The sequence below is a fragment of the Schistocerca serialis genome, chromosome 5 (assembly GCF_023864345.2).
Source record: "Schistocerca serialis cubense isolate TAMUIC-IGC-003099 chromosome 5, iqSchSeri2.2, whole genome shotgun sequence".
Lineage (NCBI taxonomy): Eukaryota > Metazoa > Arthropoda > Insecta > Orthoptera > Acrididae > Schistocerca > Schistocerca serialis.
The window spans coordinates 203,183,054-203,445,356 of record NC_064642.1 but is presented as its reverse complement, the minus strand read 5'-3'; the positions used below and the strand labels follow the sequence as shown (position 1 = coordinate 203,445,356).

At 40.6% G+C, this 262,303-nt stretch overlaps 1 protein-coding gene across 1 annotated transcript; it reads left to right on the top strand.

The window, feature by feature from the left end:
* The first annotated feature begins 81,898 nt into the window (after window positions 1–81,898).
* Window positions 81,899–193,910, top strand: LOC126481479 (aldehyde dehydrogenase 1A1-like). Its single transcript, XM_050105258.1, has 12 exons — window positions 81,899–81,999; window positions 86,148–86,252; window positions 86,519–86,620; window positions 147,641–147,806; window positions 149,292–149,482; window positions 161,741–161,854; window positions 174,882–174,984; window positions 175,765–175,949; window positions 191,192–191,356; window positions 191,721–191,878; window positions 193,617–193,691; window positions 193,772–193,910. The coding sequence occupies exons 1-12, from the start codon at window positions 81,967–81,969 to the stop codon at window positions 193,839–193,841; spliced, it is 1,467 nt and encodes a 488-aa protein (XP_049961215.1). The 5' UTR covers window positions 81,899–81,966; the 3' UTR covers window positions 193,842–193,910.
* The last annotated feature ends 68,393 nt before the right edge of the window (window positions 193,911–262,303 follow it).

Genomic DNA, 262,303 nt, shown 5'->3' with positions numbered 1-262,303 from the left:
GATTATATATCATCAACATACGGGCAGATAAACAGTAAAAGTGGTTGAAAATAATCTTACTGTAACAGAACAAATTAGCTTCATAGAACCAAAGCCGAACAGTGGGAAGCTCAATGTTAAGTGCCAACTGTTCCGTAATAATATATTGAAGTATAATCTTGCTAACGAAGGCTGGACATAAATCCTCAATGGGGAAGGCAGTATGAATAAACAACCATATTATGTGAGTGTATACATAACTTGTAAAGTAAGACAAGAGAACAGAATTGCATAGGGAATCATTGTAACTAGCAAAGATTTAAAGTCCTGACAGAATTAGTAAATATAAAACTCACGTTCAGCACAGTATTTAAATGGTTCTGTGATGAATAAAGAAAAATCTACAATAGTCATAAAATGTTCAAAGGAAATAACCACTGTAACTTATCTCCATAAACAGAGCTAAGACCGTGTTACCTCATTTTTCTCCTGGAATCCTCTAAACTCTCCATTGTTTATGGTATACAGGAGAAAAGTAAACCTTTGTCCAAAACCATCATCTACCAAGACAACAGAGCATCTCATTCATAGGACACATGGCCTTTTTATACAGTAGCTAGCTGTCTTCTCCACTGGCGATGGTGGCAATCAGTTGTAATTACTGAATAACAAATGACACTGGAAGACATTCCAACTACAGTTTGTCAGTGTACAAAGTCATGTTTGCTGCCCAAGGAATGGCCTAGTGGCAGGAGCTAGTGCCAATAATTTCCACACTTGGAAGAGTCATTGGATGACATTTCTGTATACAGGCTCCCTCTTCAACTCCTTGACATTTGTTGCAACATTTCTTGGGACACCCTCTATATATCTGAATAGAGTTAATACTTGTAAAATATTTGTGACATCCAATGTTTCATCTAGTAATGATAATAATGAGTGTATGGCATCGGTGGCCGGGAGACCCCTCGCGGGGCGGTTCGGCCGCCGCTCCACAAGTTCTTTAATGCCACTACGGCGACTTGCGGGTGAATGAGAATGAGAATGAGATGATGATGAAAGACACACAACACCCAGTCATCTCGAGGCAGAGAAAATCCCTGACCCCGCCGGGAATCAAACCCGGGACCCCGTGCGCGGGAAGCGAGAACGCTACCACAAGACCAGGAGCCGTGGACTTTCGCCTAGTAAAATAGCAACATATGTCGCTCCTTTGATTGGAGCTTATATATTGGATGGTTTGAAAGGAGATAATCTGGTGAACACAAAGGCTGTAGATAAGTGCGTTGTCAGTGTGTCGTCAAACTCTCTTGGTGTCCTACGATTCAGGTGGCCACTGTCAATCTCTTTAGTATTTCCCAACTCTGTTTCACTGCTTCATTGTGTTTTAAAATGTTTGCACACTTTTGTTCATCTAATTGCAAATCATTCCTACTTTTCCAAAGTGTACGTAGGGCAATCCATGCATGAAAACGTGATTATGACTTTTCTCACATTGAAACTGCAGTGTGCAGATTATTAAGTTCCAAATAACCAAAATCTTCACTGTTCCAAGGAGTTTTGTCCTTTCTGAGCAATAAACATGGTCAACAGTAGAGTTTCGAAACTATTTCATTGTCTCATAACCAAATTATTTTGTCATAAATAAAAGAATTAAATGTTCATATGAAATTTCTGGATTTGTTATCTGCATTTTAATTGCTGACATAAGGAGTAGATCAATCATTTTTAACAAGTACTAACTTTTCAGTTAATGGTTGCGAGTGGAAACATTTATTAAAAATGGTTACTATAACACTACTATTCAATCATTCAGTTTGTGAAACTACCGGTGAAAATATTATTTAGACACAGAAAGAATGATGCACTCATCTATCACTAAATTCACTAACGCACACTTAATTCAGGCCAGCAGAAGAGAAAATGTGATGAATGCAATCTTCCTATTGCATGCATCCACCTATGTTACATGTGAGTTCAGTGTGACGTTACAAACAGCCAAATGTTAGTTGAGAGTACCACCAGTTTCTTGCTTGTAACTGTTAAGAACTATTACAAGGAAGTGCCTAAGCAGGTGCACCATCTCTTGTGCAGCACCGAAACTAGCTGTCGGTTGAAACGAAAGAAAATACGAACTGTGAAATATGTATTATAATATGATTTAATTATTATGCATGGACTTTTAATGAAAATTTGTGCCTTAATGATTCAAATATTTAGCATGCAATGCGAGAATTGCATTTGTAGAGAATAAACCCATGGATGATGCAACTATTTCAACTACAGAAACAAATCTGGAAGAAGTGACTAAATAAGCAGAAAAAATATTATTTACACTAGAAAAATGGTTTAGGTACAACAAATTTATACAAAAAAATGAAGAACAAGGAAACAAAAACTTCATGAGATTTGAAAACAATGAAACTAGGCACTCAGACTTTAATAAAAAGAAACTAGTGTGATATGAAAATGTCAATACTTATGACCTTCACGTGGATTATAAATGGACACAGGAAGAACACGTCAGTAACATAAGCCATCAATTAAAGTTAGTCTACTATTTATTGTGGAAGCTAGCCCAGATAGTTAGTACTCAAATCCTAAAATCATTCTACTTTACACACTTCATCTCCACCAAAGGAGGTGGTACAGTGGTAAGGTAGGAGCCTTGTATTCAGGAGGACAGTGGCCCAAATCTCAGTAAGACCACAGAATTTAGGTGTCCTGTGATAAACCTAAATCACTTAAGGGAAATGCTATGGTGTTTTTTCAAAGCTCGCGGTCAATTTCCTTTCCCATCTTTTCGCAATCTGAGCTTGTACTTCATTGCTAATGACCTCTTTATTGATGAGACATTAAATCCTAATCTTGCCTCTGCTTGTGCTACTGCTGTGTTACATTGTATGGAATAGAGGTACGTGTGATCTCAATGAATATGAAAAAAATAATCATTATGCAGAAAACGACTATCTTCATGTTGACCAGCAAGTTGCAGACTAAAATTCAATATAAACGTGATCCCTGGTTACTGTTTATTCAAAATGGCAGTAATCTGAGCCCCACTAATAACATAACTTCCCAAAATCCACATCACTCATAGGAATAGTTATCCTGTAGCCATTTGTTGTCCAGGGTTCAGTTCCATGGCTTTTATGTATGTTTGACGTGATATTTTTAACATTACATAAATCAAAAACAAAAGTTTTGTATAATCTTGGTTTATTATTCTTCTGTGCATAAACAACAGCACAGTGGTTAACACGCTGTACTCTCATTCAGGAGGATGACAATTCAAACCTGTGTCCAGACATCCTGATTTAGGTTTTCTGTGATTTCCCCACATCTCTTAAGGCAAATGCCGGGATGGTTCTGTCACGTATCCCCATGCACTTTGATTTTATATACAGTTTATGTTGCATGTCACTTTTAAGTGAACTATATGTTGATTATTGTTGATGAACATGATCATGTCCCATACTCTGAGGAGCGTAGGGGATGATGCAGGACACCCGCACCGCTCACTAGGCAAGCTCCTAGCGGAGGTGGTTTGCCATTGCCTTCCTCCAACCACAATGGGGATGAAGGATGATGATGAAGACGACACAACATCCAGTCATCTCGAGGCAGAGAAAATCCCTGACCCCGCCGGGAATCGAACCCGGAACCCTGTGCGTGGGAAGCGAGAACGCTACTGCAAGAACACAAGCTGCGGACTGTGAATGCAAAAAATAAAATGCGGTTGTTGCTACGGGTTTCTGCAGTTGAAAATTTTAACTTTGCGCCCTCTGATCTTTTATGTGGGGATACGCACAACAATAAAAGATTTCCTGCTGTGAATGTACAATCTTTAATTTGTAGGACTATGTTCTTATAATTCTGATCTGGCTTGTTAGAAATGGAACACTGTATCATTACTGTAACTGATTACGAAATTAAACACGTCTTTCTCTACTTTCATCTCTGAAATGCATTGAAAATTACTCTTATTATATGCACAGAAGTTAGAGTATGCAGTATTTGACAAACATAAAAGCTGCAGTGGATTTTTTAAATATTTGAACACTACTGATTGCCACAGCTAACACGAGAACATGGAACTAAAAATGAAAACTGATTTTAATGTTATTAGTCAGACCAGATTTCAACACAGCAGTCTTTGATATCACACAAGTAAAGTTTTAACACTCTGATTTACATAAATTATTTATGTCACTGATATTGTACTAGTAGTTGACCATGTCCATCTGAAAATAACATAACAAAACCTACAATACTCCTCTGGGGTCACCAGGAAGCTGAAAGAAATATTTTAATGTAACATCACCTGCCCGCTTAGTTGCGGGAAAACTGCTTTCCTTCAATTATAGTTTGAATTTGCCATGGCAACGGCTCCTGCGATCGTGGCGCAGCACTGCGTCACAGAAAATTCTAAATTCGCTGAAAATGGCTAAAAATGTGGAATGAAATACTGGGCAAGCTAACTACAAATTATTACAAGCATTTTTAACAATTTCTATATTCAAAATCAACATGAAATTCAAAGTACACACCTTTTTTATACATTAGTATCCAATGGCATCTTTCTTGATAAAAGAACAAAAGAAAGCTAACCCAGGATTCAAGAGAGCGTCACAGGCTCTTACAACATTCACAGATACAAGAACACACAGACATTAATGTATAAGGCTTCACTATTTATAAGCAATTTAATATGCTAATATATATCCTTGTTATATTTTTAATTATCATCGTCTGCTTTGGTTTCCACACTTGCCGACCGCAAACGTGATTTTCAAAATGGGCATATGTAATATTACACAAACATAAAAATGAAAAATAATTATTTCCTTTTTTACAGAATCCATATAGTCGATAACTGTTCATACAGAAATGAATTATAATAACACACATAAATTTTTTTCACATATATTACACTGATTTTACAAATGCCCTCTGGCAGCATATGACTGACATTGCCAAATGTTTGTGAATATGATGCCATTGTTGTCGACGCAGTCACTGTATATCACTTTACATTTTGTACATAATGCTTACTTTGTTCACTTTGTCACACGGTAGTCTATTTACATTGTCCAATGCTTTCCCAAGGAGTGTATGTGTCTCCTTCACTTTGCGAGCTGACCATATGCCTAGTCCCAGGATCATTGCAATTTTGGCTCCACCATCCAGGCTATGTGCGTTCAGGAAACCTGGGAAAACTGCCCTGGAGCTGTAGTCATCTCACTTGCTTCACAGTTTAACACAGTTCTATTGGTTCACAAATGAAGTTCGACTCTTGTCAAGAGTTCAAAATCGAACACGAAACATGAGAGTTATTTGTCAAAAAGTTAAAATTCGGTCCTTTTCGAAAATGTATATTTACGAAAGTCCAGATCAGTGGTAATGTTCAAGTGTACGTTTTGGGGAAAGCTAATATTAATCATTAAATAATTTAACAGCAGTGTTACGACTTGGCCTTCCAATTGTTCATTATAGACCTTCTTACAGTGGCAATGTACTCATACAAGTTTGTGTTGCTAATATGAAGAAAACATCTGACATATAGTGTCTAACAGGTTCATAGTTTGAGTTCATGATTTGAATGAATTAAAGTGTTTGTATTACAGAAATCATTCTGATGTTTAGTTCATCGACATTGAAGTTTTGTTGTTGTTGTTGTGGTCTTCAGTCCTGAGACTGGTTTGATGCAGCTCTCCATGCTACTCTATCCTGTGCAAGCTTCTTCATCTCCCAGTACCTACTGGAACCTACATCCTTCTGAATCTGCTTGGTGTATTCATCTCTTGGTCTCCCTCTACAATTTTTACCCTCCACACTGCCCTCCAATACTGAACTGGTGATCCATTGATACCTCAGAACACGTCCTACCAACTGATTCCTTCTTCTAGTCAAGTTGTGCCACAAATTTCTCTTCTCTCCAATCCTATCCAATACCTCCTCATTAGTTATGTGATCAACCCATCTAATCTTCAGCATTCTTCTGTAGCACCACATTTCGAAAGCTTCTATTCTCTTCAACACGTGAAATCATTTCGGTTCACACACACTAATTGTTTCCGCCGAGCGATTGTTTATTGTTATCATCTCTGAATGGATTACTAACTACTCACTTACACTACACATATTGTTCAATAAATACTTTATTTGGTGACAGAATTTGCATGAATAATCTGTCCTATGGGACTACAGTGTAGTTTCCACGTAGAATGAATTAATTCGCATAATGTGCAGTTAATGCTCAAAGATGTGTACAAAATACGTAGGCTTCAATTGAAGCATTGGTACATGCAAAGTGTACGTCACATAAAAAGGGTTTGGTTCTGACTCAATTTATTCCAGTGTCACTCTCAAATCACTATTGGTGGTAACACTGGTATGCATAATTATTCTATGACTCAAAGTTACTTTCATTTAAATAGAGACCCTCTAAGGCTTTACTTTAAACTAACACACTTAAATATATTACAGTACTATATGAAACTGAATCATCAATTATCTATATACACTGTAATGAAAAATGACTGAAGAAATTGTTCAATGCTTTCGAAACAAGAAATTGTTCACTGCTTGCTGAGCATGAAATATTTTTACTGACACTAATCTGGCTGTAAGCAAGTCTTCATCTTGCACATTATTGCACTTTCTATTGAGTCTATGCTCACACCATAAATATTCCTTAACTGTCTCGGTTTTTCAAAACTGAATATACAGGGCTATTACAAATGATTGAAGCGATTTCATAAATTCACTGTAGCTCCATTCATTGACATATGGTCACGACACACTACAGATACATAGAAAAACTCATAAAGTTTTGTTCGGTTGAAGCCGCACTTCAGGTTTCTGCCGCCAGAGCGCTCGAGAGCACAGTGAGACAAAATGGCGACAGGAGCCGAGAAAGCATATGTCGTGCTTGAAATGCACTCACATCAATCAGTCATAACAGTGCAACGACACTTCAGGACGAAGTTCAACAAAGATCCACCAACTGCTAACTCCATTCGGCGATGGCATGCACAATTTAAAGCTTCTGGATGCCTCTGTAAGGGGAAAGCAACGGGTCGGCCTGCAGTGAGCGAAGAAAAGGTTGAACGCGTGCGGGCAAGTTTCACGCGTAGCCCGCGGAGGTCGACGAATAAAGCAAGCAGTGAGCTAAACGTACCACAGCCAACGGTTTGGAAAATCTTACGGAAAAGGCTAAAGCAGAAGCCTTACCGTTTACAATTGCTACAAGCCCTGACACTCGATGACAAAGTCAAACGGTTTGAATTTTCGGCGCGGTTGCAACAGCTCATGGAAGAGGATGCGTTCAGTGCGAAACTTGTTTTCAGTGATGAAGCAACATTTTTTCTTAATGGTGAAGTGAACAGACACAATGTGCGAATCTGGGAGGTAGAGAATCCTCATGCATTCGTGCAGCAAATTCGCAATTCACCAAAAGTTAACGTGTTTTGTGCAATCTCACGGTTTAAAGTTTACGGCCCCTTTTCCTTCTGCGAAAAAAACGTTACAGGACACGTGTATCTGGACATGCTGGAAAATTGGCTCATGCCACAACTCTAGACCGACAGCGCCGACTTCATCTTTCAACAGGATGGTGCTCCACCGCACTTCCATCATGATATTCGGCATTTCTTAAACAGGAGATTGGAAAAAAGATGCATCGGTCGTGGTGGAGATCATGATCAGCAATTCATGTCATGGCCTCCACGCTCTCCCGACTTAACCCCATGCGATTTCTTTCTGTGGGGTTATGTGAAAGATTCAGTGTTTAAACCTCCTCTACCAAGAAACGTGCCAGAACTGCGAGCTCACATCAACGATGCTTTCGAACTCTTTGATGGGGACATGCTGCGTCGAGTGTGGGAGGAACTTGATTATCGGCTTGATGTCTGCCGAATCACTAAAGGGGCACATATCGAACATTTGTGAATGCCTAAAAAAACTTTTTGAGTTTTTGTATGTGTGTGCAAAGCATTGTGAAAATATCTCAAATAATAAAGTTATTGTAGAGCTGTGAAATCGCTTCAATCATTTGTAATAACACTGTACACAAATTCTTACTTAAAACTAAACACCCTTATATTCTAAGATACAAATATGAAATTTTCTTACAGCTGCTATTTACAAATTATTGTAAAAATAGTTTCACGTCTTTGCTTGGGTATACTCCTTTGATTTTTCCAGTTTGAGGATGTGCCAACAGCTAACTACATCCATGTGGCACCTTAACCACTTCAAATGTAGCTCCATTCTTATCCGTCATCTATCAGAGATCATTCGAACGGCGGAAAGCTCCACGGGATTTGAAAGAAGGCCCAGGTCATAGCAATCTATAAAAAGGGTAGAAAATCGAGTGCACATAGTTACCGGCCAATTTCACTAACATCGATTTGTTGTACAATCATGGAACATATTTTGTGTTCAGACATAATGACCTTTCTATACTCTGAGAAGCTCATCTGCAGAAACCAGCACGGTTTTAGGAAACAGCGGTCATTCGAGACACAACTGGTCCTCTTTGTGCATGATACACAACAGGCTCTAGATACCGTCTCCCAGGTTGATGCCATATTTCTCGACTTTAGAAAGGCGTCAGACTCAGTTCCACACTGTCGCTTGCCCCAAAAAGTGCGCGCTTGCGGTCTATCCAATCACATATGCGGTTGGATAGAAAGTTTTCTAACGGACAGGGAGCAGTATGTCATCCTGAACGGGGTAACTTCAACAAAACAAGAGTAACTTCAGGTGTGTCCCAGGGCAGCGTAATATGTTCTCTGCTTTTTACGATTTACATAAACGATCTGGTTGATGGTATTGACAGCGGCCTTAGACTGTTTGCCGATGATGCTGTAGTCTATAGGAAAGTAGTATCACACGAAAGTTGTGAACAAATCAATGGGGATTTGCGGAAAATAAATGCGTGGTGTAATGACTGGCAGTTATCTCTCAATATAAGTAAGTGTAACCTACTGCGTATAACAAGGCGAAAATCCCCATTAATGTATGAGTACAAAATAAATGATTAGTCTTTGGAAGCGGTAACATCCGTCAAATATCTGGGTGTGTCTATTCGAAATGATCTCAAATGGAATGATCAGATTACACAAGTAACGGGTAAGGCGAACTCTAGACTGCGGTTTATTGGTAGAATCCTGAAGTGATGCAGTCCTTCAACAAAGGATATAGCTTACAATGCGTTAGTTCGTCCAGTCTTAGAGTATTGTTCGTCTGTATGGGACCCTTACCAGTTGGGTCTGATTCAAGAGATTGAGAAGGTCCAAAGGAGAGCGGTAAGATTCGTGACTGGTACACTTAGCCATCGCGAGAGCGTTACAAATCTCATAGAAAGTTTGAAGTGGGACACACTTGCAGATAGACGACGCGCTAAACAGAAGGGGCTGCTCACTAAATTCCGAAATCCAATCTTCACCGAGAATGTTGAGCATATATTATTACCACCAACTTTCAAATCGCGTAATGATCATCATTCAAAGATAAGGCAAATAAGAGCTTATAATGAGGCATTCAGACAGTCGTTTTTCCCTCGCGCAATCCGCGAGTGGAACAGGGGGGGGGGGGGGGGGGGAGGGAGGGGTGAATATGACTTCGGCGCGAATTGTGCCCTCCGCCACACACCGCTTGGTGGCTAGCGGAGTATATGTGTAGTTGTAGATGTAGAAAGAGTCCTGAATATATTAACTGCCACTTACTGTTTTGTTTCAGCGTGGCTGACGATTTGGGATGGTTACGAATTAGTACCAAGTTTCCTATATTGTATTTCTGTGTGTTCCTCACACCCCGATCGTATTTTTGCTTTCTCCTGGCGGCATCTAGATTTTCCGGGCGTGTTCTTACGGGTACAATAAATTCGTTGATGTCGCGTGCGTCTAATACCAGACGAATTTTTCCATTGGCTTTCGCCATTGCTACAAGAGGGCTGCCATACGGTGAGAGACAGAGGGTTCGATGATATCCCACTATAACATCTTTCGGATCTCTTTCGCCACTTTCTCCCTTCTCTACCATGGGATGGAGTAAGACGCTAGGCAGTAAGTTTTGTGGGTCGTCACCTCTACATGATATTTGTAACCGTTGTGAATTATGAGAGCAGCTGCGTTAGCTGTTGTTTTTGCATGGGACTTAGATATTCAGATTCCTGAACTTTATTCTGTAATGCATCTACATTTACTTCAAAATAATTTCTTTCCTTGTTGGGATAGTAAAGATCTGTTGTTGGTGAATTATTATCTAAGTGCAGTACACACAGGTTTCTGCATCTGATAATTATCCTGTAACAGCATGGAACAAGTACCTCTTTCGATCGCATCATTGACAGTTCAACTCTTCTGTTTTTATTAATTATGCTTAGCTTTCCTGCGGAGGGGTCGATCACTGCGTCCCTCTCATGGAGAAAATCTACTCTCAGTATGCAGGCCACCCTTAACCCCTTAGCTACGAGGAACGATCTCACTATGGCTTCGCCCTCTTTACAAATTTCTGCCTGCACCTGGTGCTTAATTAACTGGCTCTATGCGCTTATGGCTCCAGGCACCTTGCAGTTGTTCACTGGGAAAGTCAGTATACTTCGTCCCTTCCCAAGTACTTTAAACAGTTCTACACTCATCACAGTGACCGAGGTACCTGTGTCAATGATTATCATTATATTTATAATAACATCATAGATTTTTGCTTCTATGATTGCTTGTATGCATTCATTATTATTCTCTGCACATATAGAGAGTCTATACAAGGGCGATGTACTTGAGGACATTATTATGGAAATGAAAGAGGATGTAGATGAAGATGAAATGGGAGATATGATTTTGCGTGAAGAGTTTGATAGAGCACTGAAAGACCTAAGTCGAAACAAGGCCCCGGGAATAGACAGCATTCCATTAGAACTACTGACAGCCTTGGGAGAGCCAGTCCCGACAAAACTCTACCATCTGGTGAGCAAAATGTATGACACAGGCGAAATACCCTCAGACTTCAAGAAGAATATAATAAATCCAATCCCAAAGAAAGCAGGCGTTGACAGATGTGAAAATTACCGAACTATCAGTTTAATAAGTCACGGCTGCAAAATGCAAACGCGAATTCTTTACAGACGAATGGAAAAACTGGTAGAAGCCGACCTCGGGGAAGATCAGTTTGGATTCCGTAGAAATATGGGAACATGTGAGGCAATACTGACCCTACGACTTATTTTAGAAGCTAGATTAAGAAAAGTCAAATCAACGTTTCTAGCATTTGTAGACTTAGGGAAAGCTTTTGACAATGTTGACTGGAATAGTCTGTTTAAAATTCTGAAGGTGGCAGGGGTAAAATACAGGGAGCGAAAGGCTATTTACAATTTTTACAGAAACCAGGTGGCAGTTATAAGAGTCGAGGGACATGAAAGGGAAGCAGTTCTTGGAAAGGGAGTAAGACAGGGTTGTAGCCTCTCCCCGATGTTGTTCAATCTGTATATTGAGCAAGCAGTAAAGGAAACAAAAGAAAAATTCGGAGTAGGTATTAAAATCCATGGAGAAGAAATAAAAACTTTGAGGTTCGCCAATGACATTGTAATTCTGTCAGAGACAGCAGAGGACTGTGAAGAGCAGTTGAACGGAATGGACAGTGTCTTGAAAGAAGGATATAAGATGAACATCAACAAAAGTAAAACGAGGATAATGGAATGTAGTCGAATTAAATCAGGTGATGTTGAGGGAATTAGATTAGGAAATGAGACACTTAAAGTAGTAAAGGAGTTTTGCTATTTGGGGAGCAAAATAACTGATGATGGTCGAAGTAGAGAGGATATAAAATGTAGACTGGCAATGGCAAGGAAAGCGTTTCTGAAGAAGAGAAATTTGTTAACATCGAGTATAGATTTAAGTGTCAGGAAGTCGTTTCTGAAAGTGTTTGTATGGAGTGTAGCCATGTATGGAAGTGAAACGTGGACGATAAATAGTTTAGACAAGAAGAGAATAGAAGCTTTCGAAATGTGGTGCTACAGAAGGATGCTAAAGATTAGATGGGTAGATCACATGACTAATGAGGAGGATTGGGGAGAAGAGGAGTTTGTAGCACAGCTTGACTAGAAGAAGAGAACGGTTGGTAGGACATGTTCTGAGGCATCAAGGGATCACCAATTTAGTATTGGAGGGCAGCGTGGAGGGTAAAAATCGTAGAGGGAGACCAAGAGATGAATACACTAAGCAGATTCAGAAGGATGTAGGCTGCATTACGTACTGGGAGATGAAGAAGCTTGCACAGGATAGAGTGGCATGGTGAGCTGCATCAAACCAGTCTCACGACTGAAGACCACAACAACAACAACAACAACGCAGCATGTTGATTGCAGGTATACTATCATTTGTGGTGCTCTCACTCCACCCCACGGCCATCGACGGAGACCATATCGTGGCCGATTCTAGTTTGCTGAACTATTTTCGTTCGAGGAGCTCGGACAGTTGTTGTCCGTGACCTCTATAATATGAGCATTTTGATTTGCAGGCCGCCACGGCTGCGGTTTTGCTGCGGTGGTCTGCTGTTATCATACCTCTCATTATTTTGCTGGTCTTGGTTCGGTCGGGGATTATGATTCCAGTTACGGTTATTTTCATTGCAATTGCCGTGCCATTGGCCTCGCGCGTTTTTCCAGCGGTTGGCCCCGGCTGGCTGGAATCATATCGATCGTCAAATCTATTTTTTCTATTACTTGACGGTTGACCATAACCATTTTGATTTCCGTTATTGCTACTACTCGGCGTATATTCGTGCCATTTGCCATCGCCCCCACCATTTCCATGGTTTTGGTTCGTTGCGTTACTATTTCTATCGCTTTTGCATCCTGAGCCATTGTTTCTCGCGGGTTCCCACGCTGACTTCACTACTTCCTGGATTCGGTCGATCGAATCTAGTACTGACATGAAATGTTCCATGTCATTTTCGGGAGCGTGTATCAGCTTTTCCTTAATGTGGGTAGGTAGATGAGATTTAAGTAGCCTTATTAATGTCTCTCGACGATATAGGCTCTTTTCAATAGCCCGTCTTGTTAATGTATTTTTCAAAATATCGTCTTCTCTTAGGTTTCCAAGACGAGCTGAATAAGGTTCGGGATTACACATCTCTTTCCTAAGCCTCTCTTGGATGCAAGGCGACCAATATTTTGCTAAAAACGTTTTCTCAAATTGCGCATTTGTCATGCAGCTTTTTGCTTCTTCAGTAGCCCATAATGCTGCGTCACCCAGAATATAGGACATGACGTACTGTGTTTTCCGCGCTTCATTCCATGCACTTGGCAAGATGTTTCTGAAACTTTTGATAAACACTACCGGATGTACGGACTTTCGTTCGGTAGTGAAAGTCTGGAATTGTCTATTTTTAATTAAACTCTCCTCGACTAAAATTTTTGAGTTGTGTGCTTTTGCGCCTGGTGCATAGGCTGCCTGCTCTGACCTGGAGCTGCAGCTTTTCGCATTATCGCACGAAGATATCTCATTATTACGTCGCGCATATGTCTGTGCGTTACCAAAAACATTGGTTACAGGTGACACACTTTCATTTTCTACACATTTGCTGCTACCAGCTAAGCCCTTTTTCAAGTCTGATATCCGCTTGGCTATGTTCATCTGCCAATGCGGAATATCATCACTTAGTATTTGTTTGATAGTCTGAACATCACCCTGTACCTGGCTGCTTTCACATTTGAGTCAATCATTTTCTCAATGTCATTGTCTTCCGATTCTAACCAAGAATTAAACTCAGCCTCAATTTTAGTCGCTTGTTCGTTCAGTTTGTGTTCGACAAGCTGTTTAGAATCTAGTTCTAATTTTTCGATTCGGTTAGCTAAAATGCCCATTTCATCCACAATGGTAGTGTTCTCTACCTGCAGATTACTTACTTGCGTAGTCAACTCCTGTACAGCTTTAGGTATTGACTCATATGTTAGTTTCATGTTTGCCATATCCTTTTGCACGGATTCCAAGGACTGTTCTACTTTCGATTTTTTCATCCTTTTCCGATTGCTGGCAGAAAAAGGCTTCCAACTGCTTGCCTTTTTCCGCTTGCTGGCGGTCCCGCTCAGCCTGATGTTGCGCTAACTTCGCCTGATAATTCAGCATGTGCTCTTATATGGTCTGAATCGAATGTCCACCAGCCAGATTACCAATATCTGGTTCCTGCTCTGCTGGTGGTTGTACTACTTCTTTTTCTACGTCTGCTTGGGCACTGGTGGACGGTGGCACCACTTCCTATGCCTCGCCCCCACATTTTCGCAGGGTATTTCTTCAAACAGATTGCTTGTGCTGTCTAAAGCACTCGCTTCTACGTTTACTGCACTGGTTGGTTGCTGTTCCTCAAGTATCCTTGTTGCCAGTACGTTGCCTATGCAGTTTGACCATATTTATGGTTTACGAACTTGGATACAGTATCTATGAACTTAATCGTTGCACACAAAATATATCAACTTGTATACAATATACCACACAATGAAAACTTCTATCTACACTCGAACTCTGTTCTGTCGCAAACAACTATCCTTAAACTACACACATTCCACTAGTGACATGAAATGACTTCACTGAAATTCATACTCTACTGACTGGACAACTACACTGAAGTGTTACCATTAATTTGTATGGTTCTGAGTTCGGCTGCCCCAGGACTATGTTGTTGTTACAATTTCTCTGTAGCATCGAGTTCTACTCGTTCGGTTTGCTAGCAGTGGTGTAGTTTTCATGAAAGAATTTTACATGCATTAACTCATGGCATTTGTTACAAAATACACATGTACATTTATCAGTAAACATACATACACTATCTATTCTGAAGCACAAAGTTGTTAGTACACTTTCGTGGCCACTGCTCATTCGGGCCCCACGCTTCTGGGCGCCAAATAACGCCTATCCCCGTGCACTTTGATTTTATGTACAGTTTACGTTGCATGGCGCTTTTAAGTAAATTATGTGTTGATTATTGTTAGAAACACAACAGATAAAATGCGGTTCTCGCTACGGGTTTCTGTAGTTGAAAATTTTAACTTTGTGCCCTCTGATCTTTTATGTGGGGATACGCACAACACTAAAAGATTTCCAGCTGTGAATCTATGATCTTTAATTTGCAAGACTATGTTCTCATAATTCTGATCTGGCTCGTTAGAAATGGAACACTGTATCATTACTGTAACTGATTACGAAATTAAACATGTCTCTCTCTACTTTCGTCTCTGAAATGCACTGAAAATTACTCTTATTACACGCACAGAAGTTACAGTATGCAGGGTTTGTCAAACATAAAAGCTGCAGTGGATTTTTTAATATTTGAACATTATTGATTGCTATGGCTAACATGAGAGAATGAAACTAAAAAAGGAAAATTGATTTTAATATTATTAGCCAGACCAGATTTCAACACAGCAGTCTTTGATATCACGCAAGTAAAGTTTTAACACTCTGATTTACGTAAATTATTTACTACACAGATATTGTACTAGCAGTTGCCCATGTCCATCTGAAAAAAAAAACCATAATAAAATCTACAGTTCTCCTCTGGGGTCCCCGGGAAGCTGAAAGAAATAATTTTAATGTACCATTAACTGCCCGCTTAGTTGCGGGAAAACTGCTTTCATTCAATTATAGTTTGAATTTGCCGCAGCAGCGGCTTCCGTGATCGTGACGCAGCACTGCGTCACGGAAAATTCTAAATTCGCTGAAAACGGCTGAAAATGTGGAATGAAATACTGGGCAAGCTAGCTACAAATTATTACAAGCATTTTTAACAATTTCTATATTCAAAATCAACATAAAATTCAAAGTACACACCTTTTTTATACATCAGTATCCAATGACGTCTTTCTCGATAAAAGAACAAGAGAAAGCTAACTAAGTGTTCAAGAGAGCGTCACAGGCTCTTACAACATTCACGGCTACAAGAAGACAGAGAAAGTAATGCCTAAGCCTCCACTATTTATAAGGAATTTATTCTGCTAATATACATCTTTGTTATATTTTTAATTATCATTGTCTGCTTCGGTTTCCACACTCGCCGACCACAGACGTTATTTGCAAAATGGGCATAAATAATATTACACAAACATAAAAATGAAAAATAATTATTTCCATTTTTACAGAATCCACGTAGTGGACAACTGTTCATACATAAATGGAATATAATAACACAGATAAAATTTTTTCACATATATTACATCGCTTTTATGCATGTCTTTCCAGGAGACGTCACAGCTCCTTCTCCATCCGTCCCTAATTGGAGCTTGTGCTCTGTCTGTAATGACCTCTTTGTCGAGCGGACGCTAAATACTAATCTCCTTCTCCCTCCTCCTCCATAAACAACAACATTAAACTCATGCACTGAAATATCTAGCTGCTTCCGTGAGTAACCTTCATCCTCTTGGAAACATATTCATTTTTGTCATCTGCTAAAGGGTCTGCTGAGACTTTTACCACAACTGCCATCCACATAGGTGCTAATGCCAAAAGGTGCGCCTCAGCCCTGTCAACTGAGGCTGGTACTTTTATTCTAGTGGCTAGTGACATCACTCCTATGGCTACTGTCTGGTTTAATTATTATGACATCCTCCTGGATAAAATATTCTGGAGGTAAAGGAACCTGCCATTTAGTTCTCTGGCTGGGAACTATTCAGGAGGAAGTCATTATGGAAAACAAAACGCATTCTATTGGTCAGAGTGTGAAAGTTAGTTCATTTAATCAGCATTTTAGGTTACAGAGTTTAAAAAGGGAAGTAGATAAGTTGATGATAAATATATGGGGAATTAGTGAAATGTGATGATAGGAAGAACAGGACCTCATGTAACATCAGGAAAGGTTATCAACAGAAATCAAATAGGGGTAATGCAGTGGCAGACCCAATAATAAAATAGGAATGTGCGTAAGCTACTATGAACAGCAAAGTGAATGCATTTTCGTAGCAGAGACAGACACACTGCCAACACCCATCATAGTAGTACAAGTTTATATACCAACTATCTTCATAAATGATGAAGAGATTGATTGCCTGATGAGATAAAAGATTTTAGGTAGTTAAGGGAGAAGAAAATTTAATTGTGTTGGGGGACTGGAATTTGATAGTAGAAAAAGGAAAAGAAAGAAAAACAGGAGAATATGGACTGAGAGAAAGGAAAAAGAGGAACCTGCCTTCTTGAATTCTGCACAGAGCATAATTTAATCATTGCTAACACTTGGTTCAAAAATCGTGAAAGAAGGTTGTTAATGTGAAAGAGATCTGGCAGCATCTGAAGATTTCAGATTGGTTATATAGTCATAAGTCAGAAATTTCAAAACCAGATTTGAAACTGTAAGAAATTTCCAGGGGCAGATGTGGATTTCAATCATAATTTATTGATTATGAACTACAGATTAAAACTGAAGTAATGTAAAAAGGTAACAAACTGAGGAGATAGAATCTGGATAAATTGAAGGAATCAGAGGTCGTTGTTAGTTTCAGAGGGAGCATTTTGCAATGCTGAATTGAAATGGCAAGCTACATGTCACGAAACCTGTTACTTCAAAAAAGAATTGTTAGAAAAATGTGTGCTGCCCCTCCAAGAACATTCTGCCACCCATTATTCAAGAACCTAATAATATTAACTATCTCTGCATTGTACATATTTGGACTTATCATATTTTTACATAGTAACCCTGCACTAACGGAAGAAAACCATTTCTGACATTGATAAAACACTAGACATAAAGAAAATTTCATGCTTCCACAACATCACTTAATACTCTACCAACAGACACCGCAGTACATGGGAATGAAAATTTACACTAAACTCAAGGGTAGAGATGTACTGAGCAAGGAGTTACATTCACTGAAGAGAAAACTATGTGATCTCCTGGCGGCAAAATACTACTACTCAGTTGAGGAATTTATGAATGATGAAATCATCATTTGAATAGTGTGACTGTTTAATATTATGGCATTGTGTATAATATTGTATACATGTTGTTGTTGTTGTTGTTGTTGTGGTCTTCAGTCCTGATGCTGGTTTGATGCAGCTCTCCATGCTACTATATCTTGTGCAAACATATAAAGATAATGTACTGTTACATCATAAAAAAACAATTTAATAATATTACTATGACCATCACTTGAATAGTGTGACTGTTTAATATTATAGCATTGTGTATAACATTGTATACATATATAAAGATAATGTACAGTTAGATCACAAGAAAAACAATTTAATAATACTACTAAGTCCAATATCAACCTGTACTGGTAAAAAGTAGTGTTAGGGAATTATTAATTCTGTGTATCATAAGGCTAAAATTGATGTGTCTCCTGTACAGCAAGATCGGGTGATCTGTAAATGTATGTTATGAGATGAATAAAATACAAATACAAAGACCAAGAATAGGAAATGAGTGGGAAGCTCTGAGAAATAAAATGGGGATGGTGGTAGAGAATCATAGCAAATAGCCTATAAAGATGATACCAGAAAATCTGGCCAAGAGTGTGTCTGAGCGACTGCAGCATACCCTGGTGGTTGGGAATGAATACTAACAGATTGGCATATGTAAACAAACATAGGAGAGTTTACTTGAAAGATAGTTTCTGTTTGTTCATGAGCTGAAAGAGGTTGATAGAGGTGTTATTTGTGCCATATATGGTTGCAATAATTACCAGCAACAAAGTGATGAAAAGTCTTTCTAAAGGATCCTGAGGAATAAAGAAATGTAAGTAGTAATGTAAATTTGAGGATAGCGTCTTTTAGTGAGTGAGTTGTTCTTCTTACAATTAAGAAATTTATTATTTGTAGCTTGACTTTTGTTATTTTTAGATGTAAACAGTTGGTTATTTGTAGTAGGAGGGCAGATCTTGACGAAATATTTAGAAACGAATGGCCAGAGCATTTAAATAGGAATCATGTAGTATGCTCGGATCGTTTTGTAGAGAAGGACTTCAAGAACAAAAATTTACTAAGCCAATTTGTAAATCAATACAATGGCTGTATTTAACGCCTGTACATCGATTTGTTACATTATTGCTGTTAAATATAACATTTTTTCTACTTGTTTCAATATTTGGTCTGGCACTGTTCCTTCAGTTTTGCCGTGTAGAAAGGAAAGTAATTTCAGATCAAGCCCTAAGAAGAGAAAGCGAGAAGAGGAAGTGGAGCAACAAAAATCAGTCGCTGATATTCAGGCTGAAGTGGATGATAGTGTCACCTCCAAAGTGGGGAAAAAGTGTGAAAATGTTTTCCATTAATTTTAAAGTGTAGAATGTTACAGAAAAGAGTATTGAGATAGAAAGGAAGAGATTTGTGCTCTAAGATGCGAGTTGTGTATTTTAAAATGCGAAATAATGAAGTGCAACACTGCTAAAAGCAATGTTTCTCATGTCGTGGTAGGCAAGTTTATCAACCTACAGGAAATGATGAAAAACAGGAAACCTAAGGGAAAAAGGTATACAGAACGAGACAGGAGCTTTGCTTTGGCTCTTCATTTCTGTTCACCAAAATCGCACAGGGTTTTGCAGAAATATTTTTGTTTACCTATTCCGAGAACACTGAGGAGCTGGTACCAAAATTCAGAGGTTAAGTAAGGTATTAATAAGTTAGTGGTCAATTTGTCACAACTAAAAGCTGAAAACTGAGATCAGAGGAAAAAATTGTGTCAGTAGTATTTGATGACATGTCACTTAAGTCACTGTTGGCCTACAGTGCAGAAAATGACTTATTCGAAGGTTTTAAAGAGACTGGCGTAGAAATCTGTAGTAATTCAAGGTTAACTGAGTGCCAGTTATGTAATCAAGCCATGGTAGTGATGATGAAAGGTCTACACTTAAATTATAAGCAAATAACAGGTTATTATTTGTCCCAAGAAGTCATGTCACCAGAAATAACAAAGATTATCAACATTTTGGTTCAAATTCAGTATAGTGGTCTAATAAGTAAAACTGTAGTTTGTGATCAAAATACAAATCATGTAAAAATGAGAAAACTCTTAGGGATTAACCCAGAAAATTCATTTACTGAAGTGACTGGAGGAAAAGTTTTTTTTCTATGATGCCCCTCACTTACTCAAGTCACTGAGGAATAATCTCAAGAAATATGACTTTCACTGGAAAGAGAAAACCTGTAGTTGGACTCACATTCAAGAATTTTATAAGAAAGACTCAGCAGTTGTACCTGGACTAACCCCCAAGCTAACAAAACAATGCATCACACTCTCTCCATTCTCGCCAATGAGAGTGTGTTTAGCAGTGAGAACCCTAAGTCACTCTGTTGCTTGTGGTATTCAAGAACATGTGAGATTTAATTCTTTGCCACCCTCAGCTGCTGTTGTGGCTGATTTCATTGAAATACATGATAACCTATTTGAAATTTTCAATTCATCAAAATGTAGCAACCCCAAGCAGTATAGAAAACCACTTTCCAGTGATTCTTAACATTTACAGAAACTGTTGGAAACTCAGGAATATTTAGAGCAGCTATTTGTTCTTAATAATGGAAAAAATCCACAGAGGATTCAAGGTTGGACTGAAAATATATCTGGCTCTAAAGCCCTTGTGGTCAGGGTTAGATTAAAAGTTTAATTTTAAATTTCTTTTTACCAGAAGACTGAAAATGCATTGTATTGAAAGGGCATTTGCCATAGTGAGAGGTAAAGAGGGCAACAAAGTTACGCCAGGTGCATCAAACTTTTGGAGAGCTCTTAGGACAGTTTGATAAACACAGTAACTGTGAATTCAATGTTGTAGCATTTCTAATTATACAGAAATATTTGCAGATGAGGACCCTCACAGTTTGTGTCAACAGGGCCTATCTGTAATATAGCCACTGATCGAGTTAAAGATGCAGTAGGTGCTGGGCAAAGAAATGCAGATAATTATGTTATTTGTTAGGCCTCCAACAGAACTGAGCACAATGAGTGTAAAATTGATTTAATATTAACTGAACAAAATTTTCATCACCCAGACATATCTATAATAAAGTATGAAACAAGCAAAATGTTTTTTATCAACGAGTGTGCAAAATTCTTGTCTTCTACAATGTCTGACATTTTCAGGAGCCATTTTAGTATTTTTTTTATTGGAAAGCACTTGTGAAGTTAGACACAAATTGGTCCATAGATTGATGAGTCAGTGTGCTGCTGCAGAGGGTGGTTGCGAAAATTGTTTCCTCTTATTGGTCAACAAATACTTTTCGGTGCTGATTAAAGCATATGTAAATAAAATAAATGATTCTACTGCATCACGGCCATCGAATATGAATACGGTATCAAACTGTACAAAATTATGCGTGTGTAACAATATAAGGCTCGTTAGAAATCCCTTCATATCACAGGATATACTGAATTTAAGTGATGAAATACGAAAATATAAAAATGCTGCAAATGAAACAGGCAGTGAAATCGCTTCAATCATTTGTAATAACACTGTACACAAATTCTTACTTAAAACTAAACACCCTTATATTCTAAGATACAAATATGAAATTTTCTTACAGCTGCTATTTACAAATTATTGTAAAAATAGTTTCACGTCTTTGCTTGGGTATACTCCTTTGATTTTTCCAGTTTGAGGATGTGCCAACAGCTAACTACATCCATGTGGCACCTTAACCACTTCAAATGTAGCTCCATTCTTATCCGTCATCTATCAGAGATCATTCGAACGGCGGAAAGCTCCACGGGATTTGAAAGAAGGCCCAGGTCATAGCAATCTATAAAAAGGGTAGAAAATCGGGTGCACATAGTTACCGGCCAATTTCACTAACATCGATTTGTTGTAGAATCATGGAACATATTTTGTGTTCAGACATAATGACCTTTCTATACTCTGAGAAGCTCATCTGCAGAAACCAGCACGGTTTTAGGAAACAGCGGTCATTCGAGACACAACTGGTCCTCTTTGTGCATGATACACAACAGGCTCTAGATACCGTCTCCCAGGTTGATGCCATATTTCTCGACTTTAGAAAGGCGTCAGACTCAGTTCCGCACTGTCGCTTGCCCCAAAAAGTGCGCGCTTGCGGTCTATCCAATCACATATGCGGTTGGATAGAAAGTTTTCTAACGGACAGGGAGCAGTATGTCATCCTGAACGGGGTAACTTCAACAAAACAAGAGTAACTTCAGGTGTGTCCCAGGGCAGCGTAATATGTTCTCTGCTTTTTACGATTTACATAAACGATCTGGTTGATGGTATTGACAGCGGCCTTAGACTGTTTGCCGATGATGCTGTAGTCTATAGGAAAGTAGTATCACACGAAAGTTGTGAACAAATCAATGGGGATTTGCGGAAAATAAATGCGTGGTGTAATGACTGGCAGTTATCTCTCAATATAAGTAAGTGTAACCTACTGCGTATAACAAGGCGAAAATCCCCATTAATGTATGAGTACAAAATAAATGATTAGTCTTTGGAAGCGGTAACATCCGTCAAATATCTGGGTGTGTCTATTGGAAATGATCTCAAATGGAATGATCAGATTACACAAGTAACGGGTAAGGCGAACTCTAGACTGCGGTTTATTGGTAGAATCCTGAAGTGATGCAGTCCTTCAACAAAGGATATAGCTTACAATGCGTTAGTTCGTCCAGTCTTAGAGTATTGTTCGTCTGTATGGGACCCTTACCAGTTGGGTCTGATTCAAGAGATTGAGAAGGTCCAAAGGAGAGCGGTAAGATTTGTGACTGGTACACTTAGCCATCGCGAGAGCGTTACAAATCTCATAGAAAGTTTGAAGTGGGACACACTTGCAGATAGACGACGCGCTAAACAGAAGGGGCTGCTCACTAAATACCGAAATCCAATCTTCACCGAGAATGTTGAGCATATATTATTACCACCAACTTTCAAATCGCGTAATGATCATCATTCAAAGATAAGGCAAATAAGAGCTTATAATGAGGCGTTCAGACAGTCGTTTTTCCCTCGCGCAATCCGCGAGTGGAACAGGGGGAGGGGGGGGGGGGGAGGGGTGAATATGACTTCAGCGCGAATTGTGCCCTCCGCCACACACCGCTTGGTGGCTAGCGGAGTATATGTGTAGATGTAGATGTAGAAAGAGTCCTGAATATATTAATTGCCACTTACTGTTTTGTTTCAGCGTGGCTGACGATTTGGGATGGTTACGAATTAGTACCAAGTTTCCTATATTGTATTTCTGTGTGTTCCTCACACCCCGATCGTATTTTTGCTTTCTCCTGGCGACATCTAGATTTTCCGGGCGTGTTCTTACGGGTACAATAAATTCGTTGATGTCGCGTGCGTCTAATACCAGACGAATTTTTCCATTGGCTTTCGCCATTGCTACAAGAGGGCTGCCATACGGTGAGAGACAGAGGGTTCGATGATATCCCACTATAACATCTTTCGGATCTCTTTCGCCACTTTCTCCCTTCTCTACCATGGGATGGAGTAAGACGCTAGGCAGTAAGTTTTGTGGGTCGTCACCTCTACATGATATTTGTAACCGTTGTGAATTATGAGAGCAGCTGCGTTAGCTGTTGTTTTTGCATGGGACTTAGACATTCAGATTCCTGAACTTTATTCTGTAATGCATCTACATTTACTTCAAAATAATTTCTTTCCTTGTTGGGATAGTAAAGATCTGTTGTTGGTGAATTATTATCTAAGTGCAGTACACACAGGTTTCTGCATCTGATAATTATCCTGTAACAGCATGGAACAAGTACCTCTTTCGATCGCATCATTGACAGTTCAACTCTTCTGTTTTTATTAATTATGCTTAGCTTTCCTGCGGAGGGGTCGATCACTGCGTCCCTCTCATGGAGAAAATCTACTCTCAGTATGCAGGCCACCCTTAACCCCTTAGCTACGAGGAACGATCTCACTATGGCTTCGCCCTCTTTACAAATTTCTGCCTGCACCTGGTGCTTAATTAACTGGCTCTATGCGCTTATGGCTCCAGGCACCTTGCAGTTGTTCACTGGGAAAGTCAGTATACTTCGTCCCTTCCCAAGTACTTTAAACAGTTCTACACTCATCACAGTGACCGAGGTACCTGTGTCAATGATTATCATTATATTTATAATAACATCATAGATTTTTGCTTCTATGATTGCTTGTATGCATTCATTATTATTCTCTGCACATATAGAGAGTCTATACAAGGGCGATGTACTTGAGGACATTATTATGGAAATGAAAGAGGATGTAGATGAAGATGAAATGGGAGATATGATTTTGCGTGAAGAGTTTGATAGAGCACTGAAAGACCTAAGTCGAAACAAGGCCCCGGGAATAGACAGCATTCCATTAGAACTACTGACAGCCTTGGGAGAGCCAGTCCCGACAAAACTCTACCATCTGGTGAGCAAAATGTATGACACAGGCGAAATACCCTCAGACTTCAAGAAGAATATAATAAATCCAATCCCAAAGAAAGCAGGCGTTGACAGATGTGAAAATTACCGAACTATCAGTTTAATAAGTCACGGCTGCAAAATGCAAACGCGAATTCTTTACAGACGAATGGAAAAACTGGTAGAAGCCGACCTCGGGGAAGATCAGTTTGGATTCCGTAGAAATATGGGAACATGTGAGGCAATACTGACCCTACGACTTATTTTAGAAGCTAGATTAAGAAAAGTCAAATCAACGTTTCTAGCATTTGTAGACTTAGGGAAAGCTTTTGACAATGTTGACTGGAATAGTCTGTTTAAAATTCTGAAGGTGGCAGGGGTAAAATACAGGGAGCGAAAGGCTGTTTTTTTACAGAAACCAGGTGGCAGTTATAAGAGTCGAGGGACATGAAAGGGAAGCAGTTCTTGGAAAGGGAGTAAGACAGGGTTGTAGCCTCTCCCCGATGTTGTTCAATCTGTATATTGAGCAAGCAGTAAAGGAAACAAAAGAAAAATTCGGAGTAGGTATTAAAATCCATGGAGAAGAAATAAAAACTTTGAGGTTCGCCAATGACATTGTAATTCTGTCAGAGACAGCAAAGGACTGTGAAGAGCAGTTGAACGGAATGGACAGTGTCTTGAAAGAAGGATATAAGATGAACATCAACAAAAGTAAAACGAGGATAATGGAATGTAGTCGAATTACATCAGGTGATGTTGAGGGAATTAGATTAGGAAATGAGACACTTAAAGTAGTAAAGGAGTTTTGCTATTTGGGGAGCAAAATAACTGATGATGGTCGAAGTAGAGAGGATATAAAATGTAGACTGGCAATGGCAAGGAAAGCGTTTCTGAAGAAGAGAAATTTGTTAACATCGAGTATAGATTTAAGTGTCAGGAAGTCGTTTCTGAAAGTGTTTGTATGGAGTGTAGCCATGTATGGAAGTGAAACGTGGATGATAAATAGTTTAGACAAGAAGAGAATAGAAGCTTTCGAAATGTGGTGCTACAGAAGGATGCTAAAGATTAGATGGGTAGATCACATGACTAATGAGGAGGTACTAAATAGGATTGGGGAGAAGAGGAGTTTGTAGCACAGCTTGACTAGAAGAAGAGAACGGTTGGTAGGACATGTTCTGAGGCATCAAGGGATCACCAATTTAGTATTGGAGGGCAGCGTGGAGGGTAAAAATCGTAGAGGGAGACCAAGAGATGAATACACTAAGCAGATTCAGAAGGATGTAGGCTGCATTACGTACTGGGAGATGAAGAAGCTTGCACAGGATAGAGTGGCATGGTGAGCTGCATCAAACCAGTCTCACGACTGAAGACCACAACAACAACAACAACAACGCAGCATGTTGATTGCAGGTATACTATCATTTGTGGTGCTCTCACTCCACCCCACGGCCATCGACGGAGACCATATCGTGGCCGATTCTAGTTTGCTGAACTATTTTCGTTCGAGGAGCTCGGACAGTTGTTGTCCGTGACCTCTATAATATGAGCATTTTGATTTGCAGGCCGCCACGGCTGCGGTTTTGCTGCGGTGGTCTGCTGTTATCATACCTCTCATTATTTTGCTGGTCTTGGTTCGGTCGGGGATTATGATTCCAGTTACGGTTATTTTCATTGCAATTGCCGTGCCATTGGCCTCGCGCGTTTTTCCAGCGGTTGGCCCCGGCTGGCTGGAATCATATCGATCGTCAAATCTATTTTTTCTATTACTTGACGGTTGACCATAACCATTTTGATTTCCGTTATTGCTACTACTCGGCGTATATTCGTGCCATTTGCCATCGCCCCCACCATTTCCATGGTTTTGGTTCGTTGCGTTACTATTTCTATCGCTTTTGCATCCTGAGCCATTGTTTCTCGCGGGTTCCCACGCTGACTTCACTACTTCCTGGATTCGGTCGATCGAATCTAGTACTGACATGAAATGTTCCATGTCATTTTCGGGAGCGTGTATCAGCTTTTCCTTAATGTGGGTAGGTAGATGAGATTTAAGTAGCCTTATTAATGTCTCTCGACGATATAGGCTCTTTTCAATAGCCCGTCTTGTTAATGTATTTTTCAAAATATCGTCTTCTCTTAGGTTTCCAAGACGAGCTGAATAAGGTTCGGGATTACACATCTCTTTCCTAAGCCTCTCTTGGATGCAAGGCGACCAATATTTTGCTAAAAACGTTTTCTCAAATTGCGCATTTGTCATGCAGCTTTTTGCTTCTTCAGTAGCCCATAATGCTGCGTCACCCAGAATATAGGACATGACGTACTGTGTTTTCCGCGCTTCATTCCATGCACTTGGCAAGATGTTTCTGAAACTTTTGATAAACACTACCGGATGTACGGACTTTCGTTCGGTAGTGAAAGTCTGGAATTGTCTATTTTTAATTAAACTCTCCTCGACTAAAATTTTTGAGTTGTGTGCTTTTGCGCCTGGTGCATAGGCTGCCTGCTCTGACCTGGAGCTGCAGCTTTTCGCATTATCGCACGAAGATATCTCATTATTACGTCGCGCATATGTCTGTGCGTTACCAAAAACATTGGTTACAGGTGACACACTTTCATTTTCTACACATTTGCTGCTACCAGCTAAGCCCTTTTTCAAGTCTGATATCCGCTTGGCTATGTTCATCTGCCAATGCGGAATATCATCACTTAGTATTTGTTTGATAGTCTGAACATCACCCTGTACCTGGCTGCTTTCACATTTGAGTCAATCATTTTCTCAATGTCATTGTCTTCCGATTCTAACCAAGAATTAAACTCAGCCTCAATTTTAGTCGCTTGTTCGTTCAGTTTGTGTTCGACAAGCTGTTTAGAATCTAGTTCTAATTTTTCGATTCGGTTAGCTAAAATGCCCATTTCATCCACAATGGTAGTGTTCTCTACCTGCAGATTACTTACTTGCGTAGTCAACTCCTGTACAGCTTTAGGTATTGACTCATATGTTAGTTTCATGTTTGCCATATCCTTTTGCACGGATTCCAAGGACTGTTCTACTTTCGATTTTTTCATCCTTTTCCGATTGCTGGCAGAAAAAGGCTTCCAACTGCTTGCCTTTTTCCGCTTGCTGGCGGTCCCGCTCAGCCTGATGTTGCGCTAACTTCGCCTGATAATTCAGCATGTGCTCTTATATGGTCTGAATCGAATGTCCACCAGCCAGATTACCAATATCTGGTTCCTGCTCTGCTGGTGGTTGTACTACTTCTTTTTCTACGTCTGCTTGGGCACTGGTGGACGGTGGCACCACTTCCTATGCCTCGCCCCCACATTTTCGCAGGGTATTTCTTCAAACAGATTGCTTGTGCTGTCTAAAGCACTCGCTTCTACGTTTACTGCACTGGTTGGTTGCTGTTCCTCAAGTATCCTTGTTGCCAGTACGTTGCCTATGCAGTTTGACCATATTTATGGTTTACGAACTTGGATACAGTATCTATGAACTTAATCGTTGCACACAAAATATATCAACTTGTATACAATATACCACACAATGAAAACTTCTATCTACACTCGAACTCTGTTCTGTCGCAAACAACTATCCTTAAACTACACACATTCCACTAGTGACATGAAATGACTTCACTGAAATTCATACTCTACTGACTGGACAACTACACTGAAGTGTTACCATTAATTTGTATGGTTCTGAGTTCGGCTGCCCCAGGACTATGTTGTTGTTACAATTTCTCTGTAGCATCGAGTTCTACTCGTTCGGTTTGCTAGCAGTGGTGTAGTTTTCATGAAAGAATTTTACATGCATTAACTCATGGCATTTGTTACAAAATACACATGTACATTTATCAGTAAACATACATACACTATCTATTCTGAAGCACAAAGTTGTTAGTACACTTTCGTGGCCACTGCTCATTCGGGCCCCACGCTTCTGGGCGCCAAATAACGCCTATCCCCGTGCACTTTGATTTTATGTACAGTTTACGTTGCATGGCGCTTTTAAGTAAATTATGTGTTGATTATTGTTAGAAACACAACAGATAAAATGCGGTTCTCGCTACGGGTTTCTGTAGTTGAAAATTTTAACTTTGTGCCCTCTGATCTTTTATGTGGGGATACGCACAACACTAAAAGATTTCCAGCTGTGAATCTATGATCTTTAATTTGCAAGACTATGTTCTCATAATTCTGATCTGGCTCGTTAGAAATGGAACACTGTATCATTACTGTAACTGATTACGAAATTAAACATGTCTCTCTCTACTTTCGTCTCTGAAATGCACTGAAAATTACTCTTATTACACGCACAGAAGTTACAGTATGCAGGGTTTGTCAAACATAAAAGCTGCAGTGGATTTTTTAATATTTGAACATTATTGATTGCTATGGCTAACATGAGAGAATGAAACTAAAAAAGGAAAATTGATTTTAATATTATTAGCCAGACCAGATTTCAACACAGCAGTCTTTGATATCACGCAAGTAAAGTTTTAACACTCTGATTTACGTAAATTATTTACTACACAGATATTGTACTAGCAGTTGCCCATGTCCATCTGAAAAAAAAAACCATAATAAAATCTACAGTTCTCCTCTGGGGTCCCCGGGAAGCTGAAAGAAATAATTTTAATGTACCATTAACTGCCCGCTTAGTTGCGGGAAAACTGCTTTCATTCAATTATAGTTTGAATTTGCCGCAGCAGCGGCTTCCGTGATCGTGACGCAGCACTGCGTCACGGAAAATTCTAAATTCGCTGAAAACGGCTGAAAATGTGGAATGAAATACTGGGCAAGCTAGCTACAAATTATTACAAGCATTTTTAACAATTTCTATATTCAAAATCAACATAAAATTCAAAGTACACACCTTTTTTATACATCAGTATCCAATGACGTCTTTCTCGATAAAAGAACAAGAGAAAGCTAACTAAGTGTTCAAGAGAGCGTCACAGGCTCTTACAACATTCACGGCTACAAGAAGACAGAGAAAGTAATGCCTAAGCCTCCACTATTTATAAGGAATTTATTCTGCTAATATACATCTTTGTTATATTTTTAATTATCATTGTCTGCTTCGGTTTCCACACTCGCCGACCACAGACGTTATTTGCAAAATGGGCATAAATAATATTACACAAACATAAAAATGAAAAATAATTATTTCCATTTTTACAGAATCCACGTAGTGGACAACTGTTCATACATAAATGGAATATAATAACACAGATAAAATTTTTTCACATATATTACATCGCTTTTATGCATGTCTTTCCAGGAGACGTCACAGCTCCTTCTCCATCCGTCCCTAATTGGAGCTTGTGCTCTGTCTGTAATGACCTCTTTGTCGAGCGGACGCTAAATACTAATCTCCTTCTCCCTCCTCCTCCATAAACAACAACATTAAACTCATGCACTGAAATATCTAGCTGCTTCCGTGAGTAACCTTCATCCTCTTGGAAACATATTCATTTTTGTCATCTGCTAAAGGGTCTGCTGAGACTTTTACCACAACTGCCATCCACATAGGTGCTAATGCCAAAAGGTGCGCCTCAGCCCTGTCAACTGAGGCTGGTACTTTTATTCTAGTGGCTAGTGACATCACTCCTATGGCTACTGTCTGGTTTAATTATTATGACATCCTCCTGGATAAAATATTCTGGAGGTAAAGGAACCTGCCATTTAGTTCTCTGGCTGGGAACTATTCAGGAGGAAGTCATTATGGAAAACAAAACGCATTCTATTGGTCAGAGTGTGAAAGTTAGTTCATTTAATCAGCATTTTAGGTTACAGAGTTTAAAAAGGGAAGTAGATAAGTTGATGATAAATATATGGGGAATTAGTGAAATGTGATGATAGGAAGAACAGGACCTCATGTAACATCAGGAAAGGTTATCAACAGAAATCAAATAGGGGTAATGCAGTGGCAGACCCAATAATAAAATAGGAATGTGCGTAAGCTACTATGAACAGCAAAGTGAATGCATTTTCGTAGCAGAGACAGACACACTGCCAACACCCATCATAGTAGTACAAGTTTATATACCAACTATCTTCATAAATGATGAAGAGATTGATTGCCTGATGAGATAAAAGATTTTAGGTAGTTAAGGGAGAAGAAAATTTAATTGTGTTGGGGGACTGGAATTTGATAGTAGAAAAAGGAAAAGAAAGAAAAACAGGAGAATATGGACTGAGAGAAAGGAAAAAGAGGAACCTGCCTTCTTGAATTCTGCACAGAGCATAATTTAATCATTGCTAACACTTGGTTCAAAAATCGTGAAAGAAGGTTGTTAATGTGAAAGAGATCTGGCAGCATCTGAAGATTTCAGATTGGTTATATAGTCATAAGTCAGAAATTTCAAAACCAGATTTGAAACTGTAAGAAATTTCCAGGGGCAGATGTGGATTTCAATCATAATTTATTGATTATGAACTACAGATTAAAACTGAAGTAATGTAAAAAGGTAACAAACTGAGGAGATAGAATCTGGATAAATTGAAGGAATCAGAGGTCGTTGTTAGTTTCAGAGGGAGCATTTTGCAATGCTGAATTGAAATGGCAAGCTACATGTCACGAAACCTGTTACTTCAAAAAAGAATTGTTAGAAAAATGTGTGCTGCCCCTCCAAGAACATTCTGCCACCCATTATTCAAGAACCTAATAATATTAACTATCTCTGCATTGTACATATTTGGACTTATCATATTTTTACATAGTAACCCTGCACTAACGGAAGAAAACCATTTCTGACATTGATAAAACACTAGACATAAAGAAAATTTCATGCTTCCACAACATCACTTAATACTCTACCAACAGACACCGCAGTACATGGGAATGAAAATTTACACTAAACTCAAGGGTAGAGATGTACTGAGCAAGGAGTTACATTCACTGAAGAGAAAACTATGTGATCTCCTGGCGGCAAAATACTACTACTCAGTTGAGGAATTTATGAATGATGAAATCATCATTTGAATAGTGTGACTGTTTAATATTATGGCATTGTGTATAATATTGTATACATGTTGTTGTTGTTGTTGTTGTTGTGGTCTTCAGTCCTGATGCTGGTTTGATGCAGCTCTCCATGCTACTATATCTTGTGCAAACATATAAAGATAATGTACTGTTACATCATAAAAAAACAATTTAATAATATTACTATGACCATCACTTGAATAGTGTGACTGTTTAATATTATAGCATTGTGTATAACATTGTATACATATATAAAGATAATGTACAGTTAGATCACAAGAAAAACAATTTAATAATACTACTAAGTCCAATATCAACCTGTACTGGTAAAAAGTAGTGTTAGGGAATTATTAATTCTGTGTATCATAAGGCTAAAATTGATGTGTCTCCTGTACAGCAAGATCGGGTGATCTGTAAATGTATGTTATGAGATGAATAAAATACAAATACAAAGACCAAGAATAGGAAATGAGTGGGAAGCTCTGAGAAATAAAATGGGGATGGTGGTAGAGAATCATAGCAAATAGCCTATAAAGATGATACCAGAAAATCTGGCCAAGAGTGTGTCTGAGCGACTGCAGCATACCCTGGTGGTTGGGAATGAATACTAACAGATTGGCATATGTAAACAAACATAGGAGAGTTTACTTGAAAGATAGTTTCTGTTTGTTCATGAGCTGAAAGAGGTTGATAGAGGTGTTATTTGTGCCATATATGGTTGCAATAATTACCAGCAACAAAGTGATGAAAAGTCTTTCTAAAGGATCCTGAGGAATAAAGAAATGTAAGTAGTAATGTAAATTTGAGGATAGCGTCTTTTAGTGAGTGAGTTGTTCTTCTTACAATTAAGAAATTTATTATTTGTAGCTTGACTTTTGTTATTTTTAGATGTAAACAGTTGGTTATTTGTAGTAGGAGGGCAGATCTTGACGAAATATTTAGAAACGAATGGCCAGAGCATTTAAATAGGAATCATGTAGTATGCTCGGATCGTTTTGTAGAGAAGGACTTCAAGAACAAAAATTTACTAAGCCAATTTGTAAATCAATACAATGGCTGTATTTAACGCCTGTACATCGATTTGTTACATTATTGCTGTTAAATATAACATTTTTTCTACTTGTTTCAATATTTGGTCTGGCACTGTTCCTTCAGTTTTGCCGTGTAGAAAGGAAAGTAATTTCAGATCAAGCCCTAAGAAGAGAAAGCGAGAAGAGGAAGTGGAGCAACAAAAATCAGTCGCTGATATTCAGGCTGAAGTGGATGATAGTGTCACCTCCAAAGTGGGGAAAAAGTGTGAAAATGTTTTCCATTAATTTTAAAGTGTAGAATGTTACAGAAAAGAGTATTGAGATAGAAAGGAAGAGATTTGTGCTCTAAGATGCGAGTTGTGTATTTTAAAATGCGAAATAATGAAGTGCAACACTGCTAAAAGCAATGTTTCTCATGTCGTGGTAGGCAAGTTTATCAACCTACAGGAAATGATGAAAAACAGGAAACCTAAGGGAAAAAGGTATACAGAACGAGACAGGAGCTTTGCTTTGGCTCTTCATTTCTGTTCACCAAAATCGCACAGGGTTTTGCAGAAATATTTTTGTTTACCTATTCCGAGAACACTGAGGAGCTGGTACCAAAATTCAGAGGTTAAGTAAGGTATTAATAAGTTAGTGGTCAATTTGTCACAACTAAAAGCTGAAAACTGAGATCAGAGGAAAAAATTGTGTCAGTAGTATTTGATGACATGTCACTTAAGTCACTGTTGGCCTACAGTGCAGAAAATGACTTATTCGAAGGTTTTAAAGAGACTGGCGTAGAAATCTGTAGTAATTCAAGGTTAACTGAGTGCCAGTTATGTAATCAAGCCATGGTAGTGATGATGAAAGGTCTACACTTAAATTATAAGCAAATAACAGGTTATTATTTGTCCCAAGAAGTCATGTCACCAGAAATAACAAAGATTATCAACATTTTGGTTCAAATTCAGTATAGTGGTCTAATAAGTAAAACTGTAGTTTGTGATCAAAATACAAATCATGTAAAAATGAGAAAACTCTTAGGGATTAACCCAGAAAATTCATTTACTGAAGTGACTGGAGGAAAAGTTTTTTTTCTATGATGCCCCTCACTTACTCAAGTCACTGAGGAATAATCTCAAGAAATATGACTTTCACTGGAAAGAGAAAACCTGTAGTTGGACTCACATTCAAGAATTTTATAAGAAAGACTCAGCAGTTGTACCTGGACTAACCCCCAAGCTAACAAAACAATGCATCACACTCTCTCCATTCTCGCCAATGAGAGTGTGTTTAGCAGTGAGAACCCTAAGTCACTCTGTTGCTTGTGGTATTCAAGAACATGTGAGATTTAATTCTTTGCCACCCTCAGCTGCTGTTGTGGCTGATTTCATTGAAATACATGATAACCTATTTGAAATTTTCAATTCATCAAAATGTAGCAACCCCAAGCAGTATAGAAAACCACTTTCCAGTGATTCTTAACATTTACAGAAACTGTTGGAAACTCAGGAATATTTAGAGCAGCTATTTGTTCTTAATAATGGAAAAAATCCACAGAGGATTCAAGGTTGGACTGAAAATATATCTGGCTCTAAAGCCCTTGTGGTCAGGGTTAGATTAAAAGTTTAATTTTAAATTTCTTTTTACCAGAAGACTGAAAATGCATTGTATTGAAAGGGCATTTGCCATAGTGAGAGGTAAAGAGGGCAACAAAGTTACCCCAGGTGCATCAAACTTTTGGAGAGCTCTTAGGACAGTTTGATAAACACAGTAACTGTGAATTCAATGTTGTAGCATTTCTAATTATACAGAAATATTTGCAGATGAGGACCCTCACAGTTTGTGTCAACAGGGCCTATCTGTAATATAGCCACTGATCGAGTTAAAGATGCAGTAGGTGCTGGGCAAAGAAATGCAGATAATTATGTTATTTGTTAGGCCTCCAACAGAACTGAGCACAATGAGTGTAAAATTGATTTAATATTAACTGAACAAAATTTTCATCACCCAGACATATCTATAATAAAGTATGAAACAAGCAAAATGTTTTTTATCAACGAGTGTGCAAAATTCTTGTCTTCTACAATGTCTGACATTTTCAGGAGCCATTTTAGTATTTTTTTTATTGGAAAGCACTTGTGAAGTTAGACACAAATTGGTCCATAGATTGATGAGTCAGTGTGCTGCTGCAGAGGGTGGTTGCGAAAATTGTTTCCTCTTATTGGTCAACAAATACTTTTCGGTGCTGATTAAAGCATATGTAAATAAAATAAATGATTCTACTGCATCACGGCCATCGAATATGAATACGGTATCAAACTGTACAAAATTATGCGTGTGTAACAATATAAGGCTCGTTAGAAATCCCTTCATATCACAGGATATACTGAATTTAAGTGATGAAATACGAAAATATAAAAATGCTGCAAATGAAACAGGCAAAATGGAATGCAAACATCTAAAAAATGAGATCGATAGAATGGGCAAAATGGCTAAACACTAATGGCTGGAGGAGAAATATAAGGCTGTAGAAGTATGTATAACTAGAGGAAAGATGGATGTCATCCATGGGTAAATGAAAGAGCCCTTTGGTGAAAAGAGAAGCAGCTGTATCAATATTATCAGCTCACATGGCAAGCCAGTACTATAATCCGTTCATCATAAGAATAAAGCTGATGTAAACAAACACAAAGCCGTAGCACATATACGCTGGTGTTGTTATGCTCTTGGAAGTACGTCCTCCTTCTGTATTAGATATCTTATTACTAAATTGCATTAAATGAAACTTTAAGATATTCAAATGTATTAACAGCCATCAACGTTTTTCTTAATCACGCTTTACCTAAGTAGTTTTTATTTAAAAAATCGTGTACAGTCACAGCCTCTGCAGCGTTGTGCTCTGATTATCACGCTGTTAATGCGCAGTATGAAAATGGCTGAGGCTTTATATTACATAGTGAAACACGCATGTGGAATTCGGTTAAAAAATGCCGAGAAATAGGCTGTTCTTAATATTTTTCATAAATTTATGGAGATTATCGGCCTTGAAGTTTTCCCAGCATTATGTATAATGCAGTTAATATACGAATGTTTATTGAACGTTTAGTGCAGTCGGTAACGTAACGGAATATGAACCAAATGCGGTTATTCATACGTTATTTAAAATCTTCCCAATAACTTTTTTTTCTCATTCAACCTGAAATACCCACATCTCGTAATTGTAAAACTCATCATCATTTTTTATGAATAATGCACGTCTTCTTGTTTCTAATTACATAATGGACTCGAAATTTCGTTTTTCCAATTCAAATGCAAATTCTTAATTATCGATGTTTTATGAAAGACTGTTCATAAAAGTTGTTTAAATTAAGATATCATAACAATTTCATTCTTTAAGGCAAAAATGAAGAACCAAATCCTCTATATTTGGACTATTTCCATCGGTTTATACCACAGAAGTAGATACGTGTCATAGAAACATGAAAAACAATCGTTTTCACAGCACCGAGCGCATCATACAAATGCTGCATTGTTACAGTTGCTACTGTAATATTACAATATGAACCCAACAGAACTGATTTGGAGCCAAGCTGCGGGATTTGCCCCAAGACGTAACAAGACTGTTACGCTGCTAAACGCACTGGAACTAACGCACGCATCTTTTCCACACGTCACTGCCGAATGCTGGTGGGATGTAGAACGGCTCTTCATAAAAGAAGACAAAATGCTGCACCTGGTTGGCTTCATAGATTCTATTGTTGATAGGCCCGTTATCAACGTAGCAGGTGACGCTTCCAGAACTGGAATGTATTTCTCGGATTCGGATAACGAAGGAGCTAAGAGATTATCAGACTGCTGACTGTAAGTAATTCCTTCAGTAGCTTGAAAATTTAACTATACTGTGAAATCCTTCAATACTCTCTTACGTTACACACAGATTATGCAGAAAAATTATCCTATGGTTAAGTCAGGAATTTTCATCATTCTTGTTTTTAATTACGTTAGCTAAAAACGATAACGTGTTGCAGTTTTTGTCTAGTCGTTAAAGGAACGTACTATGGGAGATTTGCAGTATATTATATCATTATGCTTAAAATTTAAATGACATTCGAAGCTGTATTGCTCCTCTGCTCGTCTCTTTTTACGTGTGAACTGCAGCTTGGCAAGTCACTGCAGGGTAGCTGTACCAGCTGACCGACCAGTGCTGTCCAAGTTAAATGCGCCGGTAAAACTGCTGCCCCGTATTTTCGCTAAGCCGATGTCCGCGCAACGCACAGCACAACACGTACCACCCAGCGAGGGAGGAGGTCGGTTCAATCCCGCGTCCGGCCATCCTGATTTAGGTTTTGCGTGATTTCCCTAAATCGCTCCAGGCAAATACTGGGATGGTTCCTTTGAAAGAGCACGGCCGACTTCCTTCTTCTCCTTCCCTAATACGATGAGACCGATGCCTCGCAGTTTGGTCTCTTCCCCCAAACAACGCAACCCAACAAAACGTACCCTTCTTGTTGTACTTGACAGTACTCGAGACAGCTTGTCTGCAGTCTCACGTGAAACGGAAATCCAATGAGGTTCCAGCAAATGCGGAAGAATAAACTCCATTTCCTGAGTTATCCTGGCAGCAGTCAACATTTCGCATACTGAACGCCACTCGTATATATTATTCTCTACAGCCCATTGAGCTTCCTGCCTGAATATAATTATCCCCACACTGGCTACTCGAGCTGCCGTGTTACCACCAATTAGGGACTATCCATGGTAACTCACATTACAAAGTGATGTTTACATTATAAGTTTTGGACAAATAAAAGAAGGAAATGTTTCTACTAAAAGTTTTTTGTACCTCAAAACATACTTTATACAGAATGCTCTCTAAGACTTTATTACAATAATCGTATATTTATAAAACCAAATCTTATAATTATTCTTAGTAACTCACGTTACATTTCCAAGAAATGGCTTTTGTATATGATAAAGAAAGTACAAAAGTCTGCTCTGTTTCATGTGAACGTTTCTTGTAAGTTTTACACACAATCTTATAAGTATTTTAACAAAGTTCCAAATATTTAATCTCCAATGAAATAAATATTAAAGCGTAACGAACAGGTAACTCTCCTTACAACATATGGTAACTCATGTTACATTGTCGCAGATCACAGTCAAACTTGGAATAACGACAGGAATTCACAACACTTGCAAGTTTCACTTATCTGACAAGTTCGTCTTTCGTGTAGTATGTCTCATCTTTAATTTTAGTCCACTTCCAAAACTTCCCATCTTTCATCATAACATCAACTTTAAACTCACCATTTTCAATTTTAGTAACACTACCAGGAAAATATGAATTGTCATATTTTACCATCACCAAGTTATCTACTTGTATATCTAGTGATTTTTCTGTTCTGTTAGTGTTTCCCTCTGCAGCTGATGAAGTGGTGTGTCCTACAAATTCATTATTATAAAGTTCCAAGTGATGAATTTTAGACATATTCAAGAAAGGCTTGCAGTTCTTGATTAAGGCCAGGAGATGTAGTTTTTTGCTTCTTTGGCTAAAGTCTTCTTCACCCATAAGAACTGCTGTCACACTAGAAGAAGAATTCAACAATGCTTTTACAAAATCTGTTGCACCGTTTACAACACATTTCCTGCTTTTCACACAAGACGAAACTTGGCATTTGAAAGCCCCACCAATTCCATACACTGGCCCCTTGCCGTGAGAAGTTGCAAAGTACTTCCATGTAATTCTTTTGGTGTGACTCTTACTTAGAACTTTTATAGCCCCTGCAATATATCTGTTTTTAAACTGGGAAGCAGGACCATCTGACCAGATTGTCACTTCTCTAATATTTTTGGTAGTTCTTCAAGAAGTCTATCAACATAGGGAATGACAGTGTTTTTGTGTGGTCCAGATTATCAGATATCAACACGTAGGGGTTAGAAGTACCGGAATGCCAAATCATGGCAGTAAAATAACTAATTTCATTATGCTGCCAATGTGCATTTTCAATTTCATCTTGACTTACACATGCAAAATTTTCAGAAAAATCGATTTGCATCATGGCAGTTAGCATCGCAGAAGGCAGTGATTCCGTATCACTGATAGTTCTTTAATTATTCTCTCTTACAAAATTCTGCCATCACTCTGCTGCCACACATACCATTTCACTCTGTACTCTTGTACACCTGTAGATAAATCAAGAAGTTTAACTGCCAATAAATGTTTACGTTTCATGCACTTTCCCAACCAACAATCGGATGTAGGCACTGCACATAGAAAAAATTCTGGCCAGTTACTGGTGGACTTAGATATTTGAGGTATTATGCTATGAAGAGAGTTAATAGCACAGATGAAATTCTCATGATATATCTGCAGAGACACACGTTGTGTGGAAGTTTATTGGCAAGCATGACATGTTTGGGTCTTAATTCTGCGAATTTACTTTTACCAATCACTTTGCCATTTTCTTCACAAAACAATGCATGGGCTTCTTTAAAAGAAAAAAATCAAGTGTCGTACTTGCAACTTACTCTTACCTTTCTCATCTTTTACAATCACAACGTCTTTGCATCCAGGGACCTGTCTGCTAATGTCATCCCTTTCATAGAATTTACTCACTTATTTTTTGTTTAGAGATTATCTCAACTTCTAAAGGTTAAAGAAGTGTACGATACAACCTTCGAATAACACATTTTTGTTTTCTGGGTGATGCTGGAAGTAAACTTTTCAATTTTGATATGGATTTTCACAACGAAGCCCTGTTTTTATATGGTGGAGATGCAGAACTTCTTGTTGTAGCTGAAGATGCTTCCTTTAGCCACTTCCTGTAATTGGCAATTCTTTCTCTAACAATCTATTTCCTGTCTGCAGCAATCCTTTCTTGTTCTCTTTTACTCAAGCATTTTTCCTGTTCCTGCTTCCTTTTCCTGAAGTTTTCATATTTTCCTTGTGTTTGATTTTATACTCTTCATATCTGCCATCATCCTTCATTTTCTGCCTTCTTCTTCTCATCTTTTCAGCTGCACTTAAAGGCATTCTGCAAAAATTGCAAATTGTTCTAAAGTAGAAATAGCTGTTCCCTACAGGATTTAATGTGTCATATGGAGATAAATATACATTAAATATGTTGAAATATATTGTTAGTTGTATTGTATGTAATTCAGAACCAATCTGACTGCTCAAAATTATAAGTAATCCTACAAAAGTTGTAGTAACTCACCTTACATGAATTACACTACAGGCCATTAAAATTGCCACACCTCGACGATGACGTGTTACAGACGCGAAATTTAACCAACGGGAAGAAGATGCTCTGATATGCAAATGATTAGCTTTCCAGAGCATTCACACAAGGTTGGCGTCGGTGGCAACATCTAAAACGTGCTGACATGAGGAAAGTGTCCAACCTATTTCTCATACACAAACAGCAGTTGACCGGCGTTGCCTGGCGATGCCTCGTGTAAGGACGAGAAATGCGTACCATCACGTTTCCGACTTTGATAAAGGTCGGATTGTAGCCTATCGCGATTGCGGTTTATCGTATCGCGACATTGCTGCTTGCGTTGGTCGAGATCCAATGACTGTTAGCAGAATATGGAATCGGTGGGTTCAGGTGGGTAATACGGAATGCCGTGCTGGATCCCAACGGCCTCGTATCACTAGCAGTCGAGATGACAGGGATCTTATCCGCATGGCTGTAACGGATCGTGCAGCCACGTCTCGATCCCTGAGTCAACAGATGGGGACGTTTGCAAGACAACAACCATCTGCACGAACAGGTCGACGACGTTTGCAGCAGTATGGACTATCAGCTAGGAGATCATGGCTGCGGTTACCCTTGACGCTGCATCACAGACAGGAACGCCTACGATGGTGTACTCAACGACGAACATGGGTGCACGAATGGCAAAACGTCATTTTTTCGGATGAATTCAGGTTCTGTTTAGAGCATCATGATGGTCGCATCCGTGTTTGGCGACGTCGCGGTGAACGCACGTTGGAAGCGTGTATTCGTCATCGCCATACTGGCGTATCACCCAGCGTGATGGTATGGGGTGCCACTGGTTATACGTCTCGGTCACCTCTTCTTCGCACTGACGGCACTTTGAACAGTGGACGTTACGTTTCCGACGTGTTACGACGCATGGCTCTGCCCTTCATTTGATCCCTGCGAAACCCTACATTTCAGCAGGATAATGCACGACCGCATGTTTCAGGTCCTGTATGGGCCTTTCTGGATACAGAAACTGTTCGACTGCTGTCCTGGACAGCACATTCTCCAGATCTCTCACCAATTGAAAACGTCTGGTCAATTGTGGCCGAGCAACTGGCTCGTCACAATATGCCAGTCACTACTCTTGATGAACTGTGGTATCATGTTGAAGCTGCGTGGGCAGCTGTACCTGTACACGCCATCCAAGCTCTGTTTGACTCAATGCGCAGGCGTATCAAGGCCGTTATTACGGCCAGAGGTGCTTGTTCTGGGTACCGATTTCTCAGAAGGTATGCACCCAAATTGCGTGAAAATGTAATCACATGTCAGTTCTAGTAAAATATATTTGTCCAATGAATACCTGTTTATCATCTGCATTTCTTCTTGGTGTAGCAATTTTAATGGCCAGCAGTGTAAATATACTATACCAGGAGAAGGCTTCCGGGAGGAAATTTATTTGAAACACCCAATTAGCAGGTACACTTATGTGAAGGACTGCATGGCATATAAGTTTCTATACTTTAATGTATGTTGTGAAAATCTTTAAAAAATTGGTATTTGGTAAATCATGTTATACATTTTGGGTTAGGTTGTATATGTGTTTTTGTATTTATCATGCTTAAATTATTTGCTTCTAAAAATATACCAAAAAGAAGAACGAATTATGCACTTTAAAGTGACATATAAACCATAAATAATTATTATAAATTTCATGATTTTTCTTACCTTGAAATTGATTGAATCTTCTGCATGAACAAACTCAACAACATAGTCTTCAAAACAATGGCTCCCACAAGTGAACAATAGGTTTTGGAGGGAAGATCACTCTTTCCAACAAAATTCAATGCCCAACCTACATATGCAACAGGGGAAAATATTCCCATAGAGAAATTAATTTTTTGATAATGATTCCGCTTTTACTTGGAGTGACGCATGAGCAGTTCCAGCTGGCACTTGGTTGGGGATAATAGGCGACACAAGCAGATTCAAAAGGAAAGAAGATTGATAGGAAGATAAATCAGTGCAAATAAATAAGTCACTATGATTTTGAAAATGACATGCCAAAGTATTGGAAATAAAAAATTATATTTAAATCTACTAATTGAATAAAATTAATAAAGTCTGTTGATTAAACCTAGAAATAAAAAAAAATTCATTGTGTTTAATGAGATTCGAACCGAAGACCTTCCACACAACAAGTTAATATGCTCACCACTGTGCCACGCCACTTACGGCAGAAATTTTTTTATTTATGACTCTCGTGACTGACTCGTGACGATTAATGGCAACCTTCAGAAATTCGGTTTCACACAATGCCTTGGGAAGCTTATTTAATGTAGGCCGATCTCTCTCTCACTCTCTCTCTCTCTCTCTCTCTCTGTGTGTGTGTGTGTGTGTGTGTGTGTGTGTTTGGGGGGGGATGATTATGTGTGATTAAATACGAAATAAAGAGGCAGACCAGTGTCCGGGACCCAAATACATCAAGAAAGAAAGCCAAACAAGGAATCAGAAATGAACCGACTGATTGTTGTGGCAATTTGGCAACCACAAGATGTTCGGGCGTGACATTGAGTTCTGTGATTGGAGGAAACCAGCCCCAATGTGTGACGCGTAAACTAACGATTAATTTTAACTGTTCTGGAAACACCTCATCATTCTTGACTTCTTAACTGTTTTCATTTTTATGACAATTTGACTGTTTACTGAGTGTTGTTATTGTTGTTCATAATTTTTTTCACACTATAATTCGTTCCCAGCACATGTTTTCAATATGTATGTACTGCAACCTTCAGCAACTACACAGGTGACCATTGTATAGGCATACCTATTACTATGATCCAGATATCATTAGAAGGTTGCATGTATGTGTTTGAATTTCTCATATTAATACGCGAATTTCTTTCAACACCAACATCAGTGTGACTTATCAATATTACCATTTCTCTTTTTATACTTAATGTCACACCTACATATTATCTATCCATTTTTATTGAAATAAACTTATGCAAATAACTTCTGTTTTCCAGCCTAATTATTCATAAGCGTTGAGCCATCTAACTGTATTTGTTTTAACATACAAATGCCGTGTACTGCTTTAAATTAACAAATTGTTAGACACACTTTGATAGAGCTTAATCCAGATACCAAGTTCATAAGCGTAGATGCTTTTCAAAATCTTAAGAGTTAATAATAATACACGATATGCCACAGTAATAATTGATTCATATACATATTTCTTAGTTTAATCATACACCCAGCAGAGGTGCGTAGTTGGACCATAACTATATCACTGACTTGCACTAATGATACAACCAAGTTTTATTTACACCTACGATAAAATCTATCTTCCGTGTCTCTACAGCAAAAAAGTTAAATATTCAAGCACGCCTAATGATTACGAAGTTTCTTTTACTTACAGTTAGGCTACTTGAAATAGGCATAATAATTGCAGACTTTCTCTCTTTTGTGGTATTTATGATAACTTTAAGAAAAGATCAAATTTACCGCCGAATCAGCGATACAATTTTAGTCTCATCCTTCATATCTATGGTCAAGGTCTCGTCTCTGTTGTTTATCAGTTGCAATTCTGACGGACCCAAAACTCATGAGGGAGTTGCCGCGCATATTTTTGCCCTAGACTGCAGACAGCTGAAAAAGTTTTATTACCACCATTAAGTAGTATTTATACTGCAGTGTTACAGTTATTAAAGAAGCAATTAAGTTTGGAACCGAAAAAGAAAACAAATCACTAAACCTGACTATCTCTTGAAGTGCTTTGGAGTAATTAGAGCCTCTAAAGTGGAAAGTTGAGAACAGTTGCATCTATGATGATAGAATTAATAACGAAAGTCAACAACAAAAATAAATATGGGCATCTAATGTGGATTAACACTCGGGTGTTGGGCATGCCGTTGTAGTACATGGTCTTTCACAAGAAAGCGTCGAAGGCGGGGACCCGATATTTACGCAACTTCCATATTCTGAGTTTCTTCCTGTTTCAAAGAAGAAGCGTACAGTCAACAGTGGCAAACATCACAGCTGAGGAAGGGCTTTTCGTTAGCTTCAGTCTCGTGCAATACACGAAAAGAACTGTGGTACGGTCAGAAAAATCTCACAACGATGTATGTATAATCAATTATTAGAATAAGGTTGGGACATGGGGTAATAAGTGGCAGCCAACAATATTTTTTGCGTTATCTCTTGCTCTTATTTATATTGTCGAATCTCTGTTCTAATTAATTGCGCTACAATGACACTGTAGACGACGCTGAAGTGTCACGAAAAAAACTCATTTGGAGCTATGAAACTGATGCAGTAAGAATGGTAAGCAATTTGCACCATCTGATTGTCCACTATTATTTTCAATTTTACTTTATTTCACCTTCTGCTTTTTATAGGCAAGTAAAATATCTATAACTTTTTTCGCCATCTCATCAGAAAAATAATACGATACACAATGCACAAAAAAATAAAAAATATAGGATCAATGCTCGAATTTTGGAGTAATAAAGGAAATGACAGCCAATAATATTACTTTTAGATTTTCTGTTGCACTGATGCATACTGTCGAATCTGTTCTAATTAATTACATTACTGTAAAACTCTATAGGGAACGGTCTCAAGCAGAAATACATACACGAGTTTGAGAACCCGCATAAACTGGAGAAAATTAATAAGATTGTCATGTATGAATTTTATCAGCGTGGGAATATAACATCAATATATATAAACTGACAAGCAGTATCCTCAAACACACTTCCAAATTTATCCAGCGCTTGTGTCGTAAGCACATGGCCATAAAATCACAGAAATTATCTCTGCAATACAAGCAGTTGTTACAAAAGTGTCTCGATATTCGACATAAAAAGTGCCTCATATCACTACGACATTCAAAGTTATACATCTGTTGTACATTCCTATGAAAAGTGACTGGTCTTCCTTTTACACACTTCTCTTTAAATCCATAGTAATAACAGTACTGAACCAAAGCTGTTACTAAAGCTCAAACATGCTGAAACATTTATAAAATGAGGCGAATATGTCAATATTCAAGTTTCGCCATTACCACAGATTGTAGACAAGCAGCGTCATCCCAAAATCACATAACTATCCCAATTTTCTGTTGAGAATTTGTGCAGTAGGCTACACTCAGTCCATAGATGTACATACTCTGCATAATACCAAAGAGGTTGTATATTATGCGTAAATTGCATTTCTGAACTGTTAGCTAACAGAAATACCTTAATGTCTTACAGCTTTAGAAGTACAGTGAAACTTTGTACACAAATTTTAAAAATATCTTAACTATGTGATATCAGGGTAATTTCCAAGAATGTTTGCCTATCGAAGGAGTAGGGTGCAGACGATACATATCGAAAATGCGATTCGAAATCAATCACGCGACTGGGTGGCGGGCGTTATGATAAATTATTTGTGAGATGCTAGGAAAATCCAAATGATTTATGACCGTAGTGAGTGGGATGTCTGGTATTGTAGATGTTTCTTCCGCTGATTACTTCACGTTGAAGCATCTAATTCCACGCTTATGAAACCTAGAAATTTTTTTTTGAAGTTTTACCAGAAATGTGACACACTACCCATAGTTTTGCGTGACATTGGCAGAGTCTACCCAGGTTACGGAAGAAACGAATGCTTTAAGTAGCATACACATAAAATGGAATTTCTCATGACGACGTCGGCGATGAGTGAGATAAGTCGTTTCCTTTGTAATTACAACTATTTTAGGAACGCGCTTTTGTCGTTACTGTAGTGACCACTTTAAACATGCTCATAAATCCTGCCACCACACTCGTATGATCGATTTAGAATCGCACATTCGATATATATCGTTTGGACGATCCGCCTTCGATAGGCTAACATTCATAGAAATTATCGATATCAGGAACTGAAGTTGACTTAAAGATGTGAAGAGCGATGGATTGTGCTTTTTCGCCACAGTATCGTAGCTCAGATTCGACTTTATTTACACTTTTCGGTAACGGTATAAGAAGTGACAGCCAGCAATTCTTTTTGAGTGATCTCTTGCCCCTATTTATTCTGTCTAATCTCTGTTCTAATTAATTACACTACAGTGACACTGTAGAATGCGCTGAAGTACCACGAAAAAACCCATTAGGAACTAAGCATTTGATGCAGTAAAAACAGTAAATGATTTGCACCACCTGTTTGTCCATTACGATACATATAAAAAATGCGTATTATTTTCCGTTTTAGTTTACTATTACGTCTGCTTTTTAGGTAATTTTAAGTTTGCTTTTCTTTTATTCTTTCTTTTTTGGTGCTCGTGATTAATTCATACCAATCTTATGTTTGCTTCAAAATAAAGAGTTAGAATCTCTGTTTTATATTTTCACTAATCAAAGTTTTAGTTCATCCTTATTTTCGTACAGCAGGTTATTGTCAGCTGTGTACGAGTGCCAGCAAAGGCGATCCCCAAACAACAACGATAGTGAAAACATAAAAAAATGTAGACAAGAAACTTACCCGCCACCATCACATTAGCCTCTGTAGATAAACCATTAAAGCAAAATTCTACCTCTTCAGGTGTTCACAAATGCGTCCCGCTAAAGTTTCCTAAGTGAATGGTCACTAGTGACAATAATCCTGCTAGTGAAAATAATCCTGCAAGTAATGATAATACTGTACCAATCCCAATCCCGCATTAACTGCTCACATAGAGTTCAACTGTTAAACAATTCTGGGATAGAAATCTGTGAATTTTTGGGTGACACACACTGTATGACCAAATAAAAACTCCGTTTTAAAATCTCTTGTGCCCATTAAACAAAGTATATTGCAACAGAGTCAATACTTCAGTCAAAGCAAATCACCAAACCAATCCCCCATACACATAGAGTAACCCTCAATGACTTTAGAGGGTGTCAAACAGGACCACTAGCCACAAGAGAACAATTCGGATCACTTTCCGATCGCAACAGATCTGCACAAAAAATACGAGTAATACTTTCTTGGTTAAGATACAGCTCTATCAGGCCTGTGCTGCAATGATCTAACAGTTCATATACACCCATTTCCCTACACTTTATATCGCAAGGTCTCCCATCCTAGCAGTGTTATTCTGTATTGGAAATCAATACTAGCAATAATAATCGGAACCCTCTCTACCGCAGTTTACCGATAGCAAACACAAGGAGCTACAAAATTTTCTGTTAGTCACTCTCTTTATAGTTGTCTTACCACACCTGCAACTTTTTTCCCTACTGTGTCTGAACTTGCACACACAAGCAGGGGAAGCCAAAAGGACTTAACAACTTTAGATTTATATAGAAATTTGTTGAGATAACTTACAGAATTGGAAGACGTGTCGTTTTGTAGCAAACAACCGCAAGTTTCACAAAATAGTGTTAAGTGTCATTTTGGTTCAATGTGACAACCATTTGTGCTGTGGCAAACATTCCACCGATAAATAGTCTCTTGCCTCACTCGTTGCAGCGAATAGGATGTTATTGTGCAAAGGCAGGGTAGATTCAAGTTGTCAGGACGGGTAAAGTTGTTTGGTAGGGAAGGAGCTTACACACCATCTTTAGTGAAACCCCAGTAAAGAAATCCGATGGCGTCAAGTCTGGCGCGCGAGGTGGACACGCGATTGACCCTTTACAGCCAATCCATCAATCTAGGAAGCGACTATCGAGAAAACCTCGAACTTCCATGAGGAAATGAGGTAGTCCACCATCTTTCTGATAGTAAACCATCCCATCTTCATCGATCTGCGCAATCAAAAAGTTTTCGAGCATATCCAGATACACAATGCCAGTGAAAGTTTTCTCAATGAAGAAGAAACGTCTGTACACTTTCCAATACTAGGGGCGCAACATACATTAACTTAGGCAATATCACGAACGTGTTCCAGTGTCGCATGAGGATTTTCGCTGTTCCATATTATTGCAGTTTTGGGTGTCCACCATGCCACTGATATCAAACGCTGATCATCGCTGAAGACTATTGTTTTCGAGAATGTCTCGTTGCCCTCTATCCAATGCATCATTTCTGCACAGAATCTCCCACAAGCTACTCCATCTGCATCACTGAAGTGCTGCGACATTGTGAATCTATATGGTTTCAAGTGTAAAAGTCTACATAGTAGTTGTCCAACAGTTTTTTGTGGAATGGAAGTCTCGCGAGACGCACGTCGTGGTAATTTTTGTGGACTGCAGGAAGTCATCTCAATAAATTTCTAGAACATTTCAAAGTTGTAAAGTCTTTTTTGACTCAACCTTTATAGTCACCTCCTACACTGATCCTGTCAGCATCCAGAGTTCAATTGCAAGTGCTCTAACTCCGATCTCAACTGCGACTCTCCATAAGACCCACGTTAAAACTTTTTGAAACCATGAGAATAAACAAAAGTGCAGCGCTACCGTTACTTTTAATGATTAGATACTGTTGAGGATGGCTGCCTGTCTATCATCTAGTGGCAAGCTGCCGCATACAGTAGCATCTTTTGCCCTTGACCTGTCGATGCTTTGTTGGTAATCAGATCGCAATTTTGCAGTGGCTCTCTACAACATTTGTAATGACGCATGATAAATGTGTTTTCTATGACAATATAAACACAGCTGCTGAGTCAGAAAGTTAAGATGACATAGTTACTGTAACTCCAAATATCCTCAAATCCTTAGAAATACTCTCCTCACACATATTATTTAGAAATTTTAAGAACTTTATTATCTGCTTATAATTTTCTGCTACTTGGTTCTACAATTCACTTTTAGTCTTTAGTCAAAGTCATAAACATAAATAAGCTAACAGTATGATTATAGTAAAACCTATTTTTAGATACCTAGATTTTGCCATTTCCTTCTATTTGCGTTATTTTCTGTTGGTCCTCTCATAAGCCCTAATCTCTCAACTAGTTGTTCTCCTGTCATTAAAAATTTCGTGTGGATAACATTTCTCATATTTTGCAGTTTTGAGCCACTACCACGCGCTGCACGGATTTTCAAATAGGTTTATGAGGTAACTACATCGTGTTCCCTTTGAAACACAACCTGTACGATAATGCACAACTTAAGACTGTATAGTTTGTTTTAGAATCCAAGCCGTTTTGATTTCTTTGAGAACTATAGGGGATCTTTGAAGGGAACTTTCACAATGCTCCCGCAACGTTTCGTCACATGACTGTACTCCAAACTGCATTAAATCATCTAAAACAGAATTTGAATATATTTTTTATTGCTATTAAAGGCAAGTTACGTAATCAGTGTGGGATTTGTTCTTCTACCACTGGGGGTGGGATGTGCTAGTGAGTTAGTGTATATACATACAGGGTGATCAATCCTTAACGCAGCCACCAGACTTTGTTGCTTAGCCCACAGCCAGCTGATGGCGGCTCTGATGGAGAGTATATTACCCTTCTGTTGCGACTCCTTCCTTTGTGCAGGTCATGCAAAACATTGTATTGAGTGAAAGTGTTTGCAGTGAAAAGGAGAAATACAAGTATTCCTTTCGGCAAAGAGTATTCATGTATGATTCATACACGCCTACAGAATCAAAACGTGCAGTAAGGAGTATTTCAAGACGAATTTCCTGATGTTCAAGTTCCTAATCGGGGTACAGATCATGGATTGAGAAAGGAATTTCGTGAAATGGGAAGTGTTCTTGACAGGAAATGTAGACAACCATGCACAGTAATAACAGAAGAAACTCTCTATAACACTGGGCATGCTCTGGAAAGGCCTCCTAGGAAATAAGTTTGATGTCTTTCATAGTAAATGGTAATTTCCCATGGGTTTGTTCAAAGGGTTACAAAGTTACTGAAGTTACAGCCCTGTACAGGGTGGAGAAAAATTGTGTCACGAAATTTTAACCCTGGATAGCTGATGTCAGTAGGAACCAAAATTACTAATATTATGTAGGTCGACAATGTGTTATTTTTAAACCACAGAAAATTGGCATCACATGCTCCGATTGGCCGTGGGATTGTTCTGTTTGTTGTTCGTGGGTTGATGGGCAACGCTGTGGTTGTCAGTTCACGCATACAAATGTCCCTCGCCCCGTCACTGCCCCAATGTGATATGCACATGTATCGAATAGGTCTTGCTGTCTGTCTTTACCTCACATCAGACGCATTCATATGTAAGCTTCACTTTGGAGCACAAACACATCACCTGTGATTAGCTCATACAGTAAGCATGGCGTCACAGTCTTCATTTTTAGATCAACGAGATATGGTTTTTGTTTATGGACTAGCCCACAGTAATGCACATGAAGCTCCACGGTTGTAAGAGAAACAATACCCAGTGAGCCGCCACGCCCGCCTGCAAACGTTTACCGCAATTCACTTAGCAACTTAGCAAAACAGGCTCCTTCGCAGGATATCATGGTGATTCTGGAAGACGTCGAACACAACGGGAGTATTGGGGAAACCTATGTTCTGCGCCACTTTCCATTGTTGTCAGATGTATCCAAGATGGCGGCGATGATTTCATCCAAAATGGCGGCGTGTAGACTTGGCAACAGTGCATGACGTCATCCCAGATGGCGGCCATGACGTCATTCAAGATGGCGGATTTTGGCTGGCAGTTTGAATTTTGGCGGGAAGAAGATAAATTGGGCTTCCTCCACTAACCTAACCCCCCTCCCCTTCCCCAGAAAAATGGCGGGAACTTCAAATTCCAGCAGAATAATGCATCACATCACAGTTACCTCTACTAACCTAAGAAAATCGTGGGAAGATAGCTCACTTGAACTACCTCCACTAACCTAAGTCATCGAACCGCAACCTCATCCTAGGGATTGGCAGGAAATTTGAATTTTGGTGGGAAGATAGATAAAGTGGGCTATCTCTACTAACCTAAGAAAATGACAGGAAAGAAGGGCAGTTGGGCAATCTCCACTAACCTAAGTTACCCAACCGTCACCTCCTCCTAGGAAATGGCAGTAAAGAAAGGCCACTTGGGCTATCTCTACTAACATAAAAAAATGGCGGGATAGAAAGGGCAGTTAGGCTACCTGGGGGTTGGTGGGGAGAGGACTCGACCTTTGCTTGAAATAAGTCTTTATTATTTTGCATGCACTATTTTATTTAAACAGTTAAAGGCACTACCACCATCCAGTGTGGCAGCCCAAGAGTCCAGACTGCAAATGACCTTGTACACAGTACCACCATCCAGTGGGTGCTGTCATCTGTCCTGTGACGTAATCCAAGATAGTGGGAGGAAATGGCAGGAAACAGTGTGGTCGCCTTAGGGTCCAGACTCTAACTAGCCTAGTACACAGCACCACTGCCAGAGGGCACTCTCACCAGTGACGTAATCCAACATGGCCACCATGATGTCAGTTGATGACGCAAGTACCATTATCCAAGATGGCGGGAAACAGTGTGTTCGCCATGAGGTCTGGGTCTAGTACACAGTACCACCACCAGAGAGCACTGTCATCCATTCCATGATGTAATCCAAGATGATGGTCTGGGGTGGGGGAAATGGCGGGAAAAGAACTCTGCCTGTGGTGGACATAAGTCTATATTTTGCAGGCAGTGTCTCCATCACGTGATTTAGACTCCAACTGACCTAGTACACACTACTGCCACCAGAGGGTGCTGGCATCCCTTCTGTGACCTAATCCAAGATGGTGGTCTGGAGGGGGAAAATGGCGCGAAAATGACTCAGTCTGCGCTGGGCTGATGGAGAGAGTAAGGAAGGAGTGTACTTTATTTATTTTGGAACAATTTATTTAGGGATGGAGTATATTTATCACACTGATAAAAAACACATGCTCTGACATGCTTGGGGTCACGCCACACAGCCCATAGATCTGTAAAGTACTCTTAAATAACGCTCTGCAGACACGCAAACAATTCCTAAATTACCGAAATAATTTCAGTACAGACATGCAGAGTGCTCCTAAATAATGCAGTACACAATGTGCAGACACGAAATCAACTCGTAAACTCGTAAACTGTCCAAATAATGCATAACGCAGCCCACAGACCCGCTCATAAAATAATGCAACAGACATGCAAACAATGTACGCAGACACCGCCCGCCGCCCCCTGTCCATTGGACCACACAGAAGGCTATCGCACATGCTCCCAGAAGTAGAGGTGCACCGACACTGCCACCATACCCAACTCTCAGAGCTCGGAGAGAGGATGTCACCAAGCAGTCGACCGATCAATTTACATGGATGCATAATGGTCCAGCACAAACACCCCTCATTAGGAAACTTCTCATGCAACACACACGTCCACTTCTGTCACGACTCACTTTGTTAGGCTCCCTGCCGCAGGTAAGAGCAGATAGGTCAGCACATTATTTGTACCTAACCACACATCACATGCAGAGATAGTCCATTACTTCCAATCATCGACTCCTCGTGACCACCTCTACCGCCAGCTGTGGTGCACTATGAAACAAATAGCTGTGGCTTGTATGCATACAGTAAGTTACTTTAAAAATTCACTTCAACCAGTCTGAGGATCTTGTTGACCATACACCTCGAATTTCACATGAAAAATGTAGGTTTCTTCCTTTTACACAAGTTATTTTCGAAGACAGAAGAAATCGGAGCGTACATGCGTATTCATATTGCTACAGTATCGTTACTTGCTGTAAAAATCATATAACAACAGGGCATAGGCTACATTTCTCTAAGTATTTTCTCATCAGGTAGAAAAAGAATCTGTTCTACTTAGCTTAATATCTGTTATGTCATGCGCCACAGAACTAGAATGTTAAACTTATTTTGTCTCATGATGGAGTGCTAAGGTCTACCACTGTCACAGGATGCCACCTTGTTTACAGTCACCCTTAAAGTAATCAAATGCATCGCCAAATACGAAGTCTTTTAAGTTAAAAGCACAGAGAAGTTGTAAATGTCAGGTTTATACTACACTGAAGCGCTAAAGAAATTGGTATAGGCGTGCGTATCCAAATACAAAGATACGTAAACAGGCAGAATTTGGCGCTGCGGTCGGCAACCCCTACATAAGACAAGTGTCTGGCGCAGTTGTTAAAATGGTTACTGCTGCCACAATAGCAGTTTATAAAGATTTAAATGTCTTTGAACGTGGTGTTATAATCGGCACAAGAGAGATAGGACATAGGATCTCCGAGGTAGCGATGGAGTGGGGATTTTCCCATATGACCATTTCACGAGTGTACCGCGAATATCAGAAATCCAGTAAAATATCAAATCTCTGACATCGGTGCGGCGGAAAAAAATCCTACAAGAATGGGACCAACAACGACGGAAAAGAATGATTTAGCGTTACAGATTCCGCAAATTCCTGCAGACTTCAATGCTGGATCATCAACAAGTGTGAGCGTCCAAAACATTCACCGAAACATCATCGATGCGGGCTTTCAGAGCTGAAGGCCCACTCATGTTCCCTTGATGACTGCACGACACAAAGCTTTACGCCTCGCCTGGGCCCGCCAACACTGACACTGGACTGTTGATGACTGGAAACATATTACCTGGTTGGACGAGTCTCGTTTCAAATTGTATCGTGTGGATGGACGTGTACGGGTTTGTAGACAACCTCCTAAATCCGTGTACCCTAAATGTCAGCAGGGGACTGTTCGAAGTGGTGGAGGCGCTGTAATCGTGTGGGGCATGTGCAGTTGGAGCGATGTGGGACCCATGATAGTCTGGATATGACTCTGACAGGTGACACGTATGTAAGCATCCTGTATGAACACCTGCATTTATTCATGTCCAGTGTACATTCCGACGGACTTGGGCAATGCCAGCAGGTTAGTGCAACACCCCTCACGCCCAGAGTTGCTACAGCGTGGCTTCAGAAACACTCTTCTGAGTTTAAACACTTCCGCTGGACACCACACTTCCCAGACATGAACATTATTGAGGATATTTGGGATACCCTGCAACGTACTGTTCAGAAGAGATCTCCACCCCTCATACTTTTACGGATTTATGGACACCCCTGTAGGATTCATACTGTCAGTGCCCTCCAGCACTATTTCAGACAATAGTCAAGTCCATGCCACGTCGTGTTGTGACACGTCTGCGTGTTCGTGGAGCTATACACGATATTAGGCAGGTGTACCAGTTTCATTGGCTCTTCAGTGTATGTGTCACTTCATAAATTCAGTAATACATCTGATTTTATTGTCATAGTCGTCTCTTCTGTGCAAGAGGGAGACTGAAACTTTGTTAAAAGTGTTCGCCACAACAACAAAAAACTCCTGTTTACCACTCCAACTCAAGAATCTTATCCGGTACACCAGCCATCACTTCCATCCACCAGGGGGCACGTCACTGGCTTCAAATTGATAGGATAATTAATTAAATTGGTCATAAGAGTCTTTTCGCATGGTGAGTATTTATTTTTGTTTCAGCAGTCGGATTATACTCAGGAGGTAGCTCAAAACGGGAATCCCTAGAGGGAAGACGATGTTCCTTTTCATAAACGCTATTGAGAACCGACATTTGAAGGTGACTATTACCAGCAACGAACATTTTGAGAAAGGACCGCGCTATTTAAAACACGATCACAATGGCTGTGTCACAGTCGCCCTGCGCAAAAATCTGTCTTGGTGCTGCATCACACACAAGAGTTGCTGTTAGTGTTATGCTTTCTGGTAGAAATGCTGTCTGCGATTTGGAATCAAGTCTATCCTTTCAACCACATACTTGCATTGGATCCTGTGGAGACGTCTTTTAATGATCTGAGCTACTAGTGAATCGTATTCGTGACATGCTTGTACCTCGAAACGATTCACCTTTTTTCGAACCTATCTGCTACAGCAAAACGCCAGAGCGGTTTTTTTTAGACAGTCGATCGCATCTGCAGCTCTTCCTCAATCTCTGCGTGACCTCCCTCCAGCTTTATCCATGTGATCATTCCAATTTAAGTCGGAATTGAACAGAAGTTGGAGAGAGCTATATTAAAGACTTCCTACATCCCTTAGAGAAACAGGGGAGCTGAGGTATTGTGGCAGGACCATGTTTTAACCACTCAGTGGGAATGGGTGCATGTTGTCGTAGCTCCACCAACTGTGTACAATTTGTAACGCTAGTACCAAACGAAGCCCTATGCTGCAACACTAGGTAGTAGAAAAGATAGTACAAGCAGTTATGGTAGTCTTTCTTATTGGGAAAAATAGAAAGATTCTACGTCATGCAGGAACTGGAAAGAGAATGAAGATTTTGCTACTGCATTGTGGTACTGCAGTTCGAAGGAGATCTGTGTCTCTCAAGGTGCATTCATGTCTGTCACACAAACATCCTCTCCCTCCTCGTTATTTTGTACCATTCACCAGAGAAAAATACAAACTATAAAAACTCAGCTAATGTCATTTGGTAGACAACTCCATAATACATTACCGCCTCCCTGTCTTCCCATATACACCATAAACCAATACAATGTGCATGCTGGCGTCGAGCATATGTGGCGATCCTATTAAATATGCAGCTATTGGTCCACTAGAGTAGGTGTCCTATGATCGAAGTCAATTCCACAGACCAGAGTAAAATTTCATCACCTGTACTGTATGAGAACCATATCTCACAGACTATCAGTCACAAGAGAGGGTCCCAGTGTTGTTGTTTCATAAGCAGTCTGATGCGTTGTTTTGTTTTCTGCTGTTGCACATCCAAGTAGTGGACTAAAGCTTTGTACACTGCCTTCATATTGTTTTATCCACCATGACTTCGAGGTCTGTATCAGGTGCAAAACCGACATTAACACATCTTGATCCATTAGCCTCACTGAAAGCTGAACATCATGTGGAGTAAACTATGCTGCTCCCACAACACACAAATGAAAGACAGGGGTGGTGTTTCTTATTGACAAAAATGTGGAAGACATATTGAAAGCGAAAGAGTTTGCGGCATAGTGGGGAATTTCTAAACAGCTGTCCAAATGCGATCGAAGACCTCTACATTTAAACTCATTTCGATTAATTCCTCATATTGCAGTCATGTGTTTTGTGCAGGCCATCCCCAGAAGGTGGTGCTTCCACCAAGGCTCTCACCATCTCAAACAAGTCTTATCAGTCAATCATTATGTGGTAATCAACGGTGTACCAGTGGATGGATGGGATGGAAAAGGCACCTTCGATATGGGGTGATCTACTGTAATAAAGACCACAGTCGCTAGCGCAATCAATTTTAAGTTTTGCGAGTTTTTCGGTAATTTCGATGCCGACCAGTGACGTGACAGCATGCTTCTCATTTTCTATATCATCGCTAAACGACCCTTCCACTACTTTACATGTACCATACAGTAGATTGTGAATGTAGATAGATGACTGTGCAGTACATGAATTCATGGTTAATTCTCGGACATACACGCCATAGTATACCAGACAGCGCCTTATACCGGTGCAGTTAGGTTATCTACACATTTCTAGCACTTGGATCAGAGTGCATAATTTACAGTTATAATTGCCAATACTTCCCTGTGTGGAAAGGTGTCTCAGAGCATTCTCATATTCGTAGCATAAAGCTGAAGACTGAAAGATTTTCCCTCATTGCCTATGACCAATCCCCCCTACAACATTTAATTTGCAGCTGATCAAAAGTACGAGGGACTATACCTGTTACAAGCCAGATCTCGTGAAGGAACAGACCAAGCCAAGACTCTAACTGCTGTTCGGTGAAAACAGTTCCCCAGCAATCTTACCCAAGGTGCCCATCCAAGTGCACAAGATCTCTCCAGATGCATACATGTTGAGGAAGTTAGCAGCCGGCCGGTGTGGCCGTGCGGTTAAAGGCGCTTCAGTCTGGAACCGCGTGACAGCTGCGGTCGCAGGTTCGAATCCTGCCTCGGGCATGGATGTGTGTGATGTTCTTAGGTTCGTTAGGTTTAATTAGTTCTCAGTTCTAGGCGACTGATGACCTCAGAAGTTAAGTCGCATAGTGCTCAGAGCCATTTGAACCATTTTTGAGGAAGTTAGCATCACTTCTATATGTGTAATGTACACTCCTGGAAATTGAAATAAGAACACCGTGAATTCATTGTCCCAGGAAGGGGAAACTTTATTGACACATTCCTGGGGTCAAATACATCACATGATCACACTGACAGAACCACAGGCACATAGACACAGGCAACAGAGCATGCACAATGTCGGCACTAGTACAGTGTATATCCACCTTTCGCAGCAATGCAGGCTGCTATTCTCCCATGGAGACGATCGTAGAGATGCTGGATGTAGTCCTGTGGAACGGCTTGCCATGCCATTTCCACCTGGCGCCTCAGTTGGTCCAGCGTTCGTGCTGGACGTGCAGACCGCGTGAGACGACGCTTCATCCAGTCCCAAACATGCTCAATGGGGGACAGATCCGGAGATCTTGCTGGCCAGGGTAGTTGACTTACACCTTCTAGAGCACGTTGGGTGGCACGGGATACATGCGGACGTCCATTGTCCTGTTGGAACAGCAAGTTCCCTTGCCGGTCTAGGAATGGTAGAACGATGGCTTCGATGACGGTTTGGATGTACCGTGCACTATTCAGTGTCCCCTCGACGATCACCAGTGGTGTACGGCCAGTGTAGGAGATCGCTCCCCACACCATGATGCCGGGTGTTGGCCCTGTGTGCCTCGGTCGTATGCAGTCCTGATTGTGGCGCTCACCTGCACGGCGCCAAACACGCATACGACCATCATTGGCACCAAGGCAGAAGCGACTCTCATCGCTGAAGACGACACGTCTCCACTCGTCCCTCCATTCACGCCTGTCGCGACACCACTGGAGGCGGGCTGCACGATGTTGGGGCGCGAGCGGAAGACGGCCTAACGGTGTGCGGGACCGTAGCCCAGCTTCATGGAGACGGTTGCGAATGGTCCTCGCCGATACCCCAGGAGCAACAGTGTCCCTAATTTGCTGGGAAGTGGCGGTGCGGTCCCCTACGGCACTGCGTAGGATCCTACGGTCTTGGCGTGCATCCGTGCGTCGCTGCGGTCCGGTCCCAGGTCGACGGGCACGTGCACCTTCCGCCGACCACTGGCGACAACATCGATGTACTGTGGAGACCTCACGCCCCACGTGTTGAGCAATTCGGCGGTACGTCCACCCGGCCTCCCGCATGCCCACTATACGCCCTCGCTCAAAGTCCGTCAACTGCACATACGGTTCACGTCCACGCTGTCGCGGCATGCTACCAGTGTTAAAGACTGCGATGGAGCTCCGTATGCCACGGCAAACTGGCTGACACTGACGGCGGCGGTGCACAAATGCTGCGCAGCTAGCGCCATTCGACGGCCAACACCGCGGTTCCTGGTGTGTCCGCTGTGCCGTGCGTGTGATCATTGCTTGTACAGCCCTCTCGCAGTCACCGGAGCAAGTATGGTGGGTCGGACACACCGGTGTCAATGTGTTCTTTTTTCCATTTCCGGGAGTGTATATATGAGAGTGTGTTCCTATTTCCAACAAGTGGTCAAAACACGGTGCTGACGCATTAACTCAGTTCACCCTGCTTCTCCATAGCAGGCAGAAGGTCTTAGATATAGCGCTCTCCGACTTCTGTTCGGTTTCGAATTAAATTGGAACGACGGCATGGTCAAAGTTACAGGTGGGATGGGGCAGAGACTGAGGAACTGTTGCAAGGTGCATAAAAAAACCATGCTGGACTTCTGCTGTATAGAATTCTTCATATACAAGTCCGAAAAAGGTAACTCGTTTACAGATATGAGAGTGGCACGAATATGATTCACCAGCGAATTGTAATCATTAAAAGACGTCTCCATAGGGTCCAACGCAGGTATGTGGTTGAAAAGAGAGACAGCATTTCTACCAGAAACCGTAACTCTCCCCCTGACTCTTGCGTGTACCTGCAGAAACAAGGCCACTTTTTATGCAGGTTGATGGTAACGTAGTCCTTGTGATTGTGTTTTTGATAGCGTGGTCCTTACGCGAAACGTATGTTGCCTATACTTCTTCTGCAGCCAGCTTCAAATGTCGGTTCTCAATAGTATTCCTGAAAGAGAACGTCGTCTCCCCCCCAGGAATTCCCATTTGATCTACCTGGTGAATGTCATCAGACTGTTGAAAAAGAAATACTCGCCATGCAAAGTGACTCTCACTATCAATTTCATTAATTAACTTATCAGTTCGATATCAATGACGTGCCACCTGGCAGGCTGAAGCGATAGCTAGCGTATCCGTGATATGATTCTTGAGTTGCAGTGGTAATCAGGCGTTTCTTCCGTTGCGGCGATGTCTTCTAGCGAAATTTCGCTGTCCCTCCTACACAGGGAGAGACAACCGTCGTAACAGAATCAGATGTTTTACCGAATTTATGAATTAGTACATAGTATACCTGATATTTACATCCTCTCTATGCTGTTACCTTCCGAAACTTCGTAAGTGATGAGGCATTTGGTTACTTTCAGGGATATCGAAAGTGAGGTGGCAACCTGTGGCAGATGCAGACCTTAGCACTCCGTGATGAGCCGAAATTTAAGTTAATATTCTCGCCCTGTGACGCATGACGTAGCAGATATTAAGCAGATTAGAACGATTTTTGTTGTACGTGATGAAAAAATACTTGGAGAAATGTAGCCTATGCCCTACTGTTATAGGATTTTCACAGTAAGTAACGATACTGTAGCGATGTGAAAACGCATGTACACCCCGATTTTTTCTTTCTTGGAAAATAACTTGTATAAAATAGAGAAATCTACATTTTGCGTGAGAAATTCGAGGTGTATGGTCAACATCGCTGTTATGGACTGAGTGAAGTGGAGTTTTTAAACTGGTGAAGGAGGGGGGGGGTCTGTGTTGTAGTGGAATTGGTTAGAACTACTGTATACATCCAAGCCGTATCTATTTGAATCACAGTGCACTGTGGCTGGTGGTACAGGTGGTCACGAGGAGTCGGCGACCGGAAGTAACGGATTAGCTCAACCTGTGACGAGCGGTTAGATACAAAGAATGAGCCGACCTGTCTGCTTTTGCCTGCAGCAGTAGGGGCTAGCGAATTGACCACTGTGCTGGGTGAGCGCCGATAGAAGCTCACGTGTGTTGCGTGAGAAGATTCAAAACGGCGGGTGTTTGCCCTGGACGAATACACCAACCATGCAAATTAATCGGTTGGTTGCCTGGCGACAGTTTCCCTCCGACCTCTGAGCGCTCGGTACGGTGGTTGTGCGGGTGCTGGGGGATGGGCGTACGGTTGCAGCATGGTTGATATGTGTGTGGGTCTCTCCTCGCCGGCGCTCGTGCGATGTCCCTGAAGGCGCGGAGCGCGCGACCGCTGCTCCTGGTAGTCGTAGGACGGTGCGCTCTTAGCGATCGCGAGTTGATGTGATCCGCTGGATCTGTTTCACTTAATATGTTAAGTAATCCGCCCCGCGGATTTGTGTCGAGGTCCGGTGAACTGGACAGTCTGTGGATGGTTTTTAGGCGGTTTTCCATCTGCCTCGGCGAATGCGAGCTGGTTCCCCTTATTCCGCCTCAGTTACACTATGTCGGCGATTGCTGCGCAAACAAGTTCTCCACGTACGCGTACACCACCATTACTCTACCACGCAAACATAGGGGTTACACTCGTCTGGTGTGAGACGTTCCCTGGGGGTGGGGCGGCGGAGCGGTGAAGTGGACTGCGGCAGTCGTCGTGGGGTTGTGGACCTCTGCGGCTGCGACAGGGGCGGAGCCTCTCTGTCGTTTCTAGGTCCCCGGTTAATATACATACATACATACAATATGTTTAGTGGAAACATTGTGGTAGAGGAGAGTGTTTGTGCACTCAAACGTCGGTGGTTAAGGGGGTTGGAACGCCCTGTGGCGACAATGTTAAATTTTGTGACTTGGCTTCCCTGTGTTTCAGGAACGACTGTAGCCATTGACATGCAACTTTTACAGAACATTAAACTGTACGTTCTGAGTCTACTGAACTACAATAATTGCATTCCAGTCACTGCTTTCGAAAATACAATTTTTAATTACATGGTTAAAATTCTGTGTACTTTTTTGTACGTTATCCTAGATAATTTTAATTATACATAACATTACTTTCTTCTTTTAGTTCAGTAGACTCAGGACATGTATGTTATTACTCCCTGAAAATTTGAATACTCTACTCAAAGTGGTTTCTGAGATTCAGGGAAAAATGCAACAGAAAATGTAAATTTTCAGGAACGCTTTCTGAAGTTTACTCACACTAATGTACTTTTTAGAACTATATCACATAATAATTGTTCGTTTATCTTTCTATAATTCAGTTTTATATGAAACTTTGCGTTTTATATTTTGTTATGGAGTTACACATGTGCTTTGTTAGTATCATTATGTGACACAACTGCATCTGGTGAAAAACGTCTTACCTGAAACTAGTAAAAATAATTAATGAACCATCTAGCTTAAATTGACATGTTGTACAGTGCTGTCAGAATCTCAGCAAAGCTACAATTGGAACAATGAAATGAATCGCATCAGTAAAAGGAAGCCTGGAAGAAACTTCGGCAACGTAACAGCAAATGTAAGACTGAAATTTTTTAGGAATAAAATTAATGACTGTATAACTGGCCAGGCAAATACAATCCAAGACAAAGCTGAGGGTAGGAAAAGAACCAGTTCCGGCAGAGTAGAAGTAATGTGGGCACAAAAAAAGAGTCTTCTGAAATGCTCTTTGTTGTGCATCTCATTATCCTGCACTACCCAAACATCGATAATTATAAAATGCATCAAATAGTGAATGAAAAAGTAGTCTAATTTATTGCATATCACCTCATTTTAGTAATGAAAAGGAAGGAAGATTCCAGTTTAACGTCAGTTTCTCGACGAAGTCGTGGATAGCTTGACTTGGTGTTCAAAGGAATGGACCATGCGTAAAAGTAAACTAACAATTTACATACTAGACGAGAGGCAGATGTCACTAGGCTGTGTATACGGTCTGGACGGTTATAAACAGCCGTCTGTTATCTTTGACCTGTCTCACAGTTTGACCGGTCGGCGATTAAGAGAGCGCACGACAAGGTCACTCTGCGATCACTTATCAGAATCCTCACCCGCCCTCTAAAGCACCGATGAATTACTGACTCGGATCAAAATAGCATGACAGATAGCACATCGCAAAACACGCAACAAAATTCTCCAACTGGATGTCTTGACCTAAGGAAGCTTCTATTGCACCTTGGGGCGTCATCGCAAACCTACTGAGCTTTTCTTTCCTTTTTTCCCTTCATAAATTTTGCTACATTAGTCTGTTACCTTTATCGTTTACTTGTATCACAATACTTCATGTTCTGAAAACTGCTAATCTTTTCTTGTTTTATTTGATCAAAAAGTTGAAATTCCACATCATTCTGCGTGTGATTAGTAATGTTACGGTATGTCCACGAAAAAATCAGCGCAGCGCCAATAATAAAAAAAAGGCATTTCATTTAAAAGAAGAACTGTTTTGAAAAATTACAGTTATAATAATTTAACAATTACGTTATGTTGAAAATAGTCGTCCTACATCGTTACGCACTTCTGTGCTCATGACATTACATTCAGGCTCACTTTGACAGAACTGTACAGTCGAATGTTGCAGTACTGCGCCGTTCATTTTCTTTCAGTTGGTCCACAGTTTTGTGGTTATCTTTCACAATTTTCCTTTAAAAATCTTCATAGTTAAAATTCACAAGCAGACGAGTTCGGCGAACGAGGCGACTACAATCCTCTTGACTATTAGACAGCACTACTTTTCATTTGCTTTTAACTGAGGTCCCGAAAATTTCAAAACGAACTTACGTATTGAGAATGGTTTCATTGAACATCCGGCCGATAATTCTACTTTAAGAAACTATGACCCAAGTTACAACTTTGTATCGTGAAGAGGACTTTGATGCAGAATGTGAGGGTTGCCAGTGGACCAGTAGCGATTACACTGGCTATTCACATGGTCAGAATGGTGGAACCAAGCTTCATCATTCATAGGGGTCAAAGTCGCAGTCCACAATCTTTTTAAGCAACTACTCCCGATACTTAATCCTCTTTTCTTTATCAGTTGGAAGTACCACCTGAGCACAAGAAATGCGGTTTTAGATGTAAGCACTTCAGAGCAACATGACAAGATGTACGTTTGACACTAGTCTGTTGCAAAAGTAGCCTGACAGGTTTTGTCGGATTAGCAGAAATTTTTTGTAAAATGTTTGCAACCTCTTCCGGAGTTCGAACTGTGGGCGTACAGTTACGCTTAGAATGAGAGATATCGCCTCTGGATTACCACTTCGTTGTCAATTTTTGAACGCTACTTGCAATACAGTGCAGTGCAGAAGGCAGGGATATAGGTTCGATTCTCAGTACACCACATCTTTAACCTATCATGCGAGGGTCATTTCAGAAAAAAAAGGTTCAAATGGCTCTAAGCACTATGGGACTTAACATCTAGACTTAGAAACTACTTAAACCTAACTAACCTAAGGACATCGCACACATCCAAGCCCGAGGCAGGATTCGAACCTGCGACCGCAGCAGCAGCGCGGTTCCAGACTGAAGCGCCTAGAACCGCTCGGTCACAACGGCCGGCTCATTTCAGAAGTCCTGCGTACTGAAGGAATACTGTAGTTCGCAAATGTTCATGCAAAGTTTCGTGAGTATTCTTGGATTAATTTATATGGATGTAAACACCACTTTATTCACAGAACACGCCCTATGTTACATGAATGATTCAGAGAACAACGAAAAAACACCCACAGCACTTTCAAGCAACAAGTAATAACTGAAGCTGTGACAATTAAAAACGTTCGTCAGGTGATGGGAAGGCAATCGGTCCGGACAGCCGTGCATGTTACAGCGCTCGCTTCTGCGGCACACGGGTCGAATACTTCCGGCCAGTTAACAACGGTGATCGGAGTGCCAGCGAGCGTGGATGTTGGTTTTAGACGGTTTCCAACATCTGACTGGACGAGTAGAGGGCTGATGCGCACGTCCCGCCTCAGTTAAACGATTCACGCAAATTCAGAAAACTTTCTCACTTTCGCACATGAGATAACACCAGGCTTGGACAGACGGGCTACATAAATTCTGTCCCAGGAGGAACTGGTGGCGGAAGGAAGAGCATCCAGGCTCCCACTACCACTAACAGGGGAACCCCCCTCCCCTTCCCGCACTCCCTCATATTGAGTGGTAAGATGGTCCACTGGATAGCCCGTCAAAACCCGAACACAGATCAAGGATGAAAATAGGAATAACACGTACTGAACTAGGAAAAAAGAAGCAAAATAGAAACAGTGCATGGTCGAAGCTGAAGATACGGTATTGGACTACGAAGGGAGAGATTCCCGTTCAAACCTCTCTTGTGCCATCCCCCCCTCCCCTCCCCCCCCACCCCGTCATCTTTTTCTTTTTCTTCACAAAATTATGAACTGTCCGTCCTGCCATTGACGCGTCTGTTCGCTGTATTCAAATTTGTGTTTGTGTCCTGGGGTAACGTTGGTTTACAACAGCGAAGTGTAACGAAGGGTTCTCCAGAAGTACGTACCTCCTATTTATTCTACGCATGTACCACACGTTATGACTCTTGTGTTCCGTTTTGGAAGTTTAAACCTTTAGGATTCCTTTGTTGTAACACAGTTCACGCCCGTTTATTTGTTGTTTTCGTTTCTGTAAGATACCTATGCGGCATCTCGCCTGCTCTCACTTCATCACATTACCTAACGAAGATAATATATTCTTACCACATGACGCAGGTTCTGCAACCAATCTATGGTATGAGGATTGCCAAGATTACAAAAGGAGAACAGACATGTCAATGACCAGACGGACAGCTCATAAATTTGTGTGAAAAAATAGAGCTCGAGGGAGAGCCGAACTCGGATCTCCTGTATGGTAGTCTAAAACCATGACCACAGAACCACAAACCGTAGATATTGCCTATCTTAAGTATGGACCGTCCACTGTTTAGATTTTGCTTCTTTTTTCACAGTTCGGTACATCTTCTACCTGTTTTCATGCTTAATCTGGTTTCACTTTTTGACGAGCTACCCACTGAACCGTCTTTCCACTAAATCTGAGGGGACCGCGATGGGGAGTTTCCCTTGTAAGAACGCCAAATTACCAGTAACATGCCGACTCCCTGGAGTCACGTGAAAAGGCCAGGAAGAAGAAGAAACAAGAGATGATCGGACATCTGGTAAACAGTACAATTACAACGTGCTGTTTACGGAGAAGGGCTGGTTTCACCTTCGACATTCTGCAGCCACGTATCGTCCGAGAGTAACTTCGAATCGCTGTGAATTTATAATTGCTCTTCAAACAATATTTTTATGGTTTGCTGCTAAAGGATTAAGTCGGCACCTATAGAACATTTTTCCCTATCTTTGAGATGTAAAAGCTTGGAAAGTAAGTAGGCTGCAAACAGTGTAGTTGTTGCGACTGTTACAGCACCATTGCAAACAAGTTAGCTCTCTGTATTCAGCGTGCCAACACCCTTCTGAAGATAGAAAATATTCTTAACTCTGCCTGTCCAATATATTATTTTTTTTTAAACTTTATACTCTTTGGTAGTAGACTGCAATGGACAGTTGCGAGATTTTAAAATTATTTTCCGACCAGGAACTTGAAACCGGATCCCTTGCCCATCGCGGAAAGTGCACCACCGATTGTACACTGCCTGACAAAATCGTATATCACTCAGAAGACATGGTCGGACGTCAATATAACTCCGTATACGTACACAGCAGCAGTGGTTATGTACGAGAAGCGATCGATAAAAAGTGCAACGCATTCTTTTTCTGAAAGCATGCTGTTTTATTCAGGATTCCGATACGCCTTACTGTTCCCCACTCTTTTGGCTACAAACCCCCTTTTTTTGAACATAAAGTCCGTTCAGTGCGACGGCTTTACGCCACGTCACTTGTAGTGCCTGTATGCCAGCATGGTACCATTCTACTGGTCGACGTTTGAACCAACGTCTTGCTGCATCAGTAGCCTCTCCATCATCATCGTGCTGCTTCTTGCGGAGTGCATCCTTCATTGAGCCAAACAGATGGAAGTTGGAAGGTGCGAGTTCCTGCATGCGAGTGGTCGGACAGGTTTTTATCCACTTTGTTGCAATGACGACAGGCGTCTCGCCCAATAATTCACCATCCGTTTGCTCACTGCCAGGTCTCGGTAGACATTCTACAAGCGTCTATGAATAACTGCGATGCTCTGGTTTTCCGCCAAAAGAAACTTAATGACAGCTCTCTCCTTGGAATGCACCTCCGTTAAAGACGCCATTTTGAACGTTACTTATAGCGCCAAGACCTATCGAAATTTCATGAAACGATAGAGGCTGAGGCGGGAATATTTCACGGTATCCCACAACCAATTACGCATTAGTTCATCCGAAATTGGTCGAGGAAAACATGTGTTGCGTTACTTATTGAGCGCCCCTCGTAGAACTGAAGAAAATAATTTACTTTACAAAATACCTTTACAAGCCTTGAATATAATCTCTATTCTTGCTTATGACAGCTTCTCAGAATTTTGACGATTTCTGTATACTGGTAGGCCGCCTTTTTTTTGTTGAACTGTCTCATTACTCGGATCACGTCATTGGAAGTCTCACCAATTGTATCAAAACGTATTCCGCGTAGTTGTTTGTTCAATTTGGAAAACAAATTAAGTGACTCCTACAGGTGGGTGGGGAAGTATTTCCCACCAATTTTTGTCGAGCGTTTCGCTCACAGGTAGGGCAATATGCGGTGTTCCATTATCGTGCAAGGTGAGGACACCAGCTGCAAGCATGTCACGCTTTTTTTGACGAATTTTCAGGCGCAAAACGTTTTGCAGAATCTCTCTGTAGTACGCGCGTGTTACAGACATCCCCTGGGGCACTCTATTTGTCGCTATCATCCCATACATGTCGTACGCAAAATTTATCATCAGTTTCATCTTTGATTGTTGTCGGCGGATTTTTTTTCGGACGTGGAGAGTCGCAACGTTTCCATTGTGGCCACTGAGACTTTAGTTCTGGCTCAAAAACTCGTATCCAGGCTTCAGAAAGTACAACAATCCTTCTCTGAAAGAGTTGTCTTTCTGTTCGATAACACTGAAGCAATTCTTTTGCGATTCTGTTGGGAGGCGCTTTCTGCTCTGCACTCAGATCACGCGGAATCCGTCTGGCAGAAAGTTTTGTTATCTTTAACTTTTCATTTATGATTCTGTAAACTGTAGTGACAGGCGTTCTGGTATAATATGCAATTTTCTCACATGTCTTTCGTCGATCCTGTCTCAAGATGTCATAAACAATAACCTGAGAGGTTTAGTCTGTTGCAGGTGAAGCAGTTGGGTTCTTCCCACATACCGTAGCGAACCAGCAACCAAATACACTCGTACGACAGTCTCGCTCATAACTGACATGAACTTCAACTTGATCGAGCGCTGTAACGGTCGCGCATGCAACGTATGTAGAACTTTTGAAATGAAACTCGCCTGATGAGTTAAAGATGTGATGGACTAAGGATCGAAACGCAAACCCTGCCTTCTGCACTGCACTGCTGCAAATATTGTGTTACCTTTGCACACCTCATGGACGGCTTCGAAATTTTTACTTGTCACCTGTTTCCTTCCGTCCTTACTAATGGGGAAATACACAGCCTGACAAGAAAGGTGAAGCAGAAAGAAGGGAAGGAGAAACAGAAATGAAACTATCAGGATTGGGTTGATACGTGACGTTGTTTCAGTGATTACAAAATAGTATCAAATTTACTAAAATTTTTGCGGTATGAGCCCACTTATCAGTGCGACGTCGCAGTCTCCCTGGCCTGGATACATGCATTAATTCGGTTGTGAAGGGTGTCGTAAGACGATTGTATCCTCTCGTGGGGCCAAGTGGCCCACGACTGTCGTACCAGGTCGTTGATGTCCATGTTACTGGGCCTGGGAGGTAGTTGACAGCCGAGCAGGTCCCACAAATGTTCTATCGAGGACAGATCTTAAGATCTTGCTGGCAACACGAGCATCTCAACATCTCATACAGGTCATAGTGACATGTACCATATACGAAAGAGCATTGTGCTGTTGAAAAATGCCCCCACAATACTATCAAATGAGACATATCATAATATATTATGGCGCAGTATGCCTCAGGCGTATTGTTGTGCCATCAGAGTTCCATCAGTCAGTACCAGCCGAGACCTTAAGTTACACTCGAAAACTCCCCGCCTCATGACGCCAGGAGTACCACCTGTGTGCTCCTCCAGAACATTAGAAGAATCGGACCCCTCCCCAGGTTGCACCATACTCGCTGACGATGGTCATCCGGTGTAGCGCAGAGCCGCGACTGATTGCTGAATGCAATGCGACGGCACGCATCAGCAGTCCATGCTGCCGGGTCACTGCAACACTCCAAGCAGAGCCATTAGTGTTGTGGTGACGACAGCCTACGTGTGGGACGATAATTTTCTGGTCTGGCTGCTGCTGGACTCCGACGAATGATGTAGGGTGACACAGAATTGAGCAGAGAGTCCATTACTTGTCCTTGGATGGCAGTGAGTGGGTTACAACGTGCTTCGTGCACAATACAGCAATCCTCCTTTGTGGTGGTCGGACATGATTGACTGGAACGTTGTCAACGTGTACACTAACCTTCACTTACCCATGCAGCCCAACACTTACCTTCACTTACCCATTCAGCCCAACATCTGGCCATTGTAACAGCTGAATGCCCCACAAATCTGAATACTGGACCATTCGACCATCTGAATAAACGAAGATCCACAACGTAGCCCCTTTAAAATCCTGTGAGGTGCTGATGACGCAATCTCACACGAGTATGAGGTTTCTTCGCTTCCTTCACGGTGATCACTAAACACCTGACGCTGTTCACGCCCCTTAACTGCTCTACCAGGCCTGGTAACATTACTGAACACGAACAACAGTAATGCACTCTTTTGACCCTTCTACACGATACAGAGGACTGCAGCTCTAATCTTTTATGAGGGGTGTTCAGTAAGTAATATAGCTAATATCGGTTGAAAAATTCAGAATTTGTTGTGGAACATCGTGGAATATTCCCCAATCAGCCCCTATAGTTTATTGAAGTTCTGATAAGAAGTGAGGCTACACGTAGCCTGTAACGCAGGTGTGTTCCAAGCAGAGATCTATCACCGATTTTCTTTTGCCGGAAAACCAGAGCATCGCAGTTATTCATAGATGCTTGTAGAATGTCTACCGAGACCTGGCAGTGAGCAAACGGATGGTGAATTATCGGGCGAGACGCCTGTCGTCATTGCAACAAGGTGGAGCAAACCTGTCCGACCACTCGCATGCAGGAACTCGCACCTTCCAACTTCCATCTGTTTGGCTCAATGAAGGATGCACTCCGCAAGTAGCAGCACGATGATGATGGAGAGGCTACTGATGCAGCAAGACGTTGGTTCAAACGTCGACCAGTAGAAAGGTACCATGCTGGCATACAGGCACTACAAGTGACGTGGCGTAAAGCCGTCGCACTGAACGGACTTTATGTTCAAAAATAGGGTTTTGTAGCCAAAAGAGTGGGGAACAATGTGGCGTATCGAAATCCTGAATAAAACAGCATGCTTTCAGAAAAAGAATGCGTTACACTTTTTATCGATCGCTACTCGTACATAACCACTGCTGCTGTGTACATGTACGGAGTTATATTGACATCCGACCATGTCTTCTGAGTGATACACGATTTTGTCAGGCAGTGTACAATCGGTGGTGCACTTTCTGCGATGGGCAAAGATTCCGGTTTCAAGTTCCTGGTCGGCAAATAATTTTAAAATCTCGCACCTGTCCATTGCAGTCTACTACCAAAGAGTATAAAATTAAAAAAAATATATATATTGGAAAGGCAGAGTTAAGAATATTTTCTTTCTTCAGAAGGGTGTTGGCACGCTGAATACAGAAAGCTAACTTGTTTGCAATGGTGCTGTAACAGTCGCAACAACTACACTGTTTGCAGCCTACTTATTTTGCAAGCTTTTACATCTCAAAGATAGGGAAAAATGTTCTATAGGTGCCGACTTAATCCTTTAGCAGCAAACCATAAAAATATTGTTTGAAGAGCAATTATAAATTCACAGCGATTCGAAGTTACTCTCAGACGATACGTGGCTGCAGAATGTCGAAGGTAAAATTAGCCTCCTCTTTAAAAAGCATGTTGTAATTTTAACTGTTTACCACATGTCCAATCATCTCTTGTTCCTTCTTCTTCCTAGCCTTATCAGGTGACTCGAGGGAGTCGGCATGTTACTGATAATTTGGCGTTCTTACAAGGGAAACTCCCCATCGCGGCGCCCTCAGATTTAGTGGAGAGACGCACTCACGCACGACTGCAGTTTCAGGCAACTGAAATGCGGTTTCAGTTGCCTAAGACTGCAGTCGTGTGTGCGAGTTGCGTTTGCGTGAGTGTGTGTGTGCGTGTGTGTCTATTGTTTTTATTATTATCGTATGCATCAATTACAGTAATACACATTTAGCAAAACAAAGAAATATATATAAAAACGAACATGTGAAATTATATATAGTACACAAGTTTTAAAACGGCTCAGACTACACTCGGATGTTGATGGACTCGATCCAGCGGAGTGCCTCGTGGGATGCTTGATGGAGCTTCTCAGTGCCACCAGGGAAGCGTCTGATTGGACAGTGATTCACAATGTGGCTCATTGTTTGGGTGTCACCACAGTCACACACACTGTCACTTGAAAAGCCCCACCTACCCTCTTCGGTCCGATATTCGTTTAACTGCACCCACATCTCCCTTGGTTGGTGGAAGCCTGGAACTGTAACTGTTGGATTGTTTACAAGTTCGTGGTTTCGGGTTCTTGTAGCTTGCCACTCACGTTTACACTCTGCGTCCTGATCGAATCCTGTGGATAGCATTTGGACTCCCATTTCATATGCTGATCTTCTAGATTCGAGGCGTTTCCTGGGCAGTGATAGCAAATCGTCATGGAGAGGGATCGAGTTGTTTTCAGAAACTTGCTGACAGAGGTTGTAAAGAGCAGCCTTTCGACGGAGGTCTGGTGGACAGATGTTTGAAAGCACTGGTAGCCAGTAAGTAGGTGTAGACCGGACTGTACCACTAATTACTCTCATAACTGAGTTCAGTTGGACGTCTACCTTCGTTGCGTGGGTACTTCGGAGCCAAACTGGTGCACAGTATTCTGCTGCAGAGTATACCAGTGCAAGGGATGCTCCTCGGAGAACTGATGTGGTTGCTCCCCATGTACTGCCTGCCAGATTTCTCACAAGGTTCACTCGTGTTTGTATCTTGTTGGCCAAGTTGGAAAGGTGTTTTTTGCACGTTAAAGTTCTGTCCAGAGTGACTCCCGGGAATTTTGGGTTTTCGTTGTATCTGACTGTGCCAAGAGGGCCGAACTGTGGACTGATCTTTGCTGATGAAAGGCGATTAGAGAGGTGGTACAGGCTTACCTCGGTTTTAGAAACATTTGGTCTCAGTCGCCATGTCTCAAAATACTCATAAAGTTTAGTAAGGCTGTTCGTTAGGTGTTCTTCACATTCAGGAAGGTCTTCACTCTGATATGAAATTGCCAGGTCATCTGCATATTGAAATTTTCGGCAGGGCAAATTCGGTAGGTCAGCTATGTAGAGGTTGAATAGCACTGAAGCAAGAACAGAGCCCTGAGGTAATACGTTACTGAGTACATCCCATCTGCTTTTCTCTTCTCCTTGATGTACTTTAAACCACCTATTGTTGATAAAGGCCTTAATGGCCGAAAGCTATAATTGTGTGAATCTTTTTGTTGTGCCTATCTGCGACTCAGTATCTCCACTATACGGTGAGTAGCAACTTTCCTTCTCTAATATTGTTGAAAAATTCAATATGTTGGGCAAATTTCATACACAGCAACATATTACGTAATATCCACCAAACGCTAAATCATAGAGTTCCCTGATTTTCATTGCAAAGTTTTTCGAATTTCGCGCCGTGTCTTACTTAAATCCAAATATCACAATATCTATGACAATTAACGAGTGAGGGCATCTCATCATGAAGTTGACATATAAATAAAATGAAATTTTTTTAGTGAATACTTTCTGTAAAATCGTTTGAGAAAGACTGCAGGGTGTGTGCCTCGATTCTGTCATTGCATCACATAGCAGACAGGCCGAAAACAGTCTCTCAGCCTTCCCTTCTGAACAAATGAACGAACGCACCCAGCGCTTTGAACGAGTATTGGTCATTGCTCATAGGTCACCATACCCTGCGCAGACTCTGACAATGCAGCCTGTCCTTCTCCATGAGCTCCATCACCTTTTGGTGGTCGTCAGTCATAGCCATTCGGACAAATTTCGAGATAGAGATATTTCCAGCAGTCTATTGGAGGACCTTGTAATGATCTATTCATTGGTTGTCGATAATAGGAGGCAGCAGTGCGGCGTCGTCCTCTGCGACTGCTCTGGTATAGCTGAGTACCAATTTGCAGTCTTAAATGGTTTAGGTTGTACTTGCTCATGCACTTTGGTCTTGTCCATGAACTGGCAGCCTACACCCAGGAGGTGTGGAGTGTTATAACAACAGTGTTATGCAGGAAATAAGAGGAAAAATTAAAATTCCCAAATGCTCTCGTCAAGAAAAATAGCTGGAAGGAACAGAAGTAATTGTTAAAGTCATAAAAGAGGTAGTTTACAGGAAAACGTTAGATACATACTGGAATTCGAAAACACATCTTCTCTATGTTTGTCAAATTACTGGCTGAAGAAAGAAATAAATGATTCAGATGTGGATTTAAGTTATAAAAATTAAATTGGGCATTATTAAAACTACACCTAACAAAAATAATGTATAAGTTCTTTCTCTATGTTACTGTATACGCAAAAGTTAATAAAGATTTTGTACTAGAGTATTTGCTTGTCATATTCGTTAACCTACCAAAAATCCTAAGATATTTTCTATATACAATGATCAACGTAGTGGAAACTAGGTTGTTGAAAGTATAGTAACACACTTTTCTTACCTATATGATGAACAAAGAAGAAAAACCGGTACAAGCGATAATAGCAGCACAAAGAACAACAGTAAACACAGACATTAAGTAAGGGGTACTTACTCTTCCGCGGCTTCTTCCTATTCTGCTGCGGCTGGGTAGCGCTGGACGACCTCGGCTGGCCGCTTCATGCTGACTGCTATTGAGGCTGCAGAGCTGCTGGGCCCGCCTTGTATCACCGTTGTCATTGGATGCTGCGTTCCTATTGGCCACTGCCAATTTCAGGTGCCTCTAGTGGCCTAATTGTGAACTAGACCAGTTCCTTGGGTCTCTGGATCGGTGGCATATGTTTCTTGTGAGGTGGAAAACAGTGAATTTCAAAAATGGCAGGCAATTATAACAACAGCATCGGTCTGTCTGACTTACATAATGCATCTTGATACCATTCTACTGCATAACCATTATCTGCTGGGCAGTATTCCTCTTCTTCTTCAAGCACTCATCCAATATAACTTTTTTTTCCATTCTGCATTCAGGAGGCTATGGCCACAGTCCTCGGCTGTATAATTACAGGCAATATGGCCGTTAAACTCCTCCCAGGCAGACAGAACAGATCCTAGACAGCATCGAGGATGGGAGGGGAACTAGATGGTAATGAGCAGTTGAAGCGCTTCAATGGCATATATCACATCTATGCTCCCACTGAAGCGAATTAGCATCAAGTTTCCTGTTTAGGAAGAATGAATGCTTCATGTGAAAAATCTCAACAGTTTGCCATGCACATGGGCTTGTAACGGTTGCGACATGCTTCTTGGCTCAATCCTTCTGCATTGTCACAGTCTACTGAACTGATTTCTTCTTCTTCTTTCTCCTATACTCTTCCATTATCATAGTCTTCTATTTCCCATGTACTGTACTGTGGCTACAGTCCTCATTTGAATGTTTACATGTAATACAACTATTGAAAGCTGCTCTATCCTTCACATACATCGCACAGGTTGAACGCATCGCGATGCTTCCACAATGACTGCTCAGTATAGACTGAACCTCTCCCACCAATTCTGGTCACATGAGTGTAGAAACAAAAAATTCCCACTACATTTGAATTTCCCGCCAATTTCTGTGGGAGGGGCTGATTTGTAATGTTGGCCCAGCCCTGGGGCAAAGTATCTACCACCAAAGTTAGAAATTCCCGACAAAATTCGAAATTCTCGCCAACATTCGAAAAGTTCGCCAAAATTCGAAATTTCCGCCAATAGGACAGGTAGCGAGATGGTGAGGAGGGGTGGGGAGGGGGGAGGGTGTGGGGACCCACTTGCCATCTGCGGAAAGCAAATGACGTTATCCAGGGCTGGGGTGGGCGTTGGCGTTGGGTGTAGTTGAGGGGGTGGGGGTAATTAATTGATCAATTTAATTAATTTGTATATCAGTTCGATATAAATTTGAAATCGAATGCAACAGCAGCCCCGTCTCCCTACTACTTGCCTCGAAGTGAGTCACTAGAGCTCATCAGTCAGAAATTTGTGGAGAAGGCCACCAACTTTGTCAGGCACGTTCTATCCTTCACTTATTTTCTATTCAATGGAGAATACTGTGAATTAACGGAGGGAGTCGCAATGGGCTGACCATTCTTGCCAGTGGTTGCAAATTCGTATGTGGAGCACTTCGAGGAAGAGGCCCTGACGTCATCCAACCAGCTTTTTACGTTATGTGATGATACGTTCGTCATCTGGCCCCCTGGAAAGGACAAACTCCTTGACTGCCTTGTACGTCTGAATTCAATACATTCTAACATGAAATTGGCTACGGAAACCAAAGAAGAGGGAATACTACAATTCCTGGACGTCAAGGTCGACAGAAGAGCTGATGGCACTCTGCGTCACGTTGTGTATCCGGAGAAAACGCACACTTACCTCTATTTGCACGCAGGTAGCTGCCACCACTCTGCGCAGAGGAATGGAGTACTAAAAACATTAGCAATCAGGGCGCACCCCATCTCAGACGCAGAGAGTCTGCTCCACGAAGTGGAACACCTCTGAACTCTTGGAGACAGAATAAATCGCGGAGGAAGAGGTAGCTACATCCTGTCGGGTAAAGTAGGGGCATGCTGAAAAACACTGCGTAAAAATTGTCTTGTGTGCATCGAAGATAATCTTATCTCTTAGGACTGTGGCTATTATCTCAGCAAGGCTTGGGAACAAGCACTGGTTCTAATTAAGAAGATGCTCAGCAAACAACGACCTGGCGACCAGGGCGGACAGAGCAACTACATTGACGCTACCACAGACGCTAACGCAAACGTCTCCGCGACTGTCGACGTGCGCCCTCGGGCGCGAACTGCAGACGGAACAACTTGCGGTAGGAGGGGTTATAAGGCAGTTGTGTGCCCTCTGGGCTACTCCCGCCCATCTCGAATGTTTTCGAGAGGCTGTACGCCAGGAAGAAGATGCTACACGTCACTCAAGCGTCATACCAGAAAACAATTTGGGTTTCGAGCGACAATTCTACTTCTCACCAGTTGATAAGACTGTGTAACTGGCAATGAGGGTGCTGGAAACAAGAGAGTACCTTGCAGTAGTGCTCCTCGACATCTCCAGGGCATTCGACTCCATGTGGCACAACGATCTCGCGTACGGACTCTCTGTGCAAAGGATACAATTAGGGTGCGAGGCAACGGGAGCATGGGCGACGGAGTGGTGACTTAAATTCAATGCTACCTTCACCCGAAGGAACCTGCAGCCAGATCTGCCGCCTGTAAATATCATGGGAGGGCCCACTCCATGGACAAGGACTACGAAGTGCTTCGGGGTGATACTCGACCAAAGGCTCACCTGGCCCCCATACATTCGTGACGTGAGAAGCAGAGCAGTGGGGCACCTCCACGCCCTGTATCAACCCTGTATCCGCGGCTGAATGCACAGTTGTCTGTCGCGCACCACGGCATTACAATGTATCTAACACCGGCCAGATCAGTGTTGGAGTACGCAGCCGTGGTTTGAAGAAGTCGGCTGCCTCACATATCGCGGCGCTGCAAAGGATGCAGAACCAAGCTTTGAAACTCTCTCTACGCCTCCCAAAGTTGTATTCAACTCATTCGCTTTTGTGTGACAAAATCTGGCGGAGTACACGTACCTTCTACGAAAAGCTGGGTCGATCCTGTAATCGGCTCATCATGGAACTGGAGCACCAGCCACACCACAGGCCAATAACACGTTGACCTGACCTGCTGCGAGGATAATTTTCTCCTTAGCAGCCTGAGGCAAGCTCACTTCCATATCACCAGAGGCCAGCCTTGAACCGAGAATAATTTTCTCTGGAGCTACATGAGAACAATCATCTCCACATTGCCTGAGGCCAATCCAGTAAGTAAGGTAAAACACACCACTGCAGCGAGAGGTTCAGCAGGAATAACATTTTAATGTTTAACCTGCAAGGAATGCTCGACAACTGTAGCGACTAGTGACCGTGGAGCTCAGTTCGTCAACGCGTTTAACGATGGCGACATGTCTGATTGCCGAAAAATTGTGCTAGTTGGACACTATGGACTGGCAGACATCTGCGGACAGCTCGAACACAAAGTAATTTACAGTAGATTACAGCATGAACAGTGTTTAATTTCTAGAATTTTAGCTGCCAGAACACACCTCTTCAACCATACAAGCCCAGCCATTAAAGTTACAAGTTTCGATTAATGAAAGTGCGTGATAAAATTTACAATGAGTAATAATTTTTAAAAAAAATCTGAAATCCAAATTTTTAAAATTTAATTTCTTATAACCAAACCAATAAAACCACAAGATTTAATACAAACATCAGGTGCTACCGTGTCTGTCGCCACAGCAGTGTCACTTTGCTTCCTCTGCTCGATATATGTCGGCACAAGTTGAGAGTTCAAAAATGGTTCAAATGGCTCTCAGCACTATGGGACTTAACTTCTGAGGTCATCAGTCCCCTATAAATTAGAACTACTTAAACCTAACTAACCTAAGGACATCACACACACCCATGCCCGAGGCAGGATTCGAACCTGCGACCGTAGCGGTCGCGCGGGTCCAGACTGTAGCGCCTAGAACCGCTCGGCCACCCTGGCCGGCCAAGTTGAGAGTCTTCGTGATTATGACGTCATGTTTTCAACTACTGTCAGCCGCAACAGTTGCACTGCAGCTGCTCGGTGATATTGAGTCCAGTATTAACTGCTTGTAATAAATCGTTTAGCGATGAATGACGATGAAGATATTGCTGGCTCGTCAGGATCAGCTACAATTCCGCTTTCTTGAAGAGTTAGGAAAAACAAAACATAGTGTGACAGGAGGCACAGTGTTAGATGTTTAGTAAATCCTCTACACTGAGGTGGCGAAAGTCGTGCGATTGCTTACAATATTGTGACGGACCTTCTTTTCCCCGGTGTAGTACAGTAGCGTGACGTGACACGGACTCAACAAGTCCCCTGCAGAAATATTCACCCATGTTTCCTCAATACCTGTCCATAAACGCGTAAGTGTTGTCGGTGCAGGATTTTGCGCACTAGCCGACCTCTACGTATTCGCCATAAATGTTCGATGGGATTCATGTCGGGTGATCTGGGTGGTCAAATAATTCGCTCGAATTGTATAGAATTTTCTTCAAACCAATCGCAAAAAACTATGGCCATGTAACATGGACATTGTCATCCATAAAAATTCCATCGTTATTTGGGAACATGAAGTCCATGAATTGCTGCATACAGTCTCGACATAGCTGAATATAACTATTTCCAGTCAATGATTGTTTAAGTTGGACCACAGAATCCAGTCCATTCCATGTAAACAAGCCCACATCATTATTGAGCCACCACCAGCATGCGCAGTGCCTTGTTGACATTTTCTCCATGGCTTTAAGGGGTCTGCGCCACACTCCAAACCTATCATCGCCTCTTACCAACTGAAATCGGAACTCATATAAGCAGGCCTCTGTTTTCCAGTCGTCTAGCTTCCAACTGATATGGTCGCGAGATGAGAAGAGGCGCTGCAGGCAATGTTATGCTGTCAGCTGTAGCACTCGCATCAGTCGTCTGCTGCCGTAGCCCATTATCGCCCAGTTTCACTGCACTGTCCTGAAGGATAAGTTCGTCATAGTCCCACATTGACTTCTGCGGTTATTTCACGCAGTGTTGATTGCATGTTAGCACTGACAACTCCATGTAAACGCCGCTGCTCTCGGTCAGTAAGTGAAGGCCGTAGGCCGTTGCATTGTCCGTAGCGACAGGTAACGCCCGAAATTTGGTATTCTTACCACTCTTGACACTGTGATCTCGGAATACTGAATTCCCTAACGATTTCCGAAATGAAATGTCCCATGTGTCGAGCTCCAGCTACCATTGCGCGTTCAAAGTCTGTTAATTCCCATCGTGCGGACATAATCACGCCTGGACTCGCATTCGGGAGGACGACGGTTCAATCCCGCACCCGGCCATCCTGATTCAGGTTTTCCGTGATTTCCCTAAATCGCTCCAGGCAAATGCCGGGATGGTTCCTTTGAAAGGGCACGGCCGACTTCCTTCCCCATCTTTCCCTAATCATATGAGACCGATGACCTCGCTGTCTGGTCTCCTCCCCCAAACAACTTAACCCCAACATAATCACGTCGGAAACCTTTTCACATGAATCACTTGAGAGCAAATGAGAGCAGTGCCAAAGCACTGCTCTTTTATACATTGTGTACGCGATACTACCGCCATCTGTATGTGTACTGTTCTCTATCCCGTGACTTTTATCTCCTCGTTGTAGGTGTCATTTGTCTTCTAATGAATTGTAACTGTGAAGAACTAAATGTGATATAAAACGGCTCGATACGCAATATTATACCAGATCTTTTTTGAAGGCGAATAACAATCGACGAGGCTGTTGCCCAAATTTATCAATAGCTAAGTTAGTAAAATCAGAGTTTCAATCACTTGCCTTCCGTGTGCCCTTAGGATGGTACAATTCACATTACCTGTTTGAACTTATCATAGTTTACAATCACAATTTTACTCTTCCTGGAGTTCTGAAGGATCTTTGGATTGTGCGTGTAGCAGCAGGCACAGTACCAGCAATTAATACAACCTTTTCTATAGTATACGGAAACTTTGTATGTTCATCAAAAATATCATACCACAGAGTTGCTTCAGATAAGAAGTTATCAATATTATAGTATTTTTTAGTCGCTTTGGCTCATGAAACACTATACTTTGCGAGCTGTAAATTATCAAACACATTCGTCACAGCATGCTAAGTCACCTGTACTAGTTTTGATAAGACAAATTCTGGTACCCATTCAGTGCTCATCCAGATGCCATAAACGTGTAGCAAATTGCAGCGTGAGTTCAACCAATATTGTGATATGAGAAATAACATGAAAGGCATCTTGCAATATTGGTAGATACCTGCGTAGCCTTCGTCTCCAACCCACATCGAGAATATCGGAAGATGTGTGTCGGAAATGAGTGTTTCTACAGAAAAGACTGCTGAAGAACTCTCCACATAGATTAAAACTGATGGCTCTGCCGTCTTCCCGTCCCAGAAGTACACATCTTTCTTCCCCAAAGTCCGACTTATTTAGAAATGGGTTCAACTGACGACTTGTGAGGAACTGCTTTCTATTGAAAACATCAATCGCTGACTCCCGCCAGGCCACGCCAGCCCTGAAAAATGTGACTTATCGTTGTTTCAGGCTTTAGCCTACTGTAGTCCATTGGATTAGCCTCATTTCGGATTTGAATGTCCGGAACTGGCAGTAGCGTTCCCTTGTTGTTAAATAAACATAATTCACTAAACTAACTCACCACGCTTCCTTAAGCAGGCTAATCTTTCTTTCATTATTATTTGATATCACAAATGTGTACCAGCGGCAATTTATTATTTCCTATTGTGTTACCAGTAGGAGTTTTGTAGCATACCACTTCTGTGTGTTCTGTGTTTCATCTTCGTCTTGTTTACTCTTCTCACTATGCTGTGGATATAAAATTTGATTTACCTAGGAATGTGTCCTTTGTTACACCTTTGTGACTTCGTATCAGGGCACGACTTACAGCTAAGTATACTCTTAAATTGTTAAAACAAACTGTAATATAACATCTTCAGTGCTAAAATGTCTGTATGGACAGGTTCCGAAAGCTGTGTTTAGCAATTGTTGGAGACTGCGACGGTGAATTTCATTCCGCTACAATTTGGGTCCGCCTCGTAGGCAACTTAACAACAATACTTCGAAGAAGCCCGTAAGGAAGTAGCCACAGCTCACAAGAACGACTTAAAAGCCTTCGTTTGAGCCGCATTACACCAACGAGCTCGTTATTAAGGAAGGCAGAACGACCCACAAACGAATGAATCCCGTACTCTGCATTCGAGTGTCTGGTTTTATACTTTCTACAGAGAAGATGGTAATTACCATAGTATTGTGTCACGACGATCGGTCACATAATGCTACAAATGGCTAAACTAGAAGTTTTATAGAATCACTGTAAATCACTTCTAGAAGTGTATGAGAATTCTGTAAAAACTCTGTACTCCACTTTCCAAGTGGAGGGGGACGGGGAAGGGGAAGTGCCGCAAATTTATACTCTTGTAGCTGAAAGCACGTTATCCATAAGCTCATGTTCAAACACTGCTTACATCATTTATTTCTAAATGACACGTATGACAAGAGACATCGCCATGCTATTAGATCGAAGAGGGTGCTGCCAGTTGTAAACAAAATGCAGTAAACATCGATCATAACTTCGGAACGAAGGTCAACTTATCTTGGTTGTACTGTAGATCTCTGAGGTTGCCGCCAGACGTAAACAAAAGACAGTCGACCGGAAGGTTACCCAGGGCGTTACTACAATTAGACAAAACTAGGCGGCCTGCTAGGGTTGCAAAATTTTACGGGCTGCAAAGGATGGAAAAAGTTAATTACAAATCAAACAGCAAAAAAATTGAGCAAATGTGGAGAAAATTTGGAAAAAGAAAAAATTAAAATTCCGAATTGTTTTCGAAAGCGTACGGAACAGTTACTGAATACTTCTTTACTTACTTTGACGAAAGTAAGCAAACCCATTATCTCTACCTACCTCAAAACTAAAGGAGTCGCTACTCTTAATTTAAAATGAAAACAAGGCATAATTTATTTATTCAATTGCAAGAACGTGGATACTGAAATATGTGAGAGTTATTCCTCATCCTAAAAATAATTCAATTAAAACAGATATGAAATAGCACCACCATTATCCAGACGTCCTTGTCTGATGCTTAGGCATGTCTCTCATCAGTACAGCACAATTTCTAAATTCAAGGAAAAATTCTTTCTCACCAGAAAATAGTTTCACACCTTCATTAGGCCATTTTCTTGAAATTGAATAAATTTGATGCAAAATTTGGTTGCATTGGCATATTCAATTAAGTTCTACTTTAAAATGTCCAGCACATTCTTCTTATTTCAATTATTTTGGGAAATTTCAAAAACTGAGTGCAAAAAGTAAGAAACTAACAATATTCGTTGTCCTCAGTATTAACAGAATTCCTCAATTCGTGTAAACCGAGGACTGTCCCCAGAAAATGAGGACGCCTGGTCACCTTACTTAAATGATTAAAATTGTAATAGGAGGTCAGCATTGTTGTGCCGTTGGATGTTGGTGGTCGTGAAGGGGAGGGGGATTTCGTTGACGCCGATGATAGTAAAAAGGAGGGGGGCCTTATTTTTCAGTTCTCCCCTAGATAGGTTGCCATACCTAGATGGGACCCATTCGGGACACTCTTGAGATGGGGATGTAGAAATGAAGGAAAAAAAATTGTTTAATATAATTACTTTTTGTTTGGAACACAATTACATGGAACTTTTTGCGGAAGTAGTAGATGGTCCACCATATTTTTCGGAAGATTTCGTCTTTTTCAGCAGGTTTTTTTCCCTTTTACGTATTAATAAAACTCCATGCAACGCAATCTGCGAGACGACCTTGTCAAAACAAACTGGTTGGCATCAATAAAAACAACTGAGGCTGCATTTATTTGTTGAGCTAACAGATGGCATTACTTCAGTATTTTAGCCAAGCTGGTAAAAGTATTTTGCAAAATCGGGACAAAATTGGGTCTTGTTGGGATGTCGGGACAAGAAGTCTATAACTGTGACGGCCCTAATATATCGGGACGGATGGTAAACCTACGCCTGGGGCGGCTAAACACTTAGCAACGGCCCTGAGGTTATCGATAGGTAACGATTACAACTTCGGGCCGCAAATTATTGTTACGTTGCACTTTAATACACTTGTACTGGTTTAAACCTCCGGTGCCGACTTGTTCAAGTGAGTTCAAATAAAATCCCCTGGTAGATGCCGGAACGGCGTTCCGGTCGAAATTAAGACCTGGTAATGAAGCATATAGAGTGACCTGCAGTTGGATACAGCGTTACGCAAGAAGCTAGAGCTAATAGCTTACCGCTGGAGGGGAAGGTGCGTGTGCCTGATACTGAGAGAGGGAGAGTGGTGGCGAGCGAGTTGAGGAGGGGAAGAAGGCGCGTCCGTTATAAATACGATGTTAAGCCGCTCAGATTGTTTAGTCTGTCATCTTATGTAGGCAGCCAGCAGTGGAGACAAGAGGAGCAATTTGTGAACATCATGTCGAAAAAAGTAGACGTCAAGTACACGCAGGTTAGTGCTGGCTAAACAGTGTCAAGGTCATAGGCTGCCCGCAATAGCCCTTTCTTTTAAAGAAGAAAATACCATAAGAATGGGATGATGGGATGAGGAGTTCCGCCTTATGCAAGACACCTTTTTCCTTTTGTTTCACCCATACATGTTTCAGCACTTTTGTGCTACCATCAGTGGGTTCTATTTTTATTTTTAACTGTAAATTTGTTGTTAACATATTAACATTTTCGTCGTTTACAACATTATGTAAAAGTTGCATTTATAACTTAATTGGCGAAAAGTAACATACCTTACATTATATTATTGTCCTCTTGTTTTGGTAGCTGTTATGCTACACAATATACAACATGTCATCTGCAAACAGCAAAACGTAATTTATTTTCTATTTGTTATGTATTTACGAACTACGTAGGAACTGATAGATATCTGTACGGAATTGTATCAGTAATCTCTAATTGTGTATGCATATACACTGAGGTGACAAAAGTCATCGGATACGTCCTAATACCGTGGCGGACCTCCGTTTGCCGGCGTAGTTTAGTAATTCGACGTGGTGTGGACTCAACAAGGCGTTGGAAGTCCCCTGCAGAAATATGGAGCCATGCTGCCTCTATAGCCGTCCATAAATGCGAAAGTATTGCCGGTCCAGGATTTTGTGCACGAACCGACCTCTCGATTACTTGCCATAAATATTCGATGGGGTTCACGTCGGGCGACCTGGATGGCAAAATCATTTGCTCGAATTGTCCAGAATGTTCTTCAGCCCAATCGCGAACAACTGTAGTCCGGTGACATAGCGCATTGTCAACAATAAAAATTCCATCGTTGTTTGGGCACATGAAGTCCATGAATTGCTGTAGATTCCAAGTAGCCGAACATAACTATTTCCAGTCAATGATCGGTTAAGTTGGACCAGAGAACCCAGTCCACACCTTGTAAACACAGCCCACACCATTATGGAGCCATCACCAGCTTGCACAGTGGCTCGTCGATAACTTTTGGTCCTATTGCTTCGTGAGGTCTGCGGCACATTCGAACTCTATCATCAGCTCTTACCGACTGAAATTGGGACTTATCTTACCAGGCCACAGTCTTCCAGTCGTCTAGGGTCCAGCTGACATGCTTACGAGCCCAGGAGAGGCGCTAAACAAAATCAACAAAAATTCCTAGAAAAACCCCTGTACATATATTAAAATGTGAGTCCACGTAGGATGCATAACTAAATTTAAAATACGTTAAAATATGTTAAAATTGCCTGATACATGGCATGCAACAAGATATTCTCTTCAATCCTAGGCCGGCCAGAAAGTCTCTCGCAGTGGACGAGCTACATAAAACGACAAAGGTCGCCAATTAAATGAGCCGAAAGCACCGTTGAATCAAATACAAAGTATTAAGTTCCAACATCCCAAATCCTCATTACATAACTTACAACGGTCTTGACTTAAAGGCGTGCCGCACGTGGATGCGCATGAAGATAGATAGGCGATCTTTCGAACACTGAAACGTCCAAAACTGGGGGTTATCTAAACTGTGCACCTGCAGGAATGTACGGAAACACAATTTAACCCCCCTGAGTAAAATTTGCGACACTCCAGTGCTGCATGTACACCCATCAGCTTTTTAAATTGGGGATCTTTGTCTTTTTCTGTCGGCACTATTTTAATATACACACATCAAAAAAGTTTTGCATCACCGCGTTTCCCAGAACTCCTGAAGATAGATGTTGACTGCGGATATTTTATCTCAGACACAGTCCCTTTGACTGTTCATATATGTCACTAAACCCGCCCAAAGATGTAAACAAAGATGCAAGAGCAGCGCCTATTAGTCGGAGGTTGTCCGACAGCCGATCAGTTCCAGTCATTCCACCAGGAAGGAGGTACAAGGCTCGTGTTGTCTGTAGTTCAACCATGTCTAGACAGTCAATACCGCGGTTCGATCGTGTCCGCATCGTTACATTGTGCCAGGAAGGGCTCTCAACAAGGGATGTGTCCAGGCGTCTCGGAGTGAACCAAAGCAATGTTGTTCGGAAATGGAGGAGATACAGAGAGACAAGAACTGTCGATGACATGCCTCGCTCAGGCCGCCCAAGGGCTACTACTGCAGTGGATGACCGCTCCCTACGGATTATGGCTCGGAGGAACCCTTACAGCAACGCCACCATGTTAAATAATGCTTTTCGTGCAGCCACAGGACGTCGTTTTACGACTCAAACTGTGCGCAATAGGCTGCCTGATGCGCGACTTCACTCCCGACGTCCATGGCGAGGTCCATCTTTGCAACCACGACACCATGCAGCGCGGTATAGATGGGCCCAACAACATGGCGACTGGACCGCTCAAGATTGGCATCACGTTCTGTTTACCGATGAGTGTCGCATATGCCTTCAACCGGACAATCGTCGGGGATGTCTTTGGAGGCAACCCGGTCAGGCTGAACGCCTTAGACACGCTGTACAGCGAGTGCAGCAAGATAGAGGTTCCCTGCTGTTTAGGCGTGGCACTATGGGAGGCCGACGCACGCCGCTGGCGGTCATGGAAGGCGCCGTAACGGCTGTACGATAAGTGACTGCCATCCTCCGACCCATAGTGCAACGATATCGGCAGCATATTGGCGAGACATTTGTCTTCATGGACGACAATTCGCGCCTCCATCGTGTACATCTTGTGAATGACTTCCTTTAGGATAACGACATCTCTCTACTAGAGTGACCAGCATGTTCCGCAGACATGAACCCTATCGATCATGCCTGGGATAGATTGAAAAGGTTTATGGACGACGTGACCCACCAACCACTCTGAGGGATCTGCGCTGAATCGCCGTTGAGGAGTGGAATAATCTGGACCAACAGCGCCTTGATGAACTTGTGGATAGTATGCCATGACGAATAGATGCATGCATCAATGCAAGAGGATGTGCTACTGGGTATTAGAGGCAACGGTGTGTACAGCCGTCAGGACCACCACCTCTGAAGGTATCGCTGTATCGTGGTACAACATGCAATGTGCGGTTTTCATGAGCATTAAAAAGGGCGGAAATGATGTTTATGTTGATCTCTATTCCAGTTTTCTGTACAGGTTCCGGAACTCTCGGAGCCGAGGTGATGCAAAACTTTTTTTGATGTGTGTATTTTAAACTCAGTAATGCATCCTACATGGACTCACATTTTAATTTACACACGTGGTTTTTTATAAGACTTTCTGTTTTCTTTTCTTGTGTTAACAACGTGGATAAATATTATTATTGATTTATAACTTAGCAGATACACCTGAAGATGGGACACAACTCCTGCTTTCCTTTTTAGAAATAAATAATTTTTACAACTGTAGCGCGTTGTGTCATTTATGATGAATACCAAGAGTTCTGGAAAGGCGTGTCTCTGAATTCCTCTGATGTCTGTTTTGTAGCTTCAAGAGAGTAGTAGGCCCTTTGGAAAGAGGCATTTCAAGAAGATATGGAAAAACAAAGGCTAGGGGGTAGAGAGAGTGCTGCTTGTGATGAAATTCACATCATCTGCAAAAATATCGAGTGAAACTGAGACAGAGTAGTATACCACTACACATAGGGAAAGACAGATTTTGAACCATTCCAGTAGTCCAACTAATAAGTCATGGTGTATATTCCTGCAATTGGACGGATGAAGTAAACATAACTACAACTTTTCACCAATCTGGATGTTTCCCATATTCATGCATCTTGAAGATGTTGCAATGTGTGGTAGGTGTGAAGTGTGATACTTGCCATGCCAGTTTTAGTCTGCCACATTTTTAATAAATAAGAAGTATTACTACTACCTAAATGACAATGCACTTTCATGTATTTCTGAGTTGTATATTATTCAGTTCAGACTATTCTAAGCACATGTAGAAAATATCAGTTCACCAGCAAAATGGATTTGGTATGTGCACTTGTTCGGTGGAAAACTGTTTTCTTGGGTTTAGTTATAATATTTTTAGTAGAGTTATCAAACCTACACTGCTGAATACGCAAATAACAAAACACTAACATGCTTTTTACAATGCAAAAGTAAATATATAAACAACTTCACAAATTGTTATTACTTTTAATTTTATTATTTTGTGATTTTTTTCTATATTTTTATCTTAATGAAATGTAATACAGTTGACATAATGATTTTGTTTCAGATTTTCATCAACAACGAATTTGTTGATTCAGTTTCTGGGAAGAAATTTCCTGTTTACAACCCTACAAATGGAGAAAAAATTGCTGATGTGTCAGAGGCTGACAAGGTAACAAATTCAAATTTTCTCATTTCTATGGAAATGTGTTTATTGTGAATGAAAACATGCACAATACTGCAGTAATGTTGTATAATATTGTAGAATATTACAGCAGTAGTGTGTGTATTTTCATCACAAATCATTTGTATTTTCATCACAAATATAACGCATAAAATATGCTACCAAGAACCAGCGGAACAGTCAATCAGTGAAATGTGTTTACTCAACTCACATATGCAATTTTCTTTGATTATTGATGAAACTGAATGTTACAGGCTGATGTAGACAAAGCAGTTGCTGCAGCTAAAGCAGCATTCAAGAGGGGCTCAGAATGGAGGACAATGGATGCCTCAAAGAGAGCAACACTGATGCACAAGGTAAATATTACAATTCAGAAATGTCGACTTTTTCTACCACTTGTCTCCAAATATTCGGGTTTGACTGTATAGCTGACTTCTGGAGGAATTAAGAAGCTATATTATACTGCATAGTCCATAACTACGTTAGACTGACTCACAACACAATAAAAACAACTGTTCTATAAACAATGCAGTTGAGTACATTTATTTCTGTCAGTTTTACACTGACGTGTCATTACTGTATTGAAAAATAAAAGAAATCTAGCATGGGCACCCTTGCATCAACCAGATGCTGAATAAAAGACACTCATGGGACATTAGTGACATGAAGAATACCAGAAAAATACTAGTATCTACTAGCATATGTGAGCATAATCAGTTATGAAGTGCAGGTATAGAAAAAATACGTACTACCTAATGTGAGTAGTAACATAAGCATCTAAAAACAGCGAAAGAGAAGCAGTGAATGGATGGAATAAAATAACACAAATTCTGATCCGTCAATTTGTCCCCCTTCTTCTCCCCAGTGCAACACTCAGTTTATGTGATAGGGCAATTTCATTTTAGTTGGTTCCTCACTATAGAGCAAGATAATTTTGGTGACTTATAATGACTAAGAGGTAGCCACTGTATTACTGATACTAATATTACTACTACTAATAATAACAGTTACAGGTATAGACAATGTCACATACAGTACACAGTACAATACAACTGATAACTCAAAACAGTTCACTAGTTGTTAATATAAGGGTACTTATATATTACAATGGATAAATTCCTCCTCATAGTGGCAAGGGTGGGCAACTGATTAGTCATGCAGTCTTTGGTTGAATGGTTGTTCTTGATAAATTCTAGTCTTAATGACAAGTAACTTTTTGGTGATGTTTAAAGATGAACACTTTCATGTAACTTATTCACATACAACAAGCTTGGACAAGAAACAACTGGCTGACTTAGTAAAGAGTAATTACTAAAAAAATTACATGGAACACACACACACACACACACACACACACACACACACACACACACACACACACACACACACACACACATATATATATATATATATATATATATATATATATATATATATATATATAAACCTTGCATTATGTATAACAACAAGATATAGAAAAATAATTGTATCTCAACACTTCTCCTTAGTTATTTTTCTTCTTAATCCTACAAACACTTCACAAGTCTGTGGTTTAGTCAATATTTCAGCAAGTTGACTTGAACATTCAGCATGTTTCAGTTCGATAGTCGTTTCAATTTGATAGTAGTTCGATAGTCGTTTCAATTCGATAGTGGTTCGATAGTCGTTTCAATTTGATAGTGGTTCCAATATGTTGTTAACTGAACTTTCGTGGGATTTCAGTATATTTCTTTCCCCTTGTTGTTTTTTCGTCATAGGTATTCTTCAACATATACAAGTATGTATGTCATCTTAATTCTCAACACACAGTTCTGTCTGTTGATTGAAACCTGAAATTCCAAGTTCTTGTCCAAGGCGTCTTACCCAACACATGCCATTGGCCGAAGGGACACCGTCTCGGTATTCCTCTTCAGCTGTTGAAGTTGCCACAAGACGTTCTTTCGATTGTATCAAACAATGGGTCCTCCTTGCATTATAAGAACTCCACTGGTGCCACATCTAATTGATATCTCATCTCCATAATCAGAATCAGCATAGACAGTGTTGAGCCTCTATCAAAGAATATACCACACGTCACAGTCGTTTTATGTACCGGTACAGCAAAATATGTTTCATGACTTGTCAGTGACTAACCATTGGTTTATTACTAAATCAGCTCGAGTAACGTTTATTACTAAATCAGCTTGAGTAATTAATGGCAAAACTAATGTCTGGACGAGATATTGTTGCAGAGTACAGTAGACTCCCTATAGTCTATCAATGGGGTTCAGTCCTTTCCAATGGTTCATCATTGACAACTTTTTTTTCATCTGCCAGCGTTCCAAGCTCCATGGTATTGCTACTGGATACAAATTATCGAAATTAAACTGTCTCAAGATTTTATTTGTATTCAAAAACCGATTAACAAAAATTTCATGTGAACTTATTTTAATTTCCATTCTGATATACGACGTTTTATTTCGAAATACTGGGTGAAATGTTATTTGAAACTTCTGATTCAGCTCGTTCAGTTTAATTTCCTGTCCGGATGCTACTGAACATGATCCTCTGACAAAAGTCCAAATTTATTGTTGTTTAATAGACTCCATCGATAACAGATAAAAATCTACTGTCTGCGAAGTTGAAGAATGAAACTGCCCTCTCTGCCTGTACCGACAGTAATTTGCCGGTTGACGCTGTTTCGGATTATCTACTGATATGCAATTTGCGGTCCCTGCCCCCCTCCCACACATATTTTCGCAATCAAGCAAAAGGTAATACAGGCCTTGGACAATAGGTAGTAATATTTAGTTAACGGTTATTGAAAGAAGATACCATGCAGCGACTTTCAATTAAAACATACTCTCCTGTACGGCAATTACGTAATGTGTGTACGAATACAGGTTGTGACATAGGAACGAATTACGGAAGTTTCGACCTGGCCGTGAGTCGTGTGGGGATAGCCACAGCGGTTAAGGGGACCCGGAACGTCCTATACCTCCAATGTTAAATGTAAGGAACATTTTCTTATGAACTATTTACACCAGAATGATGAAACTTTTACAGTATAATATTGCATATATTTAATACCATGTACCATATGGATTTTAATTTATTGGTGTTTTTTGGGAAGATATTAATTATTTTGTTACTGAAAATAATAGATTTTAAACATGGCTGCAGCAGCAACTGTTAAAATTCTTCACAATAAAGGATGGCAGCCAAAAACAGTTGCAGGATACAATTTTTTTTATTAAAATTCTTGACCAAGGTTTCGGTACATATAAATATACCTTCATCAGAAGTACATTTCCTGAATAGAAAGACACATTCATTAGAAAAGCCATATCAACGAAAGTGAGAAACAGAAGCTTAAATAACGGTGTAATTGCTAAAGTAATACAGGCACACAATCTTTAGTACTTACTAAAATTACATCATGCACTGGAGAATAATGAAACAATTATGCCAAAAGGCGTCGTCAGTAATTAAAATATCATCTCCATTTGTACGACATGTGTAATGGGTACAGGATCAAAGCGAACAGTTTAACAATGTTACTTCGCCTATGAACTGTTGAGACACGAGTGTGAAGGCACTAAGGTAGATTGTTTCGCCGAGAGAGGGCACTTGCATGTGCCAGACTCGCGCATATTACAATCCATGAATACATACATAAGCGCATCAAAATTATTAAAGGTTGTGTTAAAATTCTTCACAATAAAGGATGGCAGCCAAAAACAGTTGCAGGATAGAATTTTTTTATTAAAATTCTTGACCAAGGTTAATAATTTTGATGCGCTTATGTATGTATTCATGGATTGTAATATGCGCGAGTCTGGCACATGCAAGTGCCCTCTCTCGGCGAAACAATCTACCTTAGTGCCTTCACACTCGTGTCTCAACAGTTCATAGGCGAAGTAACATTGTTAAACTGTTCGCTTTGATCCTGTACCCATTACACATGTCGTACAAATGGAGATGATATTTTAATTACTGACGACGCCTTTTGGCATAATTGTTCCATTATTCTCCAGTGCATGATGTAATTTTAGTAAGTACTAAAGATTGTGTGCCTGTATTACTTTAGCAATTACACCGTTATTTAAGCTTCTGTTTCTCACTTTCGTTGATATGGCTTTTCTAATGAATGTGTCTTTCTATTCAGGAAATGTACTTCTGATGAAGGTATATTTATATGTACCGAAACCTTGGTCAAGAATTTTAATAAAAAAATTCTATCCTGCAACTGTTTTTGGCTGCCATCCTTTATTGTGAAAATAATAGACACATTTTTTGGCATAGTATCTTCGAAATAAAATCTTTTATCAATTATGTATCACAAAAAGGCTATGAGACAAGGTGTATATTGGCACTGTTTACATTTCTTGATAATTTTAAGCCTTTATCTCAAATAGCTTAGCAGAAAATGTTCCTTATATGGCAAAAAAGTGAATTTGTGGAAAACGAGTTTCAAAGTTTCACTGACATTTTTGTGGAGTCCAGTACCATAAGAGGGGTTTTCACTGTCACTGGACATCTCCCCATCTAGCCTTCTCTTCACACCTTCCATTCTTTGTCTGGCTTGCCTCTCACGCCCCTTTTCTTTCCTTTCAGCATCCCGTTTCCTCTCATTGCCCATCGACATCATTGCACTCACCATCTACTTTCCGGGCATCACATCCAACTTCTGCAGCACATTGCACTCTATAATGTTGTACGTAGCAATGGCATCATATACTCCAAAAAGAAGAGTTTTGGGATTCTGGTCCAAATTACATTATTCACACTCTCATTTTGATTTTGTGTACGTCCATGGAGACATTTCTTCAAAAGTTCAGTTGCACAAAGATATCTGAAAATTGGTTTTATAGCCTTCATGACAGTTTCTGGTAGACTGTGATGATGCTTGTATACACGTTCAGATCCCTGATATTTGTTGTACTTGCACCAGGAATTGGGTCCCTGTGGGCATAGTCCATGAGTGGTTCCTTCGCAGTCGATAAGGTGTGGTAGTAAAGTGCCATTACAGCCTTTTCCACTGTATCAACACTGTGAGTATTTTGTCTTATTGCCAGTCCATAGTCTCTCTGCAATCTGTTGATTACCTCGCCTGTCAATCTTTTAGCTCCACCCAAAGGTTTTCCATCACTGAGCACGTGGCCTTTCATTTTGGTCTTCAGTCGACGCAACTTTGTTCCCATACGTTTCTGAACGTGACCTATGCACTCCTGTTTAGAAATGGTAACATCATTTCCATAAGGTTTCAGCTCAGATACAGCAGCAAAAGACTCCGAATCACCATCACCCAGGAACTGTAGGTATCTGACCTTGTACCACGGAAGAGAGCGACTGAAAATGTCTTTCACACCGGAAACTCCCGTGGCCCCACTAGACCCACTATAATTCTTTCGACAGTTTTCTGCATGCTCATCCTTGACTCTTTTAGGACACCTACAGTGCTTGGATTTAATTACAACATCTATAACTTTTGTAGTATCAGCACTTGCCGTTATTACCCCATTATGTGAAGTGTGCCCGCGCTTCTGCCACGTACCATCTAGTGCGAAAGTCAGGTCCAGAGGATTCTGAACATCTGGAATTTCTTCATTCACCGCCACAGCCTTCTCCACTGCTTCTTTCATGGATTCCTGGGCAATATCTTCAACACAGGATCCAACAACCGAGTTATATTTTGAGAATTTCGTTGGTGGTGGTGGTAGATTCATTATACCACAAAACATTTGAGCAGCAGGGTATCCCTTACCGATTGAACTTAGAGCATAAACACATCTAATATTCACACCATAGTACTTGCTTTTCTCACTATCAGTTTCACCTTGGCCTATTTCGAAATATTCTGAGTTCCAAAATGAAACACTGTAATGACAACTAGTACAATGGAGACAGGTTTCTGCTGCAAGTCCTATGTGTCGCTTGACATTTACTGACATACTCAATTTGCAACATTCCGTACACAGTACTGAACTCTCAATCACCTTTGAGAGCAATGAAATGTTAATTATTTCGTTCACGTTATCCTCACTACACTTTTCCAATAAACTTCAGTATTTTTCAGTTGATCCATGCAACTTCTTGCTTGTGCTAGAGACAGGAGTAGATTTCACTTCATGAATAACCTCACTATTTTCAGAATCATTTCCCAAGGTCGGAGAAATTATCACAGTTCCACTAGTGTACCTCGGAGGAGGCTTCTTCCTCTTGTAAACTCTGTTACTAAATCGAGGCATATTTGATGAGTTCCAGTTACGCAATAGAAATTCAACACAAATCGTGCAATTAACCACCAAATGCTCAAAGTAAACAACAGTATCCAAAGACTACAATACGCAGACAAAACAATTACCTACGAAATCGTGTTGCCAAAATAATATAAAATCTTTGGAAAGACCGGAAGTTTTGAAAAACGATGTTTTCAATGAACATGTATCCATGGAAATTTCAATGAACATGTATCCATGTCCTCTACAGCACATTATTGAAAATACTGTTTTCAATACTTGGAGTTGAGCTACAGATAAGATTAATATGTCATTTTAAAGAGGAAGATCTGTAGTATTTTATTTCACAATAAACTGAAAACCCAAAATTTCATTTTTTGGTTCCGGGTTCCCTTAAAGCGACGGCTCGCATAAAACGGGAAATCCGAGCTCGCGTCTCGGTGCGGCATTCATTTTCATTGTCGTCATTCTCTTATACGGCTGATACGATTGTTCGTATTCACAACGGCGAATAAATTTCATGTATTTCATAATGGCTGTAGTAGACGCAGTGCCTGTTCCTTCGCACACGCATGCATGTCCCAAGGAACAGTGCATCGTCCTTCTCAACAACGCAAGCACTGCATTATCGTAGTTAAGTTTATGCAGTATTTTTACGTATAATAACAAATAATAAATAGACCCATACTCAAGGATACGAGCTTAGGGGAGCAGATGCAGGAATCCTACAGTGCCGCTAATGGCAAGATCCTAGTGGTGGGTGGTCTGCCGTTGCCTTCCTCCGACTTTTTATTAAGTGTTATGTGTGTAGCTGTGTCGTGTGGACTACTGTGATAATTTTTTTGCAATGTAATGTTGAGTTTGTGTTGTTATAAATGAAAGGAATGGGGAGGGTGAAACTCGGTGCGGGTACATAGCCTAGTCCCCGCGAATAGCACCAATGGGGCCGCAGAGCTTAACGTCCACAGTCGACGAACGGATCGCCATCAGTTGCGTCGCATGCCCTCACTTCATGACACGCTGCTTAGGAGTTTGGAGATTAATCCAGAACATTGGTGCAAAGACTGGAGATCAGGAACTTTACACTACCATTTCTCCACACGTTATCGACGAAACAGTCGCACTGAAAATTTCATCCACCAAGTCGAGCGCCACCACAGAAGCGTGCGTTGGTGACCTTGGCTATGGAGGCTGGTACTCTTACGTATATTGTTGTTGTTGTGGTCTTCAGTCCTGAAAATAAATTGATTTGATGCAGCTCTCCATGCTACTCTATCCTGCGCAAGATTCTTCACCTCCCAGTACCTACTGCAACCTACATCCTTCTGAATCTGCTTAGCGTATTCATTTCTTGGTGTCCCTCTACGATTTTTACCCTCCACGCTGCCCTCCAATACTAAATTCGTGTCCCCTTGATGCCTCAGAATATGCGCTACCAACCGATCCCTTCTTCTAGTCAAGTTGTGCAACAAATTCCTCCTCTCCCCAATTCTATTCAATACCTCCTTATTAGTTATGTGATCTACCCATCTACTCTTCAGCATTCTTCTGTAGCACCACATTTCGAAAGCTTCTATTCTCTTCTTGTCCAAACTATTTATCGTCCATGTTTCACTTCCATAAATGGATACACTCCATACAAATACACTACTGGCCATTAAAATTGCTACACCACGAAGATGGCGTGCTACAGACACGAAATTTAACCGACTGGAAGAAGATGCTGTGATATGCAAATGATTAGCTTTACAGAGCATTCACACAAGGTTGGCGCCGGTGGCGACACCTACAACGTGCTGACATGAGGAAAGTTTCCAACCGATTTCTCATACACAAACAGCAGTTGACCGGCGTTGCCTGGTGAAACGTTGTTGTGATGCCTCGTGTAAGGAGGAGAAATCCGTACCATCACGTTTCCATCTTTGACAAAGGTCGGATTGCAGCCTATTGCGATTGCGGTTTGTCGTATCGCGACATTGCTCCTCGCGTTGGTCGAGATCCTATGACTGTTAGCAGAATACGGAATCGGTGTGTTCAGGAGGGTAATACAAAGCGCCGTGCTGGATCCCAACGGCCTCGTAACACTTGCAGTCGAGATGACAGGCATCTTATCCGTACAGCTGTAACGGATCGTACAGCCACGTCTCGATACCTGAGTCAACAGATGGGGACGTCTGCAAGACAACAACCATCTGCACGAACAGTTCGACTGCGTTTGCAGCCGCATGGACTAAAAGCTCGGAGACCATAGCTGCAGTTACCCTTGACGCTGCGTCACAGACAGGAGCGCCTGCGATGGTGTACTCAACGATGAACCTGGGTGCACGAATGGCAAAACGTCATTTTTTCGGATGAATCCAGGTTCTGTTTACAGCATCATGATGGTCGCATCTGTGTTTGGCGACACCGTGGTGAACGCACATTGGAAGGGTGAATTCGTCATCGGCGTACTGGCGTATCACCCGGCGTGATGGTGTGGGGTGCCATTGGTTACACTTCTCGGCCACCTCTTGTTCGCATTGACGGCACTTTGAACAGTGGACGTTACATTTCAGATGTGGTACGACCCGTGGCTCTACCCTTCATTCGATCCCTGGAGAACCCTACACTTCAGCAGGATAATGTACGACCACATGTTGCAGGTTCTGTACGGACCTTTCTGGATAGAGAAAATGTTCGACTGCTGCCCTGGCCAGCACATTCTCCAGATCTCTCACCAATTGAAAACGTCTGGTCAATGGTGGTCGAGCAACTGGCTCGTCACAATACGCCATTCACCACTCTTGATGAACTGTGGTATCGTGTTGAAGCTGCATGGGCAGCTGTACCTGTACGCGTCATCCAAGCTCTGTTTGACTTAATGCCCAGGTGTACAAATGCCTTTATTACGGCCAGAGGTGGTCGTTCTCGGTGCTGATTTCTGAGGATCTATGCACCCACATTGCGTGAAAATGTAACCACATGTCAATTCTAGTGTAATATATTTGTCCAATGAATACCCGTTTATCATCTGCAATTCTTCTTGGTGTAGCAATTTTAACGGCCAGTAGTGTACTTTCAGAAACGACTTCCTGACATTTAAATCTATACTCGATGTTAACAAATTTTTTCTTGAGAAACACTTTCCTTGCCATTGCCAGTCTACGTTTTATATCCTCTCTACTTCGACCATCTTCAGTTATTTTGCTCCCCAAATAGCAAAACTCCTTTACTACTCTAAGTGTCTCATTTCCTAATCTAATTCCCTCAGCATCACCCGACTTAATTCGACTACATTCCATTATCCTTGTTTTCCTTTTGTTGATGTTCATCTTATACCATCCTTTCAAGACACTGTCCATTCCGTTCAACTGCTCTTCCAAGTCCTTTGTTGTCTCTGACAGAATTACAATGTCATCGGCGAACCTCAAAGTTTTTATTTCTTCTCCGTGGATTTTAATACTTACTCCGAACTTTTCTTTTGTTTCCTTTACTGCTTGCTCAATATACAGATTGAATAACATCGGGGAGAGGCTACAACCCTGTCTCACTCCCTTCCCAACCACTGCTTCCCTTTCATGTCCCTCGACATATATTGAGTCTATAATAATTCTCTTTCAATAGGAGGTAAGTAGGCATTTATACTGCTCATTACTCGAGGTGCATCAAGTCTGCTGTGGACGGGTACGCTCTACTTCGTCGGCTTACCGTTTGCTGATGGGCTGGATTCGGTTAAACCTGGCTTTGCTATTTTCAGAAGATTCTACCTCTCACAAGGGCTTTAGGACACAAGAATGAAAATAATAGTCAAGAGAAGTCATACCAGAAAACAACAAAGGGGAAGTTCTAGTAGCAGGGAAGGGAAGTACTAGAGTCTGTTTAAAATTACTTGACAGGTGACGTCTGTCACTTGCCGTTACAATGTTGTCCCATCGGCTGCCGGCTCCCGCTTGGCTATAGGCGACACACGCAAGCTGTTTATGTGTAACGCAGTAATGTCAGAAGTGGCCGTTACGACGTATGTCGGAAATGCGAGATGCTCTGTTGGCAGCTGATTTTAAATGATCGACGACCGAACTGCGCAGACGACGCGTATTGTAGCCCTGAATGTAAAATAATGTCCTAAGCTAACAACAGCCTCAATATATTATTCTATGTATCCGGGAATACGGCGGTCAAGAATCCGCGGCAGGACTGAAAACAATGTCACTTCGTTCACGACGATTAAAGCTAACCTCTGCGAGCAAAGTCAAATCAGAAAAAATTTCGCGCTTCAGCGCTAAAAGTAAACTGTAATTTCTCGCTCATTGCTTACCTCTAATTATTACTACACTAGCTACACGAGCTGCCACTTTACCAACAGCTGAGCAGTGCTCGTAGGCATTTCGTTGTAGATTACAGGCGACACAGGCAGATTGCACAAGAAAAAAGGGTGATAGGAAGAAAAATAAGAGTAAATAAAAAAGTCACTACGATGACGAAAATGAAGTGGCAAAGAAAGGGAAATAAAAAATTGCATTTAAATGAATTAATGGAATAAAAATGATAATCAAAGTCTTTTGGTAATATTTAGAAAGAAAAAAATTACCGCCTTTAACAAAATTCGAACCGACCACCTTCAACACTGCAGGCTGCTACACTACCCATTGCACTCTGCACAGTGAAGTGAGACCTTACATGTCTGACTGTAAGTCGCCTAGCCTCAACGATAAACTGCAACCTTCAGAAATTCGGCTTCTCGCAGTTTCCAGCAAAGCTTATCTACTGTAAGCCGATGTTGGTAATAATGCTAATAGTGTAAGTGACGCTGAAGCGCGTATTGTGTGGAACTATCGACTAGTCTTTAGTTAGTTCTGCGTACGAAAAGTGTGTATTTAATTCGCATCGTTGTGTGTATGTGTGTGTGTGTGTGTGTGTGTGTGTGTGCGTTTTGTCATTTGATACGAAATAAAAGTGCCAGACCCGTAATTCGGGATCCAAATACGTCAAGAAAGAATGCCGGACAAGGAATTCGAAGTGAACTGACAAACTGTTGTCGCTGTTTGGCAACGGCGAACGGTTCAGACGTGTCGTTGAGAGCGCTGGGTGGAGGAAATTAAATCCAACGCGTGAAGTGTCAACTATCAAGCAATTTTAATCAGACTGTAGCAGCAGAAGATGAAATCGAGCCAATGGGAGTGCTTATACTGGGACGGAAGCCAGCCAATCTGTAACCACACCACTTCGTGGCTGAAACACAGCCGTGACTTACTCGTATATCTAATAGTAATACCATGGAGCTTGGAACGGTGACGGATGAAGAAACGGACTGTTAGAAAGGACTGAACCCTATCGAAATGTTCTCCAAACTAGAGATTTGGAGAGTCTCATAAGAAACCCTTGCGGAATCTAGAGTACAGATAGATATCCTGCGGGGTACGGGATTTTTTTTTTTTTTTTTTTTTTGTGCCTCTGATTTTCGAGGGCGAGTAATTACGTATTAACTTAGGCATGGCATTATCTTTTGGTGGCAGTCCTGTGTTAGACGGCTCAGGTAAAGTTAGTTGCAGAAGGCTTTTGACAGAAAGTGGACTTTCCTCTAGCTAGGACTAAAATCACTGGCATAGTAGTTGTGACGGAATATTTTGTCCACTTATTTAAAGCGAATCTTTAAGTATTTCTAGAACCGTCGATAAAATGTACTTAAGATTTCCTTTACTGATCCTGATATAGTTAAGATTACTTTGCATAATGAAACAGATTGCGTCCCACGTCAGCTGGAGAACAGGGACGAAGGCATCGGAGGTTCTCACGGATGTCGCAAAGGCATGAAAAGGAACGTCACAACTTCATTGCGTTTCGCATTCATGTGCCCTATGACGTCCTAGATATCATTTCAAACAAAGAACAATGAAATCAAATACAGTTGTGTTGTACTATTGTTTTATAAGACCTAATGGTGTTTCATTGTTTGTAACATCCTTCTGCTTTACAGAAACAATCTATTAGCCGCCCTCCCCCCCCCCCCCCCCCCCTTCCGCACACGCTAGCGACATTTCCTGCAATCGGTCGCTTTCCTTGACCCTATCACACACGAGCGATTTAGTAAGTAATTTCAATTATTATTCCAAACGTCACAGTGTCTTAAGTACTGCCTTGGAAAGTGAACTGCTGTGTTCAGGGATGGCGCAGGTCTCCATAAGTTGACTTAATAATTGCAAAAAATAATAATAAACGGAATAAAAATTATTAAAGTTATTTACTTCTACGAGGAACTGTAGGCTATATTGCAGAATACATTACATCTTCGTTTCACACCATGTTTGTTGTGTACATCTTTCCAATCTGCATTTCGCAGATATACTTTAAAGACTGAAAGCTTCCTACTCCTTTTTGAATCAAACGGAGTTCAGGACTGATATGACCTCAGTGAAAACGCCCTGAAAATATTTCCCTTTTTACGATAAATTTTGATACATGAGTGAATATTACATGATCTGACTTCGATTTCATTGATATATTCAGAAGTAGGAAGTATTTTCACAGAGCAACTAAAAATATAAGGCAAGCCTGAACATAAATTTAACTAGATGCAACTTAAGAATCGCATCTTTTTATTTCAGGGCAAATCTGTAACTGTATTTGTGGTCTCCCTTGTAGAAAAGAACGTGTGATACGAGGATATAACCTCACTTTGTTAGCCCTAGAATCACGGGTGACCGGCGGGGGAGGGGGGAGGACAGTGGGGGCAACTGCCCATAATGAGAATTCATTTTGTTTACCAGTTGGGAAAGGATCTGTAATTTCAGGTCCCAGATTTTTGTGAACTAAAACACCTAGACAGTCATCACTAAAATAACCTGAAAATAACGATAAAATGACGAAAAAATGATAAAAACATACGCAAAGTGAGCTATAAAATGAACTAGAGCAATGAAAAACTTTATAGGAGGTTAATACTGATATTACAGAAAGGAAAATTAATTTAAAGATTAATTTGAAGACTTGCGAAACATCTTACAGCTATTGCAGTACGATAGTGGCTACGCAGAAGTTCTCGAAAGTGAGAGAACTTCCGTTGATGGGTAACACTTTATTGTAGTTAGAAAATCTTTCAGTGTTTGCTGAAAAAAACTGGAGCGTGTGCTTTGATAATCTCGTTTAGTTTCAAATACTGTTGTTAAATTGAACAATTTTGAGCTGCGAGTTCTATTTGTCGAGATGCTACTTTGTTACTCTTCTGCCTCCAAACACTTGTTGTTGAGAGCGAACCAAGCAGCTAAAGATGCTGTTCCAAATCTTGCTCCAACTTCTCAAACAGTAAACACTAAACTCTCCTGCTGTCTTTGGCACTAGACCCCACACCGGCGACGAATTTATATCTAATTCAGTTTTTAATCATGGCTTCTAATTTTTAGATAAATGCTCACATAAGACAAAATTGACCCTTTCGAATCTTGAAATAGATACCAAAAATTAAACTGAGACGAATATGAAAAACGTAATCACAAACCTCAAGAACTAAGAGAAAATTTCCGTCATAGATGTATCTTGGATTGCAATTTGTCTGAAAAACAAATTTTTAAAAGTCAGCACAAACGTGCCAGCACTGATATCTCAATAAGAACGACGTTTGGACTTGTATACCACCTGCCATTATCAGGGCATAACAATTGACTGATGAAGAAAGCAGAAGGAAAATGCAGCATGGATACAAAGTTCAGCCTCAGTTCAAGTATTAATTTTTATCGCTGTTGCGTTGCTCTAAATCGTTTGGCAATAATGAGGAACAGATACCTACAAATGTTATGAACATGTATTTCGCAGCTTATTTAACCCTGCAGTAGGCGTGTGCTATATCGTTACGGGGTTAGGTGCGTGGGGGACTCCTGTCCCCCATATGTGTTTCTTAATCACTCTTTGAAATTATTATCAAATGTTCTTTAGTTGCTTTTTCTACGTTTGTATATGTTTAGGGATGGAAGTAAAACACAAATTTCCAAACAAAGATTTCAATAATTTATTTCAGAGACAGTTAACAAATGCCTCTGAGCACTACGCGACTTAACTTCTGAGGTCATCAGTCGCCTAGAACTTAGAACTAATTAAACCTAACTAACCTAAGGACATCACACACATCCATGCCCGAGGCAGGATTCGAAGCTGCGACCGTAGCGGTCGCTCGGTTCCAGACTGTAGCGCCTAGAACCGCACGGCCAGACAGTTAACACATACGGTATGCAAATGAGGCAAACACATCCCCCTTTTACATTTATGACACCATTTTCTAGTTGACTTGTCTTCCTGCCTTCCACGCTAGTAGAAACTGAGACGTCCCCTTAGAACAATTATACACGACTGTGCTTAAACTGACACACAATATTTTGTTAGCGCAACGCAATCTGACTTTCAATAATCCCTACAAAAGAATGGGCCCTGACTAACATTAAACTATACCTTTCACAAATCACTTACCTCACAAAAATCTTCGCAACTCAAGCTACTGCAATACAGCGAGCGCCACTACTGCCAGCTAAATAAAAGATTCAAACTACTGAAGGCACTAACTACTGATAGGGATAGTTAGCAAATGAAAGATATTAATAGAGAACAAACAATGTATTTACCTTGATATCATCATATATAAATATAGCAGTTCATGACAAATTTCAAAACTCCGCCATCTCTCTCCCCACATCCACCACTGCTGGCGGCTCACCTCCAACTGCGCAACGCTACGCGCTGTTCACAGCCAGCTGCCTAACACTACAATGGCGAGTATTACAACAATGCAAAGCAGCCACAGACTGCACACAGCACAGCCAGTGATTTTCATACAGAGGTGGCGTTACCAATAAAAAAACCTAAACAGCCTACTTACTATTGGTGGGCCACCAGAGGTGCAGACCCACTGTAGTCCTTGTAGAAATAATGGTATTTGTGGGCCATCAAAGATGCAGACTCACTGTAGTAATTGTAGAAATAATGGTATTGGTGAGTCATCAAAGGTGTAGACCCACTGTAGTCCTTGTAGAGATGGTCAGCAGCCATCTGTTGTGACTGTGTAGGTGCACAATCACCATCGAAGAGTCTTGCAGAGAATATAGCAAGTCCATAAACCACCAATTGTGCACTCACAACGTTTTTGGAATTGTCATTAGAACCAGCAATGCTGTTATCCAGTCCCTTGCTGAATCATTAACACATGTGCAAACACTAACAGTCCCTACTTCTCACATATTGTCCATATATTATGACCAACAGAAACGTGTGCAGTGAAATGTAACTTACAAGTTAATAATATGATGAACTGCTGTCAATTACAATTTTATAACATGAGAATACAATTACAAAGATACAGAAAACATCATTAAAAACATAATAATACATATAACATTTGTAGTAATACAGGCTTTACAAAAGAATAGAAATAAACATATACATCAGTGTTACAAAAATAATGACATAAGTACATACATAAAAGATCAGAATAACTTTCGAAACATCAATTTCACACATGAGCATTAAAACAAAACAGAACAAGTAATGTCTAAACATCTTTACAAAGTAAATGACATAGTATTAGAAAAATTCTACAACATAAATCTTATTAGCTAAACACTTAAAGACAGGAAAAAGACAAATACACAATGGTACATACACACATAGCAAAATAATACAAAAGGAAAGGACAGGGTTTGTTTTACTGCAGTATTTTGCATGGAGATCTCCCTTGGTTCATCATTATTCCCAAAAGTCCTATCTATACCTGATTTCTGTACTTTTTTTTCTTATAACTTCTCAATGCATTTTTTTCCTATTGTCCATAGTCAGTTTCTTATGTAGTCTACCCTCTCTTAAGCTAACTTAAATCTACTGAGCTCAGATGCTAAACTAAGGGACAAGGCAGTGCAGCAGCACAAAACAATTAGCACACACAGCAATGATCAAAAATACAAATGGCGAAGCAAGCAGCATAAATTACAACTAATATAAGGCAATGAGCAGCAAACAAGAAAAATAAATCAGTAGTAAACTGGCTTAGCAGAGTAACACAAATTAAAGTTCCGTAGCACTATGCCTGGCAAACAGCAGAAGCAAATGATATAACTAGTACCTAAACATGACAAAGCTCCAACAGAAAAAATATTACACTAAAAATGACCAAGTCTAATACCTATGTCATCTTAACACTAGAGTGATGCATCACAAAAACTTACTCTGCAAGAAAGTTACCAAGTCAATAAAAAAATTATTTATGCAATTCCTGTGAAAGGAAATGTCTATTTGTGCTCTCTTTTCTAAGAAAGTATATCATAAACGTATTCTTTACCGGGTCTGTAGACAGAAAATAGTGATATTAGTACATATATTAAATTTTATAATAACCAATGCTGCAGTGCAGCTAGGAACTAAATATTAAGCAAAATAGGCAAAGCAAGGCGTCAAACGTCATTCACTAGCCATATGGCATTTCATAATGCAGTAAACAATCTTTCAACTAGCAAGACAATAGACATAAAATGTTTCTCATCATTTCATTTCAGTAAATACCATAAATTAAGAACTCTACAGTGTAATCATGTTTTCAAGTTTTAGGGTGTTGTATTTACGATGCTTTCTACAAAGGAATGTCGATAGCGAGGATAATGGCCCCCCCTTTTTTTTTCTACCACCTAATGGCTTTTTCTCAAGGCGGCTGGCACACCTGGCCGCTCACGACGCATTACGTGCAGGTGGTCACTTAACTTTCTTACCGAAATATTTACGACACCAGTTTCCGCTACAGTGACAGTCTCATATAAAAATATTTCACAGGTCAAGAATTTGGGTTACAAATCTGTAGAAACAAAATCTTATCAATATAACAGTGTCCAAAAAATTTTCGCTGGCATTGTGATATATTCACGCATTTACACACATTTCATAACTCTTAAAGTACGAATCTTGGTTTCCAACAACCTTTTTCACAAACCAGAGTCCTAAACACTACTCATTATTCCTTACCTTATTCGTCGACACTTCTTCAATATTTCATCATAACAGCTACGTGGCTTAATCAAATAACTCATATAGCATCAGCCCATTAATCATAAACATACCTCAGCAGCATAATACACATCGTCGTCGTAATAATAACATCATAACACCTCAGTCAAATCTCAAAATCGTCGTAGCTTCCTCCAATAATTTCAAAACCTAAAAAGAATTCTCTGCTCATTTAAATAGTGTCATCTACCTCAAACGTACTTTAAAAATCATGATCTCATACCAAATACATCATTCAAAGCTCTCATAGTATCACATTGGGTCCAAAAAAACATGAACAGTTCACACAGTACAGACAAAATACAATTTCATAAGTGTGAAGTAATCCAACTGTGTAATTACGTAAACATCTGTCACTGATATAGTAAAATAAATGTTTGTCTCTCTCAGTTAAATGATCAGATAGCTGTGTAATTTACATGTTAGAGAAATATGGTACCGATGTGTAAAGTTGTATAAGCAAATACCATATTAGCTAGGGCTCCTTGTGCTTGCCAAACACATGATACACAAAGTAAGCGTGTACCCCCCTGAGGATTAATGTAATTATACCCTCAGGTGTTACAGATTACTCCAATGGAATGAAATATATCACGGAAAACTTTCTTTGTAATTCAAAAGTCTTTAAAAATAAATGTTTTAAGTATAAAATTAATCACTCAAATACGTGTACTGTAGCGCTAAACTGTGCGTCTTGTAACATAATCTCTGTGGAAGTGTCGTAGTTATCGTCCTCCGAAAGCCAAGTTCTGCAGAAGTCAATGTATTTACCTCATGATAAACTAAAGCGAAATGCTTTGCGTATAGATATCGTAGTTATTATGCTTATTGGCGTGATGAAGAAAGTACTGTACAGTAACGTATTGTTGTGCCACGAAAAAGGCTGTCTCATTGTTGCTATACCACAAAAATTACTACTAAAACATGTTTTTCTTTCCAGAAGAATTCAGAAAACTGTGCAGATATAAAACAGATACAGCACAAAAGCAACATTGTAAATTGTCACTCATTAGTAGCGTCGTGATAAAATCGTGTAGCTGTCACATAAACTAACCACTGTGTCATCTGGTATCTCGCTGAAAGTACTTTAAATCCTGAATGTATTTTCAAGTAAACCAAAATGTTGCATTAAAATCTCATTAGCAGTACCAGTATATGTTCTATGTATGTAAACCTGATAGTCGTTACGTAATCGTGCAACTAACAAGCAAGAATGTACAAATAACAACACTGTGTCGTCTGTTCACTATAACAATGCATTCGTAATTTCTGTTTAAATAAGTTCTCTTGGTTCTTGATTGGATATTTAACTTCAAACATTGTTGCATGGTAACAGATTCTAAGCATACTAGTAATGTAAAGTGAAAAGTTATATGGCAAAGACAAAGTTAAAAAGCAGATTATCTTTCAATAAACGGTTTTACATTTGAAATGTGGTGTAAACCTTTACTCTTCCTAGTAAGCAGAGTTTCAACTTCAAAGCAATTATCATGTTGTATACATCGGTAAAGAATGCTAAAATTTTTCTCAAGGCTAGCGTCTTATGTTATTTTTCTCGGAGCCAGCGGGCGCACGCGGCTGCCTGCTGTGCGAGTCATTGTCTGTCTCTTTGTTGGCGCGCGCCGTTATTGGGATTAGGAGACCTAACTTCTACAAATTCACTCTGACGAGAAGGCCCTGCTCTGTTTGAATCCCGCCAGTTCTGATGCAATTCAGATCTGTCGTTACGAATATATCGTCTGTCGTTATGTCGGTAGATTCCGTAGTTTCTTCCTTGTCCGTCACGTGGTGGAGAATTTCTCCCTGAATCGTAACTGTGCGCCAAACTGTTGCGTCTGAAGTTATTCTGCCTCCCTTGATAATAATTGTTTTGGTTCCCATATTGTCCGTTTCTAAGGTAATCTCTGTCATATTCATTACTACGGAAACGCGATCTTTCTCTGTAACTATTATTACTCTGCCAGTGGTTGTCATATGGGTGGTGTCTGTTTTGGTCACGATTTGCGTTGTGAGAATAGCCTTGTCGCGTCCAGTTATCGTTTCTGTCGTCACGGAATTGTGACGGATGTGACCTGTAGTGATTGTTTTCCTGTTTTCGCATCCCGCGACTGTCTGTGTCAATTTCTAATTCTTGTAAGAGTCCCTGAAAAGCTTCAATGTCGTCTTTGCAACGTCCTGCCAAAATAATGTGTAGTAAATGTTCAGGTAATTTGATTAAGCAAATGCGGATGAGTTCTGAAGGGCTGTATGGGTTTGAAAGATATTGATTCTTATGCAACATGTTTTCAAAATATTGGACAAGACTGGAAAATTCAGATTGTTCAAAGTGTTTCATCAACATGATGCTATGTTTTACTTGGTCTTGTGTAGCTTGAGACCAATATGCTGAGAGGAAGGCATGGTAAAATTCTCCTTCACTGTGGCAATCGTGAATGACCGATCGCATTCTTACAGCTGGTTCATTCTCTAAATAGCCACACATAAATTCTAATCTGTGCTCTAATGACCAGTTGGGAGGAAAACAATGAGAGAATTGATGGAGCCACGCTTGTGGATGAATGTCGTTGCCAGAATTCTTAAATATTTTGAATTTACGTGTAGTAATGAACAGCTTATAGTCAAAGTCATCATGTCGACGAGTCGCATATCGGTCATTGTTACGTCGTTTCGGCGGTTCCATTTCAAAATTCGGTGCACCTTGCCAATTTCTTTCATAATTTCCGAAATGCGCTGTGTTATTATTTTGTGGCTGTTCCGTATTTCTATGTCCCTCTTCCTGTATTGGGGCGCGAGTGTCCTCTGAAATACGTAATTCTTGTATTACCTGTGTCAGCTGATCTTGTACTTCCCGGATTTCTCTTTGGTGTTGCGTATTAATTTGATTCTGATTTTGTTTGAATTTCCTAATCTGTTCGCACTCTTCTGTGTCATTAAAGACTACCGGTTTTGCGTCGTTCAGATTATCATCTACCTTCGTAGATAAGTTAGTGAACTGATCCGAAAGTTCGGCTACTTTCTCCGATAGTGAACACATTTCCACAATGTGTTTTTCTGAACCAAGTTTCAGAGTGTCCATTTGTGTTGAAATCGAATCTACTGTGTCCTTTAAGTTTTCCTGAGTTTTTGCAAGTTGCGGTAGATGCAACTGAGTCAAATTTAGCTTGCAAGGTCTCATGATTTTCATGAACAATAGTCTGCAGTTCTTTTATGGCTGCTTCGTGATTCTGTAATGCATTTTCATGGCACGAAAAAATAGGTTGAAAATGCTCACAAATTTGTGTTTTTACGTCATTACAGACTTTTTGACATTTCGATTCAATGTTATGTAACTCAGTAGTTAAATCTTCACGTGTTTGTTCAAGAGTTTGTTCTAATGAGTCTAACTTTTGAAGCTTTTGCTGTGTTTGTCTCTGATTTTGTTCCATTGTGTCTAACTTTTTAAGATTTTGTTCCACTCTGTCTAACTTTTTAAGATTTTGTTCCACTGTGTCTAACTTTAGAAGATTTTGTCCCATTTGTCTCTGATTTTGTTCCATTTGTTGCATTAATTGCAATAATAATGTATTAGTGTCTGGAATCTGTTTCTCTATGCTTTTTGGCAGTGCATTTTCACCGGCAGCATTCACATTTTGACAAGCAGAAAATGTGTCTTGACTTATTTGAGAAAACGGTGATGACCCAAAACCTGAATCTACAGTATTTGCGAAATTGTGTCCTGTCATTTCGGATTCCTGAGGCGAGCTGTTGCCGACCGATCGATCGATAATGCTTCCCTGTTCACTACCTGTTTCACTGTCTACGGCATTGTTTGCAGCCCGCTCCATTTCCCTATGCACAGTTACCAAATTACTACTTTGAACGTCTGTTAATTCATTACACAGTGGTGCTGGCAAGCTACGCTCGTCGTCACTATTATTTCTCAGTTTACTTTGGAGCCTAATGTTACGTTTTTCACACGCCATTATTCTCACAATATTTCACACGATAACACAGAAAAGCACAATTTGAAGAGCAAAATAAAATAACATAGCAATGGTAATAATGTCTACTTAATTGCCAGCGCAGCTGCGAAATACTTGGTGCAAATCTACATGCATGCCACAACTGTGTACAACAATGAAAAACTACAACTACAAAGGAAATTCTCTCAACAATTACGCGCTAGCAATAAACAATAGCTACACTAATTACACAAACTACAAGAAAAAAATCAGAAGATTCCAGTGAGGTATCCTAGGCTAAGGGTCGACATATGAAACGTCCCCTTAAAACAATTATACACTACTGTGCTTAAACTGACACACAATATTTTGTTAGCGCAACGCAATCTGACTTTCAATAATCCCTACAAAAGAATGGGCCCTGACTAACATTAAACTATACCTTTCACAAATCACTTACCTCACAAAAATCTTCGCTACTCAAGCTACTGCAATACAGCGAGCGCCACTACTGCCAGCTAAATAAAAGATTCAAACTACTGAAGGCACTAACTACTGATAGGGATAGTTAGCAAATGAAAGATATTAATAGAGAACAAACAATGTATTTACCTTGATATCATCATATATAAATACAGCAGTTCATGACAAATTTCAAAACTCCGCCATCTCTCTCCCCACATCCACCACTGCTGGCGGCTCACCTTCAACTGCGCAACGCTACGCGCTGTTCACAGCCAGCTGCCTAACACTACAAAGGCGAGTATTACAACAATGCAAAGCAGCCACAGACTGCACGCAGCAGTTACCAATAAAAAAATCTAAACAGCCTACTTACAAAACGTCTTTTGAAACCTTCTAAGGGATTATCTTGTGGCGTAACTGTTGAATTTATGGCCGGCAGAACACGTGCACGCCGCCGTAATTCAATGGGAATTTGAGAGACAGCAGATCAGTACTGAATTTGAAGTTTCATCATTTCCTAGGAGAACCTCTGCAGAAACTCCGTTCTTTTCAATGATTTAGGTGTTGTAGAATTTGCTTGGTACATGCACAGTGCGTTCATGGCAGAAACATTAAGTAAATTATAGAAAATAACCATAGGCCACCTATGAATGTTTCGCGACAGATCATTTTTTTTAATTAGCTGATCAAGTAAATCAACTCCAATCTCTGTCATATTGTGACAATTTCTGGTTTCAGTGAATGTCTTGTATCTTTATCAATGGTATCATCATGATGTAATGTAGATACCAAGAGAACAGCTTGATTAACTTTAGGTCAGTGTGAAACTAGCGTACAATTCTCTTGGAAGCCAAACAAAGAAGAATATTGCGGTCTTTGCTTATGAGGTAAAAACTCTTTGGGGATTTCATTCTTGTTTTCCCGGAGCGTTAAAACGTATGTCAGTCTGTTGTCTTCTAGTTGCTTCTTAGCCAGTGCTATACTACTGAACCAGTTGTTACACGTAATGTTACGGTGAGTCCCGCTGACAGGTTCCACTAATCTCATTACTACGTCTGTAGGAGAATTACTGTGCGTGAAAGGACCCTCTGGCTGAGTGACAGCATAATTTTCTAAGTTCAAGGTATAGCACTTTTAGCATCTACCAAAGCAAATATCTTAATGCCGTATTTGGCGGGATTTTTAGGAAGATACTGTGTGAATCGGCATTGTCCTCGAAAAGAAAGTAACTGCTCGTCGACAGTGAAATACACACTTGGAACAAAGTTTTTGAAAAATTATGAACAACAGTCTCAAAAATGTCTCTAATTGGGGCTAATTTATCAAATTCTTTTCGAAGGCTACTATCCCTTACGTCATCAGAACGTAAACATCTCAGAAGAAATTTAAATCTTTTTTCACTCATAGTTACGTAACAGGATGCTAAACCATTGTTTCTAGAGTTATCGCAGAGCAAGCTCAGAACTTCTTAGGGTTTCTATTAGGATGAGTATGCCGAAAAGTGCTCTTATTTCAGTCTCATCAGTGTGTCTAGCAGCTCTATGTCTCTGAAATTTGCTTTTCAAATTTCTTACATAAATATTTGTGCAATTAACTATAATTTTGTAAACACTGCTGTCTAAGAAAAGATCTAATAACTTATCTTCAGAAAGTATTCCTGATCCTTGCATCTTGGGGCCATGTAGATGAATTATTATATTCTCTGACCTTCTTCTCACGTTTATTTTAGGAAGACTTAGACCATTTTGTTTTACTGTCCTTCCCAAGATAATAGGAAATACTAGACTCGCTGTTCTTACTATCGTATTCATCTGCAGATTGTTCAGTTTCAGTGTCATGATCGCTTTCCATTAGCTGATCATCGTCATTTGAATCAGATTCTTCAGAATCAAATACGTCATTTTCATCATTCACTGCATCTTCGTTGAACCACTTCATCCACACTTCAGGGTCGGAAGACACATCCACTCTGCTTTTTTTCAGAACTGACATCACTAAAATAAAAACATGTTCCTGAGTCTCAGATTATGTAAATTATAGTACATGTTGAAGACTGCATGAGGAATCATTTTAGTTAACATAGTTATTTTATTCAGATTAATAAAAATTTTGAATATTGTACTTATAACGAATTAAGTACGAAAAATGTTAAAAAAAGAAAACGCCTACCTTAAAAAACTGTTATGCACATAGGCGCGTGGTGGACAGTTGTACCCCAACCCACTTCAACGTCCTGCTGCTCTCTGCTTAGCTGCCCAACTGACGTTAGCTGCAAACGGATCTTCAACAATGCACCCATTTGAAAGGTACTGAGCGTGGGAATGCCGCAAATTTTGTACACAGTGGAAATAATCACAATGTAAAATCGCTGAATGACAGCTGTACCCACTGCGCCCACTCCAGGGTTAAATACGCTGGAGTCAGTGCTTCCCAGCGCACTAATGGTCAGATTTTACGCTGCTTCCGCACAGAATAAGTACGTGCGTTTTTCTTTCTTGCTAGCATTTAAGAAATGCATTGTCGAGCCATAAATATACTTGGGCTTGAAAGGCAAACATGAAAAAAATGAAGCAAAATCTTAAAAATTATGTCGTCCTTGAAAAATTAAATACCGTGCACTACATGTATGACCGATAAAACGCAAAATAAAATTCCAATTTCTATACCCAGAATGTTCTGGATCTTGGTAATTGTGAACAAGGTGTCACTCATAAGAACAGAAAGAGTACATGTGAATAAACTCTGGGTGTTACTGATAATCTATGACAAAATGAAACGAAGCTGCCGATTGACTCGCAATGAGTGATGAAGCTACTACATTTGTGGCCCCATTAAGATGGATATCCATAGCGAGACTTCTGTCTCGGAAATGCAGCCTTCCTAGGGAAACCTCTAATGGCTACGGGCGTAATAAAACAGTTGCGCAACAAAACACACTAGACACAAACTCACTCTTTCAAAATTCAAATAAGGATTGACAATTGTCAGTCTCTAATACACTCCTGGAAATGGAAAAAAGAACACATTGACACCGGTGTGTCAGACCCACCATACTTGCTCCGGACACTGCGAGAGGGCTTTACAAGCATTGATCACACGCACGGCACAGCGGACACACCAGGAACCGCGGTGTTGGCCGTCGAATGGCGCTAGCTGCGCACCATTTGTGCACCGCCGCCGTCAGTGTCAGGCAGTTTGCCGTGGCATACGGAGCTCCATCGCAGTCTTTAACACTGGTAGCATGCCGCGACAGCGTGGACGTGAACCGTATGTGCAGTTGACGGACTTTGAGCGAGGGCGTATAGTGGGCATGCGGGAGGCCGGGTGGACGTACCGCCGAATTGCTCAACACGTGGGGCGTGAGGTCTCCACAGTACATCGATGTTGTCGCCAGTGGTCGGTGGAAGGTGCACGTGCCCGTCGACCTGGGACCGGACCGCAGCGACGCACGGATGCACGCCAAGACCGTAGGATCCTACGCAGTGCCGTAGGGGACCGCACCGCCACTTCCCAGCAAATTAGGGACACTGTTGCTCCTGAGGTATCGGCGAGGACCATTCGCAACCGTCTCCATGAAGCTGGGCTACGGTCCCGCACACCGTTAGGCCGTCTTCCGCTCACGCCCCAACATCGTGCAGCCCGCCTCCAGTGGTGTCGCGACAGGCGTGAATGGAGGGACGAATGGAGACGTGTCGTCTTCAGCGATGAGAGTCGCTTCTGCCTTGGTGCCAATGATGGTCGTATGCGTGTTTGGCGCCGTGCAGGTGAGCGCCACAATCAGGATGCATACGACCGAGGCACACAGGGCCAACACCCGGCATCATGGTGTGGGGAGCGATCTCCTACACTGGCCGTACACCACTGGTGATCGTCGAGGGGACACTGAATAGTGCACGGTACATCCAAACCGTCATCGAACCCATCGTTCTACCATTCCTAGACCGGCAAGGGAACTTGCTGTTCCAACAGGACAATGCACGTCCGCATGTATCCCGTGCCACCCAACGTGCTCTAGAAGGTGTAAGTCAACTACCCTGGCCAGCAAGATCTCCGGATCTGTCCCCCATTGAGCATGTTTGGGACTGGATGAAGCGTCGTCTCACGCGGTCTGCACGTCCAGCACGAACGCTGGTCCAACTGAGGCGCCAGGTGGAAATGGCATGGCAAGCCGTTCCACAGGACTACATCCAGCATCTCTACGATCGTCTCCATGGGAGAATAGCAGCCTGCATTGCTGCGAAAGGTGGATATACACTGTACTAGTGCCGACATTGTGCATGCTCTGTTGCCTGTGTCTATGTGCCTGTGGTTCTGTCAGTGTGATCATGTGATGTATCTGACCCCAGGAATGTGTCAATAAAGTTTCCCCTTCCTGGGACAATGAATTCATGGTGTTCTTATTTCAATTTCCAGGAGTGTACAAAGTTGCACATTGTGCTATATTTCTTTACATTTAGACTGATGGGGTGTTCATTTTTACTGTGTCGCTGCTGATTGGTGCTAGTCGTTAGAAGTAGAAAGTTATCGTCACTGGCACCACTGACAACCTATGTGGTCTAACAGCGAGTAGCGCTCAGTGAATCGCTGAGATACGACAGCATTCATTTAACTGATTTCATAATCACTACCGCAAATAAGCGCCATATTTGAGCATGAACTTCTCTATAATGTGCTCTAACGAAAAAAAAGGAAGGGAGATGAGGGTTTAACGTCCCGTCGACAACGTGGACATTACAGACGGAGCACAAGATCAGATTGTTTCATGGATGCGGAACAAAATCTGTGGAGCCCTTGCCAAGGACCATTGTGGCATTTTCCTGGATCGTTGGAGAGAAATCACGGTAAACCTAGATCTGGATGGCCGGAAAGGGGATTTGAACCGTCGTCCTCCCGAATACGATCCCAGTGTGCTAACCTCTGCGCCACCTCGGTCGGGTTGCGAAATCCATTTGATTGATACGGAGTGGAAGTAGTGTCGGCAGTGAATGAAGTTACCCCTCAATTTTTCCATAATCAACAATGAGCTGTAAGCGAGCAATGACGCATTATAAGGCGTACAAACATAGTGGATGGAGCGAAAAACGTTCGATATTCGTCAACTACCTCATAAACGAATGAAAACCGAAAATGAAGGTGAGATAATCGAAAAATATACTACCTGCGATAAAACATAACAGGAAGGTGAATCACTTTTAGATGTCTCCATTAAATATCTCAGCAAATGTACTGGTGGAGGAAATAGAACTAGCGTGTACCTCTGCTGGCTTCAACTGGTTTGACGAAAGGAACAGTAGTTTCCTGACTTGTATTCCAAAGTTAGAAAAAAGGAGAGTGACTATTAACTAAAGCATAAGTTTTTACTGTCTCCGTGGCAACCGTACAAAAATCATAATTTCAAGAATGACGAAAGTAGCATTTAGAGAACATTTCTATTAGACTGGCTGTCATGATATCCAAGTGTGGTTTATTTAAAAACAGTTAAAAGTGTTCTTTGTAAGTTATTATGCACATTCATAAGCCGTCCATGTTTCACGAATCTGCAAAAATGCATATGAATTCCGAATGGCATAAAGATGTGGTTGAAGAGTCAAGTGATTCAGTTAATGTTACGACAAACAAAACTAAGAGTGTGTAAGAATTTGTCAATGACAGTCTTGCGAAATCAGTACAAACTAATTGCGCTAAGTTGAAATCAGTTATTTCTTGCGTAAAGTTTTGTGCGTCAAGTGACTTCTCTTTAAAATGAAAAAGAAATTCAGATTGTGTTTTCGATTATTTATTGCTTTACGATGCAGTCAGGTAATGAAATATTGAGGAAACATTTTGAAGGTGCCCCTAAAAGTGCCGCCTATATTTCTCATAGACCCCAAAATAATTTACGTGAAGGATGCCACGAAGTACTGAACCTCTCACTTAGAAAGTGGCCCTTGTTCCTCCACTCCGTCTAATTTTTACGTTACTGCCCAATGAACAAGTGCCCTTGCCTTTCCTCGAACCTCAGAACTGTTGTTGTTGTTGTTGTTGTGGTCTTCAGTCCTGAGACTGGTTTGATGCAGCTCTCCATGCTACTCTATCCTGTGCAAGCTTCTTCATCTCCCAGTACCTATTGCAACCTACATCTTTCTGAATCTGCTTAGTGTATTCAGCTCTTGGTCTCCCCCTACGATTTTTACCCTCCACACTGCCCTCCAATACTAAATTGGTGATCCCTTGATGCCTTAGAACATGTCCTACCAACCGATCCCTTCTTCTAGTCAAGTTGTGCCACAAACTCCTCTTCTCCCCAATTCTATTCAATACCTCCTGACTAGTTATGTGATCTACCCATCTAATCTTCAGCATTCTTCTGTAGCACCACATTTCGAAAGCTTCTATTCTCTTCTTGTCCAAACTATTTACCGTCCATGTTTCACTTCCATACATGGCTACACTCCATACAAATACTTTCAGAAATGACTTCCTGACACTTAAATCTATACTCGAAGTTAACAAATTTCTCTTCTTCAGAAACGCTTTCCTTGCCATTGCCAGTCTACATTTTATATCCTCTCTACTTCGACCATCATCAGTTATTTTGCTCCCCAAATAGCAAAACTCCTTTACTATTTTAAGTGTCTCATTTTCTAATCTAATACCCTCAACATCACCCGACTTAATTCGACTACATTCCATTATCCTCGTTTTGCTTTTGTTGATATTCATCTTATATCCTCCCTTCAAGACACTGTCCATTCCGTTCAACTGCTCTTCCAAGTCCTTTGCTGTCTCTGACAGAATTACAATGTCATCGGCGAACTTCAAAGTTTGTATTTCTTCTCCATGGATTTTAATACCTACTCCGAATTTTTCTTTTGTTTCCTTTCCTGCTTGCTCAATATACAGATTGAATAACACCGGGGAGAGACTACAACCCTGTCTCACTCCCTTCCCAACCACTGCTTCCCTTTCATGTCCCTCGACTCTTATAACTGCCATCTGGTTTCTGTACAAATTGTAAATAGCCTTTCGCTCCCTGTATTTTACCCCTGCCACCTTTAGAATTTGAAAGAGAGTATTCCAATCAACATTGTCAAAAGCTTTCTCTAAGTCTACAAATGCTAGAAACGTAGGTTTGCCTTTGCTTAATCTTTCTTCTAAGATAAGTCGTAAGGTCAGTATTGCCTCACGTGTTCCAGTATTTCTACGGAATCCAAACTGACTCATGTCAACAAATCCTGAGTCACGTTGCCCTAAAATCGGCGGTTAAATTCCAGTGCGGTCCCATCTTTTCGTATGTTTGTGCTCCCACGGAACTCCGAAGATCTTGTCTGTAAACCAGACCTCCGGGACACGGTTATTGTGTGGCCAGTGTACGGTTTCTGGCCAGCACACTCACCGTATGCAATTTGGAATAACATGAACGCGACTTTAGAAATGCTGAGGCAACCTGCAGTTCCTGCCGTTTCTTTTACGCTACACAAGTTATCCACACGGATCCGTAACGTTCGCTAGACGCCTGTCCCTATTCTGCTAAGGTAGAATATTCCAAATTTTTAGGTGTGTCCATTGATGAGAGATTAAATTGGAAGAAACACATTGATGATCTGCTGAAACGTTTGAGTTCAGCTACTTATGCAATAAGGGTCATTGCAAATTTTGGTGATAAACATCTTAGTAAATTAGCTTACTACGCCTATTTTCACTCATTGCTTTCATATGGCATCATATTTTGGGGGAATTCATCACTGAGGAATAAAGTATTTATTGCACAAAAGCGTGTAATCAGAATAATAGCTGGAGTCCACCCAAGATCATCCTGCAGACATTTATTTAAGGATCTAGGGATATTCACAGTAGCTTCTCAGTATATATACTCTCTTATGAAATTTGTTATTAACAACCAAACCCAATTCAAAAGTAATAGCAGTGTGCATAACTACAATACTAGGAGAAAGGATGATCTTCACTATTCAAGATTAAATCTAACTTTGGCACAGAAAGGGGTGAATTATACTGGCACTAAAGTCTTTGGTCACTTACCAAATAGTATCAAAAGTCTGACAGATAACCAACAAGTATTTAAGAAGAAATTAAAAGAATTTCTGAATGACAACTCCTTCTACTCCATAGAGGAATTTTTAGATATAAATTAAGAAAAAAAAGAAAAAAATACTTAAAAATGAAAAAAATAAAAATAAAAAATAAAGAAAAACAAAAAACACAAAAAAATGAAGCTGTTATATTAACTTAAGTATGTTGTTAAATTAACCTAATTATGTCATGTATTAGAAAATTCGACTCGTTCCACATCATCACGAAATATCGTATTCATGATCCATGGAACTAGTATTAATCTAATCTAATCTAAATCTAATCTGCAAAAAAGACGTCTTGCCCCCAGATCCAGGCACCCGGCTCACAGAAGCGGCCTGAGCAGTCAGGGAGAGCGAACTACCGGGCCTGAGCGCCCAGCCTGCAAGCTTGTGGTTCAACTCTCTCAAGTCCAGGTAAGGCGTAACCGTACCCCCAGAAATCTTTGCCCCTCTGGTTATCAGTAAATATTTCACTGACATACATACATACATTAATCCTTGTTCCATAGTTCATGAATACGACATTTCGTAATGATGCGGAACGTGTGATTTTAACATGAGTTTTCTTTACACAAAATAATTAATTTTTTTATAGTTACTACTTCATATCTAAGAATTCATCTATGAGAAGAAGAAGTTTTCATTCAGAAATTCTTTTAATTTACTTTTAAATGTTGGTTTTCTATCTGTCAGACTTTTAATACTATTTGGCAAATGACAAAAAAAATTTGTGGCAGCATAATTCACCCCTTTCTGTGCCAAAGTGAGATTTAATCCGGAATAGTGGATATCATCCTTTCTTCTAGTGTCGTAGCTACGCACTTCGCTGTTATTTTTGAATTGGGACGGGCTATTACTGACAAATTTCATAAGTGAATATATGTATTGCGAAGGTACTGTGAATATACCGAGTTCCTTAAATAAATGTCTGCAAGGTGACCTTGGGTGGACTCCAGCTATTATTCTGATTACACACTTTTGTGCAATGAATACTTTCTCTCTTATTGACGAATTGCCCCAAAATATGATGCCAAATGAAAGCAGCCAAAGAAAATAGGCATAGTAGGCTAATTTACTGATATGTTTATCACCAAAATTTGCAATAACCCTAATAGCATAAGTAGCTGAACCTAATCGCTTCAGCAGATCATCGATGTGTTTCTTCCAATTCAATTTCTCATAAATGGACACACACAGAAATTTTTAGTATTCTACCTTAGCAACAGACTTCCGTTCATAGTATATATTTATCAATGATGTTATGCCATTTACTGTGCAGAATTGTATAAACTGTGTTTCCTCAAAATTTAGTGAGAGTCCGAAACTGCATATATACTAGTCTCACGCCACGTGCATACCTAATGCACAAATTAACAAAAATTATTTAATTAGAGGGATGTTACGACCTCTTAAACCATAATCAGTGTTCCATTTGCATATGAAAGCTAATCATTACTAAAGTAAGAAAAAAACTTTGCCGATCCCTTGTTTGAAAAATTATTAAATGCAATTAAAACTGAACGTCGGACTGGATACAGCCTGACTCATTTCATAACAAACAGAAGCAATTACTGCTGCTTTAAGTAATATTCGTGATTTTAAATTTGAGGAACTTTGGCTTAGGAGGGAGCAAACTGTTGTTGATCTTGATCTTGACGAACCCAACCTTCCACTTCGACACACAGCACAAAAAGTTTCGATCTAGGTCAAGAATAGGTAGGGTACATCAAATTCTAAGTACTTCAAGAACTTTTCAGAAAATCATATTCCGACTTTTTCAACCAGTTGATTGCGTCACTCAAGAGTAGATTCGACACTGATTCTGGAAAATCTTCTAAATTACTGGAAAAATTTACTCTTGGACATCTTTCACGCGTCTATAAAATTGTAAACTTTTACAAAAATTATGTTGATGGAGAGAGATTGATAAGCAGTAGAGACATGTTTTCTTGTAACTCCTGAAAAGACGAAATGAAAAGGAAAAGAAATTGAGGAAAGTTATGGAGTTCTTAACAAATATAAATGCACAAGAAGATTAAATCCAGAGTTTGTGCACTTTGTTCGCTTGCTTACCACAATTTCTGGACCATCCTGTTCTAATGAATGAAGTTTTTCTTTGCTTACGTTCATTGACAATGATGCTGCAAGGTGCTTCGCTATTTTGCACATTTACTCCGATTTTACCAACAAACGAGATCCAGATGATTTGTTAATATTTGTTTAGCGGCATCAAAGCACATCATAGTTTTTACATTATGCATTTGACTTTTTGTACTGCATAATAAAACTGCATTAATAAAATAAATAGTAAAAATCATTCCGAATTATATTTACAAGAGGGTGATTCCTTTTTTGATAACTACTCACCCGCACAAAACATGAACTGCCAGGCTTGATATACTGTAGTTCAAAATGACTAAATAGATCTTTCTTCACAAGTTTTGGTGATTTCACTTTTCCAACAAAGCTTCCCATTTGTAGAGCTAAATGTCCTTCAATATTGGGCATTTCCGAGGGTGGGCTTTATGCATTCGATCAGAACACACTCAACTTCTATTCGGTAATCATTCGAAAACCCGTGAACAAACTACATTTTACAAACAGCAGTCTAATTTTACAGATGAATGTATTTTATAGGCAACTTGAGCCCGCAATGGTACCGCGTTTAGAAGTTAGATATCTGATTAGAGTCCCTTGAGCCCATATCAAATGACAGAAACAATGGTCTTAAGTAGCCTACTTTTGTGTGTTACGTTGACAAGTAAAAGGTATGAAACTTGAAGAAAAAAAAAAAAAAAAGGCGACACGTACCAACAATCCGCAAACTTTGATGGCTAGGGTATATACGGAAGTTGAGGAGCGAACAAATCAACAATTTTTCACTGTGATAAACTGGCCATAGCAAAGCATCTGGCGGCCAGTATATGAACTAACAAATTTATTCATACCGAGGCCCACGCAAGAGACGCACTGCAGCGCGTATGCAACAGCACTTGACAATGCAGGTGTTGCGAGTCGCAGCAGCCTTCTCTGGCGGGGAGCGAGTAACTATTTCAAATGAGATTGACAATTCTTAACTGCGCGTTTAAATGCATGCAAGCCCTCGGTAGCACATGACAAAGTTAAGGTCTTTAGTGGGTTTCTTTCCATTGCTATAACGTATTGGTTTTCTGTTGGCCCTCCATGGAGCCGAGCGTTAGTGAAGTATGGTGGTCAAGACACTAGTGTGACGTCACAAGTTCGTTGCGGGCCTCGTGTTTGTCGTGGGCTCCGATCCATACTAAGGACACTGCTACCAATTGGAAAATCATAGTTGTAACACACTTCTTACAAGGGATGCTCTCCATCGCAACCCCCTCAGATTTAGTGGCAAGAGGGCCCAGTGGACAGCCCGTCAAAAACTGAACGCAGATGAAGCACGAAAACAAAAAGATGTACTGAACTGTGAAAAAAAAAACAAAATCAAAACAATTTTTTCTCCAATGTTCTCTGTAGTCAAGTTTACGTCTGTGTCCTGGTGTAACGTCTGTTTGCAACAGCAGGGTGTAAGGTAGGGACATATAATGACAATTGATTCTGCAGCACAACTATATTAGCAGCCGAAAGGAAGTTGTTTTTGAATGGGAACCGCAAACATTTCATGAAAAGGCGACAAGTCAAGAAAATTCTCCACCAGGAAACACTTTTGGTGTGCCACACACGACATTAGTGGCAGTACTTGTGTCATATAGTAGGAATCTCATATGCACACACCTAATTTGTATGTCTGGTAAGTGAATGAGAAATGCCTCCTTGGCTGATTTAGATGTTCATATGAATGTGAATTTGATCACACCCAAGGAAATGATGAAAACATGATAGTTTGTCACATAACCTGCAACAAATGGACGCAACAGTTTCACAGTCACACAGTTTCTCTGTGCTCTGTCAAAACATATGTTTTTAACGTTTTTGAAGCTGCATTTCAGATTTGAAATTCTGGCTCTTGAACTCCTTGGTTGTAACATATGGGTAGTTCAAACCTGTTTATTTGTTGTTTTTATTTCTGTGAGACGCCTATGTGGTATCTCGCCTGCCGTTGCTATTCATCACATGTACTTGCGATGGTACCACATGATTCATATTCTGTAACCAAAGTATAGTGTGACAACTGCATAGACTGCAGAAAGAAAACAAACATTTCAGTGACCAGACGGACAGTTCATAATGTGAAAAAAAGAAAAGAAAATAAAGGGCGTGAGGGAGTTTTGAACTAAGGCTCGTCCAGTTTACGGTCTTACGCCATAACTACTTAATCACAACGCCACGATATTGCATTTGTTAAGCTTAGACCGTCACTCTTTTTATTTCGCTTTTTTTTCACAGTTCACTACAGTTTCTCCTGTTTTCATGTCTGATCTGTGTTCATGTTTTGACAGTCTATCCATTGGGTCATCTCATCACTAAATCTGAAGGGGGTGCGATGGGAAGTTTCCCGTGTTAGTGACTGTTGCCTCTGACAACAGACCAAAGCTTTTTTCCTTTTTGGTTTGAAGATAACCCTGAGGGCTCAAGTAGCCTAGTTTACAGTACAGCCCGTTTGTTTAGGTCAAATCTTACTACTCTATTTTGAATCACTTCTACTGGTCCAACTGCCTGCAATTGACGTGAAGTTCTGCATAAGTACCTATGTAATCCCAGTGACAACACTGTTACCTGATCTAATGATCACACAGACAGTAACGACACTGATAATCCTTAATAAAAAGGATTTCTGTTGGTTTGTAACCCAAGGAAACACACTCATTTCTGTAAGACTCGGTGTATTTCACCACAGACATGCACATTACAAAAAGTCATACAGCCAACTGAAGAAGCAAGATGGCGTGGGCCATTAGGCTATAGAATCAAAGAACTTGTGATGGCGGAAATATATCGTTCGTAACTTGTTGACACCACACAGCATCCCTCCCCCTCCCTCCCCGCAGTGGAAGGAGGGCGTGTCCAGCAGTGAAGCTGCTGAGGGAGATGGCAGTGAGGTGATGGGGATGTCCATCTCTGGAGGTTGTTGCGGCAGGGGCCACTCTGGGGGGTCGACGTGGAACTCCTATAAGTGGTGTGGGCGTCGAGGCGTCAGCCCGCGCGTGACGACGGAGCGGCGGGGGGAGGGACTGTGTCCCCCTTATGATCGGCTGGCAGCATTTGAACTGTAACCATCCCTAGGGGGTTTACTGTAGCGCAGAGCAGCGTGTGGTCGACCCTGCAAGGGAGCGAGCAGAAGCTGGTGTTCAACTGATGAACTGGGTCCCTGGTTGCATCTTGCAGCGGGATGAAGATGTGGTTGTTGTCGATGAGGATGGTGACATCCTCCACAAGTTCGGGCAGGACATCATTTTGCAGAACCACTAGAGGGAGTAGGGGAAGGAGGTAGAGAGAGAGGGCGAGAACCCGAGGAATGGCATTGATGGTGATGCAAACGCATGTTCAGGTGAGGGCTGTGGCAGCAGCTCTGATGGGTCATAGCTTGAGCAAGAGTCCTCAGTGCGGGGAGGCTGCATAACCATCAATGATGGAGCGCGGCCTGCCCTTGCCTGCGGCTGGGTGAGCTACAGGTGCAGGAGTGCCAACCTATTGCATGAGCTTCTGCTGGTGGCGCTGATGTGTGAGCAAATAGACCTGGTCAGCCATCTGCAGACATGGGGGAGGAGATGAACCTGGAGATCTGTATGCAGTTTTGATAACCACACCGACCACAGGTTTTGTCCATCTGCTCGCTGACCAGGAGGCATAGCCAGCGCCAAAGCTGGGATGGGGTGTGGTTGCCGAGATGTTCCTCATATAGTATTTGCAGAATAACCTCTTATGGGGAACGTGGATCAGGTATGTGTGCCTGTGCAGTTGAGTCATGATGCACAGGAATTTTGAGTTCTTATTGGTGATGCGGTACAGTGCGAACAAGTTCTCCAACAGCGCAAACCACGTTGCTGGGTTGTCCTCAGATAGCAGGGGCACAGTCAGTAAGCAGCCTGGTAGTGGCGACAAAGGTGCGGCTAGTCCTGCATCTGAGTCTCTCGTATTGCTCATATGATGTGGATGCTGGATCGGCACAGTCGTCATAGATGGCACTGCGTAGGGTGTGAGCAAGCAGTCTGTTGGAGAAGATGAGAATTGCACAAAAGCACTAGGAAACGATGCTGTATAACTGTCCAATGCAACGTTTGTGGTGCAGAAGTCTGACATGGAAGACATGGCCGGCGCCATTTGAAAAGCGAGTGGGTGAAGAGCTGAAGCCGAAACCCCCTGCAAGTTTACTTGTAATGGCGGGGGTTGGAAGATGGCTGGCTCTGAGCACTATGGGACTTAACATCTGAGGTCATCAGTCCCCTACAACTTAGAACTACTTAAACCTAACTAACCTAAGGACATCACACACATCCATGCGTGAGGCAGGATTCGAACCTGCGACCGTAGCGGTCACGTGGTTCCAGGCTGAAGTGCCTAGAGCTGCTCAGCCACACCGGCTGGTGGGTTGGAAGAGTGGACGTTCGCGCAACAGCACAGCAAAATGTTCCAATCGGGCTGTCAACATGACGAGCCAGGGCTTGTTTGGAGGGGCAGATACCACAGTTAGTATCACTATGCGGAACATTGTTCACATCAGGTGGGGGCCTGTAAAGTGCACTGGGGGGCCGATCGGTCACTGGGGCAGAAAATGGCCTGGAAATGTTCATGATACACACTGGGCATTGTCCACTTTGTAAACAGTAAAGCACTCGGCTGCTGCGGGAGCATGATCAGTACAGGTGGTCTGTCCTAGAAAGGGCAAGGTTGCACACGGCACTGTCGTAATGGTCGCCTGGGCAGCTGGTGTGTAATACACAGTCTGTGCGCGAAATGCAGAATCCATATCAGCATGATGAAATGCAGGAACTTTGGTCTCCTCGTTATCATTTTCGAAATGCACATGTTGATGCACTCTCGCTGGAGAGACAAAGCTTGAGCCTGCAGCCATATATTGCACTGGTGAGTGGCAAAAGTGTTGAAGCGACTAAACTGCAGGAAACGTGTTGTAGAATCCAGGTGGTGGTAAAGCGACGAAATGTCCCGTTGCAGGTGCAGGACCTTCCATATCCATGTGCTGTGTGGCAGGATGCATGGCCAAGTGGAACAAATGAAGACGTAAACAAATCTGGTGCAGTAGACGCGAAAATACTTGCACTATGCGGAAATGGTGCGCGAATTCTTACCCGGGGTCACCACTGGGATTTCTGTTGAGTTGTACTCCAAGGAAACAGACTGATTTCTGTAAGACTTGGTAAATATTTCATCACAGACATCCACATTACAACAAGTCGTAGAGTGAAATGAACAAGCAAGATGGCATGGGCCATTAAGTTACAAAGTCAAAGAACTTGTGATGGTGGAGATATGTCTTTTGTATTTGTCGACGCCACAAATAGTTACATATTTGGTGATGTTCAAGGAAGTACACTTTAATGTAACTTATTCATAGACAACATACTTGGACAAGAAACAACTGATTGACTGAGCAAAGAGTAATTACGACAAGTGTTATTAAGAAAAATACATGAAACAAACAAACACCTTACACAACAAATAACAACAAGACAAAGAAAAATAATTAACTCTCAACACTTTCTCAGATAAATGATGTAAAGTTTTTGAAAGCTTATTAAATAATTTGTACCCCATGAATTCATAACTGTTAATTGATTTTGACATGCTGTGGTTTGGAGTATGAACACATCTATTGCTTCTTCTGTTGTAACAATGTACATTTTCCCTGCATTTTGCTTCTGGTTACTCCTTTTTTGCAGAAATTGAAATATACAGAGGGGTCCAGGAAAATTTAGACACTCTTTGACAGTTAATATCTGTGGAACAAAATGACACATCATTGCAATTTTGCGCACTAGCATAGTCCGTTGTTTTCTCAACAGATCTTGGTGTGAGTTTTCCAGCAGATGAAAGTGCACCAATGAACAAAGTAATATTGTCATTTGAGCAGTGCAAGGCCATACTGAAGTGCAAAAACATGATGGAGGTGCAATGGCATGATGTGTACAGAATCCAGTCACCAACACATACAACAATTTATCATACAGTATTTTGGATAAATTTGAAGCTAAGGGTACTGTTCAGGGAGTGCATAAGGAAATGTCTCATGGACCAAAAACATCAACAAATCCAGCTTTCAGTGCTGCTGTGTTGCAACATGATACTAGGTCACCTCAAACATCTATGAAGCAGTGAGCACATAAAAGTGGGGTAAGCCGATCAAGAATATGACAAATTCTGAAGGCTGCAAAGTGGAAAGTTTACATTTGAAGATAGCAAGGATGACCTATATCAAAGAATGGAGTACTGCGAGCTGTTTGAAAGCATGCTTGATGAGAATGAATGGTTTGCCGGGACTGTTATCTCATCTGATGAGCCACAATCCAAACTGAATGATACTGTAAACTGTCACAACTCCATGTTTTGGGCTCCTGAAAATCCTCATATTCATGTGGACAAATATGTTAATCCACTGGGTGTTAATGTGTGGTGTGGTGTGGTCTGTCACTGCATGGTTTAATTGGCCCTGTCTTCTTTGAAGTTACTGTTAGTGGTGAGGTGTATCCTCATATGCTGCAGACATTGATTTTATCTGCTCTCCAAGAGGTGTTTGGAAATGAAAGATTTTAACTACAACAAGCATCACTACCTCAGAGATCTCAGAGCCTTCTTGGATGAAAATCTACCTGGACAGTGGATAGGTCAAAGAGTACCCACCACAGTCTCCAGACCTTACACCTCTTGACTCCTACTTATGGGGACATTGAAAAATGAAGTTTATTGGCAGAAGCCAGCTGCACTGAGCAAGCTATGAGAAAACATTAAGACTTCCTATGCAGCTAAGACATTGGCAATGCTGATTGCTGCAGTTCAATCAACAGTTCAACGGCATTGATGTTTGCTGCTGATCGGGGTCTCTTTGAACACATAAAGTAACCTTCCTCTCATGCAAGAATTGTAATGGTGTGTCATTTTGTTCCATTAATTTTGACTATCAAAGAGTGTCTACATTTTTCTGGGGCCCTCTGTGTATGTGTAAAGAATTTATTACAGCCATGACTTCTTATTTAAAAAAGGTTAGCAGTGTGCTGTATATGAAGTACTCCTCTAATAATTTCCTTCTGCAGCATTAATATTCCATGTGCCCAAATTGTTTCCTCACAAAATAATGCCATATCATCTGGAAAACTGAAGAAAAAAGGGCGTTATCACATAGGTACATTTCAGGTACACAATCCATAAGCCACCTTAAAAAATACATTACTCTAGACAACTTGCCACCTACATATTTTACATGTTGATCCCTAGATATTTTATTTTCTAAATGTACCCTCAAAAACTTAACATAACATGGAGAATCTCATGGAAGCCCGCCTTTTAGAGTAAAAACCATGTACTGGGTTTAGTTTTCATTCAGCAAGAATCCATCAGCTTTAAACCAGTATGATACTTGAGTGAATGTCTTTTCAAAACAAATTTTCAGACTAGTGAGATTGTTACTAGTGTGAAGAAAAGCTGTATCATCTGCTTGTAGAGCTGCACTGGATGTAATATATGATGATAGGTCACTGGTAAATAAAGCATCCAGCACAGATCCCTGTGGAACACATGTTTTAATTTATTCTATACTGGATAGTCCTTTCCAACAATGACAACCTGGTTACAGTTCTCTAGATAGAATTTCAAAAGATTTAAGGCTGTTATCTCAAATGCCAGAGAAGGCCATTCTTTCTAGAAGCAGTGCACTCTTTACATGGTAAAAGGCTTCGCTTAGGTCACAAAAAATTACTTCATCAAAGTCTTTGTCCTCAAACTCTCAAAGGAGATATTGGACTACAGAGTCTATGGCGTTGGCAGTTGACAAGTTTTTCTAATTATATGATACATTAATTATTCATAAGTTTCCAAAATAAACAGGGAACTTTTGGTAAATTATATACTCCACTAATTTAGAAGAAAACTGGGGCTTTGGAAAATGGCGTGAAACTTGTAGAAGTTTTATCCCCCTTTTTTAATGTGGAGCTAGCCTAGACAGTTTAAAGCTTTTCAGCCAAAATATCTCTCTGCTACACTCCTGTTTAAGGCTCAGACTATGATAATCAGCCTAAAGCTTGTAGAGGTTTTATCTCTCTTTTTATGTTTTGGAGCTACCCTAGATAGTTTGAAGGTCACCAGGAAAAAATTCCTTGGATACATATTTGTTTTTACAATACATTACAAGGTACACAATACAATATATTTCTTTTATTAGTAGGTTGCAAGATATTAGTATACAGGGTATTCAAAAAACCATGTTGAATACTTTGAAAGGTGATAGTACTCAGTGAAACAAGAAAATAACTTCAATAAACATGGGCTCAGAAAAACATAATTTCCGAGATAAACATGAGTATATAGGAAGGGCTGTGTGATGCTTGGTTATGGATACCAGCACAGTTGCTGCAGTGACACTCCGTCAAATATGTCAGCAGGGTATTATGATGTCTTACTCACAATACTCTACCAGCTATTAGGTGGTCTGCAGTCAGCTGTGTTGTTCAATACATGTTGTAGCCTATGTTAGTTTTTGTCATGTCTGTGTGCCTTATTGTCCATTAGTGTCAACCCTGGGTACGCATCATGGTGTTTTACCTTCTTCCAAATGCGGATTCACTTATGTGTTTACTGTTATTGCACTGTTTGTACATATAAATGGTATATGACATTTACATTTTCTCTCTTGCATTACTTGTTAGCAATGGAAGCCTACTACTCAACAAGTGGAATGGTGGATATGATATCCTGCTGTGGTTTAGCAAATGGATGTAGCTTGTGAGCCCATGCCTTCTCTGCTGAAAAATATCCACAGCACACAGTTCCATCTGATAAGATGTTCAAGCAGTCTTTTCCAGTGTCTGAGGGACATGGGTGCCCCTGCAACTTGGAAAACTGACAGTGGAAGGCCCTGCACAGCCCACACACCTGACATGGAGTAGAGTATGCTATGTTCAGTGGAAGAAAGCACTTGGACCAGTGTGTGATGGTTGGCAGCAGCAGAAGATATGTCTCACTCTCTTATCTGGGCGGAACCTCATGAACAATTTCTGTGCCCATATCATCTGCAGCGTGTTCAGGCCCTGAGGCCACAGGATCATCATGGCACAAGACATGGCCGTTGCAGAAGTATGCCGCAGGTCCACTGATCGCATCCAAGATTTTATTTACTAATGGGGCAGGGTTCACAAAATATGGCGTTATGAGTTTCCATAGCCAGCATGTATGGGCAGATGTAAATCTATGGGTAATTCAAGAAAAAGGTCATCAACACCGATTCTCAATCAATGCACAGGGAGGCATATTTGGTGACATATTAATTGGGACATAAGTGCTACCACAAAAGTTAACTGGGATGCATTATCTGGACTTTCTCATTAATGTATTGCCTGCCTTCATGGAGGCTGTGCCATTGCTACTATGAATACAAATGTTGTTCATCCACAACAGCGCACCAGCACACTTTCATCACAATGTGCGCAAACATCTGACACAGACACTTCAGGACCGCTAGGTTGGTTGAGAGGGGGGGACAGACCTTGGCCTGCTCATTCCCCAGGCCTCAATCCCTTAGACTTATGGTTATGGGGACACTTGAAGGTATTGGTCTACACCATGCCAATCAACATTGTGCGGGTACTACAGGATCGCATCTTCAATGCATGCTGGCAGGTACAATGATAACCGGATATACTTCATAGAGTGTGTCATTCCTTATGCCGGAGGGCAGAGGGGTCTATTGTCATGAATGGACACCCTGTTTAACACTTCCTGTGAACAAATGTTTGTCGCAGAATGAAAGCATTTCTGTACCCATATATATTTGACTTATCTCAGAAAGTATGCATATCCAGACCCATGTTTATTGGTCTTATTTTTCTTGTTTTGATGAATACTGCCACCTTTTGAAGTATTCAACACTTTTTTTAGCACCATTTATGACTATTCTATACAATGATTCGAACTATTCTCAGGATGATACCAAGTGAAATCTTGGAGAGAGTGAACATACTTTGTATTTGTTGATCTATAAACATTTTTGAAAGTAACTCTGGTAAAATGATATCAGACTTGCTAGTACTACTCCCTACTACTTTATCATATTTAGTATTAAAAAAAAAAAGATGGAATATCTGGGGTTGTTGTTGTGGTCTTCAGTCCAGAGACTGGTTTGATGCTGCTCTCCTCCATGCTACTCTATCCTGTGCAAGCTTCATCTCCCAGTACCTACAGTAACCTACATCCTTCTGAATCTGTTTAGAGTATTCATCTCTTGGTCTCCCTCTATGATTTTTACCAGATATTCTGAGCAAGCAGAATATCTGGGGAGAGATATTAATTTTGTTGTTTCTATCATGTCTGGGAACATTGCTTATTAGTTTCTGTACATCTTTGTACTTATTGGTGGATATCTCAATTCTGTGTGCCTTTCTGCCTTCCACAATGGCTTTTTGGTAATTGTTCCTAAATTTAACTCAAGAAAATATGGTGTGGTGTCTCCAGACTATTATACACTACTGGCCATTAAAATTGCTACACCAAGAAGAAATGCAGATGATAAACGGGTATTCATTGGACAAATATATTATACTAGAACTGACATGTGATTACATTTTCATGCAGTTTGGGTGCACAGATCCTGAGAAATCAGTACCCAGAACAACCACCTCTGGCCGTAATAACAGCCTTGAAACGCCTGGGCATTGAGTCAAACAGAGCTTGGATGGTGTGTACAGGTACAGCTGCCCATGAAGCTTCAACACGATATCACAGTTCATCAAGGGTAGAGACTGGCGTATTGTGACAAGCCAGTTGCTCGGTCACTATTGACCAGATGTTTTCAATTGGTGAGAGATCTGGGGAATGTGCTGGCTAGGACAGCAGTCGCACATTTTCTCTATCCAGAAAGGCCTGTACAGGACCTGCAACATGCGGTCGTGCATTATCCTGCTGAAGTGTAGGGTTTAGCAGGAATTGAATAAAGGGTAGAGCCACGGGTCGTAACACCTCTGAAATGTAACATCCACTGTTCAAAGTGCCGTCAATGCAAACAAGAGGTGACCGAGATGTGTAACCAATGGCACCCCATACCATCACACCGGGTGATACGCCTGTATGGTGATGATGAATACACGCTTCCAATGTGCGTTCACCATGATGTCACCAAACATGGATGCGACCATCATGACGCTGTAAACAGAAATTGGATTCATCCAGAGAAGTGACGTTTTGCCATTCGTGCACCCAGGTTCATCGTTGAGTACACCATCGCTGGCACTCGTGTCTGTGATACAGTGTCAAGGGTAACTGCAGCCATGGTGTCTGAGCTGATAGTCCTTGCTGCTGCAAATGTTGATGAACTGTTCATGCAGATGGTTGTTGTCTTGCGAACATCCCCATCTGTTGACTCAGGGATCGAGACATGGCTGCATGATCCGTTACAGCCATGCAGATAAGACGCCTGTCATCTCGACTGATAGTGATGCGAGGCCATTGGGATCCAGCACAGTGTTCCATATTACCATCCTGAACCCACTGATTCCATATTCTGCTAACAGTCATTGGATCTCAACCAACGTGAGCAGCAATGTCGCGATACGGTAAACTGCAATTGCGATAGGCTACAATCCGACCTTTATGAAAATCGGAAACATGATGGTACGCATTTCTCCTCCTTACACGAGGCATCACAACAACGTTTCACCAGCCAACACTGGTCAACTGCTGTTTGTGTATGAGAAATCAGTTGGGAACTTTCTTCATGTCAACATGTTGAGGGTGTTGCCACTGGCGTCAACCTTGTGTGAATGCTCTGAAAAGCTAATCATTTGCATATCACAACATCTTCTTCCTGTCGGTTAAATTTCACATCTGTAGCACGTCATCTTTGTGGTGTAGCAATTTTAATGGCTAGTAGTGTATATATGGGACACGAAATCATGTAACGCCAGTGACAGTCGATCTTTCTTCCCAATGAACTATTTTTGGAGTTGCCTGTTTGCAGTTAGTGCACCCTATAGTTTTGAATTGAGCGGACATTCTTCCTCATTGTGAGCCATTTGTGCAGAATAAGGGTTTTACTCTGTACCATACTGTATCGTATGTACTTTGAGCCTTACCCTACTGTGGTGGTCTACAGTGGTGGCTCATGACAACTGCATATTATGCCAAATACATATTGAACTGGATACTATGCATCAACAATGCAGCCACTGTGTAAACATTGTGCATCCCAGTTCACAAATTCCACAAATGAGTGCAGTGCTGGAGTATACAGTGCCTCACAAGTGACTCTCCAGCAACACGTGTTCTTCAAAAGTGACAGTGACACTTGACAATTGCCAATAATTCCTCACAACAGCCCTCTATGACTGACTTATTGTGAGACTTCATCACCACCTCTGGTTTGCATGCGGAGCATAGTGAATCACTAGTACTGACTAATTGTATCTATGATCTCCCGCTGTGAATGATGTCTCATCCATGGTGTGTGAAATAATTTCTGATCTAGTGCTGATACAGCCACAAATTCAGATGCACAATCTGCTCATGCTACCAACCACATCATGCGAAAATGAACAATCATCGACATTACCACTACCAATTGTTCCATGGCAGCTGGCATAACCATCTTTCAGAGATGTGATTCTTGAGTTTCTCCCGGCGTATTTGATAATCAAAATATCCACGGGTGTGCTGCCGGTCTATAGTGTCCAACGGGCACAATATTTCGGCGATCATACATGTCGCCATCATCAGGTGAACTGACGGACTGAGCTCCTGTGAACGTGCCAGCACGGAGATCCGTACGCTATGGCTGCTCAGAGGGAACTGGGTTCGGTCGTGGCACGTTTGTCATCTGGCCACATGGTATGGATAAACTCCTTGACTTCCGTACACATCTAAACTCCATACACCCCAATATCAAATTCACTATGGAGACTGAAACGGAGGGTAAATTACCTTTCCTTGACGTCTTGGTCAAGAGAAGGGCTGATGGCACCCTAGGTCATGGGGTATATCGGAAGACTATGCACACTGATCTGTATTTGCACGCAGACAGCTGCCACCACCCTTCACAGAGGAATGGGGTACTTAAAACTCTAGTACATAGGGCGTGCACTATCTCTCACGCAGAGAGTCTACCCCACTAATTGGAACATCTGAGAACTGTATTTCGAAAAAATGGGTACTCAGAGTGGCAGATTCAACGTGCTCTCCGCCCAACCACTGCAGCACAACCTGTTGAGATGGATGAGATCACGAGGGAGGAGGTAGGCACTGCATTTATTCCATACACAGGCGCACTCTCGGGGAAAATCGCCCGCATTCTGAAGAAACACCGGGTCGGAACTGTGTTTTGTCCTCCAAATAAAACTCTTGCACTGGTGGGGAGCGCCAAAGATGACCTCGGTTTGAGGAAGGTCGGGGTGTACCAGATTCCGTGCCAATGTGGCAAGTCATATATTGGTCAGATGATGCGTACCGTCGAGGATTGATGCCGTGAACACCAGAGGCACACTCGACTGATGTATCCGAGCAAGTCGGCGGTTGCTGAACATTGTTTGTTGGAAAATCACGCCATGGAGTATGACCGCACGAGGATTCTGGTACAGACGTCGAGATACTGGGACAGCGTTGTTAGAGAGGCCATTGAAATTCGCACCAATGACGACCTCATAAACCGTGACTGTGGCTATAATCTTAGCAAGGCTTGGGAACCAGCGATCGGGCTAATCAAGAGTAAATCGAGCAAACGTATAGTTGTGACGACCACGGCGGACAGAGCCATCACACCGACGTCATCTCAGACGCCGTCGCAATCTGTTCCACCGCGCGACCGTGGTGCGGGGCGCGGGTGGCGGAGGGAGCGCGCCGCGGGCGGAGGGTATTTAAATCGGCCGCCGCCGCGACCGAACCCAGTTCCCTCTGAGCAGCCATAGCGTACGGATCTCCGTGCCGGCACGTTCACAGGAGCTCAGTCCGTCAGTTCACCTGATGATGGTGACATGTATGATCGCCGAAATATTGTGCCCGTTGGACACTATAGACCGGCAGCACACCCGTGGATATTTTGATTATCTTTCAGAGAGTTTACAATATGAAAGGGTGGTTCCAAAATGTGGACCTTGACCTGATGGGACCCCTCCCTATATCTGAGGGTCTCTGATACATCCTTTCAGTCATCAACCCGTAACACAGCAGGTAGAAGCCATCCCTCTCCAAGACTTGTCGGAAGAGTCAACAGCTAGAGCCATCCCAGTACGCATGCCTGGTGTCCATAATCATCAGCCAGGCTAACAGTTTGAATCTGATCTGTCCAGTGAATCATGTAACCTCTGTGGCACTCATTATTATTGAAGTACCGCCTGTCACCCTCAAAGCAACAGGCTTGACGACCACTAAAAACTACCCTTATGTGCCGTGACAGTCTCTGGACAGAAGCTTTACCGTGGGCATTATTAGGCATAAGCACCGCCCACAAAGATGACCTTGGTGACTCCTTCGCTGAAGTTCTGTATGATGAGCCAATTGCCATTCCCGTCAACTTTGTGCTACAGGTACCGCCGGTGGAAACCACCTAACTTCCCACTCTCTTTGTCATGGTAAAATAACCCATTGCAGGGCTCAAGATAATGCCTCTGCAATCTCACAGGACCCCTAAAGTTTTCATCCGTAAGACACTCACACAACACAACCATGTCATGCTTTAGGATGGCATGATTTGGCTTGTTTCACAGCCTCCTTATACAGACCTGTGCAAGGCTCTAAAACATGGCACACATGCGTTTGAAATACTACTGAATGGAACACTCAGCACAGTATCTATGAACTGTCTAAAACCAACATGGACACTTCACAAAAACCCATCCACCCACAACACATCAATCCCCACCACCCGACATGGCAACCTGACAGAATACACCATGTTCATCAATGGTTTCATTGTATGACTCGACAGCAAAGACTTCTGACTGAACAACCTTAGTGTCAAACTGCTTGAAAAGTTCCCGGTTATTGAAGATCAACATCCTGAATGTGATGTTGGGAACATCAGCCAGCATTTTACACATTCCTATGAACTAACCAATGATGTGGGCAGAGCAGCTGTCACATAACAGCTGACCCTGGATTGTTTTCTTACAGTCACTGCCTGCCAGAATATCACATCCCTCCACCACCAAATCGAGGACCATGAAAACAACTCCATGCAAGCTGATGTCTTCAGAATGTCCCTGACATTCTACAACAGTACTGCTATAGACATATTTGGTGTACACACGCATACCTGCAAGATTGTCACCCTCATGCTGTGCAACGGGAGCCAGACCAATTCTGCTCCAACAAATCTAGCGGGGACATTGTCCTGCTTGAGCCTGCAACATATTGTCTACCATGACACCATTACACGAATGCCATCTTTTTGCACCTTTATAAGCCCAATGCAATCATGCACTATAGAAGGCAGATGGGGAGGGGACAGTGTTCTGTGAGACACCATGTCATGAAACCCTGCTGACAATTGATCTTGCTTCAGAATGGGCTATCTTTGGAGTTTACTGTGTGTAGCTAGTGCACTCTACGATTTTTGATTGAGCAGACGTGCTTTCTCATTGTGTAACATTTGTGCAAACTAAACTTTTATTCCACCCTTATCATGTTGTATGTATTTTGCATCATACCCTACCATACTGATCTACATGTATGTATTGTACTACTTAACTTGGTTCTTGTGTTAGTCAATTGTTTAGTATAAAATGTATTTTGTCTGTTTGGAAGCTTATTTTTGAAGCATTCGTCAGTTACTTTGCTTTTCTCTATGGGAACACTATCATTAAATTGTGTCAAAAAATTCTTTAAAAATGTGTCAAATATTATCATTGTTGAAAGTATAATGTGTGGAGCTAACAACCTTGTTCCCTCAGTTCAATAATCATGGCAATACTTACACAAAGATAATTAAGTTTCAACATTACTGTCAGCATCATCCAACATAAAAATGTATATTACTTTATGTAGGAAAATAGAATTGTAGATAGGCTGATCCTAAGTTGATTATAACAGTAATTAATGGCCAATAAAATATACTCATCTTGATTTCTCTTAGAAAAATTGGATCACCTCAGTTTCCTATAATATTCAGAGTATGATTTCTTTGGAGGCCCTGGTCTTGACACTTTTACGAAAAGAAAATGAACCTTTTAATATTGGATGATTAAAGTATAGTCTTGACTTCATCCTGGACAATAATATGGTTATCTCCATTTATGTCATAAATGACACTAGTTAAAATAAATGACACTAGCCCTGCAGGAACTTGAGCAATATGCACAATGCCACCTCAAAAAGCTCTCCATCCTGCTCACTTCCTACTCCTGCCTTGGAGTACCACTGTACACCACCTCTACAACAACCTCCAAACCTCCCCCACATCCCCTCATAGCTGACAAACCCTGTCTCGCAGACCTACTACACTTACCCCACCCTTCAAAACTCCCTCCCACCACACACAGAATCTAGTTAAAAATGATTACTTTCTAATTAAACACTCCCTTAAGTTTCACTAGTTTTATACTTTCTGCTATTACTGTTGTAATATTAACAATGCTATTCCTGACACAGTCCAATTTTACTGTAGACATGTCACAATAAAGAACTTCACATTATTTAACCTGGAAGCCGACCACAGATTTGGCTTCCTATATCTGTCCTCCTCCAACCCAAAACAGTGACTCCTCTCAAAAAAATTATAATACAGAAAAACAAAGGTATCACATCTCATTGGTCCAAAGAGTTTGTATGGTAAAATTATAGCTACTCAGAGTTGACAATTGTAAGGAAAGTACTAAGCAGTACACAAACATATTTTACAGAGGAAAGCATATATTTCTAAGCATAACTTTTGGTAATGGAATTCTGAACTGGAATAATTTTAATATATCATTATTGTCATGTTACTGATGAAAAACACTAATCAAATTTCACAGGATAATTAACATCTTCAAAAGTGACATGAAAAAGAAAGATATGAATTTTCAAACTATAAAGAAAAAAATACAAGAAGATAAATGAAATTTCAAGTGATGGTCACCAAACAACATAATGATCCTGAAAACTCCCACAACAAAAGTAAGATGTACAATTTTCTAAGAAACATAAAGGTATGAATGGTATTAAAATATTAATTAAACAGAAAAATATCATAAACTACTGTTGATCTGTTGACACGATGACACAGATCTGTTTCAAAGGGAATTACAAAACCTGACTACGACATCACCAGTGACAAGTCAGGTGATCACAACTTTTGGGACAGACCTAGTTATATAACACTTATCAAGACAGAGCCAGTTTTAAAATTTACAAACATCTAGTCTGGAAATGCTTAATCTTCTTCTTCTTTCTTCTTCTTTCACTTGCACCTATTTCTTGCAGTTTTTGCAGGGTTGGCATGGTTACAACAGATTTGGAATGGTTAATTTAAAGGGGTGGCCGGATGCCCTTCCTACCACCACTCCATACCCCTCAGGATGGAATCAGTGTACCCCAGCTGTCTGTGTCTAGTGTAAACCATGAAATAGTGCAAATGTGTTTCAAATGTCTGCGAGTCATGGAACTGAGGTGGGACATGGCGACCAGCCCAGTATTCACCTAGTGGGGTTTGGAAAAGCGCCTAAAAACCACATCGAGGCTGGCCGGCACACTGGCTTATGTCGTTAATCTGCTGGGTGGATTCGATCTGGGGCCGGCGTGTCTACCTGAGTCCAGGAAGCAGCGCATTAGCGTTCTCAGCTAACCTGCCAGGTTCTGGAAATGCTTAATCTCAAGAGCAAACTGCACTGTCTTTTGTTTTCCAGTTCAGTGACACCACATTTGTGTCTTGTTACTTCACAATCTGCATTAAAATATACAAATATTCAAATATCATAATGTATCCTTATCTATTTTAATACACTTAACAGCATATCCATTTTCTCTATAAGTACATTGATGATATAAGGATATTACTACTATCTTTAAACTGTCAAAAACTGTTCTTCACACAAAAAAATCTAGATGCAGTCTAATAACCGAGCAATTTGGTGACTGGTTAACGTAGACTGCCACACCACTCTTACACAAAACATTAAGCCTTTTACGCTACATAGAGCTTGCACGGGATAACTTGGCCAGTGTGCAGAAACCCACTCTCATTCTCAGCGCTGGGAGAGTTAACCCCAGTCTTCTGAAGGGGTGGCCGCCAAAGTAGCCTTTCACTTACACACCTGTGAGCTTTGTCTATTACGAAGAAAACATTCTCTGTCTGCCTTGGCTAGAGTGTGAGAATGGAGGTGTGTGGATGCCAGTTGTACTGCAACTTCTCTCAAATGATTTTAAAGATTTAAAGAAATTATTTAGTAAAAAAAAAAAAAAAAAGGAAAAGAAGAAGGGGTTCTCATGCGTCTCATAGCCTCATGCACCATCTTCATGATGAACTGCTTTTCATTTATTAATGGTCATAGTTGTGTGATATTTCTATGCCTGGTAATATACTGTGCTAAAATTGAATACTTCGTGATGAAAAATAGGGATCACTATGAGTTTGTATTTGGTGCGTGTAAGTCCATTTATTGCTGCATACAAAATGGAGCTAACACATTGAATTTTTCTTTAAACTTGAGATGTCTACATCTATCACCAGTCTCAAGAAAATGGATTATATGTAGTGAACCCAATCATCTGCACAAATGAGAGCAGAAGTGAAATATTAATTTCATCCTTCAGATCTCATAAACAGTTTGAGATACTGAAATGGATTTTTAGCAAATGATAACATGCAAATCAGAGAGTATTATGCCACATAGCTAACATGCAAAACTTTATCTGTTGTGATATGCAAGTGACTACAGTTTCTTCATTGGGTTATGAATAGCTGGTGAAATGAGAGTTAGTATGAATTTTGTAACACCATAAATGAAGGAAGCACACTATTGCTTTTCGTAAGTTTCTGTCTTTCACTGGTCCTCAGTTATTTAATTAATAGTAGACTGTTTCTGGATTCTGTTGTAATTGCAGCTGGATTAGCATGTTAGTGAGGTGAAACTATGTAACACTGCTGTGTTTTGGAGGAAAAACTGATTTTAACATGGCAAGAAGAGACAGAAAGAAAGGTGTAAAAATAGGCAGAAATAAATCACTCTCTCCGATCCAATTGCAGTGGAATCCTGTACCCATTGTGTTTTTAATAATAAACTGTTGACTTGTACTGGCATAACCTCTTAATGTGGTTGTTTACAGACTTACTAGCTGACCCATACAAGTTTTGTGAGATATGCATTTGTGCAAAGGATTACAAAGTAAAAGTACACCTCCCCTACTGTGCTGTCCCATCTGCATTGGAGCCCCTTCCGCTACCATTGTTCCCTCCTCTACCATGCCTTCTGTGCAGCTAGTGGCTAAGTAATACCTTAAGGGCTTCTTTATCTTTCTGCCTTAGACTAAACTATCATTTAGGCAGAGAGTAGGTACTGTTTTCTGTCAGCCCACAATGCCTGGCGCTCATTCTTCTGCAGCTATCTTCCCTCCTTTTGATGGTTCTGTTGGTGCTGCTGCTACTGTTGTTGGTGAAACTTCTGTTACAGATTGTGAAGGTACTGCTACAGCTGCTGTTGTTGGTAATGGTTCTGCTACTGTTGTTTGTGCTGCAGATGTTGTTGGTGTTGTTGCTAAAGCTGGTGCAAGTGCTGCTAGCTTAATTGTTCCTGCACTTTCTGTTGTTGCTGATGGTGATGCTGTAGCCATTGATCATACTGTTGTTGCCACATTTGTTGCTGCTGCTGCTGTTATTCTTGCCTTTTCTGCTGCTTCTGAAAGTCTTCCCACTACTGCTGACATTGGTGCTGTTGTTTTAATTGATACTACCACTGCTTTTTTCATGTTTGCTGTTGGAAATGGTGTCAGCTTCTCCAAAATAGGAGTCACTTTTGCTCCTTTTTCCATATCATCTCTTAGTGCAGTATTTGCACCAGTGGCCAATACTTGTCTTGATCCGTGCTTATTAGATTCTGTGGCTAATTGTTCTGACAACTGGGAAATAGGTTCCGTTGTTTTTCTACTTATTGATGTAGTTTCCAGAAGATTCAAGAGCTTCTGCCCCATGTATGAGGTATGACTGTCAACTTGCAGTGCAGACCCTCTGTTAATGTATGACACTATGTATTAAGCTATCTATAAGTATTGGTTAACAGCCACATTCTGTCAGTGATACAACAAAAAACTGTTCTTTGTTGTGAAGTGATGTCCAGAGACTATATCATTCATAATAAGTATGATTCTGGTGTGGCAAATTTGCTGCCCAAAAACAATCACTTGAACTTTGCTCTAACTTTTATATCTCCTAACTCAGAGAGTAACAAGCAGCAACAGCCCTCAAAGATGCCATAATTTGTCCTTAAGTAAATTCTCTCCATGCCAAGCTCCAATGTAACTACAAAAATTTAAGAAAATCGACAACTATTTAAATTTAAGATAACTTAAACCTACAGTTAACATGTGGAGAGAAGTGCCTCTCTTTGCAGGATGTTTTGACTTCACAAGCTGTTCTACATCTATTGGTTCATTATCAAACAATAGAAATACATATTACATACACACAAGCTTCTCATTTAAAATAAAAAATCATGAATAAATTCACAAATAGCCAGTATGTTTACACTCTCTTTCCTATGGTGTCATCAGAATTCATTATATTTAAGTGGCTTGCATCATTATTAATATCAGGGACAGGACATCAGGTCTGACAGTGTACTGGCCTCTGACAGAAAGTGTTTTAAACTTCATCTGGCAGTCAGAGAGGTAACCAATAAGACTCAACCAGAAAATAATTGCAATTGATGACTTAAACAATGGTTTTGTCTTGAGTAGTTCTGATCAAGAGCTCTTAGAGTTGTAGTCTTATAGAGGACTAGTTTTGGTTCACCCCTCACAATAAATTCCCAATAAAAAAAGTAGGACATTGTGCACCAGTGACTCATAATATACGAGGGCAGTTCAATAAGTAATGCAACACATTTTTTTTCTGAAACAGGGGTTGTTTTATTCAGCATTGAAATACACCAGGTTATTCCCCAATCTTTTAGCTACACAACACTATTTTTCAACGTAATCTCCATTCAATGCTATGGCCTTACGCCACCTTGAAATGAGGGCCTGTATGCCTGCACGGTAGCATTCCACTGGTCGATGTCGGAGCCAACGTCGTACTGCATCAATAACTTCTTCATCATCCGCGTAGTGCCTCCCACGGATTGCGTCCTTCATTGGGCCAAACATATGGGAATCCGACGGTGCAAGATCGGGGCTGTAGGGTACATGAGGAAGAACAGTCCACTGAAGTTTTGTGAGCTCCTTTCGGGTGCGAAGACTTGTGTGAGGTCTTGCGTTGTCATGGAGAAGGAGAAGTTCGTTCAGGTTTTTGTGCCTACGAGCACACTGAAGTCGTTTCTTCAATTTCTGATGAGTAGCACAATACACTTCAGAGTTAATCGTTTGACCATGGGGAAGGACATCGAACAGAATAACCCCTTCAGCGTCCCAGAAGACTGTAACCATGACTTTACCGGCTGAGGGTATGGCTTTAAACTTATTCTTGGTGGGGGAGTGGGTGTGGCGCCACTCCATTGATTGCCGTTTTGTTTCAGGTTCGAAGTGATGAATCCATGTTTCATCGCCTGTAACAATCTTTGACAAGAAATTGTCACCCTCAGCCACATGATGAGCAAGCAATTCCGCGCAGATGGTTCTCCTTTGCTCTTTATGGTGTTCGGTTAGACAACGAGGGACCCAGCGGGAACAAACCTTTGAATATCCCAACTGGTGAACAATTGTGACAGCACTACCAACAGAGATGTCAAGTTGAGCACTGAGTTGTTTGATAGTGATCCGTCGATCATCTCGAACGAGTGTGTTCACACGCTCCGCCATTGCAAGAGTCACAGCTGTGCACGGCCGGCCCGCATGCGGGAGATCAGACAGTCTTGCTTGACCTTGCGGCGATGATGACACACGCTTTGCCCAATGACTCACCGTGCTTTTGTCCACTGCCAGATCACCGTAGACATTCTGCAAGCGCCTATGAATATCTGAGATGCCCTGGTTTTCCGCCAAAAGAAACTCGATCACTGCCCGTTGTTTGCAACGCACATCCGTTACAGACGCCATTTTAACAGCTCCGTACAGCGCTGACACCTGTCGGAAGTCAATGAAACTATACGAGACGAAGAGGGAATGTTCGAAAATATTCCACAAGAAATTTCCGGTTTTTTCAACCAAAATTGGCCGAGAAAAAAAAAGTGTTGCATTACTTATTGAACTGCCCTCGTATTTGTAAATCCAACTGACATTTTTGAGGACCTCTGATTCTATAGATTATAACATTTCACTACAGTAGGGAAAATAATATGCTAAGAAGACTGTATTGACAAATTATACCACAGCAATGAAACTGGATTCAGAGTGGGGAAATGTTAAATATTGAGCCCCGCAAGGTTAATTATTTGGCCACTCCTGTTCTTGAGCTACATAAACTATTTACCAAAAACCTGCAAAACCCTCCTAAAACTGTCATGTTTGCTGCTGATATAAGTATACTGATAAAGGGCTCAAACACATTCAGGACAAAACTGGAATAGTTTAACAGCAACTTAATCTTGCAAAAACCAGTATTATGCAATTACAAAGAAATAATAGGTACAAAACATCAATGGTGTAATCTCCCCCTCCCTCCTTTTTTGTTGTCACTACTACTGTCAATGGTAAAGTTAAAAACAATGAGAGGAGTAAGATTTATAATAAACTTTTTGCCTCTTCTTTTCTTGTAGTTGGCTCCAGTTCTTCATGTCTAGAGGTCTGGTTCTTGAAACAGAAATTTTCAAATTTTAAGTTCTCTTGTTTCAGTGATGTAAATAAATTTGATGAATGCCTGTGCAGATTTTTTGTTTTATTTGATGTTTATTTGCTTCACATTTTAGTATATCCCAGTGTCTTAAATGAATATCCTGAGAAACATAACAGAATTATATTGTCATATGAATCTGCGGACATAGTGTATATTCTCTTCCAGCCTAGGGATCATTATGCATCCATGTTCAAAGGTCTTGTCTTCTATACTAAAAGTGAACAGCACCTGAGATTTCACCAATTTGGTTTGCTTACCAGTAGCTCCTCTTATCTTTACATGTACTATGGGCATTTCCACAAGGTTTGTCAAGGTGTGTTAATTTTTTAAATTGGTTCTTCAAAACTCTTTCAAAGTACTGTCCCTATTCCTATAATGAGGACCATTTAAAAATTCTCTTTTGATTCTCCCCTGATCAGCTTCTAACCAAAATTTATTTAAAAAAACTTTTCTCAAAACTTTGATATGTTTCCCACTGACTTAAATTTAAATTTACCCATGATAGAGCTTTGCCTTCAAGACACCTTTTAAAAAAATTTATTTTTTGTTTGTCATTCATGCCTGGCACAAAACTACCTCTACAGTGGTGCAGAAAATCCACTGGATGTAAATTGTCTGATGGAAAACTTTTGATAGGAGTATTGAGCCACACAATACCATTGTTTGCACACAGATTTTTGTAAATGCAGTTTTCCTGAACTTCTGAAATTTTTTGATCTAAAACAGTTACATTAGTTTGCATACTGTTTTCAACATTTAATGTTTTTTGGTTTAAACTGGCAATGTTTTGTTCCATTCTTTTCTGCTACGGCCTTCTGTTCAACTCTGTCATCATCAACATTCTTCAATTGTCTTGCTGACTCAACTGTCAACTCATTTTTCATTTCTACTTTGTAACCCACTTTTTAACCCCTCTGACAACCCATTTTTTAGCTCTGAAACTTGATTACTAAGTTGGTACATTTGATCTTGTACTTGCCTAATTTACAATAGTTATCTGTCTTCATTTTCTCTGTTTTTGCCAAAATTAACTGCAAAATATGAGTTTTTACTGTTTCCTTGCTGACTATGATTTCACTCAGCTCAGACATGTCCTGACTGGATTCTGCAGATTTCACTTCTATCTCACTCCTACCGTTGTCTCTATTCATTTTGTTAGCACGCCCATGAGTCCACAAACAAATTAACCTCATGAACAGTTTGTAGTAATCTTTCCTTTTTGATATCCCTGATTGTAGTTGTAAATTCCTCTTTCATTCAATCCAGGCCATCTTTGTTGGTAGTGTATTATTATGGTTGATATGATTTGCTTTTTTGGACAGCCCTCGGTCTTCTTTCCTTGGTCATTGGAAATTCATTCACACATAAATTGTAAATGCACTAAAGTACTATGTTCTTTTCTGTAGCAGACAGAACTTCATTATTAGTCAACTGATCCCGGATGAGCCCCCACTTGTAATCTACCCCTTCCTCATTTGTTATTGTCACTACTACTGTCGATGATAAAGTCTTTTCAAAAAATACGAGAGGAGTAAGATTTACAACAAGCTTTTTATGTATCATCTTTTCTTGTAGTTGGCTTTAGTTTTTCATGTCTATGAGTTTGATTCTTGAAGCTGAAATTTTCAAATTTTAGGTTCTCTTGTTCCATTTGATCTAAATAAATTAGATGAATGCCTGTGCAAATTTTCTTATGTTTATTTGCTTCACATTTTCCTATATCCCACTGTCTTTTGAATTTTCATGCCAACAAAGCCAATACTACATTGTTCTTCTAAAATACAAACACATCCAACCACATCAGAAGCATACCCACTACTACTTCCTCACTCTGTGGTAATAACAATATTGCAAAGGGCTTAGAAATTTTCTCGACAAATGAATTTCTATTAATTTATAAATGAACCCAGAAATAACCATAATAAACAGTACCAGATTATGTAATTAATAATAGAAATATTAAGTGTGCCAAATATCTCATAATTTCAATTTTTTTAATAATTTTAACTGTACATACGGAGCTAGTGCATATTGATTGTAACAATGAAAATAAAGTAATTCAATTTCACTGTTTTTAGCTAGAAATATAACATATTGTGCATAAAATTATTCGAAATTTTTCAAATAGACAGTTGAGATAATATCGAACTGTCCAAAATTCGAAAATTAGTTCTGGTATCGACTACTTCTGTTGAGGAAAAGTAATGCTAGAGGAGGGTGTCCCTTTACAAAGGACCTATATTAGATGAATCTCTATGTGTCAAGTTCTCAGGCATCGAGTTGGAGAATAAACTGAGTTGGCACCAGCATATGGACAAGTTAACAAAAAAACCTCAGCTGTGCTTACTTTACACTTATAAATCTGTCTTACTGTGTCAAACTCCATAAGAGATTGCCTAGCGTATTTTTGCTTGAAACTGTGCTATAGAATAATCTTCTGGGGTAACGCCAATTAAGTTCAATATTTATTTTATAGAACTGTGCAGTAAGAATATTGTGTGAAGCTGATAATCAAACCTCATGCAGAACTAACTTCAGGGACCATTGTCACCAATACTTCTTAACTTTATTTATGTTTAACACAAATAGGGAATTCAGGATGAACTGTGAAATTCAAAACAAAATATTAGAAAAGCAATAACTTTCAGGTAACAGTAAGTTATCAAATTATGGAAATGTAGTATAGTAACACTTACACATTAAAATGTATTTAACCACCAGTTTCAGAAGTCACACATCCATTCCGAAGCAACCATTAGCAGTGATGTCACCACTTTGTTACAGTGTAGGGGCACCACAAGCACTCAGAAATGGGAGAAAGTGGTCACTTTACTGCTAATTGTAGTTTTAAAATCTACATCAGTCAATGTTTGCCATCTGAAACTAGTCATTAAATAAACTTTCCTAAACAGGTAAGACTGTGTGCTGCATTATTGTTCACATAGAGATTTTGTGACCCTGACTGCAATTCAGATGTGAGTTTCATTTTTTCTGTAAAAGTTTATTAAACTGCTGGTAGATGTCAGGCAAGAGAGTGGACGGAAAGAATCCGGGGACGTCAGATCCGGTGAATGTGCGGGACATGGTATGGTGCTTCGACGACAGATTTTTTGCATGCTTCCTATTTACCACCCTGTATATCCTCACTCAGTTTCCACATGGTTCACTGCTTCTGGCTTTTAGGGTAATCTAGTAAGACACTGATAGCACATGCAAAGAAAGTGATTGTTCTGAGGTAATGTCTGATAGCTATGCAATACACCCTAAGTACAGGTAATGTGAGTACAATCATAACTGACCAAAGCCAATAGGGAAACTACTGTTGTATACACTCATTTAAGGCTGCCTATGATAGTTTTACAACTCTCTTCTTCTACAACTACACCCATACTCTGCAAGCCACCATGAAGAGCATAGCAGAGAACTTTGTACCAATTGTTAGGTTCCTTCCTATTCCATTAATGCATGGAGCATGGGAAGAATGATTGAATGACTCTGTGCATGTTTTAATTATTCTAATCTTATCCTTATGATCCCTATGTGAGGAATACATAGGTAGCTGTAGTATATTCCTAAAGTTATCATTTGAAGCTGGTTCTTGAAACTTTGTTAGTAGACTTTGTCATGATAATTTATGTCTATCTTCAAGAGCCTGCCAGTTCAGTTTGTTCAGTTCCTCTGTGATACTCTCTTGTTGATCAAACAAACCTGTGACCATTCATGCTGCCCTTCTCTGTCTATGTTCAATATTCTCTGTTAGTCCTGTTTGGTATGGGTCCCACACACCTGAGTAATATTCTAGAACCAGTTGCATGAGTGATTTGTAAGCAATCTCATTTATAAACTGATTGCACTTCCCCTGTATTCTACCAGTAGACTGAAGTCTACCACCTCCTTTCTACTGAGCCTCTGTGATCATTCCATTTCGTATCCCTACAAAGTGTTACACCCAGGTACATGTATGAGTTGAGCGATTCAAACAGTGACTCATTGATAGTATAGGCATAGGATGCTATACTTTTTATTTTGTTAAGTGTGCAATTTTACATTTTTGAACATTTAAAGCAATCTTTGCACCACTTTAAAATTTTATCAATATCTGACTGAACATTTATGCCGCATCTTTCCTTATCGATAAATGGATCATATACAAAAAGTCTGAGGTTACTATTAATATTGTCTGCATTGTCTTAATATACTATACAAAATTAGTCTTCAATGGGTGCTTTTGACTGTGACATTATAACTTGAATCATTCCACATTCCAGAAGGCCCACAATGATGGGGTTTGCAGAGCATGATGTGTGAATTAATTACTGAATGAATAAAACTGCATCATTTCACTTACACAACTTCACTTACATATTACTCCTTTCACTCATTCCAGCTTTCCTTTTCATAGCTTACTTATGCACTAGAAGATAACTGAAACTAAAAAATGAGCAACAGAAACACTCTTATATAAAATCCATTGTTTGTCAGGATACATTTGTCTGCAAATGCACTTTATTTGAGAATGATCTTTTTTGGAAAATTATCTCTCATTGTTAGTTTCTATGATTTTTGCTCTGTGTGGGGGTTTGTCTCATAGAATGTGTCTATCATTTTTGTGATTCTTGTTTTTAATTTCATTTCAAGATTATAATGATGCTTATTTTAGGTATGTATATGCTTGACAAAGAGATTCTTGCAAGTCTCTATTTTGAAAGTTGGCAGCTCTCTTACTCACGTATTGCATATACCAGGAACTTGTAAATCTGTTACAAATAATTTAAAAGATAGAAATAAAATTTTAATATCCATGAGTGTGATAAAAAGCTAAAAGAAAAGTTTCATGACTAAGCAGTAAGGACACCAGATTCTAAAATTTGAACTACAAAAAATGTGATAGAAATTTACAATATTGTCCACACAGGACAAAATTTTTTTATCATTCTCAATTTTTTTAAACTTCTAAGGTCATTTTTATAAGATCACTGCTTTTATTCCGTAACCAAATTTATAGTGCATGTGAAATAAGAGACTCGAAAGAAGATGTTGCAAAATCTACTACTGAAAATAGTGCAAACTCTGTTATGAGCAAAGCACATATTCATACATAAGATTCGTATTGTATTCCACAATATGGAAAGAGAGTTTGAATGAATAAACTGATAAATCTTAACTATGTAGATCTGCCACTATTTAACAAAACTGTGCAATTATTCTTAAAGGTGTAGTGAGGACGTAGTCAATATATATAGCTATTTGAGTTTTGTGTTTATGGGATTGTCGTGGGTCAATATTTTATGATACATTGGTAGCCTTCTGTAACATTACAAACCTCTCAATCATTATACAGGTTGAATTTCCTTATTTTATGGTGCAAGAAGTTAAATGTAGGTTGATCAGACTGTAGCACGTTGTTAAAAACACATTTACTATTCCAGAGACCTTCTTCATTAAGAATATGCTGGTACTTATCAGTTTTAACACCCAAGACTTTAGTCTTTCCAGTTTCTTTTAAAACTGGGACTTCAAGCTTAGAAAGATTTTGGTTCACTGTATGTACTGGTATTTCCTTTTTTTTTGCATGTGTGAATGAATTATTCTCAATAAATCTTTATTTGTCTCTAATAATGAAAGATACTATTCTTGTTATAAGTGTAAAGCCTTGTTTATCCAGTGCTCTGTGTTACAGTTTTGTGGTTTTATCACTTTACGTAGATTCACAACTTATAAACAGTTGTATAGATGTTCACCTTTATTTAGCTGGCAAATTTATATGTTAAATTTGATTTAAAAAAAAAAAAAAATGTCGTGTGACTAGGGCCTCCCATCGGCTAGACTGTTCGCTGGGTGCAAGTCTTTCAATTTGACGCCACTTCGGTGACTTGTGCATCAATGGGGATGAAATGATGATGATTAGGACAACACAACACCCAGTCCCTGAGTGGAGAAAATCTCCGACCCAGCCGAGAATCAAACGCGGGCCCTTAGGATTGACATTCTGTCATGCTGACCACTCAGCTACCAGGGGCCTACTTAAATTTGATGAAATAGTGTAAATTTAATGGAATTTTGTTACTTCTGATATAATGACTGGGAAAAATAATTATTAATAATTTAGTGGTAAATGAAATTTTCTTTTCTGTTTATAATAAAGGGGAATATGTTACTTAAAAACTAAGTGAAATTTGTGATGTCTTTGATAGTGCACACACACACACACACACACACACACACACACACACACACACAGGTGAACATATATTTTCCAGTAGAAAAGAAGAAAAGGGGGGGAGAGAGAGAGAGAAGGAGGGAGAAAGAGAGAGAGAGAGAGAGAGAGAGAGAGAGAGAGGGAGCGAGCAGAAATGAATTTGTGATATGTGGCAGTCTTACTTGTCCTGTTGCGTTATCAGATTTTGTATGAAACACCTCTTCTTATTAAGCTGTCAAGCTGTCATGCATCTGTAGTGGAATACAATCTCTGATATCACCAAGGAACTGAAGACAGTGTGTTTATCATTGTTGTGAAAAACAAGAATCAATACAGTTTTTATTTTACTTCAGATTTCTATGTTTCCTTAATTTGGACATGGAAACACACAAATTTATGGTAAGCATTTAATCTAGATTTTTATGTTTTTTATTCTGTTTCTAGCTAGCAGACTTATTAGAAAGAGATATTCACTATTTGGCTGTACTGCAGAGCATTGAAGGAGGGAAGATATTTCCAGATTCATATGGTGAAATCAAATTTTCTGCCAACTGTTTGCGTTACCTTGCTGGCTGGGCTGACAAAATCCATGGCTACACCATTCCTGCAGGTAATGAGCTTCATATCTTAACCACAGTAGCAAATGATAGCAGCATACCAGCTTAATAGCCCATAAGCATAAGTAATTGGCTATGTTTTGACTGTAATAGATAATGAAATTTTGTGGATGATTTATTTGTTGCAATTATAGCTGTGTGTGTGTGTGTGTGTGTGTGTGTGTGTGTGTGAGAGAGAGAGAGAGAGAGAGAGAGAGAGAGAGAGAGAGAGAGAGAGAGAGATACTCCAATCGAACCACACTATGGTCATCCCAGAAATGTCTCAGCATCGCCTCCCCTGAAGATGGTATGGTCTTTGCCTTCTTTGGTGGGAGTGAACCAACAAGTTCCCACTGCTTGCTTTGCTTCTTTTCCGTGGGGTCACAATGAAACATTTAGCAATTATACATGGTGGTTAGGTGGCAAAAGAAGTTATCTGGCTTGATCTGACACAACTGGAACATTTCTGCTTCTGCCATGGTTTACTGGGCTCTTTGAATGGGAATGAGCTATCACAGAACAAAGTGGACAGTGACCATTGTCATGTTTGTAATCTCATGTGAAATGCTGACATCTAATCCACGAGTTGTTTTCACTTTTTCCCCTATTGCCTCGATTGTTATATGCTTGTTTTTGAGCACCTGGGCTTCTGCTTCTTCTGTGATTCCCAGCTCTGCTTTACCTTTCAAACTTCTTTGGTCTCACTGAAGTGTCTGTACCATCTAATCATTATGGTGGAGTGTAGCTGTACCCTTCCACCAACTCAGCACTGATGATTGCAGCATTGTTCTGTTTCAGTTGCAAAAGAAATTACCACATGATACGGTACTTTAGTACCATGCTATGGTACTGCAGCATGTGGATTTGGATGTGTACTGTGACTGCAGACATGTAATCTTATTTTATGCTGTGATAATTAGATCTCTGACTACTCATCATGTGATGGAAGAAGAAAAACTAGCTCTGTACCTGGAAAAAGGAGAGAGACATGAAAGAAAAGGGTTGAAAGTAAGAATGGCTATTGTTGCTGACTTTAAAACGTCCTGAGCTTTACTGTTGCTGTTTCTATCAAAGCTTTATGTGTTGTGCAGTCCTTTTGATCCAGGGATTAGAGAATCTTGGCTGCTATTTGCGTTTTTGTTTTTCCTCTTCCCTCTTTCTTATCTATGCTTCTTTCTAAAATATGACTAGCACTGTCAAAGAATCTCCCACAACTGCTGGTGGTGGAACAGAGTGTGAACCTTCGACAATGCTAGCCACTTGTGTTGGTGAAACAACAGAAACCACTAAATAACCATCAATTGAGATCCCAAGATGAATGCTGACAGGCAATGCGCCAAGATGTGGCCATAAAAGCCTCACCAATTAATGTTTATCATCTGACCAGACACTGATAATAGTTGTAATGATGTTACTCATATCAGCTAGTACTGCATATGAATTAACTTAAAGGACATAGATAAAATAAAATAAGACAGCTAAAGTCTTTTAAATTTCAGATGGCCCTTACTTCACCTACACAAAGAAAGAGCCTGTTGGAGTGGTTGGGCAGATAATACCATGGAATGCTCCTGTCGTGTCAGCTGTACAGAAATTAGCTCCAGCTTTTGCTACTGGATGCACTGCAGTACTGAAGCCTGCTGAAGATACACCTCTCAATGCCTTATATATTGCAGCTCTGTGCAAAGAAGTGAGTGTGGTTTCTTCTGTAAGCCTTTTTTGAGACTTGTACAGAATAACAGAAAATATCTACAATGACTGCAAGTATCTACACACTATCATAGATTGGAGAAATTTATAAAGATTATGGTGTCACTCTCAGAGTAAAACTCCCAGTATTATCTACAGCCTCATTGAAGCAGTAGACTTGCAACATGAGGACATGCAGTTAGATTAGGAGACTGTTTGCTACAGAGGAAATATGTCAGTTAAGGTATTTAAGCTTCACTAAACACAACCAGTTGAAATATTTCTGATGTCATAGCAGAGCGAAATTGTGATAGAATAACTCCAACTCCAAACAACCAGCTCATCCCCATATTTTAATATAGAGTGAGAATGAAGAACTGAAACTGACTGATATGTACAATGATTAAGCACGGGACTTGTATTCAGGAAATCTGAAGTTCAAATATGGAGGTAGCTATCCTTATTTTTATTTTCTGTAATTTCCTTAAATCACTTAGTGGCTGCAGGAACAATTCCTTTCACAAAACAGTGGCTAGTGGTAGTATTAGTAATTTCTTCATACAAGAATATTTTTACAATGAAACAGAATTTGCCTACTTAATGCAAACGAAAAACATTAGTCATAAACACACACATATGAATCTATACATATGTGTTTAATGAGAAGAGGTCAGGAGGTCAGCCATGATCTTGTTGAAGTAACCATCTTGGTATTTCTCTGAAGTGATATAGGAATTCCATGGGAAACCTATCTTAGAATTGCTGGACAGAGCATGATCCTCAATCCTTTTGAATCTGAGGCCACTGCCTTAACAAATGCATTGCTTCATTCAGTTGTATCTAGCATACAATGGTAGTGTTTGTACAGGCTTGGAACACATTAGCTTCCTAACTGAAAAGAAGTTGTAGGCTGTTAATTTAGTCACTCAACCATTATCAGCAGCACACACTACACAAACCTGCAGTTGAATTGAGGACTATGCCCATGCTGCTATTTCTCTGTTACATCTTCATGTCTTCCCATCTGCTGTCTGAAAAAATAAGCAGTATTTCTTCATGATGAGTGAGAAATTGAGCTTAGAAGAATGGTAAGACATTAGTATTGATAGTAGTAGTAGTTTTATTTATCTGTAGGTCTCTTTTACAAGGATATTGGACCTGTCTCAGAATTTTGTGCCATCTTGGGTGTATGAATTTCCTGTAAAAAGCATTATGTTGCGTTTGTATAATATTGTGTCAGAGAAATTATTTAGCTGTCATTATTTTTCATGAACTCATACTCTGTTCTCTAACTAATCTTAATTTGTGTAGAATGGACTACAACCTACACTCGACTGTCATTTTAAATAGTTGTGTTATAGTTATCACTTTCATCTCCTGGAGCAACACCAGACAGAAAATGCTGTTTCAAGTTACTCGATAATTGGTTCTTGTTCCATGACCAATGGTAGAACCATTTGTGACGTACTTGCTAATGCTTTCTTCCATATATAAACAACAGACTGGTAGATGAACTCACATTGCATAGTTAGGATATAATTTTTTTTTAATATTTCTTTAAAATGAGCTCGACTACTACTTTCTCATTGTTCATTTAGCCCATTTCAGCAGTTTGAAAAATGTGCCCATATTTAGCGCACTTGATTCCCAGTAAGAAATCTCATAGCTAAGAATTGGGTCTACTTAGGAACGGTATTTCATCACAAGATACTGACTATCACACAGTGACAATAAGAGCCTAAGGACATAACATGCTGATGGTGTTTTATTTCCAGTACCTTCATTGTGTTCATTCCATGACAGCTGACAGTCATTACTCATCCATAAGAAACTGTGTTTGCTATATAATCTGTAGATTTATGTTTAATGTGATAGAGTTGTTCAATGTTTAATGTGATACAGCTGAAACTTCCTGGCAGATGAAAACTGTATGGCAGACCAAGACTCAAACTTGGAACCTTCAACTTCCACAGACAATTGCTCCACCGATGAGGCTACCCAAGTACAACTCATGACCCATCCTCACAGTACCTTATATCCTATCTTCCAAACTTCACAGCATTTCTTCTGCAGAACTTGCAGGACTAACACTCATAGAAGAAAGAATATTGAGGAGATGTGGCTTAGCCACAGCCTGGTGAATGTTTCCAGAACAGAAATTTTCATTCTGTGCACTGGTAGATTAAAACTGTGTGTCAGACCAAAACTTGGAACTCTGGACCTTCGCTTTTCATGGGCAAGTGCTCTACCAGCTGAGCTACCCAAGCACAGTGCATGGCCCATCCTCATGGCTTGACTTCAGCCAGTACCTTATCTTCTGTCTTCCAAACTTCATAGGGGTTCTCCTGCAAAACTGCGTGACTAGCACTACCAGTATAATGGAATACTGGAGTAATGGATATTATGTAGTCACAGCTTGGTGGATGTTTTCAGAATGAAACTTTCACTTTGTGGAGGCGGGTACACTGATTTGAAACTTCCTGATAGAGTAAAACTTTCTGCAAAAGTGAGACTCAAACTCTGGACCTTTGCCTTTTCTGGGCAAGTCCTCTACCAACTGATCTATCCAAGCATGGCTTATAACCTTTCCTCTCAGCTTTACTTCCACCATTACCTCATTTCCTACTTTCCAAACTTCGAATCAGCACAACTTCACCGCAGAGCAAAAATTTCACTATGGAAAAATTTACCACGCTGTGGCTAAGCTGTGTCTTCACAATATCCTTTCTTCCAAGAGTGCTAGTCCTGCAAGTGTCATAGGAGAACTTCTGTAATGTCTGCTGAGTACTAGATGGCCTATCTTAGTGCACTGATCTTAGAAAAGTGCAAATAAAAATGTATGGGGTGTAAAAATGTTGTAGGCACTAACTTACAGACAAAATTAATGCAGGAAAATGACTTTATCATCTGTATAATGGGACTGAATTATGTGACAAAAAATGAGGCAGAGGTTTGTATGAAAACTCAGCAGTATTCACTAGAAGCTAACAAATGCAAAAATGCAGTAGTTCGTGTGTAAACAAAGAAATTCAGAAAACAGACTTTAAAATAAGGAAACTGTTTTCACAATATACCAAGTGTGATGCAAGCTGCATCAAAATCTGCACACAAAGCATGGAATGCATTTAAACTATGAAGGGGAAAGGTTTGTTTATGATCTTGTCAGTGAAATAATGAATGAAAGACTTTTAAGGAACAAAACAATCCATCAGCTTTCTGCATGTCCTACTGACAACACTGAGGAAAGTAAAATGAACAAGAAAGAAGAATGAAAAGCAACACAACTCACCATCCTAATTTAAACTAAAAGTGTGTGATGCTGCAAATATGACTCCTAACTACTAAATCGTGAATGCACCTGATCTAAAAATTTATCACCATAATGTGCAATCCCTGCTTCATAAGATCAACAAAATTAATGTGCTGTTACCTTGTGAACTAAAAGATATCTCATTGTTATGCATTTCTGAACATGACTTAACCCAAAATTAATTCAGAATGTCAAAATAAATAAATTCATTTTCTCTTCCTACTTCTGCAGGAAAAACAATGAGCAGGGTGAGCTCACAATTTACATAAAGGAAAATATAAATTTTACTACCTCACCTGACTTCACTAGAACAAATGTTGAAAAGGATTATGAAAATGCAGCTATAAAAATTACTCAATTCAACCAGGTTTTTGCTGCAGTTTACCAATTAACGTCTGGAAGTTTTGAACTTTTTTTTTTAACAAAATGGAGTCCCTGCTGAATAAAAGTAAATAAAATGGATTGTGAGATGATAATATGTGGCGACTTCAATATTGATTTCCTCATGAATAGTAGAAACAGAGAGGCCTTTGAACCTTGCAACACCCTGTAATTGAATGGCTGAAGTAAAAGCTGATATCTGAGTAACAGAAATTTGTGAAACAGATTTAGATCAATTTCTAGTGAAGAAAAGTTTACATAACACTTCACTAAAGGTTTTCAATGCAGTTTTTATTGACTATCTTGCTCAAATAATAAACTTAGAAATGAAAGGCAGTATTATTAACATGTCTTTTAAGAATCATATGCAGAAGGTATAATTAGGATAATGTAAGCTACTTGAACAGTTTACTACAGAAACAAAAATGGTCACTGGTTTAAAAAATTAATGTTATAAAAGAAAAATTCAACACTTTCATTGATACATTGACCAATTTCTTTCAGACTACATTCTCACCAAAAATTGTAACCATAAAGGAGGAATTCTAGAACAAGCAAATCGCTCACAGCGGTAATAAGGGTTTTATGCTAAAAGATTCTACTTCATGAAATATATAAATCAAAAAATTCCTCACTTGAAATACATGTATACTATAAAAATACTCCAGAATACTAAGGAAGGTAATAAGAGCAACAGTAATAATGCATAATGCTGAATATATTTATAATTCAGCTAATAAAGCGAATATTATATGGAGTGTTAGAAAAAGAGAATCTGGTGAACACAGACCATCCTTCAAAAATATAACACTATAACAAAAAATAAAAAAAACCCCTTAAAAGTAGTCAACATATTCAACAATTTTTTAACAGGTGCTACTGATAACATGACTATAAAATAAGTGCTTATAGAGAGTTAGTGCTTATAGAGGGCAAGATGAAGTAGCTAATGCAATAAAAGGACAAAAAAATTCCAACTCTGGAGGCATTGATAGTGTCCCCACAACAATCGTAAAGGAAAACGCATCAAACATAACTGAAATTTTTACACACCTATGCGACTGCCCACTTCAGGCATGCACTTTCTCTGACATATTGAAAACACCTAAAGCCATTCCAGTATATAAAAAAGGTGAGAAAGATAATGCAAATAACTACAGACCCATCACAGTTTCCTCCTGCATTTCAAAAGTATTAGGGGAAGTTATGTATGACAAACTTATGAAATTTGTAAATAAAAACAATATCCCTTGCGATGAAAAACATGGATACAGAAATAAGAGGTTAATGACAAATGAGTGCAGCAATTCCATATTAAGCCTGATGAACAAGAAACAGGAATCAATAGGAGTATTTATTGACTTGTCAAAAGCAAGGTGGACTATAAGATCCTTCTGTTAAAGTTTGAAAGACTTGTATTTGATGTCTTTCCAACAACTGGATCAGTTCCTTCCTGAGCAATCGTAAGCAGGCAGTGTGCATCAAGCACAGAAATATCACCCAATAAATTGTCTATGAACACTTGCCAGACTATAAACAAATTAAATACGGTGCGTCCCAAGGATAAGTAATGGGCCCCTTCTGTACCTACTGTGCATAAATGAACTCAACTTAAATGTGGATGCACATAAAACAATCGTATTTGCAAAAGTCACAACATTCCTACTAAAAGGAGACAACAATGAAGATTAGATTAGATTAGTACTTGTTCCATAGATCATGAATACGACACTTCGTAAGGATGTGGAAGGTGTCAGGTTAATAAAAGGTGCCTATACAAGATATTACATTAGACAAAATATTACATGACACTCAATATTATTAATTTTTTTTGTCGGGGTTGGGAAATTACCCAATTATTATATCCAAAAATTCATCTAATGAGTAGAAGGAGTTGCCATTAAGAAATTCTTTTAATTTCCTTTTAAATGCTATATGGCTATCTGTCAGACTTTTGATGCTATTAGGTAAGTGACCAAAGACTTTTGTAGCAGCATAATTTACCCCCTTCTGAGCCAAAGTTAGACGTAACCTTGCATAGTGAAGATCATCCTTTCTCCTAGTGTCATAGCCATGTACACTGCTATTACTTTTGAATTCATTCGGATTGTTAATAACAATGGCATACTTCAGTCTATCTGGGAAAATACCCTGCTTCAGAGAGCTATTACATATGTGGTTAAGAATCCCACTTATTTCTTGGGAACAAGCTTTTATTATCCTGCTGGAAATGCCATCAATTCCATGTGAGCTTTTATTCTTGAGAGAGTTTATTATCTTCCTAATTTCAGAAGGAGAGGTGGGTGGAATTTCAATTGTATCAAATGGTGTGGGTAAGGCCTCTTCCATTAACTACCTTCCTTCTTCTAACGAACATTTAGATCCTATTTTCTCTACAACATTTAAAAAATGATTGTTCAAAATGTTTTTGAATTCCGGCTTGTTGTTTATCAAGTTTCCATTCTCTTTGATGGTGATGCCGTCATCCTGTACTCTTGGTTGCCCTGCCTTCCTTGTAATAATATTCCAAATTGTTTTGATTTTGTTATCAGAGGTATTAATCTCAGACATGATGCACATGCTTCTGGACTTTTTAATACCCTTTCTTAATGTAGCGCAGTTGTTTTTATAATATTTGGCTGTTTCTGGGTCATTACTCTTTCTTGTTGTTAGATACAGTTCCCTTTTATGGTTACAAGATATTTTTATTCTTGTGGATTGACAAGACAGCCAATCCACTATGAGGAAGCCGGAAGGCACGCGTTTAAGTTCACGCAGGCCGGCGTGAGGTCTGGAACAGGACAAGGAATTTATAGTAGCAAAGAACGTACATAACTACTGGAATACTTAACTTTAATTCATAATTGGTGAACATCGCTCTTGACGGTACATGTTTTACAGCATCAATAGTAACTGGTAATGGCGCCTTGCTAGGTCGTAGCAAATGACGTAGCTGAAGGCTATGCTAACTATCGTCTCGGCAAATGAGAGCGTAATTTGTCAGTGAACCATCGCTAGCAAAGTCGGCTGTACAACCGGGGTGAGTGCTACGAAGTCTCTCTAGACCTGCCATGTGGCGGCGCTCGGTCTGCAATCACTGAGAGTAGCGACACGCGGGTCCAACGTATACTAACGGGCCGCGGCCGATTTAAAGGCTACCACCTAGCAAGTGTGGTGTCTGGCGGTGACACCACATTTATTCTTTTAGTAAGCCAAGGCTTTTTGCATGGTTTCTTATAATTAGATTTAACTACTTTCTTGGGGAAACAGTTTTCAAATTCTCTTACAAGCGTATCATGAAATAAGTTATATTTTAAATTAGCATCAGGTTCCTTGTACACCTCATCCCAGTCTAACTGCTGAAGATTTTATCTGAAATTTCTAATTGTTGAGTCATTAATCGAACACACAACTTTGGAGGGTAGTTTTGAATTACTGAATGGAGCTATGTCATATACTGTAACTAGCTGAGCATCATGATCAGAAAGCCCATTCTCAACAGGACAAGAATTTATGTTATTAAACCTATCTTGGTCTATTAATGTGTTATCTACCAATGTGCTGCTGTCCTTTACCACCCGAGTAGGAAAGTTAATGACAAATGTCAAATTGAAAGAACCGAACACTCTTTCAGTGAATCAATATTGAAGTCCCCACAAATAATAATTTGCTTTCCCCTATCTGACAGATAGCACAACAAGACAAGGCATCCAAGTTTTCCAGGAATAAATGAGAGTTTCCTGAAGGGGACCTATATACTGTTACAATTATAAAAAGGCCCTCCTTCAGTTTAAGTTGACAGGCACATGCTTCTATATGTTGCTCCAAGACAAAACCTTTTTGTATCTAAGCTTTCTACACAGTGATAACTTCTGACATATATGGCAACTCCTACTCCCACCTTATTCTCTCTACTCATATGTGCAGCTAGTTTGTAACCACTGATATTTACCCTTTCCATATCAGACACAATGTGATACTCAGACAGGCATAGTATATCTATTACATTATCAGATACAATGTCATCTAAACAAACCAGGAGCTCATCTACTTTATTCTTCAATCCCGGAATATTTTGGTGAAAAATGGTAAAATTATTTTTTACTTTACTTTTGTGAGAATCTACTTTTTTCTTTAATCCACCAATATTTTGGTTAAATATGGTAACATTATTATTTACTTTCCTGTTGTGAGAACTTTGTGAGTTTTGGACCTCTTTAGCAACTGCCTGCTTGAACTTCTCATCGGACCCTGATATTAGTCTAAAAAAGAGGTACATCCATGAGTACTAGTGTCTTCCCTTATGGATTTCACTAACAACCCTGCCAGTTTACCCTTCCCTTTCCTATTGAGATGTAGGCCATGCCTTGTGAAATCCCCCCTATCAATAGCCTCAACAGGAACCAATCCAATGTCTGATAGAGTGGCCGCCCTACGCAACTGATCCAACTCCTTATTTACCCTCCTGACAGAGCAGTTTAACTGGGGCTGATCATGCTGCACGAAAGCAGGCACCAGCCCAACATTGGTATGGGTCGTTGCTGAGGCTATTTTCACCAGGTCACACTCAATGCTGTAGCCCTAATCCCTATCAATACTGTTTCCCACTTCACCCACTATCATCACATGATCCTGCTTTGTGAATCCCTTGCACAAGGAACCTATATCCTCTACCACCTGGCTAAGACTTGTACTTGGCTTGAAAAAGTTTGTGACCTGGTACCTGTCACCTAATTTTTCCTGCAAAATCGGGCCCACACCTCTTCCATGGCTGCTACCTAGCAACAGAACTTTCCTCTTACTTTCTACTTTTTTTGAAACAGTTGGTTTCCTAGTGACATTCTGTTGCATCTTAACTACATCTTCTTCTACTGGAGCCTCTTCCATACTTAACTGTGGTAGCAAGGCAAATCTATTGGTTGTGCCAATTGGGAAACTGTCAGACACTGTCCTCTTTCTGTGGCCCCTGTTTCCAGCTACCACAATTACAGGAGTCAGTAAACACTGTCACAAAACAGCTTAGCTGCTGGGCACTGAATAATCAGCTTATATACAGACAAATGTCTGCTTGTGTCTGTGTATGTGCGGATGGATATGTGTGTGTGTGTGTGTGTGTGTGTGTGTGTGTGTGTGTGTGTGTGTGTGTGTGCGTGTGTGTGCAAGTGAGTGTATACCTGTCCTCTTTTCCCCCTAAGGTAAGTCTTTCCGCTCCCGGGATTGGAATGACTACTTACCCTCTCCCTTAAAACCCACATCCTTTCGTCTTTACCTCTTTCCTGACGAAGCAACCGTTGGTTGCAAAAGCTTGAATTTCATGTGTATGTTTGTGTTTGTTTGTGTGTCTATTGACATGCCAGTGATTTTGTTTGGTAAGTCACATCATCTTTGTTTTTAGATATATTTTTCCCACGTGGAATGTTTCCCTCTGTTATATTCATATCATTAATTTGAACCCAACAATTACATTTGTTATTGTCACTGTTGCATTTTGAAATCTTTTCTGTTATCTTACTTTCTCTTTCAATTTTTGCAAGTAGTTTCACTTTGTATTCACCTTCTCCTTTTTACCGTAATCTACAATACAATTTTATCCCGCCTATATATACTCAATAATAAGTAACCCACTTCCAAACTAAACTAAAAAAATTTTTTTTCCACTTTCAAAACTACCGCTGCTATAAAATCCACTGTTTCCAGTTCACAAACAGTTCCTTTCACCTATTAAACAACCATTTCGGCTAGTTCTAATAACTTTGGCTTTATTTCCATTTACGTTTTTCCCACATCACTGATCATTTTTAGCCGCTTCCCACAGGTTTTAACGTCATTATTTCTTTGTCAGACAACTGTTAGCCTCATTTTCATAATCTGCCACCACAAAACCACTCCTTTAATACATTTACACGCAGTTTTTTCGTATTTTCCCTTTAACGTGTTTAGGTGGCAACACAACCACCTAACCTTTGTGCACATCGTTGTTTACCAACCCAAGTTAGACAAATGTCTGCTTGTGTCTGTGTATGTGCTGATGGATATGTGTGTGTGTGTGTGTGTGTGTGTGCGAGCGAGTGTATACCTGTCCTTTTTTACCCCTAAGGTAAGTCTCTCCGCTCCCGGGATTGGAATGACTCCTTACCCTCTCCCTTAAAACCCACATCCTTTCGTCTTTCCCTCTCCTTCCCTCTTTCCTGACAAAGCAACTGTTGGTTACAAAAGCTTGAATTTTGTGTGTATGTTTGTGTTTGTTTGTGTGTCTATCGACATGCCAGCACTTTTGTTTGGTAAGTCACATCATCTTTGTTTTTAGATATATTTTTCCCACGTGGAAGGTTTCTCTCTGTTATATATATGCCTGCAGAAAATATCTAAAGTTGTATTTACAGCATGACTGCTTTTACTCTACTGAAGAACATTTAAATTTATGAAGTGTGTAATACAAATACTTAATGTATAGAGTGTATTTTTGCAACCTTAATTAAGTATGCCTAGAGATCACTTTCAGAGGTGTACTTATAACCTGGCTTGTACAAAATCTTATGCAAAAGATGCTTTAGCAGACAACAGGTTGGTGGGTTTGTTTGGAGAGAAAGGAACTAAACTACAGGATCATCAGTCCCATAGATAACATGGCCAATAAATACAATCCAATCATTTTACAACTAATAGTTCATTTATGAAGACTAGTATGGCTGCAATGGTAGAGACTTTCATAAAGCCAAGTGGCTCCAGAGACTATTACACAGTTTCAAGATAACTGATTGTAAAATCTGGAAATTCTCTTTTATCATTTGAGAAAATAGATAACATTGTGCTACTTTTGCAACCAGTCAATGAAAATTGGGATATTTCTGGATAGAATTTAACATGTGGTAGCGATACTAATCCACAAAAATAGAGAGAGGCATGTAATATCCAAATATCAGCCCATCTCTCTGCTATGTCTTGTTAAAGCTACTTGAGAGAACAATGTGTGATAGGATTTATAGCCACTCTGCAAAAAATAGCTTAGTTACACCTACACACTTTGGCTTCCATAAGGAATTCTCCACAGGGAGAGCTATATTTAGTGTAACAGAAGTAACTGCAGGTGAATTAAATTTCAGATGGTATCCAATGGGGATCTTCTGTTACCTTGCTAAGGCAGTAGACTGTGTAGATAATAACACTACTTAAAAAGTTTCCACACAATGGTAGGCATCAAAGGGGAACCTCTGACTTGGCTAGAATCTTACTTACACAACAGGAAACAGAGTTTGATTAATGGAGGCAGGTGTAACAATAAACTGAGACTAGAGAGATGTAAAATACGGAGTTCTGCCATGCTCAATTCTTGGGCCATTGATTTTCTTGATCAATGTTAATGTCCTATTAATTTCAGTTAATAACAGAGCAAAAATTGTGATTTATGCTGACAAAAATATTCTGCTCAAATGCCCAACTTCACAATGAAGGATACAGCCCAGAAAGTCACTAAACAAATATACAGATAGACACAGCAAATAGCCTGACACAATTTTTTTCAGTTTTCATTATACAGTTTGAGACAGCACATAACAAAAGTTCAAGTTTCTAAAATGAATATTAACAAGCAGGAAATTAATGAAACTACCCATGCAAAATTTCTGGGCATCCAGGCAGACAGTCAGTTAAGATGAAATGAACAAATTTATCAGCTCCTCAAGAAATTAATCTTAGCATGCCTTGCTCTGAGAGCCATTTCTCACTTTGCTGACAGAGAAATAGTACTGTTGCCATATTTTGCATTTTTCCATTCTGTAATCACCTGTGGTCTAATTTTCTGTAGAAATGCTGCAGGAGTTGAAAAAGTTTTCAAATTACAAAAATGAGCAGTGAGATACTGGGTCCCTAGCAGAATATCCTGCAGAGGTCTCTTCATGTTCCTCATGATATTCACAATTACAGGGCAATAGATTCAATAACCAATGTTTGTTGTCAACAACAGGGAATTCTTGAAATTGTGACATCCACAGCCATGAAAAGGACAGGGAAAAAATTTCCACTAAAGCTCTGCAACTCTCAGGAATGTATATCAGGGAGTTGAGAATAAGGCATAAATGTGTACAATAAGCTTCCCATCAATATAAAAAACGAAATTAATAATGTACAGGTATTCAAAAGTTACAAGGCACCCCTTGGAGTAAAAACAGAGGAAACCACTTAGGTAAGAACACACTCTTAAAAGGAAAAAGTTATACATTTACTTACATCAAGAATATAACAGATTTTAATTTAGCTTATGATTCTAAACATGTTATTTATTTATTTATCTCATTGGGATAAAAATTATACTTGCATTTCTTCTCCTTTTTAGCAGTCACTTAAACTTTGGCAGTAAATTGCAGGTTGTAATTTTTGGATGCATTCCGCTGTTCTTTAAAAGTAGGTAAAATAATGCACATACAATATGTAAAATCCTGATGTAATACTATATTGGTTCACTTGATTCATTCTATAGCACCTGTATTCTACTTTTAAAACATGTACTCAGCAGGACCAAATAAAAAACCAAATCAAATCAGCTTTTGTCAACCAGAATTTCTTTTGTAGGCTGGTTTTCCTGCTGGAGTTGTCAATGTTGTCCCAGGGTATGGGCCAACTGCAGGAGCTGCTGTTGCATCGCATCCTGATATTTCAAAAGTGTCATTCACGGGCTCTGTTCCGGTAAGAATTTTTAATGCTATAATAAGTTTGTTCTTGAAGTTTAAAAAATCGTAGGAACATTGACAGTCTGTTACTGGAAACATGCAGATTTTTGTGCATTTGGTCATTTAGAAATGCCTTATTTGTAATAAGTAGTTAATTTGAAGTAGGTTTAGTAATGTAAAATGTGTATCTGTACCTTTACATGAATGTTTTTGGCATGTTATACAGTGCTAGTAATTTTAATTGTTACTAAATCAAACAAAAACAAATACACTATATCAGAAAACAAATTTTAATATGGAGGTTTTTCCCCCATGAACGTTGGGCCTCACCAAGGTAGGGTAGCTTGTGTGCTCCAACAATACAGATAGACATACTGTAGATGCCACTACAACTGAGGGGTATCTGTGGAAAGGTCAGACCAATCTGTGGTTCCTAAAGAGGGGCAGCAGTCATTTTAGTAGTTGCAGGGGCAACAGTGTGGATCAGAGGTGGTCTGCTGGGCACCCATTTACCCAAGCCAATGCAGCCAGGCAGGCCTGATGTAAATGCAGTCAGTGTACCAGCAAGCATATGTCATTATGTAGAAAGGCAAAGTGAGAGAGCTTAACTGGGCAGGCAGGCATTATGAGTAGTGTGTAATAACTGGACATGATTGGAATTCAGAGGTGGCAGATTAAATCTAATACTGTGTTATTATTTACAATGTATTTACATTACACAGAAAAAGGGAGATATTGTTATTTTTCATTTATGTATAATATTATGTACATTTGCCATGTTTTCCTGTAAGTGAGAGAATGTCTGGTCAAATACTATTAATGGATTTCAGTTGAAGAACACCCCTCAGATGGCAATCTGTAATTTGATACTGATGTTTCTATTTGCAAAGCTTTAAGGCTTAAAAAAATTGTTCACATATATATGTAGAACCAAACATTACACATTATAGTTTTGGATGTATTTGAGAAAAATCTATCCTGGGGAAGGCAGGAATAAAACTGAATGATGCCATTCACCATTATAAACTTCTCCTTAATAAAGCATTCACATTGCAGATCTATTAATTTTAATAGTCCTTTTGCAGACACTAGTCTGATGTCAGCCATACATTGTGACATGAAAATATCAATACCTGGCTCAAGTGCTCTCAAATCCTTGAATCTTTTTGTCAATGGTACATCTAAATTATTGAGAGACTGAAGGAAATGACTCATAAGGTCATTATTAATATTAGCTCTGAATTTCTTCACATTCAGAAAATGCATGAAATTACAGCCGTGGAATTGATTTCTCTGTATCTTCAATTTCATTTGCACTGTACTAATTTTAGAAAACAGAGATACAATTAATTCACCTTGTACTTGTAAAGAGGTGGTGGTGGTGTGTTGGGGCTTATGGGCGCTCAACATCGAGGTCATCAGCGCCCTGACACACATTAAAAGGAACAAATGTGGACAGACCTAAGAAAACTAAAGCACACACTCAAAGAAAGCAGGAAAAGAAGGAAAATGCTACATAAGAAAGTAAAACCTAAGGAAAGGGGAAACATAGCAACAAGAATGTCACGGGAAATTGTTATTGGCTGGCCACTTACATAAAATATGGGCGAGCTTGTCACACAGTGAGCAAATTAAAATCCTCTCCCTAAAATCTTTGTAAAAACATTTGACAGGGCAAGCACTGAGAGTATTCAAATGACTCATTATGTCAGTAGTATTCAAATGACTTATTATGTCAGTACGAGGGTCAGAAAGCTCAGGAACAAACCTTCCTTTCATATTTATAAAACGATTTACCTGCTCAAGCAAAAGGAGTAAGTATTCGAGGGTTTTACCTCTACTTAGCCATCTTATCAGTCAGTAACAGGGTTTCTTATTGAAATCAGATTCCAGTAAACCCATTAACTCTTGAAACTGTCTGCAATTCAATTTTGCAGATCACATGAAATTTACAATCCTAACAATGACATTCGTAACCAAGTCAAAGTGCTTCTTCAACAATTACATAATGTACTGAGTGAAACTTCTGTTCTTGCTTCAACTTAGTTTTTAGAAGTTCCACAAATCCCACATTATAGCCAGCCATATTTTGGACAACATCAGTGGTGACAGAAACCAGCGATTCGAGGGCAGATTGATATTCTCAAGACCGTGTTCAACAGCATGAAATATATTTGCACCGGTACATGTATCTCTTATGGCCATTAAATCTAGATGTTTTGTGATATTCAGATTTATATCCATTCCTCAGATAATAATACCCAATTGTGCTATATCAGTAATGTTGTACTCTCATCAAGGCAGATAGAATATGCAATGAATTCTTGCCCCCTCAACATTAGTGACATTCAACATCTGCACTAAGGTCTCCTATAAATCATGCAATTTTACAATGAGGCAGATGAATTGCATTAAAATGTAGTTTACTAAGAGGTCATGTGGATTCACTGGTATTGTCAAGGTATTCTATTACAAATGGCCCTGTGGAGAATGGTTGAAACTCCTAAGCAATTAAGTAAGCAATTTTAAAGCTCACCCAGACTGCACCTCGTCTGCAGCTTCAGATTCCTAGAAATAAAATTGCCAAGTAAATAAAATTGTAATATATTTCTAATAATATTAGTAGTCAGTGTCAATTTAATTGAAGTAAGAGAGGTTAAATCATCACTGACAGAGTCTTTTAACAATGCAGTTAGTTGAAAATGTTTTTCTCCTGAACACTGTTATATATGTCACTACAATTTACTTTGTATGTCAGTCAATGTTATAGTTTTCTGCTATAACAGAATGTCCACATACTAAACATTCATCAAGTTCTCTAATTTGAACAAAAAGCCACTGCCCTTTCCACTGGGACCCTTGTTGCAAGCTGTTTGCACTACAACGTGGTCTCTTTTCAGCTGAATCCATATTCACAGTACCAGCTGTCACTGCAGTGAACCAATAGGTTATTTTATGCAGCCAAGATGGCCTACTCCACCTGCTCACTGTCTATATACTGAGCAGGTAGCCACTAGATGAAATGTCTAGTTTGAGCAGGCCTGGTCTGGATGATTAACTGATTTGGCCTTGTGTCATTAGACAACATGGCCTTGCTGTGTTGGCACTGTGAATAGTTGAAATCAAGGGAGAACTACACTCATGATTTTCTCCCAAAAGGCATGTTGCTCCACTATATGGCTTAATGATGGCTGATAGTTACAGAATTGCCAAAATGCCTCTGCAGCAGCTGCTTCACTGGCTGTGCAATGTGTGGAGGAGTGCCATGATTAGAATAGATGAGATGTAGTTTTTGTTCCAATTCATCCATAATGACAAGATCCTCTGAGAAGAGGAACATACCAGAAAACAAGAACACACGTAAATATTTAGAAAATAAAAACAGATATGCTAATGTAACTTCCATAGATGCCAAATGAAATTGCCCAGGTGGATGTGGAGTAGGTAAAAAGAAAAGACAAAAAATCATTTACAATGATCACAATGCTGCACAAAATTTGTGCAGAAGTCAGATTGTACACAAAATCACATTATGTGATATTATTAATAACATACATTCATCAGTCAGTTCTGCTAAGAAATTCATCAGCAGAGTAGCAAGACTTGACCACCAATAAATCCTTTAGATTCTTCTCAAACTGAACTTTTTTATTAGTTAAACTTTTGATGACTGCTGGTATTTTACTGGAGACGTATATTGCTGAATAGTGGACACCTTTTGGAAGCAAAATAAGTGACTTTAAATCTTTGTGGAAGTTATTCTTATTTCTAGTGTTGATTCCACGAATTGAGCTGTTGTCTTGAAAAGCTTTTCTTTAAGAAATAAATATATTGGGAAGCAGTAGGTAGAATCCCCAGTTCCTTAATCAGCCCTCCACAGGATGTTCTTGAGTTCACATCACAAATAATTCATATTGCATGTTTTTGGGCTCAGGAAACTTTAGCTTGGCTTGATGAGTTTTCCCTGAAAATAATTCGTATGACATATTGAATTAAAGTAAGCATAGTACACCAGCTTTTTATTTTTATATCACCTATATCTAACAACATGCACATAGCAAATAGAGATTTATGTAGGCACTTCAGCATAATTGCTGTATGCTCCTCCCAGTTAAATTTATCAAGCTGTAATCCCAAGAATTTAACACTGTCAACTTCTTCTATCTGCTTGTCATCATATTTTAGGTGTGTACTGGCAGGAAACATCTTACAAGTTCTGAATTGCATATAGTATGTTTTTTCTAAGTCAAAACATGGCCCTGGGAGTAGACAACATCCCATTAGAACTAATGACAGCCTTGGGAGAGCCAGGGCTAACAAAACTCTACCATTTAGTGAGCTAGATGTATGAAACAAGTGAAATACCCTCAGACTCCAAGAAGAATGTAATAATTCCAATCCCAAAGAAAGCAGGTGTTGACAGATGTGAAAATTACTAAACTATCAGTTTAATAAGCCACGGCTGCAAAATACTAACACGAATTCTTTACAGACGAATGGAAGAAGGGGTAGAAGCCGACCTTGGGGGAAGATCAGTTTGGATTCAGCAGAAATGTTGGAACACGTGAGGCAATACTGACCCTATGACTTATCTTAGAAAATAGATTAAGGAAAGGCAAACCTACATTTCTAGCATCTGTAGACTTAGAGAAAGCTTTTGACAATGTTGATTGGAATACTCTCTTTCAAATTCTGAAGGTCGCAGGGGTAAAATACAGGGAGCGAAAGGCTATTTACAATTTGTACAGAAACCAAATGACAGTTATAAAAGTCGAGGGGCATGAAAGGGAAGCAGTGGTTGGGAAGGGAGTGAGACAGGGTTGTAGCCTATCCCTGATGTTATTCAATCTGTATATTGAGCAAGCAGTAAAGGAAACAAAAGAAAAATACAGAGTAGGTATTAAAATCCGTGGAGAAGAAATAGAAACTTTGAGGTTCACCGATGACATTGTAATTCTGTCTGACACAGCAAAGGACCTGGAAGAGCAGCTGAACAGAATGAACAATGTCTTGAAAGGAGAATATAAGATGAACATGAACAAAAGCAAAATGAGGATAGTGGAATGTAGTCGAATTAAATCGGGTGATGCTGCCGGAATTAGATTAGGAAATGAGACACTTTAAGTAGTAAAAGAGTTTTGCTATTTGGGGAGCAAAATAACTGATGATGGTCGAAGTAGAGACGATATAAAATGTAGACTGGCAATGGCAAGGAAAGCGTTTCTGAAGAAGAGAAATATGTTAACATCGAGTTTAGATTTAAATGTCAGGAAGTCGTTTCTGAAAGTATTTGTATGGCGTGTAGCCATTTATGGAAGTGAAACATGGACAATAAATACTTTAGACAAGAAGAGAATAGAAGCTTTCGAAATCTGGCGCTACAGAAGAATGCTGAAGATTAAATGGTAGATCACATAACTAATGAGGAGGTATTGAATAGAATTGGAGAGAAGAGAAACTTGTGGTACAACTTGACTAAATGAAGGGATTGGTTGGTAGGGCATATTCTGTGGCATCAAGGGATCACCAGTTTAGTATTGGAGGGCAGTGTGGAGGGTAAAAATCATAGAGGGAGACCAAGGGATGAGTACACTAAACAGATTCAGAAGGATGTAGGTTGCAGTAGGTATTGGGAGATGAATAAACTTGCACAGGATAAAATAGCATGGAGAGCTACATCAAATCAGTCTCTGGTTTTTTGAAGGTATAGTGACAGAGAATTGGCTAGGAACCATTTATTAATGTCAATGAAAATTTCATTAGCCAACCTTTCCAATGCTATACTTGATTTACTATTTATTGCAATGTGTTTATCATTTGTAAACAAAACAAACTTGGCATCTGGTAATGTACTGATGAAAAGTCAGTGATACACACAAGAAAAAGAAAGGGACCTAAGATGGAATGTTGGGGACACCACATGCTATTGGTTCCCAGTTGGATGATGCCTGATAGCTTAATACATGTCTCTTTCCTATTGACACCTTTTGTTTTCTTTCTGTTACAGACAAAGGACTTGAACCATTTTGCAACATTTCTGTTACACCATAATATTCAAATTTACTTAAAAGCATATCGTGATTTACACGGTCAAATGCCTTTGACAGATCACGAAATGTAGCAGTAGACTGTAATGTATTGTCTGATGAATTAAGTATATTCTCACTGTCTGTTTAGGTAGCCTTCTCTGTATTATAATCCTATAGAAATCCAAATTGTGGCTTGGATAATATTTTATTTGTGGTCAGTTTGTTAAGAAGATGGCTGTATATTATCTTTTCTAAAATGTTTGAGAATGTGGGTAAAAGTGAAATTGGACAGAAGTTTGTTGGTCTTTTTTTTGTCTCCTTTCTTATGCATCTTGCACAAAAATGATCCTAGCACACATCCACACTGTTGAAATGTTAGAATGGTGGTGATATACAAAAACTCTCACAGCTTTAGGACTCATCTTGTTGAAGAAATAAGGATGTATGGTAAACAATGCCATCAACTGGCATCACACAGTTATCTTTGTATCTGAAACTGTACCAGTTGAGGTATGATCAATTTTTCCAGTGTCCATATTCTGCAATTCTGTGTACATTGACATGTCTCTAGAGATGGAAATGGGCTTCATCCATTCACATCGATGCTGTTGAAGGGTTGGAATGATGGTAATACACAAAACTCTCACAGCCTTTAGCAGTGTTGGTATGGCTAATAGAACTTGCAGGATTCATCTCCTTGATGAAACATGGCTGTAAACGACGCCATCAACTGGCACCACACAGTTACATTTGCTTCTGAAATGGTACCAGTTCAGGTGTGAGAGAATTTTCCATTGTCCACATTCTGCAGTTCTGAGTATCGATATGTCTTTGGAGATGGCAATGGGCTTCGTCTGTCCACAGGATGTTCCATGGCCATTCATTATCCACTTCCATGTGAGCAAGACATTCTGGAGCAAACATTTGTCTTATTGGCAAATCAGCACGAAGCAACTCCTGAACATGGGTAATTTTGTATGGACAACAATTCAGGATGTTTCATATAATTTTATGCACCATACTCAGAGGCATATCCGAAGTTCATGCAAATCCCCTTGCACTGTGTGTTTGCACACAACTGCTTGACCTCTACTGCAATGCCATGATCTCATCTTCTCTTGATATCTGATCAATTGTTTTTCTCCCACTGCCACATTGCACTTCATACTAACTTGTTGTTTTGAATTTTCATAATCATTTTCTCCAGGCTTTTTTCATACCCGTGAGTGTCCAGAACTTCTGCATAACTTCTGGGACACAGTCACCACTCTTGTAAAAGAGCTCTACTAGCAGTACGTGATCTTTCATTGAGACAGCAAGCCACGTGTCTCAGACACAAACTGAGAAACAGTCATGTACTTCGCATCTTTTATTTTGCATCTTCTGCTGCTTACAGCACCATTTAATGATAAAATTTTCTTTAAACTCTTTTGTTTCTGTAAGGTTTTCCCTTCTTCAATAATATTACTATCAAATTTGATGGCATTTTGAACAGTAGCGTCTTTTTTTTTTTTTTTTTTTTTTTTTTTTTTTTTTTTTTTTACAGCATTTTGAAACCGGAACTTTAAATATAACCACCCTGTGTTTCACTGATCTCTTCAGTGGTATGGGAGTTAATCTGGGGCAATTTTCCTGGGTTTCCCTTTGTAAATGAACATTTGGAAGTGGAGTTATGCATTTCTGCTTTTATTATGCTACCCTCACTTTCAGATCTTGTCTCATCCATGAGTGATTGGACATTGACTTTGGTACCATTATCAACCTGTGGGGAAGCAAGCACTACACCTGTATGCCTATGGTGTGGTCCCCATAGCTCAACAGTGGCTAACACATATCCAGGCAGCTCAGACAAAGAGTTACACAATAATATAAAACAAAATTAAATATTTGAACAATATCACAATACTGTGCATGCTGATGTAAAAGCATACCATTGTTATGTAGTCAAGTTTCAGCATGATCAACTGATTATTTTCCACAGAAATCCACTTTTTACGAAATTTCAAATATACATAATATTAAAAATAGAAAGTTGTTATCCTGGCTTTAGTTTCTGTTGTATGTAAAAACATGAGTTAACTGTTTTCATGAAGCTACCTCTTTTACCTTTTTATCAGATAAGATTTTTTAACAAAAAGTGTAATATTAAGTTAGATTAACCAACCTTTATAATTAAGATACAACGCTTTAATGACAGAATTATCTTTAATAATGGAGCTCTACCAGTTTTCAAGATGATAGTGTGATTTCAATGAGGTAAAGATAATGGAAAACAGACAGTTCAGAGGCCACAGTCTACCTTCAGTTCCAGTAGAAGTCAGAGTTTAAGAATTACTCAACTGGTTCTTTTATAGAACATTAACAGAGTACAGTTTTGATGACAGAAAGTTGTTAGCCTTCAACTATCAATGGTAAGTATTGTTTTTTCAAGTGAAAAGGGTGCTATATGAGCACTGCTACAGACAATGGAGGCATTCTAACTGTAGGTGTTCCATTTGCTGTTTGAACAGAGAGTGTATAAGGAACTATGTAGTGAAACTCGAGAGATCATTTGATTGTTGTCAGTCATTTACTAAAATGTAGACTTTCACGGCCGGAAATATCATGTCCATTATAATTATCCAGGCTGTTATGCCATGGTCGGTTGATGAATTTTGGGAATCAACACAGAATTCATCAACTGACCACGGCATAACAGCCCGGATAATTATAATGGACATCAGTCATTTTTGATGTATTTTGCTACACTTCAGAATGTGCTACGATTATGTCTGCGACCATGTCCACTGAGACTCAAATGGCTTTAAGATGACTGATCTGATTGTTTCCCGATCAAATTAGATATAGCACTTGCTTTGTACATATGTGTAAAATTGAAGTTTTATGGAGTAATAACTAACTGGAAAGCCTATGCTTCATTTTCTAAGTTTTGTTTTGTGTGGCGCCCGTAATGTTACAGAAAACCACATGGCAAGTGACACAGTTCATCCACTACCCTTATGATGAGCAATGAACTGTACTTAATTAACATAGGGAGAGGGAAGTACTAATACTTGGAACTTCAAGTAGAAGTCATATCTGGACTGTGTCAAGTGCTGATTACAATAGGAAAACTTTAATGAGTTGCAAAATTATTACTCATGTGTGTAAACTTTTATTGAATATACTGATTCATTAAACAACAGTAGACTTTCATTTATCATCATAGTTTCTGACTAGTGGATTATGCTTAGAGAGTCAGAACATTTCATTTCAGTTTTGAGAAGCTGAATTGTGGGCCGAACACTGCACATTATCCATTATTTTGTGGCTGCCCATATGACTAATTTAAGACTCTTGTGAGAGGCACTGGTATTTAAAAATTGTATACACCTTCAACAAAAATAATTAACAAACCACCTTAATTTAACGCACCACCCCACATATGCTGCATATCAGTTAGGGAAAGTAAACAATGAAACTGATCGGTATGGAAGTATAGAAAGTGAATCCTATAGGCACAAACAGAATAATGGGATGAAACATATAGAGGCACGATATAGTGGATGAAGCGGTGGGAACATTGTTATGTTTTTTTCATGAGTGGGAAGCTTAGACAATGAATGCTACCCAGGCTTAATCTGAATGTGGAGAGAGGAAAGAAGATAGTGCTATGTTGTGGCTACCATCGTCGGCGAGTGCAGAGGGAGACTGCATCATTGTGGAGCTTCTTGAGTGTACAAGCTACAGTGCATGCTCACCTGTGTCACATCTCACCTCCCGTCCCCCTTCCCCCATGCCTGGTGTTATTGCAGTAGGCAATATCCACTGCCATCAGTGCCACCATAGCTGCTGTTGCTGCCTGCATTACATTGTAATGTGCTGCAACATGGTTGCTAGTACACTATACCAGCATCACTCATCGAGTTCAAGCAATTAGCTTAAGTCAAGAATACTTAAAGCTGAGATTAATTACTTCTAACCAGTTGTGAAAGGTGAAGTTTACTGAAAAGGTCAAAGTGAAATTTAAACTAGGACCATTGTCTGGTGATGATTGTGTAGAAATAAAAATTAAAAATGAGTGTTTTTCTGAAGTATTGAAGAGAACTAGTGGAAACACAGATAGTGAAACTGAATTTGATGATTCTGGTATTCAAATGAGTCAGGTAATGATATAGGCTCCTTTGAAACCACTCAAAATGCAATTTGCAAAGATAAGGACACCAGTTTGGATACAGTTATTCTTTTCCAAAATTGAAGGAATAAATCTTAAAATGGAATCAAGTAATAGAAAATGAAAGAGTAGTTTAAACCTTAAAACTGATTCTAACAACGAAGAACTGCAAAATAAAATGGCTTCCATTTTAAAGTGTAAGTTGGAGTCCAGTAATAATACACTGAGGAATGAAATGAAATTGAATGTAGACAATTTAAATTATAATATTGACTTCAGTCATCATGATTTGAAGATCAAACTATGATAACAGTTGTCCAAATTATAAAAGATGTTTAGAACTGAAATCAGTCAAGTTATCAATGAATTCAAAACAGACAATAAGCTGTTAGAAGACAAGTTAATAGAGAGAATAAGCAAGGAATCTGAACTTTGCTCTAATTGGCCTGAAAATGTAAATTTGTCAACCAGAAAAAAAAGTGAAAACAATTTTTGTAAAACTATGTGAACAAATCACGAAATAGATTTCAGAAAAAGTAGAAACAACAGAATGCCAGTTAAATGATTTAAATTGTAGCATTGCTAAGACAGAAAGTAGAGGAACCTTCATTTATTTGTCTACTACTATCATACGGTATGTTGCTTCTGTTGATACTACTTTTATTGGATGTCAGAAATTTTGGTGTTTTGATCCAGATGAGCTATCTCACCCATAAATCTCTGGAATGATTTTGAGGGTGTGTTGCTGAAAGGGTGGTCTGAGCATGAGGAAACTTCTTTTACTCAAACTCATTTGACAAGAGATGCTTCGTGTTGGTCAGTTGATGTTATGCTACATTTTCAAACACTCTCTCAGTTTAAATCTACTTTCATGATTGAATACTGGTCTCATGCTATACAAAACAATGTATTAAAGGAATTTTGGAGTGGTAAACAATACAGTGCAGGTCGCAAGTCCATCAAAGAATTTTCTAGGAAATGAGCTTCATTCCTGTTACATTTGACAAAAGATGAAACTAGAAATTATGATATAGAGTTAGAAGGTAAACTGCCTTGGTATTAGCAAAAAAATAAATCATTTCTCCACCTGGGGATAATGTGAATAGATTCATTGAATTCCTAGAAAGGGTAGAGAGAGTGACTACCAATGAGGAGCTAGTGCATAGTAATAATAGACTCTATAACAATAGAAAATCCAGGATGGAATAACAACAATTTTATGAAAAGAATATATTGATAATCACCATATAGTGGAGATTAGTGGAGATGCTGAGTCACATATAGGCACAATGTAAAGACTATCAAAAAGTAAGCTTTAGGCCAAAAAGGCCTTCATTGGAATTAGACAAAACACACACACACACACACACACACACACACACACACACACACACACACACACACATGCAAATGCAACTCACGCACACACACACATGACCACAGTCATATGTGTGTATGTTAACTAATTTCGATGAAGGCCTTTTTGGTGACAAGCGTATCTGTTTGGCAGCCTTTATATTGTGCCTGTCTCCAACTCAGCATCTCTGCTATATGGTGAGTACGAAGTACAATAAGGCTGAGGAACCTATGAGCTGTGCTAGCTTGTCTAAAGAAGTAGAGGCAAATGCTGATTATTTATATAGCAATGATGTGAAGCATGCCACTGCTCAAAAAGTTTAGATGATGTGCAGCAAATAAAACTAAAAGAAGTTGTCAAATGCTTTGATTTGAAATTGGTGGACAGTGTAGGAAAGGCAGTAAAAAATGTGAATACTGGTAAATCTGCAAAGATACATGTGTGCAAATGTAATTGCAACTGAAGGGGACTATTTTACCTCTAGACAGACTGAGAATGATTTGCTAGATGAATCTAAATAAGCCCCTGTAAAAGTAAAATAAGCCACCCTGTTGTTGTAGAGTTAAATATTTCAGATGTAATAGTGTACTGTCTTCTTGATAGTGGCAGTGAAGCAAGTGTATTGTCCCAAGCATTCTTTGATTCTCTTCCCAGCAGGAACAAGCTAGGCCTCACCTTCTCGGGTCATAACAAGACCAACCTGAAAATTATCTTCCGTCTACAAAAAGGAACTATTGGAATAATTATCAAAAGTTCAAAGCTAATACCTTCCAGACATTTATTTCAGTATCTAAATATTCTACTCTTACTATGTCACTATATACAAATAACTGTAATCAATATAAAAAGGTAATCTGACAATTTCAAAACTGACTCAGGTCTTCACTCTTGTAATACAAGAATGTGCAATGACACCCATATAGAAACGGTATACAAGGCTTTAGCACAAAAACACAGAAACATTCATGGTACTAGATTGAGCAATAAAGTTTCAAAAGTTTCAGTACAGATAAAAGAAATAAAAAAACAGTGTTCATTTAAGGAACCAGTATCAAATTTCTACTGACAAACTGCTATTATAGTGTAAAAAAAAGTACTTGCAATAACTTTGTAATAAATAATTACATTCATGTGCTATGTATCAATAATAGTTTTAATCAAGTGCTTACCATGATATGAATTAATATTTTGAACAAAAGTGTTAGAACTATTATGTGTTTGTATGTAAATGCCAACTACAGATTACATTGCAACAACAACTACCATTGCTACTACTTATTTCTGACAGCTTTATCATCCATGACAATTGTGAGATCAGTGAAAGAGATAGGTGTGTGTGTGTGTGTGTGTGTGTGTGTGTGTGTGTGTGTGTGTGTATGTATGTGTGTACATGTGACGAGTGTTTGACTGCTCTTCATACTGGAACATAAAACTGATTTTGCTTTTACACTTAAACATAGTGTAGTAATAATTGAGGACTGAAAGGTGTCAAAATTGCGCCTAGGTTGGAAAAGCAGTCATGGCAGCAGCTGCACAGTCAAACTTGAAGAAAGTATCATTGGAACTGGGTGGAAAGAGTCCTCTGATAATACTTCCTGATGCTGACAGTAAGTAAACTGTTTCAAATAGAAATATTAAGGTAAATATGATACAAGGTGTTTCGAGACATATGTTTTGAGCATTGCTTGACTGAAATTTAATGTGGCTTAAGAAAAAAGGAGGAAGAAGATTGCGCTATCATGTACAGAGTGTGACAGAGGAAATATGATTTTTCAAACAACTTGTTAGATTTCTCTCTTATCACAGCCAGAAAGTGTAGAGAAGCAAAAAAATATAGATAAATTGGAACACTAGTTTACATACATACACACTATATCTTTCAAGCAAACAAAGTTTTGTGTTTGAAAAGTATATATTCCTACTATCTCACCCAACAGCACAGAAATCATTTTGCCTGTAAGATGTTGTGCAGCTGTCCATTACTGTAAAATATGAAACCATAACAGGTAAAAGTAACTCTGGGATGTATGCAGCATTTGCATATGAAGTGTAGAGTATATGCTTAAGATCAATGAACAGTGACATGATATGAAGTGATACAGACTGTTACTACATCATTTGCAACTTTTAGGTGTGCCTATTCCAACACAATTTAATATTTTGATAACCAGTAAGTTTGATTATGGAAGAAGTTGCCTCCTAATTTTGGTAAAGCTAATTATTTGCCTAACTCAGTTGTTATTCCAATTATCTCTTCTCTAATGTGACTGCTGACATACCAATGCATCTTTCATGTTGTTCTGTATTGACAAAACTTTGATATGTGATGTAAAAAACAAAAACTGTCATAGCAGCAGAAATAATAACACAATCATCATGTGTTTCAGTTGATGAAGCAGTACAGATAGCACATGATGCACTGTTCATCAACCAGGGACAAGTCTGCTGTGGAGGAACAAGAACTTTTGTGCATGAGGATATATATGATGAATTTGTTAAGAAAGCAAAAGCAAAAGCTGAAGCAAGGAAAGTTGGTGATCCTCTGGCAGATGGCATTATTCAAGGTCCTCAGGTAATAAATCAATCTGTTGAATAAATCACTCTATTGCAAAGAAAACTGTATACATCAAGTATAGCATTAAATTCCAGAAATCCCTGCGGATTTAATGAAATTTTTTCTACAATTAATGCATTTTTCTGCAACTGAGGAACAGTAATTTCTAATGCATAATGAGATGAAATTGCAAGGACAATGAATGGCAGACTAATACTTACCTTCCATGCAACTTTACAATTTCATCAGTAAATTCTCCACTTGACACAAATAATAAAATAATACAGTTTGAAATTAATCAGTCTTTAGAAGGAAAATGTTAAGGGTAGTCACATGCATCCACACTCACACTTTGCAAAGCACTATCAAGTGCATGGTAGAAGGTATTGCCCATTGTTCCAATTATTAGGGCTTCTTCTCATTCTGTTCACATATGGAGTGTGGCAAAAATGATTACTTCATGCATTTGTGTATGCTGTAATTAATTGAAGCTTGTCTTTGCAAGCTCTATGAGAATGATTCATAGGGGATTGACACATATTTTTATATTCATCACATGAAATTGGTTCTTGAAACTTTCTAAGCAGGTTCTCGTGGGATGGATTGCATATCTTAGCATTTGCCAGTTCACTTTCTTCTTCATCTCTGTGACACTCTCCCATAGTCAAACAGACTTGTGACTTGTGACTTGTGACCATTAAACAGCCCTACTTTTTATACAATCAGTATCGCTGTTACAGTGGTGGATTTAGCCTGTCAGAGGTCTGAGGTGGTAGAGCTAAATCAGGCCTCCGATCTACTAAGAAATTGATGTATTTGTAATGGGTACATTTAGCAACAGATAAATAATATAGATGTAACTGTTGATCGACAAAAAAATAAGTGCTCAAGTAATTGTAACACATGTAATTTAAATTTTGGGTGAGGAATTTAGAATACGAATCAGCATTTAGTGCAGCAACCATCAGGTAGAGTACAAAGAAATAAAAAAGAACATAAAGGAACATTACCTTTTATTTTATATGTTGTTGTTGTTGTGGTCTTCAGTCCTGAGACTGGTTTGATGCAGCTCTCCATGCTACTCTATCCTGTGCAAGCTTCTTCATCTCCCAGTACCTACTGCAACCTACATCCTTCTGAATCTGCTTAGTGTATTCATCTCTTGGTCTCCCTCTAGGATTTTTACCCTCCACGCTGCCCTCCAATACTAAATTGGTGATCCCTTGATGCCTCAGAACATGTCATACCAACCGATCCCTTCTTCTGGTCAAGTTGTGCCACAAACTTCTCTTCTCCCCAATCCTATTCAATACTTCCTCATTACTTATGTGATCTACCCATCTAATCTTCAGCATTCTTCTGTAGCACCACATTTCGAAAGCTTCTATTCTCTTCTTGTCCAAACTATTTATCGTCCATGTTTCACTTCCATACATGGCTACACTCCATACAAATACTTTCAGAAATGACTTCCTGACACTTAAATCTATACTCGATGTTAACAAATTTCTCTTCTTCAGAAATGCTTTCCTTGCCATTGCCAGTCTACATTTCATATCCTCTCTACTTTGACCATCATCAGTTATTTTGCTCCCCAAATAGCAAAACTCCTTTACTACTTTAAGTGTCTCATTTCCTAATCTAATTCCCTCAGCATCACCCGACTTAATTCGACTACATTCCATTATCCTCGTTTTGCTTTTGTTGATGTTCATCTTATATCCTCCTTTCAAGACGCTATCCATTCCGTTCGACTGCTCCTCCAAGTCCTTTGCTGGCTCTGGCAGAATTACAATGTCATCGGTGAACCTCAAAGTTTTTATTTCTTCTCCATGGATTTTAATACCTACTCCGAATTTTTCTTTTGTTTCTTTTACTGCTTGCTCAATATACAGATTGAATAACATCGGGGAGAGGCTACAACCCTGTCTTACTCCCTTCCCAACAACTGCTTCCCTTTCATGTCCCTCGACTCTTATAACAGCCATCTGGTTTCTGTACAAATTGTAAATAGCCTTTCGCTCCCTGTATTTTACCCCTGCCACCTTCAGAATTTGAAAGAGAGTATTTCAGTCAACATTGTCAAAAGCTTTCTCTAAGTCTACAAATGCTAGAAATGTAGGTTTGCCTTTGCTTAATCTTTCTTCTAAGATAAGTTGTAAGGTCAGTATTGCCTCACGTGTTCCAGTATTTCTATGGAATCCAAGCTGATCTTCCCCGAGGTCAGCTTCTACTAGTTTTTCCATTCGTCTGTAAAGAATTTGTGTTAATATTTTGCAGCTGTGGCTTATTAAACTGACTGTATGGTAATTTTCACATCTGTCAACACCTGATTTCTTTGGGATTGGAATTATTATATTCTTCTTGAAGTCTGAGGGTATTTCACCTGTTTCATACATCTTGCTCACCAGATGGTAGAGTTTTGTCAGGACTGGCTCTCCCAAGGCCGTCAGTAGTTCAAATGGAATGTTGTTTACTCTGGGGGCCTTGTTTCGACTCAGGTCTTTCAGTGCTCTGTCAAACTCTTCACGCAGTATCGTATCTCCCACTTCATCTTCATCTACACTCTCTTCCATTTCAATAATGTTGTCCTCAAGTACATCGCCCTTGTATAGACCCTCTATATACTCCTTCCACCTTTCTGCTTTCCCTTCTTTGCTTAGAACTGGATTTCCATCTGAGCTCTTGATGTTCATACAAGTGGTTCTCTTATCTCCAAAGGTCTCTTTAATTTTTCTGTAGACAGTATCTACCTTACCCCTAGTAAGATAAGGCTCTACATCCTTACATTTGTCCTCTAGCCATCCCTGCTTAGCCATTTTGCACTTCCTGTCGATCTCATTTTTGAGACGTTTGTATTCCTTTTTGCCTGCTTTATTTACTGCATTTTTATATTTTCTCCTTTCATCAATTAAATTCAATATTTCTTCTGTTACCCAAGGATTTCTACTATCCGTCATCTTTTTACCTACTTGAGCCTCTGCTGCCTTCACTACTTCATCCCTCAAAGCTACCCATTCTTCTTCTACTGTATTTCTTTCCCCCATTCCTGTCAATTGTTCCCTTATGCTCTCCCTGAAACTCTGTACAACCTCTGGTTCTTTCAGTTTATCCAGGTCCCATCTCCTTAAGTTCCCACCTTTTTGCAGTTTCATCAGTTTTAATCTACAGGCTCGTGGTCAGAGGTCAGAGTGGTCAGAGTCCACATCTGCCCCTGGAAATGTCTTACAATTTAAAACCTGGTTCCTAAATCTCTGTCGTACCATTACATAATCTATCTGATACCTTTTAGTATCTCCGGGATTCTTCCATGTATACAACTTTCTTTCGTGATTCTTAAACCAAGTGTTAGCTATGATTAAGTTATGCTCTGTGCAAAATTCTACCAGACGCCTTCCTCTTTCATTTCTCTCCCCCAATCCACATTCACCCACTACGTTTCCTTCTCTCCCTTTTCCTACTCTCGAATTCTAGTCACCCATGACTATTAAATTTTCGTCACCCTTGACTATCTGAATAATTTCTTTTATCTCATCATACATTTCTTCAATTTCTTCGTCATCTGCAGAGCTAGTTGGCACGTAAACTTGTACTACTGTAGTAGGTGTGGGCTTCATATCTATCTTGGCCACAATAATGCCTTCACTATGCTGTTTGTAGTAGCTTACCTGCATTCCTGTTTTCCTATTCATTATTAAACCTACTCCTGCATTACCCCTATTTGATTTTGTGTTTATAACCCTGTAGTCACCTGACCAGAAGTCTTGTTCCTCCTGCCACAGAACTTCACAAATTCCCACTATATCTAACTTTAACCTATCTTTTTCCCTTTTTACGTTTTCTAACCTACCTGCCCGATTAAGTGATCTGACATTCCACGCTCCGATCCGTAGAACGTCAGTTTTCTTTCTCCTGATAACGACATCCTCTTGAGTAGTCCCCGCCTGGAGATCCGAATGGGGGACTATTTTACCTCCGGAATATTTTACCCAAGAGGACGCCATCATCATTTAATCATACAGTAAAGCTGCATGCCCTCGGGAAAAATTACGGCCATAGTTTCCCCTTGCTTTCAGCCGTTCGCAGTACCAGCACAGCAAGGCCGTTTTGGTTATTGTTACAAGGCCAGATCAGTCAATCATCCAGACTGTTGCCCTTGCAACTACTGAAAAGGCTGCTGCCCCTCTTCAGGAACCACACGTTTGTCTGGCCTCTCAACAGATACCCCTCTGTTGTGGTTGCACCTACGGTACGGTTATTTGTATCGCTAAGGCATGCAAGCCTCCCCACCAACGGCAAGGTCCATGGTTCATGGGGGGAGGTATTTTATATGATTGGAAACAAAGCTTGTACATTTACAATGTCAGTTAGCTTTGTAGCTTTAGTAAAAGATAGTAGTTTTTATTCATGTTATTATAGTACATGTTTTTGTGCCTTTATTTCACAAAAATTCTCAAAAATGTCATCGAAATCTATTTCCTTTGAAACTTTTCTTTGAACTGCTAAAATTGACAGATTGGGTAGACATTCTGGATTCACTGTAGAATTACTGGTTGCTTCAAGCAGAAAATTTGTTTTACAATTTCGAAAAATTTGATGACATCCTTCATGGCCATGTATCGTTGTAACAATTTCTGTATAAATTGGTCTATACATTTAAAGACTGATCCATGAACTGCTTCTTGAGTTGACAATCTAGTATCATGAAATAGATCTCCCAATATTGTTTTATTTACCCTCCTCCTTCCTAGTCAATCACTGTTAATGTCTGAATAAATGTATTTTTTAATGTCAAAAGTATCAGCCTTCTCTGTAATTACAGTTCATTCCTTCACTAAAAACTCATTCAGGGATTTTAATTTGGCAAATCTTTTATTCAGAGTCTTTTTTTAGAGACTGTAGATATTGTTGGACTAAATTTAGTACCTGCAGTATTGTGTGCCAAAAGTTGATGTAGAATATTTTATTGTACTTCTCCATGTACACCTGAGATTGATATGGGTATGTCATAACCTTCAGTCCTGCACATCACAGTATCCAGATGAACTTTTTGCAGTTGCTGTTGAAAGTCTTTGACATATCCTTTGCAGTTTTTCCTAACATAGAAAAACCCCATGAAAGATTCTCAAATTTCCACCACGTTGTCTTCTATTGGGACAGATCTAATTATTTGACTCATTTGGTCAGTTTTGTTGTCACCAGGAATACTATCAAAATTATTACATAATAGTTAGCCTTTTTTGAATTTGCAGTAACTTTTTCTGTAATATGTTCACCCAAAATAAAAATATATTCATTTTATATCCCTTTGGACAAATATGAAGGTACCCTCTTGGAGCTACCAGTGAACTCTTCAAGTTTTAAATAATGTTCTTTCAATACTGGATCATATTTCACCATCAACTGTGCCAATTCTAAGAAATTTTTTCTGTTTTCTTATGGAGTGTCTTCAAAATGACTATGGAAAGTGAGGTTTTGTTGGGCTAACAATAGTGTAATATCTAATGGTGATGTAAAATTTTTCCTCATTTCTTGGCCTCATCATCGACAATATTTCTGATTGTTCTTGTCAATGGTTTTATTAAGTTTCAAGCCCATAGAGAGGGTTTTCCATTTTTCTAAATTTGATAGGGGTGCAGGTAGTGATTCATGCTTTGTTTCTTTGATATCATTGGATTCAATTTCCACCAGTGACAGAAGCCAGATATATATTTATTTTTGTTGGTATCATCCTCAAAGACAAATAATCAACAGTAAAAAAAGTACAGTTTCTTTGTTCATGGTGAGTATAGCATCCATTTCCTTAAATATTTAGTCTTATTCATATGTGAGTCAAACCACAATGAAGTTAAGCATTGATGTGTTCCTTTAGTGTGTTTATCAGGTGTTTCTGCAGATTCAAAAGGTTCCTCATTTGTTTGATATATTTCACTATCCTTTTCAGTAATCGCAGTTGCAATATGCTCTGGAAGAGGTATTTGCTAGCATGCAGTCCATTGGATGAAAAGGAGTTGAAGTTAAATGCATCATAAATATGTTTATGGAGTGATTTCTTTATCAGTCCTATATTTTTCATCTTTTTTCAGTGTCGTTTATGTCAATGTCTTCGTTAAAATCATGCAGTAATCTTTCCACCTGCTTATGGAGTCTAACAGATTGATTACAATTTTGTTCACCATTTTTATTTTTATTTTCTCAATGAGCAAATAGGTATTTGGATAATGATAGCTGCTGGTAAACCTTTCAGGATGTGAGGTCATGGTCCAAGGAATTCTTTGATCATCTAAATAAAAGTATAAAGAAGAATGGCTACTCAGGTAAAGAGAATTTTTACCAAGGAACAGAAGGCCAAAGGACAAGGACGAACCACAATGATGGAAAAATACAGTTTCTCTCCTTTTTATTAAAAAAGTAGCAGATCAGATTGGTAAGATTTTACAGACACATCACATCAGACCAGTCTTTAGACGAATACAGAAAATAAATCAAGTACTCCAATCTGTGAAGGATAAAGGCCCTCCTCTGTCAACATGTGGTGTATACAAAATTCCGTGTACGTGTGCAAAGTTTGTATTGGAACTACCAAGAGGAACTCAAATACACTGCTAAAAGAGCGCAAAAGTCTATGCTGACTAGGAAAACTAGAGAAATCAGCTGTAGCAGAGCATGCTCTTTAGACAGGAAACCACAAAGTGAAGTTTTATGAAACAGAAATTTTCTCTACAACACCAAATTTTTATCCACGACTATGTAGAGAAGCCACTGAAATTCGTAAGCATCAGGATCATTTTAATAGGAAAGAGGAGGCAATGAAACTTAGTGACATATGGACAGTCGCTCTGCAGAATATCTAGAAAATTTTATTTTTGACAAGACAACAATCAATAGTTAAATTTTATCTTTGACAAGGATCATCTCTGCTCATCATATGCTACTTTGACCACACCCACTTTCCTACAGTATACAGGGTGTTACAAAAAGGTATGGCCAAACTTTCAGGAAACATTCCTCACACACAAAGAAAGAAAATATGTTATGTGGACATGTGTCCGGAAACGCTTATTTTCCATGTCAGAGCTCATTTTATTACTTCTGTACATAAACATAGAAACAGAACGTACCAGCATGACTTCAAACATTTTGTTACAGGAAATGTTCAAAATGTCCTCCGTTAGTGAGGATACACGCATCCAACCTCCGTCGCATGGAATCCCTGATGCGCTGATGCAGCCCTGGAGAATGGCGTATTGTATCACAGCCGTCCACAATATGAGCATGAAGAGTCTCTACATTTGGTACCGGGGTTGCATAGACAAGAGCTTTCAAATGCCCCCTTAAATGAAAGTCAAGAGGGTTGAGGCCAGGAGAGCGTGGAGGCCATGGAATTGGTCCGCCTCTACCAATCCATCGGTCACCGAATCTGTTGTTGAGAAGCGTACGTACACATCGACTGAAATGTGCAGGAGCTCCATCATGCATGAACCACATGTTATGTTGTACTTGTAAAGGCACATGTTCTAGCAGCACAGTTAAAGTATCCCGTATGAAATCATGATAACGTGCTCCATTGAGCGTAGGTGGAAGTACATGGGGTCCAATCAAGACATCACCAACAATGCTTTTCCAAACATCCACAGAAAATCTGTGTTGATGACGTGATTGCACAATTGCGTGCGGATTCTCGTCAGCCCACACATGTTGATTGTGAAAATTTACAATTTGATCATCAGAATCAAGGAAGTACAGTACATACTGACGAAACTAAAATGAGCTCTAACATGGAAATTAAGCGTTTGTGGACACATGTCCATATAACATCTTTTGTGTGTGAGGAATGTTTCCTGAAAGTTTGGCCGTACCTTTTTGTAACACCCTGTATATGTCACTACCGGATGTCCAACCAGTCAGTTGGCAAGACTCAGCAGAGGAGTGCCTCTTAGGATGTCCAGCGCAGTCCTGGACGAAATGTCAAGAACAGAAGAGTTTCTTGGGTCACAACCTCACATCTTGAAAGGTTTACCAGCAGTTATGTCATCCAGCCGTGAAAGCCTTCATTGTATCATTTGGATAAAGATCCAGCTAGTGATTTAGCCTCTTCAGTTTTTACTTTCCTGAGTTTTGTTTTCTGAGAGCCAGATGGGTGAATCCATTTCACTAAAAAAAATTCACAAGACTATTTCAGTGACAGATCATGACCTACACATTAAAAAAAAGTAATTTTTTTCTCTTCATGTAGCCTGCATGCTTGTGGTAGATAGTACAAATGAATGTTGTGTGTGGTGTTTATATTGTGACTGACAATAAAATTGATTTTGTCAGAGTATTTTTATTTTACTGTTTGATAAACCATCATTTGTTTGTTAAACATCATGATTCTGCAGTTTGTAACACATTTTGATATTACAACAAATAGTTATTTGCTGGAAAACATTGTAAAGAAAGAGTCTATGTTAGGTGTCCATGCATTTCTGATCCCGACTGCATGTACTAGAATATTTTGAGGTAATAATAAGTTAATTAGAAATGTAGGTACCTATTTTTTGGACTTTCCTTAGACACATGACTATACATTCACTTTTTAAACTCACTTAACCAAATAAACAATTAAATTAATTACATAGTATTTGTAATTGAGCTATATGAAGAATGAAATGGAATGAAGTTAACACTAAAATCTACATATTCATGCATGAGCATGTACTCTTGACAGGTACTCTCTGACTGACAGTTTCCACTGCAAGTAAAAGAGAAGTCCTGCAACAGCTTCTGTCATCCAACATTTTGTCCCCTAACAAGTTACAAGTTATAACATAATTGATGGGGGCTGACATAGCACTGTGAAGGTAACATCAATCCAATGTTATGGAATTTTGTAAGCCACAACACTGATCGCAAATATTCATTTGTTCGGTTACTGGTTTCAATTATTTTGTGATTAATATAAATACAGAAATGTGCATATGTTAAAAAAGTGTACATAATGGTAAGTTAACAACTGTAATAAGCAGTGTTATAATATACATAGACTGCCTGTATTGGACCCAAAGCCTGTTTTCCACTATATGAAAAGCTTTCATATGTATTATTTCCTGACATAACTCTGTTCCTCCCCCTGTTGCTCGCATTTTTCTTGCTTTGGCTTCAGTGAATCTATTGTGCCCACAGCCTTTTTATCATGGTTTGATATGCTGATTTTTTTTTTCAATTTGCTTATTTGTGTATTGTACATGTCACAGACTACCTCTAGGCACTAGCTTTTGTAATATTAATCATAGGACATTACCATATTTTTGTTTAGCCTTGGAGCTTTACTTAATTTTATTCCACATTCTCTTCATTTTCATTATCTCTTGGCCCCCTGTTGTGAGTGGTTTCTCAGATCTGTTTTTGATAAGCCCACTGTGTCTGTGACTTATTTCACCATTTGACAAGCTGCTGTCAGTTAACTTTATTGTTCTGCATATGGCATATACACATACTTGCAGCTACCCTTCAGAATTTGAAGTAATATTTCCACTGTGACTCATATAATAATTCTAGCTCCCTTTTAACTGCATTATATATATTGAATTTAGTTGTATGCAGATGAAGTCTACTAACTTTGTATTACACCATTGAAAACTGTACTTGGCCAACAACATCTAGTAGCCACACCACCCTCAGCTGTTTGCAAGCAACAACCTGACATTACAGGACATGTGTGGTTATTACACGCATTAAAAAAAAGTTTTGCATCACTCTGGCTCCCAGAACTCCTGAAGACAGACGTTGACTGTGGATATTGTATCACAGACACAGTCCCTTTGACTGTTCAGAGATGTCACTAAACCCTCCCATAGATGTAAACAACCATACACAAGCAGCAGCTATTAGATGGAGGGCATCCAACAGTCAATCAGTTCCAGTCATTCCACCAGGAAGGAGGTACATGGCTTGTGTTGTCTGTAGTTCAACCTGACTTTATGTCAGGAAGGGCCCTCAACAAGGGAAGTATCCAGGCATCTTGGAGTGAACCAAAGCGATGTTGTCTGGACATGGAGGAGATACAGACAGACAGGAACTGCCGATGACATGCCTTGCTCAGTCCACCCAAAGGCTACTACTGCAGTGGATAACCACTACCTATGGATTATGGCTTGGAAGAACACTGACAGCAATGCCACTGTGTTGAATAATTCTTTTTGAGCAGCCACAGCATGTCGTATTATGACTCAGACTGTGCGCAATAAGCTGCATGATGCACAACTTCACACCCAATGTCCATGGCGAAATCCATCTTTGCAACCATCACACCATGCGGCACGGTACAGATGAGCCCAACAATAAGCCGAATGGATTGCTCAGAATTGGCATCACATTCTCTTCCCCGATGAGTGTCACATATGCCTTCAACATGACAGTTGTCGGAGTCGTGTTTTGAGGCAACCCAGTCAGGCTGAACGCCTTAGACACACTGTCCAGTCAGTGCAGCAAGGTGGAGGTTCCTTGCTGTTTTGGGGTGGCATTATGTGGGGCTGACATACACTGCTGGTGGTCATGGAAGGCACCATAACCTGAATGTCATCCTCCAACTGATAGTGCAACCATATCAGCAGCATATTGGCAAGGCATTCGTCTTCATGGATGACAGTTCGCACCCATATCATGCACATCTTGTGAATGACTTCCTTCAGCTTAACGACATCGCTCAGCTAGAGTGGCCAGCATGTTCTTCAGATATGAACCCTATTGAACATGCCTGGGATAGACTGAAAAGGGCTGTTTGTGGATGATGTGACCCACCAACCACTCTGAGGAATCTACACCAAATCACTATTGAGGAGTGGGACAATCTGGACCAACAGTGCCTTGATGAACTTGTGCATAGTACGCCACAATGAATATGGGCACGCATCAATGCAAGACGACATGCTACTGGGCATAAGAGGTACCGGTGTGTGCAGCAATCGGGACCACCACCTCTGAAGGTCTCGCTGTATGGTGGTACAACATGCAACTTGTGGTTTTCATGAGCAATAAAAAGGGCAGAAATGATGTTTGTGTTGAACTCTATTTCAATTTTCTGTACAGGTTCCGGAGTTCTCAGAGCTGAGGTGATTGCAAAACGTTTTTTGATGTGTGTATTTTATTGTGATTTTACTCTATGTGACAATGCCACTTAAGGCTACACACTTTAAATATTTTCTCTGTTAACTTCAGGAAGAGAGGTATGTTTGCTAAGCTTCCAGTCTGTGTATATTATGACACTGCTTATTAAATTTGTTGTTTACCATTATGAACATTTTTATAACATATGCACATTTCTGTATTTAGATTAATCTCAAGATAATTGGTATGATCGAAACCAGTAAATGAATAAATGAATATTTGTGATCAATATTGTGGCTTAAAAAAAAGTTCAAACTGAATGCCGTCATTTCTGTTCTTTAATAGGTATATTGTCCCTACTACAAATGAAATCATCACATGATTTCCCTCTTGTTTGGATCTATTGTTTATGTTTCACATCAAAGCCACTATCAAGAATGTGCTGATTATTATTTATTTAGTCCATCGAATCCTGCATGTACAAGATATACAAGGGTACTGGACAAACTTGAAATTTTTAGAACAAAACTTCACTTTATATGTGATACAATTTTTAAGCCATAAATTATACAATATTGCTGAACAGATTAGTTTATGTGTGATAATACACTAATCACTGAGCACAGCACAGCTCATCAAACCATATCACAGTTAAGAAACTTAGTCAGCTGCACATAAACAATAGCAAAAATAAAAAATAATACACAGAAACATAACAGCAGAATTCACATCAGTTATATACAATAAACTTATACATACTACAGTACAGCCACTCTGTAGACTAAGAGTACCAGAATTTCTTAGGTCAAATACAATTGCAGATATTCATCAACAGAATAAAAAAAAATGCTTAAGTAAGATTTTTTATGTTATTCCTAAATGCATTTATATTTTCCTTAATTGATGGCAGTATCTTATTGTAAAGCACACTGCCCATATTTCTGACACCAAGCAAACTTTTAGCCATCTGTGACTATTTAGGTGAATGCCTGCACTAGTACAAGTATTATGATCATGTATAGACTTATTAGTCCAAAACAAATGCAAAGTTTGTAATACATACAGTTTGTAGTACATAAATGCAGGGAACAGACAGTATTTTCAGTTCCCTGAAAATTAGCTTAGAGGAGGTATCTGGAGACACCTGTTTTGTTATCTTCAAGGTTCTTTTTTTCTTTTTTTTTTTCATCAGAAAAATTTTCCAAACACTGACCCCCACAACTGGATATCATATGAGAGAACGGAGTGTACTAATGTAAAATAAACTGGTTTTAGGGTGGAGATATCACAGGACTGACTAAGAATATGAAAACCATAGCACAGACTACTCAGTTTGTTTAGTAGCTTTCCTCTGTGAATATTTCACTGTAAGTTATTGTCCAGCCACACACCAAGAATTTTGATCTCATTGATTTGCTCTATTGTTTCATTGTCAAGTAGTATGAGTTGCATGTAGGTAGGGTGATTTTAGAAGGCAGTTTTGCTTTTATTTAATGGTAGCTTGTTTTTTTGTACCCAAAAAATTAGTCTGTTCATAGAATCTGTTATTAGTTCCTTAACAACCTGGAGAGACAGATTATGAAAAAGGAGATTTGTGTCATCTGTAAACAATACAGGTAAGGCATTAGGCAGATTCCAAGGCAGGAAAAGTAAAGGTCCTAGGACTGAACCTTGAGGGGAACCACACCTGATCATAGTTTTGTTGGATAGAACTCTAATGCTGTCTTTGTTTGAAAATTCAACCACCTGCCTTCTGTTACTGAGGCATGACTGAAACCACATATTGCAAGTGCCTGTGTTGACATGACATTCTAGTTTTCCAATAAGTGGAGAATGATTGACTATGTTAAAGGCGTTAGTCACATCTATAAAAAGACAAGAGACAGAATGTTTGTCATTGAAAGCACTTAGAACTTCACCTGCAAAAGAAAATAAAGTTTCATTAATTGACCTATTCCTATGAAAACCAAACTTATATTCTATGAGTTGGCAATATTTTTCAAAGAATGAAATTATATGGGAATATATTACTTTTTCTAGGATCTTTGATATGGCAGAAAGAATAGAGTTTGGTTGATTATTGTTGATATCATTTATGTATCCCTTGCTAAACAGAGGATAACTTTAGCAGTTTTGAAGACATCTGGTAAACAGCCTGTCATTATGGAACTGTTAATTAAATCACAAAGTGGAATTATAATTTCTAGAGTAAAATTTTTTAACAAATTATCAGATTTGGCACCAGTCTACATGAAAATGAGCTGCTACTTATTCAGCATTTGATCTTGAGTTACTGGTGTGGGAAAAGACAGTGCAGGTGAAGTACTCTGTGATACAAGATTAGACACAACACTTGAGAAATGTTTGTTAAAAGTTTTACTTATCTCCTTTGCATCTGATATTTTAGTTGCATTGTGTATTAAATTATTTAATTCTTTAATACTTCTTGTTCCAAGGGTGCTTCTAAAGACATTCGATGTTGCCTTTCTTATTTTCTTATAATTTTTTTTATATAATGATTATTTGCTGTTTTCTTAGCCTACTTATAACTCTCCTAAGTATCTTTTTGTATTTTTTATAAAAGAATGAAAACTGGGATCATCTGTTCCTTTGCTTTCCACATACTGTTTCCTTTTTGTAGAATAGGAGCTGATTATTCCCTTTGTAATCTATGCCCTATAAACTGATTTATTTGAATTATGAGTTACTAGTCTTTTAAGGGGAAAGGCAATCTTAAAGTAATGGACCACTGTGTCAAGAAATATTTTTGCTTTCATACTTGTACATCCTCACTTCACTTAACACATCCTTCCAGTATTCACAATACAACTATAACTAGATAACCATTTATGCGATATCAGGTGTGTTCAGCAGACAAAAATGTTTCAAAACACTTTTCTGTTCGTAGTTCTGGCATATGAGGTCTAGATGACTCTAGTTTTGATCTTGATGTCCACAGCTGATAAAACCATTGCTTAAATCTAGATGACTCCACTCTAGTTCTTCTAGTTTACTTACCATATTGATAAAATAAACTCTATAATAATTATAGATAACCTTTGAGAAGGTTAAGAAATTAATAAATCACTGGTAAGCTCTTCACTGCACTTACACACATATTTTTAAACTGCACTTGTAGTACACCTCTGAAGATCAGGCAAAGGTGGCAAGAAACATCTCATGTAGAATAATTGCAGTTAGCAGACAAGTGGTTATCATTCTACAGTTTTAAGTTTCATGCAGCATTTTACAAAAACTCTGAACATGTCCACTGGCAATTGCCATGTTCTGATAGTAGGTACCTATGTTCAAATTTTGCATGTGTATGGGGCCATGAATTCAAAACTGCATCTGGCCTTCTTTGGGATTTGATTAAATACAGTGTGGTTGTGGGTGGGGGTGGGGAGTGGGGGGTGGGGGAGAATGGGGGGAATGGCAGAGGAGGGGGGGGGGGGGGGAGGGAGGTGGCTCTTAATCTCGAGGCACTCAAGAATTGAAGGTTCCCGCCCCTGCAGGACCAGGCCCAATGAGAGGGAGGGGGAGGGGGGGGGGCTGTCCACTCTACCCCTCCCCTTAGTTCAGTACTACCCTGTCCTGTTACTCCTAAATGGTACAAGTCACACACACTTGAGCAGTGTTCTAGAATAGGTCACACAAGTGTTTTGTATGCAATCTCTGTTGTCAACTTTGACTGGATTTACCCAAGTATTCTAGCACGGAACTGAAGACTGCCACCTGCTTTACCCACATCTGAGCCGTTGTGATCGTTACATTCCATATCCATACAGATTGTTACACTCCAGTGTTTGTATGAGCTGACACACATAAACTAATTAATACTATAGTCATAGGACACTACTTTTTAAAATAAATTTGTGAAGGGCACAATTTCACAGTTCTGAATATTTGAGGCGAGTTGCTGGTATTTGCACAACATTGAAGTTGTGTCAAGATCTGACTGAATATCTTTGTAGCTTCTTTATACATAACTTGTATCATTATCAAGTGTAATACTTGTAGGTATGTTTCAATAAAATGTGGTGTATTTTGAAAAACTCCAGAAGAATTATCATAAATAGTAACATGGAACCTAAAAACAAAATTCAGGTGTAATGAACTTTTTAGCAGAGTAGGTGCTATATTATGTATCTAAAAAAGAAAATTATTTTCAGATTAATGAAAAGATGATGAATAAGGTTCTGGGCTACATTAAAGCAGGAAAGGAACAAGGAGCCCGTCTTGAATGCGGTGGAGAACGTATAGGTAGAACTGGCTACTTTATCAAGCCAACAGTTTTCTCAAATGTTACTGATGACATGAAAATTGCAAAAGAGGAGGTAAGAACATCATAACATTACCCTTTTTAGTAGCTGAAACTTGCCTATCTGTGGACTACTCAGAAAGGTTAAGTTTTTCATGTAGAAGTCTGTCTATGATTACCAAATTTTCCTGTTTCTGTGTAAATAATGTATAGGTTTTGATAAATGGTGGTAACACATGAATGTTTACGACACTACAGGAAGTTTAACAACAAATAATAAATGTCTTATGTCTGATTTTCATATCTTTCTCTTATTTTCTAGATAATGTTATACATATGTTCATATCTGTTTGTGAAAAACTTACTCAAATGTAAAAAAATTGCAATACTCTTTTAAAATTTTAAAATATGATTTAAATACTGCACAAAAAATATTTCAGATATTCGGACCAGTACAAAGTATTATAAAATTCAAAACTCTGGAAGAAGCCATTGAAAGAGCTAACAATACTACTTATGGGCTAGCATCTGGAATTGTGACTAAAAATATTAATAATGCTCTGATGTATGCTAATGCTCTGGAAGCTGGCAATGTCTGGTAAGTCTTACTCTTACCACCAATAGCTGCTAAAGATATAAATCAATGCTATTGTTGTCAACAATAATGATGTTGATTTAGTGAGTTAGTTTTGTGTGACTCTTAGTTGTCCCATTGTGCTAAAAAAGTCATTATGATACTGTAATGAGATCTTCCTAATGATCTGTATTTTTTAAATTTATTGGGTGGTTATGAAACACACCAGCTGACAGTGGTGATAGTAACAGTCCTCTATTTTTGTGTTAGATCTGGGGACAGCCGAATTTGGCCAAAACTACTATAAACAGTTAATAAAACTTGATCTAGGTTGTTTTGTTAATTAAATAATGAAACATATAACTGACTAACCCTACGACAAAATTATGCACTTCTGCTGTATTTTCTTTATTATTTTCACTGGTAGCTCAAATAAAAACATATAATCCAAACACACAGATTGGTCCAAATTCCAGTGTGGCTCACATCAGTGTTACTGCAGCAAAATTATTTTAAATGGAAACGATATTGCGGCTTGGGCAGCACAATGTTTGGCAGTCTCTCCTTCATGTTGTCTGCCACTCACTGCTCACCTTCAGCTGAGGTATTTGCCTTTGAAATGAAGGCTTGTGACATAATTATTGTGCTTGCAATTGAGCTAGATAGTGGCAACATGTCTTTAATTCAATTGGTATTTTATACAATTCAAAACTGAGCTGAAGGCCAATTTATATAGAATCACTACATCACAATAAAAATGGGAGTCCATTGTAGTGCTAGTTTGTTTGCATGAAAGTCATGTTTATAAGATGTTCATTGAATGAGATTGACACGAGGATAGAATGGCTAAAACCATGTAAAACATTCACTAAAACTTTCTAAATAAAAATGGAATGCAATGTTATAATATATATCACTGTCATGTGTTAGCAAAAAATATAGATGAGAACCTGAGAAAATTCTGGTCCTACATAAGATCTCCAAGCAGGTCAAAGGCTTCTATGCAGTCACTCATTGACCAGTTTGGTATGGCAATAGAGACAGAAAAAGGAAAGCTGAAGTTTCGAATTTCACATTTAAGATGTCTGCAGAAGGATCATATTGAGATTTTCACTCCGCAGTGGAGTGTGCACTGATATGAAAGTTCCTGGCAAATTAAAACTGTGTGCTGGACCGAGACTCAAACTCGGGACCTTTGCCTTTCGCGGGCAAGTGCTCCACCATCTGCACCACCCAAGCACGACTCACACCCTGTCCTCACAGCTTCACTTCTGACAGTACCTCGTCTCCTACCTTCCATACGTTACAGAAGCTCTCCTGGGAACCTGAAGGAGAGCTTGTGTTAGGAGAAGACAGATATTGGAATGCATCTAATAAGTGAGAATGTAGAGCGTAGGCACTACGCTGAGATGAAGAGCTTGGCACAAAAGGGGAATTCTGGCTGGCTGCATCAGACCAGTCAGAAGACTGATGACTAAAAAAAAAAAGTTTAAAAGAGCTGGCTGTGGTAGTCTTAAAGAGATGATTTACTAACATGTTTCCATCTTTGCTTAAAACTGAACTCCACAAACTATTCTTAAAATCATTGATTAATGTTAGAGACATTACTTCCTTGAGATATCATTACTGCTCACTCAGAGTAGTGTATAAAAACAATAAGAAATTTATCAGGAAAGTAATATGTGTTATACTACACTACATATTTTCATCACTTGACAATGTAGTTAATTTCGCTTCAATAACTGATGGTTTATTTTTTAAGGATCAATTGCTACAATGCCTTTTCACCACAAGCACCGTTTGGTGGCTACAAGCAGTCAGGAATTGGCAAGGAACTGTAAGTAAATATACAGGTTAACAACTAAAATGAAGTACTTAGTAAAACTACTTTTTATTAATGTCACTAATGTTTTTCAGGGGAGAAGAAACACTGCATGAATATCTAGAGGTAAAGACAGTGTTTGTGAAACTTCCAAAAAAATCATAAGATGTTACAGCAATCAAATAAGAATTTTATAATGAGCAATATGGAAGTAAAAACTATTTTTTCAAAGTACATCACCTTCTTCTTATTTAACCCCTTTATGCACCTTTTGACAGTAAAACTATAACTAGCATCCAACTTTTGTAGTTCAGTTTAAACAAATGATGGCAATTGTATATACGTACAGGAGACACTGATAAGCCTGGTGAAGAAGAAAGATGACGTAGTAAAAATTAACAATGAAAAAGACTGTGGTATATGTTCGCCCATTGAAACTGTAGTAAATAATACAAGATATGTTATCACTTAGTTAATTTCATGTTCCATGGATCATTTGCACAGTAAATTATAATTATTTGGAATGAGTTATTTTACTTTCATGTCACAAATTAATTTACAAAAACGGCTAAATACTGATCATTTATAAAGTAATTTATTATTATTATTATTATTATTATCATTATTATTATTAAATATACAGATGCAACTGAGTAATATCCACCACCTTTTACACTTTACAATAATAGAAATCCTTTGATGTAGTGGGATGGATTGTAAAGTACCAACTTTTTCAGTTTGTTTTCAAATTTTAGTTTGCTATCTGTCAGATGTCATATAGCACTGAGTAAGCTACTGAAAATTTTAGTTGTGGTATTGTGTACCCCTTTTTACATTAAAGACAATCTAAATGTGGAGTAATGAATGTTATTTTTCCTTCTGGCATTGTAGTTATGTGCATAATTGTTTCTTATGAACTGGAATGGATTATTTACAACAAACTAATGAAGGAATAACTATTCTGTGAAGCAGTAATTAGAAAACCCAACACCTTAAACAGATTTCTGCAAGATGATGGTGGGTGAGCACCATATATTATCCTTACAGTATGTTTTCGAGCAATAACCATTTTATTTCTTAAATATGAGTTACCCCAGAACATTATTCCATAAACAATCATTGAATGAAAATATACCAAATTACTGACCTGCCTCTCCCCAAGATTTTTAATGATTCTAAACACAAATGTGGCTGACCTAAGCTGTTTTAGGAGTTCCAAAGATGCTTTTTCCAGTTTAAGCTTTTATCATTATGGAAATCTAAGAATTCTGAAGTTTTACCCTATTTATTACTTTCTCACTATGTTTTACACTTATCATTGATATAGTACTCCTAGGTGCATAGAACTGAATATGTCATGCATTTTTATAATGGAGGATGAGACTATTCACAGAAAACAAGTCAATGATACTTTTAAGAACATAGTTTACCATTTCTTCTACTGTTGTATGTATGCTTGGATTGTTTATAATACTAATATCATATGAAAAAAGAACTAATTCTGTTGATTGTCTATTAGACAGAAGATCATTTACATATATGAGGAACAACAGAGTACCTAAGACTGAGCCTTGCTGATCCCCATATGTGTTTTTTTCCCAGTTTACATATATGAGGGACAATAGTGGACATAAGAATGAGTGTAGGGGATTTCTCCCCAGACAGAACAATATCCTCTGTCTACAGTGGTTGAATTACTAAGTACAACTTTCTGCATTATTTTAGGTAAATAAGACATTATCCAGGCTATACCATCAATCCCGTAAAAGTTCAATTCATCTAGGAGGATATTGTGATTCACCCAGTCAAATGCCTTAGATAAGTCATGGAAAATACCAACTGGCACTATCTTGTTATTTAATACTAGTAAAATTTGGTAAGTGAACATTTAAATTCCATTATCAGTAGTGAAACTCTTATGTAATCTGAACTGTGATTTGTTGCTCAAGTGAGATGGTATTCTAGAACACATCACAGTCTCAAAAATTTTGGAAAATGATATCAGCACTGAAACAGGTCAGTATTTATTGACAATACTCTCCTATCATCTTTCTTAAAGGCAGTTTTAACAATGGCATATTTCAGCTTCTCGGCAAAGAAGCCTTGAGTTAGTGAAGGATTACATATTTCAGATAAGACACAGCTTATTATATGGGAACAAGTATTTAGTACTGTGTTGGAAACACCATCATAACCAGATGAGCTCTTTTTCACAGAATCTATCATTTTCTTAATTTCAGAAGGAGAATTTGGTGATACATTCATGTGAATGAATTTTATGAGATTTGATTTTTCATTGTACTGCTGGGATTTTTTTCTTCAACTATTTGTCCTAATACTTTCGACTATGTTTAATAAAATGAATATTAAATCTGTATGTTACCTGTGACTCATCATTTATAGCCCTTCCATACAGTTCAGTAGTGATGTTATCCTGTTCTGTGGCTATTGTCCTGTCTCTCATTTCACTACATTTAAATACAGCCTTTTAAGTCTGTTGTTGGAATTATTGATTTCTGACATTATGTGCATGTTCTTTGAGTTTTTAGTAACTTTCCTTAGTAATTTTGACTAGCTTTCTAGTGTGCAACTACTGCTGGATTTCTGCTTGTTCTTGCCAACTAACACATTTCCCTTTTTAAACAAATACTAACAAAGAGATAGAGGGGCTGGCCAGTACTTACCTCAGCTCAGTACAGCCAATAGATACACATAAAACACATAAAACAGAACCGAAAATTTACGTTCCTAGCTTTCAGAACAAATGTTCCTTCATCGAGGAGGAGAGAGGGGAAAGAAAGGGAAGAAGGGAAGGGAGATACAGTTACTCACAACCCAGGTTATGAAGCAACAGGGAAAGCAAAATAGGGAGGGTAGCAAGGATGGAGGCATGGTTGTCAGAGGGAAGCCAAAGATATTCTACTGTAAGTACTGTGCCAGCTTCAAACCAAAGAGGATGCATACAGAAGTAAAGAGGTATATAGTATAAAGATAAACACAACTATGTAGGATGAAAAGATGTGTGAATGGCTAAAGAGGAAAGGGAAAGAGGAGAAGACTGAAGAGTAAATGGGATTGAGGTTGTTTAACATAGCCGGTCGAAGTGGCCGTGCGGTTAAAGGCGCTGCAGTCTGGAACCGCAAGACCGCTACGGTCGCAGGTTCGAATCCTGCCTCGGGCATGGATGTTTGTGATGTCCTTAGGTTAGTTCGGTTTAACTAGTTCTAAGTTCTAGGGGACTAATGACCTCAGCAGTTGAGTCCCATAGTGCTCAGAGCCATTTGAACCATTTTTAACATAGGTTCAGTCCAGGGGGATGGGGGGATGAAAGGATGTGTTGGAGTGCAAGTTCCCATCTCCGCAGTTCAGAGGGACTGGTGTTGGGTGGGAGAAGCCAAATGGCACATACAGTGTAGCAGGTTCCTAGGTCCCTAGAATAATGCTGGAGGGCATGCTCCGCTACTGGGTATTGGGCATCTCCTAGGCGGACAGTTCGTCTGTGTCTCTTCATGCGCTCAGCCAGTTTAGTTGTTGTCATGCCAATGTAAAAGGCTGTGCAGTGCAGGCATGTCAGTTGATAAATGAAATGTGTAGTTTCACACGTGGCCCTGCCTTGAATTGTGTATGTTTTACCAGTAGCGGGGCTGGAGTAGGTGGTTGTGGGGGGATGCATGGGGCAGGTTTTGCAGGGGGGTCGGTTACAGGGGTAGGAACCGCTGGGTGGAGAAGGTAGTTTGGGAATATTGTAGGGCTTAACAAGGATGTTACGGAGGTTAGGGGGGCGACGAAAGGCAACTCTGGGTGGTGTGGGGAGAATTTTGTCAAGGGATGATCTCATTTCAGGAGTTGACTTGGGAAAGTCATATCCCTGGCGGAGTAATTTGTTGATGTTTTCGAGGCCAGGATAATATTGGGTGACAAGGGGGATGCTTCTGTGTGGTCTGGGAGAAGGAACATCGTTGTTGGATGGGGAGGAATGTATTGCTCGGGAAATCTGTTTGTGGACAAGGTCTGCGGGATAGTTGCGGGAGAGGAAAGCATTGGTCAGGTTATTGGTGTAATTGTTGAGGGATTCCTCACTGGAGCAGATACGTTTGCCACGAATACCTAGGCTGTAGGGAAGGGAGCGTTTGATGTGGAAAGGATGGCAGCTATCAAAGTGAAGGTACTGTTGTTTGTTTGTAGGTTTGATATGGACAGAGGTGTGGATGTGAGCTTCAACAAGATGAAGGTCAACATCCAGGAAGGTGGCTTGGGTTTTGGAGAAGGACCAGGTGAAATTCAGATTCGAAAAGGAGTTGAGGTTATGGAGGAAATCAAGGAGTGTTTCTTCACCATGAGTCCAGACCACAAAGATGTCATCTATAAACCTATACCAGGCCACTTGTTGTGTCTTCAGGAAAGCCTCCTCCATGTGGCCCATAAAGAGGTTGGCATAGGACGGAGCCATCCTGGTTCCCATGGCCGTTCCCCTGATTTGTTTGTAGGTCTGGCCTTCAAAAGTGAAGTAATTATGGGTGAGGATGAAGTTGGTTAGTGTGATAAGGAACGAGGTTTTTGGAAGATCTACAGGCGGGAGTTGGGAGAGGTAGTGCTCACGGGCAGAGAGACCATGGGTATGTGGGATGTTTGTGTAAAGGGATGTAAGATCTATGGTGACAAGAAAGGTTTCAGGTGGGAGAGGAGTGGGAATGGATTTGAGGCGTTCTAGGAAGTGGTTTGTGTCTTTGATGTAGGATGTGAGTCTGCGGGTGATAGGTTGGAGGTGCTGGTCTACCAGAGCTGAGATACGTTCGGTTGGGGCTTTGAAGCCTGCTACAATGGGACGGCCAGGATGGTTCTCTTTGTGGATTTTGGGTAATAGGTAGAAGGTAGGGGTACGTGGCTCAGGTTGAGTGAGTAAGTCTATGGAGGCCATTGTGAGAACTTGTGAGGGACCTTGGATTTTTAGGATTTTTCGCAGCTCAGTCTGGATGGAGGGAATGGGATCCTGGGTAACAGCTTTGTAGGTTGAGGTGTCGGAGAGTTGACGCAGTCCTTCTGCCACATACTCCACACGGTCAAGTACGACAGTTGTGGAGCCTTTATCTGCCGGGAGGAACCTCAACTGGAAATATCACTTCACTACCCAAACTCTGTGACAGCTCTAAAGTCATTCAAAGAAAGTCAGCAGCAGCGAGTACTGTTTGTATAAAGCGTTTCTTTTGCATTTTGTTTACGACCTTCCACTAAGGAAGGGATTCTATTTGTGTTTATCTGCTCTGCATAGTAACTAACAGTTCTTGATAAAACTTTACGTAGTTTTCGTGTTAGATTTCTTAGTGTTTTCTTGATCGTTTAGAACAGAAAGCGCCCTAAAACCGTCTTTTGTTTGTTTCGCGGCCGTTAGCCACTAGTCACTTGAATCAGCAGTTGTCTTGTGACAGCCAGAGCGAGAGCACCAGCAGCAGCGAGTACTGTTTGTATAAAGCGTTTATTTTGCATTTTGTTTACGACCTTCCACTAAGGAAGGGATTCTATTTGTGTTTATCTGCTCTGCATAGTAACTAACAGTTCTTGATAAAACTTTACGTAGTTTTCGTGTTAGATTTCTTAGTGTTTTCTTGATCGTTTAGAACAGAAAGCGCCCTAAAACCGTCTTTTGTTTGTTTCGCGGCCGTTAGCCACTAGTCACTTGAATCAGCAGTTGTCTTGTGACAGCCAGAGCGAGAGCACCAGCAGCAGCGAGTACTGTTTGTATAAAGCGTTTTTGTACTTATTTGCTGCGCTTAGCTTTTAAATAGTTTTTCTGGGAAAACCTAGCGTAGTTTTCGCGTCTCGTATTTCAGTGAGTGTTTCTTGATTATCAGAGTAGCTCATCAGAAGATTATCTTGGGAATTTGTCACCGTATAGAGTAGGGTAAACATAGTCATGTGTAGGGACTGTGGTTGTTGTGAGCGGACGCAAGGAGAATTGGCCACTCTTCGGGGGCAGGTGGAGGCTTTGTCTGTTAGGCTCATCGAGCTCAAGGCGCAGGCGTCGGCTCGTAGTGGCGTTGGGGCAACTGTGGTGAGACCTACGCCTACTTCGGTGGCCTTGGAATCACATGGAACCCCTGATGTCGCTGCGTCTTCCGGCAGTGAGCATCTTACCGGTCAGCCATCACTCCAGGGTGAATGGCGGACAGTGGTGGGCTCGCGCGTGCCTGGCCGAAAGGCGAAGGTGGGATCTGGCCGCGTGGCAGCTGCCTTACCCCTTTCCAACAGGTACGGGGTGCTTCCTAGTGGTGATGACATCGTTTCCGAGCCACCACAGGATGCCTCGCCTGTTGGGCCAGTGGCCGATTCTCCGGCAAGGTCCCGACAGTCACAGAGGGCGGGCCTATTAGTTATAGGGAGCTCCAACGTTAGGCGGGTTATGGAGCCCCTTAGGAAAATAGCGGGTAGGTCGGGGAAGAATGCCAGTGTGCACTCGGTGTGCTTGCCGGGGGGTCTCGTCTGTAATGTGGAGGAGGCCCTTCCGGCAGCTATTGAACGCACTGGGTGTGACCGGCTGCAGATAGTAGCACATGTCGGAACGAATGACGCCTGCCGCTTGGGTTCTGAGGCCATCCTTGGTTCCTTCCGGCGGCTGGCTGATTTGGTGAAGACAACCAGCATCGCACGCAGAGTGCAAGCTGAGCTTAATATCTGCAGCATAGTGCCCAGAGTCGATCACGGTCCTCTGGTTTGGAGCCGTGTGGAGGGTCTAAACCAGAGGCTCAGACGACTCTGCGACTATAATGGTTGCAAATTCATCGACCTCCGTTATTGGGTGGAGAACTGTAGGGCCCCCCTAGACAGGTCAGGCGTGCACTACACACTGGAAGCAGCTACTAGGGTAGCAGAGTACGTGTGGCGTGCACACGGGGGTTTTTGAGGGACCCCCCCTTGGGCGAAACGATAAAATACCTGACGGCTTACCAGAGAGGACATTATCATCGTTGATAAAGAACGTCCGTCCTCAGAGACCAAAAACAGGAAAAGTCAACGTAATATTGGTAAACTGCAGGAGTATCCAGGGCAAGGTTCCTGAATTAGTATCTCTTATTGAAGGAAATAGTGCGCATATAGTATTAGGAACGGAAAGTTGGTTAAAACCGGAAGTGAACAGTGACGAAATCCTAGACACAGAATGGAATATATACCGCAAGGATAGGATAAACGCCAATGGTGGAGGAGTATTTATAGCAGTAAAGAATTCAATAATATCCAGTGAAGTTATTAGCGAATGCGAATGTGAAATAATCTGGGTTAAGTTAAGTATCAAAGGTGGGTCAGATATGATAGTCGGATGCTTCTATAGACCACCTGCATCAGCAACCGTAGTAGTTGAGCGCCTCAGAGAGAACCTGCAGAACGTCGTGAAGAAGTTTCGTGATCATACTATTGTAATAGGGGGAGACTTCAATCTACCAGGTATAGAATGGGATAGTCACACAATCAGAACTGGAGCCAGGGACAGAGACTCTTGTGACATTATCCTGACTGCCTTGTCCGAGAATTACTTCGAGCAGATAGTTAGAGAACCAACTCGTGAAGCTAACGTTTTAGACCTCATAGCAACAAATAGACCGGAACTTTTCGACTCCGTGAATGTAGAAGAGGGTATCAGTGATCATAAGTCAGTGGTTGCATCAATGACTACAAGTGTAATAAGAAATGCCAAGAAAGGAAGGAAAATATATTTGCTTAACAAGAGTGATAGGGCACAAATCGCAGAATGTCTGAGTGACCACCATCAAACGTTCATTTCTGAGGAAGAGGATGTGGAACAAAAATGGAAAAAATTCAGGAACATCGTCCAGTACGCCTTAGATAAGTTCGTACCGACTAAGGTCCAAAGCGAGGGGAAAGATCCACCGTGGTATAACAATCATGTACGAAAGGTACTACGGAAACAAAGAAAGCTTCATCATAGGTTTAAGAGTAGTCGAATCATAGCTGATAAGGAAAAGCTGAACGAAGCGAAAAAGAGCGTAAAGAGAGCAATGAGAGAAGCATTCAACGAATTCGAACATAAAACATTGGCAAACAATCTAAACAAGAACCCTAAAAAGTTTTGGTCATATGTAAAATCGGTAAGCGGATCTAAATCCCCTATTCAGTCACTCGTTGACCACGATGGCACCGAAACAGAGGACGACCGAAGAAAGGCAGAAATACTGAATTCAGTGTTCCGAAACTGTTTCACTGCGGAAAATCGTAACACGGTCCCTGACTTCAGCCGTCGCACGGACGCCAAAATGGAAAATATTGAAATAAACGATATCGGAATTGAAAAACAACTGCTATCACTTAGTAGCGGAAAAGCATCCGGACCAGACGAGATACCCTTAAGATTCTACAGTGATTATGCTAAAGAACTTGCCCCCTTTCTATCAGCAATTTATCGTTGATCGCTGGAAGAACGTAAAGTACCTAGCGACTGGAAGAAAGCGCAGGTCGTTCCCATTTTCAAGAAGGGTCATAAATCAGATGCGAATTATTATAGGCCTATTTCGCTTACGTCAATCTGTTGTAGAATAATGGAGCATGTTTTGTGTTCTCGTATTACGACGTTCTTAGATAATACAAATCTCCTTCATCATAACCAACATGGATTCCGCAAACAGAGATCATGTGAAACTCAGCTCGTCCTATTTGCCCAAGAAATTCACAGTGCCGTAGACACTGGCGAGCAGATTGATGCCGTATTCCTGGACTTCAGGAAGGCATTTGATACGGTTCCGCACTTACGTTTAGTGAAAAAAATACGAGCTTACGGAATATCGGACCAGGTTTGTGATTGGATTCAGGATTTCCTAGAAGAAAGAACACAACATGTCATTCTTAACGGTTCAAAATCTGCAGATGTAGAGGTAATTTCGGGAGTACCGCAGGGAAGCGTGATAGGACCTTTATTGTTTACAATATACATAAATGACTTAGTTGACAACATCGGTAGCTCCGTGAGGCTATTTGCAGATGACACGGTTGTCTACAAGAAAGTAGCAACATCAGAAGACTCGTACGTACTCCAGGAGGACCTGCAGAGGATTAATGCATGGTGCGACAGCTGGCAGCTTTCCCTAAACGTAGATAAATGTAATATAATGCGCATACATAGGGGCAGAAATCCATTCCAGTACGATTATGCCATAGGTGGTAAATCATTGGAAGCGGTAACGACCGTAAAATACTTAGGAGTTACTATCCGGAGCGATCTGAAGTGGAATGATCACATAAAACAAATAGTGGGAAAAGCAGGCGCCAGGTTGAGATTCATAGGAAGAATTCTAAGAAAATGTGACTCATCGACGAAAGAAGTAGCTTACAAAACGCTTGTTCGTCCGATTCTTGAGTATTGCTCATCAGTATGGGACCCTTACCAGGTTGGATTAATAGAAGAGATAGACATGATCCAGCGAAAAGCAGCGCGATTCGTCATGGGGACATTTAGTCAGCGTTACGGAGATGCTGAACAAGCTCCAGTGGCGGACACTTCAAGAAAGGCGTTACGCAATACGGAGAGGTTTATTATCGAAATTACGAGAGAGCACATTCCGGGAAGAGATGGGCAACATATTACTACCGCCCACATATATCTCGCGTAATGATCACAACGAAAAGATCCGAGAAATTAGAGCAAATACGGAGACTTACAAGCAGTCGTTCTTCCCACGCACAATTCGTGAATGGAACAGGGAAGGGGGGATCAGATAGTGGTACAATAAGTACCCTCCGCCACACACCGTAAGGTGGCTCGCGGAGTATAGATGTAGATGTAGATGTAGAAAGTCGATTGTCGGTAGCATGCAAATATCCATATAATACAAAACTAGCTGAAGGTGACTTTAATCTGTTGAGTATAGACTGGGATGTTTGTGGGTTCATTGGAAATTTGGGGTAAGGTCTTATGTGATCAAACTGTTGAGGTCATCGGTCCCTAAGCTTGCACACTATTTAATCTAACTTAAACTAACTTACGCTAAGGATGACACACACACCTATGCCCAAGGGAGTACTCGAATCTGCAACAGGGGGGGCTGCCGCGCAGACTGTGACAAGATGCCTCTGACCGCACAGCTACACTGCCTGGCTATACTGCAGGAGGTACAGACAGACAGACGGTGAAATACTTTTGAACATGTTTTCTGAAAACTGTCTTAAGCAGCTAGCCCAGCAGCCCAGTCACAATGGAAGTATCTTAGACCTTATAGTTACAAGTAGGCTGGACTTATCGACAATTTCAGTATAAAATAGGGATTAGCGATCATAATGTCATTATAGCAACTATGATTACAAAAGTTAATAAATCAGTCAAGAAGGTTAGGAGAGTGTTTCTGCTAGATAGAGCAGATAAGCAGTTGTCAGCATCTCACTTAGAAAGTGAACTGAAATCACTTAGTTCCAGTAAGATGGATGTAGAGGAATTATGGGCAAAGTTTATGCAAACTGAAAATTGGTGTCTGGAGAGTTATGTGCCTAGTAAGTGGATAAAGGATGGAAAAGATCCATCACAGTTTAATAACAAAATTTGGAGAATGCTGAGGAAGCAGAGGCCGTTTGCACTCTCAGTTCAACGGGGTTGCACAAATGACGACAAGCAAAGGTTAATAGAGATTTGTGCTTCTGAGAAAAGATCCATGTGCAAAGTATACAACAACTACCAATCAGACCTTAGCAAATCATCTGGTCCTAAGTAAAATTGCTAAGCTGGTCTAAGGCTTCCATTCAGTCACTTGTTGAACTGTTTGGGAGGCAGATGAAGACAGCAAAATGAAAGCTGAAGTTTTAAATTTTGCATTCAAGAAATCATTCACACAGGAGAATCATTCAAACATCTCATCATTTGACCACTGGACAGACTCCCACATGGATCACTTAGTAATAAGCAACCCTGGCATAGAGAACAACTGAAAGATTTTAAAGCAAGGAAATCACCAGGTCCAGATGGAGTCCCAATTTGGTTTTGCAAAGAGTACTCAGTAGCATTGGCCCTTTACCTATCCTGCATTTATCATGAATCTCTCACTCGGAACAAAGTTCCAAGTGACTGGAAAAAGAGCAGGTGTCTCCACTATATAAGAAAGTTGAAATTACAAAATTACAGACTAATATCCCTACTTTTGGTTTGTTGCCTAATCCTTGAACATATTCTCAATTCAAATACATTAAACTTTCTTGAGACTGAGAAGCTTATATCCAAGAATGAGCATGGTTTTAGAAAGCATCGCTCATGAAAACTCAGCTTGCCCGTTTCTCACAGGATATATTGTGAACTATGGATGAAGGGCAACAGGCTGATTCCATATTTCTAGATGTCTGGAAAGCGTTTAACATGGTGCACTATTGCAGGCTGTTAACAAAGGTACAAGCATATGGAATAAGTTCACAGAAAAGTGCTTGGCTCAAAGATTTCTTCAGTAATAGAACCCAGTATGTTGTCCTTTACAGTGAATGTTCATCAGAGACAAGGGTACTTTCATGAGTGCTCCAGCCCAGTGTGACAGGACTGTTGTTGTTCTCTATATACATAAATGATTTATCAGACAGGGTAATCAGCAATCTGTGGCTGCTTCGTGGTGATGCTGTGGTTTATGGTAAGGTGTCAAAGTTGAGTGACTGTAGGAAGATACAAGACAATTTACACAAAATTTCTAGTTGGTGTGATGAATGGCAGTTAGCCGTAAAGGTGGAAAAATGTAAGTTAATTCAGATGATTAGGAATAACAAACCTGTGATGTTTGGTTACAGAATTACTAATGTCCTGCTTGATGCAGTCAAGTTGTTTAAATATCTGGGCATAAGATTGCAAAATGATATGAAATGGAATGAGCATGTGAGGACTGTGGTAGGGAAGGTGAATGGTTGACTTTGATTTATTGCTAGAATTTTAGGAAAGAGTGATTCACCTGTATCCGGCCGAAGTGGCCGTGCGGTTAAAGGCGCTGCAGTCTGGAACCGCAAGACCGCTACGGTCGCAGGTTCGAATCCTGCCTCGGGCATGGATGTTTGTGATGTCCTTAGGTTAGTTAGGTTTAACTAGTTCTAAGTTCTAGGGGACTAATGACCTCAGCAGTTGAGTCCCATAGTGCTCAGAACCATTTGAACCATTTTGATTCACCTGTAAAAGAGACAGCATATAGGCCACTGGTGCAAGCTATTCTTGAGTACTGCTTGAGTATTTGGGATCAGTACCAGGTTGGATTAAAGGAAGACATTGAAACAATTCAGAGGCAGGCCTTTAGATTTGTTACTGGTAGGTTTGAAGTGTTATAGAGATGCCTCAGGAACTCGAATGGGAATCCCAGGAGGTAAGGTGATGTTCTTTTTGAGAAACACTGTTGAGAAAATTTAGAGGACCAGCATTTGAAGGTGACTGCGAGATGATTCTGCTGCCGCCAACATACATCACATGTAAGAACCATGAAAATAAGATACGAGAAATTAAGGCTCTTACAGTGACATATAGACAGTTGTTCTTCGCTTGCTCTATTTGTGAATGGAACAGGAAAGGAAATGATAAGTAGTGGTACAGGGTACCCTTCACTACACACCGTATGGTGGTTTGTGGAGTATCTATGTAAATGTAGATGTAGATGAAAGATCTTCACAAACTGAGCAAGTCAATAATGCACTGTTCCATGTCTGGCCATTATGCAAGCAGTTATTAGGATTGGCATTGATTGATAGAGTTGTTGCATGTGCTCCTGAGGGGTATCATGCCAAGTTTTGTCCAACTGGTGTGTTAGATCATCAAAATCATAAGCTGTTGGAGGGCTTGCCCATAATGCTCCAAACATTCTCAACTGAGGAGAGATATGGCAACATTGCTGGCCAAGGCAGACTTTGTCAAGCATGAAGACAAGTGGTAGAAACTCTCACTGTATGTGGAAACCCATTATCGTGGTTAAATGTAAGGCCAGGATGGCTGGCTATGATGTGCAACAAAACAGTGCAAGGGGTATCATTGATGTACTACTGTGCTGTAAGGGTGCTGTGGATGACACCCAAAGGGGTCCTGCTATGAAATGAAATGATGCCCCAGTCCATTACTCATGGTTGTTGGGCCATATGGTGGACAACAATCAGTTTGGCATCCCACTGCTATCTGGGCATCTCTAGACACAGCTTCATCCTGGAACCTCATTGACTAGAGTAGAATTATCTTCAATGATGAGTCCCACCTCGAACTGAGTTCCAATGACAAGCAAAGACGTGTCTGGAGTCATCACAAACAGTCTTTTTGATAACTTGTGTGTCAATGAGGGTGAAATGACGATGAAGACAACACAACCCTTAGTCTCTGAGTGCAGAAAATCTTCGACCTGGCGTTGAAGTGAATCCAGGACCCTAGCATGGTGTTCTACCATGCTGACCATTCAGCTATGGAGGCACACCTCTGTGACACAAGTAATCAAACGGATCTTGCTCAGATTCCTGAAGGAATAATACTCATCTATTCACTCATTCATGCCACATTTTGCTGTTCATTAGAAAGGAAGGAAGGAGAGGAAGTTTTGGTCTGAATATACATCTGTTTTACATACTGCCAACAGACATTGGAATCTTTTCAACCCCAAAACTTCTCAGTAACAGCATAATTTAGTCTGTATTTCCCCAAAACTGGGCTGGCAATTTCAGTACTTTGGTGGTACCTTCATCATTCTCAAAATCACTTGAAAGATTTTGCAAGCACTACCACAGAGTGAAGCATCTCAAGAAATTTTATAGAATTCATCCATTTTAGGATGAATAATAAATCGGCATTCATCAGTTCACTTTTTATGTCGTCAAAAATTCACTCTCCCCTTTATCCCACTGCCACTTAGCCTTTTGCTTTAATAAGTGTAATGTATCAGTGTTAACTGTGCTGAATCCAAGAAGGTATCACCTATCAATTCCCACCATACTAAAAAGTGACTTTAATTGATTCTTATCCTGTGGAGATGGACATTTTGCAGTGGCCACTATTTTACTTGGGTCAGGTCTTACACCTTCAGCATTTGCAATAGGCCCCAATCACTTAACCACCTGAACATTGAAAGAAGATCTACTCAACTTTACTGTGATACCTTTCTCTAAAAATGTGTAATACTGCCTTTAGTAACTCCCTATGCTCAGATGACATTTGTGAGATAATTAGGACATTGTCCCCATATAGTAATATCTTCTGCAACCATCTGGAACCTAATGATTGGTTCAGTGTCCTCATGAACATGATTATTGATATATTACTGATATATGGATGTCAAGTGCCAGATGCACATCTCCACAAGGTTGCTTGACTATGAGGAAAGGGTTGTTATATAGACTTGATGATCTCTCACTAACATATAGGTTAGGCATTTCCCTAATCTCTGGCTTGGCCAACTCCTTTAAATAACAGTCAGAAGATAAAGTTTAATGAAGAAATGTTTATCCTTCTTAATTTTAACTTACATTCAGAACTTTGTATAGTTCCCGGTTAATTTCAAAATACCTTCTTGTGATGTACTAGAATACTCAGTAATTCCTCCTCCTCATTGCCTCTTACTCTCTTACTAGCTTGGACTTCTTCCAAAATTTGAGTTTTGACCTCCCTGTCTTCTACTATTTTGTCCTCATTAATGCTGTTCTTACCTCAAAAACCTATTTTACTAGCACTGGCACAAATAATTAACTGGTTTGTTGTGATTCTTTGTTCTGACTATTTTTGTAAACGAGGCCTCAATTACTTGGTTTTGGTAAGGCAGAACTATTACTGGGTTTAGGTAAGGCAGAACTAACATTTTATTGTCAAAATCTACTAACACTTGATGTATTTCCAACCAGTCTAATCCCAGCAGTATAGAAACATTTAAATTATACATTTCCAATCTAAAATGTTATCAAAACCCCCTCTTTTATAGGCTTTACCCTACAACCAGTTTTACCAACAATATGTACATCATCACAGAAAATGTAGGGTATTTTCCTACTTGCCCAACAAAACTCCATGCTCAACGCACTGATTCACTACCCAAATCTACAACGAAGTTCACAATTTGATTCCCCATCTTTCCTACCACTACCAGATTTGTATATTCAGCTTCTTGTCGAAATTCTTTTTAGTATAATGGTTCTTCCTTAAACCTTCTTTCTTTGATTAATGTTTTTATTACTTTTCTTTTGGGTCTACTGCTACTCCTTATTGGTCTCCATGTCTGTCCCCTCCTGTGGGACCATTGTCATTTCCCACGTTTTTGATAATCACTGTTCCTGTGGGATGTGGATTGAAAAGAGAGTTTCAGTGACAGTGTATTTGATGACTATAGTTATTTTGATTGCAATTCCCATGACTGTCGAATATTGTCATAGTTGTTTCATCTCTGCTTCCCTTCTAGATTCCCATTTCCATTTTGGCATCTTATCTATATCTGGTGGCTCACTCACTTTATTTTTCTTTATCTAATCTACTCAACTGTTTGAGACAGGTTAATATCTCCACTACTTTTCTGAATTCTTTCTCTAACATATTTTCCCTCACTTGAACATCTCATCAGTGGGTCTATCTAGTAGTTTAACTTTATTCATATGCCATTTGAAGTACTTCATATATCCTCCTCATCTTTTTCCATATGGACTCAGATATGTTAACTCCATGAACAGTTTCTGCTGCTCCACTGTGGGCAATGTTTTACTTTAAATACCGGTACTCTACAAAATTCCTGCCAGCTAATAAACTTGTCCTGGTGCAACACTAGCTGTTCCAAGACTTCTCCCCCTAAAAATCATATAACAAATTGAATATTTCTGGTCTTATCCCAACAGGATGGAAAAGCAGACTCAAATTTTCATAAAGTACAGTTGGGTGTAGCCCAGTCCCACATTTGAAAGTTTGGAAATTTTTTTGTCATAACATTACTGGATTCAAAGGATTGCTCGTCAAAAGGAACTTTGCATTGTAATTCGGACTATGAGAGACACTGCAATATCATATCATACAAAGATTAGTTTGATTTACTTCTCTAGAAGTCATAGGATTACCATAGCCACCTATTTGCTTTGGGACACATACAGAGTTTTACACTGCACTTCTTGTATTATCAAGATGCATCTGCTCACTATCTCTCTGTACTTTAACGTTTTCTACTTGAACTTTGGTTGCTCTACTGTTTCGTTTTTAAATTCCTCTTCATATATTTTGACACTATCAGACCTTAATTTTTCTAAAGAATCAGTTAAATCTCCGCTTACTCTTTCAACGCTCTGTTCAAGAATTTCACTAGACATAACTTTAAAATTACTAAGCTCTTCAGCTAATTTATCTGTCTTTTGATTCATAAGCTGTTTTTCTGATTTAGACTCCTAAATGTGTGCATTCAAACCTGTTGTGTTATTGTCTATTTTTTCCGAGAGCTATCAAGTACATTTTTCTATTTGTGTTCTGATGGTTCGTTTTCTAACCAGGATTCCTTAATATGAATGTCTAATTATTCAATTACCGTACCTTAGTTATTTCCTCCTTCATTTCAGTCGTTATCTTTGAGTCTACTATTAGCTAAAGTGTATCTCATCTCTGTTTTTATTTCATTGTTACTGGCTAATTCTAGCTTCATATTATCATTGTGCCTTCTTGCTATTTCTTCCATTTCTTCTGTCCTGCCTATTTTCCATTTTACCTAAAATATCTTTTCTTATTTCGGTGCTGGTACCTATTAAACTATCATAACTTCTTTCATTGCTTTTTCTTTGCTATCACCTTCTTCTGACAATTCTTTGATAACACAGTAAATATCAGATGATAATTTAACATAATTATAATTTTCTAAAAATATTGACGGTCCCACATCAATTTAAATTCCTATCAATTTGCTAAACATTAATCCTAATAGGAAATCTCCTTTAGCTTCCCAGATTATGAAAGTCAAAAATAGCTACTTCAATAAGTAATAATATTTACTTTACTGTCGCAAAATGTTTAGCCAAAGTTCCTCCAATCTGACTCACCATTTCACTTATAATCTAATGATTTCACACGAACTGCGAGTGAGGTTGTTGGTAGCAGGAACGCGTCAGCGAAATGTGACAGCTTTCACTTTGTGAAGTGCAGGCCGAACTTAAGCGTTGTGCGGCAACAGCACAGACTCGAATCATTGATGGAGCTGGAAATCTCGGAAACTCGCCAAATATTATTAGTATCGCCTGTTGTACAAAGAAATTACCGTTCCCTCAATCCGACTTTCTTCTTTTCTTGCTTCTTCGTATTTAACTTGATCTACTTCTTACTTGCGTGTTGGTTCTTGTACGCGGAACTTCTGTCTTCCAACCATATCATTGTTCGGTTATTCGGGAATGAAACAAGTTTTTCGTAGAAGAAAAAACCACGCTGGTTTATTAAACGTCTACAGAATAACACTAAAACAATGATCATCATAAATTTCCAATGCGGCAAAGAACGAAAACAGTCTGTGTCTGGCAAGACAGAGATACTCGTATTTAAATGTCAGTGAAGTTACTAAATAAAACTGTTCACAACGCAAAACTTTAAACTGTCCCTTATTTAATAACTTACACACTCTCATATTTTTGCACAACTGTCTTAGTCGGGCAAATAATGGTTTTGTTAATAAAACCGCAATCTTATTTTCTGTATCTGCTCTTGAATTCGTAATTTCATCAGCTGTAACTAATTCTCGAACAAAGGGGCGTGTGAGACGAATTTGTTTTGTACATCGGTGAAATTCATGATTCTGTGCGAGTCGAACAGCAGCTTCATTGTCCACTGGTAAGCAAGGTTTCGAATGCTTTAGCGCCGGCCGGCGTGGCCGTGTGGTTCTAGGCGCTTCAGTCTAGAACCGCGTGACCGCTACGGTCGCAGGTTCGAATCCTGCCTCGGGCATGGATGTGTGTGATGTCCTTAGGTTAGTTAGGTTTAAGTAGTTCTAACTTCTAGGGGACTGATGACCACAGATGTTAAGTCTCTTGCTTTAGCTGGCAAAGTTCAGTTAAAAGTCTTTTTTTTCATCTAGACTATTTCTCGTGCTAGCCACTATAACTTCAGCGTCTGTAGTAGAGATAGCAAATGAAGTTTTTGGCTGACTCATCCAACCGACAGGTGCACCAAAGTACAGGCAGAGAAAACCTGAGGTAGATCGTCCAGTCCCTAAATCACCTCCATGATCGACATCACTATATCATTCAAACTTTGGTCTTCACCGCTTTTATAAATAAGCCCATAGTCATATGAGCCTCTAAAACAGCGAAAAATATTTTTTGCCCTTCTTACATCACGCTTTGTTGGCTTTTGAAGACATCTAGATACTACTCCAACAGTATTTGCTATGTCTGTTCTTCAAAAAAATGTGTGTGAAATCTTATGAGACTTAACTGCTAAGGTCATCAGTCCCTAAGCTTACCCCGAGGGAGGACTCGAACCTCCGCCGGGATCAGCCGCACAATCCATGGCTGCAGCGCCTAAGACCGCTCGGCTAATCCCGCGCGGCTATGTCTGTCCTTGTACCACGCATCAGGTACATCAAGGATCCAGTACTTGTTTGTAAGGATATTCAGTATTAATAGGGTTGTCTTCTGTACCGTCGTCCTTGATAAAACTGGAGTTGTTACAGCTCTAGAATCCACTCATGCCAAAGTGCTCCAAAACTTTCTTGGTGTAGTGAGTCTGACTGACTTGAATGGACCCATCTTCTTTTCTGTCAGTTTCCATGCCTAAGAAATCTGATGCTGGCTTTGATTTTATTTTGATTGTCTTTCAAGATCTCCAATAAATTCTTTAAATTCACTGTTACTGTTTGCAGCAATCAATCCGTCATCAACGTAGAGTACGAAGAAAATCTTGTAAGAACCTTTCTGTCCTGTAAAGGGGCAAGGATCAACTTATCTTAAATCCTGAATCCATCACGTAATTAGGGAATCTCTCATTCCAGCAGCGAGATGCTTATTTCAGGTCATATAAACTTTTCATTAATCGACATACTTTTCTAAAACCATCATTATAACCGTCAGGTTGTATCGTTTCCTTCAGTTCACAGTAAAGAAAGACAGTAGTCATCTTTATTTGTGCAACGTTCATCTTCTCTTTGACTGCATCGGTGAGTAATGTTCGAATAGTCGACATCTTTGACACAGGGATGAAAGTTTGTTCATAATTATTGCATTTAGTTTGAAAAAATCTTTTGATAAACAATCTTGCTTTAAATCTGTCAACCGACCCACCAGGATTCGTCTTCAGTTTATAGATCCGCTTACATTGAATTGCCCTCTTTGCAGGAGACAAATCTCCAAGTCCAAGTTCCATTTTCTTTATGTACAACCATTTTTTTGATCTATTGCTGCTTTCCGGTAGTCTCGTTGAGTCGAATTTATGGCGTCGAAATAAGATCCTGGTTCCTTAAAGGTCACTGATATCTTTTTGAACCGCTTTAGCGTTAAACGTTCACGCAGTTGTGTCTTAATTCTTCCATCAGATTGTTTTAACCTCTCTTCAGCTTCATCCTGTAAATCATCATAATTAGCGAACTCATTTTCTCTTGGAAAACCAAACCAAATTTCACTTTGCTCTTAATTTCGTCTGATGACTCTCCAGACTTCCGATGAGGGAGATCCAGATCCACAGGAAACACTGGGCTTTCTTTTTGCATAATTTTCTCTTCAAAAATAACACCCCGTGATCTCATGAACTGACAATTTTTTTCACATCTGATCTGATAACCACCGTCATGGTTATAGCCAATCAGAATCCCTTTTACTGGTTTTTGATCCATTTTAACCTTTAATTTTATGGAACGTGAACATAAATTTAGACCATATTATACCGAGGTGCTTCACGCCAGGCTTCTTTCGATACCATATTTCATATGAAGACGTCCCTAAAATACTGGAAGGTCCCGTTAGATTCAGAATGCATGCTGCACAATTTGTCATTTCAGCCCAAAATGACTGAAGAATGTTTCCATGAGCTTGCATCGTAGCCCTGGCTGTTTCAACAAGACTACGATTTCGTCTTTCACTGCATTCGTTTTACTGTGGAATGTAGGGCATAGTAAAACGTTGGATTGTGGCCTCTTTCTGTAAAATCTCCCTTGTCTGTTTATTGTTGAACTCTCCTCCATTATCGCTTTTTAAGAGGTTTTTAATCGTATGTCCAGCAGTCTTTGTTTCAGTTATAAACTGTCTTAGTTTATTAGGAACGTCTGGCTTTTCTTTGACGTAGAAACATCTCTCAATTTACTGTAATTGTCTTTGAATAACCTAAAGTAGCGATATCCAGAAATGGACTTTTCAAAAAGACTACAGACATGCATGTGAATCAGCTCTTCCGGTTCAGAAGCTCTCTCACGGGTGCCAAATGGAAGCCGATGTGCTTTACCATACATACAGCCTTTACAGAGACCAGAGTCCAGTTCCACGTTTACGCCAAAGATCTTGGAGATTAACATCTTGACACGTTGCTTATTCTGATGTCTAAATCTTTCGTGGTACAATTGTAATAAATTTTCTCGACTGATTTAATTTACTTCAGCGGAAGTGGTTCTCATCATTAATTTAAACTGTCCTCCATAACGATCACGATAGTCAACTAGTTTTGTGACTTCACCAATTTTAAAATAACATGTGTCTTTTTTGGATATTTGCCTTGTGCTGCCAAGACTGAAAACAGATTCTTTGTAATTTTTGGTACATACCATACATCATTCAAAGAGGATTTGTGTCACTTTCCATTCACTGCCGCTTCCATTTCTATTGCGCACTTACCAACAACGTCAACAGTACCGCCGGCCGGAGTGGCCGAGCGGTTCTAGGCGCTACAGTCTGGAACCGCGCGACCGCTACAGTCGCAGGTTCGAATCCTGCCTCGGGCATGGAAGTGTGTGATGTCCTTAGGTTAATTAGGTTTTAGTAGTTCTATGTTCTAGGGGACTCATGACCTCAGCAGTTAAGTCCCATAGTGCTCAGAGCCATTTCAACAGTACCACCATTTGCTGGTGTAACTGTATACGTCGTAGAAAATGGCTCAAATATCTTGAAAAAATGTCGGTATTAGTGATAATGACTTGTTGCACCATTATCTACAAACCAGCTACCGTATCACACTCAGATGACATAATAACAGACGAGTGAAGAGAACCATGTTCGTAATTGAAGTTTCAGCAGTTCAGACACATCACTTTTCTGAGGCTTTTGTGGTCGACCACCTTCAATCCACTTTCGGCATTTCTTGATCACATGACTTGGCTTCTTACAGTAAAGACAGACAACTTTATTTTTCTACTTTGATTGTTTTGAAGACTGTTTCAGTGAGTTGCTTATAAGAGCCTCTTGACTTGTAGAATCTCCTCCTTTACTAGACAAATCTTTTTCATATGCACAAAGTTGCGTTGTCAAGTTATCAACAGGGCAATCACTCTTTGACATAAGCATCCAACTTGTTTTAAATCAAAAATACTCATCTAGTAGCGTGCCTAAAATTTTACAGGATATAAAAAAACAGGTAATTATGAATTATTTTCTACATCTTTGGCCATTTCTTGCTTCAAATCATTCCACACATTTTTCAGCTTTGATAAATGAGTACCTACGTCATCACTAGATCCAAAAAATCGTAAACAAAGGTTATAAACTTTATCTTCAGAAACAGTACCAAATAATCTACGCAATTCAGTTCATACTTCTCGAGATGTATTAAGACACTTTATTTTCTACAATGTTTCCTCTATCTTATTCGTACTCAATACAGTTAAAGCATTACTGTCAACCTTAAGATAATTATTTAGTACGTTCTTATATGTCTCTTTTTACATGAGCACAAGCATCTTCCGTAGGTTTTACGGGTGTAACTAACCTACTTTCAATAACGTCAAGCGCTCCAGGAATACCACGTAGACGGACATTTACTTTGGAGTTCCGTGTATTCAAATTGGTTGCCCTTCCAGTAAATTAATGCTTATTACTTTTGTCGAATCCATAGTCGAACTTCACTCCAAGAGTTACAGCGGTGTACGAATGTCACAATACGAGAATTGCAAAATTTACACTTCACTTACGTACGAAACTTACAAGATGTGTTTTTAAAGTTCCTTTATGTATTTACGCAGTAGCACACCTGGGCCCATAACCTGCTTGGTTATTTAGGTATGACATAAGTTTTTCGTAGGAAAAAGCACTCGTTTGTTAGAAGTCTACAGAATAACGCTTAACAAGGATAACCTTGTGGATGACATCGGAAGTTCACTGAGGCTTTTTGCGGATGATGCTGTGGTGTATTGAGAGGTTGTAACAATGGAAAATTGTACTGAAATGCAGGAGGATCTGCAGCGAATTGACGCATGGTGCAGGGAATGGCAATTCAATCTCAATGTAGACAACTGTAATGTGCTGCGAATAAATAGAAAGATAGATCCCTTATCATTTAGCTACAAAATAGCAGGTCAGCAACTGGAAGCAGTTAATTCCATAAATTATCTGGGAGTACGCATTAGGAGTGATTTAAAATGGAATGATCATATAAAGTTGATCGTCGGTAAAGCAGATGCCAGACTGAGATTCACTGGAAGAATCCTAAGGAAATGCAGTCCGAAAACAAAGGAAGTAGGTGACAGTACGCTTGTCCGCCCACTGCTTGAATAGTGCTCAGCAGTGTGGGATCCGTACCAGATAGGGTTGATAGAAGAGATAGAGAAGATCCAACGGAGAGCAGCGCGCTTCGTTACAGGATCATTTAGTAATCGCGAAAGCATTACGGAGATGATAGATAAACTCCAGTAGAAGACTCTGCAGGAGAGACGCTCAGTAGCTCGGTACGGGCTTTTGTTAAAGTTTCGAGAACATACATTCACCGAAGAGTCAAGCAGTATATTGCTCCCTCCTACGTATATCTCGCGAAGAGACCATGAGGTTAAAATCGGAGAGATTAGAGCCCACACAGAAGCATACCGACAATCCTTCTTTCCACGAACAATACGAGACTGGAATAGAAGGGCGAACCGATAGAGGTACTCAGGGTACCCTCCGCCACATACCGTCAGATGGCTAGCGGAGTATGGATGTAGATAGATGTAGATGTAAATTCCTATTGCGGCAAAGAACGGAGAACAACCCGTATCTGGGAAGACAGAGATATTTAAATGTCAGTGAAGTTATTAAATAAGGCTGTACACAAGACAAAACTTTTAACAATCAACACTTGCCTGCTGTTTCTTCTTTTTCTGGTAATTTTTTATCATTTCGACACTTGTGATCACAGTTCACATCCTCTAAATGGTCACCACGTTTCAGTAATGGCGACGTCCTGTCACATTGGGAGCTACGTTGCAGTGGTATGACTGTACACTATCGGACTTGATGTCGGTACTGTCGTTATACACTGAAGCCCAAAGAAACTGGTATAGGCATGCGTATTCAAATCCAGATATGTAAACAGGCAAAAATACGGTGCTGTGGACGGCAACGCCTGTACACGACAGCAAGTGTCTGGCGCAGTTCTTAGATCGGTTACTACTACTACAATGGCAGGTTATCAGGATTTAAGTGAGTCTGAACGTGGTGTTGCAGTCGGCGCACGAGCGATGGGACACATCTCCCAGGTATCTATGAAGTGGGGGTTTTCCCGTTCGACCTTTTCACGAATGTACCGTGAATATCAGGAATCCGATAAAACATCAAATCTCCGAGATCACTGCGGCCGGAAAAAGATCCTGCAAGAAAGGGACCAACAACAACTGAAGAGAATCGTTCAACGGGACAGGAATGCAGCCCTTCCACAAATTGGTGCAGATTTCAATGCCGGGCCTTCAAGTGTCAGCTTCCGATCCATTCAACGAAACATGATCTATATTGGCTTTCGGAGCCGTAGGTCCACTCGTGCATTCTTGATAATTGCACGACACAAAGCTTTACGCCTCGCCTGGGCCCATCAACACCGACCTTGGACTGTTGGTGACTGGGAACATGTTGCCTGGTCGGACGAGTCTCATTTCAAATTGTATCGAGTGGATGGACGTGTAAGGGTATGGAGACAAGCCCATGAATACGTGGACCCTCCATGTCAACAGGGGACTGTTCAACTGGTGGAGCCTCGGTAATGGTGTGGGACGTGTGCAGTTGGTGTGATATAGCACCCCTGTCATGTCTAGATACGACTCTGACAGGTGACACGTACGTAAGCATCCTGTCTGATCATCTGCATACAGTCATGTCCATTGTGCATTCCGACGGAGTTGGGCAATTTCGGTGGGACAATGAGACACGCCACACGTCCAGAATTGCTACAGAGTGGCTCCAGGAACACTCTTCTGAGTTCAAATACTTCCGCTGGTCACCGAACTCCCCAGACATGGATATTATTAAGCAATGTGCTCTTCAGAAGGATCTTCACCCTCTCGTATCCTTATGGATTTATGGACAGCCGTGCAGGATTCATGGTGTCAGTTCTCTCCAGCACTACTTCAGTTATTAGTCGAGCCCATGCCATGTCGCGTTGCGGCGCTTCTGCGTCCTCGCGGGGGTCCTACAAGTTAATGGGCAGGTGTACCAGTTCCAGTACCTCCTAGGTAAATATTTTTGAACTCACTGGTATAGATCAGTAACAGAGATTTAAAATAGGAAACGTGTATTAAATCGTGTTCAAATATTTTGCTTCTTTCTAGTAATGAACATAAACTTAAATTGTAGTACGACTCTACGAGTAGAAGACGAACAACACTTAAAGCATTTGCTAAACGTCTGTCTCATGTCCCATCGTGTTTTGTTTTTCCTAACTCTTTGGGCAGTCGAAATTGTACGTGACCCTGATTGGCTAGGTATATCTTCATCGTCATTCATAGCTAAATGCTTTATCAGTGAGTACTGGGCACACGTTCACCGAGTAGCTACAATGCAGCTGTCTGAATGTTGAGGCTGGCAGCACTTGACAACGTGATTCCAAAGTCACGAAGATACCGACTTGTACCGATATCTATCGAGTAGAACTAGGAAGAAAAGTGATACTGCTACGGGGAAAGACGGTAGCACCTGTTGTTTATATTAAATTTTGTTGTTTTTCTTGTTTTGATTACAAGAAATTGTTTTGAAAATCTGAATTTTAGGAGAGCATTTTGTAAAACATGATTTCCCATTGCAGGTTTTTATCACACGACGAACACGCTGAAGTCGTTTCTTCGATTTCCTGAGAACAGCACAACACACTTGAGAGTTTATCGTTGCACCATGAGGGAGAACATCAAAAAGAATAACCCCCTCAGGATTACAGAAGACCGTTGCCATGACTTTGCCGGCGGAGGGCGCGGCTTTGAACATTTTCTTCGGAGTAGAGATGGTGTGGTGCTCTTCCATTGATTGCCGTTTTGTTTCCGGTTCGAAATGATGAATTCATGTTTGATCGCCTGTGACGATATTTGACAAAAATTGTCACCGCCAGTCTCATAAAGCGCGAGAAACTGCGCACAGATGGTCCCTCATTGCTCTTTATGGTCTTCTGCTAGGCGCCGAGGAACCTAGCACACACGTATCATTGAGTGCCCCGACTGGTGAGCGATTGTGTGAGCACTACCAACAGAGAAGTCCAGCTGTGCAGCGAGTTGTTTGATTGTGATCTGTCTATCACCTCGAATGAGTGTCCGCCGGTTATAATATTGCAGGAATCACAGCTGTGCGGGGTCGGCTAGCACGCGGAAGATCGGACAGTTTTGCGCAACCTTTTTGCGATGATGACGGAGGCTTCGGCCAACGACTCACCGTGCTGTTGTTCACAGCCAGCGCTCTGCTTCTAAAGCACCTCAGTTACAGAATCCATTTTAAGGCTACGTATAGCGCCGCCACCTGTCAGAACTTCATGAAACTATAGGGACTGAAACGGGAATGTTCTACTATGTCCCAGCCGGCCGGAGTGACCGAGCGGTTCTAGGCGCTGTAGTCTGGAACCGCGCGACCGCTACGGTCGCAGGTTCGACTCCTACCTCGGGCATGGATGTGTGTGATGTCCTTAGGTTTAAGTAATTCTAAGTTCTGGGGGACTGATGACCTCAGAAGTTAAGTCCCATAGTGCTCAGAGCCATTTTACTATGCCACACACAAATACAGCACATTTTCAACAGAGATTGGCCGAGAAAAAAAATTGCATTACTTGTTGAATGATCCTCACGGTTTAATTATGAGGTCTGGCATCCTCTGATGTTATACTGTTCCAACATTTAAAGAAATGAGAGGTTCGGACCGTACTGGATGTATGTTTTGCAGACTTTCCAGAAAAAGGCTTCAGACAAAACACAGTCATTTATTGTCACGAAGTAAAGTGGTTCATTAGGGAGACACTGAACTGGTATTCCGTAGGAAGACGGTACAAATCCCCATCGGGACATCCAGATTGAGATTTTGCGTGGCTTCCCGAAAATCGCTTAAGCCAAATGCGGGGATGGTTCTTTTGAGAAATCGCTGCCGACTTCGTTCCCCAGTCTTCCCCATCTTTCCCCAATACAAGCTTGCGCACTGTCTGCTGTTGACGGGACATTAAACCTTAATCTCTGTTTCGGCCTTCCTTTAGTGTCAGGCCATGTACGTTATTGCGTTATCCTTGGAAAGCACTATGATGCTCTCCACGACGACTGCACCATAAATCTAACCTGTGTGAGTTATATCCGAATCGCCTGTACATTCCGATAACTGCACGACGAGGCTACTTGCGTGGGAGGCGAGACCGCGGTGCGGCGCCTGTATTGAAACGGCGTCACGTCCTGCTCGCGCTGTTAGCGTTTACGAGCGGCTCCCAACCACTTGCCCACGCCCCAGATTGGATCTGATGGCTCGCGCATGCCGCGACTCTTGAAGTGTCGATTCTCGCTGCGAGGGCTCCACTGCATGCTAAGCCCCTGTCTGCGTGACCATCTGAAGTATTCCAAACGTTCCCATGTAAATACGGTACACGAGTTGCTTTCGATTTTATTTTATTTAGTATATGAGTAATGTCTATACTCGCTCTGTAAACTATCAGTTTAATAAGTCACAGCTGCAAAATACTAACGCGAATTCTTTACAGACAAATGGAAAAACTAGTAGAAGCCGACCTCGGCGAAGATCAGTTTGGATTCCGTAGAAATGTTGGAACACGTGAGGCAATACTAACCTTACGACTTATCTTAGAAGAAAGATTAAGAAAAGGCAAACCTACGTTTCTAGCATTTGTAGACTTAGAGAAAGCTTTTGAAAACGTTGACTGGAATACTCTCTTTCAAATTCTGAAGGTGGCAGGCGTCAAATACAGGGAGCGAAAGGCTATTTACAATTTGTACAGAAACCAGATGGCAGTTATAAGAGTCGAGGGGCATGAAAGGGAAGCAGTGGTTGGGAAAGGAGTGAGACAGGGTTGTAGCCTCTCCCCGATGTTATTCAATCTGTATATTGAGCAAGCAGTAAAGGAAACAAAAGAAAAATTCGGAGTAGGTATTAAAATTCATGGAGAAGAAGTAAAAACTTTGAGGTTCGCCGATGACATTGTAATTCTGTCAGAGACAGCAAAGGACTTGGAAGAGCAGTTGAACGGAATGGACAGTGTCTTCAAAGGAGGATATAAGATGAACATCAACAAAAGCAAAACGAGGATAATGAAATGTAGTCAAATTAAATCGGGTGATGGTGAGGGGATTAGATTAGGAAATGAGACACTTAAAGTAGTAAAGGAGTTTTGCTATTTGGGGAGTAAAATAACTGATGATGGTCGATGTAGAGAGGATATAAAATGTAGACTGGCAATGGCAAGGAAAGCGTTTCTGAAGAAGAGAAATTTGTTAACTTCGAGTACAGATTTAAGTGTCAGGAAGTCGTTTCTGAAAGTATTTGTATGGAGTGTAGCCATGTATGGAAGTGAAACATGGACGATAACCAGTTTGGACAAGAAGAGAATAGAAGCTTTCGAAATGTGGTGCTACAGAAGAATGCTGAAGATAAGGTGGGTAGATCACGTAACTAATGAGGAGGTATTGAATAGGATTGGGGAGAAGAGAAGTTTGTGGCACAACTTGACTAGAAGAAGGGATCGGTTGGTAGGACATGTTTTGAGGCACCAAGGGATCACAAATTTAGCATTGGAGTGCAGCGTGGAGGGTAAAAATCGTAGAGGGAGACCAAGAGATGAATACACTAAGCAGATTCAGAAGGATGTAGGTTGCAGTAGGTACTGGGAGATGAAGAAGCTTGCACAGGATAGAGTAGCATGGAGAGCTGCATCAAACCAGTCTCAGGACTGAAGACCAGAACAACAACAACATGAGTAATGTTCCATATGTGCAGCTATAGATTAAGTGAATAAGAATTACAATGGCAAAAATTGACCTTCCATCGAGGAACAGTTACTGACGTATTGTGAAATTTTTATTTCAGACACAATCCCATCGTATGGTACAATCATTCCGAGTTTAGGACTACATTGCCGTCGTTAGATATTGTTGGCCAGGGGAAGAATTTGGTGAACAAAACGTCGTCACATGCTTTGTCAATGTAGTCCGAGACCGGTAATGATTGTTCATGTATTTACTTCAGATAGAAACCATAGTCTTCTACAAGAGATAATTAATCTCGGCCTACGATGACTATCTTCTATATCTGAGTTTGTTATAAAAGCGTTTGCACTTATATCTTCAAAATGGTCAACATAGACTGAAATTAATTGCCTATTGAATAATATTATCGTCTGTAAGTGCAATAAAGACATAAACAATTTCCTGGATGACTCTGTGTTTTGTCGTAACTATGTCGCAGCTCGTGTTAATGATTATGTCATGTTTTCTCCCTATGTGAAGTCGTCTTGCAGCGTCTATCTGCACGTGCAGGCTAATATCAGGCACATCTGTCAGGATTTTGATCCGATCTTCACGAATAAATTCACTGACTCACGATTAAAGTTTCTCGTATATAATTTCGTTTAAATTGCTTGAATTATGATGAATTAAAGTCGTGAAAACGACACTATTGCCACCCAGTAAACATCCCCTGTGACTTGAGAGAGGAGCAGTGGCTCGACAGTGCAGAAAACGTGGCCAAAGTCACATCTGGTTTGGTGATATAACGGTAGAGCGTGAGGATGGACACCCAAAGGTTGTAAGATCGAATAGGTTGTAAGATCGAATTCTGGCTCGGTTAACTTTCTCATTCTGCATTTTAGCCCCTAACGATCACCTATCAGTGATAGGGAGATTCACCGGAGACGAAACGTGGCTCGGATTTCACGTTACATTGCAGTTCCCTTTCCCCTCATTGGATAACTGGTTAAGAAAATGCAAGCCGCCTAAGCGACATCCAGTTGATTCCCATCTTTTCAAAACAACTACATTGAGAAGAAAACACGCAAATCCAAAAAGTGTCGTTTTCAAATCTTTATGCATAAAGTAGAATGTTTGCCGAAAATTTACTTCAGCATGGGATGGAGCTTTGCTTCCTTCATGTAAGGAAAGTTCTGCAGAAGCATAGCACATGATTTTTGTTGTTTCTTTATTGTCATTCGTTCTCACCGACTCATACGGGCGGGAGGGCTGTCAGAGGGTAGAAGTCGCCGCTTTTCAGCCATCTGAGAACAAAAAGTTTAAAACATGGCTTAAAACTGGACATGCAAGTTGACGAAATGAATCTTTTACATTATAAAAAGACATAGATTCAGTTACATAATTTAAAATATAAAAGGCGGATTAGTTGATTGATTAAAAGATTGACACAGATGAAATGGCAACAGAATGTTCACGAAAAATAGGAGGCAGAGGCATGGTAGCGTAAGTTAAAAGAAATAAAAAGCCGGTTTGCAGTAATGAGTGAGCCTAGACTGACAGGAATGATCATGGGGATGTAGTAGTTGGGATAATACTTAAGAGAATGTCTGTGCTGGTGCGTGAAGAGAGGAGGAATTCGGGAGAATGAAGTGGGATACCATTCTGGATCAAGGCTTAGGATTTGAGTGAAGAGAAGTTGAGAGGAATGGAGCCGTGACTGGGGGAGGGGACGAGATGGGAGGGGTTTTTTTAGACCTGGCAGGAAGGGTATATATCAGGGCGGATTTCATGATCAGTTAAGGGAGGGCGATTAAAGTTACGTTAGGAGAGGATGTGGAGGTGTAGTGGTGGGGAATGTGGTGGTAGAGGCGTGGCAGAGTACCAGGAGCAGTGAGCAGGGTGAAAGCTAAGGAGCGGGTAGTGTCGAGTTTGTGGATAACGTAGGGTATTTGGAGATGTTCAAGAGGGAATAGGAGAGAAGGAAGTTTTATAAGGTGGTAGAGGATGCGTATGTGTAGGGTGAGTGGATTCGAAGGATAGGTAGAGGGCATGGCGTTCAAGGATCTACAAGGTGCGAAAAAATGAGGGAGGAGCGGAAGTCCATGCCACATTTGCTTAGCAGATGATGAATCAGATCAGGGATTTATAGGTGTGAGGTATTGTGGAAGGGTGCAATCCTCATGTTCAGTCTGTTGGTAGTTAGGAATGTCGATCCATTGTTGGCTTTCTGTTGAACTGTTAATAGATGGGGCTTCCGCACTAGTCGGCAATCAATTGTTAGTCTGAGGTACTTTAGTGTGTTAGTTAACTGATAGTACAGTCGTAAATGGTAACGTAAAAGTCATGGGAACGGAAGCTGTGGGTGGTTCGGCCTGTTTGCACCTGGAGGTGAGCTGATTGAGATGGAGCTGTAGGGAACATTGGGGTTGCTGGAGGGAAGGGAACGTTGGAGTTGCTGGAGGGCAGGGTACACAGGGAAAGGAAGACAGAGTCATCGGCATATTGGAGGAGAAGAGCAGGAGGAGGGGGCTTGGACATAACGGCAGTGTGGAGACCATACAGGAGAGGTGAGAGAACAGAACCTTTGGACATATCTGCCGTGGGATGGAAGACAGGGTGTGAGGGGTCCACTTGTACGTGGAGTCCGATTTTGTAATATAATTGATGAAAATGACCTGAAACGGTTGCCATATGTGGGAGAGGTTGTATCTTTGGCACCACTGAACCAAAGATATTGTCTATGTGGCAGAACTGATTGTAAGTAGAAGTGCGTGGAGTGCAGTACCAGTTGCTATTGCACTCTGTTATAGGTAGGATGTAATACTTCAAGCTAGTAGATAGCTATGAGAATTTAGTTGTTGGTCTGTGGACGCAGCTTAATACAGATTTTATAAAATGAAGTGATGAATGATATTGTTTGTGCTCACACAGAGCCAGTAATGGCAAATCATAATTATTTCTATAAAAGCATAAGGCGTATATTATTAATTTGTGAGGCTATAAGATTATCAAGAATTGAAGTGATACTTATCGTTAACAAATATTGACAATTATCTACGCCAATTATAGAAGGGTAATGAATTTATACTGCAACTCAAAGGGAAAACAACTGCAACAAATTTGTAAAGTAATGAAATTTTGTATATTTAGTTTTAAGTTTGCAGCAATGCGATATGTGGATTTGCCGGAATTTTACAGTACTGAGCTTCGAATGTAGGAACCAAGTATTTTCCATCACATTTAATGTATAGGTTGATCAGGCATATCCGATTCGTAATATTTTTTGTGTTTTATAATATGGATATAGAGAAGTTAAATTTTGGACTCGATCTTGTCAAACGAAGTCAAATTTTTTCTCAGTAACAATCCAAGTTTTTTAGTTACGACAGTAAGTGAGAATTGCAATGTAAAATGTTTCACATCAGATTCTGTGAAGGTGAAACTTTATTTTGAACACAGTTTTCAGGCTGAAGCATTTGACCTTAGCATATCCCTTTATCAGTTCCTCGTTCCATGTCATGTTTATTTAAATCCAATGAATATTTTTCTGAAAGAAATCATTTTTCAATCAGAATCAGAAAAATATTAATGTGCCAGAATCAGAAAAGTACTAATGTTTGTAACAGTTTCAATGAGGGCAGCATTGTACGAGGTGCATTCAAGTTCTAAGGCCTCCGATTTTTTTTCTAATTAACTACTCACCCGAAATCGATGAAACTGGCGTTACTTCTCGACGTAATCGCCCTGCAGACGTACACATTTTTCATAACGCTGACGCTATGATTCCATGGCAGCGGCGAAGGCTTCTTTAGGAGTCTGTTTTGACCACTGGAAAATCACCGAGGCAATAGCAGCACGGCTGGTGAATGTGCGGTCACGGAGAGTGTCTTTCATTGTTGGAAAAAGCCAAAAGCCACTAGGAGCCAGGTCAGGTGAGTAGGGAGCATGAGGAATCACTTCAAAGTTGTTATCACGAAAAAACAGTTAACCGCACGCCCGCTGCGGTCGCAGGTTCGATCCTGCCTCTGGCATGGATGTGTGTGACGTCCTTAGGTTAGTTAGATTTAAGTAGTTCTAAGTTCTAGGGGACTGATGACCTCAGAAGTTAAGTCCCATAGTGCTCAGAGCCATTTGAACCATTTGAAGAAACTGTTGTGTAACGTTAGCTCGATGTGCGGGTGCATTGTCTTGGTGAAACAGCACATGCGCAGCCCTTCCCGGACGTTTTTGTTGCAGTGCAAGAAGGAATTTGTTCTTCAAAACATTTTCGTAGGATGCACCTGTTACCGTAGTGCCCTTTGGAACGCAATGGGTAAGGATTACGCTCTCGCTGTCCCAGAACATGGACACCATCATTTTTTCAGCACTGGCGGTTACCCGAAATTTTTTTGGTGGCGGTGAATCTGGTTGCTTCCATTGAGCTGACTGGCGCTTTGTTTCTGGATTGAAAAATGGCATCCACGTCTCCTCCATTGTCACAACCGACGAAAAGAAAGTCCCATTCATGCTGTCGTTGCGCGTCAACATTGCTTGGCAAAATGCCACACGGGCAGCCATGTGGTCGTCCGTCAGCATTCGTGGCACCCACCTGGATGACACTTTTCGCATTTTCAGGTCGTCATGCAGGATTGTGTGCACAGAACCCACAGAAATGCCAACTCCGGGGGCGATCTGTTCAACAGTCATTCGGCGATCCCCCAAAACAATTCTCTCCACTTTCTCGATCATGTCATCAGACCGACTTGTGCGAGACCGAGGTTGTTTCGGTTTGTTGTCACACGATGTTCTGCCTTCATTAAACTGTTGCACCCATGAACGCACTTTCGACACATCCATAACTCCATCACCACGTCTCCTTCAACTGTCGATGAATTTCAATTGGTTTCACACCACGCAAATTCAGAGAACGAATGATTGCGCGCTGTTCAAGTAAGGAAAACGTCGCCATTTTATGTATTTAAAACAGTTCTCATTCTCGCCGCTGGCGGTAAAATTCCATCTGCCGTAAGGTGCTGCCATCTCTGGGACGTATCGACAATGAACGCGACCTCATTTTAAAACAATGCGCATGTTTCTATCTCTTTCCAGTCCGGAGAAAAAAAATCGGAGGCCTTAGAACTTGAATGCACCTCGTACAGTGCTGAGCCAATATCCAGTATTTTCACTGAACATTGTCAAGATTATTCATTTATCAGCCAACCTACTGACATTATTTGTATGAAGCTATTTAACGACTGGCATTGCACTTTTCTGTGCCAAGACTGAATATTTTCTATGCCTACTGTGGAGAGAACAGAATATCAAGATTACATCCATTGCGACTCTAGAGGCAAGGAAAATTTATTTCATTGTTTATTTGCACAGCGAATTTTGTCAGGTTATTGTACAGGGCCATAGAACTCGGTTCTCACGAGACTGCATAAACTTCAGAGGGATTAATTTCATTATGGGCATTACGTATTGATTTCCCAGATTAAGTTGTTTACATTTCTTTTTTTTGGATTACAGTAAAACTGATTAATCACACAATCTGCTCTACAACACGTCACCCAGTAAATCTGCATATCACAAACATTACTCATTTCATATTAATTTCCAGACAAACACCCAAATTTTTATATAGAACATTACAACTGGAGTTGGTGTTGTTGATGGTGACGTAAGATGGGCATTTGGAGGAAAGAAGGCGATGAGGCGGACATAACTTATAGGAAGGGCATAGATCTTAAAGAGGAGCCTGGAATACTACACACAGTCATAAGCTTTCTCAAGATTTAGAGAGACAAAGATGGCGGATTCACGGTTGTTGATTTGGTGGGAGAGGAGGTGAGTAAGGTACAGGAATTGGTCATTAGAGGAAAAGTTGGGACAGAAGTCACATTGATGGATAGGAATGGATAGGTATTGGTGTAAGTGTCTATGTATACAACAACATAGAATGGACTCAATGGCCTTGGTGTACACGGAGATGAGGCTGATGGGACGGGGAGGAGGGGGTGCCAGTGACGAGTATATTATGCTTGAGGAAAAGGTTTCGAGAGGTTCTCCATGGCTCAGGATAGAAACCTGTGTGAAGGATTATTCACAAAGGGCGGCCAATATTTCCAATAAGGAGAGGGGGGCTTGTTGCAGGTGTCTGTAGGTGATGCAGTAGTGACTGGGGGTCGTGGTGCATTTGTGACGGAGTATCAGTTGAATATCTTGTGTTGTTATTGGAGTACTAAGTTGTATGTGTGGGATGTTGTTGAGGTACTGGAAGCTAGGAGCGAGGGGTGGGAGAGAAGTATTGGTATGCTCGTGGACTGTTGGGAGTAAGGAGTATCCGAAGAGGGGATCATCTGGGATGCCAAAGGTGTCAGAGAGGTAGTACACAAAGTGTTTGACTTTGCTTAGGTTGTCAAGGAGAGGGTGATTATCACGCAGGAGGGGGTAGGTGGGAGCAGGGTTATTGTTAGTAAGGTGATTAAATGCCTTCCAATACCTAGAAGAATTTATGGGCAGTGTGGCATTGAGGTTTGTGCATGTTTGAAGCCAAATGCGACATTTCTTTGCAGTCAGCAAATTTCAGATGTATCATTGAGTTGTCGGTTGTGTGTAAGTGTGTTTCAGTCATGAATCCGCAGGAAGGATCGGTAAATGTGGCAGAATTCATGGAAGAGGAGGAGGAGAGCGGGGCGATTTGGGTAGATGGGTTTTGTCAGAATATGTTATGGCATTTGAGAAGTTTGTTGTAGGAATGTGGCATGTGGATGTCATGTGGGTGGTGGAAGGATAAGGGATGGCTTTCAAGTTAGATAGCAATGAATTCCCTCTGGGCATTTCGACTGGTACAGGAGTAGTCCTGGATTTGTTTGAGAGGGGCAGGAGGAGCGGGTGCCTGGGTAGGTTAAACGGTGTAGAGGATGGTGAGAAAGGCAGGCAGATGGTCATTTTTGATGGGGTCAAGGACTGCTGCAGTAATGTACCCAAGGAGGTTAGGAGAGGTGAGGATAAAATCAGGGGTGGAATTGTTTTCAGGATGGGTTTGTAGTAGGAGAAGGACTGTATCATAGTGGAATGAGTCAGTGAACCAATGGCACCACTGGAGTTCCGCATGGCACTGGCTATGGATGTTAAGGTCTGTGGCAATAATATAGGTTGAAAAGTTGTTGTCTATGTGGGTGAGGAAGCCATTTGGAACGGAATGATGTTGACGGATATAGGTAGTGGCACAGATAACAGTTATGGTTTTGAGGAAGAGAGTGAGAATAAGGTGTTCAACAAGAGTATTGTAGAGGCATTGTGGCTGAATGGGGAAATTCTTGTGGTGACCAATAGCAACTCCACTTTGGGCCATGGGGAGCAGAAGATCTGTTCAGTGGAAAATATATGGCAAAGTGCAGGTAGTATGATGAGGTTGGAGGAAGGTTTCATTCAGGATGAAGGCATCAGTACTGTGTCAGGAGAGGACATGCATAAAGGGGTGTTTGTTGGATGAAAAGGAGTGGAGATTGTGGAATAGGATATTATACTACTATGACACCATGATTTGGGAAGAGAACAGGTGGTGGGGATGGGTTGTTCAAGTGGGTTTAACTCAGGCTGTACAGACAGGTGAAAAGAAAGTGGATCTGGTTGTGAAAATGGGTGTCTTATGTCCCGAGGTGGAAGACAGAGTGGGCTGCAAGGGAAATTTGGTGTAGGATGCGTGGCATCTGGAAGAGGTGAATCTTTTTTAGAACTGAGCTCATAAAGTAGATGATGTCTTCAGATTTGGGGGGGGGGGGGGGTGGTCAGAGGGAGTTGTTGAGTGGAGGGACTGTCAGTAGGTTTGATTGGATCTGCCAGCTCAGGTTTGGAAGGTGGAATGAGCCTTGAATTGAAAGAATTGGATGGGTGTGGCAGGTTACAGCTATGACATGAGGGACAGGAAGCAAGATTATGACATTGCTTCAGGAAATGGTGGGATTTACAAAGGGGGCAGGTGAGAGGGTTTTTGCAGTCAGCGGTTAGGTGGTCATTGTATATTAGGCATCTTTGGCAGCTTAGGATTGAGGATGGGATTTGGGTGGGTCAGCAGTGTGTGCTCGTTTGTTGATCAGGGCCCCATGGTGGAGAAGGTGGTCAATTTAGGATGAGGATTCGGTGGAGATGCAGACTTTGAAGCTCATCAGAGATACAGAGAACCTACCAAACTTCGAAGTCAGGATGGAAGTTGAGCCTGGACTCCACTTCCTCCATCACAATCTCAGGATCGATACCTTTGAACAGTGTTAAGGGTGGGGGGATAGCCAGGAGATTGTGGTTGCTTGGTCTGGGTGGTTATGGGAAAGGGTGTGAAGTGTTCTTAGTGACCAAAAGTGACATGGGGCATCTTCTGGAGCAGTTTGTTGTGGAATTCTGCATCAGAGGATTTGATGAGAATGGAATCTCTTCTAGGGATGATCTGAATGATGGATATGGAGGGGATATATTTTCTGATTTCGAGGAGGAGGGTTTTGGATTTGAGGAAGTTGGAGTCAGGGTGGGAGAGGGGGAAGGTATGCAGTTCTGTAGATGTGGGGACAGATGGGATGGCCTGGCAGTCCATGAAGTCTGGGCTTTCCATTTATTTAGGCTTTTTTTAGGGGGGGGGGGTTCAGGGGTGGGGGCAGCAGTACTGACGTGTTTGGCAATCTTACTGATAGGTGTAGGTAAGGAGGGTGTGGTGGGCCCAACTGGATGGGAGTGTTTGGAAGGGGATTTGGATGAAGAGGGTCCCATAGTCCAGGAACCTGTTGTGGAAACATCTGGCTGAGTCGATGGTTGTGGCGTAGGTGGGTTGACGTATGGTGGAGGCAGTTCCGATGATGTTGCTGCAGTGGTGGTGGTTGAACAGCGCCGAGACAGCCGCGAGATGGAAATGGCGACAGAGACGATGAACAGGAACACACACAGAAGAAGTGTCGAAGGCAGAATAAGCTGACGATAAACGCACGCGCAAGCACACGCACACACGCACACACACACACACACACACACACACACACACACACACACACACACACACGGAAGAAGTCTCGAAGACACAATGAACTACATGGACAAGTAAACACAAAGTGTAGAGGAGTTGCTTCCACCAGTCCATGGTATAAGCAGAGTAGCTGAAAGCGAACTGGTTGAGGTATTTACAGCAGCCGATTGACACTAGTTGAAGTATGGAAGGCACATGATTCAACTTTCAGCTTTCTGCTTTCTTGAGTCAAACATGTATGAAAATACAATTCTTTGTGTAGTGGAGCAAAACATATTATTTGTTTGGACACTTTCAAATTATACAGAAGACTGGCAAATGTATCTCCACTGGTGAGAAAGATAGTCTTATTACGTGACTGTTAAAATATTTTATTGGAGCGACATGACGCAGGGGACGCGAGGCCCTCTAGCGGTTAAGTTCCTCCGACTTCTCGACTAACCTGCGTTCTGGTTGCTGTGTACAGATGTCGCTGATTACATACTTTAGTATTTTGTTTTCATCCTTTTCGCATCTTACCCTAGTTATTTTATCAACTTTATGTTATTTTATTAGCTCCATAAGATTGTTCTTGTGTATGTTATTATTTTATCTAAAATGACCACAAGAGCGTCTCAGAAACACATACTATCACTTAAACATTTCCTTTTAACAGTTTTAAATTCCGCTTATTTGTGTTTTTAATTATTGCATTTCATCATTGTAATAACATATACATTTGACAAGCCCACTGTAGACTTTAGCTATTTTACTCTTCATTTATTACATACTGTACAATTTTAAAATTGACGAACACGTCTAGACTTTTTTTAGAGTAACGACATCTAATCAACTTACGAATGAACATATGCTGTGGCTACTCTGCTGCAGTTTGTTATGAACAGCAGTGATAGAGTCAGTACAACTCTGCCAGAACTGCGGCTTAGTTTACACAATTTTAAATATTTGTGACGATGATAGGCTGATTTTTTGTATATTTAGTGATGGTGCCACTATGGCTTTATTATATTAGGACGGTATAAGACATGTATGCCTCGTCGAATTTTAGGAGCATGTTTTCACATCCGTGAAAGTAATAATTTTTCGTTAAGGCATATTTTATTGTTCTAAGACGTAATCCGTTCACTAGTTGTATTTTATTTCCCATGTTTTCCTGAAGATGGTCGTTGCTGACCGAAACGGTAGTCTAAGGACCAAAAGTTCTGTGTTCATTGGCGGAAATAAAAGAAATTCATTTGGCCTTCATAAGGACATGGTCTTAATCTTCTTGAACGGGGTCCAAAATTTTTTTGTGGATGAATTCAAAAGATTTCGAAGTACTTCTACAGATAGTTGAGGGACGCACTTCGAAATATGATGACAATTTCAGACTGGTGGTTTCTGCTTTCCTCATATTAGCATGGTAATTCTCAGTCTTAATTCACTGCAAATTCTTCGAAGAACCAGCAGTGAGGTACTCAACTCAGATGTATCATAACAAATACGACAAGGAAAAGATAACCACCTCATCATCAGTCTGTGATGTGAGACTTAAAGTGTGAACTAATCAAATTTTTCAACCAATAGTTTCCTTCAGTCGTTTTAGACCAACTGCATAGCATAAAGAAGTGTTTTTTTTATTTTTTATACTGCCACTAAAAGTTTTTCGGAAAACTACTTGAGCCATTTTGCTTCGTTTATGTAGAGTGTGCACTTTCAGCAGCGCAGCGGTTGACTCAGTTTTCAACTTTCTGCTCTCCTTGAACGGAACCTAGATGTGGACACGGTAATTTACGTGAAGTAGGGAAGAAGTCTGCCATAAGGAGCCCACGACAAAGAATTACGGGGTCTCATCAGTCTATTACAGTGGTTACTGAGCCTCCCATGAGGAGTGCTGTAAGTAACACGAGTAAGACATGTACATCATGCAAGTTTTTCTTATTTTTTCTTTTATTTGTGCCACCTCAACCAGCCTCTTAACGTTGTTGTCTGAATTTTATTCATAGCACTACGCACTGGCCCATAAATAAGTCGTTCGGCCGTACGTACTTAACGCAACCCGCGCGAAGGCGGGAGTTAGAATTATCACCTCGAATATTAAGGTTACATAAACAATTTTTGCTTGTTTGTGAGTATGTGTTTGCAGTGCTGGTACACGTTGTGATGCCCGTGCCACAATGCTGTAGCACGCCTCTATAGACGAAGAAGTAAATGAAACTAACGAAAGTGGAATGTGCGGCAAAAGTAGTCTGGGATAGCATTAACAGGGAGGAAGGAGAGACACAGAAAAGCATAATGACATATGGATAAGCAAGGATTAAAAGACCTACACCAGGTAGTAAACTCTATGAATAAGTATGTTTCAACTCTTGCAGATAAATTAACACAAACATCATCAAATACATGGTGGCGCACGAAATGTCACCATTTTGTTTTTGCATAAACACTTTACTGTCAAGACAAATTCGAAGCAACGTATACTACCATGGAAAACACTCACTGGAGAGTCGTTCAAATGTTCAAATGTGTGTGAATTCCTAAGGGACCACACTGCTGAGGTCATCAGTCCCTTGACTTACACACTACTTAAACTAATTTATGCTAAGAACAACACACACACCCATGCCCGAGAGAATTGTTCGAACTCAGCACAATTCAATATGTCCACCACTTTGATTGCTGACTACCTTCGCACGAACACTCCTACGGCACATTTCTTCAGTGACTTCGATGTAAGCTTGAAGAATAAGGCGTCTGAGCGCCAGCGCCATTAAATCTTGAGAAAGGGAAAACTGTTTCCTTTAGGTATTCCAAAGGAAGAAGTCACATGGGCTGAGGTTTAGACTATTTGCGGGGGGGGGGGGGGGGGGGAGGGAATGTTGTTTGTAGCCTTGCTCCATCTTGTATGAACCACTGCATGCTGATGAGCAATCCAGTAGCAATAAGCTGCAGAACGAAGTTATTGCGGAGTATGCTCAGATAACGCGCTCTGCTCACAGTTCCTTCAAAAGGTCCAGCAAATCCGTGACTGTTAATTGCTACCCACATTATAATCCTCGGAGCATGATGATGTCGTTCATGAAGCACTTTCCGATTTTCAGTTGTCCAAAAGCGTTATATTGCTTGTTAACCACGCCATCCAAATGAAAATGAGGCTTGTCTCTAACCCAATCGTTGTTGAGAGTTTGTTCCCTATCTTCCACCTAGCAGGCCGACAACAGTCCCTGGCCCCTGTATTTTGCAGTGAACTTCTGAACGGAGATCATCTTGTACAGATACATACGGAGGTCACTTTTAAGAATCCGTTGCCCAGTTGCAATGCTGTCTTTCTGTACGATTTGCCGTGGCTTCTCTTCAAATGGCTCTGAGCACTATGGGACTTAACATCTGAGGTCATCAGTCCCCAGACTTAGAACTACTTAAACCTAACTAACCTGAGGACATCACTCATATCCATGCCCGAGGCAGGATTCGAACCTGCGACCGTAGCGGTCGCGCGGTTCCAGGCTGTAGCGCCTAGAACCGCTCGGCCACACCGGCCGGCTTGTGGCTTCTCTGTAGAGTAGCTCGTACCACTTCAATATTCTGCGGCTAGTAAACAGGCTTCGGCCGAGGTCTCTTCGGTTCCAGTATTGATCCTTCCCGTACAAACTGATCATACAGATTGTGACTGTTTCTCTTGCAAGGGCCCTGCCGTGTGTTAAACTGCTGTCGAAACCACCTCTGAGTCGCAACAGGACTATTCGTCTAGTGAAAAAGTAACTCAACTCCCAGTTGCTGCTGCGTCGTTAGTCGTTCATTGTCGACCATGTTCTAAATATTAGTCTCCTAGCGACGGTATCGTGAATCACGCATAATTTCTTAACCCATTTGTTTCTCCAAGCTCTACTGTTACTGCTGTAAAGATGATTAACGGGATATCAAGTGCGACTTACAAATTTATGTACGAAACATATGGTGACACAATATAGATCCTAGAAATATTTATGCAGTACTTACGAGGACACTACTATCAGACACAGAGCATGAAGTCTTTCAAACTGTACGCAGCCTAAAAAAGAAAGAAAAGAAACTATCAACAAGCTTAATACCAATCTGTCTGACGATGCATACAAAGCTCCCTTGAGAAACAAAAATAAGTCATTTGCTTTGAGGAATTTCCCAGATTGTTGAAAACTGAAAAGAGTTGTGCCTCTGAGAAAAGAAAGGAAGTGCAAGTGGCATAGAAAACCACAGGCCCATTTCTCTGTTGTCATCATTTTAAAAACTAATAGAATGAGTTATGAAAGACAGGGTAATGGATTACCTGCACAAATACGAACTTTTAAGTGAATCGTAGTTTGGATTCAAAAGTGGTAGAAGGACGTTTGCAAATGGTCAACATCCGATAAAGTTGCATTGAATATAAACCAAACAAAACACTTGAATTTCGGTTTAAAAAGGGAAATGACATTTAAATTAAATTTAGATGGTTCCCCTATACTATGTTCAAAAAAATCTAGGTGTGAATATTGATTCTCACATTAAACGCTGTAAACATACAAAGATACTTGTAAACACAATGTCATCACCATGCTACAGAGTCCCGCCAGCAGCGTGCAACAGTCAGTGTCTTTTAGTTACATGCTATTTGTGCGTACAATCAATTCCTAACTATGGATTTCTTTTCTGGGGAACAATGTACAAAATATGAACACAGGTTTCAGACTATAGGGAGGTTCACAAGAATAAAAACAGAAAAAAATCGGGTCATTTGAAGGACATATTTAAAACAATGGGAATTGTTACTGAATATGAGTACATTTACCAATGAATTATGCACACAAAAAATCACCTTGATCAGTACTACAATAACAGCTCTGACCATGTGTCTGGAACAAGATCCAGACTGAATTTACATTTACAAAGAAACAATAACAAAATTCGAATCAGTATCTTCTACCAAGGAGTGAAACTGAACAATAAATTGCCCAGACAGATTACGGATTAAAACAAACTTATTTAAAGGCAATTAAAAATACATCTTAAGCAATACGTTCTGTCTAGTGAAGGACTGTTTATTTATATATTTCGACGCATATATAGACTACAAATAAATATCCATAATACAAGACAACACAAAATCGTTTGCTTTACAGTTTTTCTTGTATCCTAAGAGAGTAAAAAGTTATTAGAAATATTTTACTGAATTTGCAGTCTCTAATTTTATATAATTTATGGGAGCCATTTTAAGTTATTTTCAGGTTTATTAAGACAGCTTTTAGCCCATATTTTTTGTCACCGTAATACCACTTTGGGCATATTTAGGATCCGAAGTGCCCGTCACGTAAAGAGAGCGCATCATGGAGTCTTATTAGATATAAAATACTCATACAAAACGCAGTTTGATAATCTCACAAACCTTGAGATGACCCTAGAGCCTCTGCCATGTGTTTATTACGTCAATTAAAATTCTATTTATGCCTCACGCCATATGTTACGTACAAATTGTTCGTGTACAATTGCTGTAAGTTTGAAGCTCTAGATCTCGGCAACGGAAAATAATATCGAAAAAACTTTCAATGTTTCCAGAGAACATCAGATATAGAAAAACTTTTAGGGTTCCCTGAGAACATCATCTTAAGAACATATGATAAAAATTCACAATTTGCCTTGAATGGAAATGTAGAATTGGTCATCCACACTAATACGATTTTTCGTACCGAAAAATCAAACTTTTTCGTATGTATTTTGATAACAGATACAGATTTTCGTAAACGGGAAAATGGAGTTTCTGGACGAATGTCTAAAGAATGTACAAACAAAGTTTGAGCCATTTTCTGCGGTTAATTATTTAGATAATTGCAGCCCACGGTGCAAAGCCGGCTACAAACCGTTTTCCGCCTAATACGGTAAAACTGAACCCTTGGATCTCGGTAACGGTTAATGACATAATGTTCTACCGTACGTCGGTGGCGTGTCTTTTAAGGTGGGCAGAATTTTCAAGAAACACCGTATTAAATGTGTTTTCCGGCCTCCAGCAAAAGTGAAATCGATTCTGGGCTCTGTTAAAGACAACCTCGGCCTGAGGAGACCAGGAATATACAAAATCCCCTGCCAGTGTGGGAAATCTTATATTGGCCAGACGTGTCGTACGGTCAAAGACAGATGCGACGAACATAAACGTCACACGAGGTTGGGTCAGCCAGAGAAATCTGCGGTTGCTGAACATTGCCTTGACACGGGACACGGCATGAATTACGAAGAAACCAAGATCCTCTCGCATGCTTCCACATACTGGGACTCCATCATCAAAGAGGCGGTCGAAATACGTATAAGCAGTGAGCTAATAAACAGAGACTCGGGGTTTCACCTGAGCAAAGCCTGGGAACCAGCCTTGTCGGCGCTAAGGAACCGTCAGCCACAGATTAGCAACCGCACCGAGTCAACGCAGATGGGAAGCCTTAGCGCAGATGCTTAAATCGGGCGCCAACACCTCGCGCGCGCGAACGGGGTCCGTCGCTCCCGGCCGCATTTCCCGCGCCGCGGCGCGCTTCCGCAGACCGCGACCCGTTTCTCCAGCAGAGGACTCTGGTATTCGACGCTGCCTACGATTGGTCTTCGATGACGTTATGCCCCGCTGGCGCTTGCGCTGTTCTAGAAAGCCAGCATATAAATTAGCGCGTTTCTCAGCGACGCGACAGTAGCACCTGAAGATGGCGGGCAGTTGTCTCGCTGAAATATTGTGCGGCTTCTACAATATTATCCGGCGTAAGTCCCGAGAACCTATCAAGCAGATGCAGCGCCGGGAAAGCCTCAAACAGCACATCTGGTACCTCTACGGGGAGGAGATGGTTAACGCAGTACGTGAGTTCGATAAACTCCGCAACAAAAGGGAGAGACTGTTGTGCTCTCTCGCGTTCTTACTGAGATGTCGCGACCAGCAAACTACACCAACTTTCGCCAAGTTTACCCATTACGTGGACTCTGCGGAGGCCAGGAGAACTAAACAACGAGCAAGCAGGGCACTGGTGAGAGAAAGAATCCGTTATACTAGACGAGTATTAGACCAAGTCTCCAGAAGCCTGCTCTCACTTCACCTGAAGATCTCGTCGGGTCTGTCAGCGGATTCCTGGGAGTGGGTGGACAGCTCTACTTGGGCGTTTTCGGACTGGGTGCGGCAGCAAATCACAGCGCGTCAAACTTCTAAGTTCCAACGCCTTACACACCGGTCATTGCAAGAAGAGAAATTTAGCAGACGGACTGTGTTTAATCTCACAGATAAACCACTGAGTGACGCTGCAATGTCAGTGTTAGAAAAGGGACTTAATTTTGCGCCTACTCCCAAGACCTTGCCCATCAAGGAGTTCATCAGTGCCGTTGAACAAGGTGTTTTAAAACTTCCGAATGACGCTGCTGAAGAAATAAGGCGAGAGGCTTGTAGATCAATAACCAGGATGCCTGCACCCAAGCAGAATGTCACCACTGAAGAAAGAAGAGCGCTCCGTTCTTTAAAAGAAGACAATGATATAGTAATTTTACCAGCTGACAAGGGTAACGCCACTGTTCTTATGCCTGCTACATCTTATTCTGGCAAGATGATGGACCTACTACAGGATACAGCGTATCGTCGACTCCAGAAAGATCCGACGGATGCCGTACAACGGAGGACATCCGCTCTCTTAAAATCCAGCCAACTTCCTGACCATCTGAAGAAGAGTTTAAGAGAACGAGCGCCAGTTCCGCCACGACTTGATGGCCTGCCTAAGATGCATAAGAAGAATGTTCCGCTTCGCCCTATCGTTAGTAATATAGGTGCCCCAACATACCATCTGGCTAAACATCTGGCTTCTCTTCTGAGTCCCATGGTGGGGAAATGTGAACACCATATTCGAAACTCAGAAGATTTTATACGGCGAATGAAGAACTTGCGTCTTGAATCTACAGACTTACTAGTGAGTTTCGATGTGGTTTCCTTGTTCACACGGGTGCCTCTAATGGACTCATTACAACTTATAGGAGCCAAGCTGGAAGGGGACGTCTTACACCTTTTCAAACATGTGCTTACCTCGACTTATTTTTTATTTAACAACCAGTATTTCGAGCAGACTGACGGTGTTGCTATGGGTAGCCCTTTGTCTCCCATAGTAGCAAATCTTTTTATGGCAGATTTCGAGGACAAAGCACTTCAGACGGCGGTTCTGAAACCCAAATGTTTTTGGAGATATGTAGATGATACGTTTGTGGTATGGCCGCATGGGACAGCAACGCTCCCTTCTTTCCTGGAACATTTGAACTCCATCCATCCAAGTATCTGTTTTACCATGGAGGTAGAAAAAGATTGTGAGCTCCCGTTTCTGGATGTTTTGGTGCGTAGAAAAGGTGACGGCTCCTTGGGTCACAGTGTGTTCCGGAAGCCTACGCACACAGACTTGTATTTACAAGCTACGAGCTGTCATCACCCCTCACAGCGCAGCGGTGTATTACGGACGCTAGTGCATAGGGCTAGAGCCATCTCAGATCAGGACAGCTTATCGGCAGAGCTCAACCATCTCCGCTCTGTATTTGCCCAGAACGGGTACTCCGAGAAGCAGATCCGGAACGCCTTTCGACCAGCACACTCCAAACCTCAAGAACAACCGGAAGAAGCAGATAACACCACAGGGTTGGTTTTTCTACCGTATGTCGGTGGCGTGTCTTTTAAGGTGGGCAGAAATTTCAAGAAACACCGTATTAAATGTGTTTTCCGGCCTCCAGCAAAAGTGAAATCGATGCTGGGCTCTGTTAAAGACAACCTCGGCCTGAGGAGACCAGGAATATACAAAATCCCGTACCGATGTGGGAAGTCTTATATTGGCCAGACGTGTCGTACGGTCAAAGACAGATGCGACGAACATAAACGTCACACGAGGTTGGGTTAGCCAGATAAATCTGCGGTTGCTGAACATTGCCTTGACACGGGACACGGCATGAATTACGAAGAAACCAAGATCCTCTCGCATGCTTCCACATACTGGGACTCCATCATCAAAGAGGCGGTCGAAATACGTATAAGCAGTGAGCTAATAAACAGAGACACGGGGTTTCACCTGAGCAAAGCCTGGGAACCAGCCTTGTCGGCACTAAGGAACCGTCAGCCACAGATTAGCAACCGCACCGAGTCAACGCAGATGGGAAGCCTTAGCGCAGATGCTTAAATCGGGCGCCAACACCTCGCGCGCGCGAACGGGGTCCGTCGCTCCCGGCCGCATTTCCCGCGCCGCGGCGCGCTTCCGCAGACCGCGACCCGTTTCTCCAGCAGAGGACTCTGGTATTCGACGCTGCCTACGATTGGTCTTCGATGACGTTATGCCCCGCTGGCGCCTGCGCTGTTCTAGAAAGCCAGCATATAAATTAGCGCGTTTCTCAGCGACGCGACAGTAGCACCCGAAGATGGCGGGCAGTTGTCTCGCTGAAATATTGTGTGGCTTCTACAATATTATCCGGCGTAAGTCCCGAGAACCTATCAAGCAGATGCAGCGCCGGGAAAGCCTCAAACAGCACACATAAAAAAAAGTTTCAAAGGTTTCCTAAAACATCATCCTAAGAACATATGTTAAAAATTTCGACGATCTGCCATGAATAGAAATTATAGAAGTGGCCATCACCACAACTGGCACTTTTCGTACCGATAAATCATGGTTTTTTGGTTTTTCTGAAGAACCGCCATAAAGAAATCGCGCATTTATAAGCGGCTTGAAGGCCACCCTATACCAAACCTAATGCAGACGAACCGACCGATTTGCCCAATTTTTCCTGGGCTGGAGGAAGTGTTTGATGTTTAAATTTTGTCCCTGTAGTGTAGGATTGCTACAGTATGCCCGTTCTTCTGATAGGTATACAAATGGTCGCTAGGCTAAGGGGTGTTCAAAACAATTGGGCCTTGTCTTTGTGATCTATACAACCCGAGATACGACCCCCTGAGAAATCACAGTTTCGCGCGTGGCTGTTTTGAACATATTGGTAATAATAATAATAATAATAATAATAAAAGCGTATCTGTTATTCAACACCACAATTTCCCACAGCAGTTTCTTTTTGCTTGTCTTGAAATCTTCCTCCAAAAGTCTGCAGTGGCTAATACTAATACTTCATCCTAATTCACAAGGGGATCACACCTACTTCCATCACCGATTTCGTCCAAATTTATTGTATATGCAGGGGTTGGCGAGATATGAAAGATACGAAAGAGGGAACTCCAGATGGGTAAGCATTTAGAAAAAAAAGTAGCATTTTTGGCGAGGGTGGAACGAGGCATGAGCCTTTTATGTTAGCGTGGTTTTCCGGCAGCTTTTGGCGCATCAGAAAGAGTAAAGAACGGTAATACGAGGCTCTTGGCGTCAAATCCCCGTTCGGATATTTTTTTTTCAAATCTTTACATTACTTATTAATACACTACAGTAATCAAAATCTAGGAGACTTAGCAACAGGCTTATGCAAACGTTTTTTGACTGATGTAGTAAAGTGGTACGTGCAGGAGAACCAACTTCTACTATTAACTGACTCGTGGGGAGGACAAACAAATCCAGAATCTTACGACGGGATTTTTTTTAATATGATGAAGAACTGTCATCATACAGTGTTAAAGTGATCCACCCTAATGTAGTCCACTAGTGCAACCCTGCGAAGTCTATTTTTATCATAAGGTGAAGAATATGATCAAAAAGCTTCAAGAATGCTTTTATCTCATCTAGAGAGAAAAATAAATCGCATCCCGAGAATACTAGATCAAAACACAGGTCACAGTACATCTCTAGCTACCCTCGCCCCATGGCGGATACAGGAAAACCTCAAGGAGGGGGCGCTAAAGATATCTTGAGCTACCTTTACTTTTATGGTAATAACAAATAATCAAGTCGCATGCAAAGTTCAAGGAAGTTTTATTTAAGGGGAGTTAGAACGGAAATTTTTTTCACATTTTCGGATTTTTATCTTATTATAAAATTTGCAATTTTCCGAATAAAATGATATACATATATGTCGCTTATAAACTCACATGGGAAACATTTTATTTTATTTTTCTAAATATAATCTACACCAATTGAAAATGTTAAAAATTTTTACGTGCATTACTTCAATACGTAACAAAATCGGTAATTTTTTATATAGGAGGCTGTGGATTGCTGTGTTAGAAAGGTTAAATTACTTGTTTGTATTGGTAACACTGTCAGAAACAGTATCGTATCGTTTCTTAGTATAAACACGCGTTCGAAAGAGAGGAATAGATTGGTAAATCTCTCAAAAAGTAAAGCATGACGCCGAAACGAAGTGTTTTTAAGAAACGTGGGTTTCATGGTAATATATTTTCGAATAAAGGGAAACATTGTGTTCAAGATGTGGCGTGTGAAGTTACAGACAACGAAATACAGGCAGACTCGTCAGTATCTAGAGAAACACACATTAGTGCTTCGAAGATTAAAATAAATACACAGTTTTCTCAAAACGAAAGTGATATAAATGGTAGGATAGGCTATATTCTGATAGATTTACACAACCTAATAAGTGTGTTAGGTGACTGTGTATGTTGTAAAATATGTGGAGGGCCAGTTAGTTTACATGAAGAAAGTGAGGTATCAAATGGACTAGCCAGGAAACTTATCATTAATTGTGCCACTTGTAAATATACTCATTCGTTTTGGGGTCCTGATAAGTGTAAAAATAATTATTTTGAAGTAAATGTTAGGCTGTTTTATGGTTTGAGAGCTACTGGCAAAGGACACACTGTAGCGGAAACACTGTGTGCCATGATGAATATGCCACGACCACCTTGTAAAATCGACAAGTACGCGGGATTTATTGGAGCTGCTGTGGAATCTGTTGCATGTGAGTCAATGAAGGGTGCTGCAAACGAAACTATTGAAATAAATGATGGTATGACTGACATACCAGTAGCTTTTGATGGCACTTGGCAGAAGCGTGGCTACAGTTCTAAGAACGCTGTTGCTACGGTGACCAGTGTGGATACTGGAAAGGTAATATATTTCTAGACTTTAACCAGACATTGTAAATCAGGGAATGAAGAAGGGCAATCTGTGACAGAAATTATGAAGGAACAAGTGGTGGTATGGATGCCTCTGCAGCTATTGAAATTTTTAGTCGATCTGTGAACGAAAGGGGAGTGTGTTACACTAAGTTCTTAGGTGACGGAGGCTCAAAAGCATATAACAATGTAGTAGCCGCTCAGCTATGTGTTGGTCATGTCCAGAAGAGGATGGGCACCAGGTTGAGGAAGTTGAAACAAAGTTTGAGAGATAAGAAATTTTCTGATGGTGAAACCGTAAGAGGCAGGCTGAAAGACAAAATGATTGATGAACTACAGCAGTATTATGGGATGGCAATTAGAAATAATACTAAGAATATGTTGAAAATGAAGCATGCAGTATGGGCTACCTTCTTCCACAGACTGTCAACTGATGAAAAACCAGCACACCACCTTTGCCCTCCTGGACCTGATTCATGGTGCAATTACCGCAATGCCCAGTACTCAAACAGTTCATACAGCCATAAAAATTCCATTCCAGCAGCAGTCATGGATATCATAAAACCTAATTACACAGACCTGGCAAATCCCGATTTACGGAAGAAGTGTCTGCATGGTCAAACTCAAAATCCCAATGATTCGTTCAATAATCTTATATGGACTCGCTTACCAAAAAAATGTTTTAGTTGAAATGAAGACACTAAAGTGGGGGGTCAGTGATGCTGTTATTTCTTTGAATGATCCGATTCAGGAAACTAACGAATAGCGCGCAGACTGACTGGCGGGGGTGGCCCCGCAAGGGACCACTGCCCTCTCCACATTTGGCAAAATGATGCTTTATGCGTGGTTTGATGACAAACTGTGGGATGAGAGTGAACCTTTTATGAACGTAAACCAAGTCTGTTATTCTGTAACAGCTTTGAAACAAACATGCAATTCTAAAAATGCGCTATTTGTAAGAGGTGCCGAGAAAATTACCGCTCCCTCTGTTTCTTTTACGGTGAATGTAACCCGACCTGTAAAGTAATGTGTGTAGGAGTTTATGGGCGCTCAATACCGAGGTTATAATTATCAGCGCTGTGAAGTAATAAGAGTATCTAATTTTGTATATGAAATTCTCGTGTATGCCTTACAAGCCCTTTTTGAAGAGTTATTTGCAATCCCAAACTCTCCTTTGCCTTTCTTTTTCACGACTTTTATGAAAATATTAATAAACAGAATATGTTGAGCATTATTGCGGTTTATTTCCAGTGCAAGTAATGTAAACATTGAAAAAAGAAAAGCTTCCGGGTAGGGTCACACTTTCCGATGTGCCATCAACTGTCTGGAAACTGCACTAACATTAGTGGTTCATGCCTCGCCCAACCCGCGCCGATGCTGTGAAACAACCTCTGGGTTCTTGATTGTCCGTTATCGATTCGTCTGATAAGTGAGCAGTTAATTCTTTCTTACGGAACCACTCAAACCATTAATACAGAAGACAAAGCGATGAGGAAAGTTTGCACAGAGTCTGTGCCAAGATTTTAATATATTATACAACACTTAAATGTTTACAACTCTAAATATTTACAAATACTACACAAAACAAAATCTCATGTCTTGGAGCAATAAAACCTGTACTAAATGGCGGAAACTGCTTGTGACATTCTCTAGTGTGCATTCCTTCATGTAATTCTAAAATCGGTCACCAGACTGAAGTATCGACCGAAAGGCATCATGTGTTCCTAGGCACATTATCCTCTAGGTACAATACGCACCCGTATTGTAAACAATAACACTTGAGGAACACTCCCCTGGCGTTCTCTCGAAACTACTTTTACATCTATCGGCTTCGCCCTCTTGAGAACAATGTGTCGAGTTCTGTCTGATATGAAGGCTGTCGTACATGCAGATGGTCGTCACACTGAGCAGCGTTTATAAACTGGAAAGTAAACCTGGTACGCAGTTAACAAATGTTACCCTCTGATGTAGAAACTGAAATATTCACTTGATTCATTTCAGTTGTCAAATGAATAACTCAGCTAAATAAACTCATGCAAAATAAAAACGTCCACGTCCTTTACGGTTTTAAGTGTACCAGAGTCACACTAATACACGATTCAGCCACGTTAGTGTTGCCTCTCTTTGACGCCAAAGTACAATAACCAGTCACAGACGACAGATGGTAGCACTATCAGTGGGGGGTTGGGGGGGAGGGGTGGGAGGATGGGACGCGGAAAACAGTGAAGTCGTTGTCGTGATGCGGAAACGAAACGATTTATCTGACGTCCAAATGGGCATGATCATTGGCTTTCGGGCCAAGAAGTGGAAGTATTCCCGAAACGGCTACGTTCGTAAATTGTTCACATGCCGCCGTAGTTGAGCTACACCGTGCATTGCAAAATGGCGCTACCGAAACCGCCGCCAAGGCGACTGTGGTGCACGACGGGCCGTAGATGAAAGGAGTGAACAACGGGAGATGTGTACGGGCGAACAGGCGTGTTAACTATTGAGCAACCGCCAGCCCAGACGATCCTCTACCTCCATCCTGTGCCTCACTTCACCCAGTGCAGGGCTCACAGAATGTCAGTGTCGAGATCGCACTCTTGTGATCGCAAGCATTAGTGGAAAAACGTCTTTTTCAAGAATGAAATTGATGAAAAACATTAGACGTTAGGCACAAAATTCTGCTATCACTCGGTACTGAAAGACATATTTTAAGACACTACGTTTTGTATATGCAAGTACTATAAACAGCTTCCTTACCATGAAGTGCAAGGGAAAATCAATTAGTCAGAAGGATTACTTAAGACTTTCAGTTTAAGAGTGATTATCTGGGACTTTGTGATCGAATTAAATGCTCTATGCGGTCAGAAGCATCCAGACACCTGGCTGAAATTGACTTACAAGTTAGTGGCGCCCTCCGTCGGTAATGCTGGAATTCAATATGGTGGTGGCCCACCGTTAGCCTTGATGACAGTTTGCACTCTCGCAGGCATAGGTGCTGGTGGTTTTCTTGGGGAATGGCAGCCCATTCTTCACTGAGTGCTGCATTGAGAAGAGGTATCGATGTTGATCGGTGAGGTGTGGCACGAAGTCGGCGTTCCAAAACATCCCAAAGGTGTTCTAGGATTCAGGTCAGGACTCTGAGCAGGCCAGTCCATTACAGGGATGTTATTGTCCTGCAACCACGCCGCCACAGGTCGTGCATTACGAACAGGTGCTCGATGGTGTTGAAAGGTGCAATCGCCATCCCCGAACTGCTGTTCAACAGTACGAAGCAAGATGGTGCTTAAAATATCAATGTAGGTCTCTGCTGTGACAGCACCACGCAAAACAACAAGGGGCGCAAGCCCCCTCTATGAAAAACGCGACCACAACGTAACACCGCCGCCTCCAAATTTTACTGTTGGCACTAAACACACTGGCAAATGCGTTCACTAGGCATTCGCCATATGCACACCCTACCACCGGATCACCACATTGTGTACCGTGATTCGTCACTCCACACAACGTTTTCCGACTATTAAATCGTCCAATGTGTGCGCTTCTTATACCAAGAGAGGCGCCGTTTGGAATTTACCGGCGTAATGTGTGGCTTATGAGCAGCAGCTCGACCATGAAATCTAAGTTTTCTCACCTCACGCCTAACTGTCATAGTACTTGCAGTGAATCCTGATGCAGGATGGAAATCCTGTATGATGGTCTGGATAGATGTCTACCTATTACACATTACGACTCTCTTCAACTGTTGGCGGTATCTGTCAGTCAACAGACTAGGTCGGCCTGTACGATTTTGTGCAGTGCGTGTCCCTTGACGTTTCCACTTCACTATAACATCGGAAACAGTCGACCTAGGGATGTTTAGGGGTGTGGAAATCTCGCGTACACACGTGTGACACAAGAGACATCCAATCACCTGACCACGTTCGAAGTCCGTGAGTTCCGCGGAGCGCCTAATTCTGCTCTGTCAAGATGTCTAATGACTACTGAGGTTGCTGCTATGGATTACCTGGCAGTAGCTGGCAGCAAAATGCACCTAATATGAAAAACGTATGTTTTTGGGGGTGTCCGGATACTTTTGATCACATAATGTATAGGCGACATTTATTTACTTTACTCATTCCTTTTGTTATTTTAGATTTGTCTAAGAAATAAGTTTGGTTGTGGTTACAATATGTTAGTCTCAAAACTGAAGTACTGGTTTTTGCATGTACTGTGTTGTGTGCAACTCCGTAAACAACGGTAAGGATAGATGGGCTACACAGTGGTGCAGCAAGGAAAGGTTGACAGGAGCAGAAATGATTGGGGTACAAGTTAACACAACAAACAAAAACTTTACTTAACTTGCATTCCTCCAAGCGAACGGAAACTCATTACAAATAGTGCAGCAAGAAATAGAGTCCAGCTCTCAGTGTCAACAAGGAAGACTGTCTCTGAACTAAAGCACGAACAATGGTGTCAGGGCCGCTACTATGTGGCATCTGCATAGCGTCATTTAGCGAAGTTGCTACGAGTGTGTATGGGTCTTGTGGCTGCCACCGGCTGTTCTAAATCATGGCAGCAGAGGCCACTCGTGGTACAGAGTTGGCGTGGCTCAGTGGGCTTTCTCCATTGGGTCTGCCGGATCCCACACGACTACTATCTGCGTCTAACGGAAGCTTGCAATCCAGCTGCTAACTTTGAGACACTGGTAGGTTGGTATCGATACGTGATACCACAGCCTGAATTTCAACCTTTTTTTAATATAGCAGTTCATATACATCTTAATAACTCGTGTTGAAGATCTATTGATTTGAATTTTTAATCCCGTCAGTTCATTAAATCGTAAATCGCACAGTAAAATTTTTTTACAGTTAGGTAATGAAACCTGAAATGTTGAGTTATGCCTCTCTGTAAACACTGTCTTAACGAAACACTGTACGTCTCGTCGAGTGGTTTGTGTGGTCCAATGAAACGGAGGTCTCCACAGAGGAACCAGATAAAGAGTGTCTCACTAGGTCCTGACTTGTTATCCTCTGCTTTTTTCCTGTGTGACTGCGCGGCATCAGGGGCAGTCCCCTAATATGACAGCAGAAAACCCTTGGCAATCAGGACAACGGTCGTTCACGTAAGCCTTATTGTGGAGGGATGGATAGTGTTCTGTAGTCGAGGTGAAGACAAGCTACCGAAGGGGTAAGGACCTGAAATTAAATTTCGGTGGGTGTTCAGTTCATGAGGTGGCAGCCCTACCAGAACACTCAGATTCTGTTAGCCGATAACACACACCAGCAAACAATTCAATTCACAGAAACTAAAAGCAGAAATAATCGGATGGACCATAAGGATATGACCTCTGACTGAAAAGAAAAATTCGTATTGGATTTTGGAATGTTAGCATATTGTCAGAGGTTGGAAGATTAAGAAAAGTCGAAAAAGTGATGAACAACCTTCTGGATATATTGGGTCTAAGTGAAATAAGGTAGCCAGGATCTACGGAAGTGCCGGCCGGTGTCTGCCGAGCGGATCTAGGCGCTACAGTCTGGAACCGCGCGATCACTTCGGTCGCAGTTTCGAATCCTGCCTCGGGCATGGATGTGTATGATGTCCTTGCAAGCAAGAGGAGAACCGCACCGGAAATGACCGCGGAGAAGCCCTCGGACGTTGGCGCGCCAGGTACATATAGTCTGCGCCCGCGAGCTCGGCTCCATTTCACCACCGGCAATGGAGGGTGAAGCTTTGACAATGCCAGCCACTCGTGCTGGCGAAACGTCAGAAAAATCATTAGATGAACGTCGGCCGAAGAACCCGAGACAGAAGCCAGTAGGCAGTTTGACAACAAGTGGCCACGAAAGCCTCAACAAGTGAGACATTGTTCAGAAGAAGTCGAAACGGATCAAATGTAAATCTGCAGTGTCTTACAATGGATGTCATTAAGCTTGCTTTGGGTAACCTGAAAATGTCATCGCTTCAGGGGTAGACAACTTCCCACCGGAGCTCTTAAAAGCGGATATAGAAATTGCTGTTAAAATGCTCCTTCCCACGTTGAAGAAAATTTGACTCTAAGAGAAATCCTTCAAGGAGTGGAAAAATGGGTTAGTGGTGAGGCTCCCAAAAAGCAGAAATCTATCGGACTGTAACAACTGTCGTGGTATTACATTGTTGTTAATGCCCAGTAAGTTATTCACCAGAATTTTCAGGGTTAATGGTCCACCTGAAAATCAACTGCGTAAAGAACAGGCCGGCTTAGAGCACAATGCAATTGTGTTGGTCTTGTTAATACTCTTAGGCCCATCTTACAGTAAGGTAAAGAATTTTAGGCAACCATACGAGAAATAGATTAGAGAGTTAGATTTTCGAATTTTATTTAAGGAAAGATTATACACATGAAGCTCAATTTTTGTAGTCCTTGTATTATAGATACGTGATTTCAGAGAAAGCTTAACTATTATTGAAGTTCCATTAAATGATATTAAGTCAAATGATATGAGTTTGATATTGAGTTCATTTAACCCAGAGTCATTGTCCACATCCCAAGAGTCAATTCATTTTCAGTTTATTTAAAACCATTCTGAAAAATTATGAACGAAGAATGCTAGCAATGATTTAGAGAACGCGCATTGTACCTTTGCGTATCTAAGTAGTTATATTTTGCAGCTCTGTTATAGAGATGCGCTGTAGCTATCAAAGCAGTTTGCACGGCGCTATCTAGTTTGACCCAGGTAAACCGACTGATGACCGTCGCAGTCTCGTCCCTTTAATCCCACCAGGTAAACCAAAGGGCCCAGAAAACAGTTTCTCTCTGTAATTAAATTTCAAAGGGACTAACTTCAGTTTCAAAGTAATCAAACTTCTTAGATTCCGTGATGACAATAAGTTTCAAGCAAGGCATGATTTTCTTAGAATTCGCGCAGCTAGATTTCTCTACGCATTCTCGCCGCTGAATTTTGTCACCAAAGTTTAGCATTACGCAAACTATCAGCTGTAATACGTTTGTTTGCGTAGCCATCTTCCGCAGCAGCTGTTAACGTGTGTTCCCTATAGTAACAGATATCAGCTTTAAGATCAGGAACGCGGACCGTTCATCAAAGAACTGTATGATGGCTACAAAGCTTTTATAGTCCACAAGGGAAATCTCACAAAGACGATACATGTAACGAGAGCAGTCCAGCAGGGATATATTTTGTCACCAATATTTTGATTCATTTATGAGAATAGTCACAGTAGGCAGGAGAAAAACGATCCAAAGTAGAACCCACGAACAACTGGAAGATTTCGACATTGAACAACATAGTTTTATTAGCTTAAAGGCTGACAGAAAGAGACGGAAGTTGCTTGGATCAAGGTAAATGTTGATAAAACAAAGGAAATAAACGTAAACTCTAGGAGCCCGCCCGGTTAGCCGTGCGATCTAACTCACGCACTGTTTTCCGTGCGCAAGGCGTGCCGGTCCCCGGCACCAATCCGCCCGGCGGATTAGTGTCGAGGTTCGCTGTGCCGGCCAGTCTGTGGATGGTTTTCAAGGCGGTTTCCCATCTGTCTCGGCGAATGCGGGCGGGTTCCACTTATTCCGCCTCAGTTACGCTATGTCGGAGATTGCTGCGCAAAAACACTTTCTCCACGTACGCGTACACCTTAATTTCTCTACCACACAAACATTTGGTTAAACTCGTTTGGTGTGAGACGTTCCCGGGGGCGACCACTGTGGGCCGAACCGCACAATAACCCTGGGTTCAGTGTGGGGCGGCGGTGGGGTGAGTGGACTGCTGTAACCTGTTGTGTACCACTGAGGGCTCCGGGGGGGGGGGGGGGGGGGGGGGGGGCGAAGCCTCTCCGTTGTTTGTAGCTCCCCAGTTCCAGTCAATACAATACAAATTGTAGGAAGATGCAATTTTCTGCTTAGGGGAGCAGCAGGTGGAGATTGTTAACTCTTTTTTGTACCTGGATCTATGGTGACAGAACATGGAGGAGCTGGAGACACTGTGAAGCACCGGGTAAAGAAGGCAAACGCTGTCCTCATGCAACTGATCAAATATGGCGAAACAGAGAATCATCTAAAAGAGTAGTGCTTTGAATAGAGATGTGAAGGTGTGCTTCGATATGCGAATGAAAGTTGGAAAGTAGACAAGAATATAACATCATAGTTACAGAGCTTCATAAATAGATGTCTCCAGCGCGTCATGAATATCTGTGGGCCAGAAAAAAATAAGTAACGAGGAGGTCAGCAGAAAAACACACCTGATGCGTATAGAAGAGCAGAAACGTGGGTGAAAGCGGAGGTGGATGGGGGACACAGTGAGACGGAAGAGTCGGAAAGGAGACTCTGGAATGGAATCGCAGGGAACAAGGAAGAGAGGCAGGCCCAGAGGTACGCCAAGGAGAACTGTGGAAAGGGAAGCAAGGAGAGTTGGCAAGACTTGGTCGGAACTCAAGGAAGTCGTCAATGGCAGAGATGGATGCTGAGTTCTCCTGTTTGTACTGCGCCCAAAAAGGGGCCAAATGTCACGGTAAATCAAATTCTGAGTTATAGGCTTTTAATTAGAAAATGTGTGTAAAATGCTATTTTCCGTGCCGGCCGATGTGGCCAAGCGGTTCTAGGCGCTTCAGTCTAGAACCGTGCGACCGCTACGGTCGCTGGTTCGAATCCTGCCTCGGGCATGGATATGTGTGATGTCCTTACGTTAGCTAGGTTTAAATAGTTCTAAGTTCTAGGGGACTGATGACCCCAGATGTTAAGTCCCATAGTGCTCAGAGCCATTTAAACCATTTGCTATTTTCCGTGTTAGTTATCACGGTATTTCCCCTGGTAGGATCCGCATTATGGGTACAGCAGATGGGTCTATATCGTAAATACGACCCTGTTCATAATAAATGAAATTTCGCTATTTGCTATCCTTCCTGGTGTTGCAACTTAATGGCCAGCAGCTTATTTGATTTATTGAGCCCTGACAAGACGTGGAGGAACTGCGTTGACAATTTGTAGGGGATGTCCCGCTGCGCCAGAGGGTTCTGTCTGGCAGCCAGCCAGCACAGGAACGGGGCTGAGCGCCGAGTGACAGTCGGCCGACATCAATCAGCGGTGACACGGGGGGACGGGACGTGGCCTGCAGTGGCTTCTGCCTTCCCCTGCCTCACTGCGTCTCTGTCACCCGCTCAGAGGGCGGGTCGGGATGTCTGTCGTGCCTGTAGACGACAGCGCCTCTAGCAGCTTCCTGCGACTGAAATCGAGGAAATGAAAATAAAACAATAAAATTCTCAAGTGCAATAATTTGTTAAAGACTACATACACTGATACAACAAAAAACAAATTACGAGCACCTGCTTAATAGACTGCTGCTCCATCTTTGGAATACAGTGCACTATGGATTCGACGAGACCTTGGTAGGTTTCTGGAGGTGTGCAGTACGAGGTGCCTACATATGTGTCACGCAATTCCTATAAATTACGGGTCGGTGGTTTGTGGGCAGATTAGGTGAATCTTGTGGCCAAGACATCAACGTGATTTCATTACCATGCTCCTCAGACCGATGCAGCACGATTCTGGTCTCACGGCACAAAGAGTTGTCCTGTTGGAGATTGCCATTGACATCAGGGAAGACATAAACTATAAAAAATGAAGGAATGCAAGTGGTACGGAGTAATGTTCACATAGTCCACAGCTGCTGCGATGTCTTACATTACTACTACAGGTTTCATGGAAGCCCAGGTTAATGACCCCCAACAGCAGTCTCCTTCTGGCCTGCGACTGAGGTGCAGTAGATGTTTCGAGCAGCCATTGCCCTGGAGGACGACGGCATATTGGACATCATAATTACAGAGCTTCATAAATAGATATTTCCAGCACGTTATGAATATCTGTTGGCCAGAAAAAAATAAGGAACGGGGAGGTCAGGAGAAAAACAAACCTGATGCGTATAGAAGAGCAGGAACGTGGGTCAAAGTGGAGATGGATGGGGGACACAATGAGAGGGAACAGTCGGAAAGAAGACTCTGGAATAGAATCCCAGGGAACAAAGAAGAGAGGCAGGCCCAGAGGTACGCCGAGGAGAACTGTGGAAAAGGAAGCAAGGATAGCTGCAAGACTTGGTCGGAACTGAAGGAAATGGCCAGTGGCAGAAATGGACGCCGAGTTCTCCTGAATGTACTGTGCCCCCTGGTCCAATACGAAAAGTGATTCACCCGTTCACGTGACACGTGCTTATTGACCCAGTGTCCAAACTCGATGATCCTGTCGATATCGCAGTCGTAAGTTTACGATGTCAATGTACAGGCTATGTGCTGTAGAACCCCATGTTTAACGGTGTGCTCCGAACGCTAAACTCCAAAACATTTGTGCCTGAATCAGCTCTGTAACTGTCCTCGGATCTGCCACAGATCGCCAACAATCATGTTTTACAGAGTGGGGATGTCTCCGACCTCCATTTTATGTGACGAGGCATAGCCTTCAGTTTCTCACCTACTCAAGTTCGTACCGTCCTTTAGCCACGTTTCATAGCTGCTGTCCGCAGCTCGTGGTCTCGTGGTAGCGTTCTCGCTTCCAGAGCCCGGGGTCCCGGGTTCGATTCCCGGCGGGATCAGGGATTTTCACCTGCTTCGAGATGACTGGGTGTTGTTGTGTCGTCTCCACCATCATCATTTATCCCCATTGCGGTCGAAGGAAGGCAATGGCAAACCACCTCCACTAGGACCTTACTTAGTAGGGCGATGCGGGTCTCCCGTATCGTCCCCTACGCTCTGTTATGGAGTATGGGACTTCATCATCATCATCATCATAGATGCTCACAAAATTATCACACTATCAGGTGACCAGTTTCGTCGTTTCCTAGGTTCTCGTGCCCAGACATCGGGTTGAAACAGTCTAAGCTTTGTCAAATTTCCCCATTTTCGACACACATCATGCATAGGATGATTCCTATTCGTATCTGCTCTGCTTATTTAGGGTGAAGGAAAAATGCCACATTTGGAGGTCGGGATGCGGTTCCTCATCCAGAGCCAACAAAAAGTTTATCCATCAAAACCAGATCGGATTGAAAACACATATATGAAATAGAGGAGCCACATCGTGCAGCGGATCGGAATGTGCAGAGGAAGAGTATCACCCCACACTACATACCAGTCGTAGTAGCTCCCTGAGCAGACTGCAGGGACATCAAACACTCATCCACTATGGAGCTTTGTTTCCAATCCTCGTTAGGTTTGTTTCTCAGTTTTTAGACGTCTATTCCCTAGTTCTAATCATTTATAAGCAGAACAATATTTTGTCATATGATGATAGCTTATCACATGCCAGTGGCATCCATTAAACTGCATGCGCAGTGCACAACCATAACTGGTCCTGTCAAGTTCATGTGTGCTGGCTCCCCGATGGAATACAAAACGATGAATTCGTCGATACGCTTTTGGTGCTGAGTGCATCCGTTATCCAAGCTGCTGCTACTGCTCGTGGATATGGTGGACGGTACCCTCAAACCGCTCCATCCCCATAAGAATGTTTTGGTCGCCTGGATCATAGCCTTCGGGAAACCGGTAACTTTCGTCCACAAGTAATGCACAGAGGTCGTACAAGGACTAGCCGTATTCCACAAACGGAGGACGCGATTCTTGAAACCGTTCACCAGTCACCTCGACGAAATGCCTGTGATATTATAAGGCAGTTACAGATATCTCAAAAACTGGTCGTTGAAGTGTTGCATGATGAAGAACTGCATCCATATAATTACACCATCTGTCAACAAAAGCTGCCAGAAGATCGCATTCCACGAGTACAGTTTTGCTCGTGCCTTTTGTACCAAGTATAAGATAACGAATATTTTATAAGTATAAGCACTGACGAAACTAGCTTCATTTGTGAAGGTATTTTGAACGTCAACAACAGCCATTATTGGTCGGAAAACAACCCACGCGCCAACCGTGAATGGGTTTTCAGGCACGCTTTGGCACAAAGCTGTGGCATGGAATCGTGAATTGCCTGACGCACTACAAAACGTTCAACTTGGTGTTCGGTGACAGCTATGGTTTCAGCATGATGATGCACGGCCACACTTTGGAATGAATGTGCGCAACTATTTAAATGAAGCGTTTACAGGGAAATGTGCTGGTCGTGGAGATCCAATGATTTGGCCTTCGCGTTTCCCGCACCTTAATTCACTAGATTTTTATTTGTGAAGACACTTAAAGGAACGAGTTTATAGTGCTCTACCCATGGATGTACACGATATAATAGCTCGCGTTTATGCCTCTTCGGCAATGGGGGATGCAGGTGTGTTGCACAGGGTCCAACAAATATGGTCCAGCGAGTAGTGAAGTTTTTATAAATGTAAGGTGATTACTTCGAACATCTTCCGTAAGGTGACCGTTGCGCGCATATGTACACCACGCTCTGTGTAGATAACGTACAGAATGGAATTATCGTGTGCAGGATGACGTGCAGTCGAGTGTAGCCTACCTATTATATTTTTGTACCTCACTGGACAAAGACGACGTTACTGTATCCAATATTATTTTCCATTGGCTTTATTTGTGTCACGGACGTCTATAAGAAGTTAAATAAAGTTAAGAGTGACAGAAAGAAATACACAAGATACTGCATTATGAGGATGTAAATTGGAACACTTTGATGCTTTAACTGAAAAAAAAATGTTTGGCGCGAACATGATTCTGCATATCCGTTCGGCAAGGCATTGCCTTGTCTGTCTGAGCTAATGGGACAGCTAGATGTTCTTGCCCACGCTGCATTCAGTTACAGCGTTGGCAGATTCTTGTTTTTTAAATCTCGTTTCTATTAAATCTACCGGTGGGACTAGGTTTTGCTAGATAAACTTTTGTGTTGAATTGGTATGAGGAATCGCATGCCGACCGCCAAGTGTACTTTGTCTTCACCCTACATATTTTCCTTCCCCCGTGACGACCCGCAATGCTATCAGGCGGCTTGGCGGCAGTGGCCATAAATTTTTGGCTCATCAGTGTACATTTGACAAACTGTTAAATTTAATATGCTGAGCAATTAATCTACACTGACGTGAATCTTCATGTTTTCCTGAGGCACTGCTAGTTCTGTTCAATTACGTGAATGCAGCCGTATTTAATGTCTCTCCAGCTGATATTTCGGCTGAGAACCATCCAGTCATCTTCTGAGCCGTAAGACTTCTCTGGCCCTCCCGCCTGCCCGACATGCGCGTCGCCCGCACTGTTGTGCATGAGGTCGCAGGCCCTTAGAGTCCCAGAAAAGTCCTATTGTACTGGCACTGCCTCTATACCGGACATCGTTTCACATATTATAGTTTATAAACTATGGGAATTAACGAAAAGGGCACAGGAACGTTGTCTTTGACAGCTCACTATACCAAGTGCTGGCTTCCACGGTTTATCCAAACTAAAACCGACGTCACTAAAAGTAAATCGCTCGTCAGAAGGAATTCCAGGTCTTCTTTGATCACCTTATCCCAGAAGCGTTTCGATAGCTGACGTTTTGATAGCTCTTAGAATGGTCTGTATCAACGCATTGCTTAACCGCACTGATTTGTCAAATTATGGCAGACGGGTTAACTTCCGTGGATGTTTCCTCGATATACGAAAGTTCACTCTGGTCGGGATCATATCCATAAGTCCCTTACATAGCATTAGGTCATCCTTCACAGGACCGAAGGGCTGACTTTGATGCTAGGTGAAAGGCACTAACTCTCCTCAGTGGCGACTGTTGTGTAAGAGCACAAAAGCATGAGAAAATTCAAACTTTTGACACCTTGCGGATTTATTGTTTTTTTTTTTCTTTGAATGCTGTTGAAAGTAACGTAAAAGCGGTAATCTGTAATACACAGCACGAAATCTACCACCCTATGCTACATTACTACTCCGTGAAACATAGCATCAGCTTCGCGAACACACCTTCAATTGTGCACGTTTTAAGGAGCTTTTACGCATGCATAACTGATGTGACGTAATTGCTTCACGGGCCAAATACATAGGGATTTGACAAACAACGGCACGGTTCAGGGCGTAGACAGTTAACCTTTACTTCTCAGTGCCACTAAGTGGTAACACACGGCAGCAGACTTTTATCCCCCTTCGCTTTTCATAAATCCCGCTAGATGGTAGCACACTCCTCCACTCATGCCAATTCGCTCACTATACAGGGTGAAATACACTCCTGGAAATTGAAATAAGAGCACCGTGAATTCATTGTCCCAGGAAGGGGAAACTTTATTGACACATTCCTGGGGTCAGATACATCACATTATCACACTGACAGAACCACAGGCACATAGACACAGGCAACAGAGCATGCACAATGTCGGCACTAGTACAGTGTATATCCACCCTTCGCAGCAATGCAGGCTGCTATTCTCCCATGGAGACGATCGTAGAGATGCTGGATGTAGTCCTGTGGAACGGCTTGCCATGCCATTTACACCTGGCGCCTCAGTTGGACCAGCGTTCGTGCTGGACGTGCAGACCGCGTGAGACGACGCTTCATCCAGTCCCAAACATGCTCAATGGGGGACAGATCCGGAGATCTTGCTGGCCAGGGTAGTTGACTTACACCTTCTAGAGCACGTTGGGTGGCACGGGATACATGCGGACGTGCATTGTCCTGTTGGAACAGCAAGTTCCCTTGCCGGTCTAGGAATGGTAGAACGATGGGTTCGATGACGGTTTGGATGTACCGTGCACTATTCAGTGTCCCCTCGACGATCACCAGTGGTGTACGGCCAGTGTAGGAGATCGCTCCCCACACCATGATGCCGGGTGTTGGCTCTGTGTGCCTCGGTCGTATGCAGTCCTGATTGTGGCGCTCACCTGCACGGCGCCAAACACGCATAGGACCATCATTGGCACCAAGGCAGAAGCGACTCTCATCGCTGAAGACGACACGTCTCCATTCGTCCCTCCATTCACGCCTGTCGCGACACCACTGGAGGCGGGCTGCACGATGTTGGGGCGTGAGCGGAAGACGGCCTAACGGTGTGCGGGACCGTAGCCCAGCTTCATGGAGACGGTTGCGAATGGTCCTCGCCGATACCCCAGGAGCAACAGTGTCCCTAATTTGCTGGGAAGTGGCGGTGCGGTCCCCTACGGCACTGAGTAGGATCCTACGGTCTTGGCGTGCATCCGTGCGACGCTGCGGTCCGGTCCCAGGTCGACGGGCACGTGCACCTTCCGCCGACCACTGGCGACAACATCGATGTACTGTGGAGACCTCACGCCCCACGTGTTGAGCAATTCGGCGGTACGTCCACCCGGCCTCCCGCATGCCCACTATACGCCCTCGCTCAAAGTCCGTCAACTGCACATACGGTTCACGTCCACGCTGTCGCGGCATGCTACCAGTGTTAAATACTGCGATGGAGCTCCGTATGCCACGGCAAACTGGCTGACACTGACGGCGGCGGTGCACAAATGCTGCGCAGCTAGCGCCATTCGACGGCCAACACCGCGGTTCCTGGTGTGTCCGCTGTGCCGTGCGTGTGATCATTGCTTGTACAGCCCTCTCGCAGTGTCCGGAGCAAGTATGGTGGGTCTGACACACCGGTGTCAATGTGTTCTTTTTTCCATTTCCAGGAGCGTATTTTAATATGTTATTGTACAAATAAAACTAAAGAAAAAAGTTCATATAAACACAGGTCCGCCGGCCGCTGTAGCCGTGCGGTTCTAGGCGCTTCAGTCCGGAACCGCGCTGCTGCTACGGTCGCAGGTTCGAATCCTGCCTCGGGCATGGATGCGTGTCATGTCCTCAGGTTAGTTAGGTTTAAGTAGTTCTAAGTCTAGGGGAGTGATGACCTCAGATGCTAAGTCCCGTAGAGCTTAGAGCCATTTGAACCAAACATAAGTCCACAGATGCTTAGTAAAAAAAAAAGTTCAAATGTGTGTCAAATCTTATGGGACTTAACTGGCGAGGTCATCAGTCCCTAAGCTTACACACTACTTAACCTAAATTATCCTAAGGACAAACACACACACCCATGCCCGAGGGAGGATTCGAACCTCCGCCGCGACCAGCCGCACAGTCCATGACTGCAGCGCCTCAGACCGCTCGGCTAATCCCGCGTGGCGCTTAGTCACGGAGTTACGGCTAATAAAATATTTTGCCTGAAATGTAGCAACTTCGCTAATATGAAGCCATCGCAAAACTGTACGAGGTTAAAGTAAAGCATGATAACCATTTATTTGGTTGTTATTGTTCTGGTAAATCTAATAAAACATGCCCCAGACATGTATCTGCAGTAGTTTTCCAGAACATGCAGGGAAGCAAGGATTGCTATACAGGTAAATTTGTTTACTTTCCATTAAGAATGAAGAATCATTTATGTCATTATTGGCAACCGTTAGTGAGTTGTTTCAGCCGTTTGTTTTTCTGTGAATGTATTGTGAAATTGTATGTACACTGTACAACTTCCTTAACACTGAGATCCGTTTTTTTCCGGTTTAACATGAATTCACGTGTCCTATGGTACTAATAAAAGCGGATTATCTGACGCATTCATACAATTTCAGTTAACGTTATTACCATCATTTTTCCAAAATTAAATTCTCTACAACTTCTGTTGAAAACTGTGTGCAATTGTCTGGAATTTAAAGAAGCAAATTGGGCCAAGTAGTTAATAAATTTAAAAAAAAAATTTCGAAGTTACGTCCTTGTTTTTCTGGATATTTTGGAAAACTACTATAGATACACGTCTGGGATATGTTTTATTAGGTTCACCAGATCATAACAACAAAATAAATGGAAATCGTGCTTTACTTTAACCTCGTACAGTTTTGCGATGGCTTCATATTAGCGAAGTTGCTAAATTCAGGCAAAATCTTTTATTAGCCGTAACTCTCTAACTAAACATTTGCGGACCAGTGTTTAAATGAACTTTTTTTTTTAGTTTTACTTGCAGAATAACATATTAAAATATTTGCATATCATCGTGAATCATCCTGTATAGTAAATTTCGGACATCAATGTATGTTATAGCTATACTGATAAAAAAACCTACTTTGTGGTGTTCTGAATGAGATATAGTATATTAAGTTTTGGATTTTATCGTACAGTAGTCCATCTGAGGTGCTGAGAACCATAGAGCACACAAGCTTTTGGCCGTTATGGAACTCAGCCCCTCATTTGCATTCTAGTGAAGTGACCTTGTTGGTAGACAGTACTATTTGAGTTAATCATTTCCACAAGCGGCAGTTTGTGTTTGGAACTGGTTGTTTGCTCTGCAGGAATCGGCTTTCCTGCGCAGTGCCGCGCGTTGTAGCCGCGCTATCTAGGGCGTCTTGTCACCGTCCGCGCGGCTCCACCCGTCGGAGGTTCGAGTCCTCCTTCGGGCATTGGTGTGTGTGCCGTCCTTAGCGTAAGTTAGTTTAAGTTAGATTAAGTAGTGTGTAAGCTTACGGACCGATGACCTAAGCAGTTTGATCCCTTACGATCTTACCACAAATTTACAATTTTTTTTTCCTGCGCAGCGTCAACAATAATTCTGCTGAATCTGTTGTAAGTGCTAACAGAAAAGAAAATGACCAGGAAAAGTTAACCGCAGAGAAAACAGACCGGACCTGTTGACTGAGACAGTGACTAAATGAATTAAACATGATTACAAGCGAACATTTAACAAAGATGGGAGTAATAAACGTAAGTTGCTGTTAGCATGCAGCTTAAGAATGTCTGATTTTCTAGGACGTTAATTCTTTAAGTAGTACCTCATTGTAAATTCTTATGAAAAAAGTGCGAAAATTCCCAGTTACATAAAAATACAAAATGGAGTGTAGCCAAATCTTAAATATTATTACGTTCTTGCCATAAGCTATACTTCATTATGTACAAAGCAACATAATTCCACAGAAACAATTCTTACCTTCTTCAGACAAGCTATGCATATTATTATTATTACTATTTGCAGTGCCTATAGTTGTATAAAATGTTGATAAGCATAACTGTTATACAACAGATGCTATTAATTTCACACTCTCATGTTTACCTGCATCTAGAAACTTATGAACATCCAGAATCTACACTCTCGAGCCGCCACTGACACTCTTCGTTTCCGTAAAGGATGATCTAAAATAGGAAGTTGCCATACACAAATTGGTGACTAAACGTAAGCGTCTTGGTAGCAATGTCTGCGGAAAGTGCCTGTAGTGGCTAGCGTTGAGAAATGAGTGAACATTGTAGCATTAGATTTTTCACATCATGAAATAACTCTTTTCTAAGAATGTATAAACAAAACAGAAATGTACGCTAGGGATAAAGTAAACGAGGATGCTCTCTTACAAACAGACTGGTCATCTATTCGGGACCTTATAGGCTACACTGATTTAGTTTTCCGTGATTTTCGTAAATTATTTCAGGTGCAGGGTATCCTCCGCCGTACGGTGGCTTAGGGAGTATATATGTAGATGTAGATTTACCGCGTGATCAAAAAAGTCAGTATAAATTTGAAAACTTAATAAACCACGGAATAATGTAGATAGAGAGGTAAAAATTGACACACATGCTTGGAATGACACAGGGTTTCATTAGAACAAAAAAAAAAAAATATTGCTAGACGCGTGAAAGATCTCTTCCGCGCGTCGTTTGGTGATGATCGTGTGCTCAGCCGCCACTTTCGTCATCCTTGGCCTCCCAGGTCCCCAGATCTCAGTCCGTGCGATTATTGGCTTTGGGGTTACCTGACGTCGCAAGTGCATCGTGATCGACCGACATCTCTAGGGATGCTCAAAGACAACATCCGACGCCAATGCCTTACCATAACTCCGGACATGCTTTACAGTACTGTTCACAATATTATTCCTCGACTACAGCTATCATTGAGGAATGACGGTGGACATATTGAGCATTTCCTGTAAAGAACATCATCCTTGCTTTGTCTTACTTTGTTATGCTAATTATTGCTATTCTGATCAGATGAAGCGCCATTTGTCGGACATTTTTTGAACGGTTGTATTTTAATGGTTCTAATAAAACCCCATGTCATTCCAAGCATGTGTGTCAATTTGTACCTATCTATCTACATTATTCCGTGATTTATTCAGTTTTCAAATTTATACTGACTTTTTGATCACCCGGTACATTAGGGCTGATTACCTGACTTTGTGAAAGTAGACCTGTGAGTACGTAAACGCCTGTACGCACATAAAATATCCTTGTAAAAGTTATCCACGGATAAATAAAGCGACTACTACTACAACAACAACTATAAAACGGCACTACTATTCCCTCTGGGTCATTTCTGCAATGTGTATCAGGACATACGGAAGAGACTAGAGGTCGTAATGAGACGTACAGCGACCCATCTCTTCCCCGCTCAGTACACGAATGGAGTGGGTGAGAGAGAGACTAATGGTAATGTGAGGTACTCCCCATCATACAGTGTACAATGGTTTGCGGAGAATATATGCAGATGAATGCACAGACGCCACACGAGTCAGATAGTTTCTCTAGAGACAAAGGTCGTAATTCAACACGAATAGAAAAATAAGGCAAGGG

Excerpts from the sequence above, each read along its gene's own strand:
- LOC126481479 (XM_050105258.1), top strand. The coding sequence starts at position 81,967 with ATGTCGAAAAAAGTAGACGTCAAGTACACGCAG. Across the intron at positions 161,855-174,881 it reads CATTCACGGGCTCTGTTCCG|GTTGGAAAAGCAGTCATGGC; the intron begins GTAAGAATTTTT and ends AATTGCGCCTAG. Across the intron at positions 174,985-175,764 it reads AATACTTCCTGATGCTGACA|TTGATGAAGCAGTACAGATA; the intron begins GTAAGTAAACTG and ends CATGTGTTTCAG.